This window comes from Pygocentrus nattereri, chromosome 12 (genome assembly GCF_015220715.1).
Source record: "Pygocentrus nattereri isolate fPygNat1 chromosome 12, fPygNat1.pri, whole genome shotgun sequence".
In the NCBI taxonomy this organism is placed as follows: domain Eukaryota; kingdom Metazoa; phylum Chordata; class Actinopteri; order Characiformes; family Serrasalmidae; genus Pygocentrus; species Pygocentrus nattereri.
The window spans coordinates 26,124,594-26,412,951 of record NC_051222.1 but is presented as its reverse complement, the minus strand read 5'-3'; the positions used below and the strand labels follow the sequence as shown (position 1 = coordinate 26,412,951).

The 288,358-nt window shown below is 39.4% G+C and overlaps 8 protein-coding genes and 1 pseudogene across 15 annotated transcripts; 6 read left to right on the top strand and 3 right to left on the bottom strand.

Annotated features, from left to right (window-relative positions):
• Positions 1 to 13,632: 13,632 nt before the first annotated feature.
• On the top strand, positions 13,633 to 22,978 carry fgf8b (fibroblast growth factor 8 b). Of its 4 annotated transcripts, XM_037543233.1 has the most exons (5): positions 13,633 to 14,126; positions 14,213 to 14,249; positions 17,046 to 17,232; positions 22,116 to 22,222; positions 22,473 to 22,978. In XM_037543233.1, the coding sequence occupies exons 1-5, from the start codon at positions 14,095 to 14,097 to the stop codon at positions 22,746 to 22,748; spliced, it is 639 nt and encodes a 212-aa protein (XP_037399130.1). In that variant the 5' UTR covers positions 13,633 to 14,094; the 3' UTR covers positions 22,749 to 22,978. The 4 variants fall into 4 exon arrangements, with proteins under 4 accessions (XP_037399130.1, XP_017567611.1, XP_017567608.1 ...); XM_017712122.2 differs by lacking the exons at positions 13,633 to 14,126; positions 14,213 to 14,249 and adding an exon at positions 16,408 to 16,437; XM_017712119.2 differs by lacking the exons at positions 13,633 to 14,126; positions 14,213 to 14,249 and adding an exon at positions 16,555 to 16,597.
• An 8,241-nt stretch (positions 22,979 to 31,219) lies between these two features.
• On the bottom strand, positions 31,220 to 36,512 carry dpcd (deleted in primary ciliary dyskinesia homolog (mouse)). The gene is made up of 6 exons (XM_017712118.2): positions 36,406 to 36,512; positions 35,934 to 36,014; positions 34,879 to 34,994; positions 34,632 to 34,765; positions 31,904 to 32,006; positions 31,220 to 31,555 (listed from the first exon to the last, which is right to left on the bottom strand). Exons 1-6 carry the CDS (start codon positions 36,467 to 36,469, stop codon positions 31,451 to 31,453), a joined length of 603 nt encoding a protein of 200 aa, XP_017567607.1. The 5' UTR covers positions 36,470 to 36,512; the 3' UTR covers positions 31,220 to 31,450.
• Positions 36,513 to 36,750: 238 nt separating this feature from the next.
• poll (polymerase (DNA directed), lambda) lies at positions 36,751 to 49,847 on the top strand. Of its 3 annotated transcripts, none has more exons than XM_017712173.2 (9): positions 36,751 to 36,785; positions 37,277 to 37,420; positions 38,193 to 38,490; positions 41,281 to 41,410; positions 42,574 to 42,894; positions 43,035 to 43,208; positions 44,217 to 44,345; positions 46,477 to 46,645; positions 49,288 to 49,847. In XM_017712173.2, the coding sequence occupies exons 2-9, from the start codon at positions 37,312 to 37,314 to the stop codon at positions 49,428 to 49,430; spliced, it is 1,473 nt and encodes a 490-aa protein (XP_017567662.1). In that variant the 5' UTR covers positions 36,751 to 36,785; positions 37,277 to 37,311; the 3' UTR covers positions 49,431 to 49,847. The 3 variants fall into 3 exon arrangements, with proteins under 3 accessions (XP_017567662.1, XP_017567660.1, XP_037399026.1); XM_017712171.2 differs by lacking the exon at positions 49,288 to 49,847 and adding an exon at positions 47,777 to 48,408; XM_037543129.1 differs by lacking the exons at positions 36,751 to 36,785; positions 49,288 to 49,847 and adding exons at positions 36,939 to 36,956; positions 47,777 to 48,408.
• Positions 49,848 to 50,790: 943 nt separating this feature from the next.
• On the top strand, positions 50,791 to 71,332 carry wbp1lb (WW domain binding protein 1-like b). The gene is made up of 4 exons (XM_017712170.2): positions 50,791 to 51,090; positions 60,826 to 60,925; positions 63,175 to 63,336; positions 68,911 to 71,332. The coding sequence occupies exons 1-4, from the start codon at positions 51,028 to 51,030 to the stop codon at positions 69,534 to 69,536; spliced, it is 951 nt and encodes a 316-aa protein (XP_017567659.2). The 5' UTR covers positions 50,791 to 51,027; the 3' UTR covers positions 69,537 to 71,332.
• A 5,142-nt stretch (positions 71,333 to 76,474) lies between these two features.
• Positions 76,475 to 105,509, top strand: as3mt (arsenite methyltransferase). The gene is made up of 11 exons (XM_037543744.1): positions 76,475 to 77,006; positions 77,234 to 77,276; positions 78,117 to 78,244; positions 79,439 to 79,589; positions 81,496 to 81,632; positions 82,629 to 82,698; positions 82,919 to 83,000; positions 86,129 to 86,260; positions 89,256 to 89,398; positions 95,265 to 95,381; positions 103,003 to 105,509. The coding sequence occupies exons 1-11, from the start codon at positions 76,984 to 76,986 to the stop codon at positions 103,105 to 103,107; spliced, it is 1,131 nt and encodes a 376-aa protein (XP_037399641.1). The 5' UTR covers positions 76,475 to 76,983; the 3' UTR covers positions 103,108 to 105,509.
• A 1,396-nt stretch (positions 105,510 to 106,905) lies between these two features.
• cnnm2b (cyclin and CBS domain divalent metal cation transport mediator 2b) lies at positions 106,906 to 162,164 on the top strand. 2 transcript variants are annotated; one of them, XM_017712167.2, is made up of 8 exons: positions 106,906 to 108,421; positions 149,129 to 149,272; positions 150,064 to 150,201; positions 151,552 to 151,721; positions 155,294 to 155,387; positions 155,840 to 155,902; positions 158,256 to 158,434; positions 160,810 to 162,164. In XM_017712167.2, exons 1-8 carry the CDS (start codon positions 106,906 to 106,908, stop codon positions 161,020 to 161,022), a joined length of 2,517 nt encoding a protein of 838 aa, XP_017567656.1. In that variant the 3' UTR covers positions 161,023 to 162,164. The 2 variants fall into 2 exon arrangements, with proteins under 2 accessions (XP_017567656.1, XP_017567657.1); XM_017712168.2 differs by lacking the exon at positions 155,840 to 155,902 and having other exon boundaries at positions 160,810 to 161,022.
• A 3,023-nt stretch (positions 162,165 to 165,187) lies between these two features.
• Positions 165,188 to 212,977, bottom strand: nt5c2b (5'-nucleotidase, cytosolic IIb). Of its 2 annotated transcripts, XM_017712165.2 has the most exons (18): positions 212,770 to 212,977; positions 210,056 to 210,185; positions 201,492 to 201,565; positions 188,815 to 188,932; positions 188,569 to 188,664; positions 188,185 to 188,276; positions 187,248 to 187,305; positions 186,549 to 186,642; positions 185,212 to 185,265; positions 185,037 to 185,120; positions 184,868 to 184,909; positions 182,908 to 183,015; positions 181,119 to 181,185; positions 180,668 to 180,838; positions 177,338 to 177,389; positions 173,494 to 173,554; positions 172,287 to 172,463; positions 165,188 to 170,339 (listed from the first exon to the last, which is right to left on the bottom strand). In XM_017712165.2, exons 2-18 carry the CDS (start codon positions 210,154 to 210,156, stop codon positions 170,091 to 170,093), a joined length of 1,698 nt encoding a protein of 565 aa, XP_017567654.1. In that variant the 5' UTR covers positions 210,157 to 210,185; positions 212,770 to 212,977; the 3' UTR covers positions 165,188 to 170,090. The 2 variants fall into 2 exon arrangements, with proteins under 2 accessions (XP_017567654.1, XP_037399098.1); XM_037543201.1 differs by lacking the exons at positions 187,248 to 187,305; positions 188,185 to 188,276; positions 188,569 to 188,664; ... (2 more) ...; positions 210,056 to 210,185; positions 212,770 to 212,977 and adding an exon at positions 186,744 to 186,785.
• A 1,166-nt stretch (positions 212,978 to 214,143) lies between these two features.
• On the top strand, positions 214,144 to 221,216 carry inab (internexin neuronal intermediate filament protein, alpha b). Its single transcript, XM_037543627.1, has 3 exons — positions 214,144 to 215,696; positions 217,542 to 217,666; positions 217,879 to 221,216. The coding sequence occupies exons 1-3, from the start codon at positions 214,641 to 214,643 to the stop codon at positions 218,132 to 218,134; spliced, it is 1,437 nt and encodes a 478-aa protein (XP_037399524.1). The 5' UTR covers positions 214,144 to 214,640; the 3' UTR covers positions 218,135 to 221,216.
• Positions 221,217 to 258,807: 37,591 nt separating this feature from the next.
• Positions 258,808 to 273,093, bottom strand: LOC108435948 (annotated as a pseudogene).
• Positions 273,094 to 288,358: the final 15,265 nt, after the last annotated feature.

Here is a 288,358-nt window from a genome sequence, read left to right as displayed (position 1 = left end):
TTATAACCATGTATATCTGACTTCCTCATGCTTTGGAAATGGTTAAACTAGCACACATATCAAAACATTATATATTGTTTATTTATTTATTTGTATTTTTTGTTAAATAAATAAACTTGTACTGACCAGGTAAGCATATTATTTACCTAAATGCCTAAGACTTGCACAGAACACTTTATATGTGCACATAATTGTACGGATCAAGCAATGAATAGTATTGTGCCAAAGCCAGGGAGTCTTTCAGTCTTCCAGAGTAAGCCTAATGACTCCTGTGAAAAAAAAGGTCTGTAATTTTTAGTTCAGTTTTATTTAATTTTATCATGGAGCTCTGCATTTATTATACACACATACATTTTCTAAGCCATTTCTCCCTCAGGTAGCAGGTCATTTATTATAGTAGAACGTATTTCAGTATTATGTTTGTGTTGCAAAAAAAAGTGTTGAAATGCTACATGGAAAGTGATTTTTTGTGGTTGAAGGTATAGTCAAGCTAGGTCTTCCTTTGGTTAGGACTACAGGAGCTGGACAGAAGGCCTTATGCATAAAATAAACTGCCAGTATAATTAGGAACTGACTGTGCAATCAACCAATCATGTTCCATGTTTTGTGAGAAAACAGCACTCTAGGCCTTCTGGGAGTCCTAGACACGTGACTGAATATGGGGTAGTCCAACAAGGTTTCAATCAGTTGTAAGAAATGGTTAACAATGATGGCATCTGTATGCTAGGTGAAAGATTCACCCTTGCCACCCTTGGCAGTTACAACTACAAAAGTCCATTTAAGGGCTTGCCACAGCATCTCAAAGGGATCCAAGTCAGGACTGGGCCACTCCAAAAACTTAATTTTGTTTCTTTAGAGCCATTCAGAGGTGAGCTTGCTTGTGTGCTTTGGATGTGTGCTTGTGTACATTGTCCTTCTGCACAACCTGCACCTGAGCTTTCGGTCACAAACTGATGGGCGGACATTCTCCTTCAGTACTCTCTAATAGAGTACTGGTGGTTGGTTAGTGTAGTGGTTAACACTAACTTTGCCTTCTACGCTGTAGACTGGGGTTCAATCCCCGACCAGGGCAAGCACCCTACACTATACCGATATGGGTCCTTGGGCAAGACTCCTAAAACCACCTTGGCCTACCTGTGTAAAATGATCAAATTATAAGTCGCTCTGGATAAGAGCATCAGCCAAATGACGTAAATGTAAATGTAGAGAGCTGAATTCACAGTTCCATTAGCTATGACAAAGCAAAGCAGCCCCAGACCATCACACTACCATCACCATGTTTGACTGTTGCTGGATGAGTGGCGGATGAATTTTGGTAGGCCAGCCACTCCTGAGAAGGTTTACCAATGTTCCAGGTTTTCTCCATTTGTGGTTAATGGCTCTCACTGTGTTTTGCCGGAGGCTCAGAGCCTTAGCCATGGCTTGTAACCCGTTCCACACTGGTAGATTTCAGGGACTTTGTTTTGTACCTGTATTCGAATCTCTTTAGAACATGGCATCATGTGCTGCTTTTTGAGGGCTTCTAGCCTGCTTCACATTACAAGACAGGTTCTGTTTAAGTGATGTTTAGATTCACTAGGTCTGACAGTAATTATGCCTGGGTGTGGATGAACCTGAACCCAATGGTGAATTTAACTGGATAAAGAGGTTGATTTAATAGGTACATGGGCATTTACTTTTTCACATCGGGCCAAGTAGGGCTGAACAGCATTTTTCCTTCAATAAATGAAATCAGCATTTAAAAAACAGAATTATGTGCTTACTTGGGCTCATGGTTTAATGATAATAACTGGAATAAACATTCCAGTGTGACAAACATGCTTTTGTAAGTTAATTTCTGTATATAGACTGTATAGCGTGAGAACTGAAAGGCAAGTTTAAAAACAAATGATTTTATTTTACAAAAGTGAGGAAAATGTGCTGTGATTTGTCTCCTCTAATTTACATTACATTACACTATAATTACATTAAGAACTTTTGAACACTGGTAACAATCTGGCTGGTTCTTTTCAACACAATATTCATGGGTCTGAAAGGACGCACAGCTGTCAAAAGCCATTACTGAGAAAAGGAAATGGACAAAAGAGAAGAAAATTTGCAAATCAAGCAAAGAAGCTAGATAGATAGATAGATAGATAGATAGATAGATAGATAGATAGATAGATAGATAGATACTTTATTGATACCTTATTGATCCTAAAGGAAATTTAGGAAGCTGCTGGTGTTCGCAGAACAATGGACTGACCACCCCAGTGTCCGGACTTCATCATCACTGAATGTGTTTGCAATTATCGGGATCATGAGAAACAGAAAATGTAACCAACTTCTAAGGAGTGGAAAAATATGGAAAATATGGAAAAAGAATGGAAGGGTAGATGCACAAAACACTAAAAATAAATAATTATATTTTATTGTTGCTGATTCTGTTTAACTTTCTGTTTAATACACATTTCTGGATGATTCTTCTGATACTGAAAAATTAATAACTTGTTCAATTTTGCCTCGATCATAGAAATAAAAGGGCGGTCTCTGACTTTTGCACAGTACTGTATATAAATACAGTTTGAGACTGTTACGTCTATAGCAGAGGTAAAGCTCTTCAGTTTTGTTTCAAGATGCAGATTTCAGGTTACATGTCAATCGATATCTGTCTCTCAGCAGTGAAACAACTGCAAAAAAAAATGTTGGCATTCGAAACTGAAAATATGAGACTCAAGAGCTGCCTGTTTCATCTTCGGCCTTCGCTGGGCTTCTTTCCTCAGAGGAGGAAAGATGATATAGCAGGCAGTGACAAGGTAGCAGTGACCTGCTCCAGAGCAAATTCCATACCACCCCCATGCTCAGCTTATGAAGATTTCAAATGAACCCCCTCCCCATTACGCCATGGATGGAAACAACAGTTTAGCCAGCCCAGCACCCAACCCGTTCATATACGGTCCACTTCGGCCGCCCACAGCTCAGGCAGATGGGAATCCCACCACTTTCCCTTTCCAATAGTTGGCCCCTTTTTTAAGGAGTAGCTCACAATCCGAAAAGAATAACCAGAAACGTGATCGTACATGAGTTCTCTCAATCGATGACACACCTGGGACGAGAAACAGTGCATTTTTTAAAGGCTTATTTCTCTCTCCACTTTCATAAGCTGGAGAGAGAGAGAGCTTTTGGGAGGGTTTTGGCTTGGCTGAAGGAGATATCTGTAAAAGTAGTGAAGGCAAGCATCAACAGTGGACAGATAGATAGATAGATAGATAGATAGATAGATAGATAGATAGATAGATAGATAGATAGATAGATAGATAGGGAGAGAGAGAGAGAGAGAGAGAGAGAGAGAGAGAGAGAAATAAAGAAAAAAACAGTGGGGTCCAAGCATAAATGAGACTAAGATGGTGAGATAGAAAGAAATACTTAAGAAAGAGTGAAAGAAAATAAGAGAGGGAAGAGGAACAAAGAGCAGACAGAATGAAAGCTAGAGAAACAGATTTATTGGGGAGGAGATAGACTGAGAGAGAGAGAGAGAGAGAGAAAGAGAGAGAGAGAGAGAGAGAGAGAAAGAGAGAGAGAGAGAGAGAGAGAGAGAGAGAGAGAGAGAGAGAGAGAGAGAGAGAGAAAGAATGAGAGAGAACAAAGATAAGAGAAGGAAGAGAAGCAAGGCCAAGAGGGAGTGAGGCCAAGAGCATGAATAGAAAGAAAAGAACCAGGGAAGAATGGATGGAAAAGAAAGAACAAATTAAACAGGAAGAGAGAGCCTGACAGGAGCATGCTTACAGGTACACATACATGGATGCTGTGTTGGGTTCCACCAGTTAACATTCAGTACAATAACAGAGCAGCAGTTTAAGGAAAGGCATCATCCAACATCATACTACTTAATGAGCTCCACACTCAGGAGGTTTAACAGGACTATATAAAGAGTGGAATGTAGCGACTGGCACTCATGTTTGTGCAATGTGTATGTATAGATATGGTTGTGTGGCTGATGAAGCACCCCTTCTTACTGTGTTTTGGGGGTTTACATGCCACACTTTAGTATATGGAAGTAATTTACACATTGATGGGTTTGCTGATGTGTGAATGTTTTTACTGGAGCTGGTGCTAAACTCAGTGCTATTAGTCATAATGCCAGATGACCAAATACGTTTGCTGATGTTTCAGACAGCAGGCCAACTAGCACAGCCTCATTTATCAATTAAAAAAAGAAACCCACAAAATGTTAGACATCTGTGCAACTTACCCATCAATGTGCTCTTTACTTTTATTTTTAGCACTCCAGAATGTACATGTAAGCAAATATTCCCAATAAAGAAATCTGCTTGGCAATTTGTGGTCCATTCTTCAGTCTCAGATTCGGCCCTAATGATTAACCCCTTATGCTTCATGTCTGGTGTGTTTTGCATTAATAACAAATTTATACAATTATTTTAACATGAATGTTTAGGACCATGTTAAGATTTTTAAATCTACATTGTAAAGATGTTGAGATCTCTTTGCTCAGAAAAATCCCATCACTGTAAATATTACTGCACTCAGACACTTCTTGTGGTTGTTATCAGCTTCTTACATTTTTAGATTATTTGTAGCCAACTTCTGGTAACTGATGTGTTTTACAAATATAATGCCATTTAAATTGGACATTTATATAATCAGCACCATGGAGAAATGTCTATCAATTATAAAAATAACAAAAAATGTTGGATATCTATTAAGCTTTAAGAAGTTATGGTAGATTTAATCATAAAAACTCATCTCAATATCTCAATATTTCAATACATGTTTGCATTTACAAGCAGATCTTGACCGCTCCAACATATCATTGTTTACAATACAATTGTGTTACCTTACTTTTCAACAGATCTGAATAAACCTTTGGGAACTGAAGACACCATCTAGTTTTACAATTCGTCAGCTGTACAAATCTATGGGACGTTTGTTGTCATAATACAAGTAAAAATCTTCTTGGCATTGTCTTGTTGAAATAAACGTGGATGTCCCTGAAAAAGATGACTGTCCAGTGTTAATGCTGTTTGCACAGATGTGCAAGTTATCCACTAATATCCTCCCATACCATGACACACCCTGGATTTTGAACTTTATGCAAGTAGCTGGCTGTGCCTTTTGATCTTTGGCCTGGAGAACAAAACATCCATTAGTTACATAAACAATTTGAAGGATTGTGTCATCTGTCACAATTGGCCCCTCCCAGTCTTGTCCATGTGCTTGTGTTTACTTCCCAGTCCTGTCCATGTGCTTTTGTTTTGTTTCTTCCCAGTCCTGCCCCCTTGTTTTCAAACCCTGCCCCTGATTGTAACCACCTCTGTTTTCCACCTGTGTCTTGTTAACCCTCGTTATCCCTGTTGCATTTAAGCCCTGTGTTTTCCCCTGTGAGTTTGCTGGTCTTTGTATTGTATTCTCATGCTGTTTGGTCTATGTTTGCATTGCTTGATTTGCTTGGTGTTTGAAGTGTTTGATTTGTTTGGTGTTTGTTTCTTCCGGCTTCCGTTGTGTTTATCTTGTGTTCCTTGTCATGTCTGTCTCCCGATCTAACCATATCGGCTCCCTGACCCTGGACTCCCTTGACTCTGAAAATGGATTTGTCCTCAATAAATCTTGCTTCTCTACACGTGCCCACCTCATCATCGCTCCCACACGTTACATCATCAGACCAAAACCAAAAAACATCGGCAGTGTTCACCTGCCCATCTCAGATGAGCTTGAGCCCAGAGAAGTCGGAAGTGTTTCTGCACATTTTTTGATCTATGGCGTCCACTGAGCATGGTACAGTCTTAATTTGCATTTGTGGTTACAGCGATGATCAGTGTTTGACAACTGTTTGTCAAATTCTTTCTGTGCCATGTGGTGATATTCTTGCTGGATTTCCTCCATCTTGAAATAATATTACTACATTCAGGAATTTCTAAGGACTCACAGTAGGAGAGACGTTTATTGTAAATAAGTTGTTGTTAGTTGGTAGTTAGTGCCAGTGTTAGCACCTACCATCAAGTGGATTGTTAGATGAGACTTGCCTGCTATCTCAGCCTCTTGTTTAGTGCTTGCTGCCTGTTCAATAAAAGAGCATTCCCATTTAAAGCACAATGTTTCCTGCATCTGATTCTATGCTGATGGAACAATGTTACTCACTGTGGGTGAACTGCCGTAAATCCTCAGTAAAAAAAAATTCCAAAAGTTTTGCTGATGCATTTTTGGCAGAGTGGTGAGCTTCGATCCATTCTTGCTCATAAAGGAAGAGGCCTTTTCTGGATATTCCTTTTATACCCAAACATGAGTCAATTACCTTTAAAAATTTTTACATTTTTAAAATTTTAACCTTTTAAATTACCTTCTAAATTGCTCCTCTCCCAGCTTTTCCCTGTACTTTTACAAAAAACAATGAAGTTGATTTATTTATAAAATAATTAAATAAAAACGGAAGATCTGGTTCAACCAATTAAATTTAAAAGTCACGTAATTCGTTGATGAAGGTCCACCTGTCTGCAATCAACATGTCACAGAATCTGTCACATGATTTCAGCATAAATAGACCTGTTCTCAAAGACCTCTGTGTCTGCAACATCACTAAGCAAACAACCTGAAGATCAAGGAGCTCTTCAAACAGTTCAAAGACAAAGTTGTGGAGAAGTATAGATCAGGATTGGGTTATAAAAAAAAAAATCTCAAAATTTAAACATCCCATGGAGCACCTTTACATCCATTTTAACAAAATGGTAAGAATATGGCACAACTACAGACCTGACAAGAGAAAGCTGCCCATCAAAACTCACAAACTGGGCAAGAAGAACATTAATACTGTCCATAGGACCACTTTACGCTGTACACTTCACAGAGTGGGGCTTTAAGGAAGAGTAGCCAGAAAAAAGTCAAGTCAAGTCAGGCTTTATTGTCGATTCAGCTTTGTAAAAGTACACAGCGAAACAAAATGACAATCCTCCAGGACCAACACAGGAACACAAGTGCAGACAATACAGTACAATAAACAAATATGAAAAACTTACAAAAAATACAAAACCTAACACAGGCAGCACACGGTACTGAGAGTATGTGGAGTTGTGCAGAGGAGGATGTAACATACTATGAAATATTAGCAGCTAGCACAGAGGTCACTAATAAGTCCAGATGCAGATGCTGTCCTATGCGGACCTGGACCTATAACCGATAAACTAAGGAGAATTATCTCATTTCGACGGGGTGGTCCTATTTTAATCGACATACTTTTTCTAGCCTTTGTGGTACCACTTTAGCTGCCCGGGAGACACACAGACCAATTCCATGCATTGTCCATATCACACATGATGCTACTCCGCCAATCTGTGCATTACAATGAGCACCGAGACTTAAGTGAGTGGTGCACACACAGGGAAGGGAGGAGGCGAGAAACAGCAGTAGGAGAAGAAAGTGAGTCAGAGGGAAGCTATTTCATATGGAGTGATCTAAAAAGAGAAAACTGACGCTTGACATTCAGTTGAGTTGACATTCAGCTGACTATATAAGATGTTGATATAACTACTAGGCTACTTCAGTTTACAGTATAAGGCACTGAATCATGATGTAAGTTAGACATTATGATGTTCTGGACCTTTTCTCTAAATAGACCTTATTGAATTATAGACCCCTGGCCTAGCATATGTGAGCATAGCAGTCACTAGGGTGGCAAAAAAAAGAAAAATACAGGTTTGAAGACCATGGAAGAAGATTCTCTGGTCAGATGAGAGTAAGATTAAACTTTTAGGCCATCAGGGAAAACACTATACATGGAGCAAACCCAACACTTCCTATTGAAAGTGGACTTGAAAATCACTGCTTTGTTGGGGTTTTTTGCCTTTCCCTGTCCAAACTTATTTGGAATTAGATAGATAGATAGATAGATAGATAGATAGATAGATAGATAGATAGATAGATAGATAGATAGATAGATAGATAGATAGATAGATAGAAAACAAGAAAGACAGACTTAAAACGTTAGAGAAAGTGAGAGAAGAAAGATTAGACGAGGAAGAGAAACAAAGCCAAGAAGGTGTGAGGCTGAGAGATGGGGGTGAGAGAGAGAGAGAGAGAGAAAGAGAGAGAGAGAGAATAAAAAGTAAAAAGAGACAAGTAAAAAAAGATAAAGTCCCTGAGGTCCATTGAATTTCCACTCTTTCTTCTCAACCTTTCTTTTTTCTTTTTCTCTTTTTTTTTTCTTTCTCTCCCTCCTTGGTCTACACAGCTGTTTGGACACAAGGGGCCACTTTTCTGCACCCAGATGAAAAAGAGAAAGACTTAAAGCAAACTTGCAGGTAGAGCTGCTAAAGCAATCACCCCAACCTGCCCCGAACCCAAAACCACGAGAGAGGGGGAACAGAGGAGAGAGAGGAGAGCAAGAAAGAGAGGGTGGCGCTTGCATGTAAGTGTGTGTGTGTGTGTGTGTGTGTGTGTGTGTGTGTGTGTGCACAGAGTGGGGGACACATGCAGCCCCAATACCAGGAACGGTATCTGCTTTTATTGACTTTGTTAAAGCGTTTTCAATGCTACTTCCTATGTGTTTACAAGACAGTAAATCAGACAGCGTTCGGAGGAACAGTGTGCCGGAGTCAAGGGAAACGTTCCAACCGGGACGAGCTGCAGCCTCCAGCAAACCCTCCTTACCTCAACATCACTCACAGAAGAAACGAAAGACACAAAATGTATTCAGTAATTGTCAAAACTAACTGCGATTAGTTCTCTGATTGGCAATTTCCAGCTTGTGGTGTCTAAAGGTTTTTTGAACGGGCTTATTTTTACCTATTGAGAGGTACTGCGATTTAACTGATTTAAGTAACTGACTATCAAATAAAAGGAACACAAAAATACAGATATGTATTATTTTTTATTTATTTCGCAGAATTTGTCTGAACAGTCCTTCTCTTAAAGCCTTGAAGGCCTTGAGAGTTCCCAACTACTGTCTGCACACCTTAACCCATAATCAGCTAATCCACAAGAGCACGTTAGAGCAGAAAAAACACTGATCCAAACCATCTCTGACTAAATATTAGCAGGTCAATAATCCTATGAACAGCCTACACAAATAATCTATTAATTAAGGTCTATTTATTACAAAGACTAATGAATTATGCTGTGTTTAGCCATCATATGTAATCATGACTTTCACATACTGTGCAGCGCAGGTTACAGACACCACGATCATTTGCCATTTCCTTTCATTTAAAAGCATATTCTGCTGCTCATTCTCCCTCTCGCTCTGTACTTTCTCAGTTTCCATCGTTTTATTCACCTACATTAAAGGAAATAGTACTTTAGTAAAAGGAGTCTGCTCCTAGCTTTTTCAGACATTCAGTCACTCTTCTCTTCCTCTAAGAATAACCAAAGACTGCAGTGCCAACACATCCCCCCCCCCCAACCTCTCTCTCTCACTCCCTCTCTCTCACACACTCTCTCGCTCATTCTTCTGCCTCTGACAATGCTGTCTTCACACTGCACTGTTATCAGGCATTGTACTGAATTAAACGTGAACACCAGTGGAGTTTGGACTCCAGGAGAAACATGATGATGGAGAACAAGGGCAATGTTTGGCTTGGTGTCAAAACCTCAGTGAGCACAGACAGCACAGCCACACAGGCCCAGCCACATCCACTAATACGACAGCTGATTAAGGGAAAGAAGAGTGGAATAATAAAAAAAATCATTGTGGTTGTCAGCAGTTTGACGAAACACGGCTTTTGGTTAACCGCATTATTGGATTATTTTGGCCACTCGACCACAAATGATGAGAGAAAGATTTAAGCTTTCGAACCAAAGCGTTTAATGATGTTGGAGAGAGTGTCCCATCAATTCACCACAGTGGAATTCCACCCATTGTTCAAAATGTCTAACTAATAAGTAGGTAAGATAAAAAAAATTAAAAAAAATTAAAGTCATTTGGTTTGATGTGAGATGCTCCATTTCTAGAGTCTGAATGGTGGGGATAGTAACCGGACCTCCAAAGCTTTTAATGCCTCTAAAAGTTGTTATTACATAACTTGGTTATGAACATGAGGTCTGATGTGTGAGATATTGTTATATGATACCTTTGAGATCAAATATAATATATTCATAGCAGAGACAGTGTCAAGCTTGTAACAGTAGCAGAGCCCTTTTTGGTGCTATATGGAACCAATTTCAAAAGGGTTCTATGTAAACCCATACACTGTTAGCAATGAAGGTACTGAGCAGTTTTCATTCATCAAGGTACAAACAATGTAAATATTTAAGCCTGAAAATGGTTCTTTGAGTGTTTATGGTTCTATATAGAAACTATATGTACTATATAGACCCAGTTCACATGAAATGAATTACTAGACCTCACTTCTGATTATTGAAATGAGCTACTTTCAGGTGCATCCATTACTGACAGAAATGTTGAATTGCTCACACACAGCTTGTATAATCCCCATAGAAAAGCATTATTAATAGAATGAGATGCTCTGGAGCAGTAGCACATGAGACTAAGGTCACCAGGCTCAACGCAAAGCGTCATCTAGAGGGTTATAAAGCCCCCCAGCATGAGGCTGTGGAGCAGTGGAACTGCATCTCTGGAGAGATGGAGCTCCATCCAATACCTGGATAGATACTTGGGATGAGTTAGTGTGGTGTTTGTGATCCAAAATCAGTACCTCACTGGTGCTATTATGCCTGAATGGAATAAAATCCTCACAGCAATGTTCCAACATGTAGTGTAAAGCCTTCTCAGAAGAGTAAAGGCTGATACTGCAGCAGAGGGGGGCAAACCCCCTATTAATACCCTTGATTTCAGAAGAAATCTTGGATGATGTAAGATTTTAGAAGTATATCTGTCACTGTTAGCAACTCTAGGAAAATCCCAATTTGCACCAAACACAGCAATTTTAATGCCAAACGCAGACAAAATGTGCAAAACCCACACATTCAGGGTAAATGTACCATCTGAGGTGACATTTGGCTAACTATTGAATTGAATCATTCCAGGTGGCAAAAGTACTTTTGCTAGGTCCCCTGTCCCTCTGGAACTAATCATGCAGGTACATTCTCACTTTCTGAAGCCTGGTGAGACTGATTTATAGGGGCGATGTGTATGAATACCGATAATTACATGTTCTGTACCGGCGAACAGCTGCTCAGCCTTCCCTGTGAGCAAGAAGGTGTGAAAAGTATTCCCTTTCGAGTAGGCTATGTGGGAACGAAGGTCTTAGATGAGGAGTTTGTGGTACTTGTAGTGAACCTTGCCGTTCTATTCATGTTTTCTCATTTAGGCGTAGCATTAATGGTGGTTGTAGACAGTTGTTGACCCAGGGCTAATATTTTAGATGGTCTTCTGGTACACAAGGACTGTACTGACATAAAACTAACTGACCTCAGATCAGCTATGTGAATCCAAAAGGAATGACAAATCATTCCTTTCTGAGTCATTACTAAAAGGGATGCCAAACGGAGCCCACATGTTACTGCCGTTAAATGCATTCACATGCAAGGCCTGCTATTGCCTTGGCTGTTCACATAAACTGATATCAGGATGAATAAAATTATACCCTTAAGGCTGAGACATTGTTGAAAACTTCAGGATCCAACATCACATTGGAACTGAATGGCTTTTATTGTTGTTTTTGTGATAATTCAGGGTGAAAAAAGTTCTTTTTAGGACCGATAAACAATTTCTTCTGACAATCTGGGAAGAGAATAAACATACAGTGCTGTGAAAAAGTCAGAGCACACTTTTCATTTATTTAAATTCCAGATAAAATGTCTAGGAATTACAGGTCATTCTTTTCTGAACATCAGGGGAAAAAGCAGAAGACATATTTTAGCCCTTAGTAAGGCTTTTTATTCAGTAACAAACTCAGTGCAAACTGGCTGAGGTGTTCTTGGGTTCTAGAAGTGTGTAATAAAACCTGGGCCTGCCGGTGGGTCCTCACCATTTAAGGGGTTAAGAAGAAATGACACAGAAGCCTCAACAACTAAGTAAAATATAGAATTTCCAGCGTTCCGTGTGTCCACACTTTGCCTTTATTACAGCATCCATTCTTTTCAGGAGACTTACTTTCAGTTTTTCAAAGAAATCTGCAGGGATATTTTTCCACATGTCCAGATTTCAGTCTTGGAAGTTGGTCATATTTTAAGATATCTCAATGACATACTGAGTTCAATGCTGGTCTAAGATGGTTTGTGTTGGTCTGGTGCTGGTTTAGCTGATTACCCAGGATGCTCATGCTGATTGACCATCACACAACTCACATCATATGCTTTTTTTTGTTTTGCTGGTGTTTTTTTTTTCTAGAGGGGTCATCAGTCCTTAAAACACCACACCTCAAATGTCTAGTTTTCTCCTTTTTTTTTGGTCTAGTTCCATTTCTCAGTGAGGGCTTCTTGATAGCTACACATCCTTTCAGCCTCATAGCATTATCATCTCACAGTGGGAAGATGGACAGAACAGAGCAGGTTTTAAGTGCTGTATAGTTGATGGGGACAGATCTGGCTGTCTAAGTCTGCCAATGCAAAAAACATCAGACTTCTTTTTAACTGCATTATTTCATTGGGTTGTTCATTTCAGCTATGAAATCTCCAGGCGGTCATGTCCAGTTTAGTTTTACAGCTAAACATCTGCAGCCGAATGATTTAATAATAAAAGAATAAGATGAGCTGGGATGCAATTCTTGATAATATACAAACACTTGAAACATAAATAAATTCTAAATAAACCTCAGCACAACGAGCTGTTGCTCTTTTATAAAAAATGTGTTAATCCTTTCTTGCCCTGTTCTTAAATTTAGTATATATTACTTATTCTGATTGGTTTAAAGAGGTGAACTCTTTTATAGCTACACCTAGATTGAACATCAACAGTACATTATTCTTTTATTTTGATTACATATAATTTCATACTTCTATTCACAATCAAAATTTCTGCTGTTTTGTTGAATGTCCAGGGACCAAAAAGGCTTCATTTAATATGATAATTTGAGTGATAAAAACTCCCTTACTACCTGTATACTTTGCCCGAATGCTCTGATTTCCTCAGAAACCCTCAGATTCATGCGCAGACAAGCTTGTGAAGCAAAACATGCTCAGTTAGAGAAGATAAGCTGTTGTGAGACACCTGTTTCACTGTTAAGAACTGATGTACGATTATATCAGTTAAAGAAGAAATAGGGCAAGTGTTTGGAAAAGCAGTTAAAATACTGGATTTGACCGTAATTAGCTGGTATTTACAGAGCGTACTGGAGAAGCTAGATAAACAGATAAACAGCATTAGACTGTTGTGAATCCCACTGCAGTGTGATCGTTCTCTCAACAGTGTAGCTAGAGTTGAACATCTTTACATGATGTTCATAATGTAGCAAACCAGCACATATGAGCTGAACTACAGGCTGTGGAGAAAACAGTGTACAATTAAAAAGTCCTATTAATGGAGAAATTGCTGCCAGAAAATCTTTCTTTGGTCCAATTTGTCACATGTTCAGCTTGGAAATGAGTAAATGTTTTAAAAACCCTGCTGTCCTGTGGGCCAATGGGCTTTTTCTGTTTTTGTGAAGGTGGGATGTAAGCGCCGAGGGGAGGAGAAGGAGGGTGGTCGGGACTCTGGAAAGAGAACACGTGAAAAAGTGGCTTTGACATTGGAGTCTCTCTGATGGACAGTCAGACTTGAGGCATCCGTCTCGGACGCTGCACGCGGACCTTCCTCTGAACTTGGGGCGGCGTTTTCGTTTCAGCGTGACTGAACTGGCTTCGCGAGGATATATTACATGTGTGATGGGGGTAAATAAAGAAGGTGGACAGAGTGCACAGGCTGCCAAACGCTCAGCATAAATGCCCGCGCGCCGCTGGATGCCGGACCCTCGTCGCAGGTGGTCTGGTTTTAAGTTCTTCGTGAACGCGGATGGCGAAGCATCCGCTTTGGGGGTAAAACGTGGTCAAATGTGTTTTAATGGATGATCAGAGACGCGGCGTGGAGAGACGCAGGGACCCCCAGATGGACTGTCAGACTGGGACAGAAGGACCGTAGCTGACATCCCGAACCGGCGCCTTTCTCAGGAACAGCGGAACCCATGAAGGACTTGGACCAGAGGGAACTTCAGCAGACCGCAGAACTTCAAAATGAAGCTGAAATCTTCTAGACTGGGTTACCTGTAAGTACATCTAGATAGCCTATCATTCACCAATTCATATAACTGTTAGACCCCCCCTTATTAACTACCGCCCCCCTTTTTTGCAGGTTGCTCCAATTAATGACGCTGCTCTTTTACACTCAGGTAAGCCATGCAAACCAGCAGCCAAACCGCAGCATGCATCACACCCAAAAACATGGTTCTTTAAGGGTTCTTTAGTAAGCTCTACACAGATCCATGTCATGCTTAACTGGTTCTTTGCATGATAAACCGGTTCTTCAGACTGATGGTTCCTTTTGAAAAGGGTTCTGTTGTTACGACGATGTCAAACTTCATATAGAGCCATTTACCACACGTTCTCCACCAAGCTGAAGAACCATTTCACCGTGCAAAAACTAAGCATGAAATAGTTCTAGAACTCATGGTTCTAAACAGAATTCCCATTCTCTTTACTAAAGAACCCTTAAAGAACCAGGAGTAAATCGTGTGTAGGTCCAAACGTTCATCTGTTTTCAACATCTCTTCTGAAATCAAGAGACTTTGTTCATTAATAGGCACTTATTCGGTTGAGGATTTGATTGTATTCAACCACAAGTGCATTAGTGAGGTCTGGTACTGATGAATGATTAGTGGTGAAACACTCCAGCTCATCCCAAAGGTACTGGATGGAGGTCCATCTCTCCAGAGAACCCAGTTCCACAGCTCCACAGCGGAATACTCCCCTCCAGCTGATACTCGGCACTGGGCATGGTGACCTTAGGCTCGTGTGCGGCTGCTTTAGAGTTGCTCTCCTGTGAATGTACTTTGGCCTGTATGTTCTCTGAGCTTACCTGAACACCAAACTAATTTTTGTGGTTTGCTGTATTTTATTTTTCCCTTGCCTTAAGGAGGGATACACGTAAATGATCACTGTTCTGATTGGCTGCTGTGTATTGAGCCTCTTTTAAAAAGCAGCCCGGGCTGAAACCCACCTTATAACTTCAGCGCAAATGCTCAGGGCTGAACTGCAGCTAAATGAATACATGCAAATTGGATTGTTTCTGACATTGTGGATTAGCGACATCACAAAAAAACACTGGGTCCCATTCACCAAAATCTCCCTAGATTTGTTCCTGAGATAGGTCCCAAGAGAAAGTCTACGCCAGATTCACGGCGTGTTCTTAAACGGGTCTTTGTGAGCTGTGCTCTTGCGTGAGTGTAGATTCTGTTCCTACCCGAGAACAAATCCCAAGTAAAAAAGCATTGGGGAGCGTCAGAATCGCCTTGTAAACTGTGTCAGAGGGTTTTAAAAAACTCCTTCTCGAGAACGGTTGATAAACGAGGCCCGCTGATTTCAAAACAGACTGTACGGACTGAGGAGTGACCGAGATGTTTCGATATGTCTACAAACTCTATCAGGGTGCCCAAACCTTTTGTAGTCTGTAGAAGGTAGAGTTTAATAAAAACTGATTTTTTAACAGCACACTATATTTTGCTGCTGAAATACTTCAGAAATAAGTAAAATCAAGAATTTAATAATGTAAATATAATATAATAATGTGTTGTGTCTTCATGTAAGGGTTGTGGAGGGTAACCTGGTGGGCAAAAACAAATGTCTTCATAGACAGCCCTGCACTATATCACACTCTGCTGTGTGTGTGTGTGTGTGTGTGTGTGTGAGAGGGAGAGAGATTTAATATTTTGTTCACATTACTAATCATTGTTAACAAAATTTATTGCGAATAAAAGTTTGAAAATTACATGTAACAACAACATGTAAGCACTGTTAGACGTTCATCTAGTGTGAGACTTCAAACCGTTCAGAACGAGCTTTATGGCATTTTGTGCTTTTACTGGACGTAGTTATTGACCATGAATTGGCCTGAACTAATCAGAGAACACTGCTGGGGTCAAAGCCTTCATTCCAGCCTTACACAGGACAGAGGGCCTTCCAGGCTTTGCTCACGCAGCTATTCACTCTGCGTGTGTTACTTCGTTTGTGTTGTGTTGTTGAGTCCAGTGAATGTATTATAACCGCTCACTCATCATTACAGAGTCTTTGGCAAAATGTCAGACATCTTGAAAAGACGTAAGCCCCCTGTGGCCGGGAGGTAATGGTAATAACATGTGGGCACACACGGCGCGCGCACACGGCTGCGCTGAGAAGAAAAAGGGCCGTTAAGGGAAACAGCGCAGAGAGACGGAGGTGGAAGATCATTGGCGGTAAAGCAGCCTATCAGAGGCCTGACATCTCCCGAGGGGCGAGCGAAGACGCTCCTCCGGGGAGACGTCGCGATAGGCTGTCTCTCCTCGCTTGTGATTGGCTGATTTCCCGAACCTCTAATTGACTTGAGTAATTAGCGTCATTTCAGCGCTCGGCTAAAGGCCTCGAGGCTTGTGCTGCACATGGACGTTTATTGGACCTCTTCATCTGGAGAGGATGTCATGTATTTAGCGTTTTATGGGGACCAAATGTTCCCAAGATGACTGGAAACATGAAAGCGTGTGACGTTGTGGGACTTTTATTATATAAAACGAAAAAAAAAATGTAGCTTTTATTTCATGAAGTTAAAGCACCCAAAAATTGAATTACGGCTAACAATAAATAAATACATGAAAAACTAAATAAACAATTTAATAAATCCAACTAAATAAAAAAAATAAAATAAAATTCAATGTTTTAACCTCAGTGGTACGGTAAACATGCCGATTTACCTTTTTGATTTTATTACATTTCAAATAGTAAAAGTAATATAGTAAAGTCGTATATAAAGTAGTATAATAATAGTTAAGTAAACTTTAAATTTTAAGGCAATCAAGTTACTTTTTTTTTTTGTAGGACTAGTTTGTTTTTCAGACACATTTCCATATATTGTCAGCATTTTGCCGATTAATGAATTATTCTGTGTTTTTCTCACGTCCCTTATTTTTCTAACGTCTTCAAAATGATTCACTTTTCAGACCACCATGCAGTCCGTCTCGGTGCCCAATTTCAAGCACCATGTAACGGAGCACAGTCGCCTGTCTGACAGGATGAGCCGGAGGTTAACGCGGACTTACCAGCTGTACAGCCGGACGAGTGGAAAACACGTCCAGGTCCTGGGGAACAAGAGGGTGGTCGCTAATGGCGAGGACGGGGACGCACACGGTAAGAGCCGCGCTGAGGGGAAGCCTCACACGCCGAGACGTCAGGCCGTCCCAGTAGCCTAACCTACATACGTTGAAACGTAATCTATATTGTTCTGAATTTCTCTGGAGAAAGTCTGGAAAAGACATCAGCGCTCATCTTAGCCGTGCCTTCCTCACACTTCCTGAGTTTGCTCTCCGTCTAATAACAGAGCCTCGTGGTCCTGGTGTGGAGTTATGACTGGGCCATTTTGAAGCTCTGAGACGAGCCTGTGAGCCCCTACACGGTCTTCAGGAACGCCAGCATAGTGGGGGCACACGTTTCTCTACCACTTCACAGCCAGACCCCCTTACAAAGGGCTTGGGAATGGTTCAAACTGAGTGTAGTAATGGCCATGAATTGGGTCATTAACGCTTTAAAATCAGCCATGAGCAGTAAAAACACATACATAATACCAAAAAATGACATCTTGCCTACCAAATAGTGAGTCCACACTCTTCTGCGCTGTAAACCTGCTAATTACTTATCTCTGTCTTCTCCGTCAGTCAGCATTATACCTGTCAGCTTCATCAGATAGTCCTGTTCATCAGATATATCGGGTCACACTGTCCTGCTCCTCTGCATTTCTCAATACTCAGACTCCTTGAGGAATGATATTTCATCCCGCAGCATTCACTAACATGCACAAGAGGTAAAATCTGCTGATCGGTCTTTTCCGAGCTTACGTGAAGTTTTAGGCAGCAGAGAAAATGAGACTTGGGGTTTAGAAAAGGGTTCATTTGAATACACTCGTATTAGAACAAGTATAAAGAATAATGCAGCCAGTAGGACAGTGTGTTCATTTGACCCTTTCCAAACCTGTCCATGTTGAGTTAAATCAGAAGTGCTGCTGATGGAATTGAATAAATCCACTTGATGGATTTATTAAACGCCCGGAACCAAACTTTGCTCTACAAACTAGCTCACAGTAAATCACCTCCTTTAAAAAAATGTGTATTAAATTTGACTGGTTTTTGTTTATTTGCATATATTGTGAAATCCATGGTATTTTAAAAGTAAAAACGCACTCCCTGCCGAGATAAACGTTTAAATAATGTGCGTAGGAGCCTAAGACCGTTGCACAGGACTGTATATATGTTCACAGCTCATCATGAACAAGGTTTATAAAACTTATTGTAGCAGAAAAAAGTATATTGGAATACAAGCATTTATAATATTTATATGGTACATAGCAAATGACTTTGCTTTGTGTTTATTCAACACTGATAAAGTACTGCTTTCGCCATTAAAGGGGTCATTAAGCTTAACATGTCCACGTCGTCACACGAAATAAATCAGAAAATGGTCTAACCTTGATAACAAGGAACGTGGAGGTCAGTTTAGCCCGAAACATTCCCGGTCACATTCCTCTTGACGAGCTCAGTGTGATAGGGTTGTAGTTCTCAGTGTTATTTGGCATAAAAAACAAATCTGGTTAATGTGGTGGGGGGAAAAAAAGTAAAAGATAAAAAGTAAGATAAAAGTAAGATGTAATTGAAACTATAGGAATAAAAACCTGATTCTTCGACATGATTGTTTAAAATCACACCCTCTCGTGAAATGGCTCAATAACGTGGATCAAAATGTGGTTGGTCACTCCAGAAGTTCATTACATTCGCAGAAAACGTTAATGCCACAGAAAATTGGGTTGAAGTAGGGGCCTGTGATTCACATAAAGACTTGTTGTGAATAGGGCGAAGTTGTGAAGAAAGTCGGTGAATTTTTTATTTGAACTAGACCAGATTTTTATAGCAATCTGCTGTAAGGCACCTGTTTTGAGGGCAACTTAGCGAGGGGGTTTTGCTCCAAGTCAAACACAGTGGTTAGGATCCCGTCCTCTGGGAGTGAATTCCTGTCACCAAAGAATTTCGGAGTGTCTAGCCATCTTTCCACCAGTGCCGTCCATCCACTTTGCCTATTTTTTCTTTTTTCTTTTGGAGGGTCATTTTATGAGGATTTTTCATTGCTTTACAACTCAATGTATGAGCATGAGTCAGTTTATAAAGAGAGTGAAGTCACCATTTTACCGCAAATCATCTCCCTTTCTGAGCTAAAGCGTAGAGAACCACACTGCTGCACATGACTGAGCTTGAACAACCAGTTTGAAATTAAACTCTTATTTTAAAAATAAAATTATTATTAAATTATTATTACTATTAAATGAATTTGACCTCAGTTGAAGGAAAACACTACATCCACCCTATACCGTTAAAGAAAAAGAATAAAAGCAAAGTTAAAGAATTACTTTTGTTTGCAAAAGTTTATAAACCCCTGGTCAAATTGTTGACTTTCTAATTGGAAAGAAGTTCTGTCCTGAATGTGCTGAAATATTTCTGCACAATTTTAACATATTGGGAAAATATCTATATTAAAACGTAACTCTACAATATAAAATATAACTTTTGCCCAAGCCACATGTTTTTTTTTTTTGTTTGTTTGTTTCTTTTTTATTTATTAAATTCAGCAAATAAGCAGCAACTTTGTACAAAAATGTGCAGGAATGTTCAGGGAATGTGTAACTTATTTTTACTTAAATCAACAAAACATGTCATTTGAGCAGCGGTGCTCAAACCTTTGCCTACATCTGTGTGTATAGTGTTTCAATTAAATTAGGGTTAAAAGCTTAACATATTAATGTCCATATCTGCAGTGGTGTAGTTCATTTGGTCCATATGTTCTCTGAACATGCCTGAGCATAAATCTGAAGAATTTTTCAAAATTGATCAAACTAAAAGTGTACTATTTTTTATCACTTAGTTTGTCATATTTGGTCACATGGGCTACCCTTTAAAAACGTATTAAATCCTAATTTGATTGTGAATAAAAGTATGAAATACTTTTATACTAAATGGGGACATTTAGATGTTCATCCAGGGTGCACCTATTAAAAATCTCATCGTTTTTATCATACTGAATTGTTGTTGGCCATGAATATGTTCATTTAAAAAACTCAGTCTTGAACATTTACTTTCTAGACGTGAGCGTTAGAAGAGAAAATGATCTACAATTGATGTTGTTAAGAAAGCTTGGAATCACCCAAAACGTTTTGTAGGCTCTGCTTGATGCATGTTATGATGAAGAATGGAAAAGAGAAAGAGAAAAGTGCTTAAGATGAACTTGAATTAACTTAAAATGAGCTTGTTAATAAATCCAATAAACGTCTGTGTGATCACATCACAATGTTAAAGAGCAAACAGAGTATAAAACCAGTGGTCCCTGAAAAAAATATGATGAACAACATATGGCACGAACCGGGCTCACATCCAGAACCCTGAAATGACTAGGTTGTGAAGTTTGTTACAGAAATGTAGGCTGTATGTTGATGCTACATAAGGGAGCTGTTTATGTATCCTTCACACTGCTGGACATGCTTTTTCTTTCCGTTTTTGTCCACATCACAGAGTTTATGAACTGCTCTTGTTGTGTTAATTCACCTACAGCACACATATGCTCTTTTTGGCGTGAGATGAAGAATTTCAGCTGCCAAACCTGAAATTGTCAGGCGCTTGAAGAGCCCCAGACGTCAGGTCAAAGAACTGAAAAGAGTGAAATCACCATTTCAAGTTGTGTAGCAGACTGAGGCTGAATGTGAAGTTGTTTCATATCTCAGTTCACCACATTTGCAGAGTTTTGGCTGCTGCAAAGTGAGAACTGTACTGTTCAAGAATCTGAGACCATCCTTCCTTTTGTTTAATTTCCTGTCAAAATGGAATAAGTTATTCTCCAGTGACAGGAAGAAAGCAGAAAACATATTGCTGCTGTCGGATAAAAACCATCTCCAAAATAGTAACTTTACAGGAGAAAGAAAAAACCTACTTCACTTCTAATGAACGTCAGTGGAACCAGACGTCCTTCCGAGCCGTTTTGGGCTGTTTCTTTTGGTCCATTCATCATGAAATTTACACACAACGTAAAGGGCAACAGGCATTTTCAAATATTGTCAAAAACTGAAAAATGGAGGTTTTATATTTAACAGTAGTATTACACTGAAGCCAACTGAATACAATATCAGATTTTTTCAGTATTTAGTGTCAATCTTTGCCTTTATTACAGCTTCCATTCATTTCAGGAGTCCTGTTTTCAGTTTTTAAAGAAATTTACAGGGATATTTTTCCACTCCTCCAAAGTTCAGTCTTAGACGTTGGTTGCATTGGTTGGATGGTTTTTCACTTATTTTCCCTTGACTGTTTTATATCTAATCTCGTTAGAAATCTCCCCTTTAATCGTTTTAGATGCACATGAGAAATACATTTGCGAGGTCACTTGTGTGAATGTTAGTGTCTCTTTAAAGGGGAACATAATGTGTGTGACTCCTTTGGGAGCAGCTTTTGTTGGGAGGACACTGTAACTGTAACTCACTGGTTTTAAGTCTAGAAGCACGGAGGAGCTGCAGTCACAGTAGGTGCGCAAAACTAGAGAGTAGACATCTTAAAAAGATTGATGGGTTTCTTATTATATTTGTTGTTGGAGGTTTTTGTCTAATTTCCTGTTAATTGTATGTTTCTGCTTTTTGCTGATGGTGAATGAATTAATAACTTGCACTCAATGGCCGTTTGGACTGGAAATGTAATGAAATAAAGGGTGCAATAAAAGGATTTTTGCATGTTACTGTAGCTGTGTTTAAAAAAATCATTAATACAGTTGAATTAAGGGTAGCATTGACTGACTAGCAATTTCTTTTAATTAAAATATCTTTCTTTTAATTTCATCCACTGAATTTTAAATACTGCTTCCCTGTTATGAGTTGCCTTTGTCTATCTTTAACTCATTTCTATAATCCTAAATTATATCTGATAATTATGTACCAATGCAGATCTTTAAAATGAAAAAAATAATAACAAAACTCTTATTTTTTACATTTTCAGCCAAGCTGGTTGTGGAGACGGACACATTTGGAAGTCGGATTCGCATCCGTGGTGCCAAGACAGGCTTTTACATTTGCATGAACAAGAAAGGAAAGCTGATTGGACGGGTGAGGCATATTTTTGTCTTTTTTGCATGATTCATTGCAGGATTTTATATGAATAAAGTACTTATTTTACACATTTTTATGCATTTGCTTTCTTTAAAACTTGCAGAAACTGGCTTGCATTCCAGTTCTTGGACCAAATGTTTTTAACAGGATCAAACTGCAACTCCCGATTTAAAAAAAAAACAAACACAAAACAGGGAAATAACAAATGTCTAACTACTCTGAATATTTTCCCTGTCTTTGTATCCAGAGGAAGGGTCACGGCAGGGACTGCATTTTCACCGAGATTGTCCTGGAGAACAACTACACGGCGCTCCAGAATGCCAAATACAAAAGCTGGTACATGGCCTTCACACGCAAGGGCCGGCCCAAAAAGGCCACACGCACCATGCAGCACCATCGAGAGGCCCACTTCATGAAACGCCTGCCCAAGGGACACCTGTTAACTGAGCGCAAGCCTTTTGACGTCATTCCCTATCAGCTCAACAAGAGGACTAAACACAGTCATCGACCTGGCGTTAACTGAGGACGGCCTGCAGAACTGCTAAGCCAGGAGACGCTTCCTTAAAAAGACCTCTCAGTCTCAGTCCTGTCCTCCTGTAGCTTGAACAATCAAACGGAACTGGAATTCTGTCGTATTCTGAGCAGAGACTTCTGAAGAGCTCAAGAAGCAGGACATGGACTTTTTTTGAGTGTCTACAGATCAAGCCTGAGAAACTGAAGAGACTCAATAAAAACTGTTCTGAAATCAGAAAAGACTGAAGTGACTACAGTGTTAATGCAATTAGAGGAAGCCATTGGCTGCACCATAATGAGCAGTTGTATCTCCAGGAACACAGTGGTACAACACACCCCTTACAGTTACACACGGCAGCTATTTTTAAAGGAATAGTTCTGTCACAAAAGCTAATGGTGTTAACAGTAAATCAAAACAAACAACCAGCAGTTGGCACTGTGCAGATCGTCATGCTAACTGATGGCTATGAGCTTTCATTTGCTGTTAGCCACATTAGCATGTTTGGTCAAGCTCTTCTTTTAAATATTCATAATCATAATGAGTCAACAGCCTCTCTGGTGCTCTTTTACAGATTCATTCATGAAGCCTATAAAGATGCATCCGTGTCCTCTCAGTGTTCTATTTGAATATATATATATATATATATTTTTATCAGAAGATTTAAAAAAGGATGGAAATATTTATTGTAGAGTTATTGTGTATTAAATGCCTCTGAAAGTATGCCTTTTCATTTATAGTGAATGCCACACCTTGTTTAAACAAATATAGATAATAATTAACTTATTTCTTGGAGCTTTTCTGAATTTCCCTCAAAGTGTGAGTGTGTTGTGAGATTGGTTCCCGTTTCAGTCATATTTTAACACGCCGTTGCTCATTTCGACTCGCCACTACGAGTCACGTCTATTTTACACGAGTGATCGTTCGCAGTATAAGGGGAGGTGGACTGTTCAATAGGAACCCTTTCACCTTGATAAGATTAGCCTCCGTGAGCTCAGTCAGCCGCTGAAACTTTGCCATGCAAAACGAATATTTTTTAGAAGTTTGAACAACTTTTGTGAATACTTTCCTCGTCTAGCTAAAAGATTTTCAGTTTAGTTTTTTTCTTTTTTTCTAGTTGTGTAGCAGAGGTGGGGACTCGAGTCAGTGACTCATTGCTTGACGTGGATTCACTCTTGAATGACTTGAGATTTAACTCACGGAATTTTTTTAAATATGAAAATGTAAACAAAACGGATTAAATTAGGACTGCAAGTGCAGTAAATGAATGAACTCTTTCATTTCCAACCTCACATGTGTGACCATGCCTTTCAGTTTTGCTATTATCATACAATCATTACTATAGTGTGGCTTCAAATATTGAGTCTTTCACTATAGGAAAACCTGATGGTCTGATGATCAGAACAAAGTGCTTCGTGCAGTAAATGCTGAATTTTGAAGGAATGTTGGACTGTTTGCTGGCAACGGTTTGAATAGTATGGATAGCAATCACACTAGCTGTTGAAGATGAAGATACCAGCTAATCCATCTGAATCTTTCGTAAATTACAGATTAAAATTAATAACTCACTAAAATTTCAGCTGGAATAGTTAACTAGTGAGCTCGCCTGCTGTATTACGGAAGCCCTACTAGGCCATGTTTTCTTTCCTGTGATAATGAGTTATTTTCATTTGTCCTCTCGAAATCTTGTGACATTCATTGGGAAAGTGTCCTGTGCACGATGTGTCATTATACCGACATAATGGGCATTGTTTTATCAAGATAACATTCGTTAGTCGGTCATGATAGTGGCATAAATGTCTCGAGATCTCAAGAAAACAGTGTTCGTTGGGCCATGATAATGAAATAAATAATTTAAGATCTGAAAAAATAAAAACAAATGAAAATAAATCACTAACACTAAAAACTGAGTAAAAAAAATCTGTGGGCCCTTTAAGGTTTTGGTACTATGTAAACTACAGACTTGCCAATTGTTTCAAGTTGTTTAGCTTCTTTCCTTTAAACTGCGTGCAGAGCTTCAGTTCTTTCCTTCAGACTGGCAGATTTTCTAAAATGAAAAGCTCATTATTTGAAGCTGCATTAAATCTCACGGGTTTACTTTTGTACAATGCAGTGCCTGCAGCTAATAACAAGACAACTAAACTTCTCTAATAAATACTCAAGACTCAGGTGCTGACTCATGTATTGATGCATGAACTGACTTGGGACCAGTCCCTGCTGTGTAGTCTTAAGCTTGCGAACTAGGCTGACAGAATAATCTACAACCCCGTTTCAAGTTGGGCTGCTGTGCAAAATGTAAATTACACCAAAATGTTCAATGCTCAAAATCATTTAAACTCTATATTTAATTTAAAAAAAGTACAAAGACAACATATCAAATGTTGAAAATGATGAAAAAGATATGTTTATTTTGAATTTAATGCCAGCAACATGTTTCAAAACAGTTGGGATGGGTCATGTTCACCGCTGTGTTTTATCACCTCTTCTTTGAACAAACTCTGTAAGCATTTGGTTACGGAGGAGATCAGTTGCTGTAGTTTCGGAAGTGAAACGTTTTTCAATTCTTGTTAGATACAGGATTTCAGCTTCTTAGCTGTTCAGCGTCTCTTTTTGTGGTATTTATTGTTTCATAATGTGCCAAGTATTTTCAATGGGTGACAAGATCTGGACTGCAGGTAGGCCCGTTTAGCATCTGGACTCTTGTAGTCACTGTGTAGCCATGCTGCTGTTATATGTGCAGAATATGGTTTGGCACTGTCCTGCTAAAATAAGCAAGGCCTACCTGAAAAATGTTCCCATATATATATATATATATATATATATATATATATATATTGATATCGTTAATGGTGCCTTCACGGATGTCCAAGTCACTCATGCCATGTGCGCTAATGCAACCCCACAACATTACGAGTGCCAGTTTTTAAATGTTGCACTGATAACAAGCCAGATAGTCCCTCTTCTCTTTAGCTTGGAGGAAGCTGTGCCATTATTTCAAATTTTGAGTTGTCTGACCACAGGCCACTGTTCTTTTTACCTCAGTCCATCTTAAGAGCTTAGGTCCAGAGAAGGCAGAGCATTTTTGGGTCCTCTTTAAATATGGCTTCTTCTTTGCATGCAGTTCTAACTTGCATTTGTGAATGCAGCAATGAACTCAGTCAGTGGTTTTCAGAAGTGTTTATCAGCCAAATATTGGTTTTTGGGATTTCTCTGGATTCCCTGAATCTTTTAATGATGTCGTAATGATTTAATGTGCCGTAGAGGATGAAATCCCCAAGTTCTTTACTACTTTACGGTGAGAAACTTTATTCTTGAATTGCTGCATTTTCCCTCTTTTTATACTCAATAATATTACTGACCTGTTGCCAATTATTGTAATTAGTTATGAGATATTTCACCAGGTGCGTTTTTAGCCTCAACAACTTTACCATCCTATTGTTGCCCCTGTCCCAACTTTTTTCAAACTTGTTGCTGGCATCAAATTCAAAATGGGCATATATATTTAGAAAACCAGTAACATTTCTCAGTTTAAACATTTGATATGTTATCTTTGCACTATTTTCAATTAAACACAGATTTTAAATAATTTGAACATCTTTGCTTTCTGTTTTTATTTACATTCTGCACAGATCATTTTTTTGGAAATGGGGTTGTAATGCAGTTGTACCAGCAGATATGTATAATAGTTTGCAGTCTGAACATAATGGATTGAATGTTATGGTTTGGAAATATTAGGTGCGTTAAAGTATTTTATTGCTAAGGCATATAAACAGCTTTGCCTGCCATTTTTGGGATTTGAAAAGGGAATTGCATCACATTGCAAAGATTCCTGGACAAGCTCTACTACTGAAGTCAACATTCAATCCTTCGTCCCTCCAAGGGCTCATATAGTAAACTTCACTCGAGCTGATATAGCATTGGTACTGTCCTTAAGATGACATTGTGAAATGGTGAGGCCAGGTGGACAAAGGCATGTTAAAGCCGGTATTGAAACAGGTTTCTTTTGGTTTCTTTTCAACGTCCCCTCTGAATTTGCTGGGTGGCTTTCTCGTAAAACTTCCATGCATCTCTTTGTGGCATGCTGTATGTGTGTGGGCACCATTAAGAACAAGAGGACAGCAAGCAGAGGTTAAAGTTGAAAAGCTCTGAGGATTCCACTCACTTGGACAAATTAGGACTACAGCGTCGCAAAGAAGGACAGCACTGTTCAGCACACAACAGGAAAGGCCACAGGAAAAAAAAACAAAACAAAAAAACACACAAGACTCAAGACTATTCAGAAGGTAGTATACCTACAGGGCTGTATAGCTGTTGTTTTGTGGGGTTTTTTTTTTGCCCTGGCAGCCCAACTCTGGGCGAAAAAAGGCCTGTGAGCCCCAGATAACTGTGAACCAATATCTGTGACTGGCCAAGCCTGATTGAATGTGCTCAGCAAGTGAGACTGGCTCTTTGAATAGCTTCAGGCCTTTCGCTTTGGAAAGCGATGAGGTCAACCCAGCACTGCGGCCCCCGAACAAAGGTTACCACCGTGTAGTCGCATTTCTGCGATGCGCGCACCGTAACCCTCTGATCAAATGCCCCCTTTGTGGAGGAAAGAGAAAAGAAACATGTCATACAATGGCAGGGCCCGAATAATGACACAAGGAGGGGTCAGCAGCTATCGTGGGCAAAAAGGAAAGTGCACTCGCACAAGGGAGGGAAAGAGAGAGAGCGGGAGAGTGAGGGAGTATTTCAGGGGTGTTGCGGGGTGAGAAGACGTAAAAGGGTCTGAAAGACGGGGAATGTCCGGCAAAAGAGGGGTGCAGGAGGATGAAAAGGGGCAAGAGAGCCAGTGTCTCTGTCGAAGCAGCTAACCATGACTGCTGGGGCCTAGGGAGAGGGAGGAAGAGAGAGAGAGAGAGAGAGAGAGAGAGAGAGAGAAGAAGAGGCAATGGACAAAAATCACATCATGGACCCTGTCAACCCTGCTGGCCCTCTGTGTTTTTTTTCTCTTTTTGCCTTTTCCCACGACTTCTGATTCGTTGAGCCACCCTGGAATCTCTCCATCTCCACGCGCAGCACAACCACGTTTGTCAGAAAAGCAACGCAGAGACAGAGAAGCAATGGAAATCGCAACATTGTTCTGACTAGCCATGCTGCCTTGCTGTGCTAGTAGATTAGCATTTGTTATTCAAAAATGCTGGTTTTGTCAAGTTCAAATCAAAGGGTTAAAAATGACAAAACAGTTGAATCAAAAAAAAAAAAACCTGCTATTTGAGAACCTTTGCAAAGTATTCAAATTTCCCTAACTTCCATAAGCTTTCTGATGAGAGCATGACTGTTTCTTGCTGTAAGTGAACCACCAGGGGGCCTTAAACTCTTAAAAATAAAGGGTTCTATGGAGCGATGGAACAGAAGAATAACTTTTGGTTCTCTAAAGCAGCCTTTCTCAAATCAGTCCTCAGGGACCCCCAGACAGTCCACATTCTTGCTGTATCCCTGTGTTGCAAGTCAGGTTATAGCAAAAATCTGCACCGTCATGGGGGGCTGCAAGCACCAGTATGAGAGCCCTAAGGTTGATGTCCAATTGATGGTTCATCAAATAACCACGTTTGTAAATGAGAAGTGAAGACCTTTTTTAAGTTTAAAGAACTTCCACATAATATAGACATTCAAATAAAAGAATATTTCTTACCATACTTGTAGGAAAAAAGTTGCATATAGTAACAAATCCAGTGTTCTTTCACCTGTAACGATAATGGAACGCTTTGGATGCTACCATTTTGAGAAGTTATTTAAAGAAACAGTACAGTACTGTGCACAAGTGAGAAAATGTGAGGTGAAGAGTTATTTATCAGGGCAGTAAGGAGTTGTATGGCAAGAAAAACAGTGATATTACAATAACTACAAACAACACTAACACAATAAAGTCATTATTTTTATTGAACTATTTCCAAACCTATTCTCCAGTCAATTGTAACTATCATTCAACATCTGATTTGGCTAATCAGTTATGTAAATCGGTGATGCTACTGATGAAACTTAATAGATCTGTGCAATGGCTGGGGGCGTTGAGGAGAAATCCGTAACCAAACTTCACTAGTTCCACTTTTTTGGGAAAGAAATAACGATGGCGCGCTGGGTAGTGCTGACGCCTCACAGCACGAAAGGCCTGGGTTCAATTCCCCGACCAGGGTCCTTTCTCTGTGGAGTCTGCATGTTCTACCCGTGTCTGCATGGGTTTCCTCCCACAGTCCAAAGACATGCAGTCAGGCCAATTGGACATGGTACATTGCCCCTAGGTGTGTGTACGTTTGTCTGCCCTGTGATGGACTGGCGATCTGTCCAGGGTGTATCCTGCCTCCTGCCCAGTGACAGCTGGGATAGGCTCCAGCACCCCACTGTGACCTGGAAAGATAATATAAAGTGAAAAAAATCAAATCGTTTTTTCATAACAACCCTTTTTGGTGCTACCATTTTTTAAAAGGTTGTTTACAGAAACATATACAACAGTTTCTCCTTCATAGAGAAGAACCATTTCATCATGAGTTGTCATGGTATACTGTACATTTACGCCAAGAACCATTTAGAAACTTTTATGCATTCATTTTTATTTATTTATTCTTTTTCTTTTTTTAGTATTGAAAAGCACAATGAGTATTAATTAAGTTATGTGGGCCCCCCCAAGTTGGAGGTCACTAAGGAGCCCTAAATATTTAGAAAAGGCCCTGAATGCTAAGAAAAAAACCTCAAATGACACAATATCAGATCAGAAATCCACAATTCTCAGTGAACGATTGTAAAAGCAGAGAAGAACCTACAACTAAGCTCTTCTCCATCAGAAGCTAACGCCAGCATCGAGGCTATAAACATTCCGTATCCACCCAAAGCTGGAGATGACAGTCAAAGGCAGCCAGCAGGCCAGACTGCTTGTCACCACATTGTAAGTGGAGAAAGCTCTTGGCTATTCTTCCAGTGCAGGACAGGGGCTGGAGGATCTATAAGAACCTCTCGAGACAGCTGTTAACCTCGAGACCCTCTCGATCTGAATGTTGGCGTGTAAGAAGTTTCAGAATAATCTGTCTTCGAAATGTCAAGCCAAGGGTCTCCCCCGGACGTCAGGAATTGGTTGATTCTGGAAGCTGCTAATGGCTGGGAACTGGAGCATACCACCTTTGGGCAGAGGTACTGCAAGAGGAGGAGTGAGCCAGGAGTTGTTGTGTTTCTGGAAAGCTCCAATGATGTGTGCAGATGTTTGGATCACAATGTTGCTTGTCAACATAACTGGAACAATGATGCACAGCAGCTTCTGTCTTGTCATGGACAAAATCGTCACTTGATTGCCAGCTTTTAATTCTGTGTTGCGCTCCTGTAACCCCGTAATCAAGCATTCAAGACCTCTCTGATAGTAAACAAATCTATGAGTTTTATAAACAATGTTGCCTTATGTTCCAGAGAAGCTTTACTGAATCCTTTTGCATTCACACAAAATGTAAAAAAATAATAAATTTCTGCTTCTCACAATCCAAATAATCCCAAACACATTCAGTGATGTTGAAGTCTGGACTCTGGGGTGGTCAGTCTGTTGTTCTGAGAACACCATTAGCAAGAGTGGAGCTTGATGTTCTCCTGTCTCTCAAAGATAAGTGCTTTAAGCACGGTTTATCTGACCATAATTTGTGTACTCTATAGAAAAGCATTGCCAATACAATGAGATGCTCTAGAGCAGCTGCACATTAGCCTAAGGTCACCATGCCTAGTGCCAAGCATCATCTGGAGGGGTAAGCCACCCCAGCATTAGGCTGTGGTGCAGTGGAACTGTGTTCTCTTGGGTGATGAAGCTCCAGCCAATACCTTTGGGGTGAGTCAAGTGATATTTGTCATCAGAACTAATGATCCAACATCATCATCCGATCTTCCGATCCTCATAGCAACATTCCAACATCTAGTGTAAAGCCTTCCCAAGGAGTAGATGCTGTTACAGCAGCAAAAGGGGAACAGACTCTTTATTAATAACTTTTCAGAAGAAAAGTTGGATGAGGTGATGTGTACAAACTGTTGGGTATATGAATATGAATATCATAGCCAGTCTTGTGAATTCCACAGCAGATATTTTGGAGAACACAAACATATAAAATAAGTTTTGTGTTTTGGGTCTGATTTACTGTCTGATGTCTTAATTTCGCAGTGGAGCAAGCAAAGATTTTTCAAAATGAGGTACAAGTCTATTCATGCTGCTAGATTTCATTTAGGGAATCTGATTAGATGAAGGGTTGGCAACAAGACAGCAATGATCTGTGAACAGCTTCCACAGTAGAGTAACCCAGAACACTTGGATAGACAAGGCTCCTATCAGAATTTCGGGTTTGTTTTTAATCACAGCTCAATGAACGCAGCAGAAAATTGATCCTGCCATTGTTTTCCAGAAGTCTTATTGAAGACGTTTGATAGTGCATGAAGTTCTACTGCAAACTTTTGGTCATAAACCAGTACACGGGCTCAAATTCGAAAAATCTGTCCATGCAATTTTTAATAATAGCATTCAAAATGTTCTTTTACACATCAAAATCCTTTTACCTTTGAAACAAGATAACACCAAGAAGACAAACGTCTATATACAGTCAGACACACATGCTTTATCTGCATGTACAAAAAAAAATGGTTTTACAAAATAGCAAACTGCACAAGTCCTGCACAGAAGAGTTATTAACAGCAAGTCAAGAGTCCACACCAGTTCACTGGGTTTTACAGTCAATGTCTCCTTCATTTGTCCCCTTCAGTTTCTTCAATTCCCTCAGCAGCTCCTGTTCCAGGGTTAAAATCTCTTTGGGCTTCTTATACTACGACAGAAGTGAAAAAAATGCTTATGAAAGCAGTGAACACCACTACAAATGAAGGGAAAGCAGATCCAGTCACGCTCATTCGAAAATAAGATATATATATAATAACATATAATTAGGCCAATGCTGTTCTGTTCTATGTACAAATTATTGGAAGTTGTAAAACAATTCTCTACAGAATTGAACAGATTTAAAGGAAAACAAGAAAAAAATGATCACACATTTTCATAAGCTTATTTACACTCAGCCTGAGGCCACTTTTTCAATATCAGAGCAAGATAAAATAAACAATATACAAAGTGTTCAGGAATGATTAAGTGAGCTGTGAGGTGGGGCCCTTTAACTTACACTGATGATTAAAGTGTTGTTGGCGTGGCTGAAGCTCAAGGCCGTGCTCTCCAGAGGCAGCTGGCAGCGGTCAAGGTCTGGAATATTGAACTTCTTATAGTACCTGAGAAACCAGGAGATGGATAAAGGAAAATGTTAGTCATGGCAAGCCCTCAAACCTGCTCTTTTGGCAACAACGACACCTATAGGATGCTTTCTGCAACTACATACTATAGACCAGGGGTGTCGAGCTCAACTACTTAAGGGGCCATTTAAAAATCTCAACAAACCTGTTGTCCAGAGGGAAAAAAGTCTTATTTCAATTGTAATGCTGTGCTACAACCCAAACTGGCCATTGTTTATTTCAATTATGCAAAAACGTGAGCAGTAAAATAACGACACAGAAAAGAGACCTTGAAATATTACATGAATAATTGAAATATTCAAAATGTAAATGTCCCCAGGACCTCTGTCTTTTAAACCTATTTATTTGCTTGAACTAAACACCTGGCATTCTTTCTATGCTGTAGCTTCACTAAGACTCGGGCTCAACTTGATCTAATGTTAGGTGTTTATGAACTGCAGCTGAAATGCAGCTGGTGTTTTCTGTGATATGACTGGTGTGGAATTGTGTAAACCTGTTGTTGTGGTAGGAGAGTCAGAGCTACAATGTTGCTGTGCATACTGGGGACTGTAGTGCAGTGCATTGTGAAACAGGCTAATACAAATTACAATACTTTTGCAGGCTGGATGGTCTTGTGGAAAGCTGGAAAACATGAGGTATCTTCTATCTCAAACTAAAATGTCTTCACTTTAACCCTAACCCTAAAATGTTTAAGGTTGAATACAAACATTCATTTTTTTCCCCAATATACCATTTATCCTCCAGTCCACACAGTCCATATATGAAAGTTATTGTTGTTGTGACATCACAAATACCAGCACTTTTGCAGATATTTGCCTATTCAGCTTACAGCAGTTTAGCCCCACCCATTCATGCTGAAGGAGTGTTTCAGTCCAGCATGCTCTTTGCATTGAGACTCAGTACACGGTAGCCAATCAGGACAGAAGCAATTTACATATGTCGGTCCTAAAGGGATCATATCATAGAAAACCAAATTTCCCTTGCTTTTTTTAAATAAAAGAGTCTGAACTAAAATGTAAACATAGTTAAGGTCTCAACACATACCATTCACCCTCCAGTCATGTACATTTTTTTGTGCATGAAAAGTTTTAAGTGGACTTTTGAGGTGTAAAAATGCAATAAAATGTAGGATAGGAGCTCTTTAAAGTCACAGGAAGCAAAACAGCCTATTTAAGTGCAAGAGATAAAGCTAGGTTGGAGATAGTCATGCAAAAATGAACTATGACTATTTTCTGCTCATTTCTAATCTTGTCCAGCCTTGTCACTCCCAATGAAAATCTCAGCATCTTCATCTCCGCCACCTCCAGCTCAGCCTCCTGTCTTTTAGACAGAGCCACAGTCTCCAAACCATACATCATAGCAGGACGCACTACTGTCTTGTAAACCTTCCCTTTCACTCTTGCTGCTATCCTTCTGTCACACATCAGCCCTGACACCCGTCTCCACCCACTCCATCCTGCCTGCACCCTCTTCTTCACCTCTACACTGTCCATTGCTCTGGATGGTTGACCCAAGATATTTGAAGTCATCTACCTTTACGACCTCTACTCCTTGCATCTTCACCTTTCCACCTGCCTCCCTCTCATTCACACACATGTATTCCGTCTTGTCTCTACTGACCTTCATTCCTCTCCTCTCCAGTGCAAACCTCCACCTCTCCAGATTCTCTTCCACCTGCTCTCTACTCTCCCCACAGATTACAATGTCATCTGCAAACATCATGGTCCATGGAGCCTCCTGCCTGACCTCATCTGTCAACCTCTCCATCACCATTGCAAACAAGAAGGGGCTCAAAGCTGATCCCTGATGTAACCCTACCTTCACCTTGAAACCATTTGTCACTCCAACTGCACACCTCACCACTGTCTCACTATCCTCATACATGTCCTGCACCACCCTAACATACTTTTCAGCTACACCTGACTTCCTCATACAGTACCACAGTTCCTCTCTTGGCACCCTATCATATGCCTTCTCTAGATCCACAAAGACACAATGCAGCTCCTTCTGACCTTCTCTGTACTTCTCTACCAACACTCTCAACGCAAAAATTGCATCTGTGGTGCTCTTTCTGGGCATGAAACCAAACTGCTGCTCACTGATCTGAACCTCTCGCCTTAGCCTTGCTTCAACAACTCTTTCCCATACCTTCATGGTGTGGCTCATCAACTTTATACCTCTGTAATGAATATTTCACAAAGCATGACTTTTGAGTTATTCAGTTAACTTAAAGGGGCCATATCCTATATTTTTCTCGAATTTATTAATATTAATTATCCCACTTATAAGTGAATCATAAGTGGGATAATTAAAAGATAAATTCGAGAAAAATATAGGATATGGCCCCTTTAAGTTAACCGAATAACTCAAAAGTCATGCTTTGTGAAATATTCTCCAGATTAGGATTTGGATGTGAATGCAAAGCTTTGAGAAATCATATGAAGAAAATAATCAAATGCACTGAAACCCAGTTTAAAATGCATTACACAAGTGAATAAAAGAGCAGTGGACATACAGCATTCAGACAGCATCTCATCTGAGCATGAGAAACAAGGTATAGGTGTATAATTCTGAAATGAGCTCAAGAAGAAAGACTGGAGTTACTTTTTGTTTGTTGTGCGGATGATGCAGCATCGTTCAGCAGGCTCCACTGAAATGGTATAGGTGTCTATGGGGTATGGGATATTACGAACCCTCCACTGGAAACTGGACTTTATGTCTTTACGCATAAACACAGGCTGCAGAGTTGAGAACAAAGTGACATTAAACAGTGCATTATGCAAATGGAACATATTAAAACAAAGTTATTAAAAAAATATATATCATAACATACACATATTTTTAAACCTACATTAGAGCTATTCTCTTTTATTTCAACCTCTGTAGAAGGTACAGTGTTTGTTTCACCAACTTCCACTTGCCACAGCCCCTGTCCGCCAAGCTTGTTTTTAGAGCGCAATTTTCGACCTGAGGGAAAAGAAAAACACATTAAAAACTCTGTTACATGTGTATTCTGGACAGTTTAATGTTATTAAATGTGCTTTGCAGTGTTCTGTATCAAAGCATTATATCCATCAGCCCTATCAGTTCAACAGAATTGAGAATTTTATATATTGTTTTCATGTTTCTGTACCCAGGGTGCACCATGCAAATATATTATACACGTCTTGTTGTGGTGTCAACCAATGCTGGCTGCAAGCCTGGCCAGTGACGTACAGGCTAATAAAAACCACAAAGCATACATTAATGTAACTTCTACCATTGTTGTCAAACTAAATCATGAAGAAAACACTAATTCTACCTTTATTCATAAAATGGATGATGGAGACAAGTTGTCATCTCCTCCTGCTAAAGAAAATGAGGCAAACTGAGGTCTTCTTCTTCTTCTTTCGGCTGCTTCATTTAGGGGTCGCCACAGCGGATCATCTGCCTCCATCTTGCCCTATCCACTGCCTCCTCTACTTTTACACCAACCATCTCCATGTTCCACCTTCACTACATCCATAAACCTTCTCTGAGGTCTACTTCTTCTCCTTCTACCCGGCAGCTCCATCTCCAACATTCTTGAGGCAAACTGAGGTACGATACCTAAACACCCAAGTAGCTAACAGTAGCTTTTATCTGTTGTTCTTCTCATCCGACGAGTCATTTCCATCATTCTATCTATCAGAGTAATCCACAATAAGACAATAAGACACTCAGCTTCCTAGCAGAGAAGTTTAGCTACCTAAACGTGATCTACAAAAAACTAGTGGCCTCTAATGGTAACCATTAAACCAATGCCCATTAGAAAACAAATACCATTTAGCTTGAATCCTAATGAGTCTAATGCTTTTTTTCAGCAGGGTTTGGCCTGGCAGGCATGATAAAGTAAGCTCAAGCAAAACGTTCGCACGTTACACTTACACACAAGCTCGTCAGTTCTCATGTCGTATTCTTCAGCCATCTCACTGCCATCTGGAAACAGGTAATGCGCTTTCCTTTTCCCTACAAAGACAGATGAATATGTTAGACAGTAGGTTAGCTGCTAACTAACCTAACGGCTTGTGCGATTCCTTGACACTGCATGTACAGTAGCTACAATATCATTTACATTTACAGCATTTAGCAGACTTACAAGAAGTGCTGTGTCTATCTAGAGAAAGTATCTTTGCTAGCTACCCATAGTTTAGAGAGAAAGCCCGCCCTGAGCTCAGATACTGCTGGAAACTAAAGTCAGTGTAGACACAGAGAGAAAAAGGAAGAGTTGAACACAGAACTCTGTGCCATTCAATGTAATGCAATCGGCATATAATATAGACAAACAAACCATATTATATGCCGTTCCAGGTGTTCTGAAATATTTCACAGCACACAAAATAACAAAACACACGCATACCGTCGGAGATTAACGCCGTTTTCTTAGAAGCCTTCAGGATGTCCGACCAGCTCTGAACAGCCATGTTGCCTGACTAACGTTAGCGAACTTCCTGCAACACAGCCAGGCCAAAGGTTTCTATGGAAACGGAGACTACGGTCAAAGGCAGAAAGACCACTTCAAACACAGACGAATTTTAGATTTTTATTTATTTATTTATTTTTTTAAATAATAGTATTTTCAGTCTACAATTTCAGTATTTTTTCAGTATAAATGGAAGTTAAAATAAGCGAAATGACTTTGCTATTGCTTTCTTTTTTTTCAAATCGAAATCTGTGAATCTGATTGGACTACACAGCAGCGAGACCCGGATGTGACCCTTTTAAAGGTCCGTTGTTTTGGTGAGTCGATTTATCGAGTTTTCTGTATTTTTGTGTTTTTTTGGTTGTTATTTCTTCATGTTTAGCTTTCAGTACGTTATTCGTTAATGAATAGCTTAACTGTGGGATATATAAATACAGAAAAGCTGAACTGAAAGGATTCACGCCGCTGCGTCAGCTGAAAGCAGATATGTGTAGTATTACTGTCACTCCCAGCTTTCACTGCTACTAATACTAGTTACTACTATTAATATCAGCAGTATAATAAGTTTGTGGGTGGCTTGCTCACCTGGGGGTTTTACATTCATGTTAAAACTTTGTCTTTTCTGGAAGTCTGTGAAGCTGCTTTGTGACAACGTCAGTTGTATAAAGCGCTCCAAATAAAATTGACTTGACTTGAATTACTAACTTACTCCATTTCTGCCTCGGTCGTCTGTACAATGTCCAGCGTAACGTAAGCTACCGACTGGGAGCCTAAGAGTAAGAATTTCTGAAAAATGTTCGTTTTGTAGGGCTTTCCCTCTGGGAACTCTGAGGACTCTTCGGGATGGAGACTCATGGCATCATGAAAGCTTTTCCAAAAGTGAAGAGGGCTCGTTCAGCTGAGGGAAAGGAGGCACCTCCATTTAAGAAAACCTGGACTCAGGCAGTGACTGGTAATACTGTCAATCTGACTAGACTAAATGCCTGTTTCGTTTTTTCTTTAATGAAAATAAGACCCTATAAATTCTATGTGAATATTCTGTTAATATTTAATTTACTCTTCACTACTCATGTGCATTGGTTGTGACTACTAAGTAATGCTTTGCATAATAAATGTCCACATAGTCTGCCGTTTGTTTGGCCTGTTGTTCAAGCACAGGTTATTTCTTGATTAGTTACTTGGTGAATTCAGCTACTTTAGGGAGCACTCATTAAATCAGACATTCATTGCATGCACACGGCGGGGTTATAACCCCCAGTATTGCACTGTGGCGCTGCATTTTTGGAGTGATGGCGTTCCATAAATCTGTCCACCTTCCCACACCATGTATCTTAGTGATGTAAGAGTTTCCTATACTTTATATTATTGGTTTCGGCACCAATAATATTACCTTAACTTATAGGTCAGAGGTGACCAGTCCACATTCCATGCTGTTTATTAGTCATTGTAACACTGCAGTTTACCTATCTTGTAGAACAATATTAAAAAAATGCTCAGGACGTTAAAATAATGTTGCTGTTAATCTGTCTCTACTATGGTATGTTAATCTCAGCTGTTTATTTTAGTCTTTGTACTTTGCTATTATGAAACACAAGTAACTTAACTAATTACTATATTGGATAAGAACTTTTTATCAACCACAAGTTCAGATATTGGAATTGATGTGGGGAGGAAACAAAAATGGTGTATCTGTAGTTTTTTCTCTATCTCATTTGTTCTTTCAGGAAATGTGTTTCAAGGTGTCTTCATCCACATAGTCCCTGCTGGCATTGGAAAAGCCCGATGTGATATATTCCACCAACAGATCATTCAAAATGGGGGCCAGGTGGAAGCTACCTTTAGTCCCAGTTGCACCCATGTAGTTGTAGACGAGTCAGTAGATCGAGAGCGGGCATTGAGGCTGCTGAGGATTGAAGTGCTACCTCCTGCTGTAGAGCTGGTGAAGTGCACTTGGCTCAGTGCCTGCATTTCAGAGAAACAACTTCAGACCACCAAAGACTACAGTCTTCTTCCAGCTGACAGGTATTGACTAGAATGTGTGTGTATGTATATGTATGACTAGAAGCTCTGTGGTGGACAGTAACTAAGTAAATGTAATTAGTTACTGTACTTAAATAGTTTTTTCATGTATCTGTACTTAAGTATTTCCATTTTGGGCGACTTTTTACTCTACATTTTGAGATCTGTCGTTCCTTTTGGTTTTTGTGTGTATTAAAACGCAACATGTCAAAACTAAATAACCACAAAGCAAGAAGACCAATCAGGGCACAGCAGTGACTTTGTTCTGAGCTTGTTTTGACCTGTTGATCATACTGACCCAGTGCAGCACACGGTTCAACAACTGTGCAGCAGCTTAAAGTTTTGGGAGCATGTACATCGACCTAAATGATGAACTAACCTAACTTTGTGTAAATAGACCACAATATAGAAATATGTCCACATATGCAGTCGTGACTGGCACGTTTCCCTTTTTCTGAATTCATACAAACCCTTTCATTTTATAGTAAATTAGTTTGGGTTAGTTTATGTTTATGAACAGAGGCCTACAGATCAACACAGTAAAGGAAAACTTATTTCTGATCCTGAGTTTAAAGCCAGTTTTTATTCAACTTGTAACTAAGTTACACAGTAATCTTAAACTGAAAATTTGCTTGTTTGTAAAAGTGATTTCAGAGCCACTCGGTTCTCCCTGATGGAAACTGTTTGCCTTCAGTGTTTTGTGCTTATGATCATTTTAATAGACGTCAGCGTCACTAATTAATGACGTTCTATTAAAGGACTGGTTTACCAAGAGAGACGCTGGAGGATTTTCACCTAAAATTAGTTAATGAGTCTTGTTATAAAAATGATAACAGGACATTAAAGTCATAATTAATCTTTTAGTACTTTTACTTTCAATACATAAGTACATTTGAAGGCAAATATTCTGTACGTTTACTCAAGTTGAGGTCTAGAGTGAGGACTTCTGCTTTTACTGGAGTAATATTTTACCTTGAGTCTCTATCTCTACTTTAACTCAAGTACATGATTTCTGTACTTCGTTCACCTCTGGAAGCTCTCAAAAGTGCTGTACACCTAGCACAACTGATTGACACACAGACCTCTGAAGTTGTGCTGTTACTCCTTAGTCTGTCATGACCATATAAAGAACTCTGGGTCATAGCACTTTTCCTCATTGGGAAAAATTTGACACCTTGGAAAAGCAGCAGCATTGCCCTATGGGAAACAAAATGTTCAAAAGCCAATATGTTTAGTCCTGTGTGCCTTTTCTTTCTTAATGTTCTCTGAAAGTCATTTAGTAGTCACAGTTTGAGTAGTTCTACATTCATGCTACAAGCAAGCAAACACTCCTGTATGTTGAAATGATATACCAACATCAGCTATCCGCACTGTAGGCTACTACTGCCAAAGCATTGTAACAGTCACATTTGTCAAGCTTGCTGGCTTGCGTGTGGAATTCTGCTGAGGTGGTCTTATGTCCTCCATGGTCAGTTTAGTGCACAGCAGCATTGGCTTGCATGTAGCCATATTTACATTTTGATGCCTTAACAACCTCATTCAGAGGATCCATCAACAACAGGAGATAATATGTACATACAGCAACAGTGTGTCTCCAAAACGTTGTTTTTATCATTCATTTTTTTCATAGGGAAAACCAGACTTAGTTTTAAAATGGCATGACTCATACTATGGAGTGACGACAGGAGTTGGGAGGTCTATGTCTATCAGCGGTGCTAGTTAGTGTGTTTTGAAACATACTGGCAGAAAGCTCTGGCACTTGGCCTTTTCCAAAGTGATCTATTGGTAGTGTCAGCCTCAGACGCTCTGTCTTTTATGTGCAAAGCTGGCCACAGCTACTGTGTTTTAGTCCATTGCATTCTAATAGGCTATCAGCATGTCTGTGTTTATGCACTTTCATGCAGAGTTTCTCATTTGGTATGGGAAGCAAAGTTTTGTTTTTCCAGTGAAATTCTAGTCTAGCGAACAGCTGTTTCCGCTAGACATGACAAAAAATGAGTCCTTAAGAGCAAGATACACACCTCTACACACCACAACAAAACAGCAGGCTGGGATTGGTTGTTTTGAACCTGAAATCAAATAATCCTCTTTGAATTATAAGGTTCTATCTGACATTTTTGTCAAAAAAAAGTTTTTTTTTTTTGTTTTATAAAAATTGTGGCATTTTTGGACTTGAATATACACAAGAGGACCATTCAGGTTCTGATTCTTTGTAATGTTGCTGCACTGCTCAGTGACTGCGAGAAAAGTTTCTAAAACTTTCAGTGGCATATTTTCATGTTTCGGAAACTCTGCCTGTCTTCTCAAAGTTCCTTAAGGGTTATTCTCAAAGTTTATAAATGTTAAGCCTTGAAGTCAATTAAATGGTGAACGTTTGAATTGATTAATTAATTACAATGTAAATGTTAATTACATTCATTCAAAACATTTTGGTGCATTAGTGTAACAGTACTGATATAAAACTAAACCTCACACTGCCTTTAGACTGACCAGCTACACTTACTTGCTGGGACACTTTTATTATAGTAGCTGTTTGTTTCTTATAGTTACACTATAATATTCAATATGACCTGTGGATCAAACGGAGATCAACTGATGTCTGTGCATCATATTTGAATGCAGTCTTTTTATCTATTAATATAGCTGCTGATTTTAGAGCTGATACAGCTGTTTAAATGCTACTAGAGCGTGCATGATTTATTTTTCAAATATGTGGAAAATCAAAATACAGTATCAGTCTACAAATAAATATAATGTCAACATGCTTTCTATGTTCTGTTCATTTTACATCAGCTCCATCTGTAGTCCTCAGCATGTCCCTGCTGAAGAGCCAAAGGATAGTATGCTGGGCACCACCTCAGTTCCTGAGGAAACGGCACTACGACCTGATCCTAAAACAGCCCAAGATGACCCAGCAGAGATGGTAAACAAGGGGAAATTGCCTCCATCTGCAGAATCCATTAATTGTTTGTTTGCTAGCCTTTTTTGGTTCAGCAAGTGTCTCAAGCAGGGCTGCAAACAGGTTTGAGGGACGGAGAACGGAAACTGTAAATTAATAATGTTCTGCTAGGAAGAAAAAAATGAAACTGAAAAAATAATCATCCCTAACTGCTCCAGAATAAATGTTCATTTGAAGTGTTCCCAGTTAATACTTTTGTTTTCCCATTCCAAGTAACACACTATGGAAAAAAAAACTTGATCTAGCTTATTATTTGTCTTAACCTTAAAGTGTTTTGCATGCTTTTCTGCAATGTATCGTTTTATGCATGCTGTGCAGCATCTAGGGAGCTGACTGTTAGTGACTGAAGGATTTAGCTATGGCTACATTGTAATGTGTCCAGTCAAGATGGACTGAGTTTACTATAAATATATTTTTAACACGGTCCTCATTATACTTTAGATGGATAACGTGGCTTGTTAGTTTTGAGATCATAGATAGCCTGATACATACTGCACTTGTTAAACTGTCTGGGATGTTCTAAATACTTGTGAATAAATCTAAATACTCAAAAAAACTAACTAAATACTTGTGAATCAATCTAAATACTCTATAAAAAATACTCAGGCTGTCTGATGGCTATATTTCTAAACAACATACTGGTTCACAAGCAAAAAGATTCCATAGCCTATGTGCAGGTAAACAATACAAATTCCACAGCTGGGTCTAATTTCTGTAACTTTCTAAAACTTTAATTACTAGACCTACATGTAGCTTATGTAAAAGGAAAATAATTAAACATTTTTAGATGCAGCACTTCATGGTCCTGGCTTGTACAGTAGTGTGCACAAGTTTGAACACCCCTGTTTAAATGACCAGATTCTCTGCTTCATAACAGCAGTGCTTCCTATTGGTGTTGCTCTGTGCCAATGTTCAATTTTGCTTTAAAAGAATTAGGAGCATTGTGTTTAGAGTGCGAGAGCAAAATGGTTAAAATAATGGTTCTGCTGAGAGCAAACAGATTTGTTTATTTGTTCGGAGCTCTGATCTCAAAGTATTAATGTGGCTTTTGAATGAACGCTTGCTGCTCAAGTTCTCATCAGGAAAGGATAAACACATTCCACACTTTTCTACATGATGTCCCACAGGTGCCGGAGAGTCAAGATGAACATCTTGAGGAAGACGATGTGTCACAGGATGACTTGGATGCTCTGGTCAGTGGAATTAAACCCCAAGTGGGTGTTCCAGACGAAGCCCAGAATGTGACGGAAAAGCCTGCTTTACCAGGGAAGTGGGTCTGCGCCCAGTCATCTGAAGCCAAGGGCATGAACCACAACAAGCATATTACTGACAAGCTGGAGCAGTTATCCAAAGCTTACACCCACACAGGGGACAAGTGGAGAGCCCTGAGCTACTCTAAAGCTGTTAATGCCCTCAAGAGCTACCACAAGCCTGTCTCTTCATATGAGGTCAGTCTGAATGATCTAGAGCTTACAGTACAGTTTGTGTTTACTTCAGTGTAATAGCACATGTTTTCATATTGGTTATAGTAGTGTGGATCCCTGAATAGTAGTGTAGGTCCCTGATGCAATATTTTCTCTGCTGATAGGAAGCATTTGAAATCCCAGGCATTGGCAAAAGCATGGCGACTAAGATTGTGGAGATCATGGACAGTGGGCACCTGAGGAAGTTGGACCAGTTTGGGGAGGCTAGGCCTGTCCTTGAGATGTTCACCAACATCTGGGGTGCTGGTGCAAAGACAGCCCAGCTTTGGTATCAACAAGTGAGATGGAGATTTTTCTTTCTTTTTTTTTTTTCTTGGCCATTTTATTGTCAGAAGGCATTTTGTAATATTGACAAATGTTCATATTTTGCTATATGCTATATCACCTGCATACATCATTATATAGCAGTGCGTAATGCAGAAACTGTCATAGTGTAAGTGGCCTTCATTTATCATGGTAATTACTGTGTCTAAGATTACCAGTGTCATTTTAGTGCTAAGAGCAGTTGTGTATAATTAATGCTGCCAGTGTGCTCACCTGCTGCTGTTTCCATGTTGGTTAAGCATGACAGCATGTCTATATTTTACCCAGCTTTATTAATGCTACAGTATTATTGTAACTGTGTGTCCGTAAAAGCAAAGCGTGTTTTCATCCACAAAGCAGAGCCGCTCAGGTAGACAATCAGGTTGTAAAGCTGTGGGTTGTGTAGGTGGTGTAATAAGCAAGAGTACAAACATGTGAGCAATAGTGTGGAATATGAATATTTCATTATGAATTGGTCACTGTTGTAAAATCCTCATCCATAGGCGGGAGATTGGTTAGTGCTAGTAACCTAATGTAATGTATGCATGGTTGGAGATCTAAAGGGAGTTTGAAGACATGAAGAGAGATCTTTATTGCCCTACATTTGGTAGAAGGGTATTAATTTTGCTTTACAAATCTGAAGCTCTGGGCTTCAATGGACTCACTCAACATTATCTAACTAGTATTAACTAGTAATTTACACTTAAATCCATGAGTCGACCTTTTACGTTCAACATGTTAATGCACAGCATGGTGCAAAGACTGTCCAGATTTGGTGTCAACAAGAGTGCTGAAGGTCATCTTAATGATGTTAGCCAATAGACATTATGAAAAAAAATTCCCCCATAAAGTATATAAATATACAGTAAATATAATCTGTGCTTGGCATTCTTGACTACTGTTTTGAATGGGTGTTGGTGTCAATCAAAGATGCATGTTCTAAAAATTATCTGAAGAAATCCATATTGTTCTTATGATTTTAGGGATTTCGTACACTGGAGGACATTCGGACCAAGGCAACTTTGAGCCACACTCTAAGAATCGGCCTGAAGCACTATGATGACTTCCTTGATCGGATGCCAAGAAGTGAGGCTGCTGCCATCGAGAAAATGGTTCGTACCATCATAACCTGATTGACAACACACGCCTATAACTATAACCATGTTATGGAGCACAGTTACAGTAAAAGGCTTACTGTAAAGCCAAACTATAAAGAAAATAGTCATACATATCCTATTAAACTGAGCCTGCGACATCAGAACATGTTGAGCCATTAATATCCTCAAACTATATGGTGTATTTCTCAGTCCTCAATAATAAAACTGGACATGTAATGCACAAGCAATAAGAAAAAATGTAAAAACAGGTTTGTGTTGGAGAGGCTGTCAATCTTCTCTGTCTGTTTGATGGGAAAACCAGAAGCAGTGAGTGTGTCTGTCCTCCCTGAGGAAAAAGGAGGGGAAAGGGAGCTGAAAGTTGGCGCATCATTAGTCAGAAGCTCGCTGAGGCCAGGACCGAAGCCAGTTGTTTTCTTATAGTATTACTCCAGTTTCCCCCTCAGCCAGATAGAAAGCACAGATGAAGAAGATTAGGATAGCATGTGTCCTCCTGCTCTGACAGGATGATATGTAGTGCATGCAACCTCTCAGCCTCAACTGAGCTTAGAGCCTAATTGCTACAGGGCAAGGCACGAACGCAGCATAGGGAGAGTGGAGCGCTTGAACGTCAAATAACCAGAGCCAGAGCTTAAATCATATTTAAATGGATAACTTTTACATATATTGCCTACAGACCCTCAGAAATTATTTGAAATGACCAACATCACTTAATTTTCAGTCTCCTTCAAAGTTTCCATGCCATTTAGTTGTGATAGTGATTTATACATTTTCTTTTAATCATCATAGGCAAGTAATCTGTAAGAATAACTTTTGCATGTCCTGAGTCAATTACTACAAAAAAAAAGTAATATTTACTTATTAAGCACTTTGCATTTTGGTTATAACATTACAAAGTGCTTTTGCACAAGATTAGCAAAACAGTTACATTATCTGCCTTAGCCTGGTCATCTTTGTTTTTAATCTGGATTTAAAATGTACTAATTTTCCCAGGATTGGAAGGTTAGGGTGTTAGGGTTTTTTTGTTTGTTTGCTTTTATTTATATATATATATATATATATATATATATATATATATATATATATATATATATATATATATATATATATATATATATATATATATATATAATAAAAAGAGAAGAGATACAGTACTGTTCAAATGTCTGAGGGCACCCTTCATTTATTGCATTTCTGGTCAAAATGGCTCTCATGTTCAAGTTATTTAAAGCAGAAAGTATACATTTAACAGGATTACAAATGAATAAATACAAGTTTTAATGTGTCCATGCTTTACCTTCATTACAGCTTCCATTCTTTTCAAGAGACTTGCTTTTCAAAGAAATCTGCAGGGATATTTTTCCACGCCTCCAAAGTTCAGTCTGAGAATTCGGTTACATTTTCTCTGTGATGATCTGTGGCTTTGAGTCTTCACAGTGGAAAGATGGACAGAAACACCTGTAGATTTATTCAGATCTGAAGAAAGAGCAGAGCCTGATTTCTTTCTTTCTTTCTTTCTTTTTCTTTCTTTCTTTCTTTCTTTCTTTCTTTCTTTCTTTCTTTCTTTCTTTCTTTCTTTCTTTCTTTCTTTCTTTCTTTCTTTCTTTCTTTCTTTCTTTCTTTCTTTCTTTCTTTCTTTCTTTCTTTCTTTCTTTCTTTCTTTCTTTCTTTCTTTCTTTCTTTTATTTTTAAAAGATGAAAGCTTTAAGTACTGCTTATCTGATGGTGATAGTTTTGATGGTCTCTCAGGTCTTGCAGAGTTGTTAGGAGTCCCATGTTCTCTATATATTTTTATACATTTTTGAACCCCAGTTTTGGAAACACGTTTTCCCCTGGCTTTCATGATTTTCCCGTTCGTTATGCAAGTGGATTTATCTTGCATGTAATTGTGAAAAGTGTATAACTTGTACTGTAGGGTGGTCTCTGATTTGCACAGTACTGTACATACTAAACAAATTTTTAACCTTTTTTAGCATTTCAACAGAGTCTGCTTGTTTGTGGTTTGCAATAAAACGTCATCATTAACTCTCTGTGCTGAAATGGCTCCCATTGTCCTACTGAGCTGAACATGAGTGCAGAGTGTTTCCATATGGATGAGCATTATGTAAGTGCAGGTTGTGATTGGCAGGTGAGGGAGGCGGCCCACAGTGTGAATGCAGAGCTGCTGGTGTTGGCGTGTGGCTCGTACCGTCGGGGGAAGCCCACTTGTGGAGACGTGGATGTGCTCATCACTCATCCGGATGGCACCTCACATAAGGGTATCTTCAGCAAAGTGCTCCACATCCTTCAAAACAGTGGTACGACACATTCACTATATAATCTCATTCTTAATAAGCAGAAGCTTTGCTTTGCACAGACTTCTTTAGATCATTTGCTTCAAACTTCACTACTGGGTAATTGGGGGAGGGTTTATGGGCTGAATCATAAATATTATTTAATCGGCTTCATTGATTCTGAAAAAAGATACATATATTATGCTCTAATTGAGAATAATTTTGGATTCAAACTGACATGCAAACTAACAGCACTGGCCTTCTTCCATTCCTAGCCACATTAGTATTGCTTGGTGTTGTTTGGCTGTTCAGAAATATAAAGGATTCTGAATGGTTCTTATGGTTCTTTTGTACGGCTCCAAAACCTATAACCTATCGGCCATTGGGGATTAATTGGACTAGGATCTTGCGTTACGTTGTGTTTCTTCAAAAATGTCCTTTAAAGAACCCTTAATTGAAATATTTTTTAGGAAACCAATAGTGGTTCTACTGTGGCATCACTTCAAAGAACATTTTTTAAACAGTGAGCAGGGGTATCAAAATGTGATCTGAAGGTGCTGATTTGACTGCATCAATTTTGGAATGCTAGAGAATCTCTTATAATTTACTTTAATTACTTTAATAAGGTCTCAAACTCAAACTACCTGGGGGCCACTAGTGAGGTGATCTTCTCCAAAGGGACCTGGAAGAAAGAATGCAGTGAAGAAGCGTAATTTAAGTACATCATAATAAATTTTTATTAGCAGTCACCGCAAACCACAACTACAAAAGTCTTCTAAGCTGCTTCTCCTTCTGGGTCGCGGGTGTGCTGGAGCCTATCCCAGCTGTCATTGGGCGAAAGGCAGGATACACCCCGGACAGGTCGCCAGTCCATCACAGGGGAAGAAGTGGTAGCTGTAATGGTATTGGTGGTGGTGGTGGTGGTGGTGTTTAATTCAAGTAAACTTATGTGTAGCAGTAAAATTATGTGGGGCTCTTATTGTGATAGCATTGGTGTTCCTGCTGAATGCAGTTTATTGCAAAGTGTTGCCAAAACGAGTGATTAGTGGAAAATTTTGGTTAAAAATTATAGGTGAAAATGATACGCCACTACTTGCCATATTAATTTAGTTTGGTCTGCAGGAATACTTTATTATATCAATTTGAACCTTTAAGGTTTTCTGACTGATGACCTGGTCAGCCACGAGGAGAACGGCGAGCAAAAGAAGTATATGGGTGTGTGCCGCTTACCAGGCCCGGGCCAGCGTCACCGAAGGCTGGACATCATCGTGGTGCCACATGCAGAGTTTGCCTGCGCCCTGCTTTACTTCACCGGCTCTGCCCATTTCAACCGCTCCATGCGTGCGCTGGCCAAGACCAAAAACATGAGCCTGTCAGAGCACTCGCTGAACTGTGATGTGGTGCGCAACCGTGGTGTTAAAGTGCTACCAGGGAAACCACTGAGAACGTTGACTGAGGATGAAGTCTTTCAGCACTTGGGCATACCTTACCGAGCACCTCATGAACGAGACTGGTAGCAAGATGTTGCTGGATATCTGCATATCTGGATATTTTTAACTCCTTTTTTCCCTCCATTTTCAAAAAAATCTTTGTCCACATTGGAGACATTTTTGAAAATCTGTGTCCACACAAGAATGGACAGACTGCTCAAAACGCTTTCATGACCATGCAAGCCCAGTAGCGGGAGGTGATGCTCCATAACATTCGAGACAGAGGAAAAAAAAAAAAAAACAATAAAAGAGCTACTGCTTACTTTGGGGTTGTTAGCATTGCCATGGCTATGCCACCATTTCTGAAACATCCACACAGTCCTCATTAAGCAGAGAAGCTTTTTTCTAAAGAGGTTTTTGTAACATTTTACTCAGATTAAACAAATCTGACTGTAGTTAATGATCATTAGTCAAATATCCTTTTTCAGTTGAGGTGACACCACATTTACAAGAAAGTACATACTGAAGCCTCTGAAAAAAGAAAAGCCAAATTCAGTTACAAACACACTGTCGTGCAAATGATTTGCATGATTTCGCCATTTTCAGAAAACTGGGTTTTGCTCATCCACATAAACAGTTTTCAGAAATCTCCACTCTGGAAAGCCTTTTCAAAAACCTCTCTTTTGATGTGGACAGAAGGCCAAAACACATAATATTGAAATTTTTTTTCTGATATAATAATCTTACCACTCTGACTGTCCAGACGCAAGGCTGGCAATGGAATGTAACAATGGAAGTAAGCTAATTAATTAATTAGCTTTCTAATTATTTAATTGTTTAGCTTTGTTCCTTTAGCATTGTTAGCTTTCTTCCACTGGAAGAATTTTACATTAAGCAAAATCTGCATAAGCAAAGCTATATATAAATAAATAACAGACAAAAAGATAATACATTTGTCTTTCTGTAGGTCAGCTGGTAGTATGAACTCTGGAGCTGCTCTCAAAAAGGCATTGAAGGGCGAGGGCAGCATTAATCTGACTTTAGCTTACTTTGAGCTCCGACTTCACCAGTTGGATCAGTTTACATAACTCACGCCCTAAAGTCTACTTTCCTACCCACATTTAGCCCAAAATATCGCCATATGATCACACCTGGCCCTGCGAGAACTAGGGCAGCTTCTACCAGCTAATAAGAAAAGTGCAATTTTTAAACCTACGGTCATGCTGTGTTTTTCAGTGCCAGTCATGGAGGCCAAACGACACTTATTAGCGTTTTACTACTCACAGACACCTGACTACAATCATCAGTCATATCTTCACCCTTCACATATGTCAGAAGGAAAAACAAAAGGTGCAGTGCATGGACTGCACATACACTGAGGCTGAGAACTACTTTTATGCTTTGAATTAAAGGTATGTATGTAGTAATCATGAGCTTTGCTTACCAATCCACAGAGTGCTGAGAGCTGAACTAGGAACCCTTTTACTGTAAATATCCTTATGAATTAAATCATGGAAATCATGTTTGTTCCTCTGCTTTCAGGTATGCATTTATTCTGCTAACTGGTATTAACTTATATAATTTTAATGGCAATATGGATGTTGAAAAATCATATGAATGCACATTAAATGAAGGAATAATGTTATGTTTTGGTTACTGTACCTGTGTTTACCAGACAGACTGCATCATAGCATTTCCAACTATCAATGCCTGCACTACACTGTTGGGAAACGTTTTAGAATGTACAGCTTTTGATAAAATAATGTTGAATGCGAATAATAAATCACTACAAATATGTTTGTATACTTTAATTTTTTTCATTCAAGTGACAAATTCTATACAATGTCCAAAAAAGGCCCTTTTTCTCCAAGGCCTATTACTGCTTCGCTACTGTTGTGGCTGTTTATTTGTTCACACATACTTTTTAAAAACTTTTTGTGTTTACTCCACTTAAGTCAGGTCTTTCTGTCTGTTACATATTTTATGACTTAGAAATGCATATAGTGGCATGCATGGGTTTGGGCACAGCCTCTGCACCAAACTGATAGTTTTCTATGTTTTAAATGTCTTCTGTTTGCTTTAAAAATCTAAATATGTAATTTGGCCAGATGTGCTCAAACTCGTCCATCCAGCCGTACAAACATACCTACAGATCTTTGCTTTAGGTGCGCTTTGTGTTTCTCTTAACTTTTTTTTGAGTATTGTTTTTATTTATTTATTTATTGTAATGTAATTCTTGTTCTAGATACTATTAATGCTGCTCGCTGCAGACATGCCTCAGTTTTGTTTTCTTGATGTTTTTTTCTTGTGCTTAAAGCTGATTATTAGCTTGCTTACTCATTTTATTTTATTTTATTTTATTTTATTTTATTTTATTATGCATGCTTACAGATCTCTGCCTTAGATGCATTGTCTTGCGTTCCAAGCACTTGCACTTTTTTTGTTTTGTAGATGTCCTTTATAAGCAATACTAATACTCGTCTGCCTAATACTATATTAATAACTTATTGTATAGTATTTATTTTCTTGCGTTGATCATTATTTTTCGTTCGTGCATGGCTCTGTACACATTTGGCTTAAACATTTTCCTTAAAAAAATAACCTTTTTCTAACCCGTCTGCGCCATTTAAATCAGTCCGCTTCTGATTGGCCGTCCCGCACCAGCTGAACAGTTCTCGTCCAATCGTAGCTAGGTGCGCTTTAGTGGGCGGGGCTTCGCAGCTTGTTCCCCCTCACGTTGCGCACATGGCGCTGGAGGTGACCGCGGTTTGTGTAACAGCTGGAGCAGCGCGGAGCTCCAATGCTACTCCTCCCACGGCGGTCCAATGATGAACCAGCAGGAAGGTGGCGCATATGGTTGCCTCTTGCGCTCCAGACGCGAGTAATGAGCAGACACAGCGCCTTTATTTCTGTATGTACTTTCACCAAATTCGGCGTTTTGACAGGTGAACGTTGTAGCCAGGTGGCTTTTGCAGAATGGGCTTGTTTCTGTACCTGGCTGGACCTGTCAGTCCCAGCGAGGCGGTCATCGTGGACGAGGTGAGAAACCGTCTCTTACTAACTAGCCAGCTACATGACTCCGTGTCGAGCTTCAGGCCAGACGCTGGTCTTTAACGCTGAGTGCAGCTGTGTCTCTGTCGAGCGCCGCATATCGTTTAGTGTACAAGCCAGTCCAGCGCAGGTTCTGCCGCCTCAGCCAGCTTTAGTTACCTTTTCTCCAAGGGCCACATCATACGAGGCTGAATTCAGCTTCTTAGACGCCAGCTTCTTCTTCCAGTTGCCCCGTTCCACCTTAAGTGGTACAGCAGTTACATGCTGGCGCCTCAGGCGGCACCATTTAAGGTGGAACGGCCGAATTCGAACAAGAAGCTGGCCACTGGCATGGAAGCTGACTTCAGCCTCGTACACAGAATGTGAATATAGCTGTGTGTTACTGCAGGGCGCGAAATGAAATGGGCGGCTGAACTTGTTGACCGCTCAGCCGCTGAAACAGCGGTGGGATATCTGTAGCTAGCCTGCGAGCTAACATGACATGGCCAAGTCACGGAAGTCGTGCAGCGGAGGACATGTAAACAACTGTTTTTTGTAAACAACTGTTTTTCGAAAACAGCAGCGGCTGCTTAGCGAGCACAACTGACACACAGCCAGTTTCTAAGTGTCTTATCACAGAAACCCCAGCGTGTCTGTGTGTTGAAGAGACTGGTTCAGCCGTCATGGCAGCTTTTACTCCAGTTTGTTTAGAGGCTGTTGGTCTGGTGGGCGCTAACGTCAAACTCTGAGAGGAGCCTTGTGGTAAAAGGTACACATGTCCAAAGTGAAACAGTGAATTCAGTCTCTTCAAAGCAGAACTCCTCACATTTTTCACATCTGCGTGATTGAGTGGTGGATATACACTCACCGGCCACTTTGTTAGGTACACCTTACTAGGTTGGACCCCCTTTTGCCTTCAGACCTGCCTTAATTCTTCATGGCATACTTTCAACAAGGTGTTGGAAACGTTCCTCAGAGATTTTGGTTGGTTATTTGAGTTCCTGTTGCCTTTCTATCATCTTTCTCGAACCAGTCTGCCCATTCTCCTCTGACCTCTCACATCAACAAGGCATTTTCATCCACACAACTGACCGCTCACTGGATATTTCCTCTTTTTCAGACCGTTCTCTGTAAACCCTAGAGATGGTTGTGTGTGAAAATCCCAGTAGATCAGCAGTTTCCGAAATACTCAGACCAGCCCGTCTGGCACCAACAACCACGCCACGTTCAAAGTCACTTAAATCCCCTTTCTTCTCCATTCTGATGCTCGGTCTGCACTTCAGCAAGGTGTCTTGACCACCTCTACATGCCTAAATTCATTGAGTTGCATCCATGTGATTGGCTGATTAGCTATTTGTCGTAACACGCAATTGAGTACCTAATAAAGTGGTCGGTGAGTGTATAGTATAATATATTGTGGAGCAATGTGGCTGCAGATTTCTGTATGGTGGGGGCGATAGGAACCAAAGAGTGCCAGCTTAAATACTCATTCCATCTATTATCAAAAACGACAAAGGAGCCTACACATCTGAGCTTGTGCATGTAATGGTAAAATAGTGGAAAGTCATAAATAAATACGTTATCTTTGTGGACTGTTTTGCCTTACAACACCTGCAGGTCCCTCAACACGATGTATGGATTAAAAATGTGTTAAAGGCCGAAATCTTCTCTTACAACTACAGTAAAACAGTGTTGCTGCCATCAGGCAACGTATTCATAACCATTTCATATAATAACTTGTTAGATGATGGTGCTTTGAGTGGCGTTAAACCCTTGAGACATCTGGTTCCCATCACCACCACTGCTGTGAACAGTTCTGATTGTAAGTTTCTCAAGTACAGCATATTTCACATCAAACCAATCTGAATGATTTTCTTTGCTTCCTAGTTAATTATGCAGACATGGTTAAGGAACTTAATGTGAAATGCTTCTATAAAGACCGATTACGGATTGCACACAGTTGTGCGCACACACAGCTTGTGTTATTTCCATAGAAAAGCATTAATAACAGTTTGGGATGCTCTGGAGCAGCCACACAGCATCCGAAGATCACTGCTGAATACCAAGTGTAAGCTAGAGGGGTATAAACCCTCCCAGCTTTGGGCTGTGGAGTGATGGACCTCCATCCAATACATTTTGAGATGAGTTGGAGTGATCCAGAACTAATCATCCAACATCAGTACCTGCCTCACTAATGCTCTTGTGGCTGAAAGCAATCAAATCCTCACAGCAGTGTTCCAACATCCAAGGGGGGTACAAACGCTCTATTATTAAGGAGATAAGAGTATGAAGATTTTGAACATAAAGTGCATTTTAACACAACTCCAGGCAATTAAAATGTTACTGGTTATGTTGCAAAACAGTGAATTAGGAAAAAAAACAGCTGCTATCTGGGGGTTTGCGTAGAGACTTGGTTCATTATCTCCTGAAGCATGAACTAAGATGGCATGTCTCTTGTTTAAAGTCTGAAGTCAGGTTTGAGACTAATATCACAATTAGGTGTTTGTTTTCTCCATGAATAGGAAATCCCCACCAGTGTTTTTGTCTTAAGTAGCTTAACCACTGGTCAGAAACAGTCAGTTGTAACATGCATGCTAGTAGCGATGAAATGGTTAACTGTGTAAGTTCTGTAAGTAATTTTGCACACAAGCATATGTGCATGTGGCCTGTGCGTGAGCAGCAGCTTCAGCAGCAGATTTGCTAAGCATTCTCAGACTGTTAGAGAAACCCTCTGTTGCCATTATGTCCCATGCTGGCTGTGGGGGCTTTGGAAGATGTAAGAGTGGAGATCAAAGCAGAGCTAAGCTTTGATGCAGTTTTATGCTCTTCAGGGTGGAGATTTTGGAAAACTACACAAAACGATACAGAAACATGCCATTCATTAGGCCCATTAGGCCCTTGCTGAGTCCAGTTTATTCATATGTCCAGTTATGGCCTAGGCCAAATGCACTGCGGTCAGTCTCCTTGTAGACGATTCTATATTTTTTTAGCCACTTAATTATACCTACACATCAGTGCAGACTTGGTTATACTTGCATGTGTATGAGCAGGACTGGACTATTAACTAGGCAAAGGAAGGCGGTTGCCAAGAGCCCCATTAGTGCCGGGCAATATTGATGAAATTTAAATCATGATATTCTCTGAATGAACCAATGTCTGTTTCTTAATCTTGCGTTAATGAAGATAATGACCCCATGCTTCCTGATTGCTGTTACTCTAGGTTAAAATAATGTCTTACAAATCTGATATAGAATGTTTCGATTGGACTGTTTGGTTTGGTTTTCTTCTCTTAAAATGACACCATAGGGAATGATGTATTATAAACATCAACCAGGCAAAAGTCCAGAAAGGAAACGTGCTGTTTATTTTTTACAGATTTTAAATTGTACTTTCAAAGTGCCTAGTAAATGATATACTTTGCAGTTACCTATCAAAGCCTGGAGGCCATGAGGAAAGTGCACAAAATAGAAGTAAAAAACTAAAAAACAAACTGCTCCATGCTATACTTTAGTGTTCCATATGATATTGAGATTTTTCTTAATTTCTGCCTTATTCAGTCAGAAACAAAGTCTTCCAGAGGGGTTCGATGCAGAGAAAGTTCATGACTTCCTTCCATGAATTTCTTTGTGGTGATAGAAACTGGGAAAGTGCAGGATTTCTTCATTTAGCCAGGTTAATTAGACCTAAAGTAAGGTCGGTCCAGTAGTAAAAGAGCTGAAGGACATTCCTATTGGACATAACGGTGGTCTTAAATGGTCTAATGGTCTAAGACGATGTCTTTAACATCAATGTAGGCATTTTATTTACTAGCCCAAAGACCACTGAGCCTATGTGTGTCTTCTGAGTTCCTATATGTGATGTTGACTATGGTGAAATGGTGCTGAATCTGAAGAAAAAAGTTTTCTTTGCGAACTATTTCGCGTTACAACACCCTGCATGTATCCCTCCACCATGAGTGGATTTGAAAGTCTTACCGCAGAACTATAGTAAAACACTGTCTCGGGCATCAGGCAGCGTATCCATAATGATTGTGTAAAAACTGTCTATGAGGGAACGTTTAGACGGCATTAGTCTTCAGACACCTGGTTCCTATCACCACCACTGTGAAACAAATCTCTTTGTTAGTTTCTCTAGAACTGAGCATTTAACATCAAGCCAATCTCAGTGAGATTTGTTTAAATCTCAATGATTTCATTAGTCAAAAATGTAGAAAAGTAAGTGGAATTTTCCTTTTAGTTGAGACCCAAGTCTTTGAAAATCCTTAAATCTCTTCATGGGTGTAAGAGATCATCAGTAACAGGCCATGTCTTGTCTATATTTCCCAACCTAAGAGTCCACAAAGAAAAGCTAACACAGTCAGTGTCTTTTATCAATACAGCACAGGGCCATGACTGTCGGTTGACCTCTAATCTAAAGCTGAAGTCTGTTCTCGTTTTACATTCCTGTTATGTGAATAAATAGCCATTGTAATACATACTGTCCCTAATTATTCAAACTGCAATATGCTGCGGTGAAGCTGGGCTACTTTCTAAATAGTCTGCTTTCAGACCAGCGATTATTTTCACAAACTCTACCTTGAGTGTTGAAGTGTCCAGTTTCACTGCTGTAATCATCCATTGACTGATTTATCTGAAAGTGTGAGTGTGGATTAGTGCTGTGTACACTAGGTGGGCCATTCAGTGGAGTGTTTCAAGTTACCGTCGTTAAACAGACGTTTCTATGCAGGATTATCATTTAATGCTGTATCACGTTTTGTCACAGGCATCTGAAACTCCCGTAGATTGGCTGCAGACAACAGTGATGGTCAGTCAAGCGATGAAATTGCACTGGTTCATGTTGTCTGCAGTTTTCAGCACCTTCTCATTATAATTATGGTTTCATTAATTTTCTAATGACATTTTATGACTATGTAACTGAACCTGGTTGAAATCTAAAAGCCACAGAAAAGGGTGGATTGTTCCAGAAGATCTTTGAAAGAATCCTATGCATGAGAAATGTGGTCAGCTTTTTTTGCTGTTTTTTCATTATTCAGATTAAAGCTGCACTATACAGGATTTTTGTTTTTAATTTAAGGAAGTAGTTGTACTGAGCCAGGAAGAAAACATGCTAAAATATGGTGTGAGTGTGCTACTGCGAGTCGCCCTGTAAAACCAGAACCAGAGTCAGGGGCGTCAGGTCGGATTTTTTGGACCACGTTATATGTCTTTAAGTGTTACTGTCACACACACAGGCTCAAGAAGGTCCAGTTCACGGTTTAGGTGATGATGACAGTACTAGACATCCTCGGGGGCACATTCTTCACCAAGTTTTGACTGAGTTCTCGTTGAATTCTTTTTAACACTCGCACAAAAGTCAGATTGATCTGCTCAGGGAAGCCCAAAGCATAACTCATGTCACAAAATCCTCCCGCACGGTGTGTAGAATTACACATTTTCACCAAATCCATGAAACAGAGTGTCTAGTTCAGGAACACCTTGGCAAAACAATCCAATTGACACTATTTTCCCTTGACCCAAGCAGCTCAATCAACCAAAATATGTTTGCTTCTTCAGTTGTGCACTGGAGCTATGAGGGTAATCACACTAATTGAATGCTCAAATCATTACCAGTGTTGAGTTCCTTAAAAACATTCCCAAATTATCACCTCTTTCAAAATTTAATTAGGATTACTTCTAGGAAAAGTGATCTAAATGCTCTTACTACAGTCTCACAGCTACTTTTACTTTACCTCCGAGTTACTCCCAGAAACCCACTCTAATCTGTACCAACTGGAAAGTACAAAGGCAGACGAGAAGAAAAAAAAAGACAAACACAGTAAACATCATTTGAACACTGTCACTGTTCCTGCTTTTACTCCGAACAGGACACAATCAGAAAATCTTAAAACCCACCAGTAGAAAAAATGAAAGTTTTGAATAAATGATGTTCCTGAATGAAATTTGGTTTGTGCCTGTTTAAGTTAGGTCGAAGCTTTCTCTTCTTCACGGCTGTCTTTACACATCACCTTCAGGTTGGCTTGATTAGATGTTAAGACAACTGTGGTCAAATTATAAGCATTATTCATTTTGTAAGTTTGTCCACAAGGAACAAACTTAAATGTGGCATTTCCTACAAGTGTTGGTGCATAATTTCTATTCATTTGCTAAGTGTAACATATTGGAATACATAAAAATATAAAACATGCTGCAACTTTTGCACAGGCCTAAGTTTTATTTTCCCCCAATATATTAAATGCAACAAATAACCGTGTTAATTAAAACGCTTTCTTAGAAAATCAACAAAATATTTGACCAGGAGTGCCCAAACGTTTGTATACGATTGTACTTACTTGTGGTTTCTGACATTGTTTAACACGTTATCTACAAAAATGGACAAAATATATTAGCCAAAAACAGCAGTATTGGCCATATCGGACCGTCTGTGCATTTGTCTATATTTTAGCTGTATTAGCGCCGTAGCTCCAGTGCATGTCTTGGCTGATCGACTACTTTTGGGATAAGTAAGGAAAACTGTACAAACACCTTTTAGTCAGACAATTCCTGTACTTGTTTTTACAGAGGGGAGGAAATCACAGCCCAGTTTGCCGACTCCCACTCGTGCTTCATGAAGAGGCTTTTCATGCTTTTATAGTGGTTGGTCATGTGAACGTGATTGACGTGTTTTGAGGAGGAAAGTTAGACTAGAACAAAAAGAATGTTCTCAAGGAGGGGTTCATGGTCAGTATGCAGCACTGTGATTACAGACGTGCCCTGTTGAGTCAGGGAACCTTTTGGATCTCTTGTTTTTGTCAGATGGAATGTGGTTTGGTGGATTCACATCCTGTACGTACTGCAAGGCCTTAGCACTTGCTCTTGTAGTCAGGTCTGTATTGTGTAAAGAGTGGCTGGTTGGCATTGTATGGACAGAGGAAACCACCAAAAAGTGAGAAATTTCTAAATAAAGAATGCCAGCATGGAGTGTGTGTGTGTGTGTGTGTGTGTGTGTGTGTACAGGGAGTGGGAACAGTACAGCAGTAAGTTCCTTCATCTGTTACATGATGAGGTTTGAAATTCAGCACAAAGTGTGATGGCATATTTTGTATGTTGATAATTTAAGTAGAGCTGGTGCTGAAAGACTAGTTTTCATTTTGAAATTGCAGATTAAAAGACTGCAATTTCCGAATCACATGAGCTGCCATTTTCATTATAGCCTGCGTCAACAGCAGTTTTGTCTTTACAAGTATTAAGTGGAGAAATTTATCCCAATAACATCCAAACATCTATGTGCTGTTTACATAACCACAACGAACTGACAGTCCTACGCACTAAACGTTCAGCGTTCAAGCGTCAAGCCAGAAAAAGTGGATAAGCTGCTTTTTCTGGCCAAAAAACAGACCCTTATTTTAATTTATAATAAAAAAAAGTTAAAGTTAAATTAAAGTCAGAGTATTGGTCTGAAAACCTTTACAGAAGCTCCAGAGAACAGAAGACGCCCCTCTGCACATTTTAATACACATTTCCTGTTTATTCACTGAATTTGACATGATGGATAAAGTGAAACATGAAGCGTGTCTCCCTGATAACGATAACTAAAAAGGATTATAAGAAATCGACCTTTTAGTGAATTAACTTAATCTCACACCGAAAAAGTCCAACCTGTAATTGAAGTCAATTTATTCTAAGAAAATAAATCCCTCATCAACAAATAATTGTTTATTTAATATCAGCGGAGGACGGCTCACTGCATTTCAAATATGAATATCTGGACATCGGAAGTTGTTCAACCAGCTGTTCTCTTGATGAAAGAAAAGCCTTAAAACAGTGATAGTTAGATTTGTTTGACTTGATGTTCACATTTTTATGCATGTGAGTTGTATAACTGCTGTATCTCTTGATGTTTACATTTTGAATTCCAGCTAATGTTTTTGTTATACTTGCTTTACATTTATTTAGCTTGTTTTTTCACTTTGTTTTACAGCAATTTTGTAAGAGCAGGATCGTGGTACTGCTTCGTATTTGTGTCTCTTGCTAAACCGATCCTTGACAAAAACCAAAGACCGAATAGAGTTGAGCTGTGTAAGGGGTGAACCGTTACATCTCGTGTGTGTGTTTGTATATGTGTGTGTGTGTGTGTGTGTGTGTGTGTGTGTGTGTGTGTGTGTGTATGTATATATATATATATATATATATATATATATATATATATATATATATATATATATATGTGTGTGTGTGTGTGTGTGTGTGTGTGTGTGTGTGTGTGTGTGTGTGTGTGTGTGTGTGTGTGTGTGTGTGTGTGTGTGTATACCTACTAGGCTACATCAGTTCACAGTATATGGCACGGAGTCCTGATGAAAGTTGGACATTATGATGTTCCGGACCTTTGCTTAAGAGACACAGAGAGAGACACAGAGAGAGACACAGAGAGAGACAACGAGTGTGTATGCGTTACCCTCTGCAACAGGTGCCAGTAAGAATGGAGGTGAGCTGAATCAGCATTATAATTGAATCATTCTCTACAACGTAGAACGTAATGCCTTTTCTGCCTACCTGATGGACGGCTGCTTTTATTTACGCTCTTTTTTTTTTTTCTTTTTTTTTTCTAGGAGCCTTTTTGTTTTTAAAGGTTTCGTGTGAATTTTACGTTTAACAGGTTATTTCTGACTTGGAAACGTACTTCAACAGAGATATGTTGTACAACCTTGCAGTAGGTAGCGAATTTCGATCCACTGTAAGGTGGTTGGTTTGTAAGTACTGTTTTGTATCACTAAGAGTATTCGCTCATCATTCGCTCATCATTTGCTCATCTGAGATTCTATTGTTTCTTGTTGGTGGCATAGTTAGAGTACAGTGGAATAAAATTATCTAATTATTTATTGAGCTTCTGTGTGTTTTGATTTGGTGAACCAACGTTGAATTTGGTATGATTCAGAGCTGTTTTGCCAACGACTTTCTAAGATTTTAGTTAACGTTTTGCCTTTTAGTGTGATTGTGTGTGTCCGGTTCTGCAGTATCAGGGGATGAGTGACTGATTTGCTCCCTAAGGGATATGAAGCGCAGGCTCATAAGTAAACTTTATTAACCGTGCTGTAAGCATACCTTGCCATAGCTCAGATATTTTGGCCCCAGTGTTTTATTTTTTGTTCGGTGTGTGTGTGTGTGTGTGTGTGTGTGTGTGTCTTTGCTTAATTTCTGCTTCTTTGTGACTGGTTTACCAATTTGATTATAACCAATCAGGTTATTGATGCAATACATTCCATGATCCATGTGCCAAAATGAAAGGCATTGCTTCACTATTATTGTATTAAGAGTCTGTAAAGTGTCAGATGTTAACAGGCATTTGTTACAGCATGATTTGCTGCTAGAAGAAAAATATGTCCTCAGCAGCAGTGAACTGAACCAGGGTTCATTTGGGAGTGAACCGAGACTCTCAAATTTTGGTGCTGACACCTGTGAAAAAGAACTGAACTAAAGAAACGTTTAATGGGTCTGCATCAAGCAAAGTAGGTGTGAAAGTGCCCAAAGTTATTTGTCTTGGAATTCTTTGACATTTTAATCTCCTCATCAGAAAAGCCCTCATCACCATTAGATGTGGCCTTGGGTCTGATGTGTGACTGCCATGTTAAAAAGCTCAGTTCAGCTTGTAATGATGAGGACCGTTGTCATCTATTGAACAATGTATTGAATGATCTATTGTACTGAATATTGTTGTCTATTGAATAGTGTTGTGTGTTTAGTAAGTTCGGTTTACTTTTTTGTTCATCAGGTACAGCAATGTGAGGGAGTGAATAACCAAAGCTACGTGTGTGAGTCGGGTCACTGCTGTGGAGATTCTCAGTGTTGCAGCAATTACTACGAACTGTGGTGTGAGTAAATCATTACACTGCCTCTCTAAAAACAAAAAAAAGGTGATGTGGAAGAAGTTAATGCCTGATAAAAGCAAGCATGTTGGTAGGATTACAGCAACAAGAATAAGTAAGAATGTTTACCAATAAGATGAAGATAAAAAGATGAATAATATTGCCTGCAAATTTCTATGTAGAAGCTTGCTAATGTAAGACTGCCCACACATACAGTACTATGCAAAAGTCTGAGCGCCCCTGGCCAAATATGTTTCAGTAGTTAAGTGAAAAGAAGTTAATGCATCCTCTATAGAGAACAAACATCTGCACATTTTAATACACAGTTGCTGCTTATTTGCTGAACGTAATGTTTGGATGGAGGGTGTAAAATAGAAAATATGGCCTGTGCAAACATGATGCGTGTTTGATTACAATTACTTACTGGTGCTTTATCACTGCACACTCCAAGTCCACATTGATGCAGCATGTGTCCACAACTCTGTCCATATTTTGTGCAGTATACATGCTTGCAGTGTTCTGCTGATGGCATTTGATACCAAATTTATTACACACTATCCCATCCTCTTATCGTGGGTTGGCATGCTTATTTGAGTGTTTTCAAATTGCTTTTGACTCTTGGATAGGAATTTTTTTGGAAATAGAGGGGCAAAAATGTGTGTTCAGAATCTGTCTCAGATGTTCTGCCTACAGAGAAGAGCAACTGTCTGACATGAACTGCACACTAGGATGGACACAACTATCTATAACTATATTTTGTTAGTTATTAGCTGTTCCTGCATCTGAGTGTAGGCACTTCCATCCACATAGTTTGAACTTTTGTAAGGAGTTGCCTGCTCTGCACACCGTGAGAACAGTGAGCCTTTCAGAATCTTTAAAAGGGATTGATTGGTTTTATATGAACAGGTTAGTCGCAGGTGAATGAGAGATTCCTGTGTTTTCTCATCTATGACCATATATTTTGCCAACATATACTGCTTAGTTTCACGTGGATTTGTTTTTTGTTTTTAGCACAGTTGTAACAAGACCCCCACCCCCTCACCCACATCACGCAAAAACAGTGATCTGTATTTAGTTGGTTTACATGTCCCATGGTCAGTCTCATGGGATTTCGCAGTACATTGCCCAGCAATGCTGGTCCAGAAATTACAGCCAGAACCAAGATTTTGTGCACTGACACTTAAACGTGCTACCAAATTGGATGCTAAATAAGATCACACTGTAGCATGTAACCGAACGGAACATACGAGTAAAAACTAAAGAAATTCTGTATTTGGTATGTACAGTCCTTGTTTTGTCAAATTCTATGTGGTTTCCATGTCTATTTGTATTAAGCTCAACCTCTGCAGCAAATTTTTTTAAATATCTTTTGCAAATGTAATGCACAGATACTTTTTAGCTTTGATGAGCTAAATCTTCAGTGATTCAGAATTGCTACATGTGCAAAAGTTTGGACACCCTTCAAATCCATCCATCCATCCATCCATTTTCCAAGCCGCTTCTCCGTCAGGGTCGCTGGAGCCTATCCCAGCAGTCTTCGGGCGAAAGGCAGGATACACCCTGGACAGGTCGCCAGTCCATCGCAGGGCCCTTCAAATCACAGAGCTTAATTATCTTGTTGGACCTCAACTCATTTGGCAGGTCAAGAGGTGTTGTTAGAAATTGTCTGTGGGTGACGATTCCAGAGCAGAATAAATTCTCTCACGGTGTCACTTCATTTGGACAGGCCGCTATAGTGCTCTATACATTATCAAGCGACCTTGGGTTTGTGAAAGGCGCTATATAAATGTAATTTATTATTATTATTATTATTATTATTATTATTATTATTATTATTATCTACAGATGTTCAAACTATCTGCATGCAAGACAGCCCAAGAACATCACCGGACTAGAAGCGTTCTGCAAGGAAGAGTTAGTGAAAATTCCTAAAACAAGAACAGAAAGACTCCGAACTGGTTACAAAAAGTGTTTGTGAGCTGTAATACCTGCCAAAGGGGGTATCACAAGCTACTGACTTGGCAGGGTATCCAAACTTTTGCATAGTACTGTTTTTATTTATTTATTTTTAGTAGTTAAGTAAATGAAATGTAAAGTAACTGTCTAGGAAAGTAACATTTGCACAAAAAATAAAAAGTGTGTTCCAGAGATTGTGTTTACTTCTTTTTCACTTTAAAAATGTTTGCCTTTTTCTATCTGTTATCTGTTTAAATAATTTTCTTGTGGGTGCTGAAGTCCATTTATTTGTTTATTAGGGTTCTGGCTAGTCTGGGCCATCATCTTCATCCTAAGCTGTTGCTGTGTGTGTCATCACCGTCGCACTAAACACAGACTGCAGCAGCAACAGCGGCAGCATGAGATCAACCTCATCGCTTACAGAGAGGCTCACAACTACACTTCACCACCATTCTACTTCAGTAAGAACTCCCACCCTTCATGTCTATTACACTGGATAATGTCATATATATATATATATATATATATATATATATATATATATATATATATATATATATATATATATATATATATATATATATATACACTCACTCACTCACTCACTCACTGGCCACTTTATTAGGTACATTTATTAGGTATTACCTTGCTAGTAAAAGGTTGGACCCCCTTTTGCCTTCAGAACTGAATTCTTCGTTGCATAATTTCAACAAGTTGCTGTAAACATTCCTCAGAGATTTTCTCCCGTTCCACCACGTCCCAAAGCTGCTCTATTGGATTGAGATCTGGTGATTGTGGAGGCCACTGGAGTACAGTGAATTCACGGTCGTGTTCAAGAAACCAGTTTGAGATGATTTGAGCTTTGTGACATGGTGCATTATCCTGCTGGAAGTAGCCATCAGAAGATGGATACACTGTGGTCATAAAGGGATGGACATGGTCAGCAACAATGCTCAGGTAGGCTGTGGCATTTAAACGATGTTCAGTTGGTACTAATTGGCCCAAAGTGTGCCAAGAAAATATCCCCCACACCATTACACGACCACCACCAGCCTGAACTGTTGATGCAACGCAGGATGGATCCATGCTTTCTTGTTGTTTACGCAAAATTCTGACCCGACCATCTGAATGTCGCAGCTGAAATCAAGATTCCTCAGACCAGGCAACATTTTTCCAATCTTCTACTGTCCAATTTCAGTGAGACCGTGCGAATTGTAGTCTCAGTTTCCTGTTCCCAGTAGATCAGCAGTTTCTGAAATACTCAGACCAGCCCGTCTGGCACCAACAACCACGCCACATTCAAAGTCACTTAAATCACCTTTCTTCCCCGTTCTGATGCTCGGTCTACACTTCACCAAGTGGTCTTGACCACCTCTACATGCCTAAATGTAGCCATGCGGCCATGTGATTAGCTGATTAGCTATTGGTGTTAACAAGCAATTGAACAGGTACCTAATAAAGTGGCGTGTGTGTGTGTGCATGCATACATACATACATACATACATACATACATACATACATACATTAGTTATTTTTAAAATTGAAACAAACAGGAAATGTGCACTCTTGCTCCTGTGAACAAAAAACCTTGAATGTGAATGTAATTAATTACTAGTTGTGTTGTTGGTTATATACTTGCCTTTAATTGTTTTGTACTAAATTATGTAAGTAGATAAGCATTTAAATTTATATCAAGACTGTCAAATGATTCACATAATTTATGATAATCACATTATTTTTTTTGTAGTTAATCATGATTAATAGCATTCAGTCTAAAGAGGGATGTTTTTTCCATTTACAAAGCAGTGTATTTAGTTAACACTAGCCCTCCTGAGATTTCAAGATCCTCAGGACATCACCCCTCCTTCTTGCCAGCAATTAGCAGGACCATACATCACCCTTTATTATGTTAATTCACAGAGGAGGACTGAGACAGCAGCTCTGTGGTGCACACAGAAAGTCTAATACTACTACTAATATCCTCTGCAAATATATAATATTCTGCTAAATGTATTGCAGTAACGCAGTATTGGCGTTATGTAAGAAGCGCCACACATTTACATCAGTGAACCATTATCAAGAGTCCATATTATTGCCTTTCATATTGTTCCGTGTATGCATGTCATTAGCGCAGTATTGGCGTTATGTATGAAGCACCACGGATTTACATTAGTATGAGCTGCTGTGGGCGTGTTCTTCAGAGTTATGATAAAAGCAGAAACACAAATGCAGGTGAATTACATTTTCCCTACTATCCTGTGTGGAGAAGACTGAAAGCACTATGGCAAGCCAGAGGACGTACACCGCTAAAGAAGTTTTGGCTATCCTTACCAACGTGGACAGCTGTGAGTCCGATGGGGGATAAACAGCGCTTACACGAATTGAAACGCAGAACCGAAAGTGTTCGATGACGAAAAATATCATTATATATTATAGTAAAAGAAATGTACAAAGAGCGAGATTCAAACTGTAGGTTTTTTTTATTGTTTAGTGGGATTCATTAGTGAAACAGTCGTCTCTACGTCTGCTGCTACGTGCGCTTGAATTTGAACTTTTGAAACACGGGTCTACAAATTTTCTGCCGCTTGTTGTAGGATCGGTAACATATACAGTCCACTTGTAACTTCAAGTTTACCTTGAAGTTGTATCACGTTCGTTGCTTTGGGAGTTGTATGAGCTCGAGGTGGGCATGGGGGGTTTCCACTTCCACCGCACTCCATATCATTACCAAGACAATGGGCGTTAATCGCTTCACAGCAGGGGAGTGGGTTACATGGCGGAAGATTAGTGTTAAAGCCATATGAATGGACAACATGAGCTTTCGAGTGTATGTATTACTTTAAGTAAATAATGTAATGTAGCTCATATAAATGCGATGCGTGTCAAGACAGCAATACCTCTAAACTCTAAGGTTATACACTGGTAGGTGACTACAAGCAGACCATCAGCTTATACTGATGTGAGCTAAAAGTGCATTCACTTCTATAAGTACTTAGAGACAGCTTTGCTGTGACTTGCCATACCGTAGAATCTAACTGAGTGTGGTTCTGTGTGTTTCTTGTCATCTGTGAGAACAGGATGTAGCCCACAGCAGCAAGAGTTATGTTAATGCGAGGTTACTGATATTTCAGATCATTTCTGTTTGCCCTTTTTTTGGTGTTATAATTGCATTTAGGGCAGTGTCTGATGCCCTACTGCTGAAATGTTCACCCCAAAAATTCATTCCAAACCTCCTGCTACAGATGACATTTGTACAGTTGTCATTGCATTCTTGCCTTAATTGTGTAACAGGGATATATGCTCCAGTTTACAGAGTGCACTAGCCATGCTTTTGCACCAGTGTTGCGACATCTACACATCAAACACCATCGTAAGTAACTGACCTTTGAGAGGCTCAGAAAGGGTCGATTTATACTGTTACAAGACCAGGTTTGTGATTTAGACTGTACTAGTTGAGCTTGGACTGGTCTAGAGTTGCACAAAATATCACGTTAATCATTAACATTGCTTTTTTGGAATAATGATATTTCATAAGCCAACAGTGTGCAGATAAGCCCTTGAATAAATCACACAATGCTACCAAGATGGAGTGGACAAGCCTTTGAGTCACGTGAAGCACTGCTGCATCTATGAGCTGTTCATCGCAGTGTCATTCACAGCTCTACTTGCTTGGAGAATACTAACTTCCAGTTCTGTACACAGATGGATTGGCTAACACTGAGCTGTCTGAAGGGGGAGAAGGACGGAGAGAACAAGGTCAATTATGCTGTCTTGTAGTTCCAGCCATGGATGGTTGTGGTATAACTGGAAATCAAGCTGTCATTTTCTCCTCGGATAAATGCCCACGCTGGTCATAGTAAAATGAATCAGAATGCGAAAGCTTTCTGTATGCTTCCTTGTTTTCTATTACTATATAAAAGAAGCTCCATGCTGCCTTTAACGTTGTCCATACTGTGGTAGCTTCTGAATGAGTGTTCACACAAGTGCGATTCATATTGTTATGGAAATGCTTTTTATTGATCTGTTTCATCAGAGTGGAGATAAACCAGTGAAGTTCTTTACATATTAAAATCAGTGTGATGATGGCATTTAGAATAGACAAAAGGCTGAAAGAGCCAATTTTGTTCACCAGCATTAAAGGGTTACATTAATAAATCGATTCACATAACAAGGGTTATGAGTACAGGGTGATTCAGAAAGATTCGTCCGATTTCAAAATAGTTTATTTCACTTGTAAATCATTACTGAACATTGCAGTATATCGTAAATAGTTTAAGTAAGCATAAAGTTTAATTTTACAAGTACTGAGTATGAACTTCCTCCAGCTGTACAGACATCAATGCCACACTCAAATGTCAGTGTCACTGAACTCACAGCTCTTTCAGTGTGATTTCGGAGATCGTCCAGTGTTGTGGAAGCAGCAACGACCACTCTGAGTTGTTGGAGGTTCACTGCCAGAGGAAATCACGTTGCACAGTTATGATGGATTCACTCTTACTGAAGTGGAGAATGCAGAAAGCTTTCTGCTCAGGGGTCGCATCTCCTCACAGACTGAAGGGAGCCATTCTCCAGTGAAACTCTGACCCCCTCTTTCAGTTTGGTATGTGATTGGGTCCTAAGCACCTCACAGGTGTAAAAATATGGTGCTTTGAAGTCGGATTAATCTTTTTTGAATCACCCTGTAGAACTCTTGTATTCATGTAACTAAGTAATATATTATGTGTAGTGGTATAATCACAGTGTGTTATGTTGGCCACCACTTGTCTACAGAAAGCTGGTCTAGAAGAAAGCCATCTACTCAGAGGGTCTTGTTGTCATGTGACATTGCAGGAATGCGTTTTTTTTCTCCTTTTTTTCTGCATGTTGATTCAGCGGACCTCACCCAGAACAGGAGGTCAGTAGCCCTGTGACCCACCAAGCCCCTCTATCGGTGTAGCTGTTTGTTTTTGGATTGATCGGCCTACTCTGAACATCAAGTGACGCTGCAAGCTCCCTTCAGTTTTAACTGGCACTGCATCAGGGAAAGCTCACAAAACCTAAAGAAAAATACACATGGCAACTTGAGCCTCTGTCAGTATTGATGCTGCAGGCTGGTTTACTTGCATAGGTGCTGCCTGCCCTTCCTAAGACTCAGCGAGCTCAACATCTGTTTTAAACACTGTGAATAGTAGGCAGTCCATACTAAAAACCTGATGCTGGCCATTTATTTTCCAGTACCGCATCATTTCTGGAAGCCTGTTGTTAATTCTGAAATCAGGTCTTTGAAATGCACCCAAATGAAGCATCGCCAGTTCAACATCGCTTATTGATGCCGCATTTAACCAGTTTGCACTTTAGATTCTCTGTAACTGAACTGACAAGGTAAGTAGGTAGCTAATAGGCCAGCAGGCTGGGTCAATAATATTGAGAAACACAATTTGTTTGTACAATAATGTTACTTGTTTGCCTGTTACAACCTTCACATGCCCATGTTTTAGCTAGAATTTGCATCAAATGGGATGGTGCAACACTTCTAGCTTGCCACTAAAAAAAAACTACAAATTTCATTATGGAGACCAGTTGAAATTAGTATTGTGCTAGTGAATTGGACAATGAAAGGCTGCTTATAAAATGATTTACAAGGTTTCTGCATTGCTATATATAGGGTGACGCAACTGGCAGATCTTCATGCTTTCATGACTGTACCTGTTTGCTGGTATAAACTAAGGAGTTCATGAAATGACTGCAGTGTCCCAGTCTTTATTTTATATTGTCTCATCTTCATGCTGTCCTGTTAACATTTGCATCTATTATTTCTCCTAAACCCTGCTCTCCATAAGATAAGACACAATGTCCTGTAGTCCTACAGTAGGAGAATCAAGTTTTTCTCTTTGAAAAACAAAAATCAGCAATTTCATCATCAAATTCAATTAATAAGATGGATTAACACACTGTGGCATCACTTTCAACAGAATTTGTTTCGTTGAGCTAGGACTGAAATACTTTAGATCACATTACATGTTGAATTTTAATGTGTGCCTTTCTGTTTCACACAGGATTTCTGCCCAATTATCTTCTTCCTGAGTATGAAGAGGTGATGAATCGTCCTGCTACCCCACCTCCCCCTTATAGTGCCTTAAATGCTGGACCCCCAGCATGTACCACTGCTGACCAGCAGGAGGCGCACTGCCCATCCAGACAAGCCACTCCAGTGCCCCCTGTCTCAGAGACACTGTGCTCTAGAGCCAACATAGAGGAGTTCCACACCTCTGGAGTGGAAGTGTATCTCCATAAAGACAACAGCAAGGTCCAGACCCTGGAGGAGATGTCCAGTGTGGAGAAGCAGGATATGAGCAGGGAAGGTCAGCTAAGGGACGTCGAGGAGAAGGAGAGGAGTGCGGGGAGACGGCGTCGCTTCACCGGGGACTCTGGGATCGAGGTGTGTGTGTGTGGGAGAGGCCAAAGTTCCAAAGAGTTGGAAGGCCTGTTGAGCGAGGAAAGCCAAGATGATTTTGTGGAATTCTGCGAGGGGTGTGGCCACCGTTCTTATGGGGATGAGGAACAGGGGGCAGAGCATGGAGCATCACCTCATCCAGTGTGCCTGAATTTGCACACAATTAATGAACTGGATGGGCCTCACCATGGAGACATGCAGTTCCAAAACTGTGATGGTACCAAATGAAGAGGAAGTGAAGAACAGGGAACTTGCTAGAGATTAAGACTTAAGAAGAACTTTTAGGAGAGAAGAACTTGCTGGAGAGAACCGTTAAAACTTGCAAGAAAGACTTGCTGGGGTGATGAGCTTGACAGAGAGAAAGACTTGCCAGAAAAAAATCTCACTAGAAAGAAGAGTGGCTAGACACTCACAAAAACTGGGCTATATCTATGCTGTCTCCTTATTTGAACAGTCTATATATGTGAATAAGCATACTGACAATCAGATTTAAGTCTTATAAGGTGCCTACTTTCATTATGACAGCTTTGGCTGATGTGTGTAACTACATTTCTTCAGCAGTCCTAACATATCAAAGGTGTAGTTGGAGGCGTGCAGGTCTGCATCTTTACTTTGATTCCTCTCTGAGGTCATTTGTTGCCTGATGTCCGTGATGGGCAGCTTTCTCTGTGAAAATATACCAAAAAATGGACCGTGCCTTAAATCTGAGCTGATGAATGGACTCTCAGGTGAGCTCACACAACTGACGGTAAGGATTTTTACCAAGACATCAATAGAAGTGTTATGCTTAATATGTAGCAAATTGTATATGTGCTTATCTCAATTGCAAAGACGTAAGGCAGTAGTGTGTGAAATGCTAACAAAACCAGAAAGCATTAAAAATTCAGTTTGACCTGTTAAATTGAAAACAGAAAACATGATATTTGATGTTTTACCTTATGAACGTTAGTGTCTTTTGTAAATATACCTTCAATCCAAATTTGATGCCTGCAATACGTTTCAAAATATTTGGGACAGGAACATATTAACCACTGTTACATAATCTTGGAAGATGCTGTTTTTCTGTTAATGTTGGTCTCAGATTACCAAACAAAATTTCACTGTATGTGTGCAAGAACCTTCCCTTTTAATAACACTTAATAACCTTTTGGCCATTCCTCTATATTACAAATCTTCAGCTGTGAAGCCATACAGGGCCTTCATTGATGTATATTACTGTTCATAGTGCACAACAGGCATTCATTTGGACGTCAGGTATGCAGGCAAACCAGTCTAGCACCTGCAGGCTCTGATTATGCAACCATGCTCATGTAACACACGCAGTGTTTGATGCCATTGTCATGTTATAATAAGCATGAATGTCCCTGAAAAAGAGCTTGTCTAGACGGCCGTGCATTGCTGTTGTCGGAAAAAAACCCTTGAATCTCAATTTTTGCCAATTTTCAAAAATTGCCAAATCCTGTGGCTCTTTACATTGTATGTAAATTTAATGAAGTAGTGATCATAAGTAATGGCCTAAAATGACTTGGAAAAATGTTTGATTGACTTGCATTAAAAGTAAAGTATGTTTTTTCCTTCTCCTGCAAAATTATCTGAAGGGTTTCAGAAGCACTCAAAATTTTTTACATAAGGTTTTTTTCATTTTATATAATCTTTTAGTTGAGTGATTCAAACAAGAATTCCTAGATACATTGTGCAAATAGCCGTTAAAAAGTCTTATCTTAGATTGTTAACTTATGGCATCTGCTATGCATAGTGCAGTCTTGTGTTTGTGCATTCACATACAATGTTTATTGACTGTTGTTGGTCAAAAAGTTCCTGAGCCCATGTACTGACATCCATTAAAGAAACGTGCCGGTTTTTAAAGCAGTGCCAAGGGTTTGAAGGGCATGGGTTCAGTTGCCATGTACGCACAGAGATTTCTCTGGATTCTGAATCTTTTGATATTATGCCCACCATAAAGGGCAAAATACCTAAAATCCTTTCATTCGCTCAACTGTTCTTAATACTGTTGTATTATTATTATTATTATTATAAAGGTGACCTGCCTTCACCCATCTTTGCTCACAAAGGACTAGTCCGTTTCTGGATGCTCCTTTTATGCTCATCACTGATTTAAGATGATGTCTGACCATTCCTCAACTTTCCAAGTCTTAAATCGTCCCTGTTCTAACGTTCTTGGCATGTGTTCCATCAATTTCAGAATGAGTGTTTATTAACAAAAAGCAAAGCTAATAAGGTAAAACATTAAACATCTTGTCTATGTACTGTTTTCATTTAACAGTTCCACAAATCACTGCATTCTGTATCTGTTTGAATTTCACATACTGTCTCCGCTGTTTTAGAATTGAGGATTATAAGATATAATGCAGAAGATCATTTAAACGCAGTAAAGCCAGCATTACTATGGCTATCAGCACTGGCAATTCCAGCGATACTAACTGATTTTGCTCAAACCGATTCTTTATTAGGGCTAGGTTTAGTACGTCAGGCCCAACTTGTACTTCAGCAATGACTAATGATTTTATGACTAAAAGGCTTTTTTACTTTAAAGCAGTACTTCCACTTTTTTCAGTCTGATCTTTCTCTCTATCTGCAGTACCTGCCCAACTGGCTTCTATTATAACATTTTTAAGTCAGTGCTTTTTGTTCTAACACATTGAACGGTCTGTGGTGATCGACTGTATGCTACAGATGTGCTACATGGAGATTAGAATGAACAATAATGGAGCATTCTGTCAAAGTAGAGATCTGCATGCTTTAGATGAAGTAAGTAGAAATCAAAGTGCCTTCATAGGTGTTGTGCTGCCTGTTTTGCACATCTGAATTCTACTGAATTCTCAACGCACACATACAAATTTATTATAAAAGTATCAAAGCTACTGTCTTAACGCTTAGTGAATAAATTGTTTTTAATTACTTTGTTTTGCATTAAGCTCAGGTGACTGAATCTGTTCTACAAGTAGAACCAACTAAACTTCAGTCCCTTTGAGTGATCTTGTACTCAAATGGAGATGCTGTTCCAATTTACAAGGTTCAGGGTACAAAATATGAGGAACGAGGTATCCAGACACATGTTCTAACGAGTGAGTTCAGCTACTTTAAGGTGCCTCCACTGCTGACCCAGGCATTCACTTATGCACACACAGCTTGTATAATCTCCACAGAAAAGCTTAGACGCTGTGGGGGAAGGCCTCACTGTTCTAGAATGCTCTCTATCCATAGACATGATCTAGAATATGTTACATAGTAATTCACACTGTTCTAGAATGCTCTCTACCCATAGACATGATCTAGAATGTTACATAGTAATTCACACTGTTCTAGAATGCTCTCTCTCCATAGACATGATCTAGAATATGTTACATAGTAATTCGCACTGTTCTAGAATGCTCTCTATCCATAGACATGATCTAGAATATGTTACATAGTAATTCACACTGTTCTAGAATGCTCTCTACCCATAGACATGATCTAGAATGTTACATAGTAATTCACACTGTTCTAGAATGCTCTCTCTCCATAGACATGATCTAGAATATGTTACATAGTAATTCGCACTGTTCTAGAATGCTCTCTATCCATAGACATGATCTAGAATATGTTACATAGTAATTCGCACTGTTCTAGAACGCTCTCTATCCATAGACATGATCTAGAATATGTTACATAGTAATTCGCACTGTTCTAGAATGCTCTCTACCCATAGACATGATCTAGAATGTTACATAGTAATTCACACTGTTCTAGAATGCTCTCTCTCCATAGACATGATCTAGAATATGTTACATAGTAATTCGCACTGTTCTAGAATGCTCTCTATCCATAGACATGATCTAGAATATGTTACATAGTAATTCGCACTGTTCTAGAACGCTCTCTATCCATAGACATGATCTAGAATATGTTACATAGTAATTCGCACTGTTCTAGAATGCTCTCTATCCATAGACATGATCTAGAATATGTTACATAGTAATTCACACTGTTCTAGAACGCTCTCTATCCATAGACATGATCTAGAATATGTTACATAGTAATTCACACTGTTCTAGAACGCTCTCTATCCATAGACATGATCTAGAATATGTTACATAGTAATTCACACTGTTCTAGAATGCTCTCTCTCTCCATAGACATGATCTAGAATATGTTACATAGTAATTCACACTGTTCTAGAATGCTCTCTACCCATAGACATGATCTAGAATGTTACATAGTAATTCACACTGTTCTAGAATGCTCTCTCTCCATAGACATGATCTAGAATATGTTACATAGTAATTCGCACTGTTCTAGAATGCTCTCTATCCATAGACATGATCTAGAATATGTTACATAGTAATTCGCACTGTTCTAGAACGCTCTCTATCCATAGACATGATCTAGAATATGTTACATAGTAATTCGCACTGTTCTAGAATGCTCTCTATCCATAGACATGATCTAGAATATGTTACATAGTAATTCACACTGTTCTAGAACGCTCTCTATCCATAGACATGATCTAGAATATGTTACATAGTAATTCACACTGTTCTAGAACGCTCTCTATCCATAGACATGATCTAGAATATGTTACATAGTAATTCACACTGTTCTAGAATGCTCTCTCTCCATAGACATGATCTAGAATATGTTACATAGTAATTCGCACTGTTCTAGAATGCTCTCTATCCATAGACATGATCTAGAATATGTTACATAGTAATTCGCACTGTTCTAGAACGCTCTCTATCCATAGACATGATCTAGAATATGTTACATAGTAATTCGCACTGTTCTAGAATGCTCTCTATCCATAGACATGATCTAGAATATGTTACATAGTAATTCGCACTGTTCTAGAACGCTCTCTATCCATAGACATGATCTAGAATATTTTACATAGTAATTCGCACTGTTCTAGAATGCTCTCTATCCATAGACATGATCTAGAATATGTTACATAGTAATTCACACTGTTCTAGAACGCTCTCTATCCATAGACATGATCTAGAATATGTTACATAGTAATTCACACTGTTCTAGAACGCTCTCTATCCATAGACATGATCTAGAATATGTTACATAGTAATTCACATTGTTCTAGAATGCTCTCTCCCTATTCACCATGTTGTGGAATGTTTTACCATTGATACTGATGTTCTCATAGATAAAATGTTCTACCCTATGTTCTACACTATTATAGAATATTCTGCCACTCACACAGTTCTGGAATGTTCTCTACCCATTCACACAGTTCCAAAATGTTACCCCCCCTTCACCATTCACACTGTTCTAGAATGTTAGCCCCTATTCACATTGGTCTAAAATGTTCTCTGCACCTTCATGCTGTTCAAGAATATTCTGCCCATCCACACTGTTCTGTTATAAAGTGTTCTTATCCATTCACACTGTTCTAGAATGTTCTCTACATATTCACACTGTTCTAGAACGCTACCCCCTATTTGCACAGTTCTAGATTATCTCCAATTCACAATGTTCTAGAATGTTCTCTGCACATTCAAACTGTTCTAAAATATTCTGCGTCTCCATACTGTTTGAAAATGTTCTGACCCATTTACACTTCTGGAATGTTTTCTCCTGTTCTACAATATTCTGCCCATCCACACGGTTCTAGAATGACCCCACACCCTGATCACGCTGATTAATTTGTCTTGTCTCTGTTATTCTGGAACAGTGTAAAGTATTAGAATGTGGAGAGAATGTTCAGTCATTTGAGTCGCTCCAAAAATGCTGTTCACATAAGATTAAACTCCCAAACACTACACCCACTAGCATACTCAAACTCGACAAAGTCTACTTTGAAGGTGGTCTTAATAAATAACACACATGCAACTATTTCAAATAAATTATGGACAAGAAAATTATAGACTGCCTCTTTCTTGTTATAATCTGAGTCCCATAATACCTGAAAACTTGAATGCATTTATGCTACATTATGAATGCTGCTTTGAGTGCACTGCTTCAGCTCTGCCTCTAGAGGGCAGCTTTGAGTAATGTTTATTGAGCTCAATCCATTTGGCAATTATTAATGCAAAATTACAGTGTATTTTATAGCCTGTCAATGAGAAACAAGTGAACCACAAGTGGCTCAGGTAGTGCAGCTCATCCAGGATGGCACATCAATGCGAGCTGTGGCAAGAAGGTTTGCTGTGTCTGTCAGCGTAGTGTCCAGAGGCTGGAGGCGCTACCAGGAGACAAGCCAGTACACCAGGAGACAAGCCAGTACAACAGGAGACGCGGAGGAGGCCGTAGGAGGGCAACAACCCAGCAGCAGGACCGCTACCTCCGCCTTTGTGCAATGAGGAACAGGAGGAGCACTGCCAGAGCCCTGCAAAATGACCTCCAGCAGGCCACAAATGTGCATGTGTCTGCACAAACGGTTAGAAACCGACTCCATGAGGATGGTATGAGGGCCCGACGTCCACAGATGGGGGTTGTGCTCACAGCCCAACACCGTGCAGGACGCTTGGCATTTGCCAGAGAACACCAGGATTGGCAAATTCTCCACTGGCGCCCTGTGCTCTTCACAGATGAAAGCAGGTTCACACTGAGCACATGTGACAGACGTGACCACAAACTGTCCAGGAGTTGGCGGATGCTTTAGTCCAGGTCTGGGAGGAGATCCCTCAGGAGACCATCTGCCACCTCATCAGGAGCATGTCCAGGCATTGTAGGGAGGTCATACAGGCACGTGGAGGCCACACACAACACTGAGCCTCATTTTGACTTGTTTTAAGGACTTTACATCAAAGTTGGATCAGCCTGTCGTGTGTTTTTCCACTTTAATTTTGTGTGTGACTCCAAATCCAGGCCTCCACTGGTTAATAAATTTGATTTCCATTGATTTTTGTGTGATTTTGTTGTCAGCACATTCAACTTTGTACAGAACAAAAGTATTCAATGAGAATATTTCATTCATTCAGATCTGGGATGTTATTTGAGTGTTCCCTTTATTTTTTTGAGCAGTGTATGTGTATATGTGTGTGTATATATATGTGTGTGTGTGTGTGTGTGTGTGTGTGTGTGTGTATATATAAACAGGAGGTAGTTTTAATGCTATGGCTGATCGGCGCATGTCAGTAAAGGTTGTTGAACTTTATCCTGTAGTTATGCAACACTAATAAACCCACCGCTTACAACCGAAGATCATACATGTAACCCACGCCTGGTCGAGTCAATGGGGCGAAGACGGGGGGGGTTCAGTCCTGTCTGCTTCTACCGCTTCGCCCCGCCCCCCGTCTCCCGGGGCAACAGCCTGTGCTCAGAGGCGGTGACAGGGCAGCGAGCTGAACGGACCAGAAACACAGCAATTCTTAAAATCAGCGCGTCGGAAAACACGGCTTAAAACACTCACAAGACCCCTGCAGTTATAAAACGGCCACCGCTGTAAACTCGAAGGGGGTAATAATCGCTAAAGTTGGGTGAAACGGGCAGATTTTCCCACATGTGTGAGCAGAGCTCCAGTCTGTTTACGCTACGTTGCCGCCGTCACGTTCAGGGAAGCGTTTAGACGTGGCGGTGTCGCCTCTGCGGACTCTCTCACCGCTGTTACTTATCAGGCCTGTGGCTTTTATACAAGATAACAAGTCAAGTCCGCAGACAGGAGCCGAGGAGGACGATAAAGCCACGCAGTTCAGAGCCGTTTAAAACGTTAAAGCTGTCCAGCATGACGGATACGACAGCACACAGGTGAGCTAGGTTAGCTGTGCTAAGCTACTTTTGAGTTTGTTGAGTTGAGTTCGTAACTAAGTGTTTTAGTTATTACACCTGCCTGGGTTGAATCCGTGGTAATTCGTCTGGCCGCCTAATGTTATTGCAAATGCGATCGTTTGGGATGTTTTCCGTTTGTTTTCAGTTTTCAGTCTTCCGGGCTGTGAAGTCGCTGTGTTTTCAGGCCCTGCTTCTTGTTTTCCCAGAAACGAGCCTGCTGGTGCCGCCGCCGTTCACCAAGGCGTCAAGGTAGGGTGTGGATTTTGATACAGAACACCAGAAAACCTTGAGGCGACGTGGAACAAAATCTGCAAGAACGGCCCCCTTATCAAACATGATAACGACAAAATTCACTGTGCTCGGCCATTAACCTAATAACACAGCCTACCTTCACCTTTGTCCTATAACCTGTGATTTCTCCAAATAACCAGATCTGCTACTGACAGTGCTAAAGCTCTTTTACCATGGCACTGTTTCAATTGACCAGATCAGGTGACTTCAGAAAGGTTGGCCTAGGAGAAGACATGGGCAGCACTGGTCAGAGCAAATGCTCTTTATTTCTAACAGGCACCACAGCAAGGCAGCGAAAAGGCCAGACATTTGCTGCCCCAACGCAAAACTTGGGGTAACACAACATAGGAGGGTGGATGGGCACAGACATCAAAATCCAACCTCTCTGGACACAATTTTAATAAACACAACAGTTGTCCTGCACCCTGAAAGACACTTTCCTTGGCAACACTCCCTAAGCCTCCCACGACAGCGTGGCCTGTGGTGTCTTTCAGTATTTAGTGTTTATATAAGCCATTTCTAGTCACGCTTTGGGTTTATTACAGCTTGCAGTCAGCTTTTAAAGGAAGAATCTGCAAGGTTAATTTTCCACACCTTCAAAGTTCAGTCTCAGAAGTTAGTTGCAGTTTCTGCCTCTCACGATCGAAATAATCTCAAACACACTCAGTAATGTTGAGGTCTGTACTCTGTGGTGGTCAGTCCACTGTTCTGAGAACGTAGCAGCTTCTTGTTTTGTTTGCACCTTTTATTTGTATTGAAGGCGCTAGTATATGTTGTCATTTTGACCATGTGTTACAGGATTATTATGGGAAAATACTCAGCCAGACCTCTGATCTGAAGAGTAATGCCTGTGTGCCTTCTGCTAAGCCCATCCCCACCTACATCAGAAAAGCTCTGGCTGAAGTTCACCCTGATGTCACAGCAAGGTGACCTCTTATCTGTATCCATTTAAAACCAGATCACAGCATAATACATTTACAATTCTGCAAAAGTAGGTTTGTTACATAGACCATGTCCAAAAGTATCTCTTCTAATTAGCAAATTCGTGCCTTATCAGAAACACCTTCTCTCATTGAAGATGGGGATGGTAGTGGAGAAAAACGGTCAGCCCCATAAGACCTCTCAGTTTCAGAAATGCCGTTTGATTCGGTCACTCCATATTTTCTGAAAGCGAACGTACGCTAGCTCTAAAAACACAGCAGCCCAGCCCACCCAGTTTCCCTCGTAGCCCCACCTCCAAACCTGTACATCACTGTAGTGCCCTCCCATTTTTTCAAATGGTGCCGGGGTGGAGTTATCTGAGAGTAGTGGGGGTTAATTACTCTTTAAGATGGGTACATTGCTGACGTAGGTGTTCAATTACACACACACAGACACACACACAGCTTGTATAACCTCCATTGAAAAGCATTGACAATTAGAGGTGGGTAATCCAGGTCCAGGATATTGTTCCAACAGTTTGACTTCTCTAATTTGCTCGACCCAGCAGCAACGGTGTTCAGGTAGTTGGAACAAAATCCTGGGGAGGGCCTGGATTACACACCTCTATGGACAATACAATGGGATGCTCTGGAGCAGCCACAGAAGAGCATAAAATTGCCATGTCTGATGACAAGTGTTGGCTAGAGGGGTATAAAGCTTCCCAGCACTGAGGTGTTAGTGGAAGTGGAATTAGGTTCTCTGGAGTAATAGAGCTCTATTCAATACCTTTGGGATGAGTTGGAGTGATCCGGAACTAATAGTTATAATAGCAACCTGACCTCACTAATGTTCTTCTGGCTGAATGCAGTCAAATCCTCACATGAATGTTCCAGTATATAGTGCAAAGCCTTCTCAGAAGAGTAGAGACTGTTACTGCAGCAAAGGCGGTAAATGCACTATTAAAACTATTGATTTCAGATGAAACAGACAAGCAGGTGTCTGCTAATTTTTAGATATCAAGTTTATACAAGAGTAGTCATAACTTATTGTTCATTTTGTTTAATAGAATCCACAAAATTCAGTCCATATTTACATTGTTAATTTGTAAGAAAGGCGAATATGGATTAATGTTGTATGTCTAAGGTCAGTCTTTGGGATCCCTCTGCTGGTTGCCCAAGTAATACCCTTTTTGTTTTCAGGTACTATGGCTGTGGGCTGGTGGTGCCTGAGTGTCTGGAAGGCTGCAGATTGCTGGATCTTGGCTGTGGCAGTGGCCGCGACTGCTACATGCTCAGTCAGTTAGTGGGGGAAAACGGACACATCACAGGAGTTGATATGACAGAAAATCAGGTGGGTCTGATTAGTGATATCAAAGAGCTGACTAAGTTTTTAATAAATCAGGTTCAATCTGCACAGTTTTTCTGCATTAAAAATAAATGGGATTGATCCCTGGTGATGCTACAGCCATCCTTAGCCGGGAGTCCAAGAGAGCACAGTTGGCCTTGCTCTCTCGGTGGGAAGGATGTCCCCCATTCTCCCCTCCATCACTCAATGTGATGCTAGTCAGCGCAGGCGTCTTGTTAGCTGACATAACAGATCTGGCGGTTGGCGCTTTCCTCCAAACGCGTTCGGCTGTCCTGTGACGTTGCATGAGCGGCAGTTCAAAAAGATGCGGTGGCTGGTTTCACATCTTGGAGGAAGCCTGTGCTAGCCTTCATCCTCCTAGCATTGGTACTACCATGTGATTGGGGGAGTCCTAAGTAGTGGGTGGAATTGGAAACGACTAAATTTGGGGAGAAAATCGGGTTTTAAAAAAAAAAGAAATGGGATTTCAGCACAGCAAAGTGACCCAACAGTGTAAGCTTAATCAAATTCTGGAGGAGCCCAGGAAGATAATGACCGTTTTTGCAGTAAATATAAAATGCAATATCTGCCAGTTTTGGAGGTCCATCAGGTGAACTACAACGTACAAAATATAACGTTGATGTAATATATTTTGATGGAGATATGAAATATGATCGCCCGAAGACTGCTGGGATGGATGGATATGAAATATGATTTAGAAAACCGAATGAACTGGAATTTTGCCTTTGTAGGTGAGCAAGCAAGTCAACATTTATAAGGTTTTTTTGTGTATTATTCATATTTTTTTAAATTGTGCCAGTTGAAGACAATTTTTAATATCAAGAAAGCTGCACTTGTCCTTTGTGGAGAAGCTTGACTTGTTTTCAAATCAGTTCTCACCTCAGATACTGCTGACAATGCAGAAACACCATGTGACATTAGTACTGAGAAAGCATAATAATTCTAATGATTACAGTGATGACTGATATTAATATAATGATGACAAAACATTTGCCGTGTTAATGCTCTATATTGACAAAGGCATGGTCGCTCGTATGTCACGTTGTAGTTGTTCCTCTGGGTATGTCAGTATGTCACTTTCAATATCTGTGCAGTCATATGTAAAAGTTTGGGGCACCCCTGCTCAAATTACATGTTTTGGTGGTTTTGACTGATGATTGATGTTAAATTATTTTCACACAACCTCTACAGAGAATCCACATTTCAAAACATGATTACTGTTTATTTTTTTAAAATTTCGCACAAAGTTAAGTTAAAATGTGGTCTGTACAAAAGTTACAGTTAAATTCAGCAGATAAATATGAATTATTCTCTAAAATTTGCAGTTTTGCTGGAAAAATTCATTTGTCTTGTATTAAAATATGTAAAATACTTAAGTACTAATAATTAAATAGTAAAATATGTAATTTTTTTATACTATAGAGGACATTTAACTTATTTTAACTTAAATGCATAAAACTAGGGGTATGTAGACTTTAGAATGCGACTGTAGGAGAGCAGTGTAGGTTTGACTGGTGAGTTTGAGCTAAAAACACCATAGAAAATAAAGAAAATAATAAGAAGAAATTTATTTATAAGAAAGTAAAGGGGAATAAACAGAAATCAAAAGAACAAAGAGCTCTGGTTAACTCCACCCCTAGTGCTATATTTATATCACTTCTCATTGTGAGTTTCTGCTGTTTGAGCTTGAGAAGCAGGCCATATTTATCAGTAAGGCAATTTTTAACCAAAACTACTAAGTATAAAATTAAAATCTAAACCATAATTGACTATATATAATATGCTTTTAATATAATTGAGTTTTAGGCGCATGGAATCAGCTTCACTATCAGCTGTGAAATTGTCTTATACTTTCTATGGACACCACTAAGCTGAGGCATCTGTCTTACAGCTTGAGGTCGCGCGGAAGTTCATCGATTATCACATGCAGAAGTTTGGGTTTAAGAAGCCGAATGTGAACTTTGTTCAGGGGTACATCGAGGCCTTGAGGGAAGCTGGATTGGAGGAGAAGTCGTATGATGTAGTAATGTAAGGCTTTTAAACCCACCTCTTTATTCATGCACACACATTAACAGTATAGTAATTGATATTTTTTCAGCTCTAGGTGGTTTGCTGCAGGGCTTGTCACATGGCTTCTTAGAATTTTCAAGAAGTGACTCTCAATCACTCTGACACTACAAACAGACATCCTTTTCTTAATATGGAGCCTGTTCTGTTTCCTCTCTGTTACTTGATTGTTCATTCCACTGCATTTTTAGTAGAAATCTCTGCATGCTAAATTTTGTATGAATTATTTGTCATTGAAATTCTTTCGGAACATTTAAAATTATTCTATTCTTCACTCTGACTTGTTGCGTATATATTTATTGAAATGAAGATGCTTAATTATTTATGAGACGGTGCTTGTTTGAGTCACTGAGTCAATGAAAAATAGTCCACATTTTTAAGCAACATGTGAAAACATACATTTTAAGTCTTTTCTATCAAAACACAATGCACACCAGTTTTTATGGTTTTATCTTGTATTTTTTTTATTATCTTATTACAACTTAATATTTAATGGAAAAGCAGTTTGAGCAGCTACATCTCAACAAAATGTTTAAGAAATATTTAGATTGAAAATAAATATTTCCCTTTCAGATGAATATCTGCAAAATGCAGAATATTGAAAATGACAAGTCTTTCAAATGTTATGGGTTGAATCTTTTTCTTATGTTCTTATTAATTTCACTCTTTAAAATAAAGGTGTCAAAAATGCTGAGTTGTAGAAGAATGGCTTTTGGTTCCATACTGACATTTCTTCTTCAGGGAACCAAATAGATGCTTCTGTAAAGAACAGTTTTTGTAAATGAGGTGTGTGAGTGTGAAATAACCTCCACGTAATATAAAGGTTCCATAACCTTTTAATGACTTTGTACATTTACAAAAAAAAAAAGTCATATGCAAAAGTTTGGGCACTCCTAATCAAATTTCATGTGTGGCATGTGCCCACCCCCCCGCCCCCCTGTTGATTTTGTTTGACAGATCTAACTGCGTGTTGAACCTTTCACCAGACAAGGCCAGCGTTTTGCAAGAGGCCTACCATGTACTGAAGGTACTTTGTTCTTCATAAATAACAGGTATTAGTCTGTGTAATTATAGTGTATTACAGTAATGTGTAATGTGTTCTTCATATTCAGCCAAACACAGGTTGATGTTTTGTAGAGAGTGGTGAAATGTGAACATTATTCTTCAATCATACCCCCAACCCCAACTGCCCCCCCCCCAACGGCCAATCAGTAAAAATGGCTACATGTTTGTTTTCTTGTTTTCAGGATGGGGGTGAACTGTATTTCAGTGATATTTACAGCAATGCCAGAATTTCCGAATCTCTCAGGGCCAACAAAGTATTGTGGGGTAAGAGAGAAACTGAAGAATTCTCACATTCTCTGCATGATATTTACACAGAACATATTGTCCAGTGCCTCTCCAAAGTTTTGGGATACCTACAGTGAGAAGCACATGTATTGGGACAGTGAGGTGAAACGGGTCATTTTTGTTGTATATTCATACATTTTTATTCTAGCTCAAAACACGAGCATGAGACTAAAACACTGTATGTCAGCTTTTGTTTCTGGGCACTGTTTTTCAAACTATGTGAACTATACAAGACAAAAAATGTCATTGTTGTGTGAACTCTTCCAGGACTCTTCCTGCTTATCTCTTGTAGTTCTTTGTTAATTCTAGCCTGGACCGATAATAAACTGTAACGCTATGTTCCTTCTTTTGAAGTCTTCTGTGAGTTGTGAATGCTGACACTGCCACCCGTGCACCCGTAGACTGCCTTTTTTATTAATTTGGATGTTATTTTGACCTTTTTCTTAACAGCATTAACAGTGTTCCTCGATTCAGCTGCTGTGGGCAGCCTGAGCATTGCTAATTGCTAACTCCTCCAGTAGTTCCTTTCTGTTCAGAATATTCTGTAGTGTTCTGGAAAGCCCAGTTATACAACCAAGGCACTGATTTATTATTTGCTTAAATCTTATGTTCAGTACTGCTTATTTGAAGTTTTCATCCCATTTTGTACCGTAATGCAAATTGTCCTTCATGTGTCCCAATTCTTATAAGCTCAGGTGAAATTCGCATCACAAATGATTTAAAGAGAAAAAAAATTCTGGTTCACATTGTATGGAAAATAGAAATAAATGCTGACATTCGGTGCCCAAGTCTCATGCTTATCTTTTGATCTGGAATACAAAATTTACAAATATGTGACCAAGATCAATATAATAAGTTTTTGTGATAACATTACCTTGGTAATAAAGCCAAAGCCCATACGTTTTATCCCAGTGTTGTGATGTCGCTCATTAGCACTCAAGCCTTTCAGCTGGTTAAACTTTAGGCCAAGAGTCTTTTATAAACATTTTTTAGCGATAGTTTGGAGCAGAAAAGTGTCAAATATTTAATTGCAAACGTTTGCAGGGTCCCCCCCCCCCTTAAAAAAGCAATAATTTTTCTAAAGAAGGCAAACTGTTCCCAAGTTTGTGGCCAGTATAACGATATTTTCTCCATATTGTGATTTAAATTGTCACAATATGCTTTTGTGAGCATATCATGGATATCGTGGAAGACTGTACAAAGTGAGCATAACTACATTTGCACTCAAATTTATTTAAACCCCTCAAAATGCAAGGCAGTTTGGTAATAGGAAAAAAAAAGATAAATATATCAATCCAAGCTTTAGCAAGCAGTCAAAGAATTTATTGTTACTTATTCAAGCAAATTTTAAAACAAAATTTGAGTTTACTAAAAGGTCAGCCCCATAGTCATTATTTGTGCATCATGTACACTTTATAAACTTAAATGTTTCCGGTAGGTCTTCACAAGCTTCTGACATCTTTCTGTTGGAATCTCTGCCTATTGCTCATGTGCAAAGCTTCCAGCTCATTCATCCTCTTGGGTTTCCATGCCACCGCAACTTTCTTTTTAAATCCAGAGCCTGACATGGACACTCTAGGATATTCCAGGTCCGAGCAAAGCTTAGGTTGATTTGGATGTGTGCTTGGGATCAGTGTCTTGCTGGAAAGTCCAGTGGTCACCAAGCTTCAGTTTATGCACTGAAGACAACACCTAGTTCTTCAAAATGGACTGGTATTTCAAAGAATCCATGATGCCAGTCAGATGTCTGTCCATGATGCCTGTCTAAATTCCTTCTTGCATATTCAGCTTTGCATAGTCAGTGTTTGTGCTTTGTTGTCAAGAGTGGTGTGCGGAGAGGTGTCGGGCATGAGGTCGTTGCTTGTTTAATGTTTTTCTTATCATAACTGATTTATTTTATGGTTTTATTCCTGCCTGCATCAGGTCATACTGCAGTAATGCAAGGGCTGTTTTTCAGCTGTTCTGTTCAGATGTCTAATTCCTCTTGATGATATTTTGCTTTTTCTTCCACACCCAGGTTGGTTTGCTGCTGTACTATTAGTTTCAAACTCTTTGAGCTATAAGTGTCTGGGTTATCTTCTCGTAGCGGTTGCGTTTTTGGTGTAGTGAATCTCTTCGCTTCTGTGAGGAGAAATCCTTTTTCTTTGCCATATTTGCTGCTGAGCTTGAACACATGCATGGGTGGGATTTATGTGTATCATAGCTAAAGCAAATTAAATTGTCATTATGGAGTTTCTTAGGGCTTAATTGTGTTGTAACACAATTGTATAGCTTTACAGACTAACAGTGGTTTAAAAATCAACCCTATTAAATAACGCTTGATTTAATTTTGACATAGCTGTAGTCAGTTGTTGTACATGTAGTTAAAAAATTCACTGGGTCTTCATAAATGCTTGATTTTTGTAAGTGTTTACAGTCTCAATGTGGGGGTTGAATAATTTTGAGTGCAACTGTAGGTCTATGTAATTTAGATATAGTTCAGTTTACAAACATCAAATAAAAATAATTGTAATTGTTTTATTATTATTATTATTATCTGTTCCAACTTATTAAACCTCAGAAAAATGAAATCTTGTGATGCATATCATGTATCATAAAAATGTCTTGAATTATTGTGATATATTTAACATATTATCCACCCCTAAAAAGGTTCAAAGGCTTAAACATTTGTTATAACGAATAACAGCTGTAAGCTAATTAGTGGATATATGAAGATGTCAGACTTGATGACTTGAAGACTTGATATCACAAAAACACAAACATTAAATTCAAAACAGGAAGCTTAACTTCTAATCTTCTAACAGCTCTAACTTCTATTTGAACTGTATGGTCTTGGCAGAGAGCAGCATATTCAGTTCAATATGTTTCAAAACTTTAACAGTGATTATATACTATGGCAAACACTTAAAATTCTTTGTGCTTTTTAGGAATTTTCTTTCCCATTATATTGGTGCTTCAAGGTCAAAGCAACATAGACATTTATTGATTCATAAACTATTAACTGAGTGGTTTAGCTTTGAGATGGTTTTTGTTCATTTCACCATTTAAAAAGTGGAGTCTTTACAATATCAGAGACATTTTAAACATGTTTTCTATGTTCAATTAAGGGGAGTGCCTGAGTGGGGCTCTGTGGTGGGAGGACTTTTTGCGACTGGCTGCAGAGGTTGGATTCAGCGTGCCCCGATTGGTCACTGCCAGCATAGTTTCTGTAGGCAATGAAGAACTACAGAGGCTTCTGGGTAAGAAAATCATGGCTACACAATTTTTTTTCTTGGTATTTTAATCTTCTTCTTCTTTCGGCTGCTCCCTTTAGGGGTCGCCACAGCAGATCATCTGCCTCCATCTTGCCCTATCCATTGCCTCCTCTACTTTCACACCAACCATCTCCAGGTCCACCTTCACTACATCCATAAACCTTCTCTGAGGTCTACCTCTTCTCCTTCTACCCGGCAGCTCCATCTCCATCATTCTTTGCCCAATATATCCACTATTCCTCCTCAACACATGTCCAAACCATCTCAACCTGGCTTCTCTGGCTTTATCTCCAAACTGCTCCACCTTCACTGTCCCTCTGATCTGCTCATTTCTAATCTTGTCCATCCTTGTCACTCCCAATGAAAATCTCAGCTTCTTCATCTCCGGCACCTCCAGCTCAGCCTCCTGTCTTTTAGACAGAGCCACAGTCTCCAAACCAATACATCATAGCAGGACGCACTACTGTCTTGTAAATCTTCCCTTTCACTCTTGCTGCTATCCTTCTGTCACACATCAGCCCTGACATCTGTCTCCACCCACTCCATCCTGCCTGCACCCTCTTCTTCACCTCTTTTCTACACTGTCCATTGCTCTGGATGGTTGACCCAAGATATTTGAAGTCATCTACCTTTACGACCTCTACTCCTTGCATCTTCACCTTTCTACCTGCCTCCCTCTCATTCACACACATGTATTCCGTCTTATCTCTACTGACCTTCATTCCTCTCCTCTCCAGTGCAAACCTCCACCTCTCCAGATTCTCTTCCACCTGCTCTCTACTCTCACCACAGATGCAAACATCATGGTCCATGGAGCCTCCTGCCTGAGCTCATCTTTCAACCTGTCCATCACCATTGCAAACAAGAAGGGGCTCAAAGCTGATCCCTAATGTAACCCCACCTTCACCTTGAAACCATTTGTCACTCCAACTGCACACCTCACCACTGTTTCACTATCCTCATACATGTCCTGCACCACCCTAACATACTTTTCAGCTACACCTGACTTCCTCATACAGTACCACAGTTCCTGTCTTGGCACCCTATCATATGCCTTCTCTAGATCCACAAAGACACAATGTAGCTCCTTCTGACCTTCTCTGTACTTCTCTACCAACACTCTCAATGCAAAAATTGCATCTGTGGTACTCTTTCTGGGCATGAAACCAAACTGCTGCTCACTGATCTGAACCTCTCGCCTTAGCCTTGCTTCAACAACTCTTTCCCATACCTTCATGGTGTGGCTCATCAACTTTATACCTCTGTAGTTACTGCAGCTCTGCACATCACCCTTGTTCTTAAAAATGGGGACCAGTACATGCTTCTCCACTCATCAGGCATCCTCTCACTCTCCAGGATTTTGTTAAACAACCTGGTTAAAAAGTCCACAGCCTTCTCTCCTAAACATCTCCATACCTCCACAGGTATGTCATCTGGACCAACTGCCTTTCCATTCTTCATCCTTTTTAAAGCTACCCTCACTTCAACCATACCAATTATCTGCACTTCCTGATCCACTATCTCTCCCCCGTTGTCCTCCTCTCTCTCTCGTTTTCCTCATTCATTAGTTCTTCAAAGTACTCCTTCCATCTACTCAACACTCTCTGTTCACTCACTAGTACATTTCCCTCTCTATCCTTTATCAGCCTAACCTGCTGTACATCCTTTCCAGCTCTATCTCTCTGTTTAGCCAAACGATACAACTCCTTTATTCCTTCTTTACTGTCCAGCCTCTCATCATAGGCCTGAGCCTTTGCCTTTGCCACCACTCTTTTGCGACTAGCCTCACAGTACTCCTGCCTACTTCCTTCATCTCTCTGGTTATCCCACTTTTTCTTAGCTGCCTTCTTCTTCTGAATACTCTCCTGGACTTCCTCATTCCACCAACAACTTTCCTTGTCTTCTTTCCTCTGACCAGACGAAACACCCAACACATTCTGGCCAGTTTCTCTCACCACCTTAGCTGTAGTTTCCCAGTCCTCAGGTAGCTCCTCACTGCCCCCAAGGGCCTGTTGCATTTTTTCCCTGAACTGCCTGCAACCATCCTCCTCCTTCAGCTTCCACCATCTAATCTTTGGCTCTGTCTTCACTCTCTTCCTCTTCTTTGTTTCTAACGTCATTCTACAGACAACCACCCTTTGCTCCCTTGCTACACTTTCCCCTGGCACCACTTTACAATCTCCAGTCTCCTTTAGGTGGCATCTCCTGCTAAGGATATAATCCACTTGTGTGCACCTCCCTCCACTTTTGTATGTCACCCTGTACTCTTCCCTGAAAATACGTGTTCACCACAGCCATTTCCATTCTCTTTGCAAAATCTACAACCATCTGACCTTCCGCATTTCTGTCTTTCACACCATACATACCCAGCACCTCTTCATCCCCTCTGTTCCCTTCACCAACATGTCCATTGAAGTCTGCACCAATCAGTCTCTCCTCTTTAGACACACAGAATATCTACCTTCCTTCTCTCCATCATGTCTGCAAGTTCTCTGCCTTTACCAGTCATTGTCCCTATGTTCAGAGTCCCTACTCTAACCTCCACACTCCTGCCTTTCCTTCTCTCTCGCTGCCGTCTAACCCGCCTTCCTCCTCTCCTCTCTGATGGTCTTCGACCTACAGTAGTCCAATTTCCACCGGCACCCTGCTGGTCAACAGCACCGGAGGCAGTCGTTGTTAACCCGGGCCTCGACCAGTCCGGTATGGCAATCATATTTGTGATCCGCATGATAGTTTTGGCACAAGTTTTACACCGGATGCCCTTCCTGATGCAACCCTCACCATTTATCCGGTCTTGGGACCGGCACCAGAAGTACACAAAGTACACCCCTAAAGGCTGTTTTTTTTTCTCTTGGTATTTTAATAATAAGCAAAAAGGTGTTTTAAAAATGTAAGTCTTCTCTTCCAGTTTCTTCTTTCCAAGCTTTCTAACAGTACTGCCACTGTGAATATAATGAGACATGATGCAATTTTTTTTCAGGTGACTACAAGTTTGTCTCTGCTACATATCGGCTCTTTAAGTTACCCAAGAACTGGGAGAAGAAGCGCTGCCTTGTCATGTATGATGGAAACATTACAGGTTCAGAAGAAAAATTGGAGTTTGATGCTCAGTATACGTTTAAGGTAGGTCATTAAATCAAATCAATTTTATTTGTAGCGATTTTTACAACTGGTGTTGTCACAAAGCAGCTTCACAGAATTCCAGTAAAGACAAAGATTAATTTAACATGAATGTAAAACCCCCAGGTGAACAAGCCAGGGGCGACAGTGGTAAGGAAAAACTCCCTCAGAGCTGAGGAAGAAACCTTGGGAGGAACCAAGGCTCACAAGGGGGGACCCATCCTCCTCCATCCTCCTGCAAAGTGATTATACTACTAATATTATTAGTAGTAGTATTAGTAGTAGTAATGGCTAGGAGTCCATGAAAATGTCAATGTAGGATGGGCAGCTTGTCCAAGGCAGGTGGCGGTAGCTGAGGCATGGGCAACTGGTCTGAAGTGGGTAGCAGGAGAGCTCGACAGTCAGTCGTCCGTCCAGCCGGACAAGTGGGCGGTCGTTTACTCAGAAAAAGGCAGGGAGATGGAATTAGTTCTATTCTGTTTGGGTGTAGGTGAAACAGAGGAATGTGAACATTTCCAGAGTGTGGCTAATGACTCCAGCAGATCTGACTTAACAGCTTAACTAAAAGGAGAGAACCAGAAGGACACACAGACACGGGAGCACTCTGAAACAGTTTGGCATCCCTCCGCTCCACCGTCCACAAACCTGAGTAACCATGTGCGAGCGGCGTCTCTGTTTACTGTAATACCCTGTGTCCATTGACCCCTGTATCTGCTGCCTTTATCTAAGGGGGAACATTACCTACCAAAAGCTAAACTGAACAAGTGAGTTTTCAGCCTAGATTTGAAGATTGCGACTGAGTCCCGAACATTTTCTGGAAGATCCTTCCAGAGTTTGGGGGCTTTATAAGAAAAGATGGCTCATAATAGGAAATAAGGTCTTGCAGGTACTCAGGAATTTAACAGGCAGCCAATGAAGTGATGACAGAACTGGACTGATATGATCAAATTTTCTGGTTTTAGTGAGGAAACTGGCTGCGGCATTTTGAACTAGTTGAAGTTTGCTTAAATTCCTGCTCGTGCATCCTGACAGTAGTGCATTACAGTAGTCTAGCCTAGAAGTAATAAAGGAGGAAGTTATGCAACATCCAGCATTTCACATCTTTTACACAGTCCTCTATTTTCTTTAATCTGTATTTGTCATCAGGCTTGGCTGATATGTACAACTGCGTATCGTCTGTGTAACAGTGAAAGTTAATGCCATGGTTACTTATAACTGTGCGAAACGGTAACATGTACAGTGTAAATAATAAAGGTCCTAAAATGGAGCCTTGTGGAATTCCAAATCTTACTTTTGAATAATTGGAAGATGAATCATTTACACTGACGAACTGATGACGTTCTGATAGGTAAGATCTGAACCATGATAGGGCCGACCCCGTGATTCCAACCATGTTTTCTAACCTTTCTAGTAGAATATTGTGGTCTGTAACTGTGTAACTGCTAGTTTAAAAGCTTTGGGTACATAGCCCAGGCTAAGGGACAAGTTTACTATAGTTAAGAGGATTGATAATAACTGGTAGTACTTCTTTGAGTAATTTTGAGGGAATTGGATTAAATGTGCAGGTTGTACAATTTGCAGAGGAGAGAATCTTCTCTAGTTCTAGCTGTGGGAGTGGCTAAAAGTTTCCAGCCTTTCTTCTACAACTACATTGTTTTTTATGAGCCACATCAGATGACGGCCAAGTAGGATTTAATACTGTCGGTTTAATTTGTTGTCTAATATTTTCGATTTCATTATTAATAAACTGCATAAAAACTGGTTGCCAGAATTTGTGGCTCAGTACCTGCCTGCTTTTTTGTGATTCTGGAAATCACACAGAAAAGTACTGTGGGATTATATTAATTATTCTCGATCAGCGAGGCCCCATATGCTGAGCAAGCTTTAGTGAGAGCATTTCTATACTCTATAAGGCTGTCCTTCCAACCAGGGTGGAACACTTCCAGTTTGGTTGATCACCATTTCCGCTCTACTTTCTGAGCTGTTTGTTTTAAGGTACCACGGGGCGAGCTTTTTCTGTCTTATCCTTTTTATTTTAAGCAGATTCTAAGATTCTAAAGCAGATCAAAAGGTATTTTCTAAAAAGTCTGTTAGTAAATCTTGCTCCATTGGGTCTGATGGAGTGGAAACTGGCATTGAAAGTTCTGGGAGGTTTTCTATAAATTGTACGGCAGTAAATGGTTTTATTGAGCGCTTTGTAGGTAGAATAACGAGAGGATGTACATATATTGTGGCTATAGTGTGACTCATATGAAATTGGATTATGGTCGGAGATTGCTGAGGTTTGTGGTAGGATATTAAGCTTGTCTGTGTTGAGACCTAGTGTCAAAACTAAATCTAAAGTGTGACTACAGTAGTGTCTAGGCCATGTTACATTTCTGGGTAATACCAACAGAGTCTAGGATTGAAGTAAATGTCTTTTTTTAATGGGTCATCTGTCTTCTCAAAATGGATGTTAAAATCTCCTACAATTATTACTTTATCATTGCACACAGCTAGGTTTGCAGCAAAATCACAATTCTTTAAAAAATTCAGAGTAAGCTCTGGTGGTCTGTAAATGTTAAATAATGAATTTTTTTTGCGACCGGATTTATAATGGAAAGAACCTCAAAAGAAGTGAAGGTGTCACACTGTTTCTGACTGATATCTAGGGTATTTTGGTAGATTATACATAATCCACCTCCTTTGCCTGATAATCTTGGGCTGTATACATAATTATAGCCTACAGGGTTGGCTTCATTTAGTGCTGAATATTCATCCGGTCTAACCTATGTTTCGGTGAGACAGAACCTGTCAAATTTATGATCACTTATAATTTCATTTACGATGACTGCTTTTGAGTTTAGTGATCTTTTATTGAACTTTAGATCTGAGGTGTTGCTGCTATCATCTGAATATGATTTAATGTTGATATTTTGTTGAAACAAGCTGATTGTTTTTCTACGTTTAGATTTTATTCGGAGCAAAGACACAGTCTCAATACAGTTGAACCTGGCTGATGCCTCAAGGCTGTCAGTTTAGCCTTAGGTGTCTTCAGAGGTGAATGAAGTACACAAATCACTTAAAGTAGGGATACCCAAGGTAAAATATTACTCCAGTAAAAGTAGAAGTCCTTACTCTAGACCTCAACTTGAGTAAAAGTACAAAAGTATTTGACTTCAAATGTACTTAAGTATCAAAAGTAAAAGTACTAAAAGATGAACTATGACTTTAATGTCCTGTTATCATTTTTATAACAAGACTCGCTTCATGAACTCATTTCAGGTGAAAATCCTCCAGCGTCTCTCTTGGTAAACCAGTCTTTTAATAGAATGTCATTAATTAGTGACGCTGACGTCTATTAAAATGATCATAACACAAAACACTGAAGGCAAACAGTTTCCATCAGGGAGAACCGAGTGGCTCTGAAATCACTTTTACAAACAAGCAGATTTTTTAGTTTAAGATTACTGTGTAACTTAGTTCCAAGTTGAATAAAAACTGGCTTTAAACTCAGGATCAGAAATAAATTTTCCTTTACTGTGTTGATCTGTAGGCCTCTGTTCATAAACATAAACTAACCCACACTAACTTACTACTAATGAAAGTGTTTGTATGAATTCAGAAAAAGGGAAACATGTCAGTCACGACTGCATATGTGCATAAACAGACCACAATATAGAAATGTGTACAAAGTTGGGTTGATTCCATCATTTAGGTAGATGTATGTGCTCCCAAATTTTTACACTGCTGCGCTGATGTTGAACGTGTGCTGCACTGGGTTGGTATGATCAACAGGTCAAAACAAGCTCAGAACAAAGTGACCGCTGTGCCCTGATTGGTGCTCTTGCTTGGCGCTTCTTTTGTTTTGACACGTTACATTTTTATACACACAAAAACCAAAAGGAACGACAGATTTCTCAAAATGTAGTGGAGTAAAAAGTCAGATATTTGGCTTTGAAATGTAGTGGAGTGAAAGTAAAAAGTCGCCCAAAATGGAAAAACTTCAGTAAAATACAGATACATGAAAAAACTTAAGTACAGTAACAAATTACATTTACTAAGTTACTGTCCACCACTGGGTGTCTTAGACTGACACGTGATACAGTGCAAAGAAATTCCAAAGTGTCATTCCAAAGTGTCATGCAACGTTATCACTTTGCAATATTGTTATGACTATGCTGTCTTTATTGTTTATTACGGTTCGATTAGGAGCAAAAAGCAACAAGTCTAATCTAATGTAATTGAAATCAGTATAATAATGTAATAGTTCTAAAGATCTTTGTGAAAGTAGCTTATTACAGATTACTGAAATGTTAAACATTAACTACATAAAAATGCAAATGGACAGAGAAGGCGATGATTAGTCCTATCCACAAGTTCCCAACCTTGGGCTACAGTTTTCAACGTTTTAGTGTTTCCCCTGCTCCCATCACACATGAGCCAACTAATAAGGTCTTTTACAAGCCCTGCATGACTTGAAGTGGGTATGTTGGGAGCACGTAAAAACTAAAATGTGCCGGACAGGGGGTACTCCAAAACCAGCTATGGGAACCACTGGTCTAACCTAATGGCCATCTAATCAAATAAAGAATCTGTTCAAAAGATCTACCCAAAAGCACCTGGCTAAAGAATGCTGCAACATTAGAAGTTACTGATGTAAAACCGAAGATGTAATATAATAAAGTACTAGTTCATTTACCTTAAAGTAGGCTACGAAGACTGCAGTGTTAAAGCTATATTAAATTATTATTATTATTATTATTATTATTATTATTATTATTATTATTATTAAGCAATATTTAAATAAAGATGGGTAAACAGGGCAAAGTTTATCTGGTAAGCACTATGGAGCGTAGAAATGAGTTTTATTTAAAAACCGCTGCTATCAATACCTGTAGATGAAGTTAGACAGCTTTGTCATAAGATGCTGACAGCGGTAGTGTTCCTTTTAATTGGTGGTACTTTTCTCTTTCTTTTTTTTGTTTACACTTCTTATACCACTTATCCTGTCTTTAAAACATTAGTTAAAATACACAACTTGTGTACTCTATATAGAAAAGCACTGCCAAGTGATTGGGATATTCTGGATCAGCATAAAATCGCCATGTTTAATAACAAGTGTCGGCTAGAAGGGTATAAAGCCCTCCAGCACTGGGCTGTGGAACTGTGTTCTCTGGTATGATGGAGCCCATCTAGCACCTTTTGTGATGAGCTGGAGTGATCCAGAACTGCAATCAAATCCTCACAGCAATGTTCCAATATCTAGTATATATATATCGAAGCTTCCCAGAAGAGTAGAGGCTGTTATTGTAGCAAAGTGGAACAAATGTCCTATTCATACCCTTAATTTTAGAAGAAGCACTGGATGAGCAGGTGCCTAATTTTTGGACATATAGTGAATATTATATGAACACAGCCAATGCCAGAATTAAATACACAATTATATTGATATAACAACACTAAACACATTACAGAGCAGTACATTTCTACATGTATGTCCTTATATTCAATATTGTGTGTGTCTGTACTGTGACTGTATTTAGAACATTCTTCTGTCTCTTCTTGTTTATCCCTACATGATCATGTCTGTCACATCTGTCACTTGTCATGTATATGCTGAGCCTAATCTTGGCATCAGTCCTGCTATAAAACTGCATCAGCCCAGTGTCTTAGGGGCTGGCTAGGTGTCTGGTACCTGCATGCAAATGAATAAACAAGCAGTTTAATTCAGCTAAATGATATTAGAATCAGGCAAAGTAACTGTTTTTATAATCAAAAGCAATGTTTATCAGTCCTGCCAATCTTTGTAATCAATGTTAGCCCTATTTTATAATGTAGCAACATTAGTACTAACCACAGAATGTTTTGCTTGTGTAATTCTCTGCAGGTGAATGAGGTGATGGAGGTTGATGGAGATGTGGCCAGCATCCTGAAGAACTCAAGGTTTTCTGAAGAGTTCACATTCCACTCTCAGGCATCAACAGCATGCTGTGCCAAACCCAAGGTTTGTGCTAGATCGGTAGCCTAGCTTTGAAATAATTTTATAAAATTCTGACATGTCAAAAATCAACTACCACTGGTAATTATGTTTAGTAATCAGATTTTATTTGACATTACTAAGAATTCTTGACAGTTTATTTTAATAGAAGAAACAGTTTTTGTGTAATTGTCTTCTATGTCAGAACATAGTTATAGTTTTGTGTTTACATTTTATGTACATACAAATTTTTATGATTTTTTTTATTATTGTGGTTTGTCAAAATTGAATAACCAAATGATAACCAAAAGTAATTGACCTAAAGATCTAAAGTATCAAGTAACACTACAAATATGGTTGTCAGGAGTCAGAATTAACTTGACAGCTCTTACTAATATTTATTATTATTATTATTATTATTATTATTATCATCAGTACTAGTAAAAATGTTTTTCCACTAAAAATGGGAGAAAAAAAATCACTAACGAGAAGTGAAATCTTACATGTTAAAATACACATTTATTTTTAAGTATTACGTTGGTGTTGTGTTACACATAAAAATTTGGATGTTAGATTTTCATTTATGACCCAACTTTCCGTAAAACACTTCTGAAACATGCACTATTTCAAGTACAGTAACTTCAGATTATGCTATGAAAACACAAAGCAATCGAATGTTGAACAAAATCAAGCTTTGTAAAATAGTATCACTGTTTCAAGAAACATGAAGTTTGCCCAATGTTCACGAGAAAAATGATTGCATAATTAAAAGTGCCTCCATATTGGTCAGTCAGCTTTGCTGTGGTCTTTATAAATAATTTTGTTCAATCATTTCTGCAGGTTCAGAGCACAGAACATTGCTATGACTGTGTTTATTTGTTTATTATAGTTTGGTTAGGAGCTTGAAGCAATAAGATCGGGTCTAATCTAATTCAGTCTAATTTATTGGTTCTAACAATCTACCTGAAATTACCCAGCTGTAATAACCCAGCTGGAGTTCTTTTTGCGTTACCATTGCATTTCATCCAGTAGTTTCCATTGACACATCATGAACAAACAATTATATAAGCAACATATATTGTTGACTGGTTGGTTGTAACAAGTTAGCTTAACTAGCCATTGAGCTAGTTAGATAATGTTAATATAACTGTTGTTTGAACAGTTTGCTCTTTTTTTTTTTTTTTTTTTTTTTAAGCCTTTTAGCTCCCTAGGGGTTATAAAAAATTAATCAAGTAGTAGTAAACAGTCAGCAAACTTCCAACCTGCGGTTTCAAACAAGATTCAGGAATAACCTCATTAAATGGGAAAGGCTTATTGAGGAGTAGATGCAACTGCTTGCTACTAGCAAATGTATCACTACTAAGTTAAATGATACTTTTTTGATCCCACAACCGGGGAAATTCCACCTCCGCATTTAACCCATCTGTGAAGGGAAACACCACATACACACTAGTGAACACACACACTAGGGGGCAGTGAGCGCACACACTTGCCCGGAGCGGTGGGCAGCCCTATCCACGGCACCCGGGGAGCAGTTGGGGGTTAGGTGTCTTGTTCAAGGACACCTCAGTCATGGACTGTCGGCCCTGGGGATCGAACCGGCAACCTTCCGGTCACAGGGCCAGATCCCTAACCTCCAGCCCACGACTAGCATTTGTCCTGATAATCAGTTGTTTATTGTTAACTTGTTGTTTATTGGAAAGTCAGCAAGACATTTCATTTTACCAGGAGCCCCCAGACGATACCTACAGTATTAAAAATAAATGTGCCACAAAGTCCTCTTTAAACGATGCTGTTGAAGAGCTTTTTTGTAACTTTATTTTTAGTCTAGATAGAGGAGCAGTGAATGGAACCATGTATTTAATTTTTTTCATGCAACTGTCAGGTTGTATGGAAATTGTTTTATGCTGCATGCAGCCTGTAAGAAGTTGTGTAAATGTTTCACCAAGTAAATTTAGCCTTAAAGGGGAATTCCACCAATTCCTCAAAGTTCCTGCATAATTCATTCATTGAGATGCAAATAATAAATTTTAGACCGAACCTTTTTCTCAAAACGATTGTAAAACATTTTCAGTAAATGTATCCATTACCATTTAATGTAATAACTTTGTCAGGCATTAAATGCTTTGGATGTCTGTTCCCTGCTCACACCACCGTCAACATTTCTGACTCGTATTTCATATCAGACCTCTCTGAACGAGTTTGCAACTTAATGATTAAATTATTCACAAATTTAAAAATTCTCAAAATTGGAAAACAATGTGAAATTCCCCTTCAAAGTCACTGCAGTTTGTTAGCTTAGCTGCATCTGTCTTCCCACATGATTGGGAGTTTGTTATGCCCATCTCTAAGCAGCATGCTACTTCAGGCCCAAAAACAGCCGCAGACACTCAAGGCCAAACAGCTGCCTCACTGCACTACGGCTGCGCTAATAACTTTCCAACTGAAGAATGTCACCTTATCAGAACCGCTCATGGTCACACAGCCCGTTTAGACATAAGAAGCAACTGTTTGGAGTCAAGCCTATTTAAAATTACAAATAAACATGTTCATCCTTCAGTTTAATCAGTTATACTAGCTGCAGAGAAAGTGTCTTGCCTCAGTTTTTTGCAGGCCAAGTCAGCACTCATCTAGGGATCTGACTAAATAAACATTTGACCGTGGTCTCAGTTCTTTCTGATTCTAAGTCTAGGAGGAGATGTACTTGGCCTTCATCTTAGACAACTTCTAAGAGCATGACCCTATTGAAAGTAGGGCTGAGTTATGATTTTGTGGCTGATACGGATACTGATTTTAGGGGGCTAAAAGTTCAGATAACCAATATCAGCTGATATTTTGATTCGATTTTTATATTTGTTGTATTTAAGTTTTATACACCAGTCCTCCAGCTCAATATTAGGTTTGCATTCATTTGACATGTTTTAGCATTTTAACCATGATAATGTTTTGTGTTCAGATTCACAAAAGACCATTCCTGAGTTTCAGCGTCACAGAAATTAACAAATGCAGTCACTGTTAACTTGTTTCTTACAACGGTGGGCAACAACATTCTCTGTCAATTCATGTTAAAATATTAGTTAGGACTAATCCTTGTGCATGTTCACGTGAAAGCATGATGTTTATGACCAACAGCCAATGTTGTGAAACCTCTGGAGTTTCAAATTTTCAAAGAAGGGAAAAAAAATCCCAAAAAGTAGAGATGCATCAATACCATTTTTTTTTTTTTCCCAGACCGTACATATTTATTGGTATTCGCAGATAATGAGTCAGATGCCATAATGAACCACCGACTTAGGATTAAGTAGTTGTTGGTGTAAATGAGTACAATATACCTTAACAGTTACATCATTAAAATCTAGCTGATTTTAAAAGAAGTGCATTAGCTAGTTATGCTACTCTAGTTACCTTAAATCGAGAAGCGCTGCAGTGGAGAAGAGCGAGCTTTGTCCCATGTCAGAAAAGTGCTTCTGTACAGCTCTAGGTAAAGTACGTCTCATAGTCTGATGCTCTTGACCTCTCTCTTTCAACGTCAGTCTCTGTAGCACAATGACAGCAGAGCTGACTTGTTAAGTTTTACATCTGATATCTTTTGTTTGGCTGTAGCTGAATGTTCTCTAAAGCCAGACCTACACAGTAAAATTATTCAAATCTTATTCTTTGGTGAGTCACACTGTACTTTTGAGTCGTTCATACAGACAAAGCCTACAGTGTAAATACTCACACTGTACAAAAACTCTCTGTCCATGCTATGTGAAACGTAACCTGTACAGACAGCTGTGTCTACATACCATTTCCAATAAAGCTGAAAACAGCTGCCCGGCTATCCACTGTGCACTGAAATGCATTGTTACACAGTAGGACAATACGGTCTGTCTATTTTGCAAAGACAGTTTAAAAATCAGCATTGATGCCTCGCAGTTTTACTCAGTCCAACAGAGTAAAGTGGATATATGTACTTTTTTCAATTTCTGCAAGGTCAGTAACACTTCTCTGTGTGAGCAGAGTCTTCTTCACTGCCAGCTTTAGTCATTTGTTCATTAGTGTGGCAACTATATTGGCTTGCCTCACACAGTATCAGCGGGTATCATTTCGAGTATGAGGAAATGAGTGGGCTATCGGCCCAATACCTGATAGCAGTATCGGTATTGATGCACCCCTAATAATAAGTAATGCTGTCACCCGTGTAATACTAATTTTTTAACAATTTTGATATCAGTATAATCCTCATTTCCTCCACTATAAAGCCATACATACATACATACATACATAAACATTATAACCACCTCCTTGTTTCTATGCTCACTGTCCATTATATCAGCTCCACTTACTATATAGGTGCACTTTGTAGTTCTACAATTACAGACTGTAGTCCATCTGTTTCTCTGCTACTGTTAGCCCCCTTTTACCCTGTTCTTCAGTGGTCAGGACCCCCCATGGACCCTCACAGAGCAGGTACTATTTGGATGGTGGATCATTCTCAGTGCTGCAGAGACACTGACGTGGTGATGGTGTGTTGCGCTCATCTGAGTGGATCAGACACAGCAGTGCTGCTGAAGTTTTAAACAATGTCCACTCTATTAGACAGCCCTACCTTGTAGATGTAAAGTCAGAGGCGATAGCTCATCTGCTGCTGCATAGTTTGTGTTGGTCATTCTCTAGTCCTTCATCAGTGGTCACAGGGCGCTGCCCACTGTTGGCTGGATGTTTTTTGGTTGGTGGACTATTCTCTGTTCAACAGTGACACTGAGTGTCTGATCGACTGTGTTTTAAAAACTCCAGTATCACTGCTGTGTCTGATCGACTCAGGCCAGTACAACCCTCACTAACACACTGCCACCACGTCAGTGTCACTTCAGTGCTTAGAATGACCCACCACTCAAATAGTACCTGCTTTGTGAGGGTCCATGGGGGTCCTGACCACTGAGTAAAAGGGTAAAGTAACAAAGCATGCAGAGAAACAGATGGACTACAGTCTGTAACTGTAGAACTACAAAGTGCACCTATACAGTAAGTGGAGCTGATAAAATGGACAATGAGCGAAGAAACAAGGAGGTGGTCATAACGTTATGCCTGAACGGTGTTGGTTATTTGTATTTTCATGGGGCCCTTAGCTGATGGGAGCACAAAAAGGCTGCCTACCCCTGAAAGTGATTTAAACCACACTGCCAAATATTTCTCATTTCTAATCTTCATGTTTTTCATCGTCATTACTCATTACATTATTTTTACATTCATATAATTTATATTTACTTCTTTCCTTCCTTCCTTTCCTTCAGTGTTTTGTAGCATTTTAAGAGTGCTGCCATCAGCTTAAAATCAGTTGTGAATTGTTGAAAAACACAACTACATCATGTGCTCATGCTCACGTGTATATCATATAGGTTATAGTTTTGCATACCAGTACATCTTAACAAGAAGTAAAGGTCACTCTGGGCAGCTCAGTGTCTTGTGCAGGCCTAAACACATTAGGCAATAAGCTAATAGGTAAAGCACAGTTGCTCTATGGTCAGTGGGCAATCAATAATGTCACTGATGATTGGATGGTCTTGGAATGCAAGCTTCTCCACAACACGTAACCAGGACAGAACTGTGTTCACCCTAAATAACATAATTGAAAAAGAATCAAACCTTCCAAAACCATCGAGGTCCTCAGAGCCCCCCAGCCCAAAATGGCAAAACATTAAGGTTTTATAGGTGTTAACAACAATCATTAAACAAAAAGATAAGGTTATTGAATATTAAATAGCTTTTCCCTTTAATTTATTTACATAGTGAAGATTTTCGTGTAACTTTGCAGACAACCTGCTGCAAAAAAGAAGAGTCAGTATTTTTTCAGCATTGATGGCTTCAGTTGAACAGAAAAACGGAGATCAGATGGTCTCCACTGAGTTTAAATCTGAGCTCTGAACAGACCAAAACCATCAGTAACTACTATATTTTGGGATTGGCCCATTTTTTGCCCTGGAGTGTACATAAAACCACTACTTATTATAGTATACAGCCATTTGTATTTATTATTTGTTTGTGTATTCCTAGACAAACTAATCATTCATGCTTGGATAAATAGCTTCTTAAATCTTTTTTTTTTCCCCACATTACTGTATATTCACAATAGTGAGGACTTCTTTGCTTCAGACATGCCAAGAACCATATAACAAACAATTCCACCAAGCTATAATTAATAATGATCAAATAAAATAATTTAAAGAAAGTTGGTGGTTTTGTAATATAGTGTTCTGTCTTTGTTTTGTTTGTTTGTTTAAGGCTTTGCATTGTACGGACACCCTTTATTCATGGTGAAACACACAATCTTGTGGCTTATAGCTTTATTATACAACATTTGGTTCCGGCCATGCAAGCTGCTTGGTTGAGAAGCATTCTAACCGTGCTGTTATTTCACCACAACATCACAGGTTTCACATGAACACTATATCACTCTGCCAGGATGCCGTTGCTAAGCAACGAGTTTGACAGCTGTACGTGATGCTCAAGCCAAATGAACGTTTTTTTTACTTCTTACTTTGCGCACAAACAGAAAATGGATCCTTTTAAGATCACATTTGACTGACAGCAGATTTGGTCAGACTCTGAGGATGAGACGACACTAAATTCCCAAACTGTCATCACCACTGAGCAGCTTTTCAGTCGGCAGTTGTGACAGAAGAGCAGCCTAACAATCTGGTATCAGCCAGAAATGAACCCAATACCACTCGCCAAACGTGTCGTCTGATCTTCAGAGTCTGACCAAATCAGACTGAGCCATAAAACTGACCCAATAAACGACAAAAAAGCTACTCAGTGGTGATGCAAGTTTGGGGATTTGGTGTAAGGAGCTGGAGAGCGAACTGCCAGCTGTGCAGCGAGTGGGTGGAGCTCATTACTCTGACATAGCAACAAACTGCTTGTTAAGGAGCTATAATTTGGTAGAAGGAACTGCTGACATTAAAACATTAAATGACACGTTCACGGCCCAGTTTAACGTCTTGCTTTATTTGTTTAACTGTTGTATAAAAGCAATACTTCCTCTCATGATCTGTTGCTTAATTTGAATGCTGGTGGACACTACTACCGATTTTCACCATCATTTGACTGTCGTTTACCCCTATACCATTTAAGGAAAACAGAACATTAGTGAGCTTTCACTTTATGCCTTGTGGATTAGTATAACATTGATTTATGGCTGTTGGGTATTTTGAAGGAGCTACGTGTACAAGCCAAGTTGTGTCTTATCTCACTGATAAACTGAGCAGCGGCAGATAAATAGTTATGTAATCTCATCTTCCTTGCACTGGACATTTCATTCATGACCGTGTGTCCTCTTTGGAAAGGCACATACATACACTTCTCTTTGGTAATGGAACAGAATGTATACTTGTTGCAAGTTTTGAAATCTAAGCAAGTCATAACTGTAGATTGTTGGAATGTGTCAGACATTTGTGCTGGTCTTCTTGAAAGATCCCGATAGAAGAACAATAAATGCTCACGCAGCAGACTCAGCCAATCAAATCAAGGACACCATGTTAATGAATACTGCAGTGTTCTGCGCCAGCACGATTTATTACTGATAAACTACTGTTCAGATATCTGGACAGTTAAAGCTCAGTGATACTACTTTTTCACCGAGAAATTACGTCTTTTCTGTCCTCAGGTCATGCCTGTGAATCCTTTCGAACTGGTTGAGCAGTTGGGAAGTAGTGATGTGCTGTCATCCACTGGAGGGTGCTGTGGTCCCCAGGAGTCATGCTGCATGTAAAAGTAGAAAGAAAATGTCATGTAAAGTGCCCATATCCTACTTTTTTTTTTTTTTTAATTGTGGTTTTCCCTTCTGGTCCACTTATAGGCCAAATCAGAATGTTTGTCAATGTAGTGGATGCCTACAAGTCTGGGCGGATAACTTGCATCCAGGCATCCAGTCAGCATGGAACGAGCTCAGTTTATGGCATAATTTACAATAAATGCAAAACTAACCGACAAATTGTTGGCAATAATTGTAAAATCTTGTTGTGGGTACCAAATTTACCCAAGTATGTAGTGCTTTTACTTAAATTTTCCAGATGTTTCATATTTGGGTTATTGTTGTTTTTGAATTTGCAGCAGGAAAACAACCTTAAAGTTTTTTTTTTTTTTTTTTTACATTACTAAAACACTGCTTCTAACTTTAGAATGAATGGGTGGGGCTACACTCCTTTAGGCTGAATAGATGGATATATGGTAAATGATGTTTCACATGACATCACAGAAACAGTGAATTTAAAACGAGCAGTTTTTGCAGCACAGTTTTCACGTATGGACCGTATGGACTGAGTAGTGAATGCTGCACTTTGAAATTTTAACAGTGTTTACATATTTACAGACTTAAATGCCTTGTTTTTCAAAAATGCAAGGAAAAAAAAGGTTTTCCATTACATGGGCCCTTTACCATAAAGAGGTTTTATTAATGTTTGTATTTTGACTGACAGTTTTGTTACCTCACAAGAAATTATAATCATGGCATATACATATCCTAATGTTTTGAGTAGTTTAGTAATGTAATACTTGATATAATTACCTATCCTGTAGTTACCAGAACACTTAAATGAAACATTAATTTTTACATGCAGAAAAGTTCGTAAAGCACGGTCTTAACTTTTAAGCAGCACTTTTTGACAGTAAATAAAGTGTGAAGGTCTACAATGTGCTACTGTTATAAGCCAAATTCATTCATATCAGAGAGAAATAAATGCTTAATTTTAATCAATGATAAATGTAATATGCGTGTAATTTTCCTTCTCCGTTGTATTGCATTTCATCATCTGTTTTTGTTTACAGAGAACAGATGAATATCAAGGAGAGAATGAAGGGACGAATGATGTAAAATGCCTTTCCTCTGCTGTGGTAGAAGTCCTAATTATGATGTTTGTGATGTAGGCTGGTTTTAGGTCTTCTTTAAATGGAGTTTTAAGGGCCCATGCTATGGAAAATGCAAATTTCTTCACTATTTTGACATAGTTGTAGTATGAAAACACTGTCAAAGTCTCAAACCATATTGAGTCTCCAGTCCACATTTAGAAAATTCATAACAAAACATCTTTTGGATTCACTGTTTCTGTGATGTCACAAAAACCAACATTTTTACACATAACCACCTATTCGGTCTACAGTAGTTAGCCTAGCCCAAATAAGCAGTGTCTCAGCCTTGATAGCTTTTTAAATGAGGCACAATACAGGCCAGCCAGTCCGAATAGAGATATTTTACATGTATCTGTCTTAAAGACACAGTAATGTAAATAGAAAATTGAATTCCAAGACATAGAGAGGGTGGTCATGTAAAAATCAATTATGGCCATTCTTGGTACATAAAACCACACATCTTACAAGAGGACCCAGAGGAAAACATATAATAAAAGAAAGATATAGTCTATGGGACCTTTTTAAAGGCCTTTTTTAGCAGGTACATGCAGAATAAAAGGGAGTTTAGTAGTAAAACAATGATAAAACGCCTTTTACAGTACTAGTATATTATTTGTACGGTGGCTACCGAAATGTAATCAACATGTAAGCGACTTTGTACCTTCTAACGCACTCGTCAGATCTGAGCATCTGTCCTAGTGCCAACTCTCAGTAGAAGAGTTTAGCAATCCTAAATACTATCCAGTTGGCAATCAGAAGTGTCCTTTGGCTTTAGCCAGCCACTACTCCCACTCTAGTGTTATTTACTGCCGTTGTGAAAACTGACCGTCTAATTGTAGGGACATATAATCATGCGCATAATAATGATTACCGTGATATCAGTGTGAATGTTCAACCACTGTAGTGTTTTAAGAATTTCATGTGCAGTATAGTAGTGTATTACTGATCCTAATGTGAGGATTTGTGGCCTCTACTCAAGGCAAAACCTATTATTTCAGGTTGAATGAGCAAGTGAACTTCCACTCAACTCGGCTAATATAAAATGTCATCAGGCTTTCACGCAGATGCTTGTGGGTTATTCCTGGAAACATTCTCATCATTTTTGCCAGTTAAAAAAAAATGAAATGCAAGGTCTGTTTTCTTTAAAGACCTGGATAGAAAAACCAGAAATACTCACTTAATACTCACTTAACAATGTACGGAAGCCTTGACATTAACAATGTACAAATGTTTTTGTAAATTAAAAACAAATCCTTAACAACCTTCCATAACGACTTTGTCTTTAATCATTGTCATTTGCAAATGGTTAGTATGGCACATTATTATTGCATATAGGTACTTAATGTGGGATAATAATGCATATGATATATATTACATATAGATACTTACATAGTCGTAAGTAGGGCTGAATGCTTTGGATTAAATATCTAATTGCTGAATAAATAATTGTGACTGCAATTTAAATTGCAATTCTGTAATTTGATCTTCAGGGCTTTTTTTGTTGTTGTTGTCGTTGTTGACAAGACCAGATTATTGACCGTTACTATCTTGAGGCTTGACCCTTTAATGTAGGGTGCCAGACTGCCAGTAAGTTGGCTGAGATGTCACATAACATGGATGTTCGGTTCCCTCTGATCGGTCTAAGTTCTCAGGTTCTCAGATTCTTGGTAAATTGGGTAAATTTAACTTTGAGAATTGTTAAATTGTGATTTTAATATAAAAGCGATTAATCTTTCAGGCCTCGTCAGAAGCATAGGTTTTGGCAAATAACCTCACAATAAGTCAACACATCCTCTACGTAGGATGTACTTCCGCACAATTTAATACACAATTACTTTATTTGTAATGTATCTTATTGGAAAAATAAACATAAAATGTGGGCTGTGCAAAAGTTTCCCTAAACGCTGAAATCAGCAAATAAATAGACATGTTGCACCATAATGTGTAGAAAAATGTAGAGGATGCCTTCACGAACTTTCACTTAGAAAATGAGCAAAGCCTGTCATTTCAGCAGGGCTGTTCAGATGTGTGCCTATTCAGCTGAATAATGAGGGGAAATGTGTTTTGATTGGTCTAAATTTTGTGCAGTGCAACAAGCAGCATCCACTCCGTTTATTTTTAAATGAACATTTCATTTCATGCTTTCTGGGAAAATACTGTGTACTCTGTGAATGTTTTCACACATGGACATTAATCGCCTTAGAGACCTCCTTAGAGACTTTTCTGTATGTGAAAAGGCGATATAAAGTTGGGGATGGATGCTCTCACCTCTGTTAACTGGTTGCTCCCCAAAAACATCCCCAAAGTCACGAGGAAACTTCTCTCCGTGCTCATTTGCATTCAGCGTGGCCGACGGTCGCTCCAATTGGCTGTTCCGGCCGTCAGCTCTCCGCCCCCCGGCGCTCTCGGCCCGCGATTGGCTGCGCGGGTCGCCTGTGGCCGGGCCTGGGCGAGAGGCACGAGTTTGGCGCTGAAGTGAGTTCAGTTTCAGCGGCGGCGTTGTGGAGCCAAGCTGGTCCCTAATGCACAAGTCCCGGCGACTCGCGCGCAGCTGAGATGAAGCCGGACTCCGATTGGCTCTGATTTTTTTCTTTTCTTTTTTCTTTTTTTTTTTTTTTTTTTAAAGCCATTTTCATTCAAAGCGGGTTTGCCCATTATCAACATGGCAGAGCCGTCCGTGCCAGCAGCAGTAGCCAGTGCAAAAATGGCGTCACTTATCCGGGTGCGAGCCGTGACTCTAATTTTCTTGACCGTCAGCGCTTGCTTAATCACCCCGACGAGGGGCAAAGAAGGAGGAGGAGGAGGTGGGGGAGGAGGGGGAGAGGAGACCGTCATCATCGGCCTGCGCCTGGAGGACACGGACGACATTTCCTTCATGGACAAGGGCTACCTGCGGGTCAGCGAGAGGTCCCGCGTGAAGCTTAGGGTCTACGGGCAGAACATCAACAACGAGACGTGGTCCAAGATCGCCTTCACGGAGCACGAGCGCGGCCGGGTGGTGGGCAACAACCTCGACAGCTCGTCGGGGGGCGACAACAAGAGCCAAGAGGAGACCGCGTACGGGGTGCACCCGTGTGGCATCAGGACCTCGGACATCCTCATTCTGCCCAACATCGTGCTGAACCGCAAGACCTCCGGCGTGGTGGAGATCGAGGTGAAGCCCCTGCGTAAGACCGAGAGGAGCAAAGCCTACTACCTGTGCATCGCCACCTCCACGCCGGCCGGCACGCACGACCCGTGGACGGAGAGCACGTGGATCTACCACGAAGGCGACGACACCAAAGTGATCGTGGTGGAGGAGAGGAAGTTCCTGCTGCCCTTCTGGCTGCAGGTCATCTTCATCTCCATGCTGCTGTGCCTCTCCGGCATGTTCAGCGGCTTGAACTTGGGGCTCATGGCTCTGGACCCGATGGAGCTCCAGATCGTGCAGAACTGCGGCACCGAGAAGGAAAAGAACTACGCCCGGAAGATCGAGCCGGTCAGGAGCCAAGGGAACTACCTGCTCTGCTCGCTCCTTCTGGGCAACGTCCTGGTGAACACCACCCTGACCATCCTGCTGGACGACATAGCCGGCAACGGCCTGATCGCTGTCGTCATGTCCACGATAGGCATCGTCATCTTCGGGGAGATCGTTCCGCAAGCCATATGCTCGAGGCACGGGCTGGCCGTGGGCGCCAACACCATCTTCCTGACCAAGTTCTTCATGCTGCTCACCTTCCCCGCGTCCTACCCGGTGAGCAAGCTCCTCGACTACCTGCTGGGCCAGGAGATCGGCACCGTGTACAACCGCGAGAAGCTCCTGGAGATGCTGCGGGTCACGGACCCGTACAACGACCTTGTGAAGGAGGAGCTGAACATCATCCAGGGCGCGCTCGAGCTCCGGACCAAGACGGTGGAGGACGTGATGACGCCGCTGTGCGACTGCTTCATGATCGCGGCGGACGCCACGCTCGACTTCAGCACCATGAGCGAGATCATGGAGAGCGGCTACACGCGCATCCCCGTCTACGAGGAGGAGCGCTGCAACATCGTGGACCTGCTCTTCGTCAAGGACCTGGCCTTCGTGGACCCCGACGACTGCACGCCCCTCAAAACCATCACCAAGTTCTACAGCCACCCGCTGCACTTTGTTTTTAACGACACCAAGCTGGACGCCATGCTGGAGGAGTTCAAGAAAGGTGAGGCTCTTCTCTGGCGAGGGTTCAGGCTCAGGTTTTGCGCGTTTCTGTGGCCGTTTCTCTGGTAAAGATCTCAGCATAGAAAATGCAGTGCGTCTCCCGCGCCTTTTACGCACCGTGCGTAATGACGCCCGTTTCAGGTTTAACGGCATGAGAAGCTGCTCGTCTCTGCACTGGGCATTTCTCGGTTTTACGCACTGTAGTTGTGCGAATTCTAGACGTGATGCGTTTATATTGGAAGTAATATCTCTCTGGAGTTTGGCGCACATTGGGGTTGTAACCAGCTTTTGTCCAGCTCGTCTTGCACTTTTCTCAGCTTTAGACCAGCTTGGTCACAAGATCCCTGCGTGTTTTCTATCTGCTCCTTTTTAAATAGACTCGTGAAAATACGTGCAACGCTTGTGTCCAACTCCGTGCCTTTTACGCATGGTGCGTCATGGTGCACATGTCCTATTAAAACACAAGGATGCTGTTTACTGTGTTGGGGAGAGCCACAGTAAGAGTGTATGTCTTTGTGGAGACTCACAGAGGAGCTGTTAACCCAGCTTTGGTGCTCAGTTTTGACTCATACAAACTTAGCCAGGAGGTTTAAAGTTAGGCTACACATCACTCACACTGACTGGACTGGACTCAATGAGTGTGCTGTAGCTCAGCGCTTTTACTCACAGCTGAAACTTAAAGCAGCTTTGGTTCTTCTTTGGTTAACAAAGTGAGCAAGAGCATCAGCCCATTTTCCCCATGTCAAGAGTATTAATTAACACAGGTTTGCTCTGTGGCTTATTTGCTCATAATTGTTGATCTATAAGCCCTCCAGGTGCACCAAAACACACAGGCTGAGCAGAACATCAGATCAAAACCTTGAGAAATAGACATCTACGTAAAAGGGAAGATCTAAATTGACTTGATATTATGTGTACATCATGAATAAAATGTATTACATCACACAATCAATGGTGTAAGTAGGCTCTTATGGGCCCCAGCGCAAAAGGAATGAATGACCCCCATAAACAAATGTACTGATTAAAATATGACGGTGTAATTGGCTTGTTTACTGGCTATTCTCATACCTCAAACATGTCGATACTCTCAAGGCTGGCCACTCCACTCACTATCATCAAATGTTAACCTAAATGTTTACATTAGACTTCCTATTTATGATTTTAAAATGATAGTAAGATGCCGAGTTAGTGATTATCCTGAATAAGATGGATTATGAGCAGTATGTAAGTATTGTCTCTTTAGTGTTGATGGAAGCTGACTGGTGAGGTATGTTGTGGGTAATGGTAAGTTCAATCTTTCTGGGAGTCGTGGCTGTGCAGTTCTCTCAGTTTCTACACAGGGGGCACGATCAACAACACCGAATAGTTATGCTACAGATCATAACTATTACCAAGCACTGTTGCTAGAGGTGAACTGCCAGACAGAACAGTATTGATATAATGTGTTTTGTTCATGTGAAAATGAGGGTTGGGGGTTTGTCACTTATTTTGCAGTGTAGGTGCTGAAGGGCATCAGAGCAGAGAGTTTGAGGTGTTTGAGCTTCTCGAATCCAAGCTAAAACAGTCTGGTAGGGCTGTTTGATTCCATTAGTTGATTCTGCACAGTAAAAGGACATTTGGCAGAAATTGAATGCAATATTCATTAAATCTGACATTAGAAAGGAAATTTGGAAGGCTCTGAGTACTGAGTAACTGAGTAACAGGGACTCCCCAGAAGTTTCAGCCCTGCAGTGTTGTTTGAAGTATTTTCTGTTATAAATGTAACATTTGTAGAGGAAGTGATAGCTGAGTATCTTAAACTTCTTGTGGGCAGGTTGATGAACGTACAAGGCTTTAGAGTCGGCTCTCGATTCTTTTTGGGATCGACTCAGCCCAAGTGTTGGGTGACTGAAGGGTGTGCTTGTGGTCCCTCCCTTCACTTAGTTTAAATGTATGCGTGCTGTTGGCCGTCACCTGCAGCGTTAATGTTTACACGCCTCCCTCTCTGAATCTGAATGCATTACAGATTTGTGGGAATAGTGCAGTGTGGCTTAGGTTATCAACAGGGTCATCATGTCCAAGAGCCCCTCTCTGTTTCTCTCTCTCTGTTTCTCTCTCTCTCTCTCTCTCTCTCTCTCTCTCTCTCTCTCTCTCTCTCTCTCTCTCTCTCTCTCTCTCTCACACACACAAACTTTTCTCTCTCTGTCTCAATCTTGACTTCTGTCCTCTGCTACATGCATTGTTTACCCCAGTCTTTCTCTCTCCTGTCATCTTTCTTTTCTCTTTCTTTTTCTACTCTCTCTCCTTTTCCTCTCCCCATCTCTCTCCCTCTCTTTCTCTCTTTCTCCCTTTTCCTTACCTTTTTCCTCCCATCTCTCTCTCTCTCCCTCTGTGACTGTGATTATAACTGATCTAAGGTGTTTGGGCAGGTGACTTTATGTGCATGTCTTTATGTGAGCACACACGTTTCTTTAAGTTAAATGATAACAGTATTTGACCTCTGACTTCCACCTACAGGCTTTACCACCTTCATTACAACACTTCAGCAGGATCAGATGCAGTTTCTATAAGTGACTGCTTAGAAGTTTAGCCTGCTTTGACTATGATTGGCTGAAATAATTTAATCAGTACTAGAGCTGAAGTGTTTATATCTACAATAGAATGCTTTGAAATCATTGAAAGAGTATATTTGTACTGTTTACATTGTGTGTAAATGTCATGATGAATGGACCAAAAGAAACTGCCTGAAATTACTTACATTGAAAGTACAGTAAGTTTTTTTCTTTTTCTTTATCATTTTGAAGATATGAGGTTTTCTTCTGACAACAGCAATATATGTGTGTGTGTGTGTGTGTATATATAGTATATCACAAAAGTGAGTACACCTCTCACATTTCTGCAAATATTTTCTTATATCTTTTCATGGGACGACACTATAGGAATGAAACTTAGATATAACTTAAAGAAGTCAGTGTGCAGCTTGTATAGCAGTGCAGATTTACTGTCCTCTGAGAATAACTCAACTCACAGCCATTAATGTCTAAATAGCTGGCAACACAAATGAGTCCACCTCAGAGTGAACATGTCCAAATCGTGCCCAATTGTGTCGTTCCTCCCTGGTGTCATGTGACTCATTAGAGTTACAAGGTTCCAGGTGTGAATGGGGAGCAGGGATGTTAAATTTGGTGTTTTGGGTACAATTCGCTCATACTGGCCACTGGATATTCAACATGGCACCTCATGGCAAAGAACTCTCTGAGGATGTGAGAAATACAATTGGTGCTCTCCACAAAGATGGCCGAGGTTATAGGAAGATTACTAACACCCTGAAACTCAACTATAGCACAGTGGCCAAGGTCATACAACGGTTTTCCAGGACAGGTTCCACTCCGAACAGCCCTCGTCAGGGCCAACAAAAGAAGTTGAGTCCACATGTTCAGCATAATATCCAGAGTTTGGCTTCAAAAAATAGACACAGCTTTGCTGCAAAGGTCGAAGAAGAGGGACGTCAGCCTGTCAGTGGTCAGACCATACGGCGCACAATGCATCAACTCGGTCTGCATGGCCGTCGTCCCAGAAGGCAGCCCCTATGAAGCTGATGCACAAGAAAGCCCGCAAACAGTTTGCTGAAGACAAGCAGTCCAAGAACATGGATTACTGAAACTATGTCCTGTGATCTGACAAGACCAAGATAAACTTGTTTGGCTCAGATGGTGTCCAGCACGTGTGGTGGCGCCCTGGTGAGGAGTACCAAGAAAACTGTCTCTTGCCTGCGGTCAAGCTCTGGTGGTGGTAGCATTATGGTTTGGAGCTGCATGAGTCCTGCTTGTACTGGGGAACTGCAGTTCATTGAGGGAAACATGAATTCCAGCATGTACTATGACATTCTGAAGCAGATCATGATCCCCTCCCTTCGGAAACTGCCACGTGGCAGTTTTTCAACACGATAACAACCCCTAACACACCTCTAAGATGACAGCTGCCTTGCTGAAGGTAAAGGTGATGGACTGGCTAAGTATGTCTCCAGACCTAAACCTAATTGAGCACCTTAAGTGGAAGGAGGAGGAGCGTCTAACATCCACCAGCTCTGTTATGTCATCATGGAGGAATGGAAGAGGATTCCAGTAGCTACCTGTGCAGCTCTGGTGAATTGAATGCCCAAGAGGGTTCAGGCAGTGCTAGATAATAATGGTGGTCACACAACATATTGACACTTTGAGCACAAGTTGGACATGTTCACTGTGAGGTGTGCTCATTTGTGTTGCCAGCTATTTAGACATTAATGGCTGTGTGTTGAGTTATTCTCAGAGGACAGTAAATCTGTACTGCTATACAAGCTGTACACTGACTACTTTAAGTTATATCCAAGTTCCTATAGTGTCGTCCCATAAAAACATATAATAAAATATTTGAAGAAATGTGAGGGGTGTATGCACTTTTGTGAGATACTGTGTACATGTATGTGTGTGTATATATATATATATATATATATATATATATATATATGTATATGTGTATGTGTGTGTGTGTGTGTGTGTGTGTGTGTGTGTGTGTGTATACTGCCTTGTATTGCATCATTTATAAAGCAGTCTAGGCCACAACACCCCTTACACCCAGTGTTAATAGGCAGGGCTAATCTATTGTAGGCAGAAAAGGCACATATATATCATTGTTTTTGTGATGTCACAAAAATTGTGAATTCAAAACAGGCAGTTTTGCATCTTTGTTTACATTATTCAACAACTACTATAAAAACTAATATGTTCACTCTCAAAACCTAAGGTTCCTAAATGATTATGGAACCTTTCTTCAATTTTTACTAAGGAGCAATAAAGGAACTAATAGTGGATCTTATTTGAAATCACTCCATAGAACCTTTTTGGCACCTAGTTATATTTAGAGAGTAAGGAATAGACCTGCACACCCTTTTAGGCGTAATGGGTTAAATCAGTTTAATTAAACATTAAGACTGTGACATCTGAAGATTTTATATAGTTAGTATAAAAGTAAAGAACATGTAAGTTGCACTGCATTGTAGAAAATATACACTATATGTGCAGGAGCTTATAGACATCTGCTCATCCAGAGTTTCTTCTGTAATCAAGGGTATTAAAAGTCGTGGGCTGGAGGTTAGGGAACCTGCCCTGGTTTAATTTCATGGTGTGACAAATGGTTCTGAATTCTTTGCTGCAGTAATTTGCTGCCTCTATTCTTCTGAGAAGGCTTTACATTAGATGTTGGAGCATTGCTGTAAGTATTTGATTACATTCAGCCACAAGAGCATTAGTGAGGTCAGGTACTGATGTTGGATGATCAGTTCTGGATCATTCCTGTTCCCATCAAAAGTACTAGATGGAGCTCCATCACTCCAGAGAACACAGTTCCACTGCTCCTCAGCCCAATGCCTGAGGGGCTTTATACCCGTTTTGCTTGGCATGGTGATCTTAGGCTCCTGTACAGCTGCTCCAGAGAGTCACATTCTATTGTCAGTGCTTTTCTATGGAGATTTTTCAAGCTGGGTAAAAACCTGAGTCAGCAATCAGTATACCTTAAAGAAGCTGATTTCACTAATTAGACGGGGTGTGTATGCAGTACATCTCAATCCATCCAGTATTTAAGCAGTAGAACACAAGAGTTTGTATGCTATAGTGGATAACGTCATGGCTGTGATTTGGTTGCAGACACAAGCTGAAGGCGATTACAGTGGATAATCGCAGCCATGATATCATTCGTGATAACAGAGCTGTGAGTGATCGATTGCTTTTAGTGAACTGATTACTGAACGAGCATGGGGTGACCAAAAGACTTTTTGTACACTAAATTAAGAAGCAGTGCTTTATAAAAAAGCCACGGACATTTGTGTGATGCATCTGTTGTGCAGACAAATCAAAGACTTGCCCTATGAACTGTTAAACTGGCTGTTAAGAGAAACGAAACCATTAACATTAACGTCACATACAAGAGGTGTCTGTCAACAGTTGCAGCGATTTTTACTATTGGAGGACGGCAGGCTAGATAAACCTAGCTGACTGGCTGTCAGACATTACTTATAATGAGCCACGAAAAAAATCCGTCTATAAAGCTAGTGAAGTATGAAATATGCATGGATGGTTTATAAATGTGTTGCTGTTTTTGTTAGTGAAGTTGACATTGTCTTACCTTTGTATTCAAAATTCATGCTCTCTGAGTTTGAGTGTTCCCGCTTCAAAGGCCGTCAGACACAAAAATCCGAGACCATTGTTTTTAATGGATGTACACACACTGGCACGGTGCATCCACGAGTCTGATCACTGTTCAGCTTCTCAGCACGTCACAGCGCACCATGCAGTGTTTTGCCATAACTAGATTCAATTATAGCCATATTGAGACCAGAAAAAGCCACAGTAGATCATGTCCTTGAATGTGACTCAGAGAAAGGCAGTGAGCCTTTTACGTAAAAAGGCATTCTGTAGCAGAGCTCTGCTACGTGACAATGTGCAATGTTGCACTGCATGACGTGGCACATCTAGTTTTATTTTTGTATTACATCCTTAAGCCACCATTGCATTATGGTATGCATAGGAATTTGTAATGTACATCATCAGTACAACAAAATTTGCAGTCCATTATGGGTTTCTGATAGTGTACTACAGGTTTTATCATAGAAATTTCAACAACACTCGATGGCTGACACTATATATAGCACTATTTCTGTGATATGAAGTGATTCAGAAAGCAACAACTGTTACTGTTGAAAAAAAAACATGCTGATAAAAACATCCATCCATCCATTTCTAAGCCGCTTCTCCGTCAGGGTCGCGGGGGGGTGCTGCAGCCTATCCCAGCAGTCTTCGGGCGGAAGGCAGGATACACCTTGGACAGGTCGCCAGTCCATCGCAGGGCAGACAGACAGACACAGACAGTCACTCACACCTAGGGGCAATTTAGCATGTCCAATTGGCCTGACTGCATGTCTTTGGATTGTGGGAGGAAACCGGAGAACTCATAGGAAACCCACGCAGACACGGGGAGAACATGCAAACTCCACACAGAGAGGACCCCGGTCACCCAGCCGGGGAATCGAACCCAGGCCCTCCTCGCTGTGAGGCGACAGCGCTACCCACCATCCCTACCGTGCCGCCATCCTGAAAACGACAGATGTAAAATGGTTCTCAAGCAGTCAGATCGTGCTGTCGGAACAAATGCAGTAGTTAACTTGGCTCATATGTTGGAAGTTGGAGCTTGGAATTGCAATCAAGCTGCAATTTGGGAAAAGATGAAAGTGTAGTTAGCAACATTAGTCACATTAACACACTAACATTAACAATGTGAGTGATAACTTTAACATTATTAACCTCAGATATATTTAGTTCACTTCAGTTCAGTGTTATAGTTTGACCGACCACTGTGTCTGTGTGTTGACTGGTCTACAGCAAATCCCATTTAAAAGTAGGGAAGCAGTTCTTTATTTTTAATATGGTGTGAGCAGGCATGTTGATTTGACGTCATACACTGAGCTCATAGTTGAGAACATCATCCTGACTTTCCAAGTAGGAATTCCCAGTTGAGGGTGCATTACCTTAGATTTTTCCTAGCCGAAGGTGGGAAATTCCAAGTTTGGAGCTTCGGTTAAATGCAGCATGACTTTTTTAGAACATTGCCACAAAGTCTGTCTTTCATACATTCATGCAAGCCAAAATGGGTTTTATGCATGTGTATAAAACAACAAAGCTTGGTGTCATGGACCACCTGCAGTTGTTTGAAAATGCTTTACTTGCTTATATACGTAGTTTTCATGTTTTGTCTATAGTGGTCCGAGACAAAACATTACATTGCTCCAGGCTTAGCCTTGAGAATGAGCTTTGAGTTGTGAATTGCTTGTGACTTAGTGACTAGGACATGGGGCCATTACAAGAATGTTAGAAACCTGTTTGTGTGTGTGTGTGTGTGTGTGTGTGTGTGTGTGTGTGCCCTTTTTTGTAATTTTGGCCTGTCACCAGAAAGAACTCGCCATTGGCTGTCTGTATTCTAATGACTGATTAAGAGGGTGGGGGTCAAAGTTTCACGTCATGGTGGCTGTGGTCAGCGCACACACACACTCGGTTCAAAGTGCTTTGTATGGTAAGTCACTGTTAATTAATCTATCGCCTCTTGCAGAGCAACGCGGCACTCCAGAGCGGGAACAAAACACCACTTCCCACCATGCACACTCCTTAAAGAAGTGAAATCTGTTTCCACTCTGGTGTAGCTTTCTCAGTTAAAATGATCGCTCTGCCAATCTCACAGAAATTCACGAAAGGAAGAAAAACAGTTTCCCTGATTTTTCCTGTGGTCATTCAGCCAAAACGTGTTTGGTGACTGAAGTTTGTTTCTTTAGTTTTGCACTGGAGCTGCGAGGCTAATGTAGCTAACAAGTAATGGAAGCTTAGGGTAAGCTTATAACCACAGGCTAGCATTGTGCAAACTACACGCCTAAATCTTCGCACACTTCCATCAAAAACTATATAGGGCCCTATTTCTGTGATATGAAGTGATTCAGAATGCAGCAACTGTTCCTGTTGAAAGGAAAACAAGCTGATATCCTAAAAACAATGAGTAAAATGGTTCTCACACAGTGAGATTGTGCTGACAAATGCTGCACTTAACTTGGCTCATATGTCGGAAGTTGGAGCTTGGAATTGCATCATTTCCAACCCCTGCATTCAAGCTACAATTTGGGGAAAACATGAAATGAAAGTGCAAACTTAAAAATAGTGAATTCCAGACACTGAACATGTCTTAACTGCTACATTTGGGGTAACTTGGATTTTCGGTAGAGCCATCATCCTTTTGTCAGACTTTTTTTCAGTGGCTGGAAGCGAAACCAACGTTGGCCACTAAGCCAAAAAGCAGGAGTGAAAACATTTAGTCTGAAGGGAAAAAAAAGGTCATCTACTGTAGAAGGCACTGACCCAAAAGAGAGTCCCCCGCGACTTCATAAGGCAGACTCCAAATTCTTGGAACTACACTAATTGTTCCTTTATGAGTGTAACAGTGAGTTTGTCATACAGGAAATGACCACCTAGCAGCAGGTTGTGCATTTAATTAGTAAGTCGGAGTTTACGTTTTGGACCTGGCCCAAGGCTATGCTATGCAGTCAAGCAGAACTTGACAAGAATTATTCCACTGACTCTGTTCACTGCTTTGTGAATGAACGTAACTTTTCTCACCTCAAAACAATGAGTCAGTATTGCTACGGACACTATTAGGGGAGCGGCCTTGTGGCTGACAGTGATGCTATTTTAGAGCAAACAGTAGCAGCTCTATATTCACTGGCAGTGTTTGATCACTTTTGCAGTATCAAAAACCTGTTTTCCTTTCAGTTTCCTTTTATTTTAATACACTATTTGGAAATGCCTGCTGCCCTTTACATCATATAAATGTCAGAGACCACCCTTTATTTATTTCATTTCCCTGGCAAAATGGTCATCATTAAAGTACAATTTATTCATTCCTTCAGGAGGTATTTCTGACATGATTAAATCAGCTTTAAACTTGCATAATGACCAAAATCAGTCAAAGTAAAATAAGTGAAAAAAAAAGGAGTTTTTCAAACATGATAAAAGATACAGGGGAAACGGGACTCCTAAAAGCCACTCTAGACGTGGTAGACCAGCAAGACTGTATAAAACTGTATATCAATGCACAGTACTGTATATTAAACGAATATGTTCGAAATGAATACTTCAAGATGGACTTCATGGACATCTTTGTGTTCATGTTAAGGTTTCTTTGTGTCTGGAAATGAAGCAAAAGTAGAACCTTTCACATCTTTTATTTGCGTCTGCCTTTTTTCATATTTTAGTTCTAGAGGTCATCACTCATCTTTAGCTGTACCAAGCCGTACAGAAAAAAGGCACGCTTGCGCATATGGGTTCTTCCTGATGTGTGTGATGGGAGAGGGCTTTAAAGTTTCTTTACCCCTAGTCCAGGGATTGATGTCCTCTCCTGAACCTAGTGACCTTTCACAGTAATTTGGTTCACTTCCAGTATTGTTATCAGTGATTTGTGCAGGCTGCTTTGAGTGAATTTGTGCTAGGTGAGATGATTTGTTATCACCTCAAACTGGCTAATGAACTTCAGAGCTTCATTCCAGTAGACCCCCCCCATCACATTTTCCTTTGGTCTGCAGAGTCTGTTTGTGCTCTCTGCTTGCTCATCAGTTTCTCCCTGATATTCCCTCAAGAGCTCTTGTTTGGTAGGTTGGGAGGTCAAATACTAACTTTAGGATTTAATGACGGCAATTTAGGTAACTCTTTACTGTAGGGCAGTGTTCAGATAGGTACATGACACCTACATAAGCTCATCATGACAACGGACTCACACCTACATAAAGGTTTATTCCAGATGCTGTTGTCTGTCATAAAGGCTGCTTTTGTCAGTTTTGACTGACGAAAGTGACTTTGTGGTTTGTGTATATTATAGTGACATAATGCTGAATATGCCATATAGCTTAAATCTTATAAATAGTAAAATGAAACTACCTTAAAGCCACAGAAAGTACTCACTTTTGTTCAACCAGCGCCCCATGGCAAACTCTGTAATATAATCAGCTTTGTCACTGTGAATGACATGCATGTAATTTCACACAAAATGCATGCACAGGTCCAGTACAACAGAGATGCCAAGCTTATCACTTGTGAACCTGTTCACTACTGTTCACTACCATCTGTTCAGTTCCATCTTCCTGTTAAATAGTTAAGTAACGCTGAAATACCTCACTGAATAATTAACTCATCTCATTGATTTATCAGTCTACTCAGGCTCCCTAGTTTGGTCATGTCCGATTCCACCTACAATAGTCAAAAAAATGACCAACAGGTTTAGGGCTTTCATGCTCCCTGTGAGTCATGTGAATGCTTCTTTTCAAACTGCTACTAAGGAAACATTGTTGGAGTACTCAGCGTGTTTGGAGGAGAACATCACCAATTCTGTAATCTTTGCTAATATGGCACTGGGTGATATTGGGTGTTGAGAGAGGTTACAGAACTTCTGGCTGTAGGGGATGGCCAAGGATGGCTATCACCGGGGATCAAACTGATTATAAGGGCAACACTTCGACGACTGGGCCACTTGGGAGCCCTCAGAAGCTGCTTTTGTGTTCTTCTTTAGAGTACACCTTTACATGCCTTGTGCTGATTTTAAAATAATTAATAAACAAGCATTCATTGTATTTCTTTTAAAGATGGTAGATCTCTGCTGTCAGAAGAAAACATTTTTCAGTTTTTGACATAATTTGAAAATGCCTGTTGCCCTTCACATTGTTTGTAAATTTTATGAAGAATGGGCCATAAGACACAGCCCAAAATGATGTCTGGTTCCATTGACTTACATTAAAAGTAAAGTAGGTTTTTTCCTTCTCTATAAAGTTACCAATTTGGAGATACAAGGTTTTCCTTCAATAACAGCGATATATTTTTTATTTAGCGAGTAAATGTTCTAAATTATTATGCAATGTAAAATATTATTAAAACATATATATTTTTTGTTAATTTTTTTTTACATTTTAAAATGAGCTGTTTTTAATTCTTAAGATGAGCATCAGAAAGTAGACTATCATGCTGAAACTACAAAATCACAGCTAACACTATCACATCAACCAAGCAAGTGCAACCATTGCTGGAGAACAAACAACCCAAAACCAACATGCCAAAACATTTCTTGAACACACTACAATATCTAATAATATCTAATATCTAATAATATCTTTATTAATATAGCACTGTTCATATTGGTGGCAGCTCTAATTGCTTTACAAGTCAATATTGTCCAGTAAAAGGTGGAATTAAGTTCCACAGTTCAGAAGCATAATAACTGAAAAACTCTGCATTTTCTGTATTTTACGGAAGGTGTTTGCAGGCGGCCAGTATCTGCAGATGTAACATTATGTGCTGGAACAAAAACAGACAGACATTCTGTGATGTATGTGGCTGCTAGCTCATTTAGAGCCTTACAAACGAGTAACAGAACTTATCCTGGGTCTTTAAGGTTTGACATTGTCTTGCTGAAATGATCAACGCCTTCCCTGAAAAAGATGTTGTGTGGATGGCGGCATATGTTGCCAAAACCTGCACATATTGTTCAGCATTAACGGTGCCTTCACAGGTGTGCCAGTCACCCCTGCCATGTGCACTACTGCACCCCTATATCATCATGAACGCTGTGCACTGATAACAAGCTGAGAGGCTTTTAGCCCGATGGACAAAATGTCTGTGATTTCCAAAAAGAATTTCAAATTTTGATTTGTTGGACCACAGGACACTTTTCCACTTAGCCTCTGTCCATTTTAAATGAGCTCAAGCACAAAGAAGGCATCAGTGTTTCTGGGTCCTGTTTATGTAGCTTCTTCTTTGTGTTTTAGTGTTTTAACTTGTATTTGTGGATGCAGTAATGAACTGTTTTCACAGACAGTGGTTTTCAGAAGTGTTTCTGAGCCCATGCAGTGATTTCCGTTAGAGAATCATGTCTGTTTTTAATGCAGTTCCACCTGAGGGCGCAAAGATCATCAGCAAATACTGGGTTTTGGCCTTGTCCCTTACATACAGAGATTTCTCCAGACTCTCATAATTTAATGTTATTATGTTCCATATATGATGAAAAACAAATGTTCTTTGCTATTTTATGTTGAGAAACGTTATTCTTGAATTGTTGCTTTATTTAATTCCCTCCCCATCTTTACTTCTGCAAGAGTTTGTCTCTCTGTGATGCTCTGTTTATAACCAATCATTTGACCTGTTGCCAACTAAACGCCAGGGGCTTTTTTAGCATTACACAACTTTACCAGCCCTTTGTTGCCACTGTCCCAACTTTTTTGGAGCATGTTGCTGGCATAAAATTCAAAATGGGCATTTTGTTGTTTTTTTTAATAATAAAACGTCCCAGTTTCAACATTTCATATGTTGTCTTCGTGCTGTTTTCACCCTGACTTTTTCGGAAGTGGGGTCGTATGATTGAGACCACTCTAAAAACGGTTCCTGAGAGGCCTACCCAATATTCAAGGTGGTGGCTTAGAATCTTGTGATGAATAGCAGCCAAAGCTAACATCTAATAAGACAAAAATAGAAGTATGTTCTGCATCAAAGCTAAGCTGAAGACACTGACAACACAAACCAGTGCAATTTTAGCTCTGTCAGTACCACTTAGCACTACTATGGTTAGAATGAAAACCTAGTTGATACTTCTCAAATAACTTTTTCAATGTTAGATATACGTTTAATTGTCCAATTGTTGAAAACATGCTTTTCTAAGACTGCGTTAGTGTGTAAGTATGTAAGGATCAATGCCACTCTTTTTTTTTTTTAGCAGAGGCTTCACTAGAGCAGCTTTCAAAGCATCTAACAACCGTTTTGCGTAAAAACAAATGAACACAATGAGAAAACATCTTAAGGAGAGAGGTGGGGACAGGGTCTAGATCACATCTGGCCGAACTTCATTTGTTTATAACATCCTGATAATGTTTAAGCTCCTGATAATTGATAACAGAGAACGATGTTATTGCTGATATAGGTGGCTTATCAGGAAGGTTAAAAGATCTTGTTTCAGCTGCCTGAGCTGTGCTTAGTGTTATCAAGGCTATTTTGTTGTGAAAATGAATTGCAAACTATTTGGAAATTTTAGATCAATTACTGTGTGACACACTAGATCTGAATTTAGGTTGGCCAGATTCTTGGAAAACCTCCAAAGAACACAATTGAAGCTGGTACATTTTATATTCCTGCTTCAGCTGTGTTGGAAGCTGGAAAGGAGCTAGAATGCAAGACTTCTAGCTGGCTTGAACACTGTCTGATGATTCCTTTGTTCAGTGCACTTTAATGCAGATTCCTTAAATGGAACATTCTGGTTCTAAAATTTGATCAAACCGCATTTGAAGCCACTGTAAAATACTTGATATTGACAGTTTAATTTTATATTAATGCTCCAGTTTATTAACAATCATTGTGCTGTTCATAAAATAATCTTTGACTGCTTGGTGCCCGGCAGCCATAACCCATTGTTAATAAACTACATTGTTTGGCAGAAGAAGTGTTTATTGCTATTTCATAAAAGTCAAACAGTGTTTTATGTATTGGCTTATCATATTGTATTTTATCACTGTGTAATTAAAGCCATACGCTATTAGATTAGTCATATTTTCAGGCTGCCATACTGTCTGTGTTACTCTAAAGCAACCCATTGCTCTTTCTGGAAAGGTTGACTTGGCTATTCTTTGGTCTTGCGCAACCCTTGCAGTTTGTTCCCATTAAATCAGCATCTTTCATCTGCAATTCATGGTACATACATACCTGCATGCTTCACCCTGATATGAACATGATGTCACAAGCTGCATTCCTTTGAACATAAAGATTTTCTCTGATTAAGCCAGAGCCCTAAAACTGTTAAGTCCCTGCAGTGTCTCATGTACAGCCATCATAAACTGTACTTCTTACCTATCTTTTATATCATCTTTACGACACTCTATAGTGAATCTCAGTACAAAGGCCTCATGTAGGCTGATAAATACATGTGCAATAACACAAAGCAGTGTCTCTTATGCTACTGTGCTGTCATTCTGTTGTAATTTTTTCCACCTGCTCTGTAGGTCAGAGTTTTTGCCAGGAAATTTTGGTCTTGAGTGGGATTTGTTTGCTACACGAATGGGTAAAATTCTGGCCATAGGTTGGTATTATGCAGAAACACTTGGGCAATACAAGAATGACAACATCAAATGAAAGATGAACTATATAAGTTTAATGACTATGTTTTTACATGTAGCCAATATAAATAAACATAAAATCTAGACGTTGATACAACTTTGATCATCGCTGGTATGTTTTTATTGTTACTCAGCTTTGACAATTGGCCATTTCTGTCAAAGTAGGCGGATCTCGGCCAAGTTGATTGAACTGTTTTTTGCACTAAATTACCCTTACCACAGTCTTTGGCTGGTCCAGATGTCAGCCTCTATGCCCTTACATAAGCCTGTAGTGCATACTCTTGAATAGCCTATATAGAAAACTGTTGAATGCAGAAGGGAACCCTCGGGGCCATTTAGGCCTTCAAAGAAGGTCTAATGATTTCTGGGAACTAAAAAATGTGTGTGTAATTTTTAGTTGATTTTTATTCTGTAAAAACATGTTTGTATTTAAACTGTTTTAATTCTTGTTTTTTTCTCTTTGTTCAATTTTGAAGGGAAACAAATGGTTATATTTCTGAAATGCTGAGCGGAAAATCAGTCAGACAGAAATAGTTTCTCCTGGGTAGATATATTTAAACAGACCTACCAAAAAGTGTTCATGAGAATTGCCCTTAGCATTCTGCCATTAGCACAAATTATCATAGAGGCAGATTTTTTCCCTCATGTTTTAGACATTTATAGCCCAAAATGAAGGCCTAGGTCTAATAGTCACAGGACACCACTGGTTGGAATATGACATTAATATTCACCGTGTCTCTGACTTAAAAAGGCTAAGTAGGCTATCATTGCTTAATTAGTGTAGCAAATTGGCTACAGGCTACATTAAAACATATTATCATTTACCAAGACATTATTTACTTCAGCGTACACTCCTGATGTGACTGAGTATTAAAAATGTATTCTTTTTGGAATTAGCATGTAATTTGTTGGAATATTTTATTGTCATCATTGTGTCTGAAGAGATTTGATTTTACGGTTTTTCAGTTTAAAAAAAAAAAACAACAAAGAAAAAAAAACTTGCTAAAACAAACCCTGGTCTAAGTTTCCTTTCAGGCGTTCCATGATAACTTCTGACTTGAGCACTAATGTGTGCCAAGGGTGCAACTTTCTTGGCCAGTTGGGAATCTCAGGAGCTCCCCAGCCTAGTCTTAGTATTCAGAACTGTTTGCATTTTATTGAGGGTAATGGTGGTCTCTCCAAACCTATCTAAAAACTCGTTAAGCTAAATTTAGGGTCGCAATAAATATTTTAGTGTCATTTATTTGGATGCAATATGTAAAACACGGTCCCCAGATAATATCCCAAACCGGCTTCAGCATGTAGCAGTATTGAGATCATTAGCACTGATAAGAAAAACATATGTTTCTTAGAGAAGTTGAAAGTAAAATGTGTCAGTCAAAAGTGTGGGGAGCTTTATTTACTACTAAGAGAAGACTGATTCAATCCCGCTATAAAACTATTATGTAGATTATACAGAAAAGGACTAGAACACAGAAACCATCTAAGGACTCAATACTGCAAACTGCAAAAGACACAATAATGCAAACTGATTGTAAGTTAGTTGGAGTGTATTGTACTGCACATTTTAGACATGTTGAGCATTTTGTAGGTTTTTTTTTTTTTTTTTAATGAAGCGAAGGACGTAGTAAGAGAAAGGCCCCTGCCTGCGTTTCTGCACGTATTGAACCGTAACCCCTTGCCCTAATGTAGGCCAATCTATGCTTAATTCAGATTCAACAACCTGCTTTCAACTTTGACTCGCTAAAGTGAGAGAACTCACTTTTACCTCACCAGTCTGCTTGTGGCTACATTAGTCCTGTAACTACTGACTTTCTGCTACATTTTAGTCCTATCAATTTGTTTCATAGTGGTTACCAAAGCATTTATAGCAGTTACTGAATAATATGTCTTATGGCTGATTTTACATGGTGAAACATTCACACATCTAGTTGCAGGTTGCCAGTTGTGTGCAACATCATTTTTATGCACTTTTCTGAAATAATGAAAGTGACATTGGTTATTGACACATTTGTGACACATTTGGTTATTCTCTTAGTTTGACAATTAAGAGTCAGTATTTTCATACATAGAATTATTCCTAAATTTTATATATATATATATATATATATATATATATATATATATATATATATAAAATAAATTGGTTCAGTCATGGCCAGTTCCCACCTGGTCTTCCTGTTTTATGTAATGCTACAATGGTAAGGGCTGGCATGTGATATGTCTAAAGTGAAGTCAATTCTATCCATTCTGTTGCATCTGCGTTGGGGAGCATCGGGGTGATGGGGAGACTCCCGGCCATGGATGGAGAGGCATTGCTGGGTGTTGAACACTTGGAATCCTCTTGAAACCTTAATATTTAAAAATGTGGATATAAAATAAAAATAATAATAATAATAATAAATCATTTCATATCAGGAGAGAAGTAGATTAACCCTTTCTCCTGTTACATAGATCACAGTGCAGCAGACTAACAAAGCAGAACAAATTCTGGCGCAACCTGTCATTAAAACAATGTTGTGTCAATGTTAGTTGGCTAGCTAACTAGCTAATGAAGCTAACTGATTCACTGTAAAATCTTAAGGTGTCTCTGATATCCAGCAGGGTGCTCAGAGAACTGAAAGACACATTTTAGGTGCCCCAAACATTTTTAAGGGTGGAACCTGTACAAGTCTACAAACTGTTGCAGGAACCTGTAACTACCTCACTGGGTTCTATCAGGAATCTTGCTTCAGCTGTCTTAAGTTCCTCAGAGAATCGTCCTTTTCCTACAGGCGTCCGCCAGTGTGGCAAAAGGAGCCTTGAATGTCCATTCATTTTACCATGTACAAGCAAATAATCAATATTATTCTATATTATTATTATTATTATTATTATTCCATGTTTTTTTTGTCCATAATGTGTCAAACTACATCAATTGGTTGGAATGATGGTGTTTGCTGTGATCACTTGGTACAGTAAGAGCATTTTGATTGGCTGTTTTATTAAAATTGCTTCACAAAGTTGAGATGTGTGTAACTGCTGCAGAGTTTCAGAGTTTCAGCTGAGTTGCAAGAGGCTTTACATTATGCGTTCATTTAAGTGAAATTTAATTTCATGTGCATTCTTAATTTTTTTTTTGGAGTGATGCTGTAGTAGATGAAATAGGAGAAGCACTTTTGCCTCCCCAAAGAACCTTTTAATTCAGTGTGTCTTTTTTCTTTTATTGTGGAACCAAAAGTGGCTCTTCTGTAGCATCATTAACGTTACATGAAGTCACAATGTAAAGCAAACCTAAGATTATGAATTCAATTCAATTCAAGTTTATTTGTATAGCGCTTTTTACAACAATGTTGTCACAAAGCAGCTTTATAGAAGTTTGAAACATACAGTTGCAACTTATATCCCCCGGTGAGCAAGCCAGAGGCGACGGTGGCAAGGAAAAACTCCCTCAGACTGGAGGAAGAAGCATTGGGAGGAGCCAAGACTCACAAGGGGAGACCCATCCTTCTTTGGTCAAACACTATCTACAATTTAAATTTAAAAACCAAATGAAAGCTAAGAGGATCTCTGTTTGAAGACTGGATGGTAAAGCTTTAGAAACAGTTTCTGACTGAGGCGGTCTCTTTATGAAAAGTGGAAGTGAGCTGAAACGGTCCCATCCTCTCTCAGTGCTGGTACATCTGGATGGCACAGTGATGTAATTGAGGGTCTTGGCACAAATGAACAGGAGAGCGGGTTGAACTGAATAATAACATTGTAGTATTAGGTTTCCTTGATATATTGACTTGTTTTAAGGCAAAATCTCGCTTCTTCTTCATCAGAATCTCTTATAGCTCAGCGATCATGTCACTTAATGCAGAATGCTCTCCAGTGCTGTTTTTGAACAGTGCAAAACTAAAGTTTTGTTTGAGCTTTTGCTTGGTAACCCTTGCTTATGCAGGGATTATGTGGCGTCATGTTGGCAAGAGCACGGCTGGTACCTTGAGTGGGATCCCCCCTTTGAACTCTGCAGGGCTCCACGCTTAGGGCTTAGACTTTCTGCGCTCTCCTGCGCATGCATAGTTTTTCAGTACCTGCACACATGAACAAAGCAAGAGCAAGAGATTTTAGCGTAACATATCAAATGAGACGTTCATGTTTGCTTTATGAAGATTTCTCCTGTTTTTGCTCTCCATACTTGTTCCATTCAGAGGCATTTAAGGTTCATAGCTCTATACTAAGGGCCTGGCTTTTTGAATGGCCTACATTCCTCGAATTCTGGTGCAACATGAAATGGTCTTAAAACCGATTAGTAAAACAACAGAGAAGTGTGAGTAGGACCCCTCACACAAGTCTGTCTGATCTGGCGTTACTTGTCTTTCTCTCTTTTTCTCTCTTTGATCTGTTTCCTATTCTTTATGTTCTTTAGCTTTGATTCATGTCAGATGTTAGTATTCTGTTTGTATTCCTTTACTGTAATTGAATATTTCTTTCAGGCCTTGAGTACTATGGCAGTTCTAATGGTGTTAGTAGGGTCAAATTTCAGAATTGAATCTTGGCTAATAGTTGTTCTTTTAAGCTTTTTTTTCAGTCATTATGCAATCAGATAATTTTCCAGTTCAGTCATCTGCTGCCCGTGTTCAGAGTGATTAAGCTGTGTTGGGAGTTGGCAGCCATGGGGAAAACATTTAATAAACAAACAAATGGAATCTTCTACTTTCCAGATTTGGTTATTTGGCAGGCTCATAGCACATAACCAGATTTGAAAATGGCCTTATCCCTGTTTATCTTTTGAACTTAATGACTGAATGTGGGAGAGAGGTCTTAGTGAGAAGTACAAAACAGGATTCTCATTTTCTCACTTACGGTTAATGAGAGTTAAAGCATTATGAGTAACAGTGGAATTTTAGGGAACAATTAATTGAAATCAGAGTGGCTTTTACAGGATTTTGGATCCAAAATAACATGATGGAAAAAAACACAACACCATGAAGATTTCTCACATTTTTACCAGATTAACATGTAAACCTTGCTGCAGCTACAACAAATAAGAAAACAAGTTAAATGTGTTTTTCTTATACATACATGAACTTTGTAAGCTCTCTGTAGTTTCTCTTTTGATAGTAAAAAGTAGTTCTGTTTACATCCACTTACAGCCATATTGCTATCTATCCATCTATCATCTAGCCATATATCCATCAACTATATTGTTATCTATCCATCAGCCATCTATCCATCTGACATATTGTTGTCTATTCATCTATACACATACATACAGTACTGTGAAAAGGTATTTGCCCCTTCCCAATTTCTTATGTTTTTGCATATTTGAATGTTGAGCACTTAAATGTTTCAGATCATCAAACTACCTTAAATATTAGACAAAGATAACCCAGGTTAACACAAAATGCTCTTTTTAAACGATGATTTCATTTAGTGATGATGATTTCATGCCGTTCAGCCCTACGTGGTCCTTTGTGAAAAGGTAATTGACACTTTAGCTACTAAATCAACCAGGTAACCTAATTCAGCCACACCCAGACATGATTACTGTCAGACCTGTTGAATCTAAACATTATTGAAATAGAACCAGTGTGATGTGAAGAAGGCTAGTAGGGCTCTAAACGCAACATATGATGCCACATTTTAAAGAGATTCAAATACTAGTGTAAAACAAAGTCATTGAAGTCTCCCAGTTTGAAATGAGTTACAAGGCCACTGGGATTCTGGGACTCCAGTGAATCACAGTGAGAGCCATTATCCACAAATGGAACAGCATCCTTCCCAGGAGTGGCCAACTGACCAAAATTCACCAAGAGTGTATCGACAATTTATCCAGGAGGTACTGAATAAACCAATCTAAAGATCTTAAAAACTGCAGGCCTCACTTGCCTCAGTTAAGGTCCACAGATACAATAAAAAAGACACTGGGCAAAAATGGCATACATGGGAGAGCTGCAAGGTGCAAACAACTGCTAACCAAGAAGAACACAAAGGCTCATTTCGCATTAGCCGAAAACATCTAGTTGACCTCCATGACTTTTGGGATACTATTTTGTGGACTGATGAGTCAGAGGTGGAACTTTTTTGGAAGATGTGGATCCTGTTACATCTGGCGTTAAGTTAACTCCACATTCCATCATAAGAACATCATACCAACAGTAAAACATGGTGGTGGTAGTGTGCTTTGCATCTGTAGGACCCAGACGACTTGTCATAACTGATGTAACCATGAATTCTGCTCTCTATCAGAAAATCCTGAAGGAGAATGTCTGACTCAGTTTGCAACCTCAAGCTCAAGCGCAGTTGGGTTATACATATATACATATATTTCAAAATATATGTACATATATGTAATTATCAAATATTGGACATAAGTGCTTAATACATGGATCATACATAAATGTCTGATAGGTGGGTCTGATAGGTGATTGCACAGCTTACAGTGTTATAGAGTTTAGTTATGTAGCTATTACACTGTGTGTAGCTATTATGTGTAAGAAACAAAGAACATGCATCTCTAAATATTCTATGTTGTGTACATCAGTATCCATATGACAGTCTTATGCACCACGTTTTGGGCACCAGGACGAAAGAAAGGAAGGAAGAAAGAAAGAAAAAGAAAGAAAGAGTTTAGAGTTTGTTAGCTCATATTCAACTAGTTGACTAGATGGTGCTAACTGCATAGCAACATCAGCTACAACAGTGATGTGGAACACAGTGTAACACTCTTACACCACACTCACCGCATCCTTCTGTTATTTTCATAAAAATTAGATGCAGTGCTCTCTCTCGGGCGTAGCCACAACTTTTACATTGGCAAAGTTAGTCTATGTCTATGAGGAAGACAAGCATAGAGGACACACAGGCTTCGAGACTGCACATAATGAAATACTATGGACAGACAATATGGACAGACGCTACGGTGCAAAGCAAACATCAGATGAAGAGGTGGCTGGGTGACAGGATAACCTAGCATCAGCACAAGCTGATTTCACTCAGTAGTGGATTCACTTCATGTACAATCTAGCCTACATTAACACATGGCAAAAATATATATATATATATATATATACTTTTAGTGCAGCTGAAATCCCAATAAAAGCTGACAACAGAACGAGTATGAAATATTAACTGAAACTATTTAACTGTTTTTTAAGCCTACATGTTAACCAGCAGTCACTTCCAAGCCATTTCCAAGCTGATGCTCTGCACTGTTAAAGTTTGATTTTACTACTGAGATGCTATCTGACAAAAAATCACCAATCACACAATTTAAAGACAATGCCTGTACTGTGAATTTAGCTATATTTACATGTAAAATGATCTCTCAGAGAGAAAGATAGAAGCAACAGAATGCCATTCTTATATTTCACACAGAGCATAGCCTCTGAATGGGCAGCAAACTATAGGGATGGTCTGTTTTCAGTGTGATAGTGAGTGATAAGACAGTGATAATGGTGAAAATTATTAAATTGAATTGTTTAAATCGAAACAAATGAGGAACAAACAATACAGATTAGTGATTCGTCCTTAGCAACACTATTTGTGCATTTGCAGCTCATTCACGCTAGGCCTCTCTGCCACTCACTGAACAGAGTGGACACAAAGAGAGGTGTGCCACTCACCCGTGGAGCACGACTGGTGACGCCTCTGGCTAGGGTTAGTCTAAAAAGTCACTAAATTTGTCACTAAGTGCTTTTTTAAAAAAAATGTCACTAAAGAGCTGAAAAGTTGTTAAATCTAGTGACAGTCACTAAGTTGGCAACGTTGTTCTTGGCCATATCTTGGCACTGCCACTGCAGTTCATCAAATAGCGTGTTTTAGATCGCTAACCGCAGCATTCTGCAGTCCATGCTTCAGTAGATGAGATGCAGCTGTATATCCACTTCTGTATAGGAGACGGCCCTGAAAATCCTCAGCGTGACGTTCCTCCACCACACAGAGAACCGTTTCTTTTCGGTGTTGTTTGAATTTGAAACAGTGTTAGCTTGAATCTTCTTCTTACTCTCACTTTTTGTTGCTCGGTAATGGATGAAAACAGCTTTCCATGTTAGCTTGGCATTTGAGCGGTGTGGTACGCTATGAAAATGTTTTGTTATTGGGTTGAAATTGGCTATAAAAGCAGGAAATGTAGATATTAAAGGCAAGAATTATATTTGTAAGTGTATATGTTGCATATCCAAAAGTTTATAGACAACTTGTTTTCTTATAAAATCCAGGTTAATTAATACACTTTGCAGTAGATCTTGGGAATGTCAGGAGCATCGGTGAGGTCTGGATCATCATAAACATGTTGTATGGTACTCCATTACTCCAGAGGATCCACTGCTCCACAGCCTAGTGGTGGGGGCTTTGTACACCTCTCGGGACTGGACATGATGTGTGGCTGCTCCAGAGCGTCCCATGTCATTGGTGGTGTTTTCCTGGGTACACATTAAAGCAGCTGAATTAATTCGAAGAAAAATCTGGACACTTGGACATATAGGTGTGTATATTGGTATGCAGATGCATGGTGTATAGGAGTACACAGCTGTACATTGCAATGTAACACAGTCACCAAAACGGCTTTGCTGAAATCCTTTAAAAGAATAATTCGCAACCTGTGCTTACTCTGTTTCCCTTGCCTTCCTCTACTTTGCGATAATTAACGATCGAGTGATTTCAGCACGACACTTCTCTTTCAGGCATTAGCTCTCCAGCCACTCCTTATTTCTCCCACTCACTTTACAACACATTCAGGGGCAGAAGAACCCACTTGGGTTTTAAAAACTGCCCCTTTGGCATTCCCAAGCCCCAGAGCCTCAGTGCCATCTCCCTTCCAACACCACACAACCCCCCCCCCCCACCCCCTCACCCCACCCCTCCAACCCCACATTGTCCTTTTGCCCGTTTCCCTCAATGTTGTAAATTACAAGCGACACAAACCCCTGCCTAATGCTCTGGCATGGAAACCTTCCAACCAGGACCCTTTATTTTCAGACAGGCTGTGGGCTGGCATCATTGATTACGGTCAAGCAAGCTCTTTCTTCCTCTCTCTCTCTCTCTCTCTCTCTCTCTCTCTCTCTCTCTCACTCTCTCTTCCTACAGGAAAGACAGCCATGCCAAACAGGCAGTTCTGAGGGACTATAAAACACTTAACCAGAGTCGAGTGAAGACATGGCTAAATTTGAATGACTCAGTTTCAGCTGTTTTTCATGTGAGCACTATGTGAGTAAAATTAGAAATGGTCTATATAAATTTATCATGCAGTGCTAAACGTCTGCTTTATTTTGCAATGGTCTTAAAATGAACACTAACTAATGTTTAATTCAGCTCTGTTGTAAAAACCCCTAGGGGCCTATTTTCACGCAACATTATTGTTAATTTAGTTGGATGCAAGCGCAGTCAGTCTCATTTGTGGTCACTTGTTACTTTTTGCCTTTTTGAAATCTTAAAAAAAACATGCTTGTGCTTCCATCTCCTCAGACTTGTCTTGCAAACGCAAGTGCAAAACGGTATTTTCCAAACTTGTGCACAGGCGCAAAGACGCCAGAATCAGGTTTACTAAGAGAGGCACTAATTAATGACGGTCTACTTTTCACTGATGGAGGCAGGTATCTACTTAGATCTTTCATGCAAATCAGTAAAGGCAAAACTTTAGAATTAACATATGAGCAGCACAGTAATCACTTACTTTTTGTATGTTTCCACATTTTTAATCCTTTTGTTGTTTCAGGTTCAAATGACTCATTAGGTCGACGTAATGACTTATGTCCTAAATATTTTTTTCAGTAACTTGGAATAAATATTATTCAGTGAGAAAGTATGTGATTAGCTCAACATTATGAGCAAAGCCTAAGGCTCAGTTTACAAACTTCAGTGTTGCATGTTTCTGTTGCATGTCATGAGTTTCTTGCATGCAACTTGGCGGTTTTACAAAACAATAAAAAACAGAGGTGATTGGACTCAATAAATCATTTTCTGTTTTACTTATTTATCTGCCACTCGGGTGTAATCAGTCATTTAATAGTATGGTGTATGTTCATGATGTGTTTTGATTGGCTTGTTTCATGAAGTTGCTTGAAACTTCAACCGAGAAGAAGCGCTCCTTACATTACGCAGTTCAAGTGTGATCTAGAGGTTTAAAGCAACTAAATTTTTGTTTGTGTTTTGCGTTATGCCTTTTTGTAATGTAATCACTATGATAACTCCACCCCTGTTGTGGTGGCTTAAAGCCTGCACTGCCTATCACGAAAATGCTAAAAATGTACAGTGCCCTCCACAAATATTGGCACCCCTGGTAATTAGGAGCACAATGGCCTGTAAAAATAATCTTCTTTGCTTGCTCTTTGTGGTCTTTCATTCAAAATATTGGCAAAAATCGAACTTTTATTTAAGGTATATTGATTGAAAGAAAAAAAACCTCAATCTTGTCATGAAAATAATATTAATAAGTCTGTTTTTGCCACAGTCATTGACATCCCTAACTGAAGTGTATTCTGATGAAACTGAATTACATTACTATGCATATTTTATATTTTATATTTTTTAAGATCACCCGAGCAATTAGAAACACTTTAATGGTCAGCCATGACATCCTGATTCACTGGGAATATACATGAGATGAAAACCAGACCAAATTCTCCGTCATTCATTGCTATTAGAAAGACCAGAGAATAAAGCAGTGGTGTGTGACTCAAAGGTTGTTGAGCTGCACAAATCAGGAAATGGATAGAAGAAAATAGCTAAACAGCTGAAAATGCCCATTTCAACAATCAGGGCAATAATAAAGAAGATTGAACAACTGGAGATGTTAAGAATCTGCAAGAAAGAGGACACATGTCTATACTGACCCCATGCATAGTGAGAAGGATGCATTATTGAAGAAGACTCAGCAGGTATATATGCGAAGGGAGGCCACAGAAAGTATTAAATGATGGGGTGTCAACAATTATGGCACACACATACCTGCCAACACTGCCACTTAATGCCCTGCTTTTCCTTTTGAGCCATGACTGCAAAAATACAGTCACTAATCTTTTGAACAGTAAAAACAAAAAAATGACCTTTTCATTTTTCATCTGGTACTTATTATAAAATATTTACACCTTGTCCTGCAGGAGAAGCGGCTTAGAAAGTGTGTGTGTGTGTGTATTTACATATTATGATGGACAGCTTTATTAGTTATTGTTTATTTTGTTGTTGGAATTGTTAGTTACAATGTCTGGCATATGTTAACAAGTCTTTTATTGAAAAAAAGCTCAGGTTGCCTTTAAACAAACCAGCAGCACTGTATTTCAGTCACATTCAATTGTTAATCATTTTTTATTATCCTTTTTAAAAAATTTTTATTGTCCTTTTATTATCGCCTTTTTGTTTACATTCATCCAGCAAGGACATGCCATGACTCATCAGAGCCTGTTCTAAGACTTTGCCTGGGAATGATTTAGGGCCATGGAGTCGCTTTAGGATGCGCTTTTGTAGATGTAGCCACAAGTTATGTGAGTCTGAATATGTGCTGAATGTAGTTTAATCCACACTTTGTGAAATTTGAAGCATGTTAGTATTTTAACACTAACTATATTATGAATAGTGTTGTTGTGGTATTGCTGACCTCATTAGTCGATGCACCTGGACACATTAAGCATGATTCATCACATCATTTAAAGGGCCCATATCACAGAAAACTGAATTTCCCTTATTTTCTTGATGTGTTATATAAACAGTGTTAAACTTTCCGAGCATTCCATTCAGTCCCCAGTCTAAACGTGGAAAGTAAACTGCAGAACAGCCCATTTTAAATTCAGTATTTTGCGATGTATGTAATGTATAGCTCACAGCATTTAACATGTTTAATGTATAGTACACACAGCATATTTCATGTATTTAATGTATAATGCACAGCATAAGCTTAAAAGCGTACTATTACTGCATGCCACATGTATTAGTTCACAGTATGAATTCTGCTGAATTGATTCAAAACACACACATTTTCTAAGTTGCTTCTCCCTCTGGGTCGCAGGGGCGTACTAGAGCCTGTCCCAGCGGTCATTGGCAGAAGGCAGGATACACCCTGGACAGGTCGCCAGTCCATCGCAGGGCAGAGAGACAGACATACGCACACACACCTAGGGGCAATTTAGCATGTCCAAACGGCCTGACTGCATGTCTTTGGACTGTGGGAGGAAACCCACCTAGACACACGGAGAACATGCAAACCAACATGGGGAATTGAACCCAGGCCCTTCTTGCTGTGCGGCGACAGCACGACCCACCACGCCGCCGTGCCGCCCGTGATTAAAAACACATTTTGAAAATTGAACTGACCTAGACTTTAGACTCTAATCTTTTTGCTTTGAGTGACCCTTGACCTTAATTGTGTTAACTTTATTTAAAGAGATGCTTAAATATTACATTTTGTAACAAAACACTACACTAAAGAAACTTTACAAGATTTCAGTAGTGAAAATTTTAGCTAATTTTTCAAAACCATATATGACCAGCAAACACAGCTCTGAGCATCTGTACCTGCATAAAATCTTAATGTTCATTAAAGCAAAGTTTGCTTAATTCCAGAAAATATGGGCTTCAGAAGTGACCGTTCTAAATGTCACCCACTGATTGTCAGACTTGGGCACACATTTACTTCAAAACAATGGGATCTAATTGCTCACCATGTGGCCACGAGGGAAAGGGGTGCAGTCTCACTTCCTGCTCTAAAATGCAGGAGTGTGGCTAAAATAAGATGAACATGAAAACATGGGGCCGCATTTTTGGAAAAGCTTTCCCTTAAATTCTTCTTCTTCTTCTTCTTTCGGCTGCTCCCTTTAGGGGTCGCCACAGCAGATCATCTGCCTCCATCTTGCCCTATCCACTGCCTCCTCTACTTTTACACCAAGCATCTCCATGTCCACCTTCACTACATCCATAAACCTTCTCTGAGGTCTACCTCTTCTCCTTCTACCCGGCAACTCCATCTCCAACATTCTTTGACCAATATATCCACTATTCCTCCTCAACACATGTCCAAACCATCTCAACCTGGCCTCTCTGGCTTTATCTCCAAACTGCTCCACCTTCACTGTCCCTCTGATCTGCTCATTTCTAATCTTGTCCAGATTTGTCACTCCCAACGAAAATCTCAGCATCTTCATCTCCGCCACCTCCAGCTCAGCCTCCTGTCTTTTAGACAGAGCCACAGTCTCCAAACCATACATCATAGCAGGACGCACTACTGTCTTGTAAACCTTCCCTTTCACTCTTGCTGCTATCCTTCTGTCACACATCAGCCCTGACACCCGTCTCCACCCACTCCATCCTGCCTGCACCCTGTTCTTCACCTCTTTTCTACACTGTCCATTGCTCTGGATGGTTGACCCAAGATATTTGAAGTCATCCACCTTTACAACCTCTACTCCTTGCATCTTCACTTTTCCACCTGCCTCCCTCTCATTCACACACATGTATTCCATCTTATCTCTACTGACCTTCATTCCTCTCCTCTCTAGTGCAAACCTCCACCTCTCCAGATTCTCTTCCACCTGCTCTCTACTCTCCCCACAGATTACAATGTCATCTGCAAACATCATGGTCCATGGAGCCTCCTGCCTGACCTCATCTGTCAACCTTTCCATCACCATTGCAAACAAGAAGGGGCTCAAAGCTGATCCCTGATGTAACCCTACCTTCACCTTGAAACCATTTGTCACTCCAACTGCACACCTCACCACTGTCTCCCTCATACATGTCCTGCATCACCCTAACATACTTTTCAGCTACACCTGACTTCCTCATACAGTACCACAGTTCCTCTCTTGGCACCCTATCATATGCCTTCTCTAGATCCACAAAGACACAATGTAGCTCCTTCTGACCTTCTCTGTACTTCTCTATCAACACTCTCAACGCAAAAATTGCATCTGTGGTGCTCTTTCTGGGCATGAAACCAAACTGCTGCTCACTGATCTGAACCTCTCGCCTTAGCCTTGCTTCAACAACGCTTTCCCATACCTTCATGGTGTGGCTCATCAACTTTATACCTCTGTAGTTACTGCAGCTCTGCACATCACCCTTGTTCTTAAAAATGGGGACCAGTAAACTGCTTCTCCGCTCATCAGGCATCCTCTCACTCTCCAGGATTTTGTTAAACAACCTGGTTAAAAAGTCCACTGCATTCTCTCCTAAACATCTCCATACCTCCACAGGTATGTCATCTGGACCAACTGCCTTTCCATTCTTCATCCTTTTTAAAGCTGCCCTCACTTCCACCATACCAATTCTCTGCACTTCCTGATCCACTATCTCTCCCCCCGTTGTCCTCCTCTCTCTCTCTCGTTTTCCTCATTCATTAGTTCTTCAAAGTATTCCTTCCATCTACTCAACACTCTCTGTTCACTCACTAGTACATTTCCCTCTCTATCCTTTATCAGCCTAACCTGCTGTACATCCTTTCCAGCTCTATCTCTCTGTTTAGCCAAACGATACAACTCCTTTATTCCTTCTTTACTGTCCAGCCTCTCATACAGCTCATCATAGGCCTGAGCCTTTGCCTTTGCCACCATTCTCTTCGCTATGTGACTAACCTCACAGTACTCCTGCCTACTTCCTTCATCTCTCTGGTTATCCCACTTTTTCTTAGCTGCCTTCTTCTTCTGAATACTCTCCTGGACTTCCTCATTCCACCACCAACTTTCCTTGTCTTCTTTCCTCTGACCAGACGAAACACCCAACACATTCTTGCCAGTTCTTTCCCTTAAACTCATGATAAATCTAAATCTTTCAACTTCACTTTACAAGAAATCAAGATTATTTAAAAAAATGTATACATTAAACAACAAATGTAAGATTTATTTTCACAAGTGTTAATTTAGGGCTTGGAGTTTGTGACAGCCTCCCAATAGAAAGCACCCTAGAAATTATGCATTTGTATATGTTTATCTTAATACATGTCAATTAATGCATTGGGTTTAAAGTGATCATAACATAATCCTTGTGAATATCTAAATTGTTTTTATTTATTTATTTGTTTTTTTAGAATGGTAGAATGGCCCATATAGGTAGTCAGTATTTTGGATTTAGCATTTACTGGAATTGCATGTAAATACATATAATTGCAAATGAAGATAGCTTAGTAGACCACTGGTGTTTAGCCATATTAGCACTAGAATGCCTTACAGACTAATAATGTGTGGATATTTACTTTAATATTTGGCGTGTTGCATGATCAAGTAGTATGTCAGCGAAGTATGTGAAAATTTGACCTGAAAGTGCTGTTGAGTGGTGACATGTTCGGAGTTTTTGTTGAGAAATTTTGAATTAACCTTCTAGGCACTTTTCTTTGAATCAAAATCAACATGAAATCAAAATTTCCCTTTTCACCTTAACTGATGTTACATTGACAATCCATCACATCATTTAAAAGACAAAATTCTTTGTAAGGACTTTTGTCCTCCTCCTATGACTTCTAACCACCGCCACTGATTACAGAGCAAAGCCGTTCAGTTCAGCTGGCTGAGAGACCCTTCCTGAAATGTTTCTCTTGTAAGCAGAAGAAAAGTCCATAATGATTTATAATTTGCCTTTTTAGTCTGTTTTCATTCTGCTTAGTCACATATTATTTGATATGCATGTCATGCACACAGCTTTAAAAGATATTTTGTGCTGGCATAATAAAACTAATAGCAGAAGAGGAAGGACGTAGTAGTTGAACTGAGTGCTTCCAGTCCCTTTGCTGCTCTATATTTAGATGCTGTGACTGATTGAGTCTGACACTGGTTTGGGCTTGTTTTGGCTGGAATTCAGAGTAGGAGTTTGGGTTTGAAATTAGCACTGACAAAAAAAGACTTTGATGAATCTGACCTGTTTTCAGTGGATTTGGTCTTTTATTCTTGGTGTCATTACTAGCATTCAACTGCACGGCTGTTCGCTAATCTCACACGGCTTCTTTGATCTAGGCTAATCTTGATGTTTGCACCACAGGTTGGTTTGTTTTAAAAACAGCTGATTTAGTTCTAATTTGCTAAGAATGGAAAGGCAGTAGCATGTGTGTGTGAGGAGTCATGGTGGGCAAGTCAAGTTGTGTAGGTTAATGCCTCTTGAAGAAAGCGCCACCTTAACATTCAGCCTTCATCTGTTCTCGGTGACATAGCAAGAAGATGCCGAAAAGGCGTCATACGCAAAGAATGAACAGTGCAGTGAACAGAGAGTGAAACATAAAAAGTTGGGACAGTGTGGGAAACATTCCCATTTCGTTTTGAAATTGATGCCTTCAACACATTCTAAAAAAGTTGTGACAGAAGTATTTTAAGAAAACATTGTGAAATGTTGAAAAGAAATATCTGTAATAGGCAATGCTGTCATGCTTGGGGATAAAAGGAGCATCCAGAAAAGCCTAGCCCTTTATGAGCAAGGGTAGGTCAAAACTTGCCAAAAAAATGTGTCAGAGAATAATCCAACAGTTAAAAACAATATTCCTCAATGAACAACTGCAAAGATTTTAGGTATTTGACCCTCAGTTGATCGCATTCCCTCACCCTAATGTTCATATTATTAAGTGCATAGTATCATAAAGTGTTGCGATAATTTAGAGAAATGTCTGCATAAAAGGCAAGGCCGAAACCCACAAATGAATGCCCGTGACCCTTGATTCTTCAGATGGCACTGAGTTAGGGTCTGTCATAGTATGGCGGTGTTTTAGTGCTAGGAAGACACTGAAAGATATTTTGGAGCAACATATGCTGCTTTTTACATAGAGTCTTTGCCAGGGACGTGCATGTTTAGTTCAGCATGATAGCAGCAAGAAACGTTCTGCACATGTTACAGCAGCATGGCTGCTTAATCAGAGAGTGTGGATGCTAGTCTGGCTTGCCTGCAGTCCTGGCCTTCCTCCTACTGAAGACATGTGATGCATATGATGACAAAAGGCCTATGTTGTCACACAGCTGAAGAATGGTATCCGAAGAAAAAAACCCGAAGGGCAGATAAAACATCAAATATCATGTACATATACACACTCACAGTTACAGTAGAACCAAAATTATACATACATACATACATACATATATATAATGTTTGTTCTAATTAGTGAATTTTGCTACTTTTAGGTGCTCCCATTGCTGGTGCATTGACACATAGACTTGTCATTTTATTCCTTCGTTTCACAGAGTGAGTGATCTAAATGCCCAGATATTTCAAAACATTTTTTGAGTGAATAGTTCCACATATAGTATGCAGGGTCACTACAGTGGTCAGTAGCAGGCATATTTGTCCTAACATATCGGTTCCGTCCTAGAAAACAATCCAGGGCTTCTCACAACAACACACAGTGGCTTACTGCATGATTTCCCATCGTCCTTTCGTGATGTCTCAGTATTTGTCAGAGCTAAAATATTTACTGAGAGGGTTAATCGATGTCTGTCTCAGACAGCGGCCCCTGTAGCCGTTCACTGCCTATTTATAGTGGGAATTACGCTATGGAAAAATATGACAAACTGCATTCCAGAAATAAAGCTGGGAATGGTGGAAAAGAGCAAGCGGGGAGTCTCCGAAGGGATGAGGGAGAGAATGGAGATGTTTCTCAGGGCTGAGGTGCTATCTCACATCCTCTGTGTTATCTCTATCTCTGTCAGTCACACATGAACTTACAGACGCTCAATACAGTAGTGCTTTAAACGTGTTGGTGACCCTACTGATTCAATCACTGTCAACTCTGTGTCTTAGTGGAGAAGAACAGTGATGACTATGATCACTTTGCCAATGAATGGAACCGGTACAACCCCAACAGGAAATGCAGTGTTTAATTACTGAGGAGTGCTATTGATTTTTTGTTAAGAGAGAATAACAGACAGGATATGATGATTCTGAGGTAATTAGGTTATGTAATGGCTCCCCTGATACATGGCAAACAGTAAACTAAAATCTCATTTATTTGCTGAGTCACGTTCTGTCCTCTTGGATAATCCTTAAGCTTTGAGTTACTACAATATTTAATAATGAACACTTGCATAAATATTACTTTGTACCTACAACATTAAACATCCATGTTTAACGTCTAATAATTCAGTGTTAAGTTACTTTTTGTCCTGTGCGATGTCCTCATTGGAGGGAAAGAAGGCAGTGTCCAGTGATGAGTAGTGTAGCTGTAGTGTAGTGGAACAAGATGAAATTAACATCATTGTTTTATCATGTTTTCACTGTGTTTCTCGGTAGTTTACCAGTCATTCTGGTAAAAAAACTTTAGGCAAGAGGTGAACCCTTCTAATACCAATGCCACAGTGAGATTACTGAAAATGAATGAACCTCAGATTGAAGAGGAACGATGTGGATTTCGTCCCTTGGAACAATGGACCAGCTTTTCAACCTTGGATTGCTGAGGGGACATGGGAGTTTGCCAACCCAGCCCAGTCTACATGTGCTTTATGGACTTGGAGAAGCCTTATGATCGTGCTCCCTGAGACATTCTGTGGGAGGTCCTCCAGGAGTAGGGGGTGCCAGGCCATTCGGCCTCTGTATGCCTGGAGTGAGAGCTGTGTCCGTATGCTCGGCATTAAGTCAGGATTGTTCATTGTGGGTGTTGGACTCTGCCAAGGTTGTGCCTTGTCTCCACTCTTATTCGTGATATTCATGGTCAGGGTGTCAAAGGGGTAGCCGATGTCAGGAGGGCAGTATGTGTGGAGGCTGGAGCATGGGGTGTCTGCTTTTTGCAGATGATGTCCTTTTGGCTCTATCGGATGGATGTCTCTCATGTGCTCTGGAGCGGTTTGCAGCCGAGTGTGAAATGGTTGCCATGTAGATCTGAAAAGTTATGTTAATGGATTTATAATAGGAATTCATATACTGTATATAACCTTTGTCCGCTTGCAGACCCAGAATCAGGAATCAGTCATAAATCTCCTTCACCACACAAAATGATATTAGTATAAACAGCGACAAATGGACAATGGACAATTTTAATGGACAATTTTAGAACTAGGTCTGAGAAGGTTTGCATGGCAGCAGGTTTAGGGTTAGGGTTTGAGGCATGCATCATGGAAAATCTCTTGTTTGATGTTTGCCTGTTGCCCTATCACTTTAAGGCCGATCACTGTCCATTAATGTCCTGGAGCCCAAGGGGGTGGTCTCAACTACCCCTCCACTGCTCTTAAGAAAGATGCACATGTAATTATAGAAGCCCGGGAGCTTTGAATAAACATGGTGTGTTTGTGCTATGCGTATTTATGGAAGACATCAGTCGCCTTCCTTTTGTCCTTTGCACATTCTGTCTCTTTTGTGGTGGGAAAATGCAAGGGTCATTATGAGGGATACAAAGATAAGGCAAGTAAGAGTAGGGATCTGTGTGGCTGTGCAGGTGAGGAACTGTTAGAAATTAAAAGTATGAACAGGATACTGTCTCATGAGACAAGATGCCTCCATTTGTAGTGTTATTATTTTCTATTATCAGTGGTCTCTCTTAGGGGAGGACTGGTTTGCAGAGCGGCATGTTTCTGTGCCACTGTATTTTAATGAACTATGACTGTTTTGTGACATGATATTGAAATAAAAGGTTACACTCGCTATAACAAGTTAGTCCTACAGCTTAGCTTGCTAACATTAACGTCTTACTCATAGCTCTGTATTAAAGGTTTTCAACCAGGGCATTTCAAATCATCCAGGACTCAAGGAAGTGGAAGCAGTTTTAAAATGTTATTTAGGACACATTGGTTTAAATCCACAGCTGTTTAGAAATGCTGCTGTTTATAAGCGCTATAACAATTTTTCTTTGAATGCTATGATAACATTTTTATGCTCTATTATTTTTAAAGCCATTTTAGTAACAAAGTAATATTAAGACCCCTCTCCCCGAAATAAATAATCTTTTTTATTTAATGGTTCAAAAATTAAGAACTTATTATTATATATAGAATTATTTCTTATTTCTATAAATGAAAGTTTAGTTAGCAACTTATTTGCTTTTCACATCCAGCACTGAAAACATGCCTATAATTAATTAAAAGCAATATGTGAGAACTATGGCTTGGAAATATAAGCAATAACGTTTTGTTAGCCATGCTAAAAGCATGCTTACAAGCAAGATAGCCCCCAGATCCCTACTTCATATTTGAGGACATCTCACCACACCAATGGATAATATGTATTGGTTTAACTGTAGACATTAGCCATTGGTGGGTTGAGATGGCTAATAACATATGTACTGATTTAATATGTACTGATATACGGATGTAAAGTGTGCTCCAAACAAATCGCAGTGTAGCCACTTTAACTGCTGTCGATTTGGAGCTTTGGAATTAGCCGTGAGGACATAAGGCCTTAGCAAAGTGGGCTTAAAATGAATTATAAACCATGCCGTGCCGTGGATAAGAAGCTATTAAAAACTGGAAGAGTGAACAGTGTACTGACTCATCCTTTTTTCTCCTAAGCTGCGGTATGTGCTCTTATCAAAGTGCACTCATAGTGAATCTCATTGTAGCCACATTGGCAGCTGTGAATTGGCCTTTTTCAAAGATTTTTGACAAGTTACTGTTGTTATGTCAGTCAGCCTTTTAAGGAAGTCTTTTAGCCAGAACCGGTTAAAATGTTCAGTTTTCCATGTCAGGTGAAGGGGAGACTTGAGTGATGGAGGCTGCCCCTTTAGACGAGAGCTAATGTTAACACTAGAGCTAGTCGGTGCAACATTATATGCTGAGGAGAACTCATGGTCTTCTACATAAGGTCATTTAGGAAACCTAAATGCAAACGTTGGCACATGTGTGAGTACACTATACAGCATAAGTACATTATTTATCAGGTTCTCTGAAGCAAAGCTAATTCAGTTAGCTAGCTTGCCAATTTTAAGATTGTTCTATAACGATATGTATTATAGGACATCATATTAAAATGACTGTTAGCAAAGACAGTGTCTGCTCAAGTTTAGCTTTGAACAAAAGAAATTTGATTGGCAGGTGTGCCCCACTCAAGCTCTCTATTGATTGGTTGTCAGTCCTGGGTAGGGTGGAGTATGGTCTGTCATTTCTTTTTAGGAATCAGGTTGCATTCTACTGGAGATTCCTCATATCAAGCTCCAACTGGAGGTCAGAGGTCTTCAAATTCAGACCTTGAATCCAGTTTCTTATGGTGTATTTGGACCACACTGAAGCTTTTCGTCCCTCTGATCTGATTTCTATCAATTTCCATCTTCCATTTCCTGTGAAAAGGTTTTTACACCCCACCACTGTCCCATGTCCTCCTTCTTCCTCAGTCTATATCTTGCAGTCCATTTAGTTCATCCCAGGGTGCCCAGCTTGTAGCTTAAAGCAGACGTCACCCAGAACTCCCAAGTTCTCAGAGTTCTCTCCTCTCCTACAATCATATAGTTTTTCATATAACTACCACATACTGAAGGCATGGCCCAAACTAGCAGACTTGTAATAAACCCCTTAAAAGGCCATCTGCCCGAAGTTTTATTGCACACTTTTATAACCCAAGAACAGCTCAGCTAGTTTGCACTGAAATCACTGTGGTTACTGAATATTATGCCTTCGTGTGTAATAAGTGGGATTTTAAGAAGTTAAACTGAACTGTTGATGCAACTGATTAACCACCTTATATCTCACATACCAGTGATTAGCAATGCTTGTAAACTGGATTCAGTGCTTCTATGTGACATTTTCACTTAAAGTGGATACTATCAGCAATGCTTGAAATTAATCATAGTGTAGCCTCATTATAAATAAACTCTCAAAAATAACAGAACCAAAAAGTTTTTTTTTTAAAACGCCGGTATAGAAGAATCTCTATTTAGTGAGCTGTATGAGTGTGTATCATTTCAAAGGTTAACAAACCTCCACATAATATAAAGATCATTTACCATTTTTTCCCCCTAGAACAGTATGCCTGTAAGAGTCTGCGATGTCAGTGTATGTGCCCTGACAGTAAGGTGATAATGTCTTTACACTCTCAGGAAAGTGTGCTCACGATGAGTTAAGACATCAGTACTGAGCCAAAAGTTGGAGATAACCATTCATCTACTTAATTACCAGTCAAAATGACTTTTTAGGGCAATTAAGTTATTAATTTTTCAGTGTCTGAAAAAATCAGGAAACATGTATTTCACAGAAAGTTACACAGAAGCCTCAACAACTCAATGTAATGTTTTTTTCAGCATTTTCTATGTCCACCCTTTATTACAGCTTACAGGACTTGCTTTGAGTTTTTCAGCAAAATCTGCAAGGATATTTTTCCACACCTCCAAAGTTCAGTCTTAGAAGTTGAGGTTGCATTTTCTGCGTTTCAGAATCCAAGTAATCCCAAAACATTAAAAGATGTTGAGATCTGGACTCTCAGGTGGTCAGTCCATTGTTCTAAGAGCATCAACAGCTTCTCTTTTTGTCTATTTTCTCTTTTTGTCTATCTCTATTTGCCCTTTCCGGTCTTGCACGATTGTCAGGACACCTATTTCCTCCAATTTTGGAAATTCTATTTTTCCCCTCTTTTTCCTTTGACCAGGTGCTATAGAGCTGTGGCATCACACAGCTGAGGAACTGTTGTAAATTGCACTGACGAGCCATAATGTCATGATTTCAAACAAAGTAAGCTTGTACTGGGAAACCGAAGCTGTCATCACACTCAGTCTGAAATGTGTCAGGGTCCTCAGGAAACTTGCTGAGAACGCTGTGCTTTTGGTTAAGCTGATTTCACTGGTTCAGCAAAGTGTTTATAGTAAATACAGTGAAGGGGATGAGATCTCTCTCTTTATTCGCTGTACTCCAGGGAACCTCAGGGAAAAACATATGAAGCAAACATGTTTATATTCCAGATCAGCTGCCCCCACTATGTTTCTGCGCCGAATCTTCACGCTTCAGTGGTTATTTAATCGTGTGATTTAAAGCGTCCCCTGATACTTGACCCTTACTCTTTTCCCGCGGCGATAAGTCTGACCAACTTTGCTTGGAAATGGCCATTAGCTGACTGATCTCGTGTAACAGCATTGTCCAGAAGTAGTTTACAAACAGTTTGTTAGTGATCACAATCACTCAATACAGCCAGAGACCTAACAGCTTGCTGTTTATGACTGTTGGGGTTCAATTCACTCATTATAATGTTGAAATGTAACTGTAAATGTAACTGTAAATGTAAATTGGTGCACATAAGACAGACAGCAGGAAATAGATAATTAGATTAAAATGATACCAAAGTAGATGTCAGAACAGACAGAAGTAGAAATGTTGGGTATCTAGATACATGGCTGCATTGCATTACAGTGCAGAACAATGCAGTATAACGTGTGGTACAGTGTAAAGCTACAGTACTGGGCAAAAGCATAGAACCACTCTTCATTCATATAATATCCAGTCAAAACTGCCAGTAACTATATGCTTTTCCTTTTACATTAGACTTTCCTGATAAGATCAGGTGTAAGATACTCCACTTGCATAAGAAATTGGGCTCATAAAAATGCACAAGACCTGGTAGACCACCAAAGCTGTAACCATCAGATAAACGGTACATAAAGCGAAAATCAACTTCAGATCTGAAAAAATCCACAGATGTTTCTGTTCTTCCTTCCACTGTGAGAAGACGCTTAGCACTATGAGTCTGAAAGGATGTGTAGCTGTCAAGAAGCCCCTACTGAGAAATGTAAACAGACAAGAAGGAAGAACATTTGCAAATCAAACAAAGAGGCTGCTGGTGTTCTCAGAACAATGGACTGACCTGGGGTCAGAGTCCAGACCTCATCAACACTGAATGCGTTTGAGATTATTTGGATTGTGAGAAGCAGAAAATGCAACCGACTTCTAAGACTGAACTTTGGAGGTCTTCTGCAGATTTCTTTGAAAAACTGAAACTAAGTCTACCGAAAACACAGTGAGTGGACACATTAAATACCTCAATGTTTAATATTCAGTTTTTAAGCCTTTTGTGTAGTTTTCTGTTAAAAATGTTTTCAACTTCTTTCCTGATGCTGAAAAATGAATAACTTGTAATTAATGACCATTTGATGACCACATGAATGGGGATCTATGACTTTTGCACAGTACTGTGTCTATACTTATCTAAAATGTCAAATGCAGGAAGGAAAGTCACCTGAATTCATTGTTGTCTTTAAAGCCTGGTTGAGGTGTTTGCGGTAAATGCTGAAATACTATGAGTGGCAGCTGGCACACACACTCGCACATCACATTGTGGGTTTGTTGTCACTGCTTCTGCAACAAGTGCGTCCTACTTCCTACTATTTCAGCAAATGGCCATCTGCATGTAAACGGCCAGCTCTGAGACAGATCAGGTCACCCAGCAGTGGCTTTGGTGAGAATACAGCCCAAGTGGAATGGAAACTTCATTTCAGGGCTAATATTAGCCTGGCCCTCCGGAAAATTCCTTTTAAATGATCACAAGCTGAGAAAAGGCAAAGTATTTGTTTAGCGTTTTGCTTTGACAGTATTTGCAAATAGTTTTTCTTTTTCTTTTTTACCCCTTTGATTTCAGACAGTTCTTGGGAAAGAGAAAGAGTGGATTTCTGGGGAAGATTGGAAAAAGAGACTGTGTTGTGTTTCCTCTTGTCCTTCAGTTGGGTAGTCATGCTTTAATGGACTGAATTTATCTTTACCTAATGTATATTTCAGGACATAGTGTCAACTAGTATGACGTTGTGCTTTTATTATGTATTGGCAAAATTGAACAGCATGCTTGTACGTTGTACGTTCTATGAGTGGGGATAAAACAACTGTTTGATGTTTGCTGTGCTGCTACATGTATGTTCCACTGTACACTGTATGACTGTTTACATTTTCGTCTTAGCTGAGGGAGAAACTCTTTGCAGGTACTATAAAGTTGGTAACCATTCTGGTTGCTGAAACAGCAGTGATTACCTAAATGGAGCAAAGTGTTTTGTAGATGAATATGAATGGATTTGAACTCAAGACACTCTCAGTCGGAGACAAAACACAGCAATGTTTGGGGAAACAGGGTCAGACTCTTGAACTTGGTAGAAAGAGTGTGGCCTAACGCCAGGGACACTGTAATACACGTTGACACGTGAGATATTCTGACTTCCAGCATGAGGCATAAATGTACGTTACAGTGCAAATAATACAAGTAACATTGAGACAGTAACAGCAGTCTACAGCCAAATATCATACTAAGAAGGGTGAGAACTGGTTCTGTTTTGTTTCATTGCAAAATTATTTCATATCTGACAGTAATAAGGTACCAGCCATGGCACTGAGCCAAACAGTGCTGAAGTAGCTAACAATGAAAGAACCTGGCAACATCAACTTTTCAAGAACGTCCATCCAAGTTGCCAATTAGCAACTACTTAGTTAGCAATCTACGTCCATATAATCTGCAGAGCATTCGGTAAGATCTCCATGCAACACCTATTTAAGATAATGATGCTTAAAGAAGCACTAAAATAGGAATTCTGGGCTGATAATCTGATATTTTGTACATACAGTTCTGCCAATACATAAATATTATTCAAATGTAGAAACTGGGACTGAATCCATTTGCGGAGAAATGTAAAACTTGTTTCTGTAGGCTTACAAAAGCAGTAAAGTCAATAAAATACAGAGATTTTTGCTTAACAGCCCAGTGTCACCTTTCTGCTCTTCCAGAAAACGATACTTAATTGAATATTGGTTTGAAATATTGGTTAAAATTTGAACATCTGTCCGCTGAAGATATTCCTTTAAAGCAGATACCTGCCGATATTGACATGATTTGGACATCAGTGTGCATCCCTAATTAGAATTTTACATTGCAGCTAACCTATTGAGAGTTACTGTGTTTCAGCACAGATTAATAAATACAGTCTATGAAATGTTCAAGCATTTGCATTGCATAGTTGTCATTACCAGATTTTGAGAAGTTGATTCACTGAGAAAGTATAAAATGCATTATATCAAAACAATTCATGCCCAAAGTAAGTTTAATTAACAGCATATTTAATCATGTTGAACCAGTTCTTACATTTGAAACAGGTAAAATCAAAGGAACACTTTTTCCAGTGTGTGTTACAAATGGACTGTTCCAAGAGCAGAAATAAAACATCTTGTACTGCAAGCCACAGTTGTCCTGACAAACATAATCTGCTGTGTCTTTCCTCAGGTAAATCCCACCTGGCAATAGTTCAGAGAGTCAACAATGAGGGAGAAGGAGATCCATTTTATGAGGTGCTTGGGATCGTCACCCTGGAGGATGTTATAGAGGAAATTATCAAGTCGGAAATCCTGGATGAGACAGATTTATACAGTAAGAACAGCTCAGATGAACAAATGATGTTTATCTGGTTTAATCAGTTGGTGTCTTAATGTGATGCAGTATACCATAGCTTATTATGTAAGTTAGTATGTGCTTACAATAAAAGGTAACCATAAACGCTACCCTTAGGTATAGACTACACTCTTTAAAATGATGGTTCCTCAAGAGTTCTTTAGTAACGGCATTGGTAATATGTAGAACCACGAACACTCAAAGAACTATTTACATGCTTAAATGGTTCTTTGCGTGGTAAAATTGGTTCTTCAGATTGATTCAGAATGTGTTGTATATGCTTCTATATAGTACGTTTACCACCAAAAAGAGCTGCTGTTGCTACAATGTCAAGCTCATAGAAACAGAAGAACGCTTTTTGCTTCTATGGCGAACCATTTTCAAATCGGTACTAAATAATAGCATACGTGACACATTTTTCCTCAGTCTGAAGAGCCATTTCACCATGCAGAGAACCATTTAAGCATGAAATGGTTCTTGATGGAACTTATAGTTCTAAATAGAACCATTCAGTTTACTAAAGAGGCCTTGAAGAACCATCTTTTTTAAGTGGGCAGGGTTCGTAATTTAGAATCTGAAAAATTCATTTGTGAATGCTTCTTTTTTATTGTTTTGTTAGGCCAAGTCTGTTATTTCTGCCGTCTCTATGTAGCAGTCTTTTCTGAATGTTCAGAGCAAAATCAGGATGTTTTGTTCATAACCTTCTATAACCTGAAATTTCACTAAAAACCTTCCCCCTTTCTTTCCTCTCACCCCGACCTCCCCGTTAGCTGACAACAAAACAAAAAAGAAAATCACCCATCGGGAGAGGAAGCAGGATTTCTCGGCCTTCAAGCCTACAGACAATGAAATGAAGGTTAAAATATCACCTCAGCTTCTACTGGCTACTCTGCGTTTCCTAGCAACAGGCAAGTGTGCTGCGTTGCTGCTTGATTTCCCCCAGTGTGCTCTTTGACTTAGCTTCTTAGCACGCTAGCCCCGAGGAGGGCTAGAAGTTAGGCCTTCACACTGACTTGAGACCAGTTTTGTTGTTTCTCCTTTAATAGCTAAGCTTAGGGTTTGGGCAGGGGCAGCTGGTCTTAGATCATTGTAATAATTCAGTATCTGCAGTGAGCTAGTGAGGATCTGAGACAAAACATGAGAGCTTAGCTGCTGGTTTGTTTTTTCAGATGTCTGAGCTGTATTGGGGTTTTTTGTTCATTTTACATTTAAGTTGTGTCGTTTTTTGATATGAAAGAATTGCATTAGAAGCTTCAAAGTGGTTACTGACTGCTGCAAAGCTAACTTCCCTTCAGCTTTATGGAAGATCAGCTGAAGCAGATCTTGCTCTGTAGCTAATTTTTATCTCCTATGAAATCTCTGAGGACGTTGTCGAATCAGTTGTTAAGTTCTCACTTACATTACTAGACTTTGTTTTTGTAGGATTTCTTCTAAAACTTTGCACCAGGATTTTGGTTAGAACTTTGACCTTGCGGCTAAATGCTAATCATATCACTTAACACTGGAACAATGCTATTAAAGGACTCTGGTCAAGAAAGGACCAGCTGCCAGGTGACACAGATACTGTAAACACAGCTAAGCCAGTGACAAAAGGCCCATTGGGTCAGTAAATAAGTGGAGATACTGAGTTAACCTTCCACTGTAAAGGCTAGCATATGTACAGAAAGTCTAAACATACGACATTGAATGTCCTTTCGGTATTGCTAAAATGCCTGCAAGTGACCAGTAATTACAAATAGCCTTATTATGTGGTACATCAATGCTGTTTTCTCTGGTTAAACATAGTCATATGCAAAAGTTTGAACACCCCAGGGTCAAATTGTATGTTTTGTTAACACGTCACAAAAAGCAGACATAAATATGGCATTTGTCTACAAATTTTAATGCATCTTTTCTATGTACATCATGAAACAAGCTAGTCAGTTAGTTGAACCATGCCAATCGCACCATTAGTGTTCTTACAGAGATCATTTTTGCAGGCTATTTATATAATAAAAGGCTTAGTAATTATCGAGGAAATAAAACTTTCAAAGACGTTTCAGAAAGCAGATCATTGGTACATACATTGGACATTGTAAAGTACCCACAAATGATGTGATACTAATGTGATATTGCCTACCGCAACCATCTTCAGAGCATTCAGATATATCCCATCTCCAGGCATCACTTTTGCATTAGACATTACATGTTAACTGCAAGGCAAGATAGTGTCATCATCATTATCATCATCATCACTTGTGTCCTTTATCTCTCCACAGAGGTGGAATTGTTCGGCCTGGCTCAGATGTCTGAGAAGATCCTTCTGAGGTTACTGAAGCATCCCAACGTAATCCAGGAGCTCAAGTTTAACGAAAAGAACAAGAAGGCCTCTGAACATTACCTCTATGTCCGTAACAAGCCCGTGGACTACTTCGTCCTCATTTTGCAGGTAGGTGGCTCACAGGTCCGCCTGGCTCAGGTTGGTCAGCCGGCCTTCTGACCAGTCAGTCGGTTCTCAGCACTGTAGGGTACAAAAAGAGAGAGGATCGGGAACTATTAACCAGAAACAAGCTTGGATTTTCTCAAGTATTAGACGTGGCCAGAGTGTGAAGGTTGAACCCGAGGAGCAGGAAGGAGGTCTTAGTGAGTGACACACATTTCATTGCGGGAAGTGTGGGTCAGAGTGCTACTTAAGGGTTTGTTTTGGACTCTCCTTTGTTTTGCTAGTTACCGCACAGCAGTCACACACAAAAGGATTACATTGCACCACTTTGTACTATGACAGTTTCTGGATATGTTTGCAGTAGAGAAAGTACTGGTCCAGCGCTGAATGTTGGAATGGAGATGACATGAGCCAAAAACGCTGAAAAAGTAATGAATCTGGTGCAATTCTGTAACAAGTCTACCCCTGAAATTTAACTGAATTGTAGCATAACATAATGTGATAACACTTTGCTATAGGGCAGTAATCATATGGCTACATGACATTTATATCACTGTTGTTGGGAGAAAACCTTGTATCTCCAAATTGATAACTTTACAAGAGAAGGAAAAACCCTCTTTACTTTTAGTCTAAGTCAATGTACTTTTTTCCAGGTCATTTTGGGCCATTTCTTTAGGTTCATTTTCCGAGAAATTTACACAGAACGTAACAGGTAACAGTCATTTTCAAATTATGTCAAAAACTGAAAACAATGGAGATACAAAGTTTTTCTCTGACAACAGCGATATGGTCACCAGCAAAACATATGGTGTGTTGTGGAAGCTGCTATGCTAGTCATGACCATGCTGGGTGACAGTTAAATCAGCATCAGACCAGCACTAGACTGTTGATCAGTTGATCAGAGTTGAGTTGATCAGCTGCCCATCCTGTGCGTCTGATGCTGTTGCCTCTTCTGCCTTGATTGGTGCCGCTGCTCACCAGCCTTCTGGACCGGCTTGACCACCACTGAGCTTCTTGCTGTACAGCGCTGTGCAGTCCTCACCCTCAGATCTTTCTTTTCCCACTTTGTACTGTAATACTTCATACTAATAATGTTTGCTATCCGGTGTTGACCATAGGAGGATGGGTTCCCCTTCTCTGAGTCTTGGTTCCTCTGAAGGTTTCTTCTTCTTTTAGGGAGTTTTTCCTTGCCACCGTGGCTTGGACCTGGATTTTCTTTTCTTTTCTCTCTGTAATACTGATTGTTCTGTAAAGCTGCTTTGTGACAACACCTGTTGTAAAAAGCGCTATATAAATAATTGTTGCTTGCTTGCTTTGCTTGCACTAGACGAGCACAAATCAGCATAAACCAGTTTAAACCAGCATGGAATGCTTTTTTTTCAGCAGGCTTGTACCACACTATGAAACTAAAACCAGGCAGGGGTGGGCATAGGTATGATAATACTGTTATGTCTATCTTACAAAGACAGTTTAAACAATGAACACAGGAATATTTATAAATTGCATTTCTATTCAGTTAAAAAGTTGGTATATATGAACAATGGTGCCATAAATGATGACTCTTTTTACCTCCGGTTTGTTGTACAAGTCTCCTTTTTGGATTGGGAAGTGGTTGTGATTGTGTCTGTGTGTGTTTAAAATTGGGCCAGAATCTCAGTGTTTGCCTGGCGGGAATCTGCCAAGGCGGAATGTTTAAAATGACCGACTGCCGCGGCGTCAGCACCACTTCTGTTTTTGAACAGACCTTCGTTCCTTGCCAGCTTGAGTCATGTGTTCATTAGTGCTACAGCATACACAAGGCTTATGTTGCCTGGTATTAAGTGGTATTGGATGTTGGTATCAGTGCATTTTTTTACAAGTACGAGTAATTGAGCACAATATCAGACAGGTACCAAGTACCAGTCTCTGTGTTCGTCTGTATTTTATTCCAGTAGGCGTCATATGTCATAAAGGCTGCTTTTGTCAGCTATGATGTCAAGTTGACATTACACCCGTGTCATGACACTTTTTTGGGTGAAATGACTGCGCATTATAATAACTTTGTAGCTAAGTGTATGGCTCAGTGACATAATGCTGATGATAACTCAACTCGTATAAAAGGTAAAATAAAACTTTACCAATGGGCCACACAACATGTTTGTTCAACCAGCCTAACATGGCAAGCTATGTCATATTATCAGATATATATATAATTGTGAAATACACTGAGCTGCAGAGTGTATGGGATTTCTCCAGGTAAATGGCAGTTCACTGGGCATGGGATTTCTGCCCAGAAAGCATCATGACAAACTATTATCTGAAAAAATCAGTGTCACCTGACATAGATGTTACCTAAAAGTTCCACCATGACGAATTACACCTACTGTAATAAGTGCTTAGAAATGTTTATGTAGGGCTGTGTTACTTGTCATGAAGGACTTGTGTAGGTGTCATGTAGCCTTATGAACAGTACCCTACAGTAAAGTGTTATCCATGACATAATGTAAAGTAGATAATGTGATAATACTAGCCAGGAGTAGCTAGGTATTACACTAAAACTACAAAAATGATTATTACACTAAAACTACAAAAAACTACAAACTACCATCTTAACTGAACTGCTTCAAATATAAAATGGCAATAAATAGACCATCTCTACTTTACAGTATAGTTAACACTGTTATATGGGTGGACAATATGATAATATTTACATTATCACAATAAATCCCTTCACATTATGTTACAATCTCAGTGATTATCCCAGCCAGGAGCCACCAGCTGGTCCAGTCTGTAATTGTCCACACATAACATAAGTAGCACTGTGGCCAAAATGAAAAATGTAATAGTTATTGTGAACAAGTGCTGCCGAGAGTAAGATTTTCCAGTTTGAAGATTCAGAAAACCACCTTCTGATGATGTGTTTTGAAGGTGGGATTAACTTTTGAAAAAACTACAAGCACTTTGGTGTGAATTTTTTGCTAGTGAATTTCCATAGTAGGCAAATGCAGCTAGGAACTCCAATATCATTTGTTTTTAATAGCCTCTGTATCACTGATCTTTATTGCTGTGTGGGGATTCCCAATAGTTATAGGATGTATTTGTGTAATGCATGCTGGGTATTGTAGTGTGATAACATATGTAAACACTACAAAGGCTACAAAATTGTGAGTTCTATCAAACCAATGAAGCTGAGGGATGCAGTGCTACACTACAAAATATTACATAACATGTTATACAAATGACAGATTAACAAATAACATATAAAATTACAGCTTTTGGCCAGAATGTGACTTTAAGAATACGTCAGCCAGTTTGTACTGTTTGTCTTGTTATTGCTGAATAGTGATAACCCTTGTAAATGTAAAGGGTTAAATTATTTACATTTATTTATATTTTTTGATGGTGTTTTTAAAATTGGCACTACAGTTTTATCTGTTCTAACTTATCAAACCTCAGACAAACTAAATATTACGATGCATATCCAGTGTTATGAAAATGGCCCTGAGTACCAACATGTTCTAGCACTTCATTAGATGTCCAGAAGTGACCGCAGACCAGATGGTGTTTATTACTTTGACTTTTTATGCACTTTTTCTCAGGGAAAGGTGGAGGTGGAGGCGGGGAAGGATGGGATGAAGTTTGAAGCCGGCGCATTTTCATCCTACGGGATGATGGCCCTCACTGTTTCTCCAGGTAAATGGCAGTTCACTGTCCCCTCATGGTCTGACCACTTGGTCACAGCTGGATCTTGCTTAGTTTGTTATTTTTCTACGTGACGTGCGTGTCAAAGCCAGCGGAATTAGTGTCTGCTGGGGCGGAGAGAGCTAGAGTGCCTGGTACTTGCTATCAGAAGACTTTTGAAGGTCTGGCTGGATGACAACATAGCCACTAGTGTTTTCATTCACAAAAAGGAAAGAAAGGGGCAAAAACAACACAGGCATGGGAAATATGCAGCAGGGGTTATGCGACCTCTGCTGGGTGAAGATTGGAACTGCAATAGGAAGAAGGCCCTAATCCGTCCTCAGATATCTAAATCAAGCATGGCCTCCATCTGGCCTCCTTGTGCTGATATTGTTCTCCTCGCTTTGATGGTTCTTTTTCCTAATTCTTCTTTCTTATTTTCACTCTCCTCTCTCTGCCTTAAGTGCTTATCTCCCTTTCTCGCAATTGCGTGGTCAGTAGGTCTGAGTCACTTGCAGGATCTCCAGGTACTGTAATATTTCAGCATGTCTAGCCTCTGCTCCTGTGGGTGGTTATTGTTATTTTGTTATGTCACTGTGCTGGCTTGCAGTTTGGTTGCATGGCGTTGACATATGAGCAAGAATGTTTGAGAAAGACCAAGAATGTTGCCTGCTGTCAGTCATGTGCAGTGTTTGTGCATGCTTGTGTATGGACTGAAGATGAGAACATGATACTGACAAAAGACAAGAGATTTTTTTTAAATTTAAATTCAAAACAGCCAGTATGTACAAGTTTTCCATTTGGTGGGGATATTCCTAAGGAGAGGAAAGTCAAAAGAAAATAAGTGATAAAACAGGAGTTCAAAGGTATTAACAGATGCAGAGAAAAGGTATGATATAGTGCAATACAGTCAAAACAGCTAAGTACATGCTATTCATTTCTCATGAGGTATTTCTGAAAAGATCAGATCTTAGATACTCCGCTGGCATACGTACTGAGATTCCTAAAAACATATAATATAAACAATCATAAGCATAAAGATGCTGGCTTGCTCAGAACAATGGACTTACCGCCCCCCAGTCCAGATCTCAACATCACTGAATGTATATTTATATTTATATTTAGTTGTTGAGGCTTCCGTGCATTTTTACTGTGCCTCTGCATTCATGAAAAATGAATAATATCCTTAATGGCCGGAAATGAAATAACTGAAGGGTGATCTCTGACTTTTGTACAGTACTGCATATGCGCTTATAAACATTTAAGGTTGAGCCTGTTTAGAAATAAAAGCTGTGGCTTTGTTTAATTTCTTTGAGCGTAAGAGCAAAAAAGAAAAATCAGTCTGCCTCCTTCACCTCCTTCTAAGTTCTCATACAGTAAATTCATAGTATCCCTCCCACTGATTTTGCCAGACTTGTAAAAATAACCAAGGCCTTCATACCAGGCCTCCTAGACACACACACTGCCTTGTTTTTATACAGTGTCAGGACACAGGGTCATATGTATGTATATATATATATATGAGTAATTACGTGTAATATGTGTAGTAATATTTTTAAGTACTTATGTAACAATAATGCCATTCATATATATATATATATATATATATATATATATATATATATATATATATATATATATATATATATATATGAATAACTAACATTTGCAGTGCCAAAATTTCGTGATGAGCGGACCACTAGAAATGGTCCAGAAAGATTTGAAATCTTAAGAAGTTAAGAATATAAAAATGTCACACATGTATTACATATATTTAGTTACCCATAATAATGTCTCATACATGCTGTATAAGTACACCTATGTAATAATATGCAATCTGATGTCACAGGTTTGTTATATATACACCCATATAAGATGTATATGTATTTATAAGTAATAAGAAATGTCTATGTTTAACCTAAAACTCTAACCTCAGAAATATTTTTTGCTCTTTCAGTTTAAAAAATGAAACATTAAGCTTTTGTCAAGTGCACTTTACAAAGTTCGGACCATTTTAACCAGGTAATCCTGTTCTTCTGCATTGTCCTTCAAAGTCAGGACATTACTGTCCTGAAAATGTACAAAAACAAACATACATAAGCACACAAATCTCAGCACAAGCATACTCTGACCCCATGCACACACACTGACCTCATGCACCTCATGTGTGTGAGCAGGGCCCCTCATTCCTGGGCGAGCGACGCAGGGGCTCCTTGCTCCAGCACTCAGACATCCAAACGCGGATTACATACATTCCAACCAAATTGTGGCATTAACACTACCCGTGATTGAGCATGTGTGTGTGTGTGTGTTTGTGTGTGTGTGTGTGTGTAAAAAAGAGAGGGAGAGTGTAGTTGTACGAGAGTGAGAGAGGCAGAAAATATGTGTGTGTGTGTGTGTGTGTGTGTGTGTGTGTGTGTGTGTGTGTGTGTGTGTGTGTGTGTGTGTGTGTGTGCACTTGTAGGCCGGCCCCCTTTAAGAAGTGGAAAACATAAGCTGTGTTTAATTAAAACAGCTAGTCTTCTTTCTCAGGGTTGTGAGGCTTTTTATCATTCTTTCTCCAGCTGCTGCTTTCACGCCTACCTGTACTCAACTTGCCATTGTAGCGTTGACTTGCTTTACAATAGTTGGCCATTGTTTTCATGCAGGAAAGCTAATGTGGAGTTGGTGGGTAAGGGGCTTAACCTTGCTCGTTAGCCTGTAAACTAAATTATAAGGTAGGAGTAAATTGCAGTTTAGCATCCTGTACAAACTCACCCCTGCATTTCAAGCTCTTGCGTGTTTTGGGCTCAGTTCTTTGCGTCAACTTCTTCCTGTAAGTTCACATGAAAATGAACATTACCGAGCTTTTTTTGTGTGTGTGGCATGTGTGTCATGCAGAGAACAAGTCTCCTCCCCGGCCGTACGGACTGAACCACTCGGACTCTCTGAACCGGAGCGACCGCAATGAAGTCATTAACCCCCCGCTGGGCAGCAGCAACAACCAGCTCAACTCCTTCCTGCAGATCTACATGCCGGACTACACAGTCAGAGCGATCACAGACCTGCTATATGTCAAGGTGAATATACATAAGCATTAGCTTAATTCTCCAGCAGCTTAAAGGTACGCTGAGTGATATTTTAACATGAGCAAATCTACCATGGATGTTAGTTAGTCGTGGCTTACTGTGCCTTCAGAACTGGAAGTGACCAGGAGTGTCATACCAAACATTAGACTACCCTTCTGTACGGTTTATGAATAGTTTAAAATTAGTTTGTTAATAGTTGTTGGGTCATAAGCACTTTAAAAAAACATTAATATGCAGTTACTGCACATTAATAAAAAGCAAAGTGAGCTGTTATATCTGATGAATATGTGTACGGGATGAAGCTGATAGGTTTAATGCTGACCGATGAAGACAAAGTAACTAGAAATCTGCAGCCACACTGAACTGATGGTCACCCAAGATTTAGGAGCTTCCATATGCTGTCTGCAACTTTCATGAGCTTCTCCAAAGTTGTAGCCCTTCTTTTTCCGTCTCTAGACTGTAGAAGAAAATCTACTTTGGAAATGCTAAACTGTGTACACATTTGTATGTAGCATGTATCATAAAGACATGCAAAGCATGGGGTCCACAGACTGGTCCTGGGAACTTTGGACTTGAATACATAGTCGAATCTTCAGCTGTTCAGACAGCCAGGTGAACTTAATTCCATCACTTGTGTGCCAGTACAGAGGAGAGTCTTGATGCTCGTCTTCCTCTTCTTTACGGGCTGGTAAGTCAATCTGCACTTTTGGGCTCTAAGTGAGGTATGACACATACTTCATTTGAGGATTGCCTTCAGGTAGGAAGGGAAAGGTACATTTTTGGCTTTGTAGTCAGGTACACTTTCAAGCCTTTAAATCTGTGTGAACAGTGACAGGAAGCCAATGGAGGGACCACAGCAGTATAGTGATGAGGATAAGTCAAGAAAGATTGAAGACAAGTCATGGCACTGCATTCAGCATCTGTCGCAATGGTGTCCAACCAGTATGAAGCAGCAGTAGTCAAGTCTTAACTTAACTTTAACTTAACTTACTTAACTTACTTTTCAAAAGTAGGTCAGTTTCTTGTAAAATGTCTCTCAATGTTCGACTTTTTTAGACGTTAAAGTCAACTTCTCATTCAAACTTCTTGTTTGAATTTTTCCATTCCACCTTAAATGGTGCCTAGGGCGGTAGAATATAACGGCCACACGATTTAAGTTGGAACGGGGGAATTTGAACAAGAAGCTGACTTCGCAACATTTAGTGTTTGAGAGTTTGTAGCATTTAAGACCATTAAAAAAAACTGTGTTAGAACAATCAGCGCAGCTTTATTTTACTACAGAGGGGGATTATTTTGTTTTTACCTGCATATCTAATTTTGCTGTGGAGCTGCAACAGGACAATAAAAGAGCCTCCAACCCCTGCAGTAGGTGATGGGCTGCCATTAACAATGAAATGTTTGTTAAACATGCCAAGATACAAGTAAAGACCTGAGTTTCTGAAGGTGGGGGTTTCATGTCACCTCATGCAAGTCAGGTAGGGTGCAAATGACTGGCGTGCTGAACCAGTGATTCCAGGACTGCTGAGGATGGTCAGCAGGTTGACCATGAACACTACAGAGAAGAATCAGGAATGATTACAGTTTGGCTGCCTGAGTGTCGTGGAGCCTTTTAGTTACTGCCATGGGAGCAGTTAGTTACTGAAGAGGTTGAAGCCAGGCTAGTTCAGTTTTAGAAGCAGTTAGTGTGGGCTTCTTCAGAATGGTTACCAGTCTGGTAGTCTTTAAGAGAGTCAGTATGTCACCTGTTGTTATGGGCCTGTTTATGGTGGATGTGATGAAGGGAAGCAGATCATTGGAGCATGAAACATCATAGGTGGGATGGGGTCCTGTGAGCAGGTGGTAAGATTACTGGAGTTGTAGAGTATATTTGGAGGAGAAAAACATGTTAGGGAATTGTAGGGGAGAAATTAAGGACATATTGGGGGAATTTCCTGTTAACATTTCAAAGAGGGTAACAAAATCTAGATCTAGAGAAATGAGTATTGGGGAGGGTTTGATGACGGAAGAACTTGCATGAAAGATGAAAAGTAATGAAAGCGAAGAAGTTACTGTAATGTCCTGTTCTGGGGTCAGTCTGCTGAAGATCAGGGCAAGGACATTACCTTTGTTGGTTGGTAGAGATTTGTTTTGGGGGCAGGATTAACGGTGGGAGAAGACAGGAGTGTCTGTTAGCTCACATAACAGAACAGGCAGCACAAACATCTTGAGCTGTGCAATGACATTGCATTAGTGGCAGTTGAGAGACATACAGTGGCGCATGAAGTGACTCAGAGGAAGCCTGTATTAGCCTGTACTGTACTGTACAGCTTGTGGTACTGTGAAGTTAACATTAGCCATGATATTCTGTCCTTATCTGTGCTTGGTAGGTGACCCGTCAACAGTACCAGAACGCACTGATGGCATCACGTATGGACAAGACGCCACAGTCGTCTGACAGCGAGTACACCAAAATCGAACTGACTCTCACAGAACTCCACGACGGCGTGGCCGAAGAGACGGCCATCCTTCTCAACCAGACGCAGAACTGCGTGGCCCTTAAGAAGGCAAACCACACGGTGCACAACGAGGGTGCAGTCTAGCCACCACCGGGGTGGTTGGGAGGGGGTTTACGGTATGGTTTCACTCCCTGAGCCGTCCCCCACCACCCCCTGTAACAGTCAGACTCAGAGCTGCAACGTACTGCTCAGCAGCACCTGGGCTTTCCTGACCCCGTAACAGATGGGACAGCCGGTTCAGTTCCACATAAACCCCGCTGTGTGCCTGTCCACCAGACCAAAGAGTTTGGAGTTTGGACACCCTCCCCTTCCGTCACAAGGCCCTGAACCTACTCCCCTACTGTCCCCTATAAGGCGTCGGGAGGACTTCTGGGATAGCGGAGGACCACGAACTCAAATGGACCATTTTTTTCTTCTTCGGCCAATACTGTCATATGGTGAGTCAAAGACTGTGCCAAATACTGCTTTGAAGGAAACCATGAACCGTGTACCAAGAGCATTTTCCTCCTGTATTTATTTATTTTATAAGTCGATTGTATATAATATATATATATATAGATATACAGCTACACACACACACACACACACACACACACATATATATATATATGTATGTGTGTGTGTGTGTGTGTGTGTATATATATGAATGAATAGATATATTTGTGCATGTCTGTGGATATAACCGTCGGCACTATAAAAAAATCGAACACACTTTACAAAAATAACACGTTTTGTCAAATTCAGCAGCGTGTGTTGTATATGTGTGTACATGTGCCTTTGAGAGTATGACTGTTATACCTTGCACATGATATATATATATAGTTATGAATACAATACTGTATGTGTATTGGTGAGAGTCTTTTACATATATGTATATTACAGATATTGTTATTTTTACTATTCTAAATCAGGCATACGGTACAGTACATTTTACACCTTTTTAAAAAAAGAATCACGTTTTTGCCTTTAAAATCATATTAATTTTTTAACAAGTGCAATGAACCATATTCTATTTAAAAAGATGATTTATTGATAAAAAGAAAAAAATCTGTGTATTGTAAATTATAGATATATTTGTATGCATTCACTGTGTCTCTCAAGTTTCTCTTTGGTCCCAAATGTGTACAGGCGTAATCACTCTTTCACCAGCTGCGTGCCTAAAAAAAAAAAAAGAAAAGAAAAAAAAAACAAAACAGCCTAATTTATTTGTATCTGTGCCTCCTTTATGTGGGATACAAACCTGGGCTAAATGCGGTTTTGAATCTCAGTCAAATCAGTTGAAGGATTCTGTTACTATGCATACTGTTTGTAAGTGATTCCTTATTGCCTTGATGGTCACATACAGTGAACTAGCTACTGCCTGCTTCTGCCTGAGTGACAACAGCGACTGTGGCTTTTAAACCATTACACTAAGAGTTTAAAGACATTTCACATTAAAAAGACTCTATAAAGACTTCAGCAATCTTTGTGTATATGCTCCCTATATACTGCAGGAGGATCACAAGATATTTATACTGATCTTTGGACTGGTTGGTAAGTCGACATGCAGTCAGGTTGATGAGAGCGGTCTTTAGTCCGTTGCGGGTGTGAGAGCTCAGCAGCTTCATCGTGGTTCTCAGCAGAGAAACGTAGGCTGTGTTTTGAAGAGAGTTTCAGAATCAACGCCTCAGTAAATCTTCACTGACCTTAAATCGATTAAAACGTGACTCATAATCAAAGGACAGCTATTATTTATGTTTATGCATCTTCCACTGAAACACTACCAATAACATGCAGCAGGAAATTGACTACAATCAATACAGGCATATGCAAAAAGTCAAATACCCCCAGTCGGGTTACATGGTTTGTCTAAGTGATAAGTTAACGCTTCCTCTACAGAGAGCGCACCTGAATTTGTCTATGTGTCTGCCGAGTTTAACATACTGAGAATAATGAAAACAGCGTTCTGCCCTTTTTGCATCATCCACATTTTCTTTTAGAATGAGTTTGTTTCCTGGGGAGGATTTGTATGACAAAGTGTGCGCATGGCTATACAAGGACAAATAAAAGGTTAGATTGAGCACATTTGTAACCTTCTTTTGTTTCTTGCGCAAACCGTCTGATGTTTATGTACCGTGCTGTGCAAAAGTCATTTTTGCCAAATAATTTTATTATCTTCCATTTCCAGTCCAAACAGCCAGTGTCATTTTCCAGCGTCAAGAAAAAGCAAAGAGAATATATTTAACAGAAATTTACTCAATTAACCAGAAACTTCAACAATTAAATAAAATACTTTTTTCAGTACTTAGCAGGTCCACACTTTATTACAGCTTGTGTTCTTTTCAGGACGTTTCAGGATATTTTTCCACACCTCAAAAGTTCAGTTGGTTGCATTTTCTACTGCTCATGATCCAAATAAACCCAGTTACAGCTCACTCCACATCTCAGATGTCCAGTGTCAGTGTTCTGCTGCACATATTCATCCCCAGGTTTGGAGCTAAGGTGTGTTTGGGTAGTAGCTTGTGTGAATGTTGGTGTCTCTTTGAAGGGGAACATAACGTCCGTCAGGGACTCCTTTGGGAACCGCGTTCATTGAGCAGACAGCTGTTTTGAGAATGGAAGCATGGAAGAGTTGAAGTGACAGTAGAGTGCACAACAGTGAAGAGTAGGCAACTTAAATACTGATAGGTTTGATATTGTAGTTATGTGGTATTTTCTGTTAAATATGTGTTTTCTGTTTTCCTCCTGATGCTGAAAAATACAGAACTTGTACTTAATGATCATTTTGACTGGAAATGATTAAATAACGTCTTTGCACAGTATCGTATGTGTTATATAACGTCTAACAAATTGCCCCAAAGACAGTCATAACACTTGTTATTTTTATTTGTAAGCTGAGCTTTAGAATAGAAACAGTGAAATCAACTTATTTATGACATTTTATAGTTTTCTGTTGCCATTTTCAAACAAAATTAATGCACCATCACTGTATAGTGAGTTATTGAATCACTTTATTTGTTGCTCTGAGGCAAATTATTAGCCTACTATTCACACACGTCCTGACCTCAGTATCTGGAAAGGAAAAAAAAAATCCTGCATTTGAATGAAGATATAAATTAATATTTTATTTGACATATATATGTATATTTTGGTAGTTTTATTTAACTGTCCTGCTGTTATGACTGTACTTGGTCTTTTCTTGTTTCAAGTCAAACTCATTTGACTTCGCTTTTGTCCCCATTTTTATAATTACTATAATAATCTTTGTTTATTGAGCACTTTTTATACCTGTGGCAACTCAAAGTGCTTTACAGACCGGGGGAAAAAGGGAATCGATAGCCTCTAAAATATGAACCAACTTGAAGCCCTGAATTGAGCTAATTCAGTCATTTGCAGTAAACATCGATGTGTCTTCAATAAGGGAGCCTTAAATTCTTTTCATTTCAAATAGGAAGATTAGCCAGGTGTCCTTTACATCCCCACTGCTCTTCCCCCTGAGTGTACGACTAGGGACCAACTTCATTTTGAAGCTAATGTACAGTAGCTGCTCTGGTAAAGTCATATTACTGGCTTTGTTCTTGTAGCTTTAGAGTCAGTTCATTATTTAGCCACTGCTTGGCGCTGTCCTCTTACACTTCAACATCACTCAGTCACTTAATGTGCTTGGAATAGGGGCAGGTAGGATTGGAGCTCTGCTTTAATAAGAGCTGTGATGATGAGTGTCATGACACTGTAGCATGCAATGTACAGTTGTGTGCAAAAGTTTGGGCACACCTGGTCAAATGAAGCTCTGTTGATCTAATAAAAATAATAAAATAATGCGTCCTTTACAGAGAGCTCACTTCAGCATGGTGTATTATTTATGTTTACAATGCTGTTTATTTGCTGAATTTAACATGGGGGAAAATGGGGCATGTGTAAAAGTCATGTCACATTTTATAACTTACATCATATGTTAAGCTCAGCAAATACAAGTAAACTGTGCACTAAACCTGGCAGAAAATGTGTTCTCTGTAGAGGATGTGTGAATCTTATTTTCACTTACGAAATCACCAAACGTCATGTGTTTGTGTCCAATCTTTTGCATACACATACAGCCTCGTGAAAACCAAATGTAAGGAAAGTTGGTGGTCACCAGTAACAGTCTGCCTTGGACACATTAGTTGAGGATACTAGTCATGTATTTAGGTATGTATTATGAATGATGTTCTCTTTTTTGTTATGCTTTACACAAATTCCTCACTGCAACGAACAGAAAAACAGAGGGGCCTTTACAGATGGAATATGTGGTTATATTATGAACAGACCAACACATGAACTGGCAAAAAACGTAAAACTGCATGTTAATAAACTGTATGCAATTACACAAATAGACCTTTGCACAATTGGGGGTGACAATTAACAAAACAGCGTGTTTAATGAAGATATGCAACCCAACCAACTGCCTGGAGCTAACAAAGAACAATGCATTTTTGCCAAACGTACAACGTTGGAAAGGTGGTAAAAGAACAAAAGAGAGGTACATGCACATGCGGCGACTGGGGGGAACTGAACATATCACAGCACGGCAGAACCTCTTTTCTCCTAGTACTCATTCGGCACCCTTTCTTGCATGTCTGTAGAACTGTAAAATGCAAAACAATGAAATTGTTATTAATCCCAGTCCATTCCATGGGGATCCCCAGGACAGTCCACATCTCTGCTGCTGTTTCTGAGCGCGAGAACTGAATACAGCTGCGCTGGAAGCTGTGATAGAACAAAAATATGGGAACAGTTTGGGGTTTAAGGTCTTGTTCTTTGCTCATTAAAGCCCAAATAAGACACTTCTAAATAGTTTACCCAATATGGTTTATTATATAATATGCACTTGGAGCTTTATTACTATTATATTTGTGTGTACTAAAACTACTAAAGTTATGGCATTACTAAGACAAATTATTGAGCATGAATTATCATCCAAGTCCAGAACTTACTTTATAACTAGCACTGTAAGTTCTAGTTAGTGGCATGGTGCTTCTGGAGTTTTATTGTCTCATCACTATTTAGAGGCTTATATTCTAAAGTAAAGATTTCATGGATTTTTGGGAAGCAAACATATGCAAGGATGATATTTTCAACTTACTTCCACCAAAATATGAGAAACTCTTTGATTCTTTTTAGCCTCTTATTTGCACAACAATAACAAACTTCCAGAAGTATTTACAACTAATAATGCAATTATTAATGATTTGGCCATAGCAATTATGACCTCCATTTATGCACACATTCAGGTCATAACGAACAAAGCTTCATACAGAGTTAATAAGCCATTTACAATTGTGTAAATCTGGATTTACTGAACAAAGAACAAGACCCTAATAAACACACAATATGTGTTCCTTACAATAAAGTAATAGTAAACAAAAGGACTGTTCTGCAGATCCACAAGAACTGGAATGAGTAAAGCTGTACTGCTAATGAATGGCAGACAGTTCACGTAATGCCAAAATGTCTTGGAAAATGAAAATAAAAAAAAAACAAAGAGTATGTATTATGTATGTATTACCACTTGATGGAAGTAAGACGAACATCACTGTAAACTATGCAAAAAAAAAAAAAAAACAACTGTACGTTTTCATACACTGAACGGAAGCTCAAGACTACAGTGTCTTTTTAAGACACAGGCGAGCTCTTTAGGTTCAACTGCAGAGTAAATAAGAGTGCGAACATCTTGAAATGAAAGTGAACAAAGTATAAAATATGGTTTCCTTGGTTGTAGTGACTAAAAAAAAAGACAACTGAGAGAATACTATAACTACCTTCAGCGTAGTGCTGGGCGATACTGCTAAAAAAAGACTTTTTCTGAATATATCAATATATTAATTTAAGGCTAAAATAATCTGACAATTTGTTTTTCTTCTCTTAGAATTTCCAATAAGGAAACCTATTTAAATTGTATGTGTTATGAACTGTTACTTCAAAGCATTCTGAAGTACTTGGTAAATAACATACTTTGAAGTTACCAGGTTCTGGATATCATGAGTACAGCGCAGAACAAACAGGATGTTTTTTTTTAAAAAAAGGGAGCACCACAGTATTATAGGCATTATGTCACTGACATCAAATATATGCTATGTTGGTAAAATATTACTAAAATTGAAAAGTATGTCACAGTATATTGATATAAATGATATATCACCCAGCACTACTTCAGCGGTAGCTTACAATCAAAGTGTCTGCCTTGACATCCAGCCCAACTGGACAGTTTGGACAGTATATGATGGGGAGTCCAAGCCCAACATGAGGCTTTATTTATTTTTTTTAAAGAGCTGCCTTGCATTCACTTTTCCAGTTTTGTTTTTAAAACAATGGTTATGCTTCATCTTACATAATAAAAATAACTTGTATATGAATATGAATTATATTTGCTAGTTTTTCTGAAACATTCACCTTTCAAACATCAAAATGTGTCCACCTGCCCCAAAACATTCCCCCCCCCCCCATGAACCAGTTAAGACAAGATGATCAATAATAACTGTTAATCCTAACTTTCCATGGATTCATGACAACATTTTTCCTCCCTATAATAAAGTGATATACATTAAAAAAATACACTCTACTTATGGTAATACACAGTGCAGTAAATATACTGTAGTTTCATTAAATCGGATGTTAGCAAGCTTGTTTATATATACACAGTACTGCATGTCATTACACATACAATAGAACACTTCTTAATTTTTCTCCTATAAGTTAGATTCTAACCTTTTAAGGACCAGTTTAGCTGTTTTCTACCCTTTAAAAATCACATGCATCTAACGTATGTATTGCTTCACATTAAGTTTAAAAGGACTTTGTTTAGTAGGGAAACTAAAGGAAAAACAAAAACACTGGTCAGCGTGCTCTTAATCCTATTGGTCCACACAAGAGTATATTCTCCAATCACATCTAAAAACTGGCCTGAACTACTTTAATTGCCATGGCAACAGTCGCTGAGGGCAACTCCTGACTTTAGATTCGCCCATCTCATCAACAGTTTTTGATGGTAACTTGATGTCTTCGTCTGTTTGACCTGTGAACTTCAAATAAAAAAAAAAAAAAATCAGATGCTAATATTTCTTATATCTATTCAAAAGTTATTCCTAAATCCTCTTCTCACAACAGCTACAAAATACAGTATGTACAAGGTTTTTTTTTCTTTTTTCTTCTGCATATCAAGGTCACTTCTGCATGGTAGCTACAGTTATGAAACAGTAAGTTGCTAATGGCACGGAGGGATGCTGTTAAGAGTTTGGTATTATAAGTCTGAATACAAAAATACAGCATGTTAGATTCTGCATGACAATATTGTTTACTTTTTAAAATAGCTAAGTATCTGTACGTGTGGATGTAAAAGAGAAGGAGAGAAAGAAAGACAAGAAAAGCAAGAGAAATAGTATGACGGAGAATGAGAGGGAGAGAGCTTATGAAAGTGAAAGACAGAAAAAGAAGAGAAAAGGAGTGCGTGAAAGTGGATATGAGAGTGAGAGTGAGAGTGAGAGTGAGAGAGAGAGAGAGAGAGAGAGAGAGAGAGAGAGAGAGAGAGAGAGACAGGTTATAAAGCCGAAAGTGCCTCTGTAGACAGCACTATCCTTGGCAGTTGACATTGCTGCCATTAAAAAAAATAGTAATAATAAATCCAAGAGAGAACAACAGAAATCCCCACTGGCCTTATGCAGTTTGCCTGGCTCAGCAGTTACCAGGTAACGGGGGCTCTTGTGTTAGCAGCATTCTTTCATAGCTGACACATTAGCCGTCACCGCTCGCTGAAGCCCCTCTAAACTTCATTCACATTCTCATCACAGCCAGGCCTGTAATCGGGGCACCACAGCCTGGGTTTCTTAAAAAAAACTCCAACAGACTCACTTCTTTTTCTACTTCTCCTCAAGTCCTGTATGAGGCAGCCTTTAGCCAAATTAGTCAGCCTGTACTGCACGAGCAGACGGCTTAAACGAAAGGAAAAGTTTAAACAGGAATTACACAGATTTTTCAAAACATTTCTGTATAATGGTTAGGATGTAAACAAAGTTAGAGTGGTTTGATAAGAAATGTCCCATTACAGAGAGAATTTCCAAGCCAAATTAGAAATAAGTTGCATAATGCCTAAAACATTGTTTTAACATGGTGCTGAATTAAGATTTTGGCCTAAAATCTTTTTTAAATGGTGGAGAAGTATTACATGTAGGACGCTGTAAGGAAAAATAGGACCTAAAGAAAACCTATTTTTTCAGATTTACCCCCCAAAAGCTCACTAGACACGTGGAGGTTCAGGTGTTGTTTTGGATAGTAAATAAATGGCTATATTTACGATGTAGACATCAGTCAATTTCTCTACAATTAATAATGTATATCAAATGACAACAAATGACTGTGTTTGCATCATAACAATTGAAATATATTCATTTTGAAAAATCAGATGAATTCCACTTTAAAAGGAAGAGAAAAGTAAAAATAAAAGCATAACTAGTCCTCATAAACATGGACGGACCATAATTTGCTGTGGTGCCAAGCATGCATAGTCAAGATTTAAAATGCACAGACTTTCAAATGCACCATATACGACTTCAAAGGCCCCTTAGCCATTGGACCAGATATGACCTTACGATAAGCTCCACCCAGCCCTTAAGTAGTTACCAAGCCCAAATTTATATATAAAACCCTCTGTCTGACAACTATTCACACGAGTTGTACACATACATTTTCATGTAAACTCCTCCGAACTCCTGTCCTAAAGAAGCTACAGTGAGTTTATAGCAAAAGAAACTATGTGCTTTGCTGTTTTCCTTCAAACCGTTCCTCTTGATTGTTTGAAAAACGACAGTATGATTTCAGTATTGTTAAACTGACCGCATCTAGAGCATTTCTACAGTAATACTTTCACCAATATAAAAGTCTAGAAAAAAGTCTTTTTTTGTGTTTTCCCCTATTTTTTCCCTTTTTTTAGTAAGGAGGGATTGAATTGAGCCAAAGTGTGGTTCAGTAAAGTCTGATACATGTGCTACACATTCTCATACAGTTCAAAATAAGAAAAGAAAGGATTAGCTTTGTTTTCCCCTCTTCATTTCTTTACCAAGTCTCTGGCTCACTATTGCTCCCTTTGCTAAAGCTAAACATTTCAACAGCCAGTCAGGCCTGGCCAAAGGAGGTTACGTCATCTATTCTTCCTCCTCCTCTTCTTCTTCCTCCTCCTCCTCCTCGTCGTCGTCTTCATCGTGGCAGTGTGTGATCTCCTGGGGGGTCTGAGGAAACAGGTGTGGAGGTTTCATTTCGCTGAGAGAGCGCGTCAGCTGGCTGCGTTTGCAGTCAACATCCTTGCAGTCCATGCAGTGGCGGTTACGCGTGGCCAACGGTGACTCGATGTCTGTGTCCACGTGCGTGTGCTCCACTGTAGACTCATGAGGCATCTGGGCAAACAGAATAAATAAAACGTAAAGAACTGAAATGGAATATCTGGGCAGATCATGATAGCTGATGCTTAACATGTTGTGGCTAAAATCCAATCATTTGGATTTTAAAACAATTACATCATACCAGGGCTTCACAACAATTTGATAGAAACAATTAAATGCATCATGAAATGCTCCCTATCACCACAATTTAATTTGATGCTCTACAAAACTGTATCATTTGTTATGTTACTCTGCCCACAAAAATGCAAACTTTATTATGAATCAATTTATTTTAACATTCAAAAATTGATGCAGCTGAATCATCAGGATGATGCATTTGAATGTTTTACACCAGCAAAGCCTTCATTATGATGCATATACACTACTATTCATTCAAGATTTTGAATAAAAAAATATAATTAACACAATTTTGCTTCTTCGGTTTTAAGAGCTACAAGGTTAACACTGCCAGCAAACACTATACATTCTGGGGATGTTTTAACAGAAAAGATTTGGGTGACTACTGACTTCTAGTGTTATCAACATTAGCCTTGTAACTCCAGCGCTAAACTAAAAAAGTTTGGACATCAGATGTGTGTCATCTAGTGTATGTGGAAAGACTAATAATCCCTTTAACAAGTGTTATTCAAAAGTGACTTACACAGTGTAGATTGACCTCAGAATGTAAAACAACAGTTTACTTATAACAAATCATTTTCAGAACAAGAAAAATTTATAACGTGGTAAAAAATAGCAAACAGGTGTTCTGGATCTAAACTGCATTAAAGTTCATTCTTGATGCTATACAGCTGTCTTAAATAGTATGGAATCATCTACAAGCTAGTCATCAAAAACTTCTTACTTTTTTCCTGCATTCTACAATTGTTTAAACTACTCAGAACAGAAATGAAAAATCAAAGAATTCAAATATACCCCATTAAAGTCTATCAAACTGACTACACAATATCGGAGCAGAACGAAGTAGAAGTAGAAGTAGAAATGTGTGTTAAAGTTTGGCGTGCGGAAAACAGTATTAATGCCATAATAATGGCCAGAAAAGTGAGGGCAGCTCAGCAGAGGCTGGATTATAGTGGTCCTAATACCCTCCACAACTGCTGCTTTCAGATTAACCTTCATAACACTGATTTGGTTAGCAGTGTGCTGTTGATTAAGCTTGAGTATAGGAGTGATTATTGCATAGATAGGCAGTCCACGCTCAGGTAAAATCTTGTCCTCGTCCAGTAAGTAAATCGCCTCTTATCATTAATTCACTAACAATCTATAATGGATTAGATTTTATACAATGTCACATTTTGAATGGTTGTATCTGGTCTTCTACAACTAATTTTGCATATAATCATTAACGACTGACCAAATATACTGCAAAAGATGTTATAGTGCAAAATATAATTTCTCAGTTGTGGCTGACTTACTGGTATGTTGCCTTTATTTAGCACCAACTATTGGTTAAGACTATCATAACTTCTTAAAATAAAAGGTAATGTAACTACTGTTTTCCAGAAAATGCTAAAGCCTCAGCTTTGAGACTGTAAAGGACAACTTAATACATTTTCACAGCAAATTTTACAGAAACAGTAATTTAATTTAAAAAAAATGGAGTTATCTTTTCCCCCACAGGCCTGACCAGCCTATGTCTCCTTAAAATGCCCACTTACATGTACTTGCACTATAGATCAAGTGTATTGATGCATAATTAGACTAAGATGCAGCAACCATTCAAATGTATTACTTATTAATCAGTTAACTTTTTTTGCCAACACAGCATGAGCTTTGGGTTAAAAAATAAAGACTAATAATTATGTCCAGTTCTGGCTTTTTTTAAAATACAACCAAAGTTGTAGTAAAAAAAATGAATAGCTTTTAATGTGAAGCTCACATGGTGTAAGCTAATTGAACATAGATGAGTATATAAGAAGGAATACAATAACAAACTGGTCTCACCAGCACATGTGCGGCTCTGAACAGGTAGCTGAAGGGGTAGTAGAGCAGGTTGATGAAGGATGCGGCATACAGGTCAGCATATCGCATCACCTGTGACGCAAACAGTGTCTGCCGAGAGCCACTGCGGAACAGACTACCCATCATGCCGTAGCACATGTCCATGTCATGGGTCACTTTCTAGAAGAACGAAATCAGACAAGGACACTTTTCATAGATTCATTCATCATAAAATATTCATATAATGTAATGAGCAATGATTACAGATGGATAAAGAAATTGAAAACAAAAAATGTTTGGAGGTGATGTGACCGCAATCATCTATGAAACCTTATTCATTTGCAGAGTTCGTTTCCACAGTATGGTACAGTAAAGTATGGTTACAAATCTGAACGCTGCACGCAGGCAAGGTTCTCTTTAGCTTGTGTAGTCGCATGATTTCTTAAGCAAATCTATATTAAAAGTAAATACAAACAATAGCAAAAACAACAAATGAGCTGAAGGTTTAGATTTATGTTTTACTGCATCTGGTTTTATGTGAGAGTCAGACAGCAATTCCAGATTGCTAGCATTTTTTTCCCCCTAATGGCAGTAATCTGACTCCAAAGACCGTGCATAACGATTCTATGACCATCTTTGACCAATTAATAGTTTGCAACATTGCAAACTCCACCTAAATGTTCCAGCTTGGCACACTTTGTACCCAGCATGAATGGTTATCAAATGGTGATAAAATGTGTGGTAACAGATTTGTTGCCATTCTGTACTGTACTGCACTGCCCAGTGGAAAAATAGCAACAGATAACAGTTATTACACTGTACAATACAGCAGAAATGGATTCTGTGCACGGTGCCTTTTGTGTCTTTGTGCTGGACAATGGCTTCAGTAAACTGCAAGTGTGTATTTTAGTGTTAGTTCTGGCCCATTAAAAGTTTCTATACACCTTGTTTCTTTTTCAAATGAGAATGAGCAAAAATGCCAGCAAATGTTTTTTGTTAACATTTACAGTTATCAGCTAATACTTTGGGTGTGTTTGACATCAATGTCAGATTCATCAAAGTGTTTTTCTAGGTATTAAAAGTAGATTTTGTCTAAAAAATACATACATATATACATATTGAAAATCTTTTGACCCAAAGGTAGTTAAACACCTGAAAGTGCTGATTTCTGACATCACAACAAGGATTTGCAGAATGAATGTGTGTGTACCTTCACTCGTCTCTGGATGGCACTAATGTCTGGTCTCTCGTTGCTGCTGCTGTCTAGATGTCTAAGAGAGAATGAGAGAAAGAAAAAGATAGAAACAGAGAACATATAGGTCACATCAGCAAGGGAAACATAGGGACGGAGAGAAAGAGGGACAAACATGGGAAAAAAAGGAAAGGGAAAATGGAGCAAGTCCAAAAAGATCAGGGCGGGAGGGAATGTCATGGAAACAGACAGCCATACAGAGGTCATCCCGTTTAAAAATAACCCTTCATGTGTGAACCCTATGCTTTATCCACAGATGAACCCTTTGACCGCTGCACACTTTGTACCCTGAGCTCACGTTCTCTCTCTCACACACACTGACACGGTTTTTGTAATACGTCAAGATATGTCTCTCACACACACACTCACACACTCACACACACACACACACACACACACACACACACACACGCAATAGGTGCTTGCATTTATTTAATAAATAGAATTGAATAAATATCGATATTATATAAAAACAAACTTGTTTTACATACAAACACCGGCCAGCCACTTCATTTAAGCATTGCTGCTGGAGTTGTTAAACACCCCAGTTTCACTGCTGAACTGAGAATAGTCGACCAATAAAAAATATCCAGTCAACAGCGTCTTTTGGGCAGTGTTCTGTGACCACTGATGAAAGACTAGAGCAGCGGTGCACAAGTCCAGTCATGGTACATACCCTACACACCCACTAAGCCGGTTAACAGAAGTTGAATTAGGTGTATGTGAGCAGGTAAATCACCAAACTGTACTGGACACTGGCCCTCCAGAACCGGAGTCATGCACCCCTAGACTAGAGGATGACTAACACAAACTGCAGCAATAGATGAGCTACTGTCTTTGATGTTACATCTGCAGAGCGGACCAACATAGTAAGCGTGTCTAATAAAGCGAACAGTGAGTAAAAACTCCTGCAGCACTGTATCTGATTCACTTGTTCCAGCACACTAACATGGCATTGAGAATGATCCACCACCCAAATGTCCTCTGTGGTGGTCCTGTAAGGGTTTTGACTCTTGAAGAACAGAGTAAAAGGGGGATAACAAATGACGCAAAGAAACAGATCAGCTACAGTCTGTAATTGTAGAACTACATGACTAAACACCTTAACAGACTTTAGGAGGGAAACTCATTCTATGAATAACATAAGCGCTGCGCTTCCAGACGAGCTGAATGCTTTCTACGCCCGTTTTGAGGCAAATCACACTCCTCTGCGGAAAGAGTCCCCGCCCCCGCTACCGCCGAGTCAACACTCCCCTCCATCTCTGTGGCTGACGTGTGCAGAGCCTTCAAGCTCGTTAACATCCGCAAGGTAGCAGAGCCTGACTGGATCCCTGCACGCGCTCTCAAAACTTGTGCACATCAGCTGGCAGGAATGCTTACAGACATTTTTAACCTCTCTCTCTCACTCTAAGTTGTTCCTGCATGTTTCAAATTGGCCACTATTGTGCCAGTTCCAAAGTCAGCCAGGGTTAATACTCTAAATGACTGGCACCCGGTTGCTCTGACCTCCATCATAAGCTGAGAAGCTGGTCAGAGATTTTATCTGCTCCTCACTACCTACCACTCTGGACCCACTGCAGTTTGCTTACAGACAGAACAGATCCACCAATGACACAATATCCCTGGCTCTTCACACTGCCCTCTCCCATCTAGACAAAAAGAACACATATGTGAGAATGCTCTTTGTGGACTACAGCTCAGCATTCAACATCATTGTGCCCTCAAGGCTCGACATTAAGCTTCGGGATCTGGGTTTGAACGGTTCTCTGTGCAGCTGGATCCTGAACATCCTGACAGGCTGATGCCAGGTGGTAAAGATGGGCAACATCACCTCCTCCTCACTGACCCTTAACACCGAAGCTCTTCAGGGCTGTGTGTTCGGCCCTCTCTTGCACTCCCTGTACACCCACGACTGCTCAGCCAGACACAGTTCCAATGTCATCATCAAATTTGCAGACGACACCACAATTGTTGGCCTGATCTCCAATGACAACCTACAGAGAAGAAGTCAGCTTTCTGCCAGGAAAACAACCTTTCTCTCAATGTCAACAAGACCAAGGAGCTCACAGAGGACTTCAGGAAGCAAAAGAGAGTGCACACCCCCATCACCATCAACGGAGACCATGGTAGAGAGGGTCAGGAGCTTCACGTTCCTCGTTGTTCACTGGAACTGACATGGAGCAAACACACCCCACGGGAGGTAAAGAAGGCTCAACAGCGCCACTTCCACCTCAGGCGACTGAAGAGGTTTGGCATAAACCCCAGCATCCTCAGAACATTCTACACACGTACTGTGGAGAGCATTCTAACAGGCTCCATCACTACCTGGTATGGAAACTGCACTGCCATTGAGTGGAAAGCTCTGCAGAGGGTGGTGCAGACAGCCCAGTACATCACCAGGGTCCAGCTTCCAAACCTTTTGGATTTATACACCAGCTGCTGTCCAAGGAAGACCAGGAGGATTCTAAAGGAGTCCACCCACCCAAGCCATTGTCTGTTCTCACAACTGCAGTGCGGGAGGAGGTACAGAAGCATAAAGTTCAGAACCAGCCAGTTCCAAGAAAGTTTCTTCCCCTGGGCCATCAGGCTGTTGAACAGCCAGTAGTGCTGGTGTATCGGTCTATAGGCCTGTCACTGCACCTGTGAGTCATCATCTTCATGGACAATCACCACCTCATCCACATCTCATCAGACTCACTCTGATTCTCTGCACCTTCAATCTAGCAATTTATTATCTAGCAACTCATTTATTATCTACTTCAGACTAACTGCACATACTGAATGTGTACAACAGCACATTCCATAGCATTATTTCATAACTTATTACTGTATAACTGTACATTGGAATAGTGCAATACTAGTGTATATTGTGTATATGTGTATATTCAGAGTGTGTGTGTGTGTGTGTGTGTGTGTGTGTGTATATTCAGAGTGTGTGTGTGTGTATTCAGAGTGTGTGCGCGTGTGTGTGTGTATATATATATATATATATATATATATATATATATATATATATATATATATATATATATATATATATTCTTCTTAGATATTTATACAATTTTTGGTATTTAAATTCTATAAGGGGGCTACGCATAAGATTTTCACTCACTTTCCACCTGTGTAAATGTGATGAGACAATAAATGTGATTTGATTTGTAAGTACCTTAAAGTAATTGAAAATGTGTCAAATGCATTAAATAATGTGTCCAATATTTGTTATGTACAGTACTTTGATTTGTTAAATTCCTTTAGCAGCACTTAATTTAATTTAATGAAGGCTTGATTAGATAAACTAGATACAGGATTGTAACTGTAAATACTGGACATCCTAGAGCAGAGAGTTGAAAATGGTTAAGCTAGCACACTCACACACACTAAATCACAACTTGCTTATTTGTACTTCTCCTGTTAGTGTTTTTTGAACAAATAAATGCTAAATAACTTTACATATCCCTTTCTCAGAAGACTGCACAGAACTGTACATGTACGTAGTATGTATGAGGTATGCATCAAATCTTTATCTAACTTTAAACTTTAATCTTTTCCTCAATAACCAAAAAGAAAAGGTTTTGCTTTTTATTTCTAAACAAATAAGACATGGAGCATATGTTCTGTATAAAGCAACATGTAAAGCCAAGACCACTGTGCTGTATGCAATACTGTAGGTTAGCACTATTTATCTCAGTTTTTCCCACAAAATCAAGACATTTTTTGTCCTAAAAATATACAAAGACACTCTCCACCACACACACATAGGACATTCAGGTGCTCAGGCACTACAAAGAAAGGCTTTGCTCACTTGTACAGCTCTGCCAAGAAAATGTCCAAGCCCTGGAGTTCTTCAAATAGTGCTGTGAAAGACAAACAGAGAGATAGTCATGAAACCCTGCCACATACCCCTGTCTCTCTCTCATTCTCTCTATCATTCTCTCTCTTTTTCTCACATACTCCAAAAGCATTCCAAATTTCTCTATCCATTCCAATCATGAGCACACTCTTAAAAATAAAGGTGTCAAAAAGGGTTCTTTGCAGTGACACCATAAAAGAACCGCTTTTATAAATGAGATACGAGTGTGAAGATCCTTTTGAAAGGTTAAACAAACTCTACATAACGTAACGTTAATGTAATGTAATGTAACTAATGGTTTTCTTAGAACTGTACATCATCCATTTGTCATTTGGACTTGGGACTACAGTAGCCTGGAGGTTTATGCACACTCACAGGCCATGACACATCTATTCTGTAAAAAAAGCAGCTGAATTTTGCTTTATTGTTCTCATTTGATAACTTTAGATGCAACACAGTGTGGACACAGTTTGAAAGGATATTTCAACCAAAGTAAATGGGGTTAACAGCATGGAAAACTAGTATAACGGCCAGCTGCCATAGTAATATCTGACAACTAGGGCTGTATCAAACACCACAACACTGCAATAAAAGCATGTTGTACAAGGCAACGACACAACTGAGCATTTGCTTTTAATTTTTGCATGAGAGCACAGCTGTGTAAAGTGAAGGCTGTTTTAGACCAAGAGCGGTAACTATGTCACTGATCGACGCCATACGCTATGTCAATCAGCCACTTGCAGCATGTACTGCTAGAGCGGTCACTCATACAGTAAGCTTTTAAGGCACTCCCAAAGTGTTTTCCCTTGTGACTGGTGTAAAAGAACAAAAGTACTGTAATAATGTTCCTTTGTCACTGTTGCTCTGTGGTATAAAACAAACTTGTCAGCCTATTTTAAATTGTTATCCGCTTAGGTGAGTGCTGAAAGACACCCACAACGCTGAAAAGAAAGCATGGAGGTCTGGAGAATACTTATACTGGAATCAACATTTATAAATATGACTTTAACAGTGATTAAACAGCAGGTTCCCAACCCAATTTAAACACAGCATTAAACAAGTACTGAAGTCCACATACAGTGGGGAAAATAAATATTTGATACACTGCCGATTTGCAAGTTTTCCCACCTACAAAGAATGGACGTGTCTGTAATTTTATCGTAGGTACATTCTACTGTGAGAGATCTAAAAAAAAAAAAAAATCCAGAAAATCACATTGTATGATTTTTAAATAATTAATTTGCATCATATTGCATGAAATAAGTATTTGATACAATAGAAAAACAGAACTTAATATTTGGTACAGAAACCTTTGCAATTACAGAGGTCAGACGTTTCCTGTAGTTCTTGACCAAGTTTGCACACACTGCAGCAGGGATTTTGGCCCACTCCTCCATACAGAGCTCCAGTTCTTTCAGCTTTCGGGCTGAACATTGAGTTTCCACTCCCTCAAAAGATTTTCTATTGGGTTCAGGTCGCCCTGCAATGGACTGGCGACCTGTCCAGGGTGTAATCTGCCTTCTGCCCGAAGACTGCTGGGATAGGCTCCAGCACCCCCCCGTGACCCTGACGGAGAAGCGGCTTAGAAAATGGATGGATGGATGGGTTCAGGTCTGGAGACTGGCTAGGTCACTCCAGGACCTTGAAATGCCTCTTACGGAGCCACTCCTTAGTTGTCCTGGCTGTGTTTTGGGTCATTGTCATGCTGGAAGACCCAGCCACGACCCATCTTCCATGCTCTCACTGAGGGAAGGAGGTTGTAGGCCAAAATCTCGCGATACATGGCCCCATCCACCCTCCCTTCAATACGGTGCAGTCGTCCTGTCTCCTTTGCAGAAAAGCTCCCCCAAAGTATGATTTTTCCACCCCCATGCTTCACGGTTGGGATGGTGTTCTTGGGGTTGTACTCCTCCTTCTTCTTCCTCCAAACACGGTGAGTGAAGTTGATACTAAAAAGTTCTATTTTGGTCTCATCTGACCACATGACCTTCTCCCAAGCCTCCTCTGGATCATCCATTGGCGAACTTCAAACGGGCCTGAACATGTGCTGGTGTGAGCAGGGGGACCTCACGTGCCCTTCAGGATTTTAATCAATGACGGCGCAGTGTGTTACTAACGGTAATCTTTGAGACTGTGGTCCCAGCTCTCTTCAGGTCATTGACCAGGTCCTCCCGTGTAGTTCTGGGCTGATTCCTGGCCTCTCAGAATCATGCTTACCCCACGAGGCGAGATCTTGCATGGAGGCCCAGACCGAGGAAGATTGACAGTCATATTGTGTTTCTTCCAATTTCTAATAATTGTGCCAACAGTTGTTGCCTTTTCACCAAGCTGTATGCCTATTGTCCTGTAGCCCATCCCAGCCTTGTGCAGGTCTACAATTTTGTCCCTGGTGTCCTTAGACAGCTCTTTGGTCTTGGCCATGGTAGAGAGGTTGGAGTGTGATTGATTGAGTTTGTGGACAGGTGTCTTTTATACAGGTAACAGGTTCAAACAGGTGCAATTAATACAGGTAATGATTGCAGAGCAGGAGGGCATCTTGAAGAAAATCTAACAGGTCTGTGAGAGCCAGAATTCTTGCTGGTTGGTAGGTGATCAAATACTTATTTTATGCAATAAAATGCAAATTAATGATGTAAAAATCATACAATATGATTTCCTGGATTTTTTTTATATTATGTCTCTCACAGTTGAAGTGTACCTAGATAAAAAATTACAGACCTCTCCATTCTTTGTAGGTGGGAAAACCTGCAAAATCGGCAGTGTATCAAATATTTATTTTCTCCACTGTATTCTAGTTTAACCCCACCCCTCCTTCTGTCAATGGTATTGCATATCATAGAGGCAAGGCACTCAAACACCCCAAGCTGACAATCTGTCAATGCAACAGGTTTAGGCAAACTACCCCTGGGCTGGGAATCATTTAAGATGTTTTGATTCTGATACTTTTTGATACTTTTAAATTACATATCAAACATGGGTGCAGCTTAAACCAGAAATGATTGTGAGGTATATTTATGAACCACAAAGACATGCAAAATAGAGTTTACATCAGAAACTTGCTTACAGAAAGTAATTTAACACCCGTTTAGATTTTACACCAACCACGTTTGTTTACCTCAGTGATGCAGACTGACTACTCTACTTATAGTAGTCAATGCAGAGATTTGGTCGGTACCAAAAACATATTTAATGTTGACACCCAGTGCTCACTATCTCATTTAGGCATCCATTTTGGAATAAGCATCCTTTAGGTAGAACTATCTCTATTTTGCAAGGACTCACAGCTTTTGTCTGTCCAGACGTGCAGCTCCTGAGCCAACTCAGGAATCACTAGGAAGGTCCTCCAGCCTTGGCGTTTTTTGGATTTCAAAATGTCTCCAAAAATATGGTCCCCGATGTAGATGATATCCTTCCCTTTAGCACCCAGCAGATCACACACAATGTCTGAGGATCCTGAACAATGAGGACAAAAAGAGGTTTTCAGCAACAACAACACTGTGACAATGAAAAACTGAAAAGAGCACAATGAGATGTAAACAAGTGGAAAATAAAACTGGTGTCATCTTTAGCATGTAATTTATAAGGATTCATGTGACTTTCTGATGTATGAGGGGGTGTGTGAAGTGTGTTGAGGGAATGTGCAGAGTATTAAAGAGTGTTCAGAGTGTGGATAAGTATTTATTGGGTGTGAGGCATATGGCCACATAAGCTACGTATGGCATGTGTGGGTCACCTCCAGAGTAGACTATGCCGTGTTGCAGAGGTCCAGTGTATGTTCCAATCTTCAGTCGTCCGGTAGTCTACAACAGAGAATATAGTGTTCAGCATTTAGGCAGAGATATATAAATGCAAAAACACAAATGACAATGTCCCAGTACTTTGCAAAGCACAGTCCTGGTTTACAAAACGGATAATCCAAAATCTAAACAGTGACTGGCAAAGCCACATCTGAAGTCACTGTGTAATACTCCACGTATACAACACAGACATGTCCTGAATTCTGTATTAATATGCAAAGTTATCAAAAACCATTGTGCTATTACTTAATATAAAATAATCCTTGACTGTAATGTTGCTTAGTAACCATATCATAAACTGAACTACATTAATGTCCCGATTGGCCCCTCCCACTCCTCCATGTGCTTCTGTTTACATGTCCGTGTGCTTCTTTGGTTGGTTTCCTGCAGGTTCTACCCCCTTGTTTCTTGTCTCCTCTTTTGATTGTTCCCACCTGTTTTCCACTTGTGTCTTGTGAACCCTCGTTAGCCCTCTTGTATTCATTTTTGTTATGTCTGGCCCTCCTTATTTCCGGGTTGGCTCCCTGAACCTGGACTGTTATGACCATGACCCTAGATTTGCCCTGAATAAATCTCGCTCATCTCACCATATGCGTCCGCCACATCATCACTCCCCACCGTTACAATTAAACTACACTGCATTGTAGACGAATTGTTTATTGTGATGACTAGGAATATATTTTATTGTTTACTGTTGTTAGTCACTGTTCTCATTCTATTTCATATTTATCAAATAAGTTGGATAACTGAATATTAATTCATAATGTTGCTGTTGTATTTAGTATTCAGACTCATCACTTTTTTAATCCCAAAATTTAAAGCCTAGACTACAACAAACTTCATCAGCAAAAGCCTTTAGATAGAAAGTTTACTGTTAATATCTGGAAAATATTAAAAATAAACCGAGGTGGTTTAAACGGCTGGTTTAGCTATGCATTGTGAATTAATGCCCAACATCCACATCACTTAGCTGTCCAACAAAGTCCAACAAACTGCATGTCTTTCCATGTGGCCACCGAAACCAATAGAGCAAAAATGCTGAAGAAATCACATGTGGGAGCACTTTAAATTATTTAGGGTGTTATAACAGGGAGGTATAACAAGTTTGATGAATCCTCTCAAATATGTAATTGTGAGTCTTATCCAAGTACTGCTCAGTAGGCAAGGCTACGTGCCTTCCGTCTTGGCCCATTTCAGCTTATTTGTAAATATCACAATATAACAAACACACTTAAAATAATGTTGACTGTGAACATAAATACTGTTTTTGGGATTAAAATTGGATATACCAACGCATATATGAAGTCTGGACCAGCCCTACTAATTAGATTAACTTACATTTAAGTTGAGAAAGTTTTTGCTTCTGTTTCAAGGTGTTGTTAAGCAGCAATTTATTAAGTACATTATATGCCCATAATAACAAAATCCTAGTTAGTAAAATTCAATAAAATAACAACCATACATTGTTCAGTTCAAACATATCTTTGCTCTCAGACTTGCAAACTGATCTGAGCCAGCAGGAGGAGAACTCTCTATGAGTTCTGTACTCGGACTGGAGGTTTTTTCTATGAACTCTCCACTTTATGTCCTCAGCAACACTCAATACTGTGATGTGCTGACAAGCCAATAGGTAGTCACTGAGGAGGCATGCTGTGCAGCAGACTAGAATGTTACAGATGGTGGAGTAGTGAAGCTGCTGACTGTGTGAGAATGCGTAGAACTCACCGTATCAACCTGCCTCAGCACAGTTCCCTCTCCGAAGAACAACGGTTTTCGTGCATCCACCAAGATCAGATCGAAGTAAGACTGCCATGGGCGATGAGGAGAGCCATGCTATAGAATATACACAGTGAATTTTCTAGAGTGAAACCACATTACTGCAAAAAGTGATGGCACAATGCCACTTTATCCTTTCTGATACAATGCCAATACAGAAACTTTAACAGGTTTCCCAGTATGGGTGTTACGAATACACATGGTAATAACAGACAAAAAAAGAAAGAAACAGAAGAATTAACAAAAAAATAAATAAACAAACAAACAAATAAATGTGAAAGATATTTTCTTATTCTGTATCGAAAACATTGAATCTTGTATTTTTGTATCATTACACCACTAGTTTTCACCCTTTTTAGGAAATCATTTTCCATGACTTTTCAAGGACAAATATACACTACTGCTCACAAAAGGTCATTTTACAATAACACACAATTGCAGATATTTTAAAAATTAAGTAAATAACTAATCCTCAATGACTCTTATCTAACCGAATGCTATGCTGAAACATACTAAAACAAAACGTTCCTCAACCAATCACTTGATCAAAAGTTCCAATAAAATATTAGACGGGAACTACAACAAGCTAGTGTGGGTTATTGTAGCCTCATGTTACCAGATGTAAGACTGTACCATTCCAAACTACAATGAATGCACACTCAAACTAGGGATTAGTGGCTAAAAATTTGCACTCTTGGATGGCTTAATGGATCAACTTTACACTTTTCCAGGAATTCACTAATATTTGCAGGACAATTTATCAATTTTCTGATTGTGCAAGTGTTTTCATAACTGGAAATCTAGACTAAAACTCGCAAGGTTTTCAAGGTTTTCCAGGACATCTGCGAATCTAGCTTTAGTGTCAACTAATACAGCAATTCAGTGTTTTTAAAATGAATCACTACATGTAATGAAGATGGCCATGTAAAAATGGCATGCCAAAACTGCTCAAATACTCTACCACTTTACATAAAGACATACATAGCCAACAATACAAAAACATAGCATTATGATTTTTTGAATGAACCCTTTCGCACACAAGAAATGTATATTACAGTGCAAATAAACTTTGCTGAATTTGTAACTCTAGGAGGATCTAGTCCCAGTTTTTACATACTAAATACTTGTACAGTACTGTGCAAAAGTCTTAGGCACCCAAGACACATTTTGTAAATCTATTTATTTGTGTACTATATGTTTATTTGCTGAGAAAAGTGTTAATATTTGAATAAACAAAACTTATAGAATATTAATTGAATATTAATTCATAATGAATTTTCACACACACACACACACACACACACACACACACACACACACACACACACACACACACACACATTTTATATATATACATATATCTCAATGGTCATTTTATGGATGTTACTGTGTTTGTTTAACCCTTTTCAAGCCTCTCCTCAAGGAAGCCCAGTATTATATGTAGTTAAAAAGCAGCTCTGTGGTGGCTGTGAAGGTGTCAAAGAAAAATATGGACCCAAGAAATTCTTCTTTTTTTTAATTTTATGTTTATTTGAATTATGAATATGACTTTATTATAATGTATATTGTGATAAACTCACTGCTGAGGTAAATTGTTTAATAATTTGCTTAGATGCCTAAAATTTTCACACAGTTCTGTATATCAGCATCATTTTCGACACATATGTTAAAAAATACTGAATGTCTAACCAGAATTCCTACATTTTTGCATCGCTAAGATGACGTAATTGTACTGTAATACAAAGTTAGCTACTCATTGTTCTTATGTTATCTTTAATTTCCTATATGAGTGCCAGCATTTTCTGCTGATATCAGCCTGATATGAATACTGGGTTTTGAATCAGTGCTAACTGCAGACCAGTGTAACTACTCACAAAATTCACATAAACTAGTCAAATAAAAGACTTACCCTAGGCCCAAAAGGGAAATCGAACAAGTAGGTCATGATTTTCTGCAATTAAACACAAAAGAGTGTGAGGATCATTATTCTGGGAAAATTATATAAAAGTTTATGTATGCATTTAGATTTGTATGTAATCATGTGTGTTGAAACAGCTGCGTGATATTTGTAAACTCACATCTGTATATTTGTAGTCACTGTTGGTGGCCAGAAACACTTTGGTAACTTCATTCATGCGGCTCAGCAGCAGCGGCAGCTTAGGCTTTGGAAAAGAGAACGCACAACACATTCAGGTCTACTGCTTTCGTTGTATTAATACAAAAGAAAAATTTTAAAAGATCAAGCAAACTTACATCTTTCACCACATACTTCTCTAGGTTTTCTACTGTTTTTTCCTTCAGAGTTCCCTGTGGAGAAGAGTTCAAGATTACATTACGCAGTAGGGCTCGAGTGATATGAAAATGAGAGCAACATGGATTTCAATGTGTAATCTAATAATTCACATGATAATTGATGATATTTGCAGATGAGATTTGCAGCACCTTAACATCAGGCAGTATTAGCAAACAATTAATATATCAGTCAGGCTCTAGCTAACGCAGCTTCATGTGTCCCATCATTATTGCTGGAAGCCAATGACATTACTGAGAGCTTGTTCACATGTGTCCAGATATTTATGAAAGCACATTTTTCTCTCTACATTAAAAAAATAAATTTGCCCAAACAAGCAGCATTTTAAAAAATTCTCCATCCACACAAGAATACAAAAAAAAGTAAAAAACCTTGCAAGCATTACATCCCAGGAGCCAATAACATGCCATAAAACAGGTTGACAAACAGCATAAAAAGAATGAAGAAGCATGTTTATTGCAAGAAATACCAAGAACGATCTTGTGGTGAGGGCATGTGACGGCATGTTGCTTAAACAACAACAGGCTATGTCTACAAATATTTAAAACAAAAACAGTGACACAATAAGAGGAATTCTCGCACGGACTGACATTGTAATGACATACTAAAGCTAAATTAGCTAAACATGTAATCAAATGTGTATTACTGAAACTATCCGGTCCTCAGCTATGGCAGATTGAATAACACGGAATAGAGTAAAACTGCACTGAGTAAAACTGCACTGAGTAAACTCATGCTGATGCTGGGCAAGCACAGTATACTAAACCAATAAGCGTCACTGGGCAACACTCCTAACAGTACGTTCACCTACCCCTGTAACATAGTGCAAAAGTTATGGCACATTTTATGTTTTTTCAATATGTTAGACAGGTTAAATTAAATATGTAAATGAATGGAAACAGTGAACTAAAATTGTAAGAAAAATTGTTATTTTCAGAGGTTATTTTGTGTTCTTTACTGTTAGTTCCTCTATATCAAACAACAAAATAAAAGGAATTGTTCACAGAAAATGTCTCTTCCCTGTAGAGGATGTGTTTATTTATTTTCACTTAAAAAATGTAATTTTAGCAGGAGGTATTCAAATTTCTTTTAGTCAGTCACAGAAAACAGAAGGAAATAAAAGAAAATACGTTCCAAAATATCCATAAAAGTGTGGGTGGGGTTCGAATGCAGTGATAGTTCTGAGGCAAGTCTTGGCTTTAACATCTATTGCACATGACCATTTTGTCATTCTGTACCAGCTCTTGTACATTATCATTTTAACATTCCGCTCCGCTACCTTAAAGTGGACCCAGTCAACGGCGTCTCGTACGTCCTGGAACATGCTCTTGAAGGACATGAAGAGGTCTCCGTTTTTGAAGCCTGTCTCACAGCTAAAGGGTTGGAAAATAGGAGACAAGGCTAAGATTCTGAGCCCGGGCCAGATAACACACACTATCGACAGTCAGACATGGTTTAAATGGGACAGTCTTCCCTTGTTTGAGGTTGTTCCGAGCCAAACAGGAAAGCCCTCTCCCCCTAAAAGGACCAACAATCATTTCAGAGGACATGCATCCAGACCAGAACAAATCACACACTCAATTAAGTCTGTATAGGCTTGAATGCATTTAAATTATGAGTGTTATTAATTACCCACTACATTTGTGTGCTTAAATTGTTGTTAAGACAGATGTTATACAATCAGTTATCATTATTGATTGCATTTCAGTTTTTTTGTTATGTCATGCCTGTACACAGTTCAGTGGACTACAACTGCACTACTGTAAAAGGCTCCTTTTTAAAGCATGCTGTAAAAAGATTTTGCCACACTGCGATTTGCTTATCAGCGAGTGACAGACTTGCCTGATAGACAAACCACTGACAAGCCTCTCCCAGCATGTGCGGGCGAGAGAGAGAGATATGGAGTTTGAATCATCTGCATGTGGATGCGGTGTCCAAGGTAACTGTGTTTCGGAGGTACTAGGGTTGAAATTCTCACCTTGCATATCGGTCACAGTTTGAGAAGAAGTCAACCAGGCAGGCATAGAGGTAGGTTTCTGTGTGAAGGAGAGAGAAATATGGATATATAATAATAACAGAGTATAAATGATTGTAAATTGATTATTACTTTCTAGTTTACAACTGTTTGGCTTGGCAAACCTTTTTATTAGTAACATACAGTACAATTACGGTGAATTACTTCAAGCTCAAAAAATACTTTGAACTCAAAAAGAGCAGCGCAAAATGAAAATGAAACTGTGGCCGGACCATCCGGGACTGAACGCGCAATTCCATCTATAAAAATGTGAAACATACTCATAATAAAATCCTATAGAAAGCGGCTTTCATTTCTATGCTAAGGCTGTTTTCAGACATAGTTCAACTGTGGTTGAATGGTTGATCAATTTGAAATTAACCAATCAGGTGGCTGAATCCATTCCAAAAGTACACGCCAAAAAAGCTCTGCCGCTGCCATTATGAGCAACAGCTCCTGCTCCAAGAACGATATGAGCATCTATCAAGAACCAAGTCTCTCAAACAGACAGATTATACAGACAGTACAGAGCTGACAAGTTAATAAAAGAATAGAAAAGTGTGCTTTGATGCTGAATTCTCACATTTGGTACAGACTATTATAAAACAAATTGTCCCCACCAGCAGTTAAATGAACCAGACTTTCAAGACCCCCAGTTTTTGACCATGGTTCAGTTGTTTGGGACATGCCAGAGTATTTCATTTCAAAATGGACCAAAACAGAAAAAGTTTGGTAAGTCCATACAAAACAAAGTAGGGCTTCGCCATGACAATTTCAACTCATTTGCTTATTTGTCTATAATGGGACCACATTTCTCTTGATTCCCTAAAACTCAGAACATACAGTTTTTTTTTATTTGAAAAAGCTTAAAGAAGAAGAATGGCAGTGACTTATTGTCCACCTGGAAGATTGAAGAGAGTGTTGAGGATGTAGAAGCGTTCGGTGTCATCACGCTGGATGAACTTGTTGGGGTAGAGCTCTCGGATGTCAGGCCTGGCACAGAGCAGAAATGTATGAGCAATTTGAACAAATATAGCTCATCTATGCAGAAGTACTACAACAAATATGTTACAGAGGTTTCTAAAATATGGATTTGATGGTGACAAAGCAATTGTCCATAACAATTAGGTTAGGTGTTGTAAGCAAACCAGTGTCACCAATTTCAGAGAATATGAATGATGTGAACAGTTCTAGAAAAGTTCTGTCAGACTTGTGTAATTCAATAGAAAGGATTTCCTGTCCACAAAGTTAACATATGAACAGAAACTGACAAGTGTCTTCTTACCCACGGAGGAAGTTAAAGCCATGTACACAGACCAGGATGTTACCATAGGCGTCCACCTTCAGAAGGTTACCATACATGGTGTCGAATACCAGACCTCTGGAGCAGAGAGGAGGACACAATGTTTTCAGAAAAGCTTATTAGAGAAATCACTAAACTTTACGAAACTTGATCTGTGACTATCAAAAGGGAAGCTTTGAAGTTTTTAGCTCAATCAATATATTGTTTGATAATATCAGAGCAGCTTACCTAGTCGGGAAGGAGGGGTCATAGACAAAGCTAAGCAGCTCCTGGGGGTAGCCAATTGAGACCAGTCGCTCAACAGTCAGGTCAAAACCCAAGGATTCATATTCTGGAGATTTGTACACTAAAACAAAACATAATGCACGGTTTATTGCACATTATCGGACATGTGACTTTGTGTATGATTGCTCAACTAAGAAAAAGCTTAATAACGATTTCCTTAAATCATAATATATATAATATATAATAAGGTCTATATACTAAGTCAATATATGTCAACTCAATCCATCACAACAAACCAGTAACAATAAACTGGATCTACTAAGTCAAGATTCACTGCTTTAAAAAAGCTTGTGTCATGTTATACTAACTGAACCTAACTTTGATCATCTCTGGAAATATTCCACAATGCTAAAAACAAAAACAATGTCTAGTAAAAAAAAAGAGTAAAGGCTCAGAGAGAGGTGCCTTTTAAATGCAACAGCTCAAGCAAAAAACAGGAATTGAGAAAAAAGTTAACTCATATCATAGTTTATGATACACTACTGCCTATTTGTAACTACATTAGCCTACAATGCGCAGCATTGTTTTAGCCTGTAGAGCTCTAAGTCACAAGTAAGTTAAACCACGTGTAATTATTGCCAGATTCCAGTTATAGCTGCTTAAGCATTATATATAGGAAAGATGGTTTCCACATTGTTGCATTCTAAATACAGACGTTAAATGACATCACCCAGTCTGTCACAAATGTAAACACCCTCAGTGCTAAGTCTGTTCCTGAGAAGCACTATATTTGGTACTCTATTCTCAAAACACAGGCTTTGCTACCAGAAATAAACTCATTTTTCAAAGAACAGCCACAGGAGTATTATTTTAGGGGACAGAACCTAGGATGTCCCACACTGTGATGTCTTTCCACAGGGTAGGGCAAAGCTAACCAAAGTATTCAAAACACATTCACACTGGCTTAACAGGCTCCCTGAATGTTCTGTGATCTAATCTGGAGCGAAACCGGATACATTCACCCTTTCACATTTAAACCCAATTAAAGCTTCAGACCCATGTGAAGCGAGAGCCTGGTAACATTTCGAAGACAAAAGACCCAGCTGAGAACTCTAAGCCCTTGGTTTGCCGTTCGATGCTGGTACTCGAATGCAACTGGGATAAAAATAAGAAGGACATCAACAAAACAATAATAGCTTTGGCAAAGTATGGAAAGACACTCAATCCAGCTCCTGTCACATGCTGGGAAGGCAAGAGGAATGTGTTTGCTCTGGTTGTTGATGCTGCTTTAGGTCGTGGGAGTGCAGGAGTGCGAGGGAGATCTCCTGAGACAAGAGATGCAATTCGGACTGCCTCAGGGAACAGCACTAGGGCCTCTAGAGATCAGTGTGTGACATGAGGCTGAACCATGCATGTTTATAAAATTCAATTTGTTATCGTCAAATGTTTGTCTATGACAGTTTTGTCTGCCTCAGTAAGAGATGGGTTTAATCTTTGTTAACATAGTACTGACGACATCAGAAGGATGAAGGGTTCAAACTATGTAGATCACTTTCTTTCTTTCTATTTATCTTTCACAACTCTTTATCTAGCAAACATATGACCCTCTATGTGCATGATCACAGAGCAAGAAAGCATAAAACCCAAAGAAAGCATAAAACCCAAATTCCTCATTTACATCCTCATTTCTACAGATGCGTGTGCGTTACTGTGCAAAATCAACAACTGATCAAATTAATATATGGGATATACATATGACCTACATATACAGTATATGCCTATGACCCCACAACACGATACTGTAGAAAAACAAGACTGTGTGTGCAATGAGGACAGGCAGAGGTCCTCCTGCAGTGCTGCACCTAGCAGAGCACAGGCAGCTCGCCAGTGAAATCCTACAGAGTCTTTACTTCAGGCCAGATTCTTCTGTCCAAATAGTGGCCCCACATATCCCTCCCCTTTCCCTCACTATGTCTCTATGCATCTCCTCTTAAGCTCTGCACTGCTACAAAGAAACCTATTTTGAGCCTCTTTTCCTTTCAGTCACTACTCATATAGGCACCCGTTTGACAGCCCACAGTTGGTCAAGCTGACCTTGCACTATGCTACAGCACATTATAGCTATGCAGCCTGTAAATATTCTGAAGAGAAAATATGTTTGTAAAAGCAGGAGTTCATATTTATAATTATACCTAAGAACTATGCCACTTAGAAACTTATTTGTTGGCTCACATCTGCACAGATCCATAATGAATAGGAGCTTAGATTAGATGACTTCTCTGTCTACCACTGTGTGAACAGTATTTGTGCACAAGGCTATAAAAATAACACAAAAAGGCCACATATCAGAATAAAACAGTGCCTACTAAAAACACAGTACAGACTAAACAGCACAAATGTTGCCCAAGGATACTGATTAGTCTTTGTGTGTGCAAAACAAATTGCAGTCACAAAACGTTCATTATATTTATTGATTTTTATTTGTAATACTTGAAATCGTATTGTTTATATATTCACAAAAAAAAAAAAAAAAAAAAAAAAAAAAAAAAAAAAAAAAAAATCGATAAAAAGCAAGATATACACTATTCTGAATGTGTCCATCTTTATCATTTCAATCATCAAGCTTGATGAATATGAAATGAAGAATAATCAATCACTGATTATCCATTATCATACCTACGACACTCAGATTTACTTACAGGTACCGAGAATCAACATCACTGCACACTGCATTATGGGATAATTTCATCATATTGGCAGTGTTATTTAATTATTTATATTCTACAAATACAAACACTGCAATATATTAACGATGTTACAGTTTTATTGTGTTCTTCAGACTTGTCCTGCCTAAAAGTGACACAAATGAAAAGGGAGTATACCTGGAGTATACAACTCCAGAGGGATGCCAAACAATGATATAATAATAAAGTAGCCTTACTGCCAGCATGGATCAATTCACACTACTGACACTAGTCTGACACACTACTTTCACTCAGCCTCTGGCACATTTAACACAGAGTGCATGCAATGTTTTAATCAAACACTGTATCTGACATATTTCACTCAGTTACTGGCAGATTCTGCTTTTTTTTCCCAGCATATTTCACTGAAGTACTGGCATATTCCACTGTACGTAGCCTTTTGTCTTAGCTACTTAGCCAACTAATGACACCATTACTGAACTGTAGTAAATTAAACACCACAGAAAAAACACATTAGATCATACATGTCTTAAGTTCACACTGAAATGGCAATCAATCCACAGCCTTTAAGAGAAATAGACAAATTCTAACCGGGTGACTGTTACTAGCCAAGTCTGTCTAACTTACTTTACCTTGTGCCCTTTAGCTGGCAAACAAGACGTTTGTAAAGAATGAGTTGTCTGATACCAAATGATGCTGAAAGTTTTATTCCATTAAATCCACACATCTAAGAGTATCAAATTATCTGGAGCTTGATGTTTATCAGTACTCTCATCGTGATGCTTACTATGTGCTGTTTAACTAAAGCTGCAACCGAATAGTTGAATGAACTTTTTCCTCTTGATCTTTGATCTGGTGCTCATGCAGAACCCCATCCTAGTCACTTCTGCAAACATATTTAATGAGTCAATGGGCTACAGATCAGCAAAATCATGGAAAGCAGAAAGACAAACTAGCATTTGACTTTTTAGAACCAGCCTAGACCAACTAACCCTAAAACAACGGCGGAAAAGACAATGTATGACGAGGTCTGGCCATGCAAGCCGATTGGTTGAGAAGTGCTCTAGCCATGCAGTTATTTTGCCATAACATCACGTTATGTATCACATTGCTGAGACGCCGTTGCTAAGCAACGACTTTGACAGCTGTAGGAGGCGCTTAAGCCATTTGAACGTTTTTACTCCTCACTTTTTACTCACACATACAGAAAATGGATACTGTTAAGATCACATTTGACCGAAAGCCAACTTGGTCAGACTCTAAAGATGAGACTACACTAAATTCCCAAACTGTCAGCTGGTCTGTGTGAGGAGTTGGAGAGTGAACTGCCTGAGTGAGCGGAGTTCATTACTCTGACGCAGCAACAAGCTGCTTATTAAAGAAATATAATTTGGCAGAAGGAATTGCAAACATTAAAATATATTGACACATTCACGACAGAATTGATTTGTTTCTTACTTCATTTATTAAACTGCTGTGTAGAAGCAATGGAACATTCGAGGTTGTGTGTTATTGTGAATAACATCACGGCTGTGATGATCTACTCGCCTTCGGCTCATACTTGCGATAACACTCCCTCTCGTGTTCTTTGCTTAACCTATCCATGGAACTGAAAGCAAGGCACAGTTTGAAATGAAACTGTAGTTCAAAAATACTTACCTTTATTTCTTTGTTGTATCAGAGAATAAAGTCTGATGATACAAATTAAAGAAAATAGAGGACTGTGTGACGCAGAAGCATCAATACATGCGTTTATTACTTCTAGGCTAGACTATTGTAATGCACTACTGTCAGGATGCACTAGCAGGAATTTAAGCAAACTTCAACTAGTTCAAAACTCTGCAGCCAGGGTCCTCACTAAAACTAGAAAATTGGATCATATCGGTCCAGTTCTGTCATCACTTCATTGGCTGCCTGTTAAATTGATTATAAAATTATTTTATTGACATATAAAGCCACGCATGGAATCACTCTGGAGTACCTGCAAGACCTTGCAAGCCACCACGATTACCCAGATCACAGAGTGCTGGCTTATTAACAGTGCCTAGAATTCATAAGGCTGCAGCTGGGGGAAGAGCTTTTTCTTATAAAGCCCCCAAACTCTGGAATGATCTTCCAGAAAATGTTCGGGACTCAGACACAGTCTAGGCTGAAAACTCACTTGTTCAGTTTAGCTTTTGGTAGGTAATGTTCCCCCTTAGATAAAGGCAGCAGATCCAGGGGTCCATGGACACAGGGTATTACAGTAAACAGAGACGCCGCTCGCACATGGTTACTCAGGTTTGTGGACGGTGGAGCGGAGGGATGCCAAACTGTTTCAGAGTGCTCCCGTGTCTGTGTGTCCTTCTGGTTCTCTCCTTTTAGTTAAGCTGTTAAGTCAGATCTGCTGGAGTCATTAGCCACACTCTGGAAATGTTTACATTCCTCTGTTTTACCTACACCCAAACAGAATAGAACTAATTCCATCTCCCTGCCCTTTTCCGAGTAAATGACCGCCCACTTGTCTGGCTGGACGGACGACTGACTGTCGAGCTCTCCTGCTACCCGCTGTCTCCTATACCACTGATGCCCCAGGCTTGCTCACTTGGGGGTTTTACATTCATGTCAAAACTTTGTCTTTACTGGAATTCTGTGAAGCTGCTTTGTGACAACACCAGTTGTAAAAAGCGCTACAAATAAAATTGATTTGATTTTTATTAAAAGGCAAACAAACAAACAAAACAATCTCTTTGAATACTTCTAATAGTTAAGGTGTTAGTATTATGCTGGGAATTATTTTGGGAAACGAGGCCTAATAATATTTTAATTAGGCCTTTATACTTTTAGTGGCTGGTTGTGCTGACATACTTCTGTACAAATAGCCAGCATGTCAAGTATTGAAAAATGTCCTATATAGGCTTATCAGGAACTCACACAAGGTAAAAGGGCAAAGGTCATGCTTACTTTTGCATAGCACACTGTTGTCACAGCAAGCAGTCATAGGTAACCACTTTCCAAAAACACTTTTCAATATTAACCTGCAGGCGTTGGGTAAAATGTAAGATACAGGTTTTAAATTCCGTCAATATATCTGATCAATCAGTCCAATCTACCAATTTTTATTTTTTAATGATTCAGATTCTTTCTATGAATCACAGTGTATACAGTAAGGTAGGGACACAGCAATCTTATCTGGAATCAGAAATGATCCTTGTATATTTTAATGGACTGGATGTATTAAGCTTGATCCACTTCCCTTTCTTGCACTCTTATTTATGCCACTGTTGTAGAGGTGCCATAAACAAAGCATGTCATTGACAAGCAGCATGCCTGCATATCAAAGGTGAAATCATTTTACAACAGCATTTTAAACTAACTAGTAACCACATCATTAATCATCAACCGGTAGCTGCTCAAATTGGATCACAAGTTGAAAATGACTGAATTTTGTGGTACTGTTGCCACCTCTTAATCACAAAAAAGGCATAAACTTCATTCTTTACAACAACCAATTTCAAGCAGCTTAAATTTCCAATAACCAACATAAGACATACATATTTAAATTGTTGTAGTCAAACTGTTCACTTAATAATTATATCAGTCAGTAAAGCTGAAGTCAAAGCTGTCAAATATGAACTGCTCACTATTGTTATTTTATTTTTATTTTTCTACCACCAGTTGGTTAGTGCAAAAGTTAGCAGATAGCTAAAGTTACTGCTAGGAAGCCAAAGTATCATGTCTGTATTTTTTAGTGTCTACATCACTGCATTTCTTTATTGCTGGCGGTGGGGGGGGGGTTACCAAAGGTTATATCTGTGTATAGCATGATAGGTATTGAAGTGAAATAATGTTCATGAACAAAAATCACAAGAAATATACACAATTGTGAGCTATGTGAAGTTGAACTGATGAAACCAAGGAATCCAATGCTGATCCTTTTACATACACTGTCCAAACGTAACACGACAAATAATGCAACAAATGCAATTTTAAACTCTTATATTTATATACTTTTTGGTTTGTATCAGTTCTCTTCAAAGAGTTTTTTGTTATATGCTATTGCCATACTAAAGGTCAGGTTTGGATGCATTGTAAATGAATGGATGTCTATGGAAGCTCTTCATGGTTCATGAAAGGACTTCCTCTGGTACAGTTCGACAGCAGAAGTCTGGCCCCACAGAAGCTGTTATCTCCTCCTTCAGCTAGATGCACTCATTGACAGATAAGTATGCCTCGCAAGCATGCATGTACGTTTGCCAGTAGGAATGCTGTCTGATAGCCAGGATCACTTTAGCCAGAGCATGAAACATACACCCATAAGTCAAAACAAAACAACATGTGTGATGCATCTAAATACTGATTTCCAGAAAGAAACCAGTCTTGCATCAAACATCTGGATGCACATTTTTTTAAAAACCTTGACCTTAAACACTGTCTCAACGTACAACTGCAACATTTAGATGCAATGCGTGAATGTAACCAATTTCCACTTTGCTGTCAACACCAGAATCCTGACTTTCGAACTACTGGTTGGACATAGAGGCCAACAATAACTCAGAAGAGACATGAATAGGATTATTTTTCATGCAGACACCCATATTACTGACATGGACAGAGAACAGATTAATACAGACTGAGATTCATTGTATTGTATTGTATTGTACTGTATTGTACTGGAGATACAGTGCTGGACAAAAGTTAGCATGTATTTAATTTTCGGTCAAAGCAGCCATTAAATTCAAGTTAAAGGTTGATCGATTATTGGCCAGACGGATAATCGGAGCTGATATTCAGCATCTTGCCAATAAAAGCGCCTTTTGTCAGTTATGTGCATATCTGATGCTACAAAGACAAACAAAACACACTTCTGTAGTCTGGCCCAATGCTTCGCCTACAGCGTTACTAGACTGCAGATGAGTGCAAACAACCAGCACTTCTGTAGTCGGTGTTTGTGTCCCGCTCCATATCAAGTAAATTCAATCAAACTTGCTTTTTCGGTTTTGTGAGAGACACAGGAGGGAATGAAGAAGCACCTGTTTCACTCTCACAGCAAAAGGAAAAGATAAAAACTTATCACAGTTCAACAAAATAGTTGCACTCATTCACATAATTTCACTCACTCTAACCAAACAAATGTGACTCATGCATGGAGCTCTGGCCCTGCCCAAAACAACACATTAGTTTGGTGAGTGAGGTTTCTGTGTGAGGGACCAAGCACACTGGACTCACACTGCTTCTGTAGGAGTTCAGTGAGCCAACTATGCAGACAAGCCTCAAGAAAACAAGAAATTATTTGAAAAATCATAACATTTCTTTTTACATTTAATACATTTATGTATTTTTGCTTGCTAAAGGCCGTTTCCATCAAATCCTGCAATGCATTTTCAAGAGCCAGTGAGAACACTCTGATGAATTCAACATGACCAACTACTGCTTGTTATCACATAAAACACATTTTTAATTCAGCAACAGAATAAAATAAAAACTACAATTTACACACCCTCACTGTTGCTGCTTTTTACAAAGTAGTGACAATTTTAACTGCATGATTATTAAGATATTTACTGTAATATTTTTACAGTAACACATTTACAGTTCTAAGTATTTGGTTAGTGTAGGCTTTATATGTTTTTTAGTCTGTGTCTAGGTTTTCTCTCTTGCACCCACATACTGAAAACATAAGCTCCACTCCCACTGTGTGCCCTTTTAACACTGTCTGTGACTCATATTACATATCGGTTTTATATAAAACTGCATAAAAACATATTTACATACAGTTTTAATGTAAAGTTTTTGAAGTACATTTTTGAGCTCCATTTTCTAACAAAAGTCATTAACTATGAAACATGTTTGTTAATGTAAAATGTTAGTATTTTTGTAGCCTACACTGTCTAAAAGTCAAAGCATTTAATTTTTTTAAAAAATGTTCTTATATTCATTTAATGTAAATTGTGAGTAAGAGCTACATACTGCAAACATCAAATTTATGGTAAATGAATATCAGTCCCAAATACTGCTTGTATCTCTGATTACCAATAATCTGTATTGGCCCTTCAACCCAAAGTTGTTCTTTTTTTTTGAGTCAAAATACAGATAACGGATAATTACAAAGAAGCAAAAGCTCAAAAACAACCGATTTTTTTCAGTAATTTTTTAGTGTGTCACCTTTTTACCTTTATTACAGCTTCCATTCTTTTCAAGACACTTGCTTTCAATTTTTCAAAGAATTTTGCAGAGATATTTTTTCACACCTCTAAACTTCAGTCTTAGTAGTTGGTTATATATTCTGGATTCTGGGGTGGTCAGTTCAATGTTCTGATAACACTAGCAGCTTTTTTGTTTGACTCCATTTTCTTCTTTTTTCTATTTTATTGAACAAAATTTTGACAGCTACACATCCTTTCAGGCACAGTGGTGAGTTGTCTTATCACCATGGACGCATGGACAGAAACACCTGCAGATTTTTTCTGATCTGAAGAGTGGAGCTTGAATGTCTCCTGTGTCTCAAAGATGATAGCTTTAGTCACCAGTCAAATTCTTCAAGCATTAAGAGAAACAGAGTTATTAGAATTAAGGCTATTAGAGACATCTGTAAATAAGCACTACAGCTAAAACCCTTAGTTACTTTAGAACATCAGAGGCAGTGATCTGGTTTGGCGAGGTTTGTGGTTGGAACTTGATAACAGTGCAGGACAACTTGATATTCCTCGGTCTTATAAACATTAGTACTTGGTTACGGGCAGCAATAAAGTTGTGGATGTTGACAGCTGAGCGCCAGCAGAATCTAACTCGAGCATGCAATGGAATCAGCCTGTGGACAGCACTAACCCCGTCGCCTTCAGAGGGCCATGAGCTGTGGTGTGTCACAGGAGCTGATCCACTTTCCTAAAGCGAGCAGTCTGGATTTAGTGGCTAGCCACCGCTAGAAGCTGAGTCACTGAGATGTGGTACAGAAAGCAAGGGGACATTAGAAACCCAATGCATCTGGTCCATGTTAAAATGCTGCACCCTAAAAACCAAACAGTTCTCGGTATCGAGTTCCTTGTTGACCCAAAGGACATAAATAAATGAGGCAATAAATAAGGCTAATTTGCTGATGAAGTTGGCCCTTCAAAACACTAGAATTTGAACCTAGGTTTTCAAATTTTATGGGCTCTCTGGGATTTAAGCCCCACATTTCGCTCTGAAATGTCCCAATTATCTTTCAGTCTCATTATTTCTTCAATTCGGTTGAGGCATTCGGTACCTGAGGGAGCAAAGCAGCCCCACAACATTACGCATCCACCACCATGTTTGACTGCAAGCATAATTGCTGGTCTGCACTGCCAAAGAGCTCTATTTTTGTTTGGTCTGTTCACAAAACATGTGCCCAAAAGAACTGTGGTTTGTTCAGGTACATTTTCAAAAGATCAGTCATGCCTTCTTAAGTCTTTCTTTCAGCAATGGAGTCTTCCTTGGCCTTCACCCATGAAGCTCTTCTTGGTTTAGTATGTGGCGTATTATGGTAGATGGCCTTTATCACTCCTGTGCTTGGCGATATTAGCACTGCTGATGCTCTCAGATAGCTTTGTGAAAAGGGATCAGGGAAGGTAAAGTGGCCTTTTTAAGCATTAAAACCAACATTCGTTGGTTAATTCAAGTCAAATGAGCCCTCATTCAATTCATTCTAATTTCTAAGTTGACACAGGCAAGTCTAATCTAATCTACTCTGAAAAGAATTCATCAAAGGGGTGCCAATAACTGTGTCACTTCCATATTTCCATTTTTATGCTTTCCTCTATTGCTTTTATTATTTTTTTCAACCCTTAGTTGTTGTGTACTGAACATGAGTGTATACTGACCAAACTACACATTTTTATTTTAGGAGATACTGAACATGTACTTAAATTTCAGGTGACTACAATGGTGGCAAGAACTGCATGAAATATAGAAACTGGGACTAGACCCACCTGGACAAGCATCACAGAAAAATGTAACATGTAGTAGGGATATAAATGCAATAAAATGTAGATATTTACGCAAAGTAGCCCAGCATATCCTAAAGATTATGGTCTTCGACAGTACAGTATTATTTAATGAAAATCATTTAAACCCTATATTTCACTGAAAATAGTATAAAGACAAAACATCAAATGTTGAAAATGAAAAATGATATTCTTTTTTAAAAAAGCATTTGTCCATTTTGAATCTGATGCCAGCAACACATTTGAAAAAATGAGACAAATCAACAAAAGGCGTGAAGGAATGTTTAAAAAAACAAGAAAGAAAAAAAAAAAAAAAAAAAACACCTGGTGGCAATAATGTGCATAATGGGTATATCAGAGAGGCTTAGTCTTTCAGAAGATGGGGAGGAGTTTACTAAATAGTGGGTGAACAATTTAAGAATAAGAATTTCTTAACGTAAAATAGCAAAGAACTGTACATCATATCATTAAATGATTCAGAGAACCCAGAGAAATGTCTGTATGCAAGGGACAAGGCCAAAAAGAGACAATATTGGCTGACCATGATGTTCGGGCACTCAGACAGCACTGCTCGGAAACACTATTGCAAACCCCTGCCTGTGAACACACTTCATTGTTGCATCCACTAATGCAAGTTAAAACTCTCCCATTCAAAGAAGAAACCACATATAAACAGGATCCAGAAATACCACTGCCTTTTCTATGGACTCAAACTCTTTTAAGATGGACTGAGGTGAAGTGGAAAAGTGTCTTGTGGTCCAACGATTCAATATTTGAAACTCTTTCTGGAAATCATGGACACCGTGTCCTCCAGGCTAAAGACCACTCAGCTTGTTATCAGCACACAGTTCAAAATTCAGCACCGTGATGGAATGGGGGAGCATTAGTGCACGCGGTTTGGGTGACTGGTACATTTGTGAAGGCACCATTAATACTAAATGATACATACAGGCTACAGGCATCAAATTCAAAATGGGCATGTAGTTTTCAAAAAACAATAAGATTTTCAACATCTCATATGTTGTATTTGTATTATTTTCAATTAAATAGTGTTTACACTTTGTGCATATCATTGCTTCCTATTTTTATCTACACTTTGCACAGCGTCCTGACTTTTTTGGAAACAGGGATGTAGTATTAGCTTGAAAAAAAAAAAATCTAACTATTATGCATGCCTAAAAAAAACAAACAAAAAAAAAAACAACATGACTAACAACAGCTCTTTCAGGTGCTATAATGGAAGCATTTATAAAACATTCTTTGAAAAAATACATATAACAGGTTCTTAGTTATGGAGATAACAAGACATCAGTACTACTACTACTACTACTACTACTACTACTACTACTACTACTACTACTACTACTAACTACTAATAATTTATCCATACATCTCCTGCAGGCACTGTCCTGTGTAGTCTACTGAAGGTGCTGTCTTCAGTACTGCTTTAAAAGCTATTTAAAAGCTGTTTTTGTATGGGAGGGCTACAATTGTGGGTTCTATCATTACAACATACAGCATGCATGCAGCTGGGTTTCAGCCTTGACTAGTACAAGTTTAAAGGGTGAAAGTCGGAAAACTTCAGAGCACTAATTCTAAAAAAAAAATTACACATTTATCACGTTATGCATAATTAGATTTAATCACACACATAAATACATATAAAACATTTCTTTCATTAAAGAACCTTTAATAACTCCTTTTTAGACTAGTTGTGAAGTGGAAGGGTTAAAGAAAGCGCACTAGCTGACATTTTCCAAATTCCGGAACCCAATGAGGAACATCTAAAAATACCCTGGAACTCTAATGTATGTTTACCCTCAGATTCTGAGTATGTGTTGCTGCCTGCTTTTGATCCATGGATGTTGTCTTATCTCAGGACCATTCAGAAATTTCAGAGCTGCAATGTTCTGTGGTCCGAGTGTGTGCACAAAGTGCTAGTGCACAAATGGTAGTGAATTAGTTAATGAAGTATTGAATTTGCACTTCTTGAAATTAAATGTTTTAGAAGTGAGGGGACTCACTGCCTTACCTGCTAAAGTGTAATCCATGTCAAAACCAAAGCATTTGATCTTCTCCATAGCCAAACTTCTGTTCACAAACACTCTGAAAAGGAAGCAGAGAACAGGGGCTTATCTTATGCTATTTACCGAAAAATACAGTGGTAATATTTCACATATGACAAGGTTTCTGAAAGATAACATCATCTAGGCCATCGCACAGATTCTATGCGTATTTTTACTTCATCATCCAGGACTAGAGACACAGTATTAAATAAATATTCTTTACTAACACAAACACTGCTGGGATGAAAAGATCTCCACATGTTGGGAGATAAACCTTTTCCCACAATTTCCTGATCAATCCTGTGTCTTTGATGTTTCTGACCTAAATGCTCAATAAAGCACATCATCCGTTCCTCTAAAAAAACATTCCCAGATTAATTCTCTCCATGCAGCTACTTTTTTGTAATAAATAAAACCCCAGCGTGACAGGGTCTGCAAGCTGAGATTGATCTGCGGTGCCGTGTCAAGAACATGCACTTGATCCTGAGCTCTCTTTGATGGATTGGGTCTTTAGTAGGCCTTATGCTCCCTTCCCCTCTAACAAAAATAAATCAAAATCTGGCCTACTAAAAAAAAAAAGACACCATAAAAGGCTCTCTGGATTTATACAAATGAGATATATGAATGTTACTTTGAACCTTTAAGTTTTTTCATTGTAAAACACGTTTGGCACAACACAAACTGCACTGAGAGTTCTGTAAAACACAGAGGTGGAAACATTAAAGTTTGAGGCCATTTTTCAGAGGTGATGGCGAGCTTGTGTTCACTGACAGGAATTATGAAAAACAATAATAATAAAAGAACACTTTCTTTGGATCTTGTGCTCAGTATGCCTTGACTCATAACTTGTAACAACTTCTAGACATAAGAATCAGTGTCTACTTATTCATAAAATAAATGTATCATTAAATAAAGAGGAACAGTTATGGGGAAACAAAAGTACAATTCAATCTTTTTTGCTTTCAGTGGCACTTGCAATTCTCAATTCTCTCAATTCTCAGTAGTATCAATGGTAAAACAAAACTGGTGATGCAAAAAGAAACAAACAAAAAAACCCCCACAAGTTACAAATAGGTTGCAATACAGACCAACCATATTATTCCCATAACAATGAGAAAACAAAAGAACTCAATTTGAATCTACTCTTTTTGCAGCCCTTGGGCTATTGAAAACAATCAATCAAAATCTGCCCTACTACTGAACTAATTTTAACATTCTGATCTGCAAGTAAATCATAGAGGTGAAGGACATTCGGTAAAACAGGACAAAATTGTTAGCTGCAAAAAATGTAACTACTAGCTAATTCATAAATTCAGAAGGAACAGCTATTATGGTAAAAATGTACACTTAATTTGTTATTTAGTACGACTTGCGACATCTTCACTGGAACAATGAATCTGAATCTGACTGACTTCTGAACAAATTTTAATATTTTGAATTGCAAATAAGCCACAGGAGCATCAGAACATGTTACATAAATGTGTCAGACTACTGTTAACACTTAAAACTGTTCACCAAAAACAGACAGTAACAACTATGGAAAAATAAAAGTTCACTTCATTGGGATCTTGTCCTTAGTTGGCCTTGACTGACAAAACTGACAAAAAATCTGAACCTGGTTAACATACCCATTGGTATTTTTTGATGTGCACAGGAGTGACATAGGTAAGTCTTAAAACTGGTAACTACTCTTGGATATAAGAAACAGTTACCACTAATTCATAAAAAACAGCAAAAAAATTATGTACACTCAACTTGGTATTTAATAGGACTTGTGCCATTCCCACTTGGAAAAAGAAAAAATATGGTTTACCAGTTTTATCCTGTGACTGTGGCCTTAATGGTATCAGAAGACATTACATACAACTACTGGTTACTAGCAGTAAAACCAAAATTACTACTAGTTCATAAAATAGATCAACCATTAAATGAACAGCAATGACAGAAAAACAAAAGTACAATTTGCTTTCACATCCCACAAATGCACTGGCTAGTTACCAACACCTCAAAAAATGCAGCTAAACATGACCAAAAAACAGTTCAACCATTAACTAAACTGCTATAATTATGGGAAACGGTGCACTGAATGACCAAAAAAACAGTTCAACCATTAACTAAACTGCTATAATTATGGGAAACAGTGCACTGAATTTGGTCTTTAGTGGGAGCAGTTTGTGGTATCCCCACTGGAAAATAGGCTTCCATTAAACAAACTTTAAATTTTGAATTGCAAATAAGCCACAGTGGTGTCAGAAGGTGTTCCACAAAACTGTTGACTACTGTTTGACATAAAAAATGAATTCATAAAGCAGATCCACCATTAAATGAAGAGCAACAACAACAGGAACAGAAAAGTACAATTTGCTTTCACTAGCAACAAACAAACAGCACCCAAACCAGTTCTATTGTGACTGCTAAGCTATTTTAATTCAACCCTACCTTGTAGCGGCACAGTCCTGGACCATCTCCCATGGTTCACTCTGGCAGGTAGGACACATACGACGCATTCTGGTTGCGGATGCCACTTCTACAGCAAGACTGTAAATCCAAACTACCTGTCCACACCGTTAACCCTATGGCCTGACAACAATGCCCCGCTCTCTTTGCTTCCTTGCCATTCAGTTTCTCACTTGTTGCAAAAATGATTGTGGCGGTTCTGTGACATTCTCTGTTGTGAGGTCTGTTGTTGAGTTGGGGGTTGTTTGCTTCCCCTCAAAGACATCTAGAACAATCAAACAGGGCTGGAAGAACTGGGCTGTATAGTGACTCAGACAACAGAGCCCCACAGGCAGTGTCTGGCTGATAAACAAATGCATCAACAAGTGCTTATAGATGAATAAATCTTTGACACTTTAGTTCCTAAATTTCACAACTGACTACTTTTAGTGTACAAGTGCATCACCTGTAATTATCAAGTGATTACTGAGATGTGGGTCTAGTACTATCTATGTACTTTCAGCCCTCACAATCTGTTAAGCTTGAACGGTTGATGAATTTGACCCGTTACTGTATTGCACCATTAGGTTCCACAGGGTTGACTCAAGGGCAGGGTATAGCGTAACACATACCAGATAACAGGGTCACCTTTGGACCACAAATCAAATGAACAGTATGGCAAGAGGTCTCCCTGCACAATGCTCACGTTTTAGCACGCTGTCATTATCGCACGGAAAAAGGAGGCCGTCATTTAGCATTTAGCAAGACTAATAGCTATGTACCTACATTAAATGCTGTAATTAACTACATTGTAATTAACCCTATGAGTCAAGCCATTTGAACAAGCTGGATGGCATGATGATATGATAGTAAGCCTTTCTGAGCATACTGTGGTTTTAACTGGGTGTATGTGTAGAGAATTTGAAAAATATTTGTACTCACAGTTTTTGATGTGCCTGTGGTACACACTGCCTATTGCCCTGTGCCCTGACCACAACAATTCCCATTTCAGCCACTATAATCGCAGAGCCTGTGGCCCGAGCGACTACCTGTCTTAGAGATTTGTTTACATGTTCTCATTTAATAAACCTGTTTTGTTTGACACAGAAATAATGAGACAGATCAGATTTTGTCATAACTTGTTAACCATTATAACTGTAACAGCTAATGTGGCAGTGGGACGGTGTGAGTTCCCCCTGCTGAGCTGGTCCATCTTGTGTAAACAATGCTGTTTCAGTGGCTAAATCTTGCTAATATCACAATACTAAATAAGGTCTTAAATAAATGGCGGTGTTAAGCCAGCTAGAGGCTATCATTACATCATTGTACAGTACCTAAAGAAATAACTTGGGTGACATCAGGGTGAACCAGCTTAGCAGGTGGGACCACCATAGTCACCACAATGACAGGGTTCTCAATGTAAAGTCTGAACAAATATTTGCTTTTTCAAAACAACACTTGACTGGTTTTTGGTACTGACACATGCTTGCTCATTATAAATGTAATGTACATACAACCAATATGTTTCTACAAAGAGATTTACTGAAAAGAGGCCCAAAAATTCAGTAATAACTCTTGCTAGGATGAAGCAATCTAAACGAAACAACGTTATATATTAACGTATATGGAGCTTGAACAAGCAGGGTTGCCCCTGCATCAGAGTGTTTTGATAAGTGCCAGACAGCCGTCACAACGTTTAACCTCCATTCGAAACTTCCGGGTGCACACCCCCGTACCCCTTCATATGTCTGGCAGAAAACGGAGATTATTTCCAGCATCGCAAGCAATGCAATCGATTACACATACGTCAAGGTATGTGGTGTATTTTTTTGGTTCAGATTGCTCCACCCTAACGGAAGTTACTACAGGATATACAGGGCCTCTTTCTAGTGAATCTCCCTATACTATTCTTGCCACAAACTCTAGTGAGCAGTGCAATACATTTGCTGATGAATTGGGTCTGTTCCAACTTATCAAACAACAGAAAAGAAATATCAGCCTATGTATCGGAACAATTACCAGTTTTAATAATATACCGCGATATCAAACCCATTAAAAAGAATGGGTTAATAAATTATTTATTTAATTTACATTTTCGATCTTATAAAGAACAACAGAGTTTTTAAAAGAAGTCTACGGTTATCATATCTATGGTGAAACATTTCCATTTTTGCTTTTACACTATAATCATGAAAACCAAGACAATCCAAACTGAAAATGCTAATCATACAGAGTATCATGACAACGTCTTCCTATTATTGTGATATTGTATTTTTGCACATTGCCCACCAATACACTCAAATACTGGCAAACCTTTAAGTTTGAAAACCTTTCAGTCAAACAGGAACCTTGCTCTGTTGAATGAATGTCACGGACACCTCTGATGGCGCCATGTGGCTGCCAGATGTACAGTAAGCATAGCAGCAGCAGCGGTCTCTTCTAATGGGGATTACATAATACCTATAAGATCGCAGCAAATTCCCTACACTTTTTTTTTTTTTTAGATTTTTCTCTCTACTCCTCTTCAATGGGGTTAAAAATTTGCATGAGTCCCCAGGGTTTAACTCTGCACAAGCCACGTGTTCTGCCAGGACTTCTTTCCACTCTACTATTTAGCCAGTGTGGCTAGAGGGGTTGTCCTATAATTAGACATCTTTAGTGTCTATTTTAGCTTTGAAATGTCAATTTACAAGTCAATGTGCTGCTAAAACAGCACTCAGTCATTTCTACAGCCAAGAAGCGGATAGCTTACATTTATGACTCAGCATGTCGAAAGGAAGGAGATTGAGTGTGTCAATGGAAAGGAAATCAAAACTGATGAAAATACAGTTAACTTGAAATGAACTGCATTTAAGCCTCTTTTTCAAGGCACTTCTTGTTTGAATTTTCCTGATCCATCTTAAACAGTACCTGAGGTGCCAGAATGTAACTGCTGCACCATTTAAGGTGGAACGGGACAATTCGAACAAGAAGCTGGTAAATGAGGAGCGACTTCAGCTTCGCGACTCTTTAGTGTTTGACAGTTTCTGGTTGCATATTAAACGTATCAGGAAGCCAGCTGGAGAGCTTGCAAATGCAAATAAGTCAATTCATCTTCAAATCATTTGATTTGGTGTTAAATCTTTCTTTTTGCCTTTTGATGAATTACTAGCTAGCGTTGCTATGGTGACCAGCAGTCTGGGTGCCAATCTTCAGGGTTAAAAGTTGGTGAATTAGCAGTCATACATCAACTCCAGCGTTTAAGACCATTTATTTGAATGACCAGCAGAGCTTTATTTTTCTGCAAAGGAGGAATATTTTATTTTAACTTAAAAATCTAATTCTGCCGAGGGACCAGGCAGTAAGAGAGTCACATGCGGCTCCGGAGCTGCATGTTGCCAACCCATGAGCTAGACGTTCACACATCACTTTTAAAACGCTAAGAGATGTTGAAAACAGAGAGCATTACACACTCAGCGACCATCTTTAAAAGAGTTTCTTATTATTTTGTTATGATACATACACTAGTCAATAAGGCAAAAAGAGGGTACAGCACACAAAGAAAATAATTTACTAAGAAATGCCTGCGTATGTGAAATTATAAAGACAGTGACTATTTCTCCCATTGGTACAATTAGCCAAAAAGAATTATGTGGGACAATGCCATAGAATATTATTATATTAGTTCCCAAAAGAACCTTTCCATGGACTCTTCTTCCAGGAATTAGTTTTGTACGTGACGTGTGCATGTGAAAAAACCTTGATAAAATGGTAAAGAACCTCCATTTACTGTAAAGCTACTATTTACTATAACCATTAAACGCTTTCTTAGTACTGTACATCCAGGCCAATATCTATTTGGAAACCTTTATTTTTGAGTGAAGTGTTATCCTATTATTAAAAAGGGAATTACAAAATAAAAGGGATTTTTTTTTATTGAAAAATATATCACTCACAGTCATTTGGAATTCCTTAATTCCTATGACAACCCATAAGTTCTAGCCACTGATCTAGAACCTATAGTTTGTGACACAGCATTGCCTTCAGTTAGTTGTCAAACTTTCTTTTTCAATTAAAGAATATATTCAGCCAGCTTGTGGGAAAAAAAAAATCAAGCCTACTTCCAAGTATCCAATCCAAAGCATTTCTAGACTTCCAAAATTTCCACCTCTTACTTCCACCTCCAAGGTATATCAGCCAATGGGGCTTTTCTTGTCTTTAAACCAGGAAATATTGATTTACTGACTACTATGGCATTGCTGTAAAGGTGACAAAAAGGCTGTGACAGTTACAGTTTCATTTTGGCTAGAGTCCCTTTAAGAACTGAAACAGTATAACACTGGTTAGTTTACAACACTGTAGCACCAAAAATGCATTAAACTTTCAATGCATCATAAAGTACTATTTACAGATGCTGCAACACAAATGTTGGCACAGTAGTTGGAATTATAGGGGCAGGTTTACTGATTCATCTCAGAGATAAACCTGCACTTTCTTGGACGTGAAATAGATAGTAGTACAAGGTGGGGCAATGCCCAACTTATCTCAAACAACAATCTATTGAAATGCTTCCAAATTATACTTTTATCACTGGAATAGTAGCTATGATGTCTTTTTTGGGAGTGTCCTTGATTCTGTACTGCTAGTGAATTATTACTGCTGCCAAGTTTGATGCCATGGGATTTCTTACAGCTTTCCACACTAATTTTCTGTTGAAATACAGCATCACAGCAAAGATTAAAAAGATTAGATGTTATACGCAAGGTTAATCTTCCATTAATAGACACTTGGATTTTAACCTTAATTATTATTGCTACTGAGGCAAGATGTCCTAGGCTGTTGGCTTCAGGTAGCAAAGACCAAATCATCTATCAAGCGTTGCCCATATAATAACACCATGTAGCAGTATACTTTGCCCAGTGCAGCACCCATTCACTGCCCAACAAAGTAAAATAAAAAGTTATTTGGAATAATGCCATACAGGAACAAATGTTTCCTAAAATCACCTTTCCATGGATGGGTCTTTAAAGAATCACTGGTACAAATGAGATGTGCTAATGTAAAGAACTTTTTAGAAGTTTAAAGAACCACCACGTAAAACAAAAGTTCTACATACCAATTGAAGGTTTTCCTGGAACCACATATACAGGCCAAGAACCTTTTACAAAATTGGTCTGTCACAGTAATGCAATTAAAGCTGACAGTTAATGACCAACTATATAACTGTGATTAACAATAACCGTGATTAATCTTTTTCTGTTCATTATATGTAAATTGTGTACCAAAATAGGCTGATTAGCTATCTTGACTGTTCTCTACTAGTAAGCTCTTCTGGCACTATCTAGCATTAGTCCTTTCTGAAGGCCTCAGAAAGCTCATTTGAGCTAGGCATGACGATACACTCACTCAAATAACAAAGAGCTAACCAGACAAGAAAACTGAGGTTTAAATAAGACAAGTTCTTCCAGGATATTCTCTAACAGAGTTCTGATCACTAGCACCTGGTTTCATTTGGACATGTTTGAAGTAGTGATATACTTAATCGTGTACTTACCTTTTTCCACTCAAGAAAATTGCATTACTGTTTATTTCAAAAATATATATAGGATGAATAAAATGGGAATTCTAGATGTCACTTACATAAATTATATCACCTTTATCTATGAAAACTGCTAAAATGATGTCTGTATCTCCAAATATGCTGAAGAAGTCTAAACTTTTCACGGGGTGTTATTACTTCTTCACATGTACTTTCATCAACCCAATGGATAAAAAACAAACCCAATTCACGTTCTATTCGTTGCAACGTAAACATAGATTGTGAAAGCTAACAACTGTGGAAAATAATTTCGGTCAGCTCAAATAGCTGCAATCATTTTAAATAACACCAACCAGGTAATTATGTAATAATTGTGACAGTCAATTACAACCATTAAAATGCCACCAATCTAAAACCAGGTATCAGTATTGACCAATACTGAAGATTTCAGCATCAGAAAAGAAATAAATGGTATGATGATATCTCTAGAAACTTAATTTTCAAGATTTTTAAGAATTTGACTGATTCCGTTTTTAAAAGGCTTCATAAAAAGTTACTTTTTCAACCCTTTCATACCTATGATATGCCTCGCGTCTGTATTTCTTCATAGCCAACCCGTCCATGTTTGCTGGGAGGTCTGCATAATCCTGAAGTCGGTCGCTCCATGATGTAGTCATTTTCAAATCCCTCAACCTAAAAATTCAATCTGGAGGGGTAAAAAAAAAGATTGATATTATGAATACCAAGCTTCAGTGACTTCTAGTTTAGCTTTAGGTTCATATTCAGCTCTTGAAGGGGGCAGTGACTATAAAGGAGGATCTCTTCCTCCTTTCCTTATTACTGTTGAGAGGGGAACTGAACCACAAGAACATTAGCATAAGCGCAAACTCAATAAAATCACTTTGAAGTAACAGGCTTCAGAAGATCAACCATTAATCTCACCTCTCAGCTGTGGGCCATCTTTGAACTAGATTAAATTACTGCACAAAGGAGGAATGAACAGACACTGACTGACGTCTTTATCTAAATAATTGCAGTGGAAAGTGTGGGGCCTTGAAGTGCTAAACAAGCCTGGCCTCGTCTTAACTGCATCTGTTGTCAAGGCTTTTCAAGTGAAATCACATTTAGATAATGTCCAGTACCACAAGTGAGTTTCCGATCTAATTTGTAACCCTGAGATGGAAATGCCTCAGTGTATAGTTAGGACTGAATTAGCAGACTAAGACAGGCACCCAAGCAAACTCAAAGCCATCTGTCACCGTCTCAGCAGACACCAAAATTCAAAATCATGATTTTTTTTTTCTAGATCACAGTAACAGTAACATGAATAAAGTTACTGAACCCATTCTAAAACAATGTCTTAACAACCTGATATATCTTTTTTATGATGGAGCTTCTTTTGTTTTGTTCTGCTTCTCTTAAATTCTCACCAATACAATCTTACACAGCATTTTATGTGGGTGAGCGATATGTTCGTATTGTGATAAATTACATGATATTCCACAATGTGAGTACATAGAGTACATAGAGTAGAGTAGAGTAGATAGAGTAGATATCATCAGTATATTGAGAACTGCATGCTTTATTAAGAAAAGCCTAATTAGTCCTGCTTAACTGTATTTTGTGCAGCGCAATATGCGAGATGTTGAACAAAAATCACTGCACTCACAACTTTAGATGCTGTTTTTTTTTGGTTGTTTTTTTTTTTTTTTTATGTGGTACTTTTGGTACATTATGTCTGTACCAATCGTCAAACCACTAAAATCTAAATCATGTGACACATATTGTGAAATGTCAATACAATATTAAGACATTTTATTTCAATATCCCCCACCCTAGTATTTTAAACATTAACCTGACACAAATCAGAATTTCAGAAACTTTCTAATCTTTCTCGGAGCACTCAAACTTTTCATCATCTATCAATACTGCTAAAACTAAAAATCAATATTGCTGTTTGGCACCAATACCAGTATACCGATACAGATGTTACAGCATTAGATACCACCAAGATGAGATGTTCTTGCCTCCTTTTTAGATTGAGATAAACTAACCCCCATCTTACAGGACTTTTAATTTATTTCCCAAACTACTGAAGTAAGATGAATGGTTGGCACTGCGACTGCTACAGTCAGCATTTCTAGCACCCTATAACTCATGACGGCTGACTTGTGCAAACAAGGTGGAGGCCTGGGGGGTAAAGGACAGAGCGTCTCCCAGCAGCCTTGTGCTTCCTAGCCTGAACACTGAGGAAACTCTGAAACAAGGCTGTTCACACACAGCGATGACATCATTTCACTGATCTGAGAATAAACCACCACAGTGGACTGTTGTTACTCAAGAGGGGTGGACGCTGTTTTTTGGGGTGTTTTTCAGGTTTAGACCAATCCTTCATGTGAAAAAGAAATGCTCTGGAGGAAAACAGACCCCTCCTCAAAAACTAGGGTAGATCTCCACTGCAGCAGCCTGACAACTTCGCCACGAGCAGGCAGAAGTTGGCCAAAGAACGAATGCCTTCTGGCAAAGTCCTGGAATATTCTGGCTACAAAATAAGTAGTTTTCCATGTTTGTATGTATGTATGTATGTATGTATGTGTATATATATATATATATATATATATATATATATATATATATATATATAGAGAGAGAGAGAGAGAGAGAGAAAGAGAGAGCTGTTGTCGGAAGAAAACCTCCAAAATGGTAGCTTTACAGGAGATGGAAAAAACCTATTTTAATTTTAATACAGGTTAATGGACCCAGAACATCTAACTAGCGACCTGTCAAGCTGTTGCTAGTCATCTTTGCTGGATAGCCCAGTAGTACAGCTAGTACAGTAAAGATGACTGACCGACTTGGTAAACCAGCAGATTTTTTTCCCCCTTACTAGATGTACTACTTCATTTTATGAACAAACACGTTAGGGTAGCTAAGTTGGCTTAGCACCAAACAGTGAAACAGTAAAGGAGAAAAACAACAACAAGGTTAGCAAGCTAGCGCTGCGGGGGACTAACCAGCTGCTCCGTTAACGGTAACCTGACTACTCGGCTAGCGCGCTAACTAGTTAGCCTGGCGAACAGATAAACAACTGCAAGCCCTCCTCGTCTTTGTGCAGGACGTCAAACATCGCTGACCCTTTGTTTTAATTTAGCTGCCGCACGGTGACCCACATGCATGCAGAGGAGGTCGGCAGTGTGTTTAGGCTGAAACTGAGTATAATGATATCATAGGCAGCTATTAGGAGAAAACGCTGAAATAGCTGAACTCCGACTGGATTCTCGCTCACTCACCTTTCTCTCTGGAGCAAAAGCAACAACAGCACAGGCTGGAAATCTGAGCATGCGCTTTTAAACAAGACCAGAATAGGAACAACACGTCTCTTAAGAAAATAACGAAAGCACTGAGTCAGCGTTGGCAGTAAGTCGGTGGCAGTCGCTCGTCTTCGCTTTTACAGTGAATGAAATCCCGTCGCTCTGCCTCCTTCATAATACTGATAGAGCAGATAACAGCGGTTACGCGGCGGAGGCGGGCGGGGCTTCGCAAAAGAGGGGCGTGGCGAAATGTCATTCATCACAAATTCGGTGGGCGGGGTTGGGCGAAGGGAAAGCGTAAAAAAGTTGTGTGAATCATTTTTAATTGTAATTTCGTGATTTTTTAGTTTAATGAAAGAAATGCTGCCAGAAATAAAAGTGACTAATGACTGCGAGACTTATTTTAATGTCATCATCCTTTGACTAGGACTGAAAGCAAAAAAGGAAAATAGAGCCACTTTTTCCGTTGCTTTTTATTGGACAGGGGTTCGCCTGTAAAATATGTGAATTTCGTGTCTGATCTGTAAGCATAATAAATGATATACGTTATTCAAAAAATTATTTTTTTTCCAAAATCTTTGCAGTGGTAAGTGGTAAAGATATGTACGCGGAGTGGTTTAGTGTTAATTGCTCCATTCACGAGAAACCTACTGAGTCAGAATTGCTCACAGTGGCGGTGATAGGAACCGGACGTCTGAAGAGTTGATACCTCTAAAGCTCCCTCACAGAAAACTATTACACAACATCGCTTTTCATACACTGCCTGATCTGTGTTGTAGGCATGGTGGGCCCTGGTTCCCACCACCACCACTCACATGTAACTACTCTGAATTACTTTAGAAAACTTTGGAAATTCGGTGGAATTCTCCTTTAAATCAGGCAAGTCGGTTTTAGCTCTCGGATTTAGCCATTATGAATTCTGAAACACAGTGTTCAGAGTAGTGGACTATATATTGCATCGAGAGTGAAACGGATCAGCGAGCAGTGGGTCTGTGTCAGTGTCTCCCCCGACACAGAACACACTGAGATGCTGTGAGCCTCCAATAGAGGGCAGCAGAGCACTGCAGACGCTTCTGTTCTCCAGTCCAGACGCTGACTTCACAGATTTGAACGTGTTGTGGCTAAAATTAGAAGCCAGAAAGCTGCATAAGACCCAGAATTGCCCATCAATGCGTAAGAAAAGTCAAATATGAGCAGAAACGGTGAGGCTCAAAAGTCAAAGACTCCACCTGAGAGCATATTAGAAGAATTGGTCAAGTGAGCAGACGATGTAAATGACGTCATATCAAATAAAACAACCACATCAAATCCTTATTGTCATTTTAATATCTCTTTAATTCTAAAGTCAACTCTCTATACAGACTGGAGCGCATCGCGCATGCGCAGTACGCTACAGTAACAGCTCTGCTTTTGTAAATTCATGTATAGAAGTCAAAGTTAGCTCCACCTTTCGTCTGCATACTTCTCTCGTCTTCTCCCGCGCCGAGACGAGGCGGTGGGTTTTCTCCACGGATGCTAAAGATTTTTTTTTCTTGCTGACATCAGCACTGCGCCAAAACGGACAGTTCCATCCGAGCCCCCACCCTCGCCTTTTTGGGGTGGCTCTTTTTCCTAGAACTTAAATAAAAACGGGGTTCTGCCTTAAAATGTTCTTGATATGTTTCTGAGAAGTGAGACAAAGTGTCTCGTTTGTCTTGGTTTCAACGAGGCTCGATTCCCATTCGTCTGCTTTCTGCGCTGGGGCAGTTTGGAGGCGAAGGTAGGAGTGAATTATTGATTGGGACGGTCCTGGGTGTATAAAAAGAGGGGGCGCAGCCCAAGCCCTGCTCCTCATCTCTCCAACCGCCAAGATGAGCTACGGATCCGACGTGTACTCCTCCTCCTCTTCCTCCTACAGGAAGATTTTCGGGGACTCTCCCCGCTACTCGTCCTCCCCGTCCAGGATGAGCTCCTCCAGGAGCGGGTACAGGTCCCTCTCCCTGTCCCGCACCAGCACTCCATCCATGGGCTCCTACAAGCGCTCCGGCGCCGGGCGCAGCGCCCTGTCCTCCTCGCCCATGGCGCTGGACACCTTCGACTTCTCGCAGAGCTCGGCGCTCAACAACGAGTTCAAAATCATCCGCACCAACGAGAAGGAGCAGATGCAGGGCCTGAACGACCGCTTCGCCATGTTCATCGAGAAGGTGCGCAACCTGGAGCAGCACAACAAGGTGCTGGAGACCGAGCTGGTGGCGCTGCGCCAGCGCCAGTCCGAGCCCTCCCGCCTGGCCGAGCTCTACCAGCAGGAGATCCGCGAGCTGCGCTCCCAGCTCGAGGAGGCGCACGGCGAGAAGAACCAGATGATGTTCGAGCGCGACAACGTGGAGGAGGAGCTGCAGAAGCTGCGCGAGCGCTACGAGGACGAGGTCCGAGCTCGCGACGAGGCCGAGCGCACGCTCAAAGCCTTCAGGAAGGACGTGGACGACGCGTCGCTGTCGCGCCTCGACCTGGAGAAGAAGGTCGAGTCGCTGCTGGACGAGATCGCCTTCCTGAGGAGGGCGCACGACGAGGAGGTGGCCGAGCTCATGAACGCCATCCAGGCGTCCCAGGTGTCCGTGGAGATGGAGATGGCCAAGCCCGACCTCACATCGGCCCTCAAGGAGATCCGCGGCCAGTATGAGTCGCTGGCCTCCAAGAACCTGCAGTCCGCCGAGGAGTGGTACAGGTCCAAGTTCGCCGACCTGAACGAGCAGGCCAACCGCAGCAACGAGGCCATCCGCGCCAGCCGCGAGGAGGTCAACGAGTTCAGGAGGCAGCTGCAGTCCAAGACCATCGAGATCGAGAGCCTGAGGGGCACCAACGAGAGCCTGGATAGGCAGATCCGCGAGATGGAGGACAGGCACAACCTGGAGGTGGCCAGCTTCCAGGTGAGTCGCCGTTCGAGATGGCTAGTTTTTTTTTACCGCGCTTTAGGCGACAGGGGGCATCAGGGCCACCGCAGTTCGGGGGTTACACTGCTCTAGCGCACCTGATTCATCTCATCAGTTAACTGCTGGGTTTAGTGGGTGTTTTACAGCAGGACGAACTCCAGAGCTTTCATGTAGATCTGGTCTCGTGATTTGGGTATGGTGAGATGAGAAGGAGAACTAAAGTAAACTAATACTATTCAAATAGTTACACATTATTATCTCTCCCTCAGTCTTTATAGAAACCGAGGCATTATTGACTCTGTAAGTGGTAGTATTTTTTTCAGCTTACAAAAATAACTGATTAGGTAATGACAGGCTTGCAGTGCCCCGCCCAAGTGAACAGAAAGCCCCCTCTAACCTGTCAAAGGTCTTCATTTCACTTCATGTCACTTCATGCACTTCTGTTCGTGGAATTACTGACAGTGTCCGTATGGAGTGCATATAGAGATATCCGTTAAAATGTGCTATGACCCACAGTAAAGACCACTGCCTGGGTGACAGCGACCACACCGCCCCTCTCTCATGTGCTTTGGGGAAAACTATATTAATAAATAAAACTGGGAGAGAATTCTTTGTCAGTTTTCTCCACATGCTTTTGCAGATGCTTATGCTTTTTGTCTTTGCCCCTGCCCTGAATCAGATTTTGAATAAAGGCTAAACTGAAGATGGATGTGATTCTTGCAAATAAAGGCAAACATCTCTTTTCTCTCTCTCTCTCTCTCTCTAAAAAAAAGGCTAAGCTATAATCCTTTTGTGTTTAGCCTCCTCTCTAAGTCTGTATAAAATCTCAATTCTAATAGATACTGTCCGCACCCAGGTAATGCTATTTAATCAATTCAATACTAATAAATTCACTTCTATTGGTGTTGTGCTATTTTGTGATGCATTATTTAGTATTTTAGTTTGTGGGTTTGGAGGCAGCCTCTAAGCAGAGGACTACAGAGACTAGAGATCACAACATGGGCGTGACCTTCACCATAACACAATGCCACTCTGCCCACACGCTTTGAGAGCAACGGAAAACAAAAGCTACATTTGTGGTAGTAAGTTTTCAGAAATAATTCTTGTCTACAGGCTAAAGTAAACCCTTTCTGTGTGTCTGTGTGAGGTCCCCTCCAGAAGGCTGTGAAAAATCAATATTCTAATAGGCGGAGAAAGACAGAGAGAGAGAGAGAGAGAGAGAGAGAGAGAGAGAGAGAGAGAGCGAGAGAGAGAGAGAGAGAGAGAGAGAGCGAGAGAGAGAGAGAGAGAGAGAGAGAGAGAGAGAGAGAGAGAGAGAGAGAGAGAGAGAGAGAGAGAGAGAGAGAGAGAGACTTATCTCTGCCTGGGTGTGATCTTCAACATAAACACAGAGCCAACACCCTGTTCTCTGTCCGTGGTGCTGAAATCATTCAAGCCTGTGAGCACAGTGTGAACAGTTTTAAGTTTATAGGCTTCACATTTTAAGTGAAAGAGGTTTAGGTTTATGTTAGTTAGACACTAATACATAATAATATATAATTTATAATATGTATATCACATAGTTATTTAGGTTTTAGATGGCAGGTATTTCAATGTAGAAGACGTTCCAAAACCAAGTAGTAGCCAATGGCGGGTGCCTCACCCATATTAAAAATCCAGGATTTTACCTCTGCTTTACTACATTTCATGGAATTACTGACCATGTCCTGAGCCACCGAGCCTATAAAGACTTAAAATTGTGTCATCTACATTCTAATATTTGGAAAATTGCTTTAATTTCAAAAGCCAGTCAAGTGGAAAATCCCTTTTGATTCACAAAGCAATTCTGACGTCTATTACCAGGAGACGATTGGCGACCTGGAGAATGAGCTCAGAACCACTAAGAGCGAGATGGCCCGTCACCTGAGGGAATACCAGGACCTGCTGAATGTCAAGATGGCTCTGGACATTGAGATTGCTGCTTACAGGTAACAAAGGAATCCTTTTAGAATAGGAAAGTATGTATGTTAAGCTTGAGGCACCATGAATGTAAATCTAAAGGCAAATTTATGAGTAACCACTCACTGTTCCTTAGCAATTTTATTTTTTTAATGCTTTCATTTCCACCCTGTCTTTTTTCCTCTCATGTTTTTGCCTTTTCTTTTCTTTGTTCCCTTCCAACCCTCCCTCAATCTCTCAGGAAACTCCTGGAAGGGGAGGAGACCCGCATTGGCACAGGCATCGCCTACCCCATTCCAGGCTCCGCTTCTAGCAGCCAGAGCTACAGCTACCAGAGCCGTGTCTACACCAGCTCTAGCAAGAGTGTGAAAAAGGAAGGAAAAGATGATGAGGATAAGCAGCAGAAGGAGCAGAGCGACAAGTCTGACAGCAACGCCTCCAAGAAGGGTGACAAGCCCGACTCTGGAGAAGTCAATGCAACCAGCCAGAAGAACTAAGCCTCTTTCCTCTCCTTCTTCCCTTTGTCCCCTCTTCCTTTTCCTCACTAGTTTCCTCTCCCATACTCTTAAAAATAAAGGTTGAAGAGGGTTCTTTAGAGTTGATACCATGAAAAAGCTATTGCAGGTTCCTTAAAGAACCTTTTGGTGCCAATTAGGAACCTTTATTTTTAAAAGAGTGGAGACTTTTCAGAGGGAAACCCAATGTATACGCATATCAACCAACTCTCTCTTTCTCTCTCCACTTATCGACTACAGCACTCTCAGAATCGGGGCATCCGTCCCTTTATGATATACTGCACACTACTGAATGCACCTCAGGTGTCATACAGTCCACTCTCCGCTACTCTCACCGTTAGCTGATCCAGGTTTGCGATCCGCATTAGATGTCATCTTTGGAAACCCTTAAGTGCACTGCCACAGGCTCCTCTAATCACATTCCAAAAAAGGAAGTGTGTACTGTGCATGTGTATATGTGTGTGTGTGTGTGTAAACATGCACAGTGCATTCGGTCGGTCCTCGCTAACTGTAACTGTATCGATCTCTTGGCAGACACAAATGTAGGAAAAGACTGATAGTGCTAGACTGCAAAGTTAGCAAGTGAGAGCTAGTATTCATGCTGCACAAAACAAGGTTTTGCTAGCTAAAACCAGCACAGAACTTGACCTGCAATACTGTCTTTGTCTGAGCCTTATTGCTCTATGCCATGGCAATGCTGTTATTCGCTGACTGTACAGCACCAAGGCCCTCATCACCTCATACATTTTGTACTTCGGGAAGTTGGGTTGCACTCGTCTTCTCTCATTATTAGATGTTTGTAGACACATGAGTGTGCATGGTAACTTTGCATTGCAATTTAAGAAGGAACCCAGTTGTAGAACATTAAGGAACCTGGTTTTGTGGTTCGAAAAGCTCTAGCAGCTCTAGATTTTCTTTCAAAGCGTGAATGTCCTCTCCGGGACTTATCGTGGTGCCAATTTCGAGTCCCAATTCCCAAAAAATGTGAAAGATTTAGCAGCTGCTGCTGATGCATGATGTTTATACCCTGTTTGCATGGTGACGGTATATATGAGCTGTCCAGCAGTCCTCCAATGCCATACAAATGGTAGGTATATGAAAAGGGCAATAGTAAGTCCTCACCTTTTCTCAATGTATTGATCCTCCTATGCCCACCATTCATTTAAATACATAAGGCTTTCTAGCCACAACCAGTGTGAGTTAACATCAAGCTGGTGAGAATGTGGCCCAATAATTGCTGATGCCTTTTCTCATGCTGTTTGGTGCTTGTGATGATGATGATGTGATGATGATGCAGGGCACGTGTCTTACATCCCAACACCGTCTCATTTCTATTTACTATCAGACATCTTAAAGAGAAACAGTGGTGCTGTTTAGGATTTTATATACAGTAGTAGACTGGAAGAAGAATGTGGTAACCAATGTAGTTTGATTCTGAGAGAGAAAGAGAGAGAGACCTCTGATGTAGCAGCATTGAGCTTACATTCTCTTATAATAATAGCAGCAAGTTTGTCGAATTGAGAACAAACCCAACGGCAGTTAGCACAAAACCATGAGCAGATGATCTAAATGTTATGAATTTGTAGACTGACTTACAAAAGAACTATACATTATGCACAAATCTACTCCATCATCCAAGACCTATAACATCACCAAGCCTTATTAACTAATGAGGAAATCTTGAGACATCATAAACACCCAAATGGACCACATGCTTCTGAACTTCTACTACTAAAGGAACATCATTTGAAGGCACAATCTTAGACCCAACTGGATTAAAAACACATGAAGAACAGGAAAGTCCATAATTAGGTGTGACATGGGTCTACAAAGTTATGCTTTAAATCCTGTTTAGACTTGCAATCTTACAATCAGTGCTAGTGGCATTTCTCTAATTTCACTTGAACACTGCCAAGTTTTGACACCACAACTACCGACTTGCCTGCATTATTTTTTCCCACCCGTATTCTGCCAAGTTCCGCCTTCTGTGCTACAACTGATTGACAGTATCTCGCCTTTTGTGCTAGGATTATCTAGTGCAGTGGTCAATAACCTTAGTCCTGGAGATCCACCTTTCTGCAGAGTATAGTTCCAAGCACCTGCTCCTGCTAGTTAGCTTCTTCAGATGTCATCGAGCGGCTGGATCAATTGTTTAGGGGTGGGTGTTAGATACAGGTTGGCCGTAAGAAGATCTCTAGGTGTGGGGTTGGTGACCATTGGCCAAGAAAGTCATATTAATACCATCACTTAGCAGACTGTTTGAGAACTACCAGCCAATTCTCAGGTGATGGGAAACTTCTAGGGGGTGGGGCGTCTCAGAATTCAGGTGTGGAAAAAAGATGCTCTTTGTTTTTTGTAGATATTTTGTCATGGCAGCGTAGGCCTGACTTGCTGCACTTTCCGCTGTTATCTAATGGATTGTACTACGAGATGATGTAGGGGTTATATTTTTATTTTAAGATGTGTTAGATCTGCTAACCTGTTTTTCTCATTAGGCTAACCTAGGCTGTTTCCCATTAGCTTTGCAATGTTGGGCATGTTGGGCAAATCCGAAAGTTTGTCCATCGAGTTCTTCAAGTTTCTCAGTTTTAAGTCTCTGGACATTTAGGTGTGAGGTCCGTCACCGTCTGAAGGATAAATAGGATATTTTACAAAGCACTGAAACACACTTCAGTTGAAAAGAATGCACAGTAAGCCTGCTGTCTCTCACTGGCAACAATAACACCGCATGTGTAATTAATGACGTCAGTTCAAGTCAAGGCAAAACTAACGAGCAGTCTTTCACAAATACAAAACACAAAAGACAGAAAGAAATCAAACATATTAATACTTTAGATTATCAAAATGCCTTAAGCCACCAGCAGCTTGCTGCAGCTAGCAGAGTGTGAGTTAGCGAATTGTTTGTGCTCTCATCGTTTTTTCTCTAGTGATTAGATGCTACACTGAATGGCTGAAATGAAATGTTGTGGAATTGAATGTAGATTATGTACTCTACTCTTTATTCTGGATCTTAGCCTTCTGCTGTATCACAGATGACCAATAAAGACTGGCATTATGAAGTCCATCTTGTTGTTTGTGTTGCTGTTTTTATCTGAGAATATTTACAAAGGTATATAAACTTTACCTTCATTTTCATCATTTAGCATAATGGAATGTACATAAAAATGTTACACTTGCTATGATGAAGGTCCAGATACCATGGGATCATTATATTTATAGTTTCTTGTCACCATTTGTTTTTTTGCTCAATTACTTGTCATATAACCATCCTAACATAATAACTGTGATAATAATTTGGATGGTGCAAAAAAAAACAGCTGTATTGATTAATATCTAGAATAAGTGCTTATAATTTATATATTTACTTATATATTTTTTTTCTTTTTCAGCGATTAACCACCAGGCAGCTTCCAGTCTGGTAGGCATATCTGCTAACTAGAAATGTAAAAGAATGAGATAATAACAAAACAAAACAAAACAAACAAACAAACAAACAAACAACAACATTTTATAATTATATAAAATTTATAGGGCCCTTTCTATTTAGAAGTGGCTAACCCTTAAATTTCATTTTGCATTTCAAACTAATGAAACATTTGGCAAAGATTCAATATTGTTATGACTATTTTGGTAGTGACGAAATTAAATGTTCAAGCATTTGATTTATTAGAATACCCATAATTAAAGTACAGGGTCATTCAAAGCAAAAAGATTTTAGTCAAATATGTGTTTTCAACTCTGACTTTGAACCAGTTCGCTAGAATGATCCTTATATGTTTTGACAGTGAAAACATCATACATTAGAATAAACATAAACATATAAATAAATTTAAATATAAAAGTAAGTAGTAATTACAAGAAAAAGTAACAAGAATTTTGCATTTTGAAAAATGCAGTTATGAGCAGGAAAGTTGATATCTTCTGAGCTAGTGCGAGCTAGAACAACGTTTGGTTCTAGGTTTCTCCTGGACACCCCAAGCTTTCACATAGATTTGTTAAATTCCATCACAACACACCTGATTTGACACTCAGAAGCAGTGATTGAGCCAAACCTGGTGCTGGATGTGAACTATGGACTATGGTTCTAGCTATGTTCCTGCTGTATGGAGTAGATGATAAAGTAATGTCCTGAAGACGTTTTGATGTTCAGCCATCCAGTCAAGCGTGCCTGCCTGATTTAACCTGACGGGTGGTCAGGGCGATAGAGGCCAGAACAGCCACACTGATTTCTTCTATGTATTATGATAAAAGTCCTTAGATTATGATGGACTGTACTGAAAGGAACAAACAAACACAGTATTAATTCACACATGAACCTCCTGAACCTCACCCACATACGCCTGTGGTATCACATGCAGTTGTGCTGTGACAGCGCTGGGTGGGCTGTGGTGCATGCAGCAGATCTTCAAAGATTTATACCCCTGCAGTGCCACCAGCAGAGAATGTTCCACCGTGAAGCTCCGCATACACACCCCCTAAGCCGACACCCTTTTCCTCAGATTGCTGCTGATACAGCTGATTATCTCTGCTGTTGTTGTCGTTGCTGTTGTGGTGTATGTTATTGCCCCCCAGCCTGATTGATGTCATCATCTGTTTCATAACAGATTTAAAATGCTGCTGTTCCTGATGGCACAGTGACGGCTTATTTCCTGCTGCCATCAAGTTTTTGTTATTGAATTTACACTCAGCGTGTGTGTGTGTGTGTGTGTGTGTGTGTGTGTGTGTGTGTGTGTGTGTGTGTGTGTGTGTGAAAGAAAATTGACTCTGGATTAGGCTGCTGTTAGATTCATAAACACACACATACATACAGAGGCTAGTTTTTATACATTAAAAGGACATGAGATGTATCCCACATGCATTACATATTTGAGAGTATCTATATCTACTAATAATATGCATCATATTCATTACCTGTAAATAAGTATATGTCAATATTATGTACAAGACGTATTAGATATTGAATAGCAGTTAGAGATCCCCTTCATCTATTTATGCCCAATCAAAATAGCCATTAACTGCAGTTTGTTTGTTTTTAGGAGATTTTTCTGAGCAGATTACTCATAATATTTACTTACGTAAGAAAGGAGGTCATAAAGTAAAAAAAAAAAAAGAATAAAGGTGGATTATATTTGTACTTGCCTAAACAGTACATAACACCAATTCTAAAAGCTGTACAATAGGCTGAAGTGATATTAACATAGACAAATGTGCAGTAGCCTGATATTCCCCAAGGCTGGCAAAGTCATTGACCTTTGATCTTTAGGGGGATGGGTCTATTCATTAAATGCCAAGAACAAAATCCCTCTTGTTGTTACTCCTATTATGTCTGCATGAGCGTACTCTGCTGTTTACATTTGCAGTTTACAGAGATTATCGTTGTATACAATAGCAATTATGTTTCTAAATAACACTATAAGGGACCATTTAACTGCATTTAAGGGCATATTTTTTCAGTGCGCTGAGGATTTATCCAGCAGTTAAAGACACTGAAACTAATGTCACATACATAGAAACAGAACGTACAAGTACAGTGACACCCCCACAGCCTGCTCAGATTCTATCAGTATATAGACTCTGTAGCAGTTTTACCCTCTTCTTCATGCTACAGCTGATAGAAGGTGAACACATCAACAGAAGTAAACAGCTCCTCTACCACAAGAACCTCTCATCCTCTGATTCCATAGAAAAGGGTGCACTTAGAACACTTACAACACCTTCTATAGGAGCCTTTCAGTTTGGGCTGGTTTGTGAAATAATGATATTAATGTCACAATGTTACACACTTAAAAATGATTCTTCAGTAAAGACGGTCATTCTATTTAGAGCCATGCGATTCAAGCCTTTCATGCTTAAATGGTTCTTTGCATGATAAAGTGACTCTTCAGATTGATGCAGAATGTGTTGCATGTAGTTCACTGTGGAACGTATTTATACATGGTTCTACACAGCACCAGAGAGGTTTCTTCTAATGTTACAAGCTTGACATTATGTCAGTGCTATATAGAAAATACATTCTCCATACATTCTCAATACATACAATGCATTCTTCATGCATCAATCTGAAAGACGGTTTCCCCATGAAAAGAACCATTTAAACATGAAATGGTTCTATATACAACTCATGATGATGCTCTGTTCTCGAAAAAATGTACAGGACAGAACTGTGATGGCAGTCCTGCAAATTCCTGGGTACAATAATCTCCAGGGACCTGAAGTGGGACAGCAAGATCAGCTCCATCATCAAAAGATCCCAGCAGAAGATGAACTGCCTGCGTCAACTGTAGAAGTTCAACCTGTCCCAAGAGCTGATGGTGTGGTTCTACACAGCCATCATGGAGTCTGTCATGACCATGTACATCACAGTGCGGAGTGGCTCAGTGACCAAGCATGACCTCCATCAGGTCTGTGGAGAAGATAATTGGTGTTAAGCTGCCCACATTGCTGGAACTGCATGCCTCCAGAACCAGGAATCGTGCAGAGAGAATCGCCGCCAACTCGTCACACCTTGGACACCACCTGTTCCAGCTCCTTTCCTCAGGCAGGCACTTCAGCCAAATGAGGACCAGGTCATCCAGGCTACATAAAAGCTTCTTCCCACAAGCCATCACTGTCTTAAACAGTTAATTATTACACATAAACAATATTCCAGCTGCAGTTCTTAAATATATGGGTCTTTAGTATATATAGTATATCATAACTCTCAGCATTCCGTCCTCTGTAACTACCATCTCAGGCCAGCATTTTCTGCACCTCACTTACCTGACTATTACCCCACTTGTCTGACTTTTACCTCACTTATAACTTTTTTCCCGCTATGCATTCTTTAACTTCTGCTGCTCTCAGTACAAGGTTTAAAGGTGTGCCTGTGTATGTGTGTGTGTGTGTGTGTGTGTGTGTGAAATGGTCTGAATGTGTGGTAGAATGCACATTCTATTTTATTTTATTCTGCTTTTTTTTATTTATTTTTTATTCTTATTTTATTTACTACTGTAAAATATTTAGATACTGCGTGTGCACTGTGAGCTCCTGCAACCAAAATCAAATTCCTTGTATGTGATGATTCCTTGTCTGATTCTGACTTTAAGGCAAAATGTCTTCATCTTCATCTTCATCATCATTAACCGCTCAGTCTAGATAGGGTCGCGGTAGCAGTTTGAAGAGCGGAGAATCCCAGATGACCCTGTTCCCCACAACTTCCTCCAGCTCATTCCCAGGGGCCCCAAGCCGATCCCAGGCCAACTTGAAGATATAATCCCTCCAGTGGGTCCTAGGATGACCCCAGGGTCTTGTCCCAGGGGGCATCTGAATCAGATGCCCGAACCACCTCACCTGGCCCCTCTCAATGCGGAGGAGTAGCGGCTCTACTCCGAGCTCCTCCCGGATGGCCGAGCTCCTCACCCTATCGAATAGAGTGTAGCCTGCCACCCTGAGAAGAAAGCTCATTTCCGCCACTTGTATTCGTGATCTCATTCTTTTGGTCAGCCCACAGCTCATGACCATAGGTGAGGGTCGGGATGTAGACTGACCGGTAAACAGAGAGCTTTGCCTTTTGGCTCAGCTCCCTCTTCACACTACAGTCCAGTACAGTTACCGCATTACTGCTGCCGCCTGTCCCAGCCTGCGGCTGATTTCATGATCCCTCTTCCCATCACTCGTGAACAAGACCCCAGGATAAAATGAACTTTCATATGAAATTTTCATATTTACCACTATTTCAGCATCATTAACAGTACATGTGATGCGTAGGTTCACTGCTCAGTTTCAAAAACAGGTAAAATGGCTATATTTACATTGACATCATGACCCCTGGTTCCTATAAGCACCACAGTAAAGAAATCTGACTCAGCAATTTTTCTACAGTGAACCATTTTATATCAAACCTGAAAAGTCAGAAGTGCATTTTTTACATCTGAAAAACTGACTTATGCAGAATTTGCATTAGCAAATGTTTCATATACAAAACTTGAGCTCAGTTGGTGTAACCCCATATTCAGCATGGGCAACTCACCCTTTTTGCCAACAACAATGAAGCTAGGTGGTTAACCAAAGAACACAAAGAGACACACCCACAAGAGAAGGAAATGGAGGGGAGTTGACATCCCACAGATGGCAAGTAAAACACAGGGGGAGAAACATACTTACTATGCAAATGGTGGACACCAGATGACACCAGTAGTCAATGAGAAAGATGTTGAGTTTTAATCAGGAAGGTTGCACTAATAAACAAACAGCAAGTAAATCTGACAAGTTGCTGTATTTCTTGGTCACAATAGACTTGACTCAGTGTTACTCAGTTACATGCAGTTGTTGAGTAACATGGGATTTTTTTCTTAGAGACGGCTGCAATGCAGTTGCATTGATTTTGGAATGTTAGAATCGACTATCATTAACTATTTCAAAGAGCTCATATCTTCAAATATTTCATATGATATTTTTTTATTTTGCCTGAGACCCTTTTACGACATTTATGTGAGTTTATTTAGAAAAATAGTCATAATTTATTTTACATGACCGTTTTCCAACCTCTCTTTATCTGTGACAATTAAACAGGCTGTTACTTTGCCTTTAAGACTGATGTATGATCACTCTGAGACAAAAGGTAATATCTCAATTTTTTTATTTTTTATTTTTACAGAATTTGAAAATGTCAGCTGCTGTTAATATTGAGTTAAAATTTCATGATGAATGGAATAATGGAAATGCTCCAAAATGACCTTTTTCCATTAACGTCCATTCAAATTTAAGATGTTTTTTTCCTTCTCTTATAAAAAGTTACCTTCCTGGAGATTTTGCTCTTATAACAGCAATACACAAATGTTCTGATTGGTTGTCACATATTGTGCCTCATTCAAAAAGCAGTCCAGGCTGAAACACTTCTTATAACGGCAATATGAATGGGTGGCACTAAACTGCTGTAGGCTGAATAAGCAGATAAATGTGTGTGTCTTTTTACTCAACATCACAAAATGTGCCCTTTAAATAAAGAATCTTACCAAAATAATCAAATCCAATCCTTTGCTGTGTGAAAAAGAGCAGAATGTAAAGAGAGAAATGCCACACAGTGAACACCTTCTAGCTCTCATTAGTAAAGTACCAGTCAGTGAGAAACAAATGAAGCCCTCCTTTTGCCAAAGGCAGGGTCAATGGGATTATTAAAAACCCCACCCAACACATGAAAGCTAGACAAAAGTCAGAGGCCCCTCATTCTGGTGCCTGTCAGCAAAGTGTTAATTGGGCTGCCTCAGCTGTTACTGTGGATACTGTTGCCAAGGCACTCACTGTTCCCTTGCAGCCCTGAGGAATACCTGAGGGAGGTCACATGCACGCACACATACACACACACACACACACACACACACACACACACACACACACACACACACAATCAAACACACACACACACACACACACACACACACACACACACACACACACACACACACAATCAAACACACACACACATACACACACAGAGCAGATGTGAGAGCCACTGCAAATACCAATAAAAGGACATCCTCTGACACACAGTTGCATCATCCAAAATGACATCATCCATACTGAAGTTTTAAAATTCTCTAGAAGTTCTTTCCCAAGGATGCATATACAGAATATTCCAAAATTACCAACTGTGAAAACAAGAGGATCTGATGGACCAGCGCTCTATATATATATATATATATATATATATATATATATATATATATATATATTCAGAATACAGAAATGAAATGGAAAAACTACTGATTCCAAATTTCTGCATGATTTAGTACCTGATGTAAACAAAGCCATTTAAAGTGTTTTGGTGTGAAATGCTGCATTGTTGACAATTACCTACTCCAATTTCTTTATATTAGTGGGGCTAGAAATCAGGGGCCACAACACAGAATGAAAATTACAATGAAAATATAAACATTTTATTTACTATCCAAAATGTTATTACTGATATTATTTCTGACAGCACAGTGAATTTCAATGTCACTGATTAAGTGAATGATTAACCACATATAAAGACTTTTTTAGAAAGTTAAGATACTATGTTTAAAATGTACACTCCATTTAGGTATGCATTTGTTTGCACATAGCTTATATGGTCAAAATTAAATGGACAGAGATTGAGCATGTTGGACATTCCATTCCAAAACCATGAGCCCCACACTTCTGGCAAGGCCTCAGCAGCCACAAAGACTGAAACATATGAGTGTCTAAAATGTGGTTGCATGCTGTAACATTGAACTAAGGGGCCTGAAAAACAACCCCAGACTATCATCCTTCCTGCTCCACAGTTCAGTGGTGATGAGCTTTACACCATTCCAGCCCATACTCGACATTGCACACAGTGATCTTAAGCTTGTGTGCATCTGCTCGGCCATAGAAATCCATTTTATGAAGTTCCCAACGCAGAGCCCTTTTCCTGATGCTGCTTCCAAAGGCATTTTGGAACTTTGTAGTAAGTATAGTAAGTGATGCAACAGAGTATGTGATTTTTACCCACTACATGCTAGTTACTTATGGACACATCCATTTAACAATAATAGCACTTACAGTTGACAGGGGCAGATCTAGCAGGGCAAAAAATTCATTGACTGGCTTGAGGTGGCATCCTATGACAGTGCCATGTTTAAAGTCACAGAGCTCTTCAGTACATTCTATTCTGTCTTACATTGCCAATATTTGTTCAATAATTTCCATGGAGATCAAACAGCTACGTGTGTAATACCGGGGAGCGAGGAGGCGGACGCATATGCGGAGATAAGCGACTTTTATTCTTGGCAAATCCAAAATCAGGGTCATAATGGTCCATGGTCAGACAGCCAACATGGAGAGAACAACAGTCGGACATAATGAAAGTAAACGGGTCAAACAAACAACAGGGCTGGAAGATCAAACAACATGACACATCACACTTCAAACATGAAACATATCAAACAGTACAAAGACCAGCAAATACAAACAGCAAACACAGGGCTTATAAAACACAGGGATAACGAGGGACAGGCGGAAAACAGGTGGCGACAGTCAGGGGCGGAGTTACAAAACAAGGGGGCGTACTAGGAAACCAAAACAAAGAAAACACGTGGACTAGACCAAAACAAAACACGAACACATGGACAGAACCAGGAGGGGCCAATTGTGACAACGTGCTTGATTTTATAGACCTGTTAGCAAAGGGTGGATGATTATGAAGGGTGTCCACATATCTTTGGCCATACAGTATACATGCCAAAGATGATGATGAACGAAACTAGTAAAATTTCTGTGCACTCATTTTCTGCCTTTGCTGAGTGAGTACCATTAAGTCAATGTAGGAGGAACACGTTTTGGAAGTTATTGTTATTGGATCTCTTCTATAAGGAATTCTGTACTTTTTGTACTCAGAAGTGTACTTACAAAAATGAAGGACTACATTTTTGGGCCAATAAGAATAAAGGCCAATGAATATTGGTCATAATAATCATCGTGCTTTTGAATGTTGACTCCATAGAAGTTTTGCTCTTCATCACCCATGATAAGAGTTCATTATTGACAGACTTTCATTTCGTTTAGTCATCTACTGTGTTCCCCTCAGGGAAATTAGAGAAAATGACAGTTTAAAGAGACAGTTTAATGCTGTCTTTGAGAGATGAGGAGAGAGAGAGAGAGAGAGAGAGAGAGACAGAGAGAGAGAGAAAGAGAGAGAGAGAGAGAGAGAGAGAGAGAGAGACAGAGAGAGAGAGAGAGAGAGAGAGAGAGAGAAAGAGAGAGAGAGAGAGAGAGAGAGAGAGAGAGAGAGAGAGAGAGAGAGAGAGAGAGAGAGTAATCCAGAACTTCAGCAATTTCAACCTCAACCCTCTGGGATCCCAGAGTTATCTTTTATTGTGCATAGAAAATAATGTGCAAAATTAAATAATAATGAATTCCAATGAATCATGAATTAAACATGAATCAGACAGCATAAGGTCATTTTAATGACCAGTATGTGGTGAGCCTCATTTTATTGCCAGTGCTTTTTGCAATACAGTGTATCTTCAGTCATATGCAAAAGTTTGGGCACCCCTGGTCAAATGCCATGTTTTGTTGACTTTCTAAGGGAGTATAAGTTAACAGAGAGCACACATCTGCACATTGTAATGCACAATTAATATTTATGTTCTGAATTTTGGGAATAAAATAAAAGATAAAATGTGGTCTGTTATGGAACATTTTACATTTTGTTTAATTATTTCCCAGTATGTGTAATTTAGCAAATAAACAGAAATCATGCACTAAACCTTGCTGTACTAGCTGTAGAGTTTTAATTTAGAAAATCAGTAAAACATGTCATTTAAGCAGGGGTTGCAAACATTTGCATACAACTCCTTACAAATGAAAGAAAAACAAAAAATTAACATAAAGCTGAGTTTGAGCTACCATAAGTCTTAGTGCTCCATTTCATAGATTCAATAACTGTCCTGGAGGGAGGGAACATCATTCTTCCAAAAAAATTCCTTCAGTTGGCTCCTCTAAGGCAACGAGTGGCCTCAAACAAAAAAGCATCCGTACAACATAAGAGAGCCATCAAACTCCTTCATTGTAGGGTTTAAACATTCAGACCAGTGCTGTTCTTTTGGTGTACCTTGCACATGAACTTGTCCACTTGTGGAGAACACAGACAAAGGATGTCTCATCTGAACATATCACTATTTTTACACTTGTGTAGACCTGTGGCTGCGTAAATGCTGTAGCATTGTGCAGAAGGATTCAGGAGAGACCATAACATAGTCTCACCCAACACAGTAGAGATCACCTAGAGCCAAAAAATACCCCTCTCCTGTAGACACTTAACTAGGCTACGTAAAGCCACCACTCAGCTCAAAAACACACAATAAACACGTAAACACATCTTATACTAACAAACAATACCAACAACAGCAATAACGGTCCTTTTTTACAGAGGACACATCCCTTCCATTCCTCTTCTTAAGGATTTTTTGTATGTATGTATATATATATATATATATATATATATATATATATATATATATATATATATATATATAATTTTTCTGGTTTATTTATTATAGATGATAGACAAATAGTATGTAAGAGCCGTCTGTGTTGATTTATGTTAACCACGAATAGAGGCTCGTCAGGAACCTGCCAGTCAAAAACTCAAGCTGCTGTATATTTATTTTAGCTGCCAGTTTATTACTCCAAAGCGCAATTCTGTTTAATACAATCTTTCTGTGCTGACAGCCCTTCACATTCACAGTGTGACATCTGTGACTCATTTTTCTCACTTCTGCTACCTGTCACTGCACACAACTCAACCTTTTTTATACACACACACACACACACACACACACACACACACACACACACACGTATATATATATATATATATATATATATATATATATTTATACATATGTATGTATAAATGTTGTATCAGTTTTTTATTGAACATATTCCAAAAAGGTTGGGACAGGGGCAACAAAAGGCTGGTAAAGTTGTGTAATGCTAAAAAAAACACTTGGTGGTTAATTGGCAACAGGTCAGTAACATGACTGCATATAAAAAAGCATCCCAGAGAGTCTTTTAGAAGTAAAGATGGGGAGGGGTTCACCAGTGAAGAATAACATTTTTCAGTGAAAAATGGCAAAGAATGTCATTCTATGGTAATAATAACATAATAATAACATAATAATAGCACCACAGAATCTCTGTATGCAATGGACAAGACCAAAAACCAGTCTTTGCATTAGTGTGCATGGCATGGGTGACTGGCACATCGGTGAAGGCACCACTAATGCTGAACAATATATACAGGTTTGGCAACACATGCTGCCACCCAGACAACGTCTTTTTCAGGGAAGACCTTGCTTACTTCAGCAAGACAATGTCAAACCAAATTCTGCATGTATTACAACAGTATTGTTCCATATTAAAAGAGTCAGGATATATATATATATATATATATATATATATATATATATATATATATATATATATATATATATATATATATACATATATTGCCCAATGCTGCTGAACCTGCATTTAAATTTCTGCTTCTCACCTATCCATTATGAAAACTGACCGATTTTATGTCATTAAAGTTTAGCCTATAGCAGTAAAATGCAGTGCAGAGACATGCTTCAGTGATGCAGTAAATGACAGAGAAAGCTCAAGACGACATTTGAAAAGCCACAGGAGGAGAACCCCCACCACTTCAGAGGGAAAACAAATCGAAAAAAAAAAACAAGAGTCTAATCCTCTTCACACACACACATACACACACTGTGGGTCTCCCATGAGCATGCGTAACACACTTCACACTTCCTTCCAGCTATGACTCTGGAGATGCTGAAAAAGGATGCCTCTTCAAAACATGGAAAACTACAAAGAGTAACTCCATCAAGTGCGCACAGGCAGTAGACTACCAGAGTGCTAGCAGCGAGAAAATTAAAAAAAATCTTTTCATACTTTTTCTTTTGGATCCCTGAGCCAAAAAAAGAAACTAGCTTCAGATGAGAAAGCATGTTTTGGAAATGCCTTCAGGGTCTTAAAGTGTCCTCCCAAACTCTTTTTGGCGTGCAGAGAAAGTATCAAAGACTCCTTTTCAGTATTCAGAATGCAAAGTAAGTATTGTGGAGCACTTTAAAGGGGAATTCCAATGATTTTTCATCATTTCTGTGTAATTAAATTGCTAAGATGTAAAAAGTCATTCAGAGTGGTTTGATGTAAAATACTTCCTTCTAGAGAAACCTACTAAGACAAAATAGTTCACAGTGGTGGTGATAGGAACCATACATCTGTTAAAGCGCCCTCACATATACTTATTACATGAAATGTTTATATTATGCTGCCTGATGCCTGTGTGTGTGTGTTTGTGTGTGTGTGTGTGTGTGTGTGTGTGTGTGTGTGTGTGTGTGTGTGTGTGTGTGTGTGTGTTTTTTTAAAAATACAGTTTTAAAATGCCCACAGTCTTTTACATTGTGGCAGAATTCCATGATGAGTGGACCAATTACAATGGTTAAAAATTACTTAGCATAAAATCTTTTTACATGTACTTACATTGACAATTAAGAAAGTTACCCTTTTGGAGGTAGAAGTTTAGTTTTGACAGCAACAACATATTAACAACCACCTGGGATACCATAGCAATGGTCTATTAACACATTATACACCACCTGGGATACCGTAGTAAAGGCCTTGCAACACCATTGCAACCACCTGGGATACCATAGCAATGGCCTAGTAACACATTATACACCACCTGGGATACTGTAACAAGTTGGAATACCATAGCAACCTCCCAGTAACACCATAGCAACTACCTGGAATTACTATATAAACCTAAATAAGTCACCTAAATAAGTCACCTAAATAAGTCACCTAAATAAGTCAAACTGGTCAGTTAGTCCTGCTGAAGGTAAAGAATAAACATAGAGAGGCAGCATTTAGCTACTATGCTGCTCTTAAATGGAAGCAGTTGGCAGAGAGCATCAGAAGAGCCCCAACCTGGGCTGAAAATGTTCAAATTTGAGCAGCTTTCAGCTTAGTTTAAAACACTGTTAGCTCTACTGCACTTGTCTCCTGTATTGACACCTTATTATTCTAATTTCATTTACATTTAGATTTTTAATTTTATTCATTCTTCTCTTTTTTGTTTTAATCATGTTTTTTTATTTCTATCATCCTTTAATTTGTTACTTTTTCATCACTTGCAGAGCACTTTGAATAAGTGCAGTATAGGAAAGGTGATATTTAAAGAAACTTGCCTTGCCTTTGATTTTTGAAGTATTATTAGGTGGATTTGTCCAGCCGACTTAAAGTCCTTTCACAAAGTTTTCCTTCCTTGTCTATTTCTACTCCCCTCTAAAGACTGTGATCAGCTGATTCATATCTCAAGACAGTGATTTAACTTCAGTAAGAGTCAGATGACCATGTTAGACAGGAATTTACAGTAAGCAGGACAGGGAAACTTCTCTTTGTCAACCACCATAGGCCTACAAACGGTCAGACAGAACAAAAATCCCTGCAATCCAAATCGGCCCTAACTGAGCGGAACCAGACAGGGTGGAGAGAAAGCGCTTGCGGAAAGGCCGCAGTTGACGCTAACTCAGCCTGACAGGTCGCAGTGTGTAGCCTCTCTCTCCAGGCTGCTGTTGCCATGCTGACGGAGTGAGGAGATGAAACGGATTGATTCAGGAGGGGCATTTTTCTGAAGCAGACTCGCTAATGCAGTCTCCCTCAAAGGCGGCAAGGATGCCTCTCTGATCTTCCCCAGATAAGGTGGTGAAGAAAGAGAGATAACAGCTTTCAGGTGCTCTTCAAAACTTTAGAACTTTGAGTTTTTAAGTAATTTGAAAAAGTGGTTTTTAATGAGAGAAAACTTTGTTGGCTGGCTATTCAAGTTCCTTTTACAAAAGAGATCCATTTTACTGCCCGCTAATCACTAAAATATTCCATGATTTAATACTGGTTTATAGTGCCGATATAGGCTGAAGTCCACTTATGGCATTTGTGTGGTTTTCAAATCAAAACATGATTCATTTTTTAAATGGCCATTTTACAACCTCCCTTTATCCCTCACAATTAATCAGAGTTTTTTTGATGTTATGCCTTTGAGAATGTTAGATTTAAGGGCAGCTTTGTTGCTACTCCATCTGTGTCCCTTGGCTGATTTGCACCATGCATGTGCGCCACTTTCATGCATGCATTATATGATGCTGTACCCAGTATGCCTGATTTTTTTTACTCCATTGTATTAGCGGATTAGTTTGGGGAAACACGTTCCATCAGATCTGCTTAGCAAATCATGAACATGAACACCCACGCATTTAAATATGAAGCAGGACTTAGTGCTGATAACATTATACAAGTTGTTTTTCTCAGTTTAATACTGTTTAGTTTTAAGTTTCTATCATCTTTCTACAGGTGAAAACACAGGTTAGAGCGATACAGACATCATTTTGGTCGAGCAGAAGAGCATGTCTGCACCTGAATCACAAATGGCTTCTGATTCCCTTATATAGTGCACTGCAAGGGTCAAGAAGCTTTGTCTAAAAACAAATGGCCACTTCATTAAAGTACACCTCCTTACATCTAAACTCATTGCCCATTTTATCAGCTCCACTCAACATAAAGGTGCATTTTTTTTTTGTTCTACAATGACAGACCGTAGTTCATCTGTTGCTCTGCATACTTTGTTAGCCCCCTTTCACCCTGTGAAATGGTCATGACCCCCACAAGACCACCACAGAGCAGGTATTATTTGATGTTTAAAAACAGTGTTTAAAAATGCCCAAATAATACCTGCTATGTAGTAGTACTGTGGAGGTTCTGGCCATTGTAGAACAGGTTAAAATAGATTTGATAAATTATGCAGAGAGGCAAATGGACTATAGTCTATATTTGTAGAGCTACCCTTTATGGTGAGTGGAGCTGATAAAATGGACAAAAAGTGTCCAACTGTACCATGGCTGAGCCCATCTCTTCAAGCAGACCTGAGCACAGTACAGAGCAATAACAGGGGTAAAATCTACTGGCCTTTGAGGGTCAAATGTGCTCAGGCACAGTACTGATGAGTGACAGCTGGAACCACCTTAGTAACCATGTAATTTAATGACACTTAATGACACTAATGACATAGCATCTGACTTGGTCTATTTCCTACCTTCTTGGCTAGCAAATGTTAGCTTTATATACTGACTCATGCAAAACTGATATATTGCACAGTAGTTCATACATACAGTCACAGAAATGATCTATACAGATTCCTGTTCAGAGTCCAGCTTCAAGTCTTCTCTGATGAGCCTTAAAATATGAGCAAAGCACTCTGGAAGCTACCATAAATGCGAATAGCATTAGCATTAGCTTCCTAACCAGCTTATGTCACCACAGATCTCTTTACTAAGTAATATTTCTAAAAATAGCAACTCAATATGTCATTCTGGTTTTCATTCTGTTGCACTTACTAGGCAATAGTGGTGAGGACTGAATTTCCAGTATAATTGAAATACAATTAAATTGACCTCTAAATTGAATCAAATGACCTCTCTCCTGATTGGCTGTCCTGGATTGTGCCTCACTCAGAAAGCAATCCAGGCTGAAATACTCCTTATAACTTCAGTTTGAAAGGGTGGAGTTGGGCTAAATAGGCAAATAAATATGCAAATTAGTTGGTTTTTATGACGTCACAAAAGCAGGGAACTCAAAATGAGCTGTTTTTCAGCATATTTTCCATAAACCGCCGTGTGGATGTCACGATTGGCGCCTCCCAGTCCTGTCCATGTGCTTGTGTCGTGTTTACTTCCCAGTCCTGTCCATGTGCTTTGTTTTGGTTTTCAGCCCTGCCCTCTTGTTTCATGACTCCACCCCTGATTGTCTCCACCTGTGTTTCCACATGTCCCTCATTCACCCTCATGTATTTATGCCCTGTGTTTTCCCCTGTCTGGTTGCTGGTCTTTGTTTGATTTGTTGGATGTGTTTGAAGTGTATGTATTGTTGGAAGAGTTTTCTGGCCTGTTTGGTGTTCTGTCCCCTCCTGCTCTCCGTTTTGGCTACCTGAACCTGGACTGTATTGACCACGACTCTGGATTTGCCCCGAATAAATCTCACTTTTCTCCGCATATGCGTCCGCCTCCTCATCGCTCCACGCTACAATGGACAAGAAAGTGAACATTTTGGAACTCATTTAACAAAACTTGTTAACAATGGGCCTCATTCACCAACATCTTCTGAAGTTTCTTCAATTTGTTTTTAATAAAGGTCCTACAATAAAGTCTGTCAGATTCATGACCTGTTATTAAACGGCTGAATTCTTCACCCCTTTGTGCTCTTGAGGGTGTGTAGATTATTCTCTTAACTAAGAACAAATCCAATTAAGAAAACAGTGGTGGATGTCAGAATCATTGTGAAAACTGTGTAAAACGGTCCGGTGTTTATGTACTACATCAAGCTATTTTATTTCAAAAGACAGAAGAAAATTAGGCTTTCTATTCTATGGGTCCTTTAAGGGAGACTCAATATAGGTCACTCTTAAGAGAGATTTCACAGGGATATGAACCTTGTCCAGCATGAGCTCCAGCGAGAGCCAGTGCAGATGTGTGCACAGGTGCAGAGGGCAGAGGTGAAGCACAAGGCAAAAATATTTATCATTTAGATCCCCAGAGAGAAATGCAATGCCAAAATCATCCATAGGCAACTTATCATGCACTCAAGCCTTAAAATAACAGAGCCAGAGAGGTTTCTTTGGATTGATGCCACAAGAGAGACACTTTTGGTTTTCTAAAGAACATTAAAACGGTGCTTTAAAGTATCATTGTTGTAAATACTTTGTGTATGAGGAAACTTTTTAAAGAGCCCCCAAATAGTCTAAAGGTTCTATACCAGTTTGCATTTTTCTAGAACTTTATGACCCAAGCCAAGAACCATTCAACCATTAACTAGTGCCATGCATGTTACATCAATGTCTTAAGGTTTTCAGGACCTTTGAACATATTTCTATATATAATGAACACATTTCATTGTTCCTGTGAGAATTTGATTAGAAATTTATTATAAACATATTCCAAGAAAAACATTTATTTATTTTACTGGTGTATTGGTGTAACTTTGCTTACAATTATGCAGTAGTTAATCTTGATACACAATCATTTAGCAATGACTTTTAAGGGGTTCACTTTAACTTGTTTAAGCTGTAATGCACTGATACTTTACCTCTTTACGTGAAACAATAGCACCTACTATAAATAATGTGGAGGTCAAATCCACCCTGAATGTTGAGATAATGTTGAGAGACAGTAATTGTGAGGTGTGAATTGTGAATTCAGGACATTGAGTCATAGAAATGTCTTGTATATATCAGAAATATGTAGTAATAATAATAAATATATGATACATGTATATCATAAAGACCACTCAGCTTGTTATCAGCATACAGTTCAAAAGTCAGCATCTGTGATGATATAGGGGTGCATTAGTGCACACGGCATGGGTAATGTGCACAACTGTGAAGGCACCATTTAATGCTGAGCGATATATACATGTGTTGGCAACATATGCTGCCATCTGGACAACGTCTTTTTCAGGGAAGGATTTGCTTATTTCAGCATGTATTACAACAGCATTGCTCTGTAATAAAAGAGTACAGGTGCTAATCTGACCTGCCTGCAGTCTTTCACCCCCTGATAACATTTGGCACATTATGAAATAAAAAATATGACAAAAGAGAAACTGTTGAGCAGCAGAAAACCTGTATCAAACTAAATGGTAAAACATTTCATTTTCAAAATTACAGCAGTTTCTCCTCGGTTGTAAAAGAATAGGTGACGCAGGACAGGGGTAAACATGCCCCCGTCCCAACTTTTTTGAACATGTTGTTGACATCAAATTCAAAATGGTCATATATTTTTAAAAAAACAATAACGTTTCTCAGTTTTAGCATTTGATATGTTGTCTTTGTAGTATTTTCCTTTAATATGGTACATTTACCTGATTTCATTACATTGTATTTTTATTTGCATTCTACATAGTGTCCCAACGCACACAGTCAGGACCATTCTGCTGGTTTTATAGGTTCTCTGTTTTTCAAGCTTGTCCTGAAAATATACAAATAAATAAATAAATACATAAATAAATAAAACATGCACTCACGCACACATACACACACATGCATACACACGCAAACAGCAGGTGAAATGTGTGCTGGAGAGTCAGATTGTCTGGCAGTAAAAGGAGAAACTGGATAACTGCTGTTTGGGGCCTCTGACTCCTACAGCACACATACATCAGTGGCCATAACATCAACTGCTCTCTGCCTCCTTTACTGTAGCTCCTTTATTGTCCATCTCAGAGTATGAGAAGGCCATGCTTTGAATGTCTTACTTATTATTTTTCTTAGATGTGTTAAAATGCTACAGGACTCATTACATTATTAGACCTTTTCCTCTAAAAGAAAGAGGCCCAAAGAACAGAGAGCAGCTTTGAAGTGATGATTTGGCAAAAAGCTAACATAGCATAACACTGTACCCCCCCCCACCCCTCAGATTGAATGCAATCAATCAGCCAAGACACGTTTGGTGTCCAAGGTCCGTTTCGGAGCTATGATGCTAATGTAGCTAAGACGTCATGGAGGCTTGTTTTCAATAGTTAGCATTGTGCAAACTGCATGCTTAAATCATCTTATACTTTCCACAAAAAATATTGAGTAATCTCAAAGTAATCTCGCTTATATAGATTCACGACATCAACAAGACTCAAGGTAGGTTTAATCTTCCAATTGATTACAAAATAGAAATAAAATACTGTACAAAAGATAAAGATATGAGAAGCAAATCTATTTGCGATGAGCAACTTGAGACCGTTTGAAGTAAATGAGTGATGATTCAAATGTGTAGTGTAGCATAATGCTAATCACTGCAGTACAAGCTTACGCTAGGCAAACTTCAGATCCAACACGTCTTGGCCAATTGATTACCTTTGTGACAAGGCAGTGGTGGATGGTGTTTAGGGATGATTTATGGGGTAGGTGTGAACAGTGAAGTATAGAGGAAGAATGAGATGAGAACACAGAGACAGAGCAAGAGATAATACCCACTGAATAGAGATAACAGACAGAGCAGAGTGTGAGAGACCACACCCCATGCAGTGCCTGATGTCAGAGTGCAGCAAGAGAGTCTGATTAGCACACAGGGACATGTTTCTCTCTCACACACTCTCTCTCTTTCTCTCTCTCTCTCTCTCTCTCTCTCTCTCTCTCTCTCTCTCTCACACACTCTCTCTCTTTCTCTCTCTCTCTCTCTCTCTCTCTCTCTTTCTCACACACTCTCTCTCTTTCTCTCTCTCTCTCTCTCTCTCTCTCTCTCTCTCACACACTCTCTCTCTTTCTCTCTCTCTCTCTCTCTCTCTCTCTTTCTCTCTCTCTCTCTCTCTCTCTCTTTCTCTCTCTCTCTCTCTCTCTCTCACACACTCTCTTTCTCTCTCTCTCTCTCTCTCTCTCTCTCTCTCTCTCACACACTCTCTCTCTCTCTCTCTCTCTCTCTCACACACTCTCTCTCTCTCTCTCTCTCTCTCTTTCTCTCTCTCTCTCTCTCTCCCCATCACGCCACTGCAGAGAAGACAGGTGGGGGAGTTCTGCACCGTCCTTCATCACTGCTGACTCACATCCTCTGCCTCACACACACGTTTTAATACAATATCAGGACATGGGGTTATATATTTCTAATATATATCTAACATAAATATAAACAAATCAAATGTTTTATATACACATATATATTGAATGAAATGTGCATAATATATATATATATATATATATATATATATATATATACATACATCTATATCTATATATATATATATATATATATATATATATATATATTATACACATTTCATTCAATATTTCAATATTTAATTCAAAATGTAAAATTTTTCTCATTTTATATTATATATTCAGGCTAAATATTCTCATTACTTTCCACAATTATAACTATATATATATATATATATATATATATATTGGAGGTTCTGCTGCAGAATCTGAACATGTACCAATATAAACACACACACACACACACACACACACACACACACACACACACACACACACACACACACACACACACACACACACACACAGGAATCACACTCTATTCATATATCATTTGCTGCAGGAGAGGTGCATGCAGCATATGTGCCTGAACTGTCATTTTGAACACTCTCTCTCTCTCTCTCTCTCTCACTCTCTGTCTCTGTTTCACACCCAACCTGATGCAGTGCAGTGATAGTCTCTGGATTGAAAGGTGTTACTGCAATTTTATGGAGGACACATTTCAAACCCATCCATGCAATTTACACCTCAGCCTGCCTGAGCGGAAACATATGAGACTGAGCAGTCCACAGTGCACTGTTACATCTTTCAAAAGGGTGGGAAATGCGAGATTTACGTCAAACCTTGAAAATTCAAGGTTATGCTCAAGCAATTTCACTAGCAGCCTGGAGGTGAAATTTATGATGGAACCCTGGAGGTAAAGAACAAAAAGTGATCAGTTGTGCGTAAAAGCCCTTCATCATCAACAATTAATTTCAGTTATTACCATGTTATTTTGCCCATCATCATTTTCTCTTAAAATAGACTACTCTCTGATCTATTATGAACTGGCAGCAACCAAATTACAGTTGTGATGTTATCAGCAGCAATAATGTTCAATGACATGTCAGTATTGTTGAATGAGTGTATATCTCCATAACGTTGTGAGGCATCATATGTATGACTTCACTATAGATCAGGCCAACCAGCTGGGGAGAAAGCTAACAGGTTACTCCAGTAATCTACAGAGGTTTCATTTCTGGCCTTAACCGAAGGAGTGACTGTAAAACTACAACACACAAATGAATTACCTGGATGTCTGTTACAAACTTCAGTTATTTGCTTTGAAGCTAGAACTTACAAATATTCACCACCACAATCTCAAGATTAACCCCTTAACATTCCAGGTTTATTACACATTAAGGTATATTGTTCAAATGCTACAGGGCCTGCAAAGCAAATCAATGGAGTTATTCTTAGATTATAGAAGTGTGTAATAATACTTGGCTAAGGGGTTAATCTAACATTACAAAGCTCACAGGAGGAAATGAGCATTATCATAGTGAAGGTCATCTAGTAAACAAAGGCTACTGGGACAAACAAAGGGAATCCTGAGGTTTCTGCACTGAACTGGTTTGGAAAGTAACCTTAATAAACTGACAAATTCATGTGTAATACAAACACCTTCTGCAGCATCTTTTAAGTATTATGCTGGGATTGTATCAAGGCCAGAACATGTATGTTATTAAGCCTCTCAAACACAGCCTCTCCTCACACATTCCTAAAAAACAAACAAAAATCTGCTATAAGCCTTTGCTTTTTATTTGATTGAACAAAAATATAAAATGGTTCTTTTTCTATCTGCTGTTTAATGATTATAAATAATCATAAGTGTTTTATCTGTGTGTTTGTGTGTGTGTGTGTGTGTGTGTGTGTGTGTGTGTGTGTGTGTAGGTGTGTGTGTGTGTGTGTGTGTGTGTTACTGTGACAGCATTTCCCTCCTGTCAGCATTGACCTTGAATCTCTACTGTGAAGGTTAGACTACAAATAGACACACACACACACACACACACACACACACACACACACACACACACACACACACACACACACACACACTAACACACACACACGCATGTAAACTCCAGATTTTTAAATTATTTTTTTGCTATTTTATTTTTTCCAGTGTGTAAATAAATACAAATTGTTAACTACATTGTGCATATTAAATATTGCCATATTTACATTTGTTCCCTTTGAGCATTTTTAATTAGAAAATCAACAAAGCACGTCATTTACCAGCAGTATTAAAACTTATTCTGCCAAAATCTGTAGATTTCTTGAAATAACCACTGACATAGTTTTACACATTAGACCAAATATTTTAATAATAAAAATAGTATGTAAATTCAGCAGGGGTGTGGCCACAGGTGGGACTGGGTGGGCCTGGCCCTGCTCAGATTAAACACAGGTCCACACAGGTCCACACAGTCAAATGAAGAAAGAGTATTTATTAAGCTACCTTTTTAAGGTAATGATAATTACTCTCCAAGTTCTGCCTTATTTTTTCTCACCCTTACAGCTGCTGCTTAGCAACTATTGCTATCCACCACTGTCTCAAGCCTTTGGTTCTTTTTAGTGTGTTAGTGTTAACATTTTTAAAGCTCAAATTTAAAACACATTTTCAAAACATTACTGTCCATCAGTATTTTGTGGATTTGTTTGTTTCTTATGATGTTCCTTAACTACAAAAACTAAATGGCTGAGTCAAAATGTGAAAGCAAACATTTTCTTTAATGCACTGACATAAAATTTCATAAACATTTCTCATGCCTGCTAGAGCAGTATGATTTAGCCCACAGTGATTAGGTATAGGGTTTAGCTGTTTTTTTCCTCATCTTTGTACATCTAAGTAGTCTGATTTTAACTGAATTATGTCATCGTCATTGGGCAAATCTGTCTGTGTTACTTTATTTATTGCCCACAAAACCTACAAGTTAATGATGAAACCAGTTATTAGTTATTTTCAGTTAGTTAACTGAGAAAAAGTATATTAGTAAAAATTAGAAAAAGAAAAAGTAGTATATTAGACCTGATCACCATATCTTCTCATTAGCTTCCATAGACCACTGGTCTCTTTACCGCCATGCAGCATTACGTAGTAGGTGCAGTACAAAGCACAGCTATACCACATAGAATGCATGCCAGTGAGAGCACCAACAGACACTAAGTTCAAGCTTATTTTTACACGTTTTCATGAACATTTAATGAAATTAAAGAAAATACAACACAGTTTCTGAATGTTTGGTCTCAGCTAACTAACTCAAAAACAGTCTGTTTCCGAGGTAAAAAAGACTAACATTGGCTGAGGTAACAGATCATTACCATTTGTCTGTTTGTCTAAAAGACTTTCTTGCCTTCATCTATGTATATTTAAAGCCACAAATGATCTGTGACAGTTTTTCATGGTCTCGGTTTACTATCATGCATTAATGATAAACACTAAGTGGTACACTAAGACAATCAGAAATTAAAACGCATTGGAAGTCAAATGTGCAAATCCATTAAAAAAAACAATGTTTTTAAATTTAAAGTTAAAGCACTCCTGCCTAATAATAGTTGTATATTATGAAAATGTTATACATTAATTTGTAGTCAGACTTTCCATCAGATTCTTTGCAATAATTCAAACACTGAGCCTACAGTTAAAAAATCACAAGAAACTGTTGTGTTGTGTTCTGACTGAGGACTAATTGTCATGTGTGAATTTGGAAATGTCAATTTTACTAAAAGTGGCGTATGCAATATCATGTATCGCTTATAAATAGAAACCACAGCCATATGGTGCAACCTGCACATATCCAGGGCGGCTACTTGAATGCAGCAACTGTAACCAGGTGAGGAGGGGGCAGGGCTTATGCTAAACACACAATCTATTTTTTTCTAAGCTACTAAGACATTGCAGGGGTTCTAGCAGCTTTGGGGGTTTATTTTGTTGGATGATGGTTTGCTGGCATTAAAAACAGTTCTGTTTGAGAACTTTGGTTTATTTGTGCTAAGCCTGTGTCATTTTGACTCCATGTACACCTGGTCTCTTCATACATCTAGAGTATCAGGATTATATCTGGATAAGGCCAAACTACAAAACAATGCAAATCTAAACGTACTCGAGACACATTTAAAACAGACACCAATCTGATGACTCAAACCACTTCAGGAGGTGGTCTGAGACACATTTGAGCCACATTCTAGTGGGTAAAATCTCTCCAAGACACATTCAACTACCAAAACCCTTCCCCATACAACTCAGAGTTCTGAGTCAATGCAATGAAATCAAAATGTTTTTAACACATTAAATATTGACAAATCAAAAGTTTCTTGAATGTTTGTGTGCATTGTGAGTATTTGTCAGGCATTTTCAGTCACAATTGATGAACATAGCTTTTTCAGTACCTACAGTAATATTTGACTACATTGACTTTTCACTGATACTGAGGAAAACGTTGTTATACAAAGTCTGTTATGGCTGTTCTAACAGTGCACTTAAGTATTTACTAGTTGATACTGTAATTAAAGTATCTTAGCAACTGTTTTCTAGCTAATGCTAAATTTCAGCTTGTAGGGCAGTAAATGTATGGATTGATTTTTAGCCAAATGAGGAGCATTTCGCAGACAACAAAATGTCTATGTACATATATTTATGGAGCACTGGGCTAAGGTCATGTTCGCTTCTGCACTTCTGCAAATATATATATATATATATATATATATATATATATATGTGCAGAAAAAAAGTCTAATGTTCTGCAGTTTACTGTGCTGCAGTTTCGGGAGCATCCGTCCTAGTTTGCAGAAAAGCACTAAATCAACAAAATAAACCCTCCCCAAACATTCAGCACTTATTCAGCCAGAACTAATGAATAAAAAGCAGAGGACAAAAGTAGCAGGGATGTGTAGCGGTTAGTGCAGGAAGAGGGTTATGTAAGACTTGCACATTTGCACACACCCCTCACTCTGCGGCATTAGCTGTGCCACATCCTGAAAATAACTCCCCCAACACAGACTCCCACAATGAGGTGAGGGAGAAAGTGTGTGCAATAATCTGATTAGGTTACTAATTGATGAACTGTGCTGAAAAAGACATTGAGCCTGAATATACGTATTTAATACCATGTCCTAAATGTATTATTTATATGTAAGGACCTGTACGTTGTCATAACATGTTCCATAACATAAGAAAATAAGAAAAAAAAATCTCCAAAATGGTCCAAAAGCTTTAACTTTTAACTTTAAGATTTAACATCTATTATATATCGTCTTTGTCAGACCGAAACTTGCATCTTCATTTTTGGCCTTTTACTTTTTTCTTTTTTACTATATCTGAATTCAAAATACCACCTTCTCTTTACATTATATTAAAATATATAAACTGTCCAAAATCACTAGAATGGAAAAATATTGACTGATATTGAATGTTAAGAATATTTATTTTTACTCCTGTGAAGAAAAAAACTTGAATAAAGTTTTTTTAAGTCTCAGGAATGCTGTCATGCCTGTATGTCATAATAATACATCCAAGGTATATGCAAATATCAATACATCATAAGAATATTCTACACCTAATTCTAAGCCTGACCCTAACCTTAAGCTCAGAAACCTGTTAAAATAAAAAATAAAAAATAATAAAAAGTCAGGATCAGTTTGTTGGTTCTGCAGGTTAGCCCTGTTTTTCTTTGGGTTTCCTACAAAGTCAGAACGTTTGTGTCTTGAAAATGTACATAAACAACACAAAACAACACATCCACACATGCCCTCTGCATGTAAGTACACGCTATTCCCCCTTGACCACTGAAGCCACGCCCACACTGCCACAGTCCATCTCTACTTATGTCTGATTGGCTGACAGCAGTGAAGGAGCTGCTGGGATGAAGGTGTGTGTGAACACATAAAGAGTGAGTGAACTGCACTGCCAACATGCTGCACTCAATCTCATGTGTGTCTGAGACTGAGAGAGACAGCAAGCATCTAAGTGTGTGTGTGTGTGTGTGTGTGTGTGTGTGTGTGTGTGTGTGTGTGCATTTCAAAGGAATTGATGAGTTAATATTTCCCCCTGTGATTAGAACTGTGCAAGGTCAGAGACCACCTTTATATTATTAAATGTAATAATTAAATTATTATTTTACAGTCAAAACAGCCATTAAGTACAAATGAATCTGTTTTATTTCTGAGGAGATTAGAGATGAGATAATCCACTTTCATTAAAAAGTGAAAAAAAGTGAAAGAGACTCCACAAAAGAAAATCTGTTAAAAAAAACACACATTTCCAAAACTAAGTACAAAAAACTCACAAGATGAAAAAAATTAAAAACAATGCAAGACCTGGTAGACCACCGACACGGTCTCTGTCAGAGAATCAGCACTGAAAGCTTCCATGAGAGAGAGGAGCAAATCAAGATCCACTCTGACTTCAGATCTGAAAACATCCACAAGTGTTTCTGTCCATCCTTCTATTGTGAGAAGACAACACAACACTGAGTCTGAAAGGATGTTTAGCTGACAAGATGCTGTTACTGAGAGAAAATAGATGAATAAAGCTAATCAAACAAAGAACCTGCTTGTTTTCTCAAAACAATGGACTGACCGCCCCAGAGTTCAGACCACTGAATGTATTTGGGAATACCTGGACTGTGGGAAACACAAAATGCAACCAACGTCTAAGGCTGGACCTTGGATCGTATGGAAAAGTATCCCTGCAGATTATCCATCCATCCATTTTCTAAGCTGCTTCTCCCTCAGGGTCATGGCAAGGTGCTGGAGCCTATCCCAGCAGTCTTCGGGCGGAAGGCAGGATACACCCTGGACAGGTCGCCAGTCCATCGCAGGGCCTGCAGATTATGATAAATAAAAAAAAGAATAATTATAATAAAGGTAAAAATATGGACACAATACTCAAAAGTCCATATTTGGTTTTTATATCATTTTCTATTAAATACATTTATTCTTTTTTTCTGACACTGATTTATGAAAATAAAGAATGGCTGGTTTTGCTGGAAGTTAAATAAATGAATGACTGTCTCTAATTGAACAGTGCTGTGGGTCAACGGCCTGAAATGTGTTATTACTTAAATGTCAGTGTAAACTCTTCTAATATGAGTGCTGTCAGCACTGACACCTCTGTGATTGTTCCATTAATAACACATGAAACAGGAAAAGTACTAACAACCTTTATTAGATTAAATCTGGAAAACATTTCTACATTTTACACTGGGGCATTTGAAGAAGGAAAAAAAATTCTGTGTAATTATATGTTAGGTCCTTCAGAGTGGTTCAGTGTAGAAACCAGACACCTTCTAAAAGCAGGGCACTGCAAGCCTAACCAGTCCCCAAGGCAAATTTAGTTTTTCAGATTTACCACTACATTTATCACCAACCTTACATATTAAAATTCAGAGAATGTTTAGTTTCGCTGGTGGTTGTGGATAGTAAATAAAATGATTTACTATTTTTTTATTTTTTTATTAGTTATATTTGAATCGCAGACATTGTGGTCCCGGTTCCCATCACCACCACTGTGAACAGTTCTGCCTTGGTGGGTTTCTCTGCAAGGCACCATTTCACATCAAACCACTCTGAATACATCTCAACAGTTGAATTACTCAGAAATTAAGAAAAATTGGTGGAATTCTTCATTAATAGTACTTTCATTAGCAAAAGCCTGGGGGTCAATTTGCAGGAAAGAAACTGCTTCAAGCCAGAAAACAGCATTTCTCGGAATTTGCTAATTGATCTTAGCAGAAATATTACACTTATTATGAAAGTCTTCTATCAGTTTCAGTGGAAGATCAAACTCTGACTCAGTCACGCCAAGTATCTCCATGGAAACATTAGAACTCCAGCCATGATTGGCTGTGACATTGCATTGACCAGCTTGATTGGTTTATTATGGAAATTGCAAGGTAATGATTCTGACTGGGCACTTGCAAACACCACAAGCATGTGTATGCATATTCACAGACCTGTTAATTGTTCATCGTCAGTCACCACAACCAGTTAACGTTTCTACGACCTGCTCTTCAGTGAACATGTTTCTTATCTCACTGCTTCTGCAGACGTAACGGTCAATAGATGTATAATGGGATCCAAAGAATTACTGACCCAAGAGAATACAACCTCAAATCAATCTCTCTCTCGGGCAAATGAGATTTTGTGAACCAATTATCAAGTCTCTGTGTTCGCATCTAGCTCGGAATTGAACTGGCACATGTGTGTGTGAAATTGTAATTGGCTCCATTAAAATCATTTCCACAGTGAATATAAATAAAATGATTAAGTAACATCAGATCAACAGACACCAGTCATTTCACCGCCAGCCTTTCTCTCTCTCTCTTTCTCTCTCTGCCCACATCTTCTCACAAATCCTCACCAATTAGCACTTCTTCTTCTTCAAAGCAGCATTTACACATCTTCAGCATCTACAGTTGGAGCTGGACATTCCAACTGGGCGCATTTGATGATTTGCACCATTGCTGCGTATTACTATAGAAAGGATTATTATTGTAAACACTGCTGATAACCTGAATAACAAAGCGAACAAAAACAATAGGCCAGAAATGCTCAGTAGAATAGATTCCATTCCATACAAGTTCTGCAATTATGTAGCCGTTGACATAGTTATGCCCCACTTTCTAATGTATTCTTTCATAGCAGCTATGGCTGGGTTGAACAAGTTTTATAGAATGTTGCTGTTCTAAACTGGAGTGCACAACAAGTTCATGCAGAAATGTGTTGGGTAATAACATGTTTGATTACAAATATATGCTGTGGCTTATATTTCTCTCCACATTCAAAGAGGGTCTGGTCTTGTGTGAGTGGACATAACTTTTCAGGGGCATTGGCAAGACGGCCTTACCTTCATGCAACATCCTTTATATATGCAGGAATGTTAGCTTGTTTCTAGCATTGATGTAGCAATATTCATATTTAAACATTGTAATTCAGAGCATCCAGTGACATTCAGGGAAAAATAATATACCAGACAAATCAGCTTTAGAACAGTTTTGCTTACCAAGTGATGCAATAGCAGCTATTTAAACATACAGAAAAACAGCTTAGACCAAAACATCCTCAATTGGGTGAGACATTCACTACAAAATTATTTGTATAGCTGTTATGAAAGAATACATGAGTGGGTGGAGCATGTATAGGTCAGTTGATGGAAAGCTGTGTTTCTGCAGGATAAACGCAGGCTATGCTGAAATTTAAGCCTTTATCTTTGTGTCAGATGGCTGTGATTCTCATGGGGCTGCCCTGCAGTGGGTGGAGGTCAGATGACAAAACCTGATCTTCTATCAGTTCTACACTGTGTGTGTGCATAAATGAGGGCCGATCTGACAGCCTGAACACACACGCAGAGACCGCTGTTTCAGGACGGTCAGTGCACCTTTTCTCAAAGACGTGTCAAGGACCCGTGAATGATAAAGTGGTTGACCCTTAAACAAACACACACACACAAATGCGCGCACACACATGCTCACCCAAGAGCAAATAGAGAGCAAGCTCGAGGGAGTGATGAGCGTTTAGTCAGCAGTGCTGTGGCAGCAGCAGTGTGAAAAATCAATAGGGCAATAAATAGCGTGTGTAAATGTGTGTGTGGGGGTGTGGAATGGATGCATTGGAGATGTCTCTCAGGTTTAGGGAGCTTCTCTTCACCACCTGCATCATCATCAGCAGGTATTAAACAATTCATTTTGCTTATTCTAAAAACAAAAGTAAAATTCACACTTGCTATGAGTGTTTTCAGCTAATCAACATCTTTCCATTTGTATATATAAGATTAGGTCGCACAGAGTCAGAAACTACATAAGTACATGTATTTCAGATTACATTAACAATTTGATGCAGTTTGAGGCAAGTGTGTTATGGTTTAGGCATCCAGTTTGTATGACGCTAATTAGCTGCTTTAAGTTTGTAAAATGCCATAATTAGCTTCATAACTTCAGTGCAAAACTAAAGAAGTCAACTTCAGGCAGCAAACATGAGGTGGCTGTATACCTTCAGTTTAAGGGGAAACTGTGTGAATGTGATTTTCTGAAAAGCCAAAGCCAAAAGTCAAGCCTTTTCCAAGGGAGGAGAGGTCAAGAGCTGTCTTCACTTTCGGCTTAAGCTGTTTTTATTGAGAAATCTTGAAAGACCTCACAGGTTTCATAAAAGTCCTAGCCAACTTAAATCTCCTGGGCATTTTATTTAGTAGAACTGGAGTAGTCTGATTCATTCTAAAGAAGGGTGGTTGGAAAAAAGTAGAGAGAAATGAAATTCTAAGTACATTATCAAACTTTTAGCCAATTAAAAGTAGAAGTGAGGTGCCACAAATTTACTTGAGAGAAAGCAAGAAAGTATCGACATTCAAAGAAACTCAATCATGTAAAATAAAAAGGAAATGAAATAAATGAAGGGTCTGATTTTTGCACTGCACTGTGCAAAATTTTCTCATTTTGTCACTCACAGCAGGCAGGGCTTACAGTGTGTATGCATGTGCTTTAAAGCAATGTCGACTAAGTCCTCAAATGTGAAATACACACATCATGCACGGAGTGAGAAGGCCAAAGTTAAACAATTTTTTACCGTGATAGAATGAAAGCAATTACTGCTGGACTATTCCCTCAGCACATCAATCTGACTCGATCAATAGATAATGACATCACTATGATTGATCACGCAACAACATGAAGGACAGTAAATCTGCAGCAGTAGCAGTATTTTACAGCAAAACAGCAGAACTGCTACTAGAGGTATGAGATCCCAAAGGCAGCTGGTTAATGCAGGTACTGCAGTGGTGGACTGGGGTAAAAGCATGGTGAGCCAGCCTGTGCACAATCAGGCATGTCCTATTAGCTCTAGATCTGCTTCAATAATTAATCTGAATACAAAAAGCCGGGACAGTGGTTTAAAAGACTCAGCGCATTTGTGTGCATGTGTGTGTTGCATGTGTGTCACAGAAGTGTACACTCTAAAAAATAAAGGTTCCTAAATGGTTTATGGCTTGAATGTGCAGCTGTAGGAAAAACCTTTATATTGGTATGGGTAAGCTTTACATTTTATCACAATTCTTTACACTTAATAAAGGTTCTCAATACTTGCAAAAATAGATTCAAAACCATCAACTGGAAGTTTTTTTAGAAGGAATATGCAATAAAATTAAGAAAATCTACAAAGAATTTTCAAATAAGTCACAGGACCTGTAATAAATTGGGCCCAGTATTTAACCCTGAGGCACTCCACTTCAAGTGGTTCTTGTATGTTCTTGTATGGCAGTGGTCACTAACCTTCCTCCTGGAGATCCACTGTCCGGATGTAAGTTTATTCAGTCCTGTGATGGTCTCTTGTGAGTTGTTGAGCCTTTACAAACTGGCTGATGGGATAGGCCTTTTCATTTCTATACATTTTTTGACATATTCATTAACAGATAATTTCATTTTTTTGCCAAGTCACCTACCTTTCTGAAGGCATCTTTGCAGAAAAAAAACTCTTACAGGCTTTGCTGGTTTGCGTGCCATACTTTTGGTAAGAAGCTGTTTAATAATGCAGCCTAACATTTTCTCGGCGCTCAGAGGAACCAGGGTCAGCCTGCATTCCAACAAGCATCAGTCTGCCATTATCATGCTTCACTGAGCTAAAGGAGCCTCTCTTCACCCCAGTCAGCCTCTACATCTAACCCAAATCTTCTCCAGAGGAGAGAATGAAAAGAGAGAGAAGTAAGACAAAATGAAATGGAAATTAAAGGGAGATGTAATAAGAAAGAGAGAAAAAAAATCTTGAAAAAAGAGCACACATTCATCCATCTCCTCAACCACAAAGCTTCAGATGTGTGTATGTGTGAAGCAGTTCTGGAGAGCAATAACTGGCCAGAGGAATATATTGAATAATGGAAGCATGGCTGTCAGGGCTAGAAGGTCTAGGGTGAGGTCGTACATCAGTAGAATCAATAGTGAAATGCTGCCAGCATGGTGTGTGGATTATTGAGTACAGGGCTGTCATGATATCAGCTGATTAGACAAGTGTCAGTAATGAGTGGCAATTAGAGAGATGAGAACATATGCATAAACTTGTCGACTGTAAAGATGATTATTCTGTCTGATGCATAGAAGATCCAAGAAGCTGGAGTACCTCAGGGTTTAATGCTGGGGCCATTTTAATACTTTGTCTAGTCTTTGTGCATTCTTTGTACATTTTCTGTACTTTTATTGCATATTCTTTCTACTCTTCTCTCTCTGTCTCTAGCTCTGTCTCTCTGGAGGTGTTTTCTGCTTTATCTGCGAGTCACACCTCATGAATTATTGAGTTTCACTTCACAGCAGGGAGAAGCCTGCACTTTCATACCATCTACAACTCAGAAAGACAGGAGTAGAGAGAGAAAGAGAAAGACAGAAAAGCAAGGAAACAAAAATGACTTACAAAACCACCAAAGTATTCACTTATTTCAGTGCACAAAGCCAGTGGGAAAAAATTAATTTACAATTAAAATGTATTTGCCCTGTCTATATGTATCACTCTGGATTCTCAGAAGGACAATAAAATATACTACATTTAATATTCATGATGTTTCGCTTTTTGAAATGGAGAATAAATTTCACTCCACATAAAAAGTCCCTGTTTTGGAGTAAGGTTTTTTCCCGGTGGTCATAACAGCCCTGATTGAAGCCAGTGTGGATGATTTGTTCACAGCATGCCTGTAATATATAATGTATGTCAGGCAGTGTGTAAGGACTGCACAAGTCATTTATGAGGAGGAAATAAATTATGGATTTAGGGTTGAAGACTAACTAGCCTGAGCTCTGTTTATCATCTTTAAGAGCAGCAGTAATTAAATACACTTAAACATAACTCACCAAAGTGAAAACGTTAACATATCCTCTACAGAGAACACATGTCCGTATATTTTAATGCACGATTAATGTCTATGTAGAATGTAACATCTTGGGGGGAAAAAACAGGTTTTGGGATGAGGTTAGGGGTATGATTAAGTAAATGTTGATGATAAGTAAGTAAATTATGTATCAACAGAACGTTTTCAAGATATTTACTAGATATTTACAGTGTATTCAGATGCTTCACTACTGCTGTTATTGATGTGTTACTGATAATATGTTAAGAGTTAATTAATCATCTACAAAGGACCACTCAAAATAAAATGTTACCAAAAATAGGCAGAAAATGGCATATTTAAATGTGCTCTCTGCAAATGATTTGCTAACTTATTTTCAGCAAAATGTCATTTGATCAGGGGTGTTCAAACTTTTGCTTATGATTATATATCTTAATTCAGAAGCAGATTTTTCTTTATATGTCAGTACAGGGCTGATGTATCAAAGCAGTTGTTATTAAAAGGGGATGTGTTCAGGAAAAAAGGCTCAGATAGTATTTTGAGCAGGAGGACTGGTGCATCGTTCCTTTTGGCAGCACATTTACTGTGGACACAGCCGCTCTACTGCACCCCACATGGCCAAGTCGGGCTGGGCTCGGGGTCTATGTCTGGCAGTGCCTGTCAGGTTGGGTCTCACATTCATGGGTGCAGGTGAGGGTTGGCGCCTCTCTCTCTCTCTCTCTCTCTCTCTCTATCTATCTATCTATCTATCTATCTATCTATCTATCTATCTATCTATCTATCTTTTCTTTATTATTTCCTTTGTTTTTCTCCCTCATGTTATCTCTAGAAATATTTTTCTTTGTCTCACTTTTAAGTTCTCTCTTTTATTATCTTTCTCTCTGTCTACCTTTCCTTCTTTTCTTTTTGTCAGTTGGTCTCTCTATCCTTTTCTCCATCTCCAACATGTTTTTTTCTGTCATCCCCTCTTGATCTGTTTTCTCTCTTTCGTTTTCTGAAAACATGCTATCTCTCCCTATATCTCTTTATCCATCTCTCTCTCTCTCTCTCTCTCTCTCTCTCTCTCTCTCTCTCTCTCTCTATCTCTCCCTCCTCAGCCTACCCTGAAAGGTGTAGCAAGAGAGCACACCCTTCTTAGAACAAAGGAAAGGGTGGTTTTAAAAAAACGGAAAGAAGTATAAAAAAAACACAGGGAGAGGGAGGGAGGGAGGAAAGTAGGAAACAGAGAAAGGCTTGGGGTATTTAAAATGTGAATATTTAACAAAAAAACAAAAAAAAACTAAGCAAAACAAAACAATATATACACACACATACACACACACACACACATATATATATATAAAATTATGTCAAAGACTGGAAAAGGACAAAGATGGAGATGCGATGTTTTTATAACGTAAAACATAAAATATCTAAAGTATCTCTTTAGAGGATGTGTTCATTTATTTTCCCCAAATTAACAAAACATAATATACGCATGTAAAAAGGCGAACACACACACACACACACACACACACACACACACACGCACACACACACAGGACAGTAGGTCGGCATCTTACATCCCACCACTGCATCTCTTGTCCCAGTTGGGGTCTTTGTATTTCTCCATTGAAGCAGAAATCTGGCTTCCATATCTCCATGTAACAGCTGCCAAAACCATCACCCTCCATCAGAAACAGCCTCCGTTACAATTTTAGCTCAATTTTAGCTGCAGCAAAAATGTGCCCCACCTTGTCATTCCAAATGTGTTACAAGTGACCGCGTGACTCACAGATCACAGCATGTTAAATATCTCTGCACCTTATTCTCACCACCTCATGTCCAGAAATGTGTGCTGTGTCAGTGCTGCACTGACCAGTGTTTACTGTGTCTAATGTCTGTTTAATTGATCAGATTTATTGTTTATAGCTTAATTTTTGTTTGCACTCTGTGTCTGCCCATTTTCACATTTTGTAATTTTTATTCTTTGCTGCACTGTGATGTTCCTGGAGGAACGTAATTTCACTCCGCTGTGTACTTGTACAGAGATTGAATGACAATAAAAGCCTCTTGACTTGACTTGGATCTAGATTTTTATAGCGGTGGTGATAGGAACCAGGGGTCCATATAGTATAGCCATTTTATTTACTGTGATCAGATATCAAATGGTTCCTATCACTACCACTGTGAACAGTTTCTCTAGAACAGAGCCCATCATATCAGACCATATCACATCATTTTATTTACAGCTTAAACACTGAGTTATGAAAAATGTATATTTTAGTTTGAAAACTATTTTTTATTTAAACAGAGAAAAACACATTGTTTGTCCACGACGCCTTTTGTACTACTAGTTAGTTAACTAGATCAAGCTTAATGAATGGTCAAACATTCTTGTGGATTCTGTGGGTACTTTGTGGCAGTTTGGTCTCTGCAGTTTGCAAATTTGCAAGCCGTTCTAGATAATTAAGTTGTTATTTACTGTAAAAATATGAAAAATTACAGCAAAGCACATTTTTTGCATTAGCTTTAGTTTAGCCCACAGCAACATTCTAACATCTACAGTCTTTAAAAAGATGGTTCTTCAAGGGTTCTTTAGTAAAGAAAATTATTCTCCATAGAACCCTGAACACTCAAAGAACCATTTTCATGCTTAAACAGTTCTATGCATGGTGAACTGGCTCTTCAGAATGATGGAGAATGCGTTGTGTATGGTTTTTTATAGCACCTTTTTGAAAAGGGTTCTATATAGCACCAAAAAGGGTTCTGCTATTGTCATAAGCTTGACACTGTAACAGTAGAAGAATTCTTTTTGGTTCTATATAGTGCCATCTTCAGCACATTCTCCATCAATCTGAAGAACCCTTTTACAATGCATTTAATCATTCAAAGCGTCTTTGGGTGTTTCATGGCTCAGTGTAGAACCCTTTGCTAAAGAACCCTTGAAAATCTTTTTTAAAAGGGTTGTGTAAAGCCTTCCCATAGGAGTAGTAGAGGCTGTTACTGCAGCAAACGAGGCCCTGCCAAACGACCTATTAACACACTTGATTTCAGAAACACTGGATAAGCCACTGGATATGTTGTGGATACGTCCACAAACTTTTGGACACATTATGTAGATTTTTTATTTCATTAAGAACGAGATTTGCTTGCCTTATGGAGGAAACATATGAGGAGTTTCTGTGAAATGTCAACATAACAACATTATGGCAGAGTTCAACAGAGAAGCTGTGTTAAAGCTGCTGGATGCCACACCCAACCAGTCTAGCAGCAGAGACATGCTAGAGAGGGGGGAGGGGAGAGAAAGAGAGAGGGGGGGGGGGGGGGGTGGTCTCCTGACACCTAAAAAGAGAACACAGATACACCTTACAACAACATTAGGGAGGGGACACTCACCAAGGACACACACACACACACACACACACACACACACACCCACACACCCACACTGAAAACAACAGACTGCAGTTCTCTTAAATATTCATGAAGACATACCATCACTGCAAGACATGCCAAAAATACTCCCTCATGGACATTCATATGTCCACCCTTTATTTTTAAGGAAGGACATTCCCGTTCTTTTCTGGCTACAGGGACATTATTTTTTGCTCTGCTCTGCCTCTACAAAACAAAAACAACAGATATAGATTTGGTTTAAAACTCAGGAGTATTTTACTTTAATGTTAATATAGTCAATACTCAATAACTTTGGTCCATTCAGGCCACACTACTAAACATGTATTGTCATGCTGTTGTCTCTGAACTACTGTATCCACCAACATGTTAAACACACTCTGGAGTGCATCAGAGCACCATGACTCCCCCTACAGGATGATTAGCTTAGTCACCAGTTTTTCCAACTTCCTTCAAATGTCTTCAAATGTTTGTTGAGATCTTCTCCATCTCAACAATGTCCCCATTTGCTGCAGTAACAGCTTCTACTCTTCTGAGAAGGTTTTTCACTAGACGAATATATAGGATACAAGACTATTAGTGAGGTCAAGTACTGAGGCTGGAAGGCCAGTCCATCTCATCATCACTGTAGAGAATGCAGTTCCAGTGCTACGTGAGCCAGTGCTGGGGGGCTTTATACCCAGCTGATGCTTGGCATTGGGCATGGGAATCCTAGGCTCATGTGCAGTTACTTCAGAGCATCCCATTCTATGACAACATTTACCTTGAGAGATACAAACTGTATTTGTCCAACTGAACACCCGTGTCATTAATGGGTGCACCTTAAATCAACTGGGTTCACTAATTTGACGAAATGTCATATAAACGAGGGCAAAACCCCCAACCCTCATTATTCCTCTTCTGAGCACATGATGAGGTCAGTTGACTGAGTAATACGAGTATCTGTAGTCCATAGGACTGTAATTGTAAATGTACATTAATAAAGATTTCACTGAGATATATGATTATGTGTTGGCAGAGCAGAGCAGTTTAGTTTTAAGAGGAGGCTAAAACATATATTGACCCCAAATTTTTTTCAATAAAAATGTTTTTTTCAATAAAAAAATTTGTGAATTTTTTTCAATGGGAAAATTTCACAATGAATTTACTTGGAAATTTTTTTTTTTTTACATTCTTACACTTCCACTGAATGCTATGGATGATTTTCCTGGATGGATGATTTATCTAATAATTGATCTAATAATTTAATCATACCATGTTCATTGTGTGAACCCAGGGCTCACATGAGCTTGTACATGTGATTTAGTGCATACAGTTTCTGATTTTCATCACTGATGTCCAGCGAAAGCAATAGTTGCTGCCACTGCATTATTCTGTATTTTTCTTTTTACCGTGGAAGTTATTAGCTAGTAGAAAAGCTAGGATTTTTCAGTGGTACTTTTATCAAAAATATAACACAGCAAGGTGAGAGTGTTAATAAGAGCTATATTGCCACCTATTGGTCATTTGGGAATTTACAATAACTGGAAGAAAACAAAATAAAATTGGACAGAACAGTGAGGTTATATGCATATTACTTTTTGTATTGGTGAGAGTTTTTGCCATTGTTGTATACTGTAAACTGATGAATACTATATATAATTATAGTTTACAATATAAAAGGCTTTTAGATATTCTAATGACAAACATTATCACAAAAGTGTAATCTTGTTTTGATAAGAACAAAATAAATACTAAATAAAAATATTAATACTAAAAATACTAGCACTCACAAAAAGAAACCACACTCATACTTCGTAGCAATATAAAGGTATATATCTGAAAATGTTTTCTTTACTTAAAAGTTAGTTGCCAAGCTTCCTTTAAAATGTGAGTTCATTTAACTTCAAATAATAAGTTAATAGAATATGAGACACTGATTTTATTAGAGCTTTAATTAACTCAAAATATTAAGGTAGAATACAGACAATACAAAGGTTACTTACTTTTTTAAAACAGCATAAATCTTGTTCAGACCACACCCCAACAAAATCTTGACAAGGAGGAACCTAAGGCATGCAAAATATCAAAATAAAACATTGAAGATTTCTGGTTGCTTATTTTTGTTTGTTTTCTTTGAAGTCAAGCTTTCTATATGCATATTTATATACACAGGGATTGACATGGGTGTGTACAGTTATGAGTTTGAAGATTGACATCGCCACCTATTGGTCATTTGGGGGATTTTCAAGAACTGTCAAAAAAGTGCTTGGGGTATGGGAGAGCACATCGCCCTGCAAACATTCCCCACCTGCCTCAGCCACATGCAGCCACAGCGGTCCCTCAATACTCTCTGCTCTGGGTGTGCGGTCTTGCTCTGACCTTGGCAGGCTGCCGAACTGCTGAACTGTGGGCTCTGTCTACTGCCATGCTGGAGTGGAAGGGCCAAAAGAACTCTCTGTCCTCCTCCTGAGCACTGCGGGACTCCTCACTGCCAACCATATCACCAGCCACAGCGAGCAGCTTCACTTGTCCCGTCACCAAGCCCAGTTTTTCCTTCTCAAGGTCGAGCAGCCACCGCCAGATAGTCCAAGCCGAGAATGCACACCTCCTGTATGGGTGGAAGCCAATACTTGTGAACTCAGCTCAAACCTTCCAGGGACATTGAGATCCGTTTTCTCTCCCCGTAGGTCAAGTCAGCAGCTGGTGTCTAACCTGAGAGGGGTAGTTGTCACCTTCCAGCCATCTGATGCCTCTCTCAATGTGCAGGAGCATGCCTGGATGTAGCAGAGAAATGGATGAGCTTGTGTCAACAAGCACAGTGAGCTGTCTGCCATTTATGCTACAGAGCATGCTACTGGCTAGCTTCCGTTTCAGTGAAGTGACACTTTTTTACCCCAAAATTTCACCTCTGCATTTAACCCATCCATGAAGTGAAACACCATATACACACTAGTGAGCGCACACACACACACTAAGGGGCAGTGAGCACACTGGCTTAGAACAGTGGGCAGCCCAATCCACAGCTCCCGGGGAGATGTTGGGGTTAGGTGTCTTGCTCAAGGACACCTCAGTCATGGACTGTTGGCGCTGGGGTTGGAATGGCAACCTTCCAGTCACAGGGCCAGTTCCCTAACCTCCAGCCCACGACTGCCTCAACATTGCTGTGTTCCCGCTAACTCATGGGCTGCATAGCATGACGACTCTGCCATTAGCTCTTCCATTGCGTAGCACTGGATTGTTGCTTGATCAGGGGCTGCGCAGCAGGCCGACTCCATCCTGAGCTCTTCCGCTGCATCGTGCTGTGTTGCTCACCTTGTGGTCTCATCACTGAGGTCAAGCTTTAGCATCATCACTTTAGCAATGGCTGCTTAACGACCAGCTAGCTTAATGAGCTGCACCTGCCACTTTGGTTTCTCTGGACGAGGTGCATTCAGGAAATACTTTAGCAGCAGCTGCTCCTGCACAGTCCTGTTGAGTGCCGGGTATGCCTGCTGAATCATTCTCCATAGGTCTGCTGATCCACTCATCCTTTTGCCTCCAGGTTTAGGTGCAACTCCTGATTGACAGCACCGCGGTCTGTTTCTCACTTGGCTCTAAATGGGCTCTGCCACCATGAGCTGGTTCTTCCCTGACAGGCTCCAGCCATCAGATTTCTTTTGACTTCATTCTCGTCGACATTCTGCTTCTTCTTCACTGTTTGTCTTTAAGTTCAAGGAACACCTTTTCTCTCCTGCATGCTGTAAGATGCCATCCAACTTCTGACATCAATGTAACAACAGTCAAAAGAAGAATCAACTGAAACCATGATTCAGATTCAGAAACAGCTTTTTAATAAAGGCAGAAACAGGCACATATGTAACACTGAACCCACTGGGGAACGTCACCACCAGCCCAACCAAACTTGACCTAAAACTTCCTCAGATTCTAAGCCTAATAGTAGATAAAGAGAATCAAATTTAAGAAATGAGACAAAAGACTTGTTCATTTATTTATTAATACATAAAGGTCATTTTCATTTTGGTCATTTATTTATAAATAAATAAAGACATGGTCATTTATTTATTAAGGAAAATGGTCCAATATTACATATCTGTTAGAGGCAAAAATATGTGAACCTTTGCTTTCAGTATGTGACAACCTTGTGCAGCCCTGCAGATCAGCTTGGTGAAATTTAAGCCCATTCCTCTGTATAAAACAGCTTCAACTCAGATGCAGCAAAACAGGCCCAAACCATCATGTTTCACAGATGGGATAAGGTTTTTATACTGGAATGCAATGTTTTCCTTTCTCCAAACATAATGCTTCTAATGTAAACTGAAAATACATATTTTGTTCCTATAGTCTTTTGGCTTGTCCATGTGATCTTTAGTAGACTGCAGAGGGGTAGCAATGTTCTTTTTGGAGAGCAGTGGCTTTCTCCTTGCAACCTTGCCATGCACATACCATGCATATTCAGTGTTCTCCTGATGGTGGACTCATGAACATTAACATTAGCTGCTGTGAGACAGGCCTTTAGTTGCTTAGAAATCACCTTGGGTTCCTTTGTAAACTACTACACATCTTACTCCTGATGTACTCTTACCTTACTGACTCTAATTTCACCTTCAAATTTTCTCCCAATCCTAAAGGTTCACATATTTTTGCCGCTTACAGATATTTAATATTGGATCATTTTCCTCAAAACATAAATGATCAATGTATATATGTGTCCATTGACTGGACTGGTGGAGGTGTCCTACCCTGCTTCACAGCTGTTCAGTAATGCTAAGCTGTTGGTTAATAAAAGAGCACTTATATTTCCTGCATCTTCTACTTCTTCCAATGTCACAGCATTAATATTGAGCCTTATGAGTCACAATAGGCCCTTTAGCAGTCAGAGGTCTTAGAAAGAGCTGCATGTGCAGTCATTGCTGTTGACAAACAAACAAAATTGCTGGAAAGCAGTACATTTTTAAATATGACATGGCATAATTACAAAGTTGTTGAATGCATTTGACAATTATTTGACAAATCCCACACAAAAATATTAATTTAGTTTATGAAGTGTAGCACCTGCTGAAGGACAGTCCACATTAAAACACATCTACCAACATGAGTTACAGTCATATTCAAATGTTTTGGTGCCACTGGTCAAATTCCATGTTTTGGTCGTTTTCTAAGTGAAAATAAATGAAGGCATCCTTTACTGAGAGCACACTCAGTCACATACTGTGGTAAAGTTGCTTTCAAATTTGTATATTCAGATTTCTTTCTTCAGTAAATTTTGAGTGGTCAATACAAAGCACTATTCTGCCTCAGGGTGGCACTGTAGTGGATCGGTTCACGAACCTGGCACTATCCAACAGCAGACACCTCTAGGTGTAAGAAAGGCCACTTCAGGTGGAAAGCAGGTATTTTTTTATTTCATCAAAGTGTAAGGGAGCCCTTATATTCAAAGTAAAATATTGAGGTCTTTGAATTCAGCTCAAGATAAAGACAGTATGACAGTTCAGAACAAGGGATGGTGAGACTAGATGAATCTTCTGAGGACACATGAGAAGACAAGGGTTTACAACAAGCAACCGCAGACTTATAGGACACTTAAAATTCTAAATATAGTCTTGATCACCACATGTAGCACACAGTCATAATCCACAACCTTCATAATGTAAATTAATTTAAAATCACCAAAAGGCACAGTTCACCCCTGGGAAAAGAATCACATCCGTTTGTAGTGCATAAACACTAACACAACAATTATTACTCTAAACTTTGCACATTATTTTGAAATCATGCAGCAATTTTCACACTGTACACCTTCTAGCATTTGACAAAACACTTTTTAACATAATAAAACATAATAAATTCAAACTCACACTCAACACATTCACGCAACACTATAGTTCATCAGGTAACATGATACTCTGTACAGTGACAATGGCCTAAAAATTCAGCAATATAATAATTTACCCAATACTTTAACTGCTCAAAGTAAAGTCAATGAGTACAATATGGAGAAAAAAAGATTTTCTGATAAAGTTTGGCAGAGACAATCAGCGTCTTCAAAGATGGGCAGAAACTGTGGCCTTCATATTAACACTGTTCACCTGGAGAAAGAAGAAACATGGCTTTACTTTCACCTTCCTGTTCTCTCTGTACTTCTACTAAAGTACAGTCTGGTTTTTGTTGATTTTAATTGCTAGATAACAGCCAAAACTCTGAACTGACTTTGGCTTCATGCTTATACTCATACTCGCCTCTTTGTGGACGTATCAGGCACTCCTTTATTGCTTGCATTTTATCTCCTAGATAGGAGGATAGCTCCTCCACCTAAGACATAGCCTTGATAGGACACCATCCCCTTCGCCAGGTCGCATTGCCCAGAGTTAGCTGTTAGCCCTGCTGCCCGTAGCTTCCCCAAGCACTGTCTCCACATGATGCAGATGTTCTTGCCTCCCACTATAAATGACGACATCGAGATACGATGCTGCGAAGTCCTCTGTCCCCTTGAGTATTGCGTCAATCAGCCTCTGGAAAGTAGCCGCCTCCCCATGGAGTCCAAATGGCATGACAGAAAAATGGAATAGTCCATTTGGAGCCCGGAATGCGGTCAACTCTTTGGCTGAATCTGTAAGCGGTACTTGCCAATACCCTTTGCATAAGTCACTGTTGATAAAAACTTGGCTTTGCAGAGTCTTTCAATGAGCTTATCTGCTCTTGGCATTGGGTAGAGCCTTTAAGGTTTTGTTGAAACGTTCTGTTAATCCATCTGTCTGTGGATGGTATGGGGTAGTCCAGATAGCCTTTAGTACCCAGCAGGTTATAAACTTCCCTCAGCTGCTTTGAAGTGAAATTGGTACCTCGGTCTGTCAGAATCTCTCTAGGTAGTCCTACTCTGGAGATAAACTGGATGAGAGAATTAACCAATTACCTTGTTTTTACCTCTCAATGTAAAGGCTTCTGGAAAGCGCATAATGAATCCACATATTGTAAGTATGTATCTACTGCCAGAGTGGCTGTGTGGCAACGGTCCCACAATATCCATCGCTGTCCTTGAAAATGGTTCCTCCACTATCAGTAAGTTAATTAAGGGTGCTCGATCAGATTTTTTTGGTTGAGGCTGTTAAATGACACTCTGGGCATGAGCGGCAATAACCCAAAACCTCTAGGTGCTGCCCTGGCCAATAGAACCTACTTAAAATGCAGCTAAACATTTTCACGTTTCCCCAAATGGACTGCCCACGTTTCGGAATGACCAAGTTTTAAAACTTCAGCCCTCAACTCTTGTCACCACAAGCTGTTCTTGTTCTCCTTTTGTCCAGTAGAGGATGTCGTTTCTTACAATGAAAGAACCTTTTTAAATTTTCCTGTCTCTGCTTTAATAAACAGGGGCTTTAATGTGTCACTCAGTTTTTGCAGCTGTGCAAAGTTGTGCATAGGTCAGTTTTTAGTGCATAGATTAGTATCTGGGTTTGGGATGCTTTCACTGATTTTGGTGCCTTGCACTTCAGCTTGCCTTCTCTCCCTTTTAGTTCCCTTCTTTAGTTTGTTTGCTTCACTAAAAGGTAATTATTTTAAGGCTTCTACATTGCTTTGCCTTTCCCTTTTAGCACTTTGTCTTGTAGTAACTCAGCTTTGCTTTGTTTTTCAGTTAAAAGGTAAATTAAAACGGGTATGTCTATTAGTGCTTTTTGCATTATATTGGCAACTTTGACAAAACTTTTTACAAGGACGTCTTTGGATTTGTTATTTATGGAAACAGTGTTATTTCTAGGGCTGTAGCATAACTGGTTTATACCGCTGTTGAGTTTTGGGCACACATTTACCCTGTGTTATGGCACTCCGTTTCTCTTGTGAATCATTTTGTATCACCATTTACTGTCCGTTTAACAAAAGGTATTTGAAAAATGCGTGTGAGCCCAAATCTCCGTTTAAAGGTTTACTTATAGACACAAAATAAACAGTACATCGGACTCAATATGGCTCGGCCAAAAAACTTGCTTCCAACGTCTCTAGCTGCCATATATGACCTTAACATGCAAGCAGCAGAAAAAACGTCATGCTGACGGAAGTCAAAAATAGAAAAAAAAAATCTTTAAAATTAAGTCACTGATGACTCCAAAACGTCCACTTTTGGAGTGCTGGTTTGTCAAAAAATCTGACACAGGAATGTATTTCAGCTTCATATATATATATATATAATATGTGTAATATTTTTTTTTCTAGGTAAGTTAAAATATTTGCAAACTTCAAACTATTTTTCTTCAGGTTTGAGAACTGTGTAGTAGAACTATATGCTGTTTCAGTGTTTACCCGGGGCACTTAGAAGAGTTTGGGCGGGTTGAAAAGTGATTAGCTACTTATGCTCTTTTGTTTTCACAACTTATCCCTAGTGACCTTGGTTTTAGCTCTGTGTTGTTGTAAAAATTGAGACACCATGCTATTTCCCTATATCTAAACATTATCACTGACCTGATGTCATAAATTTATATTAATAAATCTCTCTAGAGATCTGAAACCTGGAATGGCTTTGTACTTCCAAGGAGTTGTTCATCCACATGCCAAAAAGTAAGCCTTCCTGATATTGATCACACATAATACACTTAAATATGTTATTAGCGTTCTTAAGAGATAATAACTATATTCTTTTATTTCTAATATTTTTATCCACTTTAGCTTCTTCATACATCTTAAGACTGTCACTGATGGAAGGAGGTTTTGGCTTAAAATCTCACAATACATGGCCCCGTTCATTCTTCCCTTAACACGAATCAGTCGTCCTGTCCCCTTTGCAGAAAAACAGCCCAAAAGCCTGATGTTTCCACCACCATGCTTCACAGTAGGTCTGGTGTTCTTGGGATGCAACTCAGCATTCTTCTTCCTCCAAACACGACGAGTTGAGTTTTTACCAAAAAGTTCTATTTTGATTTCATCTGACCACCTGATATTCTCCCAATCCTCTTCTGGATCATTCATATGCTCTCTGGCAAACTTCAGACGGGCCTGGACATGTACTGGCTTAAGCAGGGGGACACGCCTGGCACTGCAGGATTTGAGTCCCTCTCAGCGTTGTGTGTTACTGAGGATGGCCTTTGTTACTTTGGTCCCAGCTCTCTGCAGGTCATTCATCAGGTCCTTCCGTGTAGTTCTGGGATTTTTACTCACCGTTCTCATGATCATGTTGACCCCACAGGATGAGATCTTGCGTAGGGCCCCAGATCGAGGGAGATTATCAATGGTCTTGTATGTCTTCCATTTTCTTACAATTGCTCCCACAGTTGATTTATTCCCATCAACCTGCTTGCCTATTGTAGAGTCACTCTTCCCAGCCTGGTGCAGGTCTACAATTTTCTTCCTGGTGTCCTTCGACAGCTCTTTGGTCTTGGCCGTGGTTGAGTTTGGAGTCTGACTGTTTGAGGCTGTGGACAGGTGTCTTTTACACAGATAATGAAGTCAAACAGGTGCCATTAATACAGGTAATGAGTGGAGGACAGAAGAGCTTCTTAAAGAAGAAGTTACAGGTCTGTGAGAGACAGAGATCTTGCTTGTTTTTGGTTGACCAAATACTTATTTTCCACCATAATTAAAAAAATAAATTCTTTAAAAATCCTACAATGTGATTTCCTGGATTTCTTTTCCCATTTTGTCTCTCATAGTTGAAGTGGACCTCTCTCATCTTTCTAAGTAGGAGAACTTGCACAATCAGTAGCTGACTAAATACTTTTTTGCCCTACTGTAGTTTTAGTTTACAGCAACAGTGCGATATCACTGGTGTAAAAGATTTTATGGAAAAATCACTTTCAAAAATGTCATTAAGAAGAAGAGTGACATCTTCTTCCTCATCTCCCCCTTATTTTGCACCACTAGTTTACATACCTGAACCTACCAACAGGTTACATTTACTCAGCCATGTTAGCTGTTGAGAGCCAGTTTGTATTGTTGATTTATGTATTGGTTTTCTAGCTGCATTTAATAAATCACTATTTGATTAACTGAGGCAGGATGTATACAGAAGTTGTATTTTAGTCTAAAATGTAAGAGTTAATGACAGATTCTAGAACAAACCAACAGGAACAGGGCAGGGTGGAGCTTGAGTGGAACAAAAGAAAGAAAGGAGAGAAAAGTGGAGACTGCTCTTGGGCTTCATTGTAAATGATGTTCCTCACAATGCCGCTGACTCGATCTGTAACCTCTGTCTGGATGGTTAACAGACTCCACCATGATGTGCCCAGGCTGGTAATTATTTTATGCCATAGTCCATTATAGAGGGAAGAAGTGGATCCATTCTATAGAGAACAAAATCATATTATAGCCATTTTCTCCAAATTTCCCCCCAAATGTTGTCTAAAACATCATTTCCATGATATTGTCTTGCTTTGCATTTTACTTTTTTACCCACAATGAAACCCATTTATGGATAATTCATTTGAACAGACTTGTAGTAAGTATAAAAGTAATGAAATCTTCACTAACCCAAAACTGGCCCACTGGAACATTGACCTTTCCCTGGAAGGAGAAGAGGATAGAGTCACTGGCTTCACTCACTCCCACATCACTAACTGCTCGGTAGCGGACCCAGTACTGGTTTGCAAGTTGAAGTCCAGAAAGTGTGAAGGTTTCTTGTGTATCTAGCGTGTCTGTGGATTCCCAAACTTCAGCACCGTGTCCTGAGTCACTGGGCTCTCTGATTCTGTGTTCCACTCTGTACCACACTGTCACTCCAGTTGAGGATTTCTGGAGCTTCAGGATCACATTCCTGTCCTGAGTGTCAATACTGGGTGCTAGAGGCTTGGAATCGGGCTTAAAGTTCTTGTCCACGATTTTCCCTTTTCTATATAGGCGGATGAAGGTGCCAGGACTGGTGGAGTCTTACACTGAGGCAATGACAAACCTGGTCTTTATTGGCCTCAGAAAAACTTTTGAAGAGAAAAAGATTCTCTCTCATCTTCTCAGATATTTCAGGATTGCTAAACCAGGCCTGGATGTCTTGGTGACTTGATTTGGGAATTGCTAACAGCTTTTCAAACTCATCAACTCTGAGGAACTCAGTTATAGCTGAAAGATAAGGGTCTTCAAATTTCACAGAAGTGAAGGAGAAGAAAACTACTGTGTCAACATTGGGATTTAACAAAATGCTGCTGAACTGGCCTAAAGATGTTAGTACTGGGACATCACTCAGTTCCCTGGTGTAGGAATTCAGCAGATCTATTTCACACTGAATATTGTCCAGCCACTGCTTTAGCTTGTTGGCCCTGAACGGCAAAGCGTGATGAATACTCAACGTCAGTCAGTGCCTGCTCATTGGTCTTTCCACTGCGGATAGCAGGAAGGATCCTGTACAGGGCTTTTTGGAATAACACTTCGTATTCACCAAATGATTGCTGAAGCTTCTTCAGCCTGTCTTTCACATCCTGGAAATCACTTACTGTTCTGTTTTTAACCAAGTCGTTGCATTTTCTCTCTGCTTCTCCCAGCTCCTCCAATACAGTCTCTACTTTAGATACTGTATCAGTGTTGCACCAATTTCTCTTTCCAGCTTTGCTGCTTTTTTGTCCAACAGTGCAAGAGGATAGAGCCAAACCTTCACTGGTACAGCATCGTCCTCCCTCTGCCTCAGCAGAGATGGCAGCTTCTTGTATAGCTGCAAGGCTTCCATGTATGTGGTAGGATTCTCCTCAAGCACACAGTCACCATAAAATGTACAGCTGATATGTTCAGTCATTTCCTTTTCTTTGTCATTCATCTTTAGGTCTCCTTCACCCTCAAAGGAAAGCGAAGGGATCTTCTTAACCATTACATTTAAATGTCCCTCGATCTCTTGTTTGTCTACATTCTCTGAGAATGTTTTATCAAACACCATAAAAGCCTGAGCTCCATACAGAACAGCTGTAAAAACATGAGTGGCGGTCTTCTCCTCAAACACCTCAGGGTAGGTGATGTTGCCCAGCTGAGTCATAGTAAGATGTTCAAATCTTGCTATCTGTCTGTACAGCAGAGTAACCCGGGACTGATGTGCTGAGGTCTTCTGATCACGCAAGTATTTGGCTGACCCTCCAACCTCCACCAAACCCCCCAGAATGCTGCCTTTAAGGGATGCACTCACTAGGAGGCTGGCCTTTTCACTGAGCGAGTCAGAAGCAGAGAATTTCAGTTCTGTGCTGGGTTTTCGATGCACTTCCAAATCCTGAGTTAATGATGCTTTATCCCACAGAGTAACACCTGAAATTAGTGAGACTTTAAAATGAATGTGCGCATTCAACACTACAATCTGAAACAGTTCTGATAGATAACGGTTGATCTAAACCTAGATTAACCGACTAGATTAAGCATCTTATTGGATGAAGGCTTGAAAACCTTTGGTTTATGTTGGATAAGTTTTATACAGCTAGATCCACAATTGTTGGTAGAGACTCTTGGTAGAGACCGAAAAAAGGCCAGTAAAAATGTCTTTGTGGTCAGTCTGCTCAAACTTACACTGAAGGTATGAGAAAATTGTATTTTTTAATTTAAGTAAAATTTTGTCTAAGAAAACTCTAATCAAAAAATGTAATCAGCCCCAATATATCACAGATACCCCCCCCAATTCTTGACAGTGGGGACATGTTTTATGCTGTTCGGTAACACCATCCGAACTCCAGGCACTTCCCATTGTGTTTACATGAAAGAAAAGACTTTCTTCTGACATGTCCAACAAATAGTTTTTTGGCATTGAGGTGACCACTAAATACAGTTTTAGAGACTGACACCCACAAAAAGCTACCATCTTACTATAAATCATCAACTGTGATCCTTGCCGGAATTTCTGCCTCTTTAAACTGCTCCTCAGTGTGTATGAGGCCAAAACACACACACATAATCTACCCACAGGCTCACTACAGCTCCAGTTGTGGCAGTGTCTAAATATTTTTATAGCCTAATACTTATACACCAGTGAAACAGACCCCTTCAAAGTAACTGAATACTGAAAATGCATTCCTAGGCGGTCAAATAATCACGGGGCTTCTTTTATTTTTGATGAGGGATTTTGCTTTCATAGATTAAATTTACTTTAATCGAAGGTTACATGTTTCTCATATTTTCATTGTGACTCAGAGCTAATTAACCACAATGATGACTTTTCATCACCTTTTGGTTCCCTGCTGAATGTCCTTCCGTGTGGCTTTAATTTAACATAGTAATGACAAAATGCTGAGTGGCGCTCTGTGACATGCAGAGAAACCCAACAGTGCTGAGAGTCAATGAACACTGGTGCCGGTGTGCGTACCTTCATTAAAAAATAATGATTTTGAAGGTTTGGACGTTTTGGCGATGGCCACACCTGCCACAGAACACGTTCATTTTCGGCTTTAAATGGGGACACCTTCAGGATGCTTTTTCACCGAGAAAAAAATCCATATCATCACAGCCATTTTTGTGTTCAGCTGCAGTAGAGTGCCAGTGATGACCAACATGAATACATTTGTGTTTGACTGTTTTATAAGTTCTAAGGAGTGAAACTTGTGGCTTGTAGTGTTTAGATGTTTCATCAATCAGGACCAAGTCCTCTGACACTCTTCACATCACATATGTGCTGGCAGATAAACTCATTCCAAAACCACTTACACAAGTTTGTCCCTTCATTGCTGCACGAACAGCCTCTACTCTTCCAGACAGGTTTTCCACTAAATTTTGAAACATGGCTCTGGGGATCTGCTCCAAATCAGCCACAAGAGTGTAAAGCCTGTGTCACAGTCAGCAATCCAATTCACCCAATTCATTTGACGGGGCTGAAGTCAGAACTCTGTGCAGGCTGGTCAAGTTCTTCTGCTCCAAACTCAGTGAACATGATAATAAAATATTTTGCCCAAGGATGATAAAAGGTACTTCAACAGTTGATGTGGGTGAATTTTAATGAAGCATTCCCATGTGAAAAGTCTATACGTGTTTATTAGCAGCAGATCTGTGAAAGTGATGACTGAGTGAAGGACGTCTCATTTGGTAGACACGGTTGGCACAGATGCATCTGTCCTTTTATCCCATCTTATCCTTGCATCTTTGCCTCGTTTCTTAAGAAGGAAGAGCTAAGATGTGAGGAAAGGAGGATAAAAAATACTCTGCAAGCATATATACAACCGATGCTAGAATTAGCTACATAGCTGAAAATGAGCAAGCATTATTGGGATGGAATGTTAGAAAGCTGTGAGAGTTTTTATTACGTTCTTTTATTTATATTTATTTGTCTCAACCAAATGCACTCAATTTACATTCCTGGTTACATGCTGATCTTAGGCTTGCGCTTGACTGCTTGCCTTGGAAACCAATCCTTAAAGCTGCTGATGAATAGTTCTTGTGCTGACATTGCTTTAAGAGACCGTCTGGAACTCTCTACAGAACGTTACTGAAGACAGAAGCTTCACTGCTGAGACACTGTAGCTCCTGGACGTTTCTTCTTCACAATATTAGCATTAGTTGTTGACCAGGGAAGTTTTAGCAGTGCATAAATTTGAGGAACTGACTTGTTGCAAAGGAGGCAACCTGGAAATGCCACAATAAAAGTCATTCTTCCATCTGTTCCATACAGCTGGCAATGTTTATATATGGAGATTGATTGGCTTAATATCGCATGTGCCTGATTTTATGCAATGGGTGTGGCAGAAATAGATGAACCCACTAAGTAGAAGGGGTGTATTTCACAGAATTTTAAGTACACTTATAATCCTCCTGGTTGAAAGTTAATAGTTTTTCGTTAGCATGCCGCATTTTGGTAAAATCTTTCATTTGTTCAATTCCGAGTTAAAACAGTCATGAAGTACAAGTCATTCATTTTTGAGAATCAGATAAAAAAACAGGAGATCGTGTATATGTTTAATATCAAATCTACCAGTCTTTAACTTTTACTTGTGCACCTTCTTTAATTCTTCCAGCCTTCCAATCTTAAAACCAGTGTGTTACAGTTGTGTCCTCCCAACAAAAGCTGCTCCCAAAGTAGTCGCACACATTATGTTCCCCTTAAAAGAGACACTAACATTCACAGAAACAATTACCAAAACACCCCTTATCTGCCTCGGACATTTCTTTGGCATGGCTAAAGGCAGTATTTCTGAGGAGATATAAGCTGATCAACATAAGGAAGAAAATAATCAAAAATAAAAACAAGAAAAAACAGGAGTTGCCAAAACTGGTGTTTAAAGTATTGCTAAAAAATACAGAGAAAATATGACTCCTAACAGCTGTAAAGACCTGGTAAACTACAAAAGAATGATTATATGCAGCTGAACACCAAAACTGGACTTCTAAGATGATAGTAGACACTGAAACTACACCAACTTTGCACGCATACCAACATGAGCCAGTAGTGGCACATCACAATAAATTAGTTATTGAGATTTTTGTGTAACTTCTGTTAAATAAAGGTTTTATCAAACCTACACTGGTTGCCAAAAAATTATTTTACTGAGATATAAAGCTCTTAACGGACTCGCCCCTCAACACCTAAGTGAACTTCTCTCCTACTCTATACCATCATGGCTACTTAGAAGTTACATCAGGGGGGTGAGTCTTCTTCAAAGCCCCCCAGCTTTGGAATAATCTTCCAGTGTCCAGGATGCAGCCTCAGTCTTTAAATCTAGGCTAAAAACTTACTTGTTTAGCCAAGCCTTTGGTAATTAGTTTTCCCTGTTAGATAAAAGGTGCAGATGTGGGGGTTCAGGAACATAAGAGTACTCAGCATAGTAATGCTGTAATAACTGGACCTGCTGGAGTCTCTGCTACACTCTGTTAATGCTGAAATCTGTGATGTCAATCTTTACAGAACCAATTCTCTGTTGAACAGCTGCCCATCTGGTGCGTCTGATGCTGTTGCTTCTTGTGCTTGGATTGGGTGCCCACTGCTTGCCAGCCTTCTGGACCATTTCAGCCTTCTGGACCATTTTGACCACCTTTGAGCTCCATGCTGGACAACTCTGTGTAAACCTCACCTGCATGAACTGACCCCACTGATGATGTTGCTACTGCTGCTTAAACTATTTAACTAACCAACGCTCCACTGTTTTTCCCCATTTTGTATTCTAATATTTTATACTAATGCTGTTTGCTGTCTGGTCCCAATCAAAGGAGGATGGGTTCCCCTTCTGAGTCTGGGTTCCTCTCAAGGTTTCTTCTTCTTGCTCTTAGGGACATTTTCCTTGCCATTATTGCCATTGGCTTGCTTGGACCCAGGTTTTTCTGTAAAGCTGCGTTGTTACAACACCTGTTGTAAAAAGCGCCATATAATAAACTTTGACTTGACTTGCTTTCTTACTTTTTTCTGATACTGAAAAATGAAAAATTTGTCCCTAATGGCCTTTTTGATGGGAAATTACAATAAACAACAGGGTTGTCTGCACAGAACTGTATATACTATCATTAAGATTCGTACTGAATGAATCTCTGCATATTCTTGCTTCGTGGCTCCCCTAGCCAAAAACAACCTCTGCATGGTACTGCAGTGAGAAATATGTATGGGTTACTTTATTGTACATCACAGTCCAACCACAGAGTAAGAAACTATAGGATGTGAAGGATCACTAAAGCTTTACCTGGAATGAAGGAATCACGGCGGCAGTCATACAGCATTCCAGGATACAGGGCTCTTCCCAGGGCAGCCATTTCAACGACTTTGGGCTCCATGACTCAACAAAATTCAGGGAGAAGGAACTTCATTACGAAATGTTTCCAGGTTATATATCGAGATATATGGCGATCCATTCCCCAGAACATCTTAAACGATCATGAAAATGGGTGAAAAAAGCAACGTCTTGCTTTGACTATTCCTAGATCGTTTTGCTCATATTGTTCATTGTCAGTTGATGCCAACAGTTCACCACCAGGTGGAGACATTTTCCCAAAGTTCCCCAGACTTCCCACACACCCAAAACACTCCCGCTCAGAGCAGAAGCTGATGCTTGGAGCAGGGATACAGGACTGATGTCCCATAAATAGATCCTGAATTAAATGTAGACGTGATTGTAATTAATTCTTGAAATAAAACACTGAAAACGAAGTAGGTGACTGAGTGGAAAACGTTTCTCCAGCTCTTTTATCCAGAGATTCTCATTCTCCATCCTGGGCGGCTACACACCAACACAACACCAACTACTCCAGCGAGGGTTTACCACTAACTTAGCTAACTTCACTATTTTTGATAGATACAAATAATTATCATTATTATTATCATTATTATTATAAAACGTTATTTTATTTTCCCTAAATTACTAATGGCTCACAGAGAGAGAGAGAGAGAGTTTTGTAACAGTACCAAAAGAGTTAGAAACCTACCTTTTCTTTCTTTTCTTTGAACATACCTCCTTTTTTTAAGTGCGTCACATAACCAGCTTGTGAAAACGTCAAGAGCAGGACAAAGACCCCTATTGCTATGAAGGTCTTCCCTTCGTGAAGATTTTCCGAAAAGCACAAGCTTGTCAGAACATACGACGACTGCTAATGAGAGATAGAAACTTTGATAAGAAATCAACTTTTTTTATTCTTCTCGTCAAAACAAAGAGAAAAGTGAAGTAACACTTCCTAACGCTGCTTCAGTGAGCCTCACTCTGCGCATGCTCAGTAGACTCATCAGTAGAGGGGCAGCGACTCCGAATGTCCACCGCTCCTAAATGGGAGGATGTAAGTCAAAGTGCCTCGTTATTGGCTGTTGAGGGGTCTGGTGGGCTTTTCTGTCACGCTGGGTTCGGTTTTCCTTCTGGCTGGATGGAGAACATAGTGATTGGCATTTCGGCTCTTAGTGATTCAGATCAATTGACTCCGGTAACAAAGAGTCGATTCCTTCAACCCCCGAACGGCTCTTTAAAATTTCGTAAAAAGTTAGTATTCTCTATCATTTAATTTTCAGCATGTCCTTAATCTACCTTACAATTAACTAATAAAATGGTATGTTTATTTTAAACAATAAATTCCAGCTGTTAGTCTGCATTCCCTGTTTGAACAGTCACTTTAGTAGACTTTTATTGCCACCCAGTGGCCAGCTAACATATTAGCGGATGAGAGGCCTTATAAATAATGTGAGACTGGCTATTTAAGATTGGTACAGATTTGTTGGGGGTTTAGAAAGTAACTCACATGTAAAGTAATGAGTGTTGTGAGATTAGTTTTAGCTGGAAGTAATAAGTGATTCCATTACAGTTTGAGATAAACAGTCATTTGTAATGGATATTTTGAGTAACTGCCCCGCCACTGGTCAGTAAGGAGCCCCAGAGGCGACGGTTTAAGAATAACATTTAATCTGAAGGGAGGTTTTGCAATTTGTACACACACACACACACACACACACACACACACACACACACACACACACACACACACACTCTTAATTTGTGGACATGTTTTTTTGTTTTTTTCCTGCTATTTAGAATATGTTTTATTTTTTTCTTTTAATTGTGTGCATGATTTTTTTCAATTGTGTGTACATTTTTAATTCATAACAAACAAATTAAATGTAGTAGATACATGTTTTATTCATCCTGTGCACAAATAGGCTAATTTGTGCACACTGAGTCAACATGCTACTGCTGTCACAAGACAACGTGCTAGCCCAGAGTAAATGCCCGAGCTAGCTAACTCTGAGGCAACGTACTAACCATGAATTAACAGCTATACCATTATAAAATAACACTTTAAAAGCACAGGCTGTGTTCGGAGTAGTTAGTCAACGTTAGCTCACGGTTAGCTTTTGCTTGGATTAGCATATTATCTCACAGTTAACACACTGACTCGGAGCTAGGACATTAGCTTAGGCTAGCGTGTAGCTCTAACTCCATTTATTAAGCATTTATTAAGAATAAGTTAACATTAGCCACGATGAATTGACATTTAAGGGTAACTAAACCTTGAGCTGATAGTCAGTTAATTAACTTAGCTAGTCTGTGCTTTTCAAGTGTTATATGGTATTGTTAACTATAGCTAAAACTTTCCTTTTCCGTACTGGAAACCAATTAAATTGTCATTCTCACCCAATTAATATTACATATCGCAAATAATACTAATGTATTTAATTAGGTTTGTTTTGGAATATTACTTAATGCCCTCATTCATCTTCCTTTCAAGCCTAGCTGCTGGCGTACCCTTTTAAAATGCTGAACTTGGGCAGGAAAATGTGTTAAATGAGGGTTTAAATCGTTAAACGGCGAGCGTCTTCTGTTTTCTGCAACTTCAGTAATGGGCATCTTATAACATGCTAGACTTGCTGAAAAGGACTGAGTGTAAATCAACCAAACACAGATCTGCTGCAGCATAAATGTGTGGCCCTCTTTCTTCATCCTCACTGTTGGGCCACAACATTCATGGCAGAATTGGCCCTTAAAGGTAGATAAAACCATACACAGCTGTCCAGCATATCGTCCAACTATGGCCCACATGCCTAACATCTGCCCAGAAGTCAACCGACACTCGCATATGTAAGCCCAGAACTGTCTGCTATCTGGGTAAATAGACCCATAAGGGTAGTTTACATTCTGTTTAAATTGTAACTTTATTTCTTTTATATTTTTAATACAGGGCTACTGGAAGAACAAGTGAGGTTGCTTGCAGTGTTGGGAAGGGTGAACGAGAGACGAGGGAGTGTATGGAGTGTTGATGTTTATGTTTGATGAAGAGTGCAGGGAGTGAGGTGACATCTCTATGTTTTCTCAGATTTGTGAGATTAAGGTGGTTGAAAGCCAGGGTCAGGGTCCAAAATTAGTTCACCTCTCCATATAACATCTCCAAGGTTCCAGCTTTTTTTGGATTCTTGTACAGGTGAGGTCATTTACAAAGTAGTGGAGTTGTATAAGAGTGAGCTGCTTCTGTCTAGCTCCTCTAAAGTTTCTCTCAACAAGTCCACATCCCTACCTGAACAGTCCTTAGTCAATCTGAAGACCACCAAGCCTAAAAGCTTCCTGACTGATACTGCTCAGCTTGTGAGTGATGTTTTAATCAGAAGATCCTCACAAATGTCAAGTGATGAATCTGGACACGTTTTGGACTCTTCTAGAGAAATCTCTTTACCTCTGTTCTCTGCCAGCGCAGCAGATGTACACGATGCTGCTGTTACTAATGCTGAAACAGTTGTTGAGGCCTTAAACAGGCGTTTTGAGTCTAAGCATTCAGCAATAATCACTGTGAACAGCAGCTCTGATATGCTGAGCTGGCTTGATGACACCTCACACATTTCCATTACCAGCATCACTAAAGTACCAGATACGTCTGAGAGGATTTCTCAGTCAACTCCATTCATCATGTTTAGAAAGATAAAAGATCTTCTTACTTCTCTCAGTGCATCATGTTCCTCTGCGGTGCCAGAGAGAAACACTGACCATGAGGATGACATCAGTTTTGAGAAATCTGGTTCTGCTGCTGAAGTTGTAGCGGTTCCTCTGCCTCAGTCTCTCCAACAGAAAGACTCTGAAATAAGCCAACTGAAACTTCTGATGTCTGATGAAACCATAAGCTTTCATACAGAAAGACTTGCAAATTTTACATCAGACATTCTTAGACATTTTACCAGACCTGCTCAAGTTTGGAGACGTTCCTCAGACTCAGTACTAGAGACATCATGGGTGAGGAACAATGTGCTGAGGGATCCTATCCAGGTTCCTCCGTCGCTGATCCATGTTTTCTTAGAAGACTCAGTTAAGACCTTGTTCTTACACTTGCTCAGTGTAAAATCAGAAACTTGTCATAGCACTGATCTGTCAGCTCCCCTTACTGCATCTAATCAACCAGTGAAAGGAAACAGTGCAGGATTTGACTCCCAGAACAACATTTCAGAGGAGTCACTGCATCCAACTGTCATCACTGGTGACATGCAGGATTTTCAGTCATTGCTCGTGAATTCTGAGCAAACTGAATCTCAGAGGAATGATGACATGATGCTAGTTGACTTTGACTCACCTGTCGCACCACCCACAACCTCAAGCTGGGCTGGAAGTGTAATGATGAGAGAGACACTGGAGAACCCCAAGAACTCTACTAACAACTATGAGACTCAATCTTCCAGAGCTTCAAGCTCTGTTCTATAAAAGTAATTTAATTTTAAGAGATTTTTTTTCACATGGAGCTTTTAGTCATTTTTAGAAAATGTGTTAACATTTTATATGATGAATTTATATTGATAAACAGTTACTGTGCATAACCTTGTTTGCATTTTTAGCAATGCTTTGTAAGCATGCTTATAAACTCTAACAATGCCTCATAAGGCTGAAATAATGTAATGTAGTCAATTATTTGATGACCTATAACCACATTGTAATACAAGTATCTATTATAATATATTATAATATTTTAAACTGATCATGATCTGTACATAGTTATAAAGCACATGTAACACATATTTAAAAATTATATTAATAATTTGAACATTTAAAATGCAGTCAGTGAGTCCTTCACGTAAAGTGATTGATACTGTAGTTTGTTCACATGTGAATGTTAATTATGGCATGTATTAGTAACACACATCACAGTCATCCTTAACATATAATAGCAAGAACACACTGTTCTACTGTCCCTTTAAACAAACATGGAATGTTTGTAGAACGTGTGTAAAAAGTCAGTTGGTGAGATTGTCTGTAATTTAGAAATCAACAGTGAAATGTTGCAAATGTTTCTCCAGACGTCTCTCAGCCATCCACAGAGCACTGCCCAACTCCTTCCAGTGCATGTCACAACCACCTTAAGCAACATTTTACAAGGTTTTTGCTAAAACTTCCTCTGAATCCTGTATTCACCATGTACTGTATATGCATTTATAAGGTGTCGTATGGTCCAAATAACATGTTTTAGTACCAGGCAAAAACTTGTTTATGCTTTTAAATAGTTATAATTAAACACATAACACGTTATCAAAAAAGTATACATGATGTTAAAAATTTAGGATCCATATTGCATTTTATAATCTCTTCTAAAGAACATTGTACACACTTATGCTGTAATGAGCTACAACGTTTTATAGAGCTTTATGCCAGGATATTACAGGCTTTAATACTATGTATTTTGTAGAAGGTTTTTGCAACTTAGCAGCTCCTCTGCATAGGTTGGTTGAGCTGCTTCAGAACCAATGCAAAGCCAAGGGAGTAAACTCATTAGAGAGACATTGCAACAGTACATGTGGAAAAGCCTTCCAAAATCTGAAAAGCAAAATGGTGACCCCAACAGTATTGGGTTATGCAGACTTTCGTAAACCATTCCTCCTTGAGATGCAGGCCTGGGGGCAGTTTTGTACCAAGAGCAGGAGGGATGGAAGAGGCCCATTGCATCTGCCAGTCGGTGTCTTTCTCCAAGAGAATGCAATGTCAAACTGTAGCTCCATGAAACTTGAGTTGCTTGCCTTAAAATTTGTTTTGGGAGTACCTGCTGGGAGCAAAGTTTATGGTGTTCACAGATAATAACCCTCTTAGCTATTTGCAGACTGCCAAGTTTGTAGCAGTAGTACAGAATTGGGCCTCTCAATTACCTTTGTTTGATTTTGATATTAAGTGCTACTCTTGGGCCATGAATCACAATGCTGATGCCCTCTCTCAATTGCCTGGTCCTGCATCTTCAGAAGCCATGGCCACTGTTACCCCAGGCATTTCTGTTCCATTACATAGTTTCCCCACCAATAGTAATATGCCTGAGGTCCCATGTTCTCTCATTGATGTTTTCTTGTGCATGAAAAGGCAGATCTGTGGGCTCTTCAAGAAGTTGATCCTGTCATAGGACCATTTCTACTTTTCTGTCAGAATGGGCTACCACCAACCAGTGTGGAATGGAAGGACATTTCCTCTGATGTCTTGGAGTTTGTTAGGCAGTGGCAGAGGATTAGAGATTGTGAAGGTGTCCTCTATCAACATCTTCAACCACTTGAAGCGGTAATGGCAACTTGTTCTCTTCAAAGTGAAGTACTGGCCCCATATGAGGAAGGATATTGAGAGGAGGTGTCAGGAATGTGAACACTGTGCTCTGGCTAAAGCTTTTCAGCCTAAAGTTCAGACTTTTCCTGGCAGCCTGCTAGCATCTCAGCCTCTGGAGGTTGTGGCCATTGATTTTTCTGTTTTCTGTCTTGGAGCAAGCAAATGATGGAAGAGAGAATGTGCTAGTAACTGATGTCTTTTCCAAATTTACTCAGACTTAGCCCACAACTGACCAAAGGGCAAGCACAGTGGCTCACATACTCACAGAAAAGGGTTTTTATGTTTATGCTATTCCACAATATATACATTCAGACCAGGGCTGAAATTTTGCGAACTTTGTGCAAATTTTATGGCATTGAGAAAAGCCATACCACCCATATCACCCAGAAGGGAATGGACAGTATACACGATTCATCTGCACATTGCATGATCTGCTACAAACCCTTCCTCCAGAGAACAAATGGAAATGGCCATAACCCCTGGTCCCATGTTCTTTTTGCCTATAACACTATTGTACACTCCTCCACAGGCCACTGCCCCTTTGAATTGATGTTTGGACAAAAGCCACATCTTCCAATGGATGCATTACTTGGAACCCTACCAGAAGGTCAGTACAAAGGACCAGCTGAGGTTTGGAGTAAGGGGCATCAGGAGCACCTCCAGTTAGCATATGAACTGGCCAGTCAGCATCTGCAAAAGGCAGCAGCTCAACGGGTAGCAGCCTGAAGGGAACACTGAGCTACTCACACCAGGTACAGTAGTGTACAAGAGGAGCCATGCCCCAGGTTGGCACAAGATCCAGTGTGGGATCCTAAGAGGTACGTGACAGTCAAGTGCTTGGATTACATGGAACGGGTATACACCATTTCACACGTGGAAGGTAGCGGCTCAGAGGGCCTCTGTGGGTATATCTGTGGGTAGCTCCAGTGCCTATGTCCCAGATAACTCCAGGTGAAGATGAGAAAATAGTTCCACCCCCAGTGCCCATGGCAAAGAATCAAGGTGATGATAATGAAGAGGATGAGTGGGTTTGTCCATTAGTGGTAGTGACCACTTGTAATTCAGATCCAAGAAATCTACCTGCAACTCCAAGGCCTCCGGCACCTGTGTCAGGGCCAAGAGATCTTCCAGTGGCTAATCTGAACCTATCTTCAGACACTGCCCCAGCCACCGCAAGCTCAGTCTGTTGAACTGGACGAGCAACAGCTGGATAGCATTCCAATCCATACCACTCACCCAGGACTTTTGCCTCTCAGGGGAATGGACACATGGGGGCTTCAGCTCACCTACCTACAGGCAAAATTCAAGCCTATTTCAGACCTTGCACTAGAAGACAGTACTTTAGTCATCGGGACGGTGACCTTTTAAGTTGGGGTGGATGTAGCCTGTGTGACACTAGGTCCCAGCTGGGATGGAAACAGAAGGGGCACTAGGATGCAGCAGGAGAGCAAGTTTGAGGAAGGCAAGAGTTGAGAACAAACATAAATATCTTGAGCTCTCTCGAGACCCATAGTATGCCGGCATTATTTAAACGACGTGCTCAGAATGCCACTGCAGTCTGGAGTTTCCAACTTTTCTCTGTGTGTATGCACTGAAAATGCTGAATGAAGTCTTGGTGGTTTACTCTGCTTAAACTGAGATACATCTAATTGTGGAGGCTGGTGACTGAAGGAAAGCTTCCAGAGAGTGTCAGCACTCACAGCTACTAAAATAACCTACAATGAGAGTGGTTGAAGATAGGAGTGCAGACATTTGTGCAGCCACTATTTTCCCCACCTTTTTATTTTCTTTTCTATGGCTTTTTGGTGTTTATATTAATATAGTAATAACCTATGGTTTTACTTGCTTAAATTGGTACCAGTTTGGAGACAAATATATTTTATGGGTTTTATTTTCCCTTCTGGATTTAATTTTATTTCAAGTGGAGAGTTGGTGGCTGGGAGTTTGCCTTGCCACTGTTGTTCTCGGCTTGTTCATCAGGGAATTAGACCCAGATGTCTGAACAGCTCAAAATCATGTATTTTAATTAGGGACATCAAGACCCAGCTGCCTCCTCCACCTCTGGACCCTCTGCATTTTGGTCCAGTCACTCTACATATGATGCCACAGCCATCACTCTTCATCTGGCTCTCACTCATCTTGTGGAAAATGACACTTTCTGTGTGTAAGAATGCTGTTCATAGACTTCAGTTAAGCATTCAAAACCATCATCCCTCAGCATCTCACTGGAAAGTTGCGCCTGAACACTTCCCTCAGGACTTTCTTACTGGGAGACCTCAGTCAGTCCAGATCAGGAGCAGCATTTCTAACACAATCACACTGAGCACTGGAGCCCAGCAGAGCAGTGTGCTCAGTCTACTTCACTTTGCTAACTCATGACTGTGCCGCAGTTCACAGCTCTAACCAAATCATAAAGTTTGCTGATGACATGACTGTGGCTGGTCTCATCAGAAAGAACAATGAGTCAGCATGCAGAGAGGAGATGAGGCGACTGACAGACTGGTGCAAAGCAACAACCTAGATCTGAAAGTCAATAAAACAAAGGAGATGGTTGTTGACTTCAGGAAAGCACAGAGTGACCTCTCTGCTCCCCATCAACAACTCCCCTGTGGAGAGCATTGCAAGCACCAAGTTTAAGAACCTCACCTGAACCCTGAACACCAGCTTCATAACCAAAAAAGCCCAGTAATGTCTCTGTTTCCTGACTAAGTTAAAGAGAGCTCATTGCCCAACACCCATCCTTACCGGCTTCTACAAAGGCACTACAGAGAGCATCCTGAGCAGCTGTGTCACTGACCGGTTTGGGAATTGCACCGCCTCTGACCACAAAACCTTCCTGCTAATAGTAAAAAAACAGCTGAAAAGATCATCAGTCTCTCTTCCCTCCATCACAGACATTTACACCACATGCTGCATCCAAAAAACCACTTGCCCTTGTGTTCCTGTGTTGGTCCTGGAGGAATATTGTTTCATTTCACTGTGTACTTGTATGAAGCTGAAATTACAATAAAGCCTTGACTTGATAATGGGCATGTATTTTTTTTAAAAATGAAAATGTGTACTATTTTCAATTAAATATATGGTTTACATGATGTGCAAATCATTGCATTCAATTTTTAGATTAGTCCCAACTTTTTTGGAAATGGAGTTGTACTTTGCATGGACAAAAGTATGTAGACACCTATTCTAATTAGTTGGATCCACTATTTCAGCAACACTCATTGTTAACTAGTGCATAGAATCTTAGACAACCGTTGGCAGTTGAATGGCTCATACTGTAGAGTTCAATGACTTTCAACATGACAGTATCATAGAATACCATCTTTCCAACAAGTCAGTTTGCTCCTGCTTGAGCTGCCCTTCTAAAATGCCAGTGCCTTTTCTGTGAAATATAAACATCTACCAGCAATGACAGCTCATCCACACTACACAGATTTACAGAATGGGACTACTGAGTGCTGACACTCATGAAAATCACTTGTTGCAACATCTGTTTAGTTCTAAGCTACCTTTGGAAGCAACATCAGCACAAAAGCTACACAGATTGGGTTTCCATGGCGTTCATGTTGGACAAGCAGTCACATACAAGCTTAAAATTATGCAGTGATATAAAGCGCACCGCCACTGGACCCACTGAACAGTGAACACACAGTTTTGGAGTGATGAACAGCACTTCACCATGTGGTATTCTGAATCTCGGTTTGACAGATGCCAGAAGAGCACTACCTTCTCGAATGCATTGTGCCAACTATAATGTTTGGTGAAAGACCAATAATGGTCTTAATAATGGCTGTTTTTCATTGTTTGGATATTTCCAGTGAAGTATTTATGCTTCAGAATACAATAACATTCCAAAGAAGTGTTTATTTACAACACAGGTAGCAGTTTGAGGAAGGCCCTCAAGCTGCTCAGCATGAAAACAACCCTGTGTACAAAGTGAGGTTCATAAAGAAATGGTTTGCAGAGTTTGATGTGGAAAAACATGACTGGCCCCAACCTCGACCCCATCAATTATCTTCAGGATGAACTGAAATGCTGACTGTGAGTCAGGCCTTTCCATCACTGAACCTCACCTATGCTGTTCTAAATGAAAGCAAATCCACTGCCAAGGTCCAAAATATAGCCTGCTCAGAAGAGTAGAGGCTGTTACACCTTCCTATTAATGCCCAATGCTTTAAAATAAGATGAGCATGTGCATGTGATGTTCAGGTGTCCACATACTTTGGGCGATTTAGTGTGCAATTCAGACTTGATTCACAGCATTCTTCATATTAGTTATTTACTTGTGGACGGAAACTGCCTACTTTGTCAAGAAAGGCCAGACATGCAAAACAACCACACACAGACCATTCTTTTAGAGTGAATGTATGGTCAGACTATTTTTTAGAAGAGGGCTACAGTTAAAACAAACCCATGAGTAGGCCCAGACTCCCCGTCGGGAGTTCTGGGACATCAGAGGCAAAGATGAATTAAACTAGAGCACCGCACAGCCATCTGTATTCCACTGGCAACAAATCATCTTCCCTGCCTCTCATCCACAGTACACAGATAATCATGACAGGCCTACAAAATCCATTAAAATTATATTGTCTGAAAATTATAAGTTGAATTGACTCCGCACACCCCGTCTCGTCTCCAGGCTTTTTACTGTGTTATTCTGTTGTAAAACATTAGGCTATGAACTAGATTATTAGGTAAAATATCATAATCTTCCTTTGCTGTAAAATCATTAAAACACAGATGTAACACAGTTTTCAAAATAAATCGTGTGACCCAGTTACACGGACAGTTCATGTCCATGGCTTAGTTAGGATTGCACAGTTGCCACCATCCCAGTTAACGGCCGAGTTCTGAGGTTCAGATTTTGCACGGATCATCTGAAGCCTGTGGCAAAATTGAAGTGAAAATTATTGCTATAGCTTAAATGTCTTCTGATGAAGTGGGGAAATCACAGCTAAAGGTGGTTGAAGGAAAGTGCTAACTATATGCACAGAAAAGCCTTATGATATGTGTTAGCAAGTTTTTTTGTCACGTGATCTCTTCCTTCATTGGTGTGCCTGCTTTCTGCCATTAGGTCCTCTGACCAATCAGAGCCATTTGAAGGCCTGCCCAGTTGGGGCAGTCGTGGGCTGGAGGTTAGGGAACTGGCCCTGTGACCGGAAGGTTGCTGGTTCAATCCCCAGGGCTGACAGCACGTAACTGAGGTGTCCTTGAGCAAGACACCTAACCCCCAAATGCTCCCCGGGTGCCGTGGATAGGGCTGCCCACCACTCTGGGCAAGTGTGCTCCCTGCCCCTTAGTGTGTGTGTCTATTCACTAGTGTGTATGTGGTGTTTCACTTCACAGAGTGGTTAAATGTGGAGGTGGGATTAATAAAGTATCACTGAACTTACAGTTTGGGGAGGCCTTCAAACGGCTGAAGAGAGGACTGCTACCATGTGTGCTGTTTTAGTTTGTGTTTTCAAACGCTTGCGTGGGGGATGTGTTTTCATTGGGTGTTTTACTAGCACATTCTCTGTGTGGTTTCATGAGAAGGCATCCATGAAATCATGTTTTAACAAGAAATGGGAAATGAAAGTGTTTTTAAATATTGTTAAGTATCCAGTTTGACCAGATCAGCTTATCTGCAAAAACTTCCTCTCTGCTGCTTAAAAGAGCTTACCAAGGTATTCCTAAAAGTGTTTTTGTATTTGGCTCATTTCTGTACTTCTTTGTGAATTCAAATCTGGTCCTTCCAGTTCTTACTGCTGTTGACTGCTTTGCATCTTGTGGCAGAGCCTCTCTGTTTTTGGTCTTGAAACTTTGTTTGAACATTGGCTTGTGATTCCTTCAACCCTGCCCTGTGGAGGTTGTCGGTGATGTTCTATGTCGCTTAACACCTCTAGATACACCAACTGACCACTTCACTAAGTACACCTTCTACAATTACACACTGTAGTTCATCTGTTTCTCTCTATTCTTTGTTAGCCCCCTTTTACCCTATTTGTCAATGGTCAGGACCATCACAGAGCAGGTATTATTTGGATGGTGGCTCATTCTCAGCACTGCAGCAACACTGATGTGGTGGTGGAGTGTTGGTGAGTGTTGTGCTGGTGTGAGTAGATCAGACACAGCAGTGCTGTTGGAGTTTTTAAACACTGTGTCCACTCACTGTCCACTCTGTTAGACAGTCCTGCGTTGATGGGTAACGGTGGTATTGCTTGGGGACATTGGCTCTCAGTTGGGGTGTGTGTGTGTGTGTGTGTGTGTGTGTGTGTGTGTGTGTGTGTGTGTGTGTGTGTGTGTGTGTATATATGTGTATGTGTGTGTGTGTGTGTGTGTGTGTGTGTGTGTGTGTGTGTGTGTGTGTGTGTTTGTTTTTGTGACCCTTAACCAAACACATTTAAATATAAATTTTATACAAATATTATTGAGATAATTATTAGCAAAATATATTATTACATTTAGGTCAAGCTCGTGGATTGGTACGGCAAAATGCATGACAAACATGACTGACCTAGACAGCAAGTTATGCTTATGTGCCTATATATATATATATATATATATATATATATATATATATATATATATATATATATATATATATATATATATATATATTTGTTTGTTTGTTTGTTTGTTTGTTTGTTTTAGATATGGAATTCATACATCATCGATAAGTGGCTACAAACAGCACATTCCTTATCTAAATGAGTCTCTATACACAATTTTCAGTGTAAGTGGGGCTACATTTACATCAAAATGTCTACAATTCCAGAAGTCCCCCCTCACCTTGTGCCAATAACTTGCAAAGAACATTTGAGATTAGTGTATTTGCTGAATCACATTCCAAATATAGCCCTTCCAAGACATACTTTCTCTAAACATGATAGGCCAGACTTTAGAGCGGATAATGAGGTGTGGAATGTGAACGTGGACTTGGGGAAATTGACTGGTGGTCAACACACCTTTAATGCTGTGGCAAACTATTCTACCTTGTATTCAACACAAACAGGGGTCAAGTTGATCTTATGACTTCCCTTGTGAAGTCTGAGCATCCTGAGTGAAGGCATATCTTCTAGTGCTGTGGCCCCCATACTTTGGGATGCCATAACTCAGGACCTCCATGACTGTTCTTATTTCATCCTGGAATTTCTGGAATGTGCTGTTATGATCACATGTGCAGTATATGGAGAATCCTGGCAACATCCGTCCTATAAATCAACACTGTATGCATGTTATCTTAGTCATTCTCCAGCACCCTTCTGATATATTTCTGCCTAATTATTGTGTTACATTTTTGAATTGAATCATTTATCATATTGGCCAGGAAAGCGTTCAGTTGTAACATATTAATTGACTAAGCCTATGAGAGAAATATATATTTTCATCATTGTTTCTTTTTGCAGTGGAGCACTCTCATGCAGGGGTGAGTAGTAGTTACATTTTCTCAGTTATGTACTCAAGCACAGCTTTGATGAACTTGTACTTCATCAAATCATTTTTAAGCATTTAATAAATACATATTGTACTCATTATTATTTCATTAATGTTGGTGGTGGAGTCTGTCGTGCTTTGTGATCAGTCACACCTTATCATGTTAGGTTAGACCAATATTGCATAAAAACAGAGGAATAGTGCCTAAACAGTGAAGTGCTGTAAGTTACTCAGTTATTTTTTTCACTTTTCTTTGTAACAATATCTTTACTTAAGTATGAGTGTAATCTATTATACACAACTCTGCTGTCATGTAACTGGATCATTTTGGTTTTATTAACTTTATTAGCCTTCTTTCTTTCCTTAATGTTCTATTAAAGTGTATGTTCTGTTCTGCCTCATTTTGCCAATAGACACTACTGAGCATGCGTACAGTGAGTGATATCATCAGGGTGCTGATGCCAGCACTTGGCAGTGTTTATATAGACCCAAGTTTCTCCTCTTCTGTCTTGTGGCATGCTAGACACAAAGCAACCAAAAGGTGCTTTTATTTTCTTCTGAGGTGTTTTTCACTGGTGCACAGTGGTTACTATTGTGAAGCTTCATACAGAGAGACCTTCAGAAAGGACCACAGCAGTCAAGGTAAGACCTACCCATACATTTCATGTTCATGTTCAGAGATTCCAATTAGTGCTACAGGTGGTACAGTTTGAGTGGTCCTACTGTGTATAAGCATATCATTAGCATGTCTCTAACCTTTTGTGCTTTTAATGACAATTCAGTCAGTTTTCAAGTTTTTTTTAATGTAGTCTCTGCTAAACTTAAATTACCCTCTGACTTACAATATCAATCTTCTACACTCTCAGAAAAAAAGGTAGGACACTGTCACTGGGGTGATACCCTCAAGGGTACATCTCAGTACCTTTACTTGGGGAACATAATTGTACCATAATCCTTTGAAATTATATTTCATAAGTTGTATTGACGCCACACTCCCGTCTCGTCTCCACGCTTTTTATTTTATTGTTCTCTTTTAAAACATTAGGTTAGGAAAAGATACAAATATACACTTTTCACCTAGGAAAAACTTTATTTAAGGTACAGAATTAGACCCTAAAACCACTGCTGTACCTCTAAATTTACATTGTTTATACTTTGATAAACGAAAATGCACCTGCACAGAACCTTTATTTCTAACAGTGTACCTGTACTTTTAATGCTGGGCAGACCAATGATTGGATAAAGTGCATAAGACCAGTTTTTAAAAACTGATTTTTCAAGCTTTGAGAATCATAAAAAATGGTAAGGCCCAAAAAAGAAAACACACTGACCAAATTTACTCATTTGTATAAACTACACTTAAGTGCCTTTTATACAACACACCACACTCCTTAAATTAAGTTCCTCGGTTAACCTCTCATATGTAGCTACTGATAGCAATATAAAATTCTGGTTAATATCTAACATCTCTTATATTAGCAATTTTAAGTTCTTCTGAATTCTGGAAATAGATTTTTATGAAACCATTTCAATAGCTTATGAAGGGTTGATCAGAAAGCTCCTAAAGAGGGTCTTCCTAAGAAGAGCACCACATGACT

What these genes read in the sequence shown, in the direction of transcription:
- fgf8b (XM_037543233.1), top strand. Translation starts at nt 14,095, where the DNA reads ATGAAGCTGAAATCTTCTAGACTGGGTTACCT. An exon ending in CGCTGCTCTTTTACACTCAG is followed by an intron (nt 14,250 to 17,045) that starts GTAAGCCATGCA and finishes TTCACTTTTCAG; the next exon opens with ACCACCATGCAGTCCGTCTC. An exon ending in CGAGGACGGGGACGCACACG is followed by an intron (nt 17,233 to 22,115) that starts GTAAGAGCCGCG and finishes TTACATTTTCAG; the next exon opens with CCAAGCTGGTTGTGGAGACG.
- dpcd (XM_017712118.2), bottom strand. Translation starts at nt 36,469, where the DNA reads ATGGCTGTTCAGAGCTGGTCGGACATCCTGAAGGCTTCTAAGAAAACG. An exon ending in AACGGCGTTAATCTCCGACG is followed by an intron (nt 36,015 to 36,405) that starts GTATGCGTGTGT and finishes CTGTCTTTGTAG; the next exon opens with GGAAAAGGAAAGCGCATTAC. An exon ending in TAAAAGAGAATAGCTCTAAT is followed by an intron (nt 34,766 to 34,878) that starts GTAGGTTTAAAA and finishes TCAACTCTGCAG; the next exon opens with CCTGTGTTTATGCGTAAAGA.
- poll (XM_017712171.2), top strand. Translation starts at nt 37,312, where the DNA reads ATGGAGACTCATGGCATCATGAAAGCTTTTCCAAAAGTGAAGAGGGCT. An exon ending in CTGGACTCAGGCAGTGACTG is followed by an intron (nt 37,421 to 38,192) that starts GTAATACTGTCA and finishes TTGTTCTTTCAG; the next exon opens with GAAATGTGTTTCAAGGTGTC. An exon ending in CCCAGCTTTGGTATCAACAA is followed by an intron (nt 43,209 to 44,216) that starts GTGAGATGGAGA and finishes TTATGATTTTAG; the next exon opens with GGATTTCGTACACTGGAGGA.
- wbp1lb (XM_017712170.2), top strand. Translation starts at nt 51,028, where the DNA reads ATGGGCTTGTTTCTGTACCTGGCTGGACCTGTCAGTCCCAGCGAGGCG. An exon ending in AGGCGGTCATCGTGGACGAG is followed by an intron (nt 51,091 to 60,825) that starts GTGAGAAACCGT and finishes TTTGTTCATCAG; the next exon opens with GTACAGCAATGTGAGGGAGT. An exon ending in CAATTACTACGAACTGTGGT is followed by an intron (nt 60,926 to 63,174) that starts GTGAGTAAATCA and finishes TTTGTTTATTAG; the next exon opens with GGTTCTGGCTAGTCTGGGCC.
- as3mt (XM_037543744.1), top strand. Translation starts at nt 76,984, where the DNA reads ATGACGGATACGACAGCACACAG. An exon ending in AAGTCGTATGATGTAGTAAT is followed by an intron (nt 81,633 to 82,628) that starts GTAAGGCTTTTA and finishes TTTGTTTGACAG; the next exon opens with ATCTAACTGCGTGTTGAACC. An exon ending in CATGCTGTGCCAAACCCAAG is followed by an intron (nt 95,382 to 103,002) that starts GTTTGTGCTAGA and finishes TTCTGTCCTCAG; the next exon opens with GTCATGCCTGTGAATCCTTT.
- cnnm2b (XM_017712167.2), top strand. Translation starts at nt 106,906, where the DNA reads ATGGCAGAGCCGTCCGTGCCAGCAGCAGTAGCCAGTGCAAAAATGGCG. An exon ending in GCTGGAGGAGTTCAAGAAAG is followed by an intron (nt 108,422 to 149,128) that starts GTGAGGCTCTTC and finishes GTCTTTCCTCAG; the next exon opens with GTAAATCCCACCTGGCAATA. An exon ending in GGATGAGACAGATTTATACA is followed by an intron (nt 149,273 to 150,063) that starts GTAAGAACAGCT and finishes CCTCCCCGTTAG; the next exon opens with CTGACAACAAAACAAAAAAG.
- nt5c2b (XM_017712165.2), bottom strand. Translation starts at nt 210,156, where the DNA reads ATGACTACATCATGGAGCGACCGACTTCAGGATTATGCAGACCTCCCA. An exon ending in TTGACTGGGTCCACTTTAAG is followed by an intron (nt 185,266 to 186,548) that starts GTAGCGGAGCGG and finishes TCTTCTCCACAG; the next exon opens with GGAACTCTGAAGGAAAAAAC. An exon ending in TGCTGAGGCAGGTTGATACG is followed by an intron (nt 181,186 to 182,907) that starts GTGAGTTCTACG and finishes TCTCTGTTGTAG; the next exon opens with ACTACCGGACGACTGAAGAT.
- inab (XM_037543627.1), top strand. Translation starts at nt 214,641, where the DNA reads ATGAGCTACGGATCCGACGTGTACTCCTCCTCCTCTTCCTCCTACAGG. An exon ending in TGGAGGTGGCCAGCTTCCAG is followed by an intron (nt 215,697 to 217,541) that starts GTGAGTCGCCGT and finishes GTCTATTACCAG; the next exon opens with GAGACGATTGGCGACCTGGA. An exon ending in ATTGAGATTGCTGCTTACAG is followed by an intron (nt 217,667 to 217,878) that starts GTAACAAAGGAA and finishes TCAATCTCTCAG; the next exon opens with GAAACTCCTGGAAGGGGAGG.